General features: G+C 35.6%; 11 protein-coding genes and 2 long non-coding RNA genes across 25 annotated transcripts in view; 5 read left to right on the plus strand and 8 right to left on the minus strand.

Moving 5' to 3' along the window:
- Positions 1-15,603: 15,603 nt before the first annotated feature.
- Positions 15,604-18,270, minus strand: LOC128229672 (uncharacterized). The gene is made up of 3 exons (XR_008260115.1): positions 18,173-18,270; positions 17,076-17,173; positions 15,604-15,942 (listed from the first exon to the last, which is right to left on the minus strand). It is a non-coding gene; the product is annotated as an uncharacterized LOC128229672 (long non-coding RNA).
- A 163-nt stretch (positions 18,271-18,433) lies between these two features.
- On the plus strand, positions 18,434-162,889 carry LOC128231305 (calcium/calmodulin-dependent protein kinase kinase 1-like). 8 transcript variants are annotated; one of them, XM_052943945.1, is made up of 17 exons: positions 18,434-18,490; positions 33,277-33,378; positions 63,768-63,849; positions 113,898-114,771; positions 116,030-116,083; positions 118,175-118,226; positions 137,023-137,187; positions 138,734-138,755; positions 140,560-140,648; positions 142,837-142,910; positions 147,642-147,741; positions 148,159-148,238; positions 148,793-148,866; positions 151,149-151,236; positions 152,102-152,230; positions 152,864-152,994; positions 159,385-162,889. In XM_052943945.1, the coding sequence occupies exons 2-17, from the start codon at positions 33,369-33,371 to the stop codon at positions 159,422-159,424; spliced, it is 2,064 nt and encodes a 687-aa protein (XP_052799905.1). In that variant the 5' UTR covers positions 18,434-18,490; positions 33,277-33,368; the 3' UTR covers positions 159,425-162,889. The 8 variants fall into 8 exon arrangements, with proteins under 8 accessions (XP_052799905.1, XP_052799906.1, XP_052799913.1 ...); XM_052943950.1 differs by lacking the exons at positions 18,434-18,490; positions 33,277-33,378; positions 63,768-63,849 and adding exons at positions 107,982-107,998; positions 111,524-111,708; XM_052943947.1 differs by lacking the exons at positions 18,434-18,490; positions 33,277-33,378; positions 63,768-63,849 and adding exons at positions 109,512-109,669; positions 111,524-111,708.
- On the plus strand, positions 23,220-33,297 carry LOC128229679 (NADH-ubiquinone oxidoreductase chain 5-like). The gene is made up of 22 exons (XM_052941463.1): positions 23,220-23,243; positions 23,454-23,615; positions 23,778-23,819; positions 24,030-24,071; positions 24,408-24,533; positions 24,912-24,953; positions 25,374-25,415; positions 25,710-25,751; positions 25,956-26,069; positions 26,280-26,351; positions 26,556-26,711; positions 26,832-26,909; positions 27,120-27,275; positions 27,402-27,485; positions 27,654-27,737; positions 28,073-28,156; positions 28,325-28,366; positions 28,661-28,702; positions 28,907-28,942; positions 29,105-29,188; positions 29,399-29,440; positions 33,277-33,297. The coding sequence occupies exons 1-22, from the start codon at positions 23,220-23,222 to the stop codon at positions 33,295-33,297; spliced, it is 1,617 nt and encodes a 538-aa protein (XP_052797423.1).
- On the plus strand, positions 83,774-85,130 carry LOC128231306 (uncharacterized). Its single transcript, XR_008260338.1, has 3 exons — positions 83,774-83,951; positions 84,321-84,431; positions 84,700-85,130. It is a non-coding gene; the product is annotated as an uncharacterized LOC128231306 (long non-coding RNA).
- Positions 162,890-164,847: 1,958 nt separating the features above from the next.
- On the minus strand, positions 164,848-166,951 carry LOC128229690 (uncharacterized). Its single transcript, XM_052941482.1, has 3 exons — positions 166,600-166,951; positions 166,366-166,410; positions 164,848-166,315 (listed from the first exon to the last, which is right to left on the minus strand). The coding sequence occupies exons 1-3, from the start codon at positions 166,949-166,951 to the stop codon at positions 164,988-164,990; spliced, it is 1,725 nt and encodes a 574-aa protein (XP_052797442.1). The 3' UTR covers positions 164,848-164,987.
- A 9,889-nt stretch (positions 166,952-176,840) lies between these two features.
- LOC128232488 (uncharacterized) lies at positions 176,841-179,841 on the minus strand. Its single transcript, XM_052946061.1, has 2 exons — positions 179,271-179,841; positions 176,841-178,990 (listed from the first exon to the last, which is right to left on the minus strand). Exons 1-2 carry the CDS (start codon positions 179,606-179,608, stop codon positions 177,652-177,654), a joined length of 1,677 nt encoding a protein of 558 aa, XP_052802021.1. The 5' UTR covers positions 179,609-179,841; the 3' UTR covers positions 176,841-177,651.
- A 419-nt stretch (positions 179,842-180,260) lies between these two features.
- Positions 180,261-219,846, minus strand: LOC128231146 (huntingtin-interacting protein 1-like). 2 transcript variants are annotated; one of them, XM_052943601.1, is made up of 29 exons: positions 219,656-219,846; positions 216,508-216,571; positions 213,619-213,821; positions 212,724-212,804; positions 212,236-212,312; positions 211,158-211,219; positions 210,747-210,887; positions 209,180-209,237; positions 208,482-208,557; positions 207,084-207,227; positions 206,591-206,670; positions 206,093-206,165; positions 205,495-205,666; positions 204,405-204,493; positions 203,593-203,661; positions 202,243-202,287; positions 201,847-201,945; positions 201,289-201,432; positions 200,167-200,329; positions 199,532-199,708; positions 199,043-199,219; positions 198,217-198,395; positions 197,183-197,272; positions 196,555-196,617; positions 193,072-193,172; positions 192,355-192,584; positions 191,780-191,841; positions 191,316-191,423; positions 180,261-185,549 (listed from the first exon to the last, which is right to left on the minus strand). In XM_052943601.1, exons 1-29 carry the CDS (start codon positions 219,740-219,742, stop codon positions 185,544-185,546), a joined length of 3,120 nt encoding a protein of 1,039 aa, XP_052799561.1. In that variant the 5' UTR covers positions 219,743-219,846; the 3' UTR covers positions 180,261-185,543. The 2 variants fall into 2 exon arrangements, with proteins under 2 accessions (XP_052799561.1, XP_052799560.1); XM_052943600.1 differs by lacking the exon at positions 202,243-202,287 and adding an exon at positions 202,826-202,963.
- Positions 219,847-220,972: 1,126 nt separating this feature from the next.
- On the minus strand, positions 220,973-223,261 carry LOC128232560 (sigma intracellular receptor 2-like). Its single transcript, XM_052946196.1, has 3 exons — positions 223,048-223,261; positions 222,268-222,412; positions 220,973-221,704 (listed from the first exon to the last, which is right to left on the minus strand). The coding sequence occupies exons 1-3, from the start codon at positions 223,156-223,158 to the stop codon at positions 221,412-221,414; spliced, it is 549 nt and encodes a 182-aa protein (XP_052802156.1). The 5' UTR covers positions 223,159-223,261; the 3' UTR covers positions 220,973-221,411.
- A 4,165-nt stretch (positions 223,262-227,426) lies between these two features.
- LOC128231601 (chromatin target of PRMT1 protein-like) lies at positions 227,427-235,715 on the minus strand. Of its 5 annotated transcripts, none has more exons than XM_052944625.1 (7): positions 235,601-235,715; positions 235,037-235,098; positions 233,400-233,595; positions 232,592-232,745; positions 232,103-232,166; positions 230,418-230,483; positions 227,427-228,510 (listed from the first exon to the last, which is right to left on the minus strand). In XM_052944625.1, exons 2-7 carry the CDS (start codon positions 235,096-235,098, stop codon positions 228,270-228,272), a joined length of 783 nt encoding a protein of 260 aa, XP_052800585.1. In that variant the 5' UTR covers positions 235,601-235,715; the 3' UTR covers positions 227,427-228,269. The 5 variants fall into 5 exon arrangements, with proteins under 5 accessions (XP_052800585.1, XP_052800586.1, XP_052800584.1 ...); XM_052944626.1 differs by having other exon boundaries at positions 232,607-232,748; positions 235,601-235,714; XM_052944624.1 differs by having other exon boundaries at positions 232,592-232,748; positions 235,601-235,714.
- A 9,950-nt stretch (positions 235,716-245,665) lies between these two features.
- LOC128231977 (fatty acyl-CoA reductase 1-like) lies at positions 245,666-264,407 on the plus strand. Its single transcript, XM_052945287.1, has 13 exons — positions 245,666-245,705; positions 246,162-246,359; positions 249,656-249,831; positions 250,187-250,366; positions 253,757-253,934; positions 255,724-255,768; positions 256,789-256,907; positions 257,644-257,711; positions 258,821-258,902; positions 260,203-260,292; positions 260,943-261,072; positions 261,852-261,979; positions 262,394-264,407. The coding sequence occupies exons 2-13, from the start codon at positions 246,162-246,164 to the stop codon at positions 262,551-262,553; spliced, it is 1,554 nt and encodes a 517-aa protein (XP_052801247.1). The 5' UTR covers positions 245,666-245,705; the 3' UTR covers positions 262,554-264,407.
- A 2,689-nt stretch (positions 264,408-267,096) lies between these two features.
- Positions 267,097-269,771, minus strand: LOC128231849 (40S ribosomal protein S13). Its single transcript, XM_052945075.1, has 6 exons — positions 269,675-269,771; positions 269,289-269,337; positions 268,695-268,773; positions 268,301-268,470; positions 267,466-267,566; positions 267,097-267,175 (listed from the first exon to the last, which is right to left on the minus strand). Exons 1-6 carry the CDS (start codon positions 269,695-269,697, stop codon positions 267,142-267,144), a joined length of 456 nt encoding a protein of 151 aa, XP_052801035.1. The 5' UTR covers positions 269,698-269,771; the 3' UTR covers positions 267,097-267,141.
- Positions 269,772-273,409: 3,638 nt separating this feature from the next.
- LOC128229824 (MAP kinase-activated protein kinase 5-like) lies at positions 273,410-285,192 on the minus strand. The gene is made up of 13 exons (XM_052941649.1): positions 285,087-285,192; positions 284,452-284,525; positions 283,766-283,939; positions 283,371-283,479; positions 282,797-282,886; positions 282,226-282,321; positions 279,228-279,305; positions 278,773-278,960; positions 277,424-277,538; positions 276,936-277,063; positions 276,219-276,328; positions 275,667-275,771; positions 273,410-275,068 (listed from the first exon to the last, which is right to left on the minus strand). The coding sequence occupies exons 1-13, from the start codon at positions 285,120-285,122 to the stop codon at positions 274,932-274,934; spliced, it is 1,440 nt and encodes a 479-aa protein (XP_052797609.1). The 5' UTR covers positions 285,123-285,192; the 3' UTR covers positions 273,410-274,931.
- Positions 285,193-287,322: 2,130 nt separating this feature from the next.
- LOC128232955 (glyoxalase domain-containing protein 4-like) overlaps positions 287,323-288,358 on the plus strand; it is a 7,689-nt gene continuing 6,653 nt past the window's right edge. The window contains exon 1 of the mRNA XM_052946768.1: positions 287,323-287,487. Within this exon, the coding sequence (XP_052802728.1) occupies positions 287,398-287,487 (90 nt within the window). The 5' untranslated portion in view covers positions 287,323-287,397. The remainder of the gene's footprint in view (positions 287,488-288,358) is intronic.

Here is a 288,358-nt window from a genome sequence, read left to right on the forward strand (position 1 = left end):
TGTACTGAATTTTACCTACAGCACTTCTAATACTTGTCTCTACTTACAGCACACCTTGTACTTGTCTCAACCTACAGCACACCTAATACTGGTCTCTACCTACTGCACATGTTGTACTGGATTCTACCTACAACACACCTTGTACTGGATTCTATCTACAGCACACCTTGTACTGGATTCTACCTACAGCACACCTTGTACTGGATTCTACCTACAGCACACCTTGTACTGGATTATGCCTTAAGCACACCTTGTACTGGTATCTACCTAGAGCACACCAAAAACTGGTCTCTACCTAAAGCACACCTTGAACTGGATTCAAACTACAGCACACCTTATACTGTTCTCTACCTACATCACACTTTACACTGGATTCTACCTACATTACACCTCCTTCTACTGTTCTCTACCTACAGCACACTTAATACTTGTCTCTACCTACAGCACACCTTGTACAAGGGCTCTACCTACAGCATAACTAATACTGGTCTATACCTACAGCACACCTTGTACTGGATTCTACCTACAGCACACCTTGTACTTGTCTCTACTTACAGCACATCTTGTACTGGATTCTACCTACAGCACACCTTGTACTGGTCTGTAACTACAGCAAACCTAGTACTGGTCTCTACCTACAGCACACCTTGTACTGAATTCTACCTAGAGCACACCTTGTACTGATCTCTACCTACAGCACAACTTGTACTGGATTCTACCTACAGCACACCATGTACTGGTATTTACCTACAACACACATTGTATTGGTCTCTTCCTAGAGCACACCTTGTACTTGTCTCTACCTACAGCACACCTTGTACTGGATTCTATCTAAAACACCTTGTACTGGATTCTACCTAAAGCACACCTTGAATTGGAGTCTAACAAAACACACCTTGTACTGGATTTTACCTACAACACACCTTGTACTGGATTCTACCTACAGCACACCTTGTACTGGTCTCTACCTACATCACACCTTGTACTGGACTCTACATACAACACACCTTATACTGGATTCAACCTACAGCACACCTAATACTGGTCTCTACCTACAGCACACCTTGTACTGGATTCTACCAACAGCACACCTAATACTTGATTCTACCTACAGAACACCTTATACTGGATTCTACCAACAACACACATTATAATGGATTCTACCTACAACACACCTTGTACTGGATTCTAAAGACAGCACACCTTATACTGGTCTCTACCTACAGCACACCTTGTACAGGTCTCTACCTACAGCACACCTTGTACTGGTCTCTTCCTACAGCACACCTTGTACTGGTCTCTAACTAAACCACACATTGTACTGGATTCTACCTACAGCACACCTTATACTGGATTCTACCTAAAGCACACCTTGTATTGGATTCAACCTACAGCACTTCTATTATTTGTCTCTACCTACAGCACACCTTGTACTTGTCTCAACCTACAGCACACCTAATACTGGTCTCTACCTACAGCACACCTTGTACTGGATTCTACCAACAGCACACCCAATACTGGATTCTACCTACAGCACACCTTGTACTGGATTCTACATACAGCACACCTTGTACTGGATTATACCTAAAGCACACCTTGTACTGGTCTCTACCTAGAGCACACCAAAATCTGGTCTCTAAAATAACAGCATACCTTGAACTGGATTCTACCAACAACAGACCTTAAACTGGTCTCTACCTACAGCACACCTAATACTGGATTCTACCAACAGCACACCTTGTACTGGATTCTACCAACAACACACCTTATACTGGATTCTACTTACAGCACACCTAATACTGGATTCTACCTACTGCACACCTTGTACTGGACTCTACCTACAGCACACCTTGTACTGGACTCTATCTACAGCACACCTTAAACTGGATTCTACCCACAGCACACCTTGTACTGGATTCTACCTACAGCACACCTTGTACTGGTCTCTACCTATACCACACCTTGTACTGGATTCTACGTACAGCACACCTTCTACTGGATTCTACCTACTGCACACCTTGTACTGGATTCAACCTACAGCACACCTAATACTGGATTCTACCAACAACACACCTTGTACTGGATTCTACCTATAACACACCTCGTACTGGATTCTACCTACAGCACACCTTGTACTGTCTCTACCTACAGCACACCTTGTAATGGATCCTTTCTATAGCACATCTTATACTGGATTCTACGAACAGCACACCTAATACTGGTCTCTACCTACAGCACACCTTGTACTGGTCTCTACCTACAGCACACCTTGTACTGGTCTCTACCTACAGCACACCTTGTACTAGTCTTTATCAACAGCACACCTTGTTCTGGTCTCTACCTACAGCACACCTTATACTGGTCTATACCTACAGCACACCTTGTTCTGGTCTCTACCTACAGCACAACTTGTACTGGTCTCTACCTACATCACACCTTGTACTGGTCTCTACCTACAGCACACCTTGTACTGGTCTCTACCTACAACACACCTTGTACTGGTCTATACCTACAGCACACCTTATACTGGATTCTACCTACAGCACACCTTGTACTGGACTCTACCTACAGCACTCCTTACACTGGATTCTACCTACAGCACAACTTCTACTGGTCTCTACCTCAAGCACAACTAATACTTGTCTCTATCTACAGCACACTTGTACATGTGTTCTACCTACAGCACACCTAATACTGGTCTCTACCTACAGCACACCTTATACTGGATTCTACATACAGCACACCTTATACTGGATTCTACCAACAACACACCTTATAGTGGATTCTACCTACAGCACACCTTGTACTGGATTCTACGAACAGCACACCTTATACTGGTCTCTACCTACAGCACACCTTATACTAGATTCTACCTACAGAACACCTTGTACTGGTCTCTACCTACAGCACACCTTATACTGGATTCTACCTACAGCACACCTTATACTGGATTCTACCTACATCACTCCTTGTACTGGTCTCTACCTACAGCACACCTAATATTGGTCTCTACCTACAGCACACCTTGTACTGGTCTCTACCTACAGCACACCTTGTACTGGTCTCTACCTACAGCACACCTTGTACTGGTCTCTACCTACATCACACCTTATACTGGATTCTACCTACAGCACACCTTGTACTGGTCTCTACCTACAGCACACCTAATACTATTCTCTACCTACAGCACACCTTATACTGGATTCTACCTACAGCTCACATTTTACTGGTCTCAACTTACAGCAAACCTTGTACTGGATTCTACCTACAGCACACCTTGTACTGGTCTGTACCTAAAGCACACCTTGTACTGGTCTCTACCTACAGCACACATTCTACTGGTCTCTACCTACAGCACACCTAATACTGGTCTCTACCTACAGCACACCCTGTACATGGGCTCTACCTACAGCACACCTTGTACGGATTCTACCTACAGCACACCTTGTACTGGTTTCTATCTACAGCACACCTTGTACTGGATTCTACCTACAGCACACCTTGTACTGGTCTCTACTTACAGCACACCTTTTACTGGTATCTTCCTACAGCACACCTTGTAATGGTCTCTACATAAACAACACCTTGTACTGGATTCTACCTACAGCACACCTTTTACTGGATTCTACCTACAGCACACCTAGTACTGGTCTCTACCTACAGCACACCTAATACTGGTCTCTACCTTTGGCACACCTAATACTTGTATCTACCAACAGCACACCTTATACTGGATTCTACCAACAACACACCTTATATTAGATTCTACCTACAGCACAGCTTGTACTGGATTCTACCTACAGCACAACTTGTACTGGATTGTACCTATAGTACACCTTATACTGGATTCTACAAACAGCACACCTAATACTGGTCTCTACCTACAGCACACCTTGTACTGGATTATACGAACAGCACACCTAATACTGGTCTCTACCTACTGCACACCTTGTACTGGATTCTATCTACAGCATACTTCATACTGGATTCTACCTACAACACACCTTATACTGGATTATACCAACACACACCTTGTACTGGATCCTACGAACAGCACACCTTTATACTGGTCTCTACCTACAGCAAACCTTGTACTGGATTCTACCTACAGCACACCTTATACTGGATTCTACGAACAGCACACCTAATACTGGTCTCTACCAACAGCACACCTTGTACTGGATTCTACCTACAGCACACCTTATACTGGATTTTACCTACAGCACACCTGATACTGGATTCTACTTAAAGCACATCGTGTACTGAATTCTACTTATAGCACACCTTGTACTGGATTCTACGAAAAGCACACCTAATACTGGTCTCTACTACACAGCACAGCTTATACTAGATTCTATCTACAGCACACCTTATACTGGTTTCTACCTACAACACATCTTATACTGGATTCGACCAACAACACACCTTATACTGGATTCTACCTACAGCACACCTTGTACTAAATTCTACGAACAGCACACCTTATACTGGTCTTTACCTACAGAACACTTTGTACTGGTCTCTACCTACAGCACACCTTGTACTGGTCTCTACCTACAGCACACCTTGTACTGGTCGTACCTAGAGCACACCTTGTAATGGATTCTACCTACAGCACACCTTGTACTGGTCTGTCCCTACAGCACACCTTGCACTGGTCTCTACCTACAGCACACCTTATACTGAATTCTGCCTACAGCACACCTTGTACTGGTCTCTACATACAGCACACCGTGTACTGGTCTATTCCGACAGAACACCTTGTACTTGTCTCTACCTACATAACACCTTGTACTGGATTCTACCTACTGTACACCTTGTACTGGATTCTACCTAAAGCACACCTTGTACTGGATTCTACCCAACAACACACCTTGTACTGGATTCTACCAACAACACACCCTTGTACTGGATTCTACCTACAACACACCTTGTACTGGATTCTACCTACAGCACACCTTGTACTGGTCTCTACCTACAGCACACCTTCATGGATTCTACCTATAGCACACCTTATACTGGATTTTACCTATAGCACACCTAATACTGGATTCTACCTACAGCACACCTTGTACTGGATTCTACCAACAGCACACCTAATACTGGATTCTACCTACAGCACACCTTATACTGGATTCTACCAACAACACACATTATACTGGATTCTACCTACAGCACACCTTGTAAGTATATTCTACGAACAGCACACCTTGTACTGGTCTCTACCTACAGCACACCTTGTACTGGTCTCTACCTACAGCACACCTTGTACTGGTCTCTACCTACAGCACACATTATACTGGATTCTACCTACAGCACACCTGCTACTGGTCTCTACCTACAGCACACCTAATACTGGTCTCTACCTACAGCACACCTTGTACAGGTCTCAACCTACAGCACACCTAATACTGGTCTCTACCTACAGCACATCTTGTACTGGATTCTACCTACAGCACACCTTGTACTGGATTCTACCTACAGCACACCTTGTACTGGATTCTACCTACAACACCCCTTGTACTGGATTCTACCTACAGCACACATAGTACTGGATTCTGCCTAAAGCACACCTTGTACTGGTCTCTACCTAGAGCACACCTTGAACTGGATTCTACCTACAGCACACCATATACTGGATTCTACCTATAGCACACCTTCTACTGGTCTCTACCTACAGCACTCCTAATACTTGTCCCTACCTACAGCACACCATATACTGGATTCTACCTATAGCACGCCTACTACTGGTCTCTACCTACAGCACTCCTAATACTTGTCCCTACCTACAGCACACCATATACTGGATTCTACCTATAGCACACCTTCTACTGGTCTCTACCTACAGCACTCCTAATACTTGTCCCTACCTACAGCACACCATATACTGGATTCTACCTATAGCACACCTTCTACTGGTCTCTACCTACAGCACTCCTAATACTTGTCCCTACCTACAGCACACCATATACTGGATTCTACCTATAGCACGCCTACTACTGGTCTCTACCTACAGCACTCCTAATACTTGTCTCTACCTACAGCACACCATATACTGGATTCTACCTATAGCACACCTTCTACTGGTCTCTACCTACAGCACTCCTAATACTTGTCCCTACCTACAGCACACCTTGTACAAGCGCTCTACCTACAGCACACTTAATACTGGTCTATACCTACAGCACACCTTGTATTGGATTCTACCTACAGCACACCTTGTACTGGTTTCTACTTACAGCACATCTTGTACTGGATTCTACCTACAACACACATTGTACTGGTCTGTACCTACAGCACACCTTGTACTGGTCTCTACCTACAGCACACCTTGTACTGAATTCTACCTACAGCACACCTTGTACTGGTCTCTACCTACAGCACACCTTGTACTGGATTCTACGTACAGCACACCTTGTACTGGTATTTACCTACAGCACACATTGTATTGGTCTCTTCCTACAGCACACATTGTACTTGTCTCTACCTACAGCACACCTTGTACTGGATTCTACCTAAAGCACACCTAATACTGGTCTCTACCTGCAGCCCAGCTTATACTAGATTCTTTCTACAGCACACCTTATACTGGTTTCTACCTACAACACATCTTATACTGGATTCGACCAACAACACACCTTATACTGGATTCTACCTACAGCACACCTTGTACTAAATTCTACGAACAGCACACCTTGTACTGGTCTTTACCTACAGCACACTTTGTACTGGTCTCTACCTACAGCACTCCTTGTACTGGTCTCTAACTACAGCACACCTTGTACTGGTCGTACCTACAGCACACCTTGTAATGGATTCTACCTACAGCACACCTTGTACTGATCTGTCCCTACAGCACACCTTGCACTGGTCTCTACCTACAGCACACCTTATACTGAATTCTGCCTACAGCAAACCTTGTACTGGTCTCTACCTACAGCACACCTTGTTACTGGATTCTACCTACAGCATATCTTGTACTGGTCTCTACATACAGCACACCGTGTGTACTGGTCTATTCCGACAGAACACCTTGTACTTGTCTCTACCTACAGAACGCCTTGTAATGGATTCTACCTACAGCACACCTTGTACTGGATTCTACCTAAAGCACACATTGTACTGGATTCTATCAAAAAAACACCTTGTACTGGATTCTACCATCAACCCACATTGCACTGGATTCTACCTACAACACACCTTGTACTGGATTCTACCTACAGCACACCTTGTACTGGTCTCTACCTACAGCACACCTTCATGGATTCTACCTATAGCACACCTTATACTGGATTTTACCTATAGCACACCTAATACTGGTCTCTACCTACAGCACACCTTGTACTGGATTCTACCAACAGCACACCTAATACTGGATTCTACCTACAGCACACCTTATACGGATTCTACCAACAACACACATTATACTGGATTCTACCTACAGCACACCTTGTAAGTGGATTCTACGAACAGCACACCTTGTAATGGCCTCTACCTACAGCACACCTTGTACTGGTCTCTACCTACAGCACACCTTGTACTAGTCTCTACCTCCAGCCCACCTTATACTGGATTCTACCTACAGCACACCTTGTACTGGTCTCTACCTACAGCACACCTAATACTGGTCTCTACCTACAGCACACCTTGTACTGGTCTCTACCTACAGCACACCTTGTACTGGATTCTACCTACAGCACACCTTGTACTGGATTCTACCTACAGCACACCTTGTACTGGATTCTACCTACAGCACCCCTTGTACTGGATTCTACCTACAGCACACATAGTACTGGATTCTGCCTAAAGCACACCTTGTACTGGTCTCTACCTAGAGCACACCTTGAACTGGATTCTACCTACAGCACACCATATACTGGATTCTACCTATAGCACGCCTACTACTGGTCTCTACCTACAGCACTCCTAATACTTGTCTCTACCTACAGCACACCTTCTACTGGTCTCTACCTACAGCACTCCTAATACTTGTCCCTACCTACAGCACACCTTGTACAAGGGCTCTACCTACAGCACACCTAATACTGGTCTATACCTACAGCACACCTTGTACTGGATTCTACCTACAGCACACCTTGTACTGGTTTCTACTTACAGCACATCTTGTACTGGATTCTACCTACAACACACATTGTACTGGTCTGTACCTACAGCACACCTTGTACTGGTCTCCTACACACACCTTGTACTGAATTCTACCTACAGCACACCTTGTACTGGTCTCTACCTACAGCACACTTTGTACTGGATTCTACGTACAGCACACCTTGTACTGGTATTTACCTACAGCACACATTGTATTGGTCTCTTCCTACAGCACACATTGTACTTGTCTCTACCTACAGCACACCTTGTACTGGATTCTACCTACAGCACACCTTGAATTGGATTCTATCAAAAACACACCTTGTACTGGATTGTACCAACACACACCTGTACTGGATTCTACCTACAACACACCTTGTATTGGATTCTACCTACAGCACACCTTGTACGGTCTCTACCTATATCACACCTTGTACTGGATTCTACCTACAGCACACCTTATACTGGATTTAACCTACAGCACACCTAATACTGGTATCTACCTACAGCACACCTTGTACTGGATTCTACCAACAGCACCCTAATACTGGATTCTACCTACAGCACACCTTATACTGGATTTCTACCAACAACACACATTAAATGGATTCTACCTACAGCACACTTTGTACTGGATTCTACGAACAGCACACTTTATACTGGTCTCTACCTACAGCACACCTTGTACTGGATTCTACCTAAGGCACACATTGTACTGGTCTCTACCAACAGCACTCCTAATAATTGTCTCTACATACAGCACACCTTGTACTGGTCTCTACCTACAGCACACCTTATACTGGATTCTACGTATAGCACACCTTCTACTGGTCTCTACCTACAGCACACCTTATACTTGTCCCTACCTACAGCACACCTTGTACAAGGGCTCTACCTACAACACACCTAATACTGGTCTCTACCTACAGCACACCTTGTACAAGGGCTCTACCTACAGCACACCTAATACTGGTCTATACCTACAGCACACCTTGTACTGGATTCTACCTACAGCTAACTTTGTACTGGTCTCTACTTACAGCACATCTTGTACTGGATTCTACCTACAACACACCTTGTACTGGTCTGTACCTACAGCACACCTTGTACTGGTCTCTACCTACAGCACACCTTGTACTGAATTCTACCTACAGCACACCTTGTACTGGTCTCTACCTATAGCACACCTGGTACTGGATTCTACGTACAGCACACCATGTACTGGTATTTACCTACAGCACACATTGTATTGGTCTCTTCCTACAGCACACCTTGTACTTGTCTGTACCTACAGCACACCTTGTACTGGATTCTACCTTCAACACACCTTGTACTGGATTGTACCTTAAGCACACCTTGAATTGGATTCTACCAAAAACACGCATTGTACTGGATTCTACCAACAACACATCTTGTACTGGATTCTACCTACAACACACCTTGTACTGGATTCTACCTACAGCACACCTTGTACTGGTCTCTATCTACATCACACCTTGTAAAGGATTCTCCCTACAGCACACCTTATACTGGATTCAACCTACAGCACACCTAATACTGGTCTCTACGTACAGCACACCTTGTACTGGATTCTACCAACAGCACACCCAATACTGGATTCTACCTACAGCACACCTTATACTTGATTCTACCAACAACACACATTAAAATGGATTCTACCTACAGCACACTTAGTACTGGATTCTACGAACACACACCTTATACTGGTCTCTACCTACAACACACCTTGTACTGGATTCTACCTACAGCACACCTTGTACTGGTCTCTATCTACATCACACCTTGTACTGGATTCTACCTACAGCACACCTTATACTGGATTCAACCTACAGCACACCTAATACAGGTCTCTACCTAAATCACACCTTGTACTGGATTCTACCAACAACACACCTTGTACTGGATTCTACCAACAACACACCTGTACTGGATTCTACCTACAACACACCTTGTACTGGATTCTACCTACAGCACACCTTCATGGATTCTGCCTATAGCACACCTTATACTGGATTTTACCTATAGCCACCTAATACTGGTCTCTACCTACAGCACACCTTGTACTGGATTCTACCAACAGCACACCTAATACTGGATTCTACCTACAGCACACCTTATACTGGATTCTACAACAACACACATTATACTGGATTCTACCTACAGCACACCTTGTAAGTGGATTCTACGAACAGCACACCTTGTACTGGTCTCTACCTACAGCACACCTTGTACTGGTCTCTACTACAGCACACCTCGTCTGGTCTCTACCTACAGTAAACCTAATACTGGACTCTACCTACAGCACATCTTGTACTGGTCTCTACCTACAGCACACCTAATACTGGGACTCTACCTACAGCACACCTTGTACTGGTCTCTACCTACAGCACACCTTGTACTGGACTCTACCTACAGCACACCTTGTACTAGACTCTACCTATAGCTAATCTTGTACTGGTCTCAACCTACAGCACACCTAATACTGGTCTCTACCTACAGCACATCTTGTACTGGATTCTACCCACAGCACACCTTGTACTGGATTCTACCCACAGCACACCTTTTACTGTATTCTACTTACAGCCACCTTGTACTGGATTCTACCGACAGCATACCTTATACTACAATCTACCCACAGCACACCTTGTACTGGATTCTACCTACAGCACACCTTGTAATGGATTCAACCTACTGCACACCTTTTACTGGGATCTAATTACAGCACACCTTGTACTGGATTCTACCTACAGCACACCTAATACTGGATTCTACCTACAGCACACCTGTACTGGTCTCTACCTACAGCACACCAAATACTGGATTCTACCCACAGCACACCTTGTACTGGATTCTACGTAGAGCACACGTTGTGACCTAATACTGGATACTACCTACAGCACACTTTGTACTGGTCTCTACCTACAGCACACCTTGTACTGGTCTCTACCTACAGCACACCTCGTACTGGATTCTACCTACAGCACACCTTGTACTGTCTCTACCTACAGCACACCTTGTACTGGATTCTACCTACAGCACACCTTGTACTGGTCTCTACCTACAGCACACCTTGTACTGGTCTCTACCTACAGCACACCTTGTACTGAATTATACCTACAGCACACCTTGTACTGGTCTCTACCTACAGCACACCTTGTACTGGATTCTACCTACAGCACACCTTGTACTGGTCTCTACCTACAGCACACCTTGTACTGGTCTCTACCTACAGCACACCTTGTACTGGATTCTACCTACAGCACACCTTCATGGATTCTGCCTATAGCACACCTTATACTGGATTTTACCTATAGCACACCTAATACTGGTCTCTACCTACAGCACACCTTGTACTGGATTCTACCAACAGCACACCTAATACTGGATTCTACCTAAGCACACCTTATACTGGATTCTACCAACAACACACATTATACTGGATTCTACCTACAGCACACCTTGTAAGTGGATTCTACAACGAACAGCACACCTTGTACTGGTCTCTACCTACAGCACAACTTCTATTGGTCTCTACTACAGCACACCTTATACTGGTCTCTACCTACACTACATCTTGTACTGGACTCTACCTACAGCACACCTTGTACTGGTCTCTACCTACAGCACACCTAATACTGGACTCTACCAACAGCACACCTTGTACTGGTCTCTACCTACAGCACACCTTGTACTGGTCTCTACCTACAGCACACCTTGTACTGGTCTCTACCTACAGCACACCTTGTACTGGTCTCTACCTACAGCACACCTAATACTGGTCTCTACCTACAGCACACCTTGTACTGGATTCTACCCACAGCACACCTTGTACTGGATTCTACCCACAGCACACCTTGTACTGGATTCTACTTACAGCACAACCTTGTACTGGATTCTACCGACAGCATACCTTATACTACATTCTACCCACGCACACCTTGTACTGGATTCTACCTACAGCACACCTTGTAAGGATTCAACCTACTGCACACCTTTTACTGGGATCTACCTACAGCAACACCTTGTACTGGATTCTACCTACAGCACACCTAATACTGGATTCTACCTACAGCACACCCTGTACTGGTCTCTACCTACAGCACACCAATACTGGATTCTACCCACAGCACACCTTGTACTGGATTCTACGTAGAGCACACGTTGTGACCTAATACTGGATACTACCTACAGCACACTTTGTACTGGTCTCTACCTACAGCACACCTTGTACTGGTCTCTACCTACAGCACACTTTGTACTGGATTCTACCTACAGCACACCTTGTACTGGTCTCTACCTACAGAACACCTTGTACTGGATTGTACCTACACCACACCTTGTACTGGTCTCTACCTACAGCACACTTGTACTGGTCTCTACTACAGCACACCTTGTACTGGATTCTACCTACAGACACCTTGTACTGGTCTCTACCTACAGCACACCTTATACTGGATGCTACCTACAGCACACCTTGTACTGGTCTCTACCTACAGCACACCTTGTACTGCTCTCTACCTACAGCACACCTTGTACTGGATTGTACCTACAGCACACCTTTCACTGGTCTCTACATACAGCACACCTTGTACTTGATTGTACCTACAGCACAACCTTGTACTGGTCTCTACCTGCAGCCCACCTCGTACGGATTCTACTACAGCACACCTTGTACTGGAATCTACTAACAAACACCTTGTATTGGTCTATACCTACAGCACACCCTGTACTGGTCTATACCTACAGCACACCTTGTACTGGATCCTACCAACAACACACCTAATACTGATTCTACCTACAGACTCCTTGTACTGCATTCTTCGAACAGCACACCTTAAACTGGTCTCAGCAAACCTAATACTAGATTCACCAACAGCACACCTTGTACTGGATTCTACCAGATCACACCCTATACTGGATTCTACGTACTGCACACCATATAATGGATTCTACGTACAGCACACCTTGTACTGGATTCTACCCAACAACTCACCTTATACTGGATTCTACCAACAACACACCTTGTACTGATTTACCTACAGCACAGCTTGTATTTGATTTCTACCAGGACACCTAATACTGGTCTCTACCCACCGCGCAATTATGCCAGAGGTGCCATTATGGTAGCCTTACATCAGGAACCTACAGACCCTGATAGGACCCTGAAATATCTGCGAAATCAATTCCCTCATTTAAAGTATTTTGGTGCCATTTGTTACATATAAGTATAGGGGAAACTTGTTGACGTTTGAAATCAGTGACACAATCACATAGGAGGTGCTCAAACAGTCGTCTTCCGTCCAGAACGGAAATACCTAAAGAACAAAACCTGTCCCGCACCGCACATCGTGGATATTGAGAGATCTGTGACATTAACTTCCAATTATAAAGTTTGATCGGACGTTTGAAAAGTAACATTTGCAGACATGCAAAACTGGTGACCAAATAATGTCAGAGGTGCTTGACGTGACGTTACCGAGGAACTGAGCCACCTATAGAACAAAACCGGTCCTGACTTCCGAGCTTGGGCGAATCATAAGATATAGATCTGCGACATAAACTCCAAATTATAAGGTTTGGTGGGCCGCTTTGAAAAGTAGCCTTTAGGATTCACTATTGGATGTCAAAAACGGTGACCAAGATACATCCCAGGCACCCCGACGTTCGCATTCTGAAGGGAACCGGGAGACCTAAAGAACAAAACCGGTCTGGACCTCCGTGCATGCTGAGATATTTTTTACATTAACTACCCCATTGAAAGATATTTTGGCGCCATTTGTAACGTATATGAGAAAATGGGAAATTGTGATGCAATTATATCAGCCACTTGTAAAACAAAACTGGTACCTACTTCCGTGTATGCTTAGATATCTGCAGCATTGACTCCCCCATTTTAAGGTATTTTGGGGACATTTGTAACATATAGGAGAAACTTGTTGATGTTTGAAACCATTGACGCAATTACCGGTATGTCAGAGGTGCCCCGACAGTCGCAAGTTGTAACTGAAAATTGTATATTTCGAAGTTTGTCTATTGTTCTTTCTCTTTCTATCAAAACAAACATTATATTGTTTATTAAAGTCCAGTCAAGCTATTTTTATACTTGATAGAAAACATTCAGGTTTGTGACTAGTAAGTGACAGTCCACTTTGCTGTATTGTGCAAGAATTAATAATTTACTATTGAAAAAGTTTCAAAGTTTGCATGAATATAAATTACTGAAGTGAAGAAGTGAGAAAATGCATTATATTAATAAGTACACTATGATTAAACTCATTATATATTTTTATTAATGCTTTATTAATGCTTTATGCATTAAATCAATCTATCCATTAATCCATCCATCCATCTATCCACCCATCCATCCATCCATCTATCCATCCATGGATCATCCATCCATCCATCCATCCATCCATATCCATCCATCCATCCATCCATCCATTGGCCAATAGCTACTATTTAATCTTGAAAACAGAGACCGGATGAGACCGGGACGGGAAAATAGTATAGCCCTCGAGTTTGGAATGAACCATACCTTTTAATCGATTTCCAATAAAATTGATTAAATTGAGAAGGGCCAAACACGAAACAGACCCCGAAATGCGACTTTTATCTATACATGATATCCTATATGAGGAACATAAAAATATAAATTTCAACTTGGAATATTTATCAGTAACTTTTCAATAATTAATTTCATGATGAATTGAATAACTTTATTTTGATTCATAAAAAACACAAACAGTTACAGTTAATTAATGAAAAGATCGGGAAAGTTCTTGCAATTAACTTGACATTTAAACTTTTCATAAATATCACTAGTATTCTTTTGAATTTTTTTCGAAACACTATAAACACATTTATTAACCTTCCCAACTTAAAACCTTTTCAACCGTTTTGCCCCAAACAAGCTAACATTTGACACAGACAGACTGTTAAGCATTCCAGGCATCATCACTCGTGGCTGTTCCAAATTCTTCTGAGTTCCTAGCTGTTCCTGAAGAGACGTGATCTGGTTCTTCAAGCTGCTTGTTTGAGCTTCATACTCACTCTTCATGTGTTGCAGCTTTTTCCTGTAAATCTCCTGGTTGGATGAAGTTTGCTGCTGTTGTGTCATTGCAGCAGATGCTTTCTGACTGTGAAGTTTACCAATTTTCTTCTCATATTCAACTGATTGCATTGCGAGTTCTGCTTCATGTTGTTTCTTTAGTTTTTCTATTTCTGAGTGTTTTCTTTGAGTGATAGTGTGCATTTCTTTCTCTGCTCAGACAGTTTACTGTCAAATTCTTCTTTCAGTTTCTTAATTTCAACTGTGTGTTTACTTTTGTTTCACTTAGGTCTTTCTCTAAACCCTCAAGTTTTTCTTTGTTATCTCTTTTCAACGTAATCTCAGACTCTTCCTTCACCTTGAGTTAGATCTTGATTTTCTTTAGTAAGTTTATCCAACAAGTTCAAATCATTGTGTACACTGTCAACTGTATTTTGTAACAATTCTAATGTCGTCTCAAGTTCAAGAACTCTTTTAACATTTTCATCATTCTGTTTTTCCAGTTTTTGAACATTCTGTAATAAATCTTTTTCTTGTTTATCATTTGATGTTTCTATCTGTTTCCAGTGTTCAAACATTTTTTCAAACAAATCAATGTCTCCCTTTGGTTGATCAAATTTACTGTTGTCTGTTTTTCCATTAAAATCAGCTTCAACACTTTCTATATTATCAGTTCTATTTTTCTTTTCTGTTTCTTTATCGCCATCTTTTTCTTTCTTCATTTGACTCGCAGGAATGTCTCTTGTTTGTGTTCCCTCCATGTTTATCTGAAAGTAAAAGCACTTTTATTATAATATATTCTCTTGGATGCCATAATATTCAATTATTTCAACTTACAACACACGGGCTGCCTACTATAAGAGGGTGTCACCCCCTCGTGCCTGGATCCAGAATATCGCTTATATTTGGACCAGAATCCAGAATTCAATTTAATTTTGAACTTGAATCCAAAACAATCTGCATAAATATAAAATTAAACGCCAAGATTCATATTGCTTTATTTTTATATATTTCATTTATATGTTGGCCTCTGTGGTCATTTGTTACAACAATCAGTTTTAAACACACATTGAACAAAATACATAAACACTTGGACATGTTATGGTATGGAAACATGAAAATTTAGACCCAATATAGTAAAATACTTCCTTGTATTGTATGCATACATTGAACTACAATCTGGTGCGAGCAAGAATCAATATTTAAAACAACAAGTTATAATGAAAATATTATCATATATATATATATATAATATAATAATAAATGAAGACTGAGAGAAGCAAAAAAAGCAGTGGTCGAAATTAGCACAAGCCCGCAAGCCCTGCACTGGTAAAATGTCTTCCGGGCTTGCTCAAGTTCTGAATTTTATATAGCAGGGCTTGTTCAAAAATATGATTTCATGCAATGGTATAAGAATTCGGGTTTGTTCATCCGAAAGACTAATTTCAATGACTGAAAAAGGAATGCGACCGAAAGTTTGCACAAGTCGAACACTCTCATTTATACCATACACCATATATATATCAGTGGTCGAAATTAGCACAGGCCTGCTTGGTCAAATGTTTCTGGGCTTGCTCATATTCTGAATTTTATAAAGCAGGGCTTGTTAACAAATTTGGTGCCAAGTAATAGTATAAAGTTTGGGCTTTTCCATCCAAAAGTCTAATTTCAATGACAGATATTTATATATATTGATGTAAGTTGTACTGTCCATGTACAATTCCTATCATTTTTTTGATATATGCGTTTACACTGTCAATCTGTACAATTAAACGTTGTAACGTATAAGTATAGGAAACTTGTTGACGTTTGAAATCGGCGACACAATCAAATTGGAGGTGCTCCAACAGTGTTCGGTTGGAGAACTTTGAACATGCCCCTTGAATCCTGCATATCTTACTTGTCTTAGTTTCTGAACTGGAAAACTGCCCACAATGGCCCAGGTTATGACTCCAGAACTCTAGATGCACCTTAATTATGGGGGAGTGGGGTATACAGCTAAAAAAAATAAGCATGCTGCAGACAGAATGCAAACAATCTTTTTTTAGTCCAAAACAGGACTATTATATTTAATACAGGGGTACTGGGTGAGTACCTAAATTGGAACACTTTTGGCACTTTTTTTGAAATATTTTTAGTTAGACTTGCATCATAACTGCAAAATTTTCCATCAGCATACTAGGACTCCAGACCAATTGGTTGATATAAATGGTATTTTTCAAGATACTTCCAATCTGCATGAAAAGTACTTTATTAACCGCACAGTCAAGGACTGCCATTTTTGTCCCTGGAGTACCTAAATATGGAACAGTTTTAATGTGTTATGTATTTTTATGTTTCCTTATAAAATTATTGCTACATTTTTTTAAGTAAACTAATGATTTATTTTATTTCCAGCTTGTTTTTTTATCATTTTTGTCAGTAGACTTTTACGATTTAAGTAAAAGAATACAGACTGTACCAACATGCTGTAATTGTTGCAAGCATGAAGTCATTCCCCCGTGTGCCATGTATTGACATTTGAACATGAACAACTTTGAATGATAGGAGCATTTTAAATACTTACCACAGTATCGTGTTATTTGGAACGTGTATCTAAGGCAAGCATCTATATTGATTAAAATTGTAAATAAACTGATCACAATCGGAAAAACGCTTTTATAACGGGTGTTCCATATTTAGGTACTGTTCCGATTTAGGTACTCACCCAGTGGACCTGGTTGTACACATGGGTATTGTCCTCTGAAAACATGGTTACAAAATATACCATTTTAGCTTGAATAATTATTTTAAAGAGTTTATGATTAACCTGGGATGGCCAATGCTTTTCGAACTCCGACGAAATAAATAATGTGTCAATATTGATCGTTGAAAGCGTTAAAAATTATAGTTAACATTTTGAAATTTCCCGCTTTGTTAACTAAATTCAATTTTGAAAAAAATAAAAACAGGAATTTTGTAAATGTTAATAGTTTGTATGATAATCAGAGATTTTACCCGTCATCAATAACCCCTAGCCAAAAGTCACGCTGTCGGCTGTTGTCTCTTTTCTTTTTTAAGTTTTTTTTTATGAAATTATAGAGTATCTGCGATTCATTTTGGTCTTCTTCCGGTGTTCAACATTCGTTACAAAATTATCCCATACCATTTTTGTTCTCGGCTTTATCGCTTTTTATATAGTAGGACGTGGAACCAATAATATTGGTTACAGCATCGCTAGTCTGGTTCCCTGCTTACTGATATTTCATACAGTAGGATAGTGTTAGAGGAAGGAACTCCAGACTACATCACTGCAACTTCATCATCCAGGCTATGGTATACGATTTTGTAGTTCTTTTGTCTATTTATTGAAATAAACTGAATGGTTATTCGTAAGTATCTTTAATAAACGCACTTCCTTTGCATTTTACATATAAATTAATTAGCATGAGCTAGTGATTTTTGATTTTGAGGCTAGCAGAATTTCCTAGATGGGAGCCCGATTAGGCTAGTGCTTGTTCAATAACAGCATTGACTAAAATCCTTTTTTGATAACAAAATAAACTTGCAATAGAAGTTATGTCAGAAAAAATGACAAACTGATGGTCAAACCCAGCCAAATGCCCCCTCACCCCAGGGAGCCTAGGTAAGGCCCATTCCCTGCTATATTTTCCGCGAAGACAAAACCACCGCTTTCACCCGCCACTGCTGGGCCACCTGAAAGGTAAAAACATGGCCCATTTCCCCGGCTATCCCCGGTATACCCCCGGACTTGGGGGACCGCGGTTACAATTGACTAGTGCATTACACACAAAACAATAATGTCATGACAGTTTATGAACATCATCTAAACTGCCTAGTGATATTCATCATATGTACATATAGTAGAGGTTCATAAATATAGCAAGCATTTAACTTGTGCATAAAAAGATGATCTATCTGAAGAAAAGAAAAAAGATGTTGAAGAAAGCATTTCAGATGAAAATGAGTAGGGCATGGAAATGGCATATCCCCTGGTGGGGCTTAAAATCTCCCTGAATTTCCATCCATCACCCGGTCCCCCGGAATTAATTTTTTTTTTTTTTCATGTATGCAAGATTTATCACAGGGTAGAATTTTATCAGCATGTTTACAGTCATAATGCCTTAAATTTAATTGGATTATCAACCTATGGGGGGTATAAACTACACTAATTCAATCAGAAAAGCACATGCATTGTTTCATCAAAACTGACAGAAATTTCGTATCAAGTATCAAGAAGACTGGTCAGCTGAATTGGTGTTCTCTCTCATTAAAATTTATGTCCTTTGGAAAATGAAAAGACTCGTTTTCTAATTTAGATTTGACATTGGTGAAAATGAAAACACTTGGAATTTTTAGTGTCAAGAAAAATGGATATGGAAAAATATATACATCAATTGGTTGAAACAGTGGTAATTTTTTTCAGGCTAGTGTGCACAGTATCCAGCCCCAATGATCTGTTGCTCTGACAAAATTAAGGCTTAATCTGCTAGGTAGTCATGAAAATGACAATGAACACTTTAAAGGTTTTGGTCTTGGGAGAATTTTGCATTTTATTTTTTAGGTTAGGCAATTTTATGAATACAGGTACTCTCCACAGTACAAGTGGAACTGGAAAAAAGTCTAAAATTTGTACACAGTTAAAGATGCACTATTTCTCCCTAATAAGATTTAACACATTTAATACAATTGCTTTAATATACCGAAAATAGAATTGTTTTAATATACCGAAAAGGATGAACAAATGTCAACAAAAATGGTTCTTATAAACGATACCTACCTGTAGTTAAGTTTGAAAGAAATATGAGGAAAACACGGTATTGCTACCTTATGAGACGATAGTAGATCGCAGTAAATTCTTTAAGCATTCACCGATCATTTAATATTTTTGCGTTTTCAGCTATTAAATACACGATTATAATACTATTATCAGTAATTAATATTTTCCATAAATGCATTATTTGGTAAGTAGTTGAGGATTTATCACTGGGAATTTATGTTTGTTATACATGTGTATGTATTGATTTTGAATAATAGTGTCACTTTAACTGGTAAATTAAAATGCACTTAACCATTGATGATTCCTGAGACCAATAAACATCATACTCCATGAAGATCCGGAAAAGTTACGGTGTACAGTCCAGTTACCACTAGCAGAACATTACCAATAGCGAATCACTATCTTGTTCAAGACACGCTTTTTTAAGTTTTATTTTTATAAAATTGGCAGTTATGTACCTCATAGTATTACCGGTAGTTTAATTACACAATAAACGTATTGTTTGTCACTCTTCAAAACCATCTGTTTTCAATCTACGGTGAACCAAAATCTGAATATGACTTTCACAAATGTTCAACACAGTATGAATACATGATTTTTAAAAAATGTTTTATATGTGTTGCATACAGCAGTCAAGTCTGTAGGTTCTAGGTCAATGTCACAACCAATATTTATATTTTTACATATGTCCTTAATGTTGTGTCCGCTCTGTTCATGTAACCTTCAATTGGTACAGAAATTCACCACAAATGTCCGCGGTTCAATGTCAAAGTCTAAGGTTTATTTTATATCATGAAATACATAGTGTAACGTTTTGCTGTAGGCTAAAATTTGTTCATAGTACGTTGATGTGCTTAGTTATATGCAAATTAGCATAACCATTTTCTCGTGTGGATGGAGAATATACTGTTTATAAGACAATTTGACCCTTTCAGGGTTGAGCATGCTTTTCTCTGAAGGGATCTTTGCATCTTTGGCCTCACACATTACAATAGTATGCTTATAAGGTATGTCCCATGATCAACTTCAACAAGATTTAACCTACATATCATCCAGATGTTGAGAGGTACATTTCTCCATTAATAATTGGGTAAAATAATGAATTTTTGTAACATCTTCATTTATTAGGCATTTATTACCGAATAATTGTACATGGACAGATTTCTTTTTCAATATTACATGGCAAATCCTTTAGGAGAATCCCGTTTTGAATGCCTATTATTTTAGACTATTATAAGGTAGTCATAATTAATTTTCCCCTATTCAGATATGTTTGCCCTTATTATCCCAGTCAAAAGGCCACATGTAGTCAGTTAAAAAAAGATGATTTTTTACTGCTTTTTCTAGGTATAAATTGATAAATTATAATTGCCCGGGGATGTCAAGCTGAGTGAGGAATTGATTTCCTCTCACAATATCAGTAAAATCAAATGGCAATATGGATTTTGTATCTAAGAACAATCAATGTCCAGTCTGTCACAATACAGGTGATGCAACAGATTAAGGCAAATAAAGTAATAATAATAAGGTTTGTTTTATTATTAATAACTTGTCGGATTTTAATAAGAAGTCAGGGTAAACAAAAGATTCAGTTATTACAGAAAGTCATCAGGTAAGGCAAGATTTAGGATAGTTACATGTATTCTGCTTGTTTCAAAAATTCTAAATTTAAGTTCTATCAACTTATAAGTGAAATCTCATTGCTAAGCTGATTGGTTTCTCTTGAGATGTGCCGAAAAAAGGTGCCATAATTGATAATCAAATTGACCATTATATTAAAAACATAACAAGATGTTATCATGTAAGTTGACAATGATAGTAAGTCCTATGACACTGGCTGAAAGGTTTGTATAAACTTAACTTGAGTTTTTTCCCTTTGATGGCAGATGAGTGTTCACAGGTCATGGCACACATGAATATTGGGTTCTCTATATGGGAAATCCGTTTCCCCACACAACACAAGACCACACTCGCACCTAACATCATGACAGTGAGAGTGGGAAATGTGAGAGTGTATAAATTTGTTTCACAGTTTTTTTGTAAAATAAATAGCGTGTAACTCAACTAAACTTTGTATTCCCAGTGCAGTGCTCTTGTTCAATAAGGCATTAACACGAAATCAACAACAGGTTAATCTGTCAGATGCACATTTAGTATCATACAATGCCTAGTTTTGGAAATCAGTTAACAATTAGGCCAACTCAATTTAATGTTTGGAAGCGAAGAAAAATTGGAGCATTAGCAGGTGGGATGAAAAACACACAATTTGCTAATTTGTTTAAAGATACACTTCTATCAAAAAATAAGATTTACCACCATTAATACAATTGTTTTAATATACCAAAAAGGATGAATAAATGTCGAAAACAAAGGTTTTTATGAGGGGTACCAAGTTTAATTTGAAAGAAATGTGCATAAAACATGGTATTTCTACCTTATGAGATGATAGTAGATCACAGTAAATCTTTTAGCATTCACCAATCATTTAATATTTTTGCGATTTCAGCTATTAATTACACGGTTACAATCTTGTTATCAGTAATTAATATTTTCCACAAATACATTATTTAGTAAGTAGTTAAAGGTTTATCAGTCAAAATTTATGTTTGTTATACATGTGTATGTATTGATTTTGAATAAGAGTATCACTTTAAAAATAAGAGCATGTTGAGTTGAAACTGGTCCTGTGGTCTTAGCTTAGAGTGTTCGTGAAAACCTCTTCACCTGTACATCTCGCCCCAAATGGCATAAAATAGGACTTAATTCTTGATATAAAAAGTAGAATTAATTATAGGACTCATTTTATTGTGGTATGCAATCAAATAGTCTTGTTGTATTAAGTGCTAAACTTGCTGCTTACTGGCATAATCAATTTGTTTCAAGCTGTGGATGGCAGTGTCGCTAATAAAAAAATAAGAATTGATCCTGTTGCAATATGACTATAAAAATACAATACATTGTTCTGTAATGTTTCCATTATTATCTGCTGAACATGTTTTAATGCTGTTATTGGAAGCTTTGAAAATAATACTCTATCTAGAATAATAAACTCGAGTTGATTTGCGACTGAATCATGACAGAGAATTGTTTCCTTTAAAAAATGGTCATATTTGTAGGTAAGATTTATTATGGAATGTTGTATATTTATATTGTGTTAATGTGTATATTGCAATGGGTCTGAGGCAAGTGGCCCTATTAAAAATAAAGGGTTGTCATAAGAAAGGCTGCGAAATAAAAGATTTACAGGTAAGTGTACTGAGACTTATGTTTGTGTTCTACGTGATCCAGGTAAGTGTACTGAGACTTATGTTTGTGTTCTACGTGATCCAGGTACGTGTACTGAGACTAATGATTGTGTTCTACGTAATCCAGGTACGTGTACTGAGACTTATGTTTGTGTTCTACGTGATCCAGGTACATGTACTGTGACTTATGTTTGTGTTCTACGTAATCCAGGTACGTGTACTGTGACTTATGTTTGTGTTCTACATAATCCAGGTACATGTACTGAGACTTATGTTTGTGTTCTACGTGATCCAGGTATGTGTACTGAGACTAATGATTGTGTTCTACATGATCCAGGTACGTGTACTGAGACTAATGATTGTGTTCTACGTGATCCAGGTACTGAGACTTATGTTTGTGTTCTACATAATCCAGGTACATGTACTGTGACTTATGTTTGTGTTCTACATGATCCAGGTACTGTGACTTATGTTTGTGTTCTACATGATCCAGGTACGTGTACTGAGACTAATGATTGTGTTCTACCTGATCCAGGTACATGTACTGTGACTTATGTTTGTGTTCTACATAATCCAGGTACATGTACTGAGACTTATGTTTGGATTCTACGTAATCCAGGTACGTATACTGTGACTTATGTTTGTGTTCTACGTAATCCAGGTACATGTACTGAGAATTATGTTTGTGTTCTACGTAATCCAGGTACGTGTACTGTGACTTATGTTTGTGTTCTACATAATCCAGGTACATGTACTGAGACTAATGTTTGTGTTCTACCTGATCCAGGTACATGTACTGTGACTTATGTTTGTGTTCTACATGATCCAGGTACATGTACTGAGACTTATGTTTGTGTTCTACATAATCCAGGTAAGTGTACTGAGACTAATGATTGTGTTCTACGTAATCCAGGTACGTGTACTGTGACTTATGTTTGTGTTCTACATAATCCAGGTACATGTACTAAGACTTATGATTGTGTTCTACCTGATCCAGGTACATGTACTGAGACTTATGTTTGTGTTCTACCTGATCTAGGTACATGTACTGAGACTAATGTTTGTGTTCTATGTAATCCAGGTACGTGTACTGTGACTTATGTTTGTGTTCTACGTAATCCAGGTATGTGTACTGTGACTTATGTTTGTGTTCTATGTAATACCGGTACATGTACTGAGACTTATGTTTGTGTTCTACATAATCCAGGTACGTGTACTGAGACTTATGTTTGTGTTCTACATAATCCAGGTACATGTACTGAGACTAATGATTGTGTTCTACATGATCCAGGTACGTGTACTGAGACTAATGATTGTGTTCTACGTGATCCAGGTACATGTACTGTGACTTATGTTTGTGTTCTACGTGATCCAGGTATGTGTACTGAGACTAATGATTGTGTTCTACCTGATCCAGGTACATGTACTGTGACTTATGTTTGTGTTCTACATAATCCAGGTACATGTACTGAGACTTATGTTTGGATTCTACGTAATCCAGGTACGTGTACTGTGACTTATGTTTGTGTTCTACGTAATCCAGGTACATGTACTGAGAATTATGTTTGTGTTCTACGTAATCCAGGTACGTGTACTGTGACTTATGTTTGTGTTCTACATAATCCAGGTACATGTACTGAGACTAATGTTTGTGTTCTACCTGATCCAGGTACATGTACTGTGACTTATGTTTGTGTTCTACATGATCCAGGTACGTGTACTGAGACTAATGTTTGTGTTCTACGTAATCCAGGTACGTGTACTGTGACTTATGTTTGTGTTCTACGTAATCCAGGTACGTGTACTGTGACTTATGTTTGTGTTCTACGTAATCCAGGTACATGTACTGAGAATTATGTTTGTGTTCTACGTAATCCAGGTACATGTACTGAGAATTATGTTTGTGTTCTACGTAATCCAGGTACGTGTACTGTGACTTATGTTTGTGTTCTACATAATCCAGGTACATGTACTGAGACTAATGTTTGTGTTCTACGTAATCCAGGTACGTGTACTGTGACTTATGTTTGGATTCTACGTAATCCAGGTACGTGTACTGTGACTTATGTTTGTGTTCTACGTAATCCAGGTACATGTACTGAGAATTATGTTTGTGTTCTACGTAATCCAGGTACGTGTACTGTGACTTATGTTTGTGTTCTACATAATCCAGGTACATGTACTGAGACTAATGTTTGTGTTCTACCTGATCCAGGTACATGTACTGTGACTTATGTTTGTGTTCTACATGATCCAGGTACGTGTACTGAGACTAATGTTTGTGTTCTACGTAATCCAGGTACATGTACTGAGAATTATGTTTGTGTTCTACGTAATCCAGGTACGTGTACTGTGACTTATGTTTGTGTTCTACGTAATCCAGGTACATGTACTGAGAATTATGTTTGTGTTCTACGTAATCCAGGTACGTGTACTTAGACTTATGTTTGTGTTCTACGTAATCCAGGTACGTGTACTGTGACTTATGTTTGTGTTCTACGTAATCCAGGTACATGTACTAAGACTTATGATTGTGTTCTACCTGATCCAGGTACGTGTACTGTGACTTATGTTTGTGTTCTAAGTGATCTAGGTACGTGTACTGAGACTTATGTTTGTGTTCTACATGATCCAGGTACGTGTACTGAGACTTATTTTTGTGTTCTACATAATCCAGGTACTGAGACTTATGTTTGTGTTCTACGTAATCCAGGTACGTGTACTGTGACTTATGTTTGTGTTCTGCATAATCCAGGTACTGAGACTTATGTTTGTGTTGTACATGATCCAGGTACGTGTACTGAGACTTATTTTTGTGTTCTACATAATCCAGGTACTGAGACTTATGTTTGTGTTCTACTTGATCCAGGTACGTGTACTGTGACTTATGTTTGTGTTCTTCGTGATCTAGGTACGTGTACTTAGACTTATGTTTGTGTTCTACATGATCCAGGTACGTGTACTGAGACTTATGTTTGTGTTCTACGTGATCCAGGTACGTGTACTGAGACTTATGTTTGTGTTCTACATGATCCAGGTACGTGTACTGTGACTTACGTTTGTGTTCTGCATGATCCAGGTACTGAGACTTATGTTTGTGTTCTACTTGATCCAGGTACTGAGACTAATGATTGTGTTCTACATGATCCAGGTACGTGTACTGTGACTTATGTTTGTGTTCTACTTGATCCAGGTACTGAGACTAATGATTGTGTTCTACGTGATCCAGGTACGTGTACTTAGACTTATGTTTGTGTTCTACATGATCCAGGTACGTGTACTGAGACTTATGTTTGTGTTCTACGTGATCCAGGTACATGTACTGAGACTTATGTTTGTGTTCTACATGATCCAGGTACGTGTACTGAGACTTATGTTTGTGTTCTACGTGATCCAGGTACATGTACTGAGACTTACGTTTGTGTTCTGCATGATCCAGGTACTGAGACTTATGTTTGTGTTCTACTTGATCCAGGTACTGAGACTAATGATTGTGTTCTACATGATCCAGGTACGTGTACTGTGACTTATGTTTGTGTTCTACATAATCCAGGTACTGAGACTTATGTTTGTGTTCTACATGATCCAGGTACATGTACTGTGACTTATTTTTGTGTTCTACATAATCCAGGTACTGAGACTTATGTTTGTGTTCTACGTAATCCAGGTACGTGTACTGAGACTTATGTTTGTGTTCTACATGATCCAGGTACGTGTACTGAGACTTATTTTTGTGTTCTACATGATCCAGGTACATGTACTGAGACTTATGTTTGTATTCTACATGATCCAGGTACGTGTACTGAGACTTATTTTTGTGTTCTACATGATCCAGGTACGTGTACTGAGACTTATGTTTGTGTTCTACATGATCCAGGTACATGTACTGAGACTTATGTTTGTATTCTACATGATCCAGGTACGTGTACTGAGACTTATTTTTGTGTTCTACATGATCCAGGTACGTGTACTGAGACTTATGTTTGTGTTCTACTTGATCCAGGTACTGAGACTTATTTTTGTGTTCTACATGATCCAGGTACTGAGACTTATGTTTGTGTTCTACGTAATCCAGGTACGTGTACTGAGACTTATGTTTGTGTTCTACGTGATCTAGGTACATGTACTGAGACTTATGTTTGTGTTCTACCTGATCTAGGTACATGTACTGAGACTTATGTTTGTGTTCTACGTAATACAGGTACGTGTACTGAGACTAATGTTTGTGTACTACGTGATCCAGGTACGTGTACTGAGACTTATGTTTGCGTTCTACCTGATCCAGGTACGTGTACTGTGACTTACGTTTGTGATCTATGTGATCCAGGTACGTGTATTGAGACTAATGTTTGTGTTCTACATGATCCAGGTACGTGTACTGAGCCTTATTTTTGTGTTCTACCTGATCCAGGTACATGTACTGAGCCTTATGTTTGTGTTCTACGTAATCCAGGTACTTATACTGAGACTTATGTTTGTGTTCTACGTGATCCAGGTACGTGTACTGAGCCTTATGTTTGTGTTCTTCGTGATCCAGGTACGTTTACTGAAACTTATGTTTGTGTTCTACGTTATACCGGTACATGTACTGAAACTTATTTTTATGATCTACGTGATCCAGTTTACGAAATGAAACTAATGTTTGTGTTCTACGTTATCCAGGTACGTGTATTGTGACTTATGTTTGTGTTCTACGTGATCCAGGTATGTCTGCTGTGACTTATGTTTGTATTCTACATGAACCAGGTACGTGTACTGGGACTTATGTTTGTGTTCTACGTAATCCAGGTACGTGTACTGAGACTTATGTTTGTATTCTACGTAATCCAGGTACGTGTACTGAGACTTATGTTTGTATTCTACGTAATCCAGGTACGTGTACTGAGACTTATGTTTGTGTTCTACATGATCCAGGTACGTGTAATGAGACTTATGTTTGTGTTCTACATGATCCAGGTACGTGTACTGAGACTTATGTTTGTGTTCTACGTGATCCAGGAACGTGTACTGTGACTTATGTTTGTGTTCTACGTGATCCAGGTATGTGTACTGAGACTAATGATTGTGTTCTACCTGATCCAGGTACATGTACTGTGACTTATGTTTGTGTTCTACATAATCCAGGTACATGTACTGAGACTTATGTTTGGATTCTACGTAATCCAGGTACGTGTACTGTGACTTATGTTTGTGTTCTACGTAATCCAGGTACATGTACTGAGAATTATGTTTGTGTTCTACGTAATCCAGGTACGTGTACTGTGACTTATGTTTGTGTTCTACATAATCCAGGTACATGTACTGAGACTAATGTTTGTGTTCTACCTGATCCAGGTACATGTACTGTGACTTATGTTTGTGTTCTACATGATCCAGGTACGTGTACTGAGACTAATGATTGTGTTCTACGTAATCCAGGTACGTGTACTGTGACTTATGTTTGTGTTCTACGTAATCCAGGTACATGTACTAAGACTTATGATTGTGTTCTACCTGATCCAGGTACGTGTACTGTGACTTATGTTTGTGTTCTACGTGATCTAGGTACGTGTACTGAGACTTATGTTTGTGTTCTACATGATCCAGGTACGTGTACTGAGACTTATTTTTGTGTTCTACATAATCCAGGTACTGAGACTTATGTTTGTGTTCTACGTAATCCAGGTACGTGTACTGTGACTTATGTTTGTGTTCTGCATAATCCAGGTACTGAGACTTATGTTTGTGTTGTACATGATCCAGGTACGTGTACTGAGACTTATTTTTGTGTTCTACATAATCCAGGTACTGAGACTTATGTTTGTGTTCTACTTGATCCAGGTACGTGTACTGTGACTTATGTTTGTGTTCTTCGTGATCTAGGTACGTGTACTTAGACTTATGTTTGTGTTCTACATGATCCAGGTACGTGTACTGAGACTAATGTTTGTGTTCTACGTGATCCAGGTATGTGTACTGAGACTTATGTTTGTGTTCTACCTGATCCAGGTATGTCTGCTGTGACTTATATTTGTATTCTATGTAATCCAGGTATGTGTACTGTGACTTATGTTTGTATTCTATGTGATCCCGGTACGTGTACTGAGACTTATGTTTGTGTTCTACGTGATCCAAGTACGTGTACTGAGACTTATGTTTGTGTTCTACCTGATCCAGGTATGTGTACTGTGACTTATGTTTGTGTTCTACGTGATCCAGGTCCGTGTACTGAGACTTATGTTTGTGTTCTATGTAATCCAGGTATGTGTACATTCTACATGTTTACATGGATGATAAAGTTCAACATTAATCCTGAAATCAGGATTAAAAGTTTCTGACTAATTACAGTTGTAAAGTTAGTTTTTGCATGGCATCTGTATTAAAAATAAGAAGAAGTCCACTGATGCCGATATAAATTTATTGCTTGTCATTTGAACACGAAAAGGAGTAGTTTTTGTCAAAGTATTTGGCTTCCAAAAATATAAATCTTGGTAATATCTCCAAAAAAAGTTAAGTTCAGATGAAGTTAGATGTTACCAATGACAATAAACGTGTGTAGAAAGGCCTGACTTAGTTGTTGAGTTATGCCTCTTGACTGTCCAAGGAAAATGGACGTGAGTTAGCGCCTGCTTATGGTGCTCTTGTTTGCTGGACTTATTAACTTGAAGAATAATTCTACTCACCCTGATGTCGGCATTGGCATCACACCTTGGTTTAAGTTTTGCGTGCAAGCTACTATCAACTACCTGGCTTTATTTCAGTAACCCCTTGATGTATTGGACTTGAACCTTATACAAGGCTTTACACCTACTAAATTAATCAAGTTGGACAACTCTAGGTTGAATACAATGCAAATTATTTCCCTTGTTTGCCTTGAAATTATGATTTAAGTTTTGCGTTCAAGTACTTTTAAGTGTATTATTATAATCTCAGTAATGATGTGATGTATTTGATTGAAATTTTTAAAAATAATGTTACAAAACGCATCGAGGGTATGTGCATAATGGTAATCAAGGCCCATACCTCTGGCTTAAATAAAAGTCCAGGAAACCCCCCTCTAATTTAAGAATCAAAATTACAAACATAACATAGTTATCTGATTGTTTTACCTAATGGAGGATTGAAATTTAAATTTTAATATATAATATATATCTACAACAACAACATCATACATGAGAACAAAGTGCATGATACTAGGCAAATTACACTTTGTATAACAGGAGAGAGGGGTAACAATGAGTAAGCAGTGACAGCCCTTATTACAGGCAAAAATATATTTTTGGTAATGTAAAAGCAACCCAGCTAGAAATGATATCTACATACCGTAAATCACTGTATGGGACGCTAGCATAAACAGGTCGCAGGCAAAAAAAAAAAACGAGAAAATTTGGGAGCGTTTTTTTTATTTTTCACTTATAGTATAGATAGGACATAGTGAAAAAGTGTTAAAATCAGCAGCCACCATAATATATATTTCGATGAATTTCCAATTTTATTCCATCTTTTATCATCTCGTATGTTCAGTATTTTTCCCAAAGAAATCATGAAATTAGCATGGTGCATTGGAAATTTCCATTTGTACCAAGTGTCTCAATATAGGATAGATCACGAGTAGCCGTTTGATATGGAATCTATAAGCGAGCGTAGCGAGTTGATAATTCCATATCAAACGACTACTCGTGATCTATCCGACTTAGACAACAGAAAGTGTATTGCTTGTTTCTCTGTCCGATACCATACATTTGTATGAGAAAAATGTCAGGAAAGCACAGGAAACAAACATTTCTGTAGTATTAAGAACGTCCTTGTAACAAAAGTAGGTGCACAATTTGCACGAGATTTACCAGTTGAAATATCCGACAGAAAAACAGTTGTGTGTGAGATTTATCAAACACTTTTGCAGGCCTATGATTGGAGGTAGCTGTTGTCTAAAAATATGATCCCACATTTATTATCAGTTATTTAAAGAAATTGTCTTTTAATAATTTTCATATAAGCTTAAACATTAGTGAATTATGTTGGAGTGTGTTTTTCTTTCTTTTTGTTTTTCAACTATACATTTAAGCAGCACTCTCACATAAACTTAACTATAATATTGGAACGGTAACTAAAAGACTTATACACACACTTTAGTTAATGAATGATCGCGCTTAAGTTTTGTTGAAGTATTTTATTTCAATAACTCTGATTTTGGTTGCAGTAACTATAGCTTTAAAGGGACGAGACGCCAGATGGTTCATAATCGGCAAAAACAGTTTTTCCTCAAAACAAGCCTAGAATTGTCAATGCGAGCTAGTAGGAGGCCAATGATACGTCTCTTCACATTGTTAAAATAACAAAGGCAGCAATTGTATTGCTGTCTCCTTTATATGTGCCCATTTAAAATATCTGTAACGGTTTCCCAGTTTAAATCATATCTGTTTATAATTCAGTTCTTTGAAATATGCATGTATCGTAAGCGATGTGATACATAGTAATTTTGGTATGTTTTAATGTGTTGTACACAATGATGTCAATTTTATATAAGTGTAACAGTCCGCTGTAGGCGGAGGATGTGCCTTCATAGTATAACATTCCGTTATAGACGGAAGTACGTTCATAGTATGTATGTTAACTTGGTTGGTAATATGCAAATTAGCAAAGCCTGGGTTCTGTGTGGATTGAGAATTGACTGTATATAAAGACCGGTGGACCCCTTCAGGGTCATGCATGCTTTTCTCTGAAGGGATCTGTTGTTGTTTGTTTGACGTCGCACGTTACCAATGCTGGCAGCGGTGGGATGATGTCTACTGCCGGAAAGGAGTTGCCTTACCCATGAGATTCCCAGACCAAGACTCGGAATGAGTCTTCTCGGAGGGGAAAATTTAGTAATGTAACGGTCCGCTGTAGGCGGCGGATGTGCGTTCATAGTATAACATTCCGTTATAGAAGGAACTTCTATATAGGGATCTGTTGGTGTTTGTTTGACGTTGCACGTTACATAAGTAATTATGTCAATTTTCTTTTTCTCTTGCAATTGTATCATCTGGTGTCTAGCCCCTTTAAAGAACAACAATTGTGCCATTTCTGTTTATATTGTTGTCAAAAAGTTTATATACCCAGGACATTTTGTTTTTTTGCATTATTATTAAGCCTTATTTAGGACTACCTGTGTTTGAACTGGAACAGCCTACATATTCAGCTCAGGTCAGTTTCAATCAAGAATTGATTCTTATTTTGTGATTTGCAATTTTACAATTTTTCCAAGAAGCACTTAAGCACCATTCATGGATTTGCAAAATCAGTCAAGTATTCATAATGTATGAATGCAGGAAAAAATTAGAATAAATCCTGATATTTATATTATATATATTTTCCCCTTTCATTACTTTATTTGCTGTGATAATTATTATTTTGGTTGTAACAATTTTTGTGTTTATCAAGAAAATTAAAGAGATTTTTAATTTGTGTTTTACATATGCATGGCCAAGGTCTTTCTTGTGAACAAGGCCCACAGAGTCTGAGATGTCACGAAAGGTAGACTGGTTCATGCAAAATAAACTCAACTTTTATCGTACAGAAAATCAAGTGAAAATGGCAATATTTATGAAGCAGAAAAAGAGATTTTAAAGTGACACTCTAATTCAAAATAAATACATACACATGTTTTACAAACATCAATTTTAACTGATAAACCTTTAACTACTTACTAAATAATACATTTATGGAAACTATTAATTACTGATAACAAGATTGTAGCCGTGTATTTAATAGCAGAAAGTGCAAAAATATTAAATGATTGGTAAATGCTAAAAGATTTACTGTGGTCTACTATAGTCTCATAAGGTAGTTGTACCAATGTTTTATGCTCATTTCTTTCAAATCAAACTCGGTATCCTTCATAAGGTTTTTGACATTTATTTATCCCTTTTGGAATATTAAACCAATATGATTAATTGTGGTAAATCTTATTTTGGAGTAAGAGTGCAACTTTAAAAAAAATTAGGCCATCCATTTATGACTGCCAGCAATCAAACTTCTAAGGTAAATCTTATCTGTCATTGGTTTTTCCCTTACGCAACAGTAACTTTTTTCAATATATTTTTTGTATGTTTCAGCTCAATAAATCCTCAGACTAGTTGCCATGGCTTCGAGAGAGATCAAGTTTCTGCCTCAGATGTGGCAACGACGATGTAGCTTGTGATACAATATGGGATCAGGTACAACTTCTTATTCTATCGCCCACGTTTCTTTCGTAATATTTTCCTTTTCTCTACTAGTGTCTCTTTGAATATTGTGATAAAATATTACAATATAACTGTCAGCCTGCAGACCATAGCATTTTACAAAACTGTCTAGTTTACAATATGTAAATTTGTTTGTAGGTATTTTAGCTAAGACTTAAATATATAATATTGAACAAAAGATCAAAACATGTCAATATAGCAACATATGTTATTTCTCATATTGGAATGGCAGAAATATACTCTCCTTGGTTTTGCAATAAAAAGGTATTACTTCTACTTAAAACTTAGCAAAGCGGATCTTCATATTAATCAGTTACACAAAGAACGATTGCACAGCCATTTTGCACCAAAGAGACAATGACTCAATTTGTTCATCTCTTCAAAGAATTTTGATTTTCATCTGGCTGTTCATCAGTCAGGTATTTTTTACAATCCAAAGAGTTTTGTTTGTTCTTTCATTTGTAATTTACAGTCATAATTGAATTTGCAAGTTAACGCCAATACAAACTGTACATGGATGAATGCTTTAGGAGGGCATGAAGCCCGCCTTTTCAGTAGTAAGTTCCATGTGTTACATAATGGAATAAGTTAAAAAGCCAAAGTCTTTAATGTGTGATGTCAATAAACAGGCATTAAATAATGCAGTTGATTTCAATTATAAAATTCAAGTAATGGATGAGGGTGGAGCAAAAATCACGATAACTCATTTCTTCAAAAACTTGATATGCTGAGTTCATTTCCAAACAGTAGTATCAACGCCTTTGTGCTGTTGTTGTCATGCAAATACTTACATGTTGGCCATAACTTGAAAACTGTTAAAGATTATAATCTTTGACAAGTCCGATAACTCTGGCTACAGTGTTGGTGCCCCTTTATCAAAACTGGCTTGGTATGTTCTTGTTATTTTGTCTATATACCGAGAGAACACGTTGTCATTGCTACCTACTGCTTGCCCCTTCATCAGAACCGGCTTGCTATGTTCTTGTTATTTTCTCTATATACCGAGAGAACACGTTGTCATTGCTACAGTATTGGTTTCCCCTACATCAGAACCCGCTTGCTATGTTCTTGTTATTATGTCTATATACCGAGAGAACACAATATCATTGCTACAGTGTTGGTGCCCCTTCATCAGAACCGGCTTGCTATGTTCTTGTTATTTTCTCTATATACCGAGAGAACACGTTGTCATTGCTACAGTATTGGTTTCCCCTACATCAGAACTGGCTTGCTATGTTCTTGTTATTTTGTCTATATACCGAGAGAACACAAAATCATTGCTACAGTGTTGGTGCCCCTTCATCAGAACTGGCTTGCTATGTTCTTGTTATTTTGTCTATATACCGAGAGAACACGTTGTCATTGCTACAGTATTGGTTTCCCCTACATCAGAACTGGCTTGCTATGTTCTTGTTATTTTGTCTATATACAAAGAGAACACATTTTCATTGCTACTGTGTTAGTGCCCCTTCATCAGAACTGGCTTGCTATGTTCTTGTTATTTTGTCTATATACTGAGAGAACACATTTTCATTGCTACAGTGTTAGTGCCCCTTCATCAGAACTGGATTGCTATGTTCTTGTTATTTTGTCTATATACCAAGAGAACACATTTTCATTGCTACAGTGTTAGTGCCCCTTCATCAGAACTGGATTGCTATGTTCTTGTTATATTGTCTATGTACCAAGAGAACACTTTGTCATTGCTACAGTGTTGGTGCCCCTTCATCAGAACCGGCTTGCTATGTTCTTGTTATTTTGTCTATATAGCGAGAGAACACATTTTCATTGCTACAGTGTTAGTGCCCCTTCATCAGAACTGGCTTGCTATGTTCTTGTTATTTTGTCTATATACTGAGAGAACACATTTTCATTGCTACAGTGTTAGTGCCCCTTCATCAGAACTGGATTGCTATGTTCTTGTTATTTTGTCTATGTACCAAGAGAACACATTGTCATTGCTACAGTGTAAGTGCCCCTTCATCAGAACTGGCTTGCTATGTTCTTGTTATTTTGTCTATATACCAAGAGAACATGTTGTCATTGCTACAGTGTTAGTGCCCCTTCATCAGAACTGGCTTGCTATGTTCTTGTTATTTTGTCTATATACCAAGAGAACACATTGTCATTGCTACAGTGTTAGTGCCCCTTCATCAGAACGAGCTTGCTATGTTCTTGTTATTTTGTCTATATACCAAGAGAACACATTGTCATGCTACAGTGTTGGTGCCCCTTCATCAGAACTGGCTTGCTATGTTCTTGTTATTAACCAGGTTTTCAACGAAAACCGGGTTATTAGAATGAGGTTGTCGTTGGGCCTGGGCGGGCGTCAAACATTGTTTTTTGTTCATTAACTTTAGTTAGCATTGATGGATATTGATGAAACTTGGTGTGTAAGTTGCTTATGTGAAGAGCTAGCTTAGGATTGCTTTTGAGTGGGGAGGGGCTAAGGTCAAGGTCACTATTACTTTAAATAGAAAAATGGTCAAGGTCACTGTTACTTAAAATGGAAAAATGGTTTCTGCCCAATAACTTTAGTTAGCATTGATAGATATTGATGAAACTTGGTGTGTAGGTAGCTTATGTGAAGAGCTAGCTTGGGATTGCTTTTGAGGGGGGGTGGGGCTAAGGTCAAGGTCGCCTGTTACTAAAAATAGAAAAATGGTTTCTGCCCAATAACTTTAGTTAGGATTGATAGATATTGACGAAAGTTGGTGTGTAAGTAGCTTATGTGAATAGCTAGTTTGGGATTGCTATTGAGGGGGGAGGGGTTAAGGTCAAGGTCACTGTTACTTAAAATAGAAAAATAGTTTCTGCCCAATAACTTTAGTTAGGATTGATAGATATTGATGAAACTTGGTGTGTAAGTTGCTTATGTGAAGAGTAAGCTTGGGATTTATTTTGAGTGGGGAGGGGCTAAGGTCAAGGTCACTATTACTTAAAATAGAAAAATGGTCAAGGTCACTGTTACTTAAAATAGAAAAATGGTTTCTGCCCAATAACTTTAGTTAGCATTGACCAATATTGATGAAACTTGGTGTGTAGGAAACTTATGTACAGAGCTAGCTTGGGATTGCTTTTGAGGGGGGTGGGGCTAAAGTCAAGGTCGACTGTTACTAAATATAGAAAAATGGTTTCTGCCCAATAACATCAGTTAGCATTGATAGATTTGATGAAACTTAGTGTGTAGGTAGCTTATGTGAAGAGCTAGCGTGGAATTGCTTTTGAGTGGGGAGGGGCTACGGTCAAGGTCAGTTTTACTAAAAATAGAAAAATGGTTTCCGCCCAATAACTTTAGTTAGGATTGACAGATATTGATGAAACTTGGTGTGTATGTAGCATGTGAAAAGCTAGCTTGGGATTGTTTTTGAGGTGGTTGGAGCTAAGGTCAAGGTCACTGTTACTAAAAATAGAAAAATGGTTTCTGCCCAATAACTTTAGTTAGGATTGATAGATATTGACGAAATTTTGTGTGTAGGTACTAGTAGCTTATGTGAAGAGCAAGCTTGGAATTTCTTTTGAGGGGGGGTCAAGGTCACTGTTGCTAAAAATAGAAAAATGGTTTCAGCCCAATAACTTTAGTTAGCATTGATAGATATTGATGAAACTTAGAGCGAAGGTAGCTTATGCGAAGAGCTAGCTTGGGAGGTGGGGTCAAGGTCACTGTTCCTAAAAATAGAAAAATGTTTTTCTGCCCAACAACTTAGTTAGAATTGATGGATAGTGATGAATCTTAGTGTGAATATAGCTTATATGAAGCTGCAGATTGAACTTGCTCATACAACAAATTAATTGGCTATAATTTCTGATTGCCCATAACAAAAACCTGGTTTTGTCGCATTGCTGCGCTTCTAGTTTTGTCTATATACCGAGAGAACACAATGTCATTGCTACAGTGTTGGTTGCTCCTTCATCAGAACCGGCTTGCTATGTTCTTGTTATTTTGTCTATATACAGAGAGAACACATTGTCATTGCTACAGTATTGGTTTCTCCTTCATCAGAACCAGCTTGCTATGTTCTTGTTATTTTGTCTATATACTGAGAGAACACGTTGTCATTGCTACAGTATTGGTTGCCCCTTCATCAGAACTGGCTTGCTATATTCTTGTTATTTTGTCTATATACTGAGAGAACACGTTGTCATTGCTACAGTATTGGTTGCCCCTTCATCAGAACCAGCTTGCTATGTTCTTGTTATTTTGTCTATATACTGAGAGAACACGTTGTCATTTCTACAGTATTGGTTGCCCCTTCATCAGAACTGACTTGCTATGTTCTTTTTATTTTGTCTATATACTGAGAGAACACGTTGTCATTGCTACAGTATTGGTTGCCCCTTCATCAGAACCAGCTTGCTATGTTCTTGTTATTTTGTCTATATACTGAGAGAACACGTTGTCATTGCTACAGTATTGGTTGCCCCTTCATCAGAACCAGCTTGCTATGTTCTTGTTATTTTGTCTATATACTGAGAGAACACGTTGTCATTGCTACAGTATTGGTTACCCCTTCATCAGAACCAGCTTGCTATGTTCTTGTTATTTTGTCTATATACTGAGAGAACACGTTGTCATTGCTACAGTATTGGTTGCCCCTTCATCAGAACTGACTTGCTATGTTCTTTTTATTTTGTCTATATACTGAGAGAACACGTTGTCATTGCTACAGTATTGGTTGCCCCTTCATCAGAACCAGCTTGCTATGTTCTTGTTATTTTGTCTATATACTGTGAGAACACGTTGTCATTGCTACAGTATTGGTTGCCCCTTCATCAGAACTGACTTGCTATGTTCTTTTTATTTTGTCTATATACTGAGAGAACAGGTTGTCATTGCTACAGTATTGGTTGCCCCTTCATCAGAACCAGCTTGCTATGTTCTTGTTATTTTGTCTATATACTGAGAGAACACGTTGTCATTGCTACAGTATTGGTTGCCCCTTCATCAGAACTGACTTGCTATGTTCTTTTTATTTTGTCTATATACTGAGAGAACACGTTGTCATTGCTAAAGTATTGGTTGTCCCTTCATCAGAACTGGCTTGCTATGTTCTTTTTATTTTGTCTATATACTGAGAGAACACGTTGTCATTGCTACAGTATTGGTTGTCCCTTCATCAGAACCAGCTTGCTATGTTCTTTTTATTTTGTCTATATACTGAGAGAACACTTTGTCATTGCTACAGTATTGGTTGCCCCTTCATCAGAACTGACTTGCTATGTTCTTTTTATTTTGTCTATATACTGAGAGAACACGTTGTCATTGCTACAGTATTGGTTGCCCCTTCATCAGAACTGACTTGCTATGTTCTTTTTATTTTGTCTATATACTGTGAGAACACGTTGTCATTGCTACAGTATTGGTTACCCCTTCATCAGAACTGACTTGCTATGTTCTTGTTATTTTGTCTATATACTGAGAGAACACGTTGTCATTGCTACAGTATTGGTTGCCCCTTCATCAGAACCAGCTTGCTATGTTCTTGTTATTTTGTCTATATACTGAGAGAACACGTTGTCATTGCTACAGTATTGGTTGTCCCTTCATCAGAACCTGCTTGCTATGTTCTTTTTATTTTGTCTATATACTGAGAGAACATGTTGTCATTGCTACAGTATTGGTTTTCCCTTCATCAGAACCAGCTTGCTATGTTCTTGTTATTTTGTCTATATACTGAGAGAACACGTTGTCATTGCTACAGTATTGGTTGCCCCTTCATCAGAACTGACTTGCTATGTTCTTGTTATTTTGTCTATATACTGAGAGAACACGTTGTCATTGCTACAGTATTGGTTGCCCCTTCATCAGAACTGACTTGCTATGTTCTTGTTATTTTGTCTATATACTGAGAGAACCCGTTGTCATTGCTACAGTATTGGTTGCCCCTTCATCAGAACTGACTTGCTATGTTCTTTTTATTTTGTCTATATACTGAGAGAACACGTTGTCATTGCTACAGTATTGGTTGCCCCTTCATCAGAACCAGCTTGCTATGTTCTTTTTATTTTGTCTATATACTGAGAGAACACGTTGTCATTGCTACAGTATTGGTTGTCCCTTCATCAGAACCAGCTTGCTATGTTCTTGTTATTTTGTCTATATACTGAGAGAACACGTTGTCATTGCTACAGTATTGGTTGCCCCTTCATCAGAACTGACTTGCTATGTTCTTTTTATTTTGTCTATATACTGAGAGAACACTTTGTCATTGCTACAGTATTGGTTGCCCCTTCATCAGAACTGACTTGCTATGTTCTTTTTATTTTGTCTATATACTGAGAGAACACGTTGTCATTGCTACAGTATTGGTTGCCCCTTCATCAGAACTGACTTGCTATGTTCTTTTTATTTTGTCTATATACTGTGAGAACACGTTGTCATTGCTACAGTATTGGTTACCCCTTCATCAGAACTGACTTGCTATGTTCTTGTTATTTTGTCTATATACTGAGAGAACACGTTGTCATTGCTACAGTATTGGTTGCCCCTTCATCAGAACCAGCTTGCTATGTTCTTGTTATTTTGTCTATATACTGAGAGAACACGTTGTCATTGCTACAGTATTGGTTGTCCCTTCATCAGAACCTGCTTGCTATGTTCTTTTTATTTTGTCTATATACTGAGAGAACACGTTGTCATTGCTACAGTATTGGTTTTCCCTTCATCAGAACCAGCTTGCTATGTTCTTGTTATTTTGTCTATATACTGAGAGAACACGTTGTCATTGCTACAGTATTGGTTGCCCCTTCATCAGAACTGACTTGCTATGTTCTTGTTATTTTGTCTATATACTGAGAGAACACGTTGTCATTGCTACAGTATTGGTTGCCCCTTCATCAGAACTGACTTGCTATGTTCTTGTTATTTTGTCTATATACTGAGAGAACCCGTTGTCATTGCTACAGTATTGGTTGCCCCTTCATCAGAACTGACTTGCTATGTTCTTTTTATTTTGTCTATATACTGAGAGAACACGTTGTTATTGCTACAGTATTGGTTGCCCCTTCATCAGAACCAGCTTGCTATGTTCTTTTTATTTTGTCTATATACTGAGAGAACACGTTGTCATTGCTACAGTATTGGTTGTCCCTTCATCAGAACCAGCTTGCTATGTTCTTGTTATTTTGTCTATATACTGAGAGAACACGTTGTCATTGCTACAGTATTGGTTGCCCCTTCATCAGAACTGACTTGCTATGTTCTTGTTATTTTGTCTATATACCGAGAGAACACGTTGTCATTGCTACAGTATTGGTTGCCCCTTCATCAGAACTGACTTGCTATGTTCTTGTTATGCTGTCCATATACTGAGAGAACACGTTGTCATTGCTACAGTATTGGTTGCCCTTTCATCAGAACCAGCTTGCTATGTTCTTTTTATTTTGTCTATATACTGAGAGAACAAGGTGCAAATGAACAAATGCTTTTTTTTGCTGAAAAGCATTTGAAATGCAAGGCTTGGATTTATAATATTCTACTCAAATAAATGTCTGCCAGTTGCTGTTTGGTGTATTTTCATAAAATTAGGTAAAATAAATCAATTTGAACAAAGGTTGAAAAAATTGTTGCCAACATTAAATCTGTGAACGGGTCCCTTTAACTGGAAAAGACATTTTGTCTTGAAACATTGCACAGTAGATGAGTTTGAAAATGTTAGAATATATCAGGAACATAAGATCCATGGCGTGTCACAACAATTACGCGTTGATCAATCTCTGTGTACCGTAAGTCTCGAAGTACTTATTCGAATATTCAAGTTGTAATAGATTCTGGTTACAATACAAGTTCTGAAGAACGAACACAGGAAGGAAAACATTTCAATATCACAGTGAGGAAACATTTTTGCTAATATGTTTTAGTTTCATGTGTATCTAGTGGGAAAGTGTTATGTAGTACCTCTTCGTTGTTTGGTAAAATGAGGAAGGTGTGAAACCATGACATAAAAGTTACAGTACATAAATGAATACCCCGGACATGATGTCAACAAATAAACACCAAACTTGGTAACAATTTGCTTGTGGGCATAATATCTGATCCAAGTTTGAAATTGCTTTATTCACTCTTGAGTTACGGCCTTGAATTGCCATCATTTGACCATTCTCATCAAATCTCTACCAAATTTAGTCACAGTGTTTATATGCATACATTTCTGGTGATTACAAGTTTGATCAACCTTTGAGCACTTTTTCCATTATTTAAAGATAATATAATTATAATCTACCTACATGGCGCATGAGCATGTGAGGTAAGTGACCACTGAAGAACATGCAAATTTAGCGGGGCTCTCTCACATTACAATATTAAAGGTCAGACATCAAACAATTTAATGTCGTGTTTACTTTTACAGGGTTACACCCAAACCAAAATGAATGCTTTCAGCAAGCTTGCGGCCAGCTTGCAGCAAGCTTCTACATGCAGTTTAAGATATCTGCAGGTTTGTCGCAAGCTTGCGAGTATTTTTTAAGTCAAATTCTGCAAGCTTGTGGTGGATTTGCAAGCTTGCACAAGCTTTGTTAGTCTTTAGTCAGATACTTTTTACCTTAAGTGTATTGTACGCCCATTTGTAACTTTGTTAAGTGCATTGCACACCTTCATTTCTTTTTAAAAAGTGTAATGGCGATTGCTGAAGTCTAGTACTACTGCTACTGGCACTTTGAAGTTCAATTTTTTATTGTGTATTTTGAGTATTATTTTGTGAATCGTGCATGTAAACAGTGTTTCTTTTTGATTGACAATGAAAATAAAAATTCAGCCCCATTTTCAGAAAAAAGAAATTTTGTTTACATTCATGATAAGCTTAGTACTAAATGCAGAACCTAATTGACTAAGAACACCAGATAGGGCTTCGTTCCATTTGCATTATAAAACACAATGCTCAACAACAGAAATCCTCGTGTAGGAGTTGAAATGATTCTATATTTGTTAAGAGGGCATCTTTGATTTGGTCAAAATGGTTGTTCCTAAAATGGTCATAATTTGATCATTGTAATGGTACGCCCTTGTTATAACCCCCTTCCAAAAAGAGGGGGTGTATTGCTTTACACATGTCGGTTGGTTGATTGGTAAGTTGGTCAATTGGTAGACCAAAGCTTGTCCAAGTGATAACTCAACAATGAATCTATGGACCTTAAACTTGGATTCGGCAGTTGGGCGAGACCAGTACATGACCCTTATGTTGAGGTCATTGGCTCAAAGGTCAAGGTCACAGTGACCTTGAACACAAAAAGCTTGTCTGAGTGATAACTAGACAATGCATAGATCTATGGTCCTCAAACTTGACTTGGAGATTTTGGGTGACCAATAGATTACCCTATTATACCCCCATAAATGAAGTTTGAGGGGGTATATAGGAGTGAGCTTGTCGGTCGGTCTGTCGGTCGGTCGGTCGGTCTGTCAGTTTTCATGGTTTCCGGACGATAACTCATGAAAGGCTAGACAGATTTAAAAAAATTTTGGTACACAGGTTTAACATCAAAAGATACAGGTCAAGTTCAATATTGGGGCTGGTGGGGCCAAGGTCAAGGTCACTGTTACTAAAAATAGAAAAATGGTTTCCAGATGATAACTCATGAAAGGCTAGACAGATTTGAACAATTTTTGGTACACAGGTGTAACATCAGAAGAAACAGGTCAAGTTCGATATTGGGGCTGGTGGGGCCAAGGTCAAGGTCACTGCTACTAAAAATAGAAAAACGGTTTCCGGACGATAACTCATAAAAGGCTAGACAGATTTGAACAATTTTTGGTACACAGGTGTAACATCAGAAGATACAAGTCAAGTTCAATATTGGGGCTGGTGGGGCTAAGGTCAAGGTCATTGTTACTAAAAATAGAAAAACAGTTTCCGGACGATAACTCATGAAAGGCTTGACAGATTTAACAATTTTTGGTACACAGGTGTAACATCAGAAGATACAGGTCAAGTTCAATATTGGGGCTGGTGGGGCCAAGGTCAAGGTCACTGTTACTAAAAATAGAAAAATGGTTTCCAGACGATAACTCATGAAAGGCTAAACAGATTTGAACAATTTTTGGTACACAGGTGTAACATCAGAAGATACAGATCAAGTTCGATATTGGGGCTGGTGGGGCCAAGGTCAAGGTCACTGTTACTAAAAATAGAAAAACGGTTTCCGGACGATAACTCATGAAAGGCTACACAGATTTGAACAATTTTTGGTACACAGGTGTAACATCAGAAGATACAGGTCAAGTTCGATATTGGGGCTGGTGGGGCCAAGGTCAAGGTCATTGTTACTAAAAATAGAAAAACGGTTTCCGGACGTTAACTCATGAAAGGCTTGACAGATTTGAACAATTTTTGGTACACAGGTGTTACATCAGAAGATACAGGTCAAGTTCGATATTGGGGCTGATGGGGCCAAGGTCAAGGTCATTGTTACTAAAAATAGAAAAACGGTTTCCGGACGTTAACTCATGAAAGGCTAGACAAATTTAACAATTTTTGGTACACAGGTGTAACATCAGAAGATACAGGTCAAGTTCGATATTGGGGCTGGTGGGGCCAAGGTCAAGGTCACTGTTACTTAAAATAGAAAAACGGTTTCCGGACGATAACTCATGAAAGGCTAGACATATTTGAACAATTTTTGGTACACAGGTGTAACATCAGAAGATATAGATGGTACACAGGTGTAACATCAGAAGATATAGGTCAAGTTCGATATTGGGGCTGGTGGGGCCAAGGTCAAGGTCACTGTTACTAAGAAAAGAAAAATGGTTTCCGGACGATAACTCACGAAAGGCTTGACAGATTAGAACAATTTTTGGTACACAGGTGTAACATCAGAAGATACAGGTCAAGTTCGATATTGGAGCTGGTGGGGCCAAAGTCAAGGTCACTGTTACTAAAAATAGAAAACCGGTTTCCAGACGATAACTCATGAAAGGCTTGACAGATTTGAACAATTTTTGGTACACAAGTGTAACATCAGAAGATACAGGTCAAGTTCAATATTGGGGCTGGTGGGGCCAAGGTCAAGGTCACTGTTACTAAAAATAGAAAAATGGTTTCCAGATGATAACTCATGAAAGGCTAAACAGATTTGAACAATTTTTGGTACACAGGTGTAACATCAGAAGATACAGGTCAAGTTCGATATTGGGGCTGGTGGGGCCAAGGTCAAGTTCACTGTTACTCAAAATAGAAAAACGGTTTCCGGACGATAACTCATGAAAGGCTAGTTTTTCTTGTCAGCAGTGTAACTTCTAAATTACTCAACAGATTTAAATAAAACAATACATGTGTGATAAAAGAAGATGCAGTGTGCAGTAACCTTGGAGTTATGGCCTCTTTTCAAAGGAATGGTTTGCCATTCCTGTGTCCAGGCGGCATTTGGGAGTATTCGTCACTCCTGTGACAGCTCTAGTTGATTTTTAACTCGACAACGCCTGCTCCAATTGCCCTCAAACTGACATAAATATTGGGCATGACCAAAAGATGACCCCCATTGTTTTGAGGTCATCAGATCAAAGGTCACAGTAGCCTTGAACATGAAAAGCTTGTCTTATGATTACTTGACAATGCCTGCACCCATGGCCCTCAACTTGACATGAAGATTTGTGGATGTGACCAGTAGATGACCCCTTTTGATTTTGAGGTCATCAGGTCGAGGTCACATGCAGTATTTACACTAATTATGGCTCTATATGTGTTGTAGCAACTGCTTCCAACAGTGAAACTTACGGTATACAGAAGATAAATTCAGAGTTCATTTGTTTAGAAATATGCCAGAAAATACTTAATTTTGCCAAAAAGCCTATGAAAAACTATTGCAAAATAGAATATTTCAATACGTTCAAATAAGTGTCTGTCATTCACTGTTAAATTTATGTTTAACATAATAAATAAAATAACTAAATTCAAAAACATTTGAAATAGAAAAGCTTACCATAAAATATGAGAGAGAATTTCTCAGAAACCCTTTAACGAAAAGAACAATTCACATATACATGTTGTTCATGTTGTTCTAACGTTTCTTGCAAACATTGTTGTCTCATTAATTATAAAAAAGAAAAAAGAATCACAATCTTATTGTTCACGAATTAGTTCCTTCTTTAATTCCATTGAGGAAGAATTTGAGAGTTTAATAATTGATAAAAATGCTCTTTTAACTAATTTAGCTGATAGATCTTTAAGTATACGGACTAATTACTTTCTCAAGATGAAATCGCAGATGATCTTGGAATTGCATTCGGTATTGTTTTATTCTTGAGGGACTTGCAGACAACAATTTTTTTATTGAATACATAAAAGACAGAAGATCTGTGGTATCAGTTGGCTTCAACAAGTCTTCTGATGTTTTTACCTCTCAGCAAAATTAAATATAACTTTCATTAAAGAAAAGGAGAATAAATCGCAGACTTTACTTTCACTAGCAAATTGTTTATTATTTTTATGTGTTGACAAACTTGTTATTATAATAATTGTTTTGATAAAACAGCAATTGTTGACCCGCCATGTCCATATTGTATGCTATCCAAAGTATTAATAGTAAGTTATTTAGTGAGCTAGTAAGATATGATTTTATAAAAAAACACCTGAAAAATCTCTCAGGGTTAGAAGATACAACATCTTTTTAATTATATCAATGTGATCTAAAGAAATATACCAGCAGGATTTGAACCAGGGTTCTCTAGGCCTACAACCAAGAACCTCATCCACTGTTCTGCAGTCAGGGATGTTATCCACAGAGCTGCAGGCAGGGACATTATCCACAGTGCTGCAGTCAGGGACATTATCCACAGTGCTGCAGTCAGGGACATTATCATCAGTGCTGCAGTCAGGAACATTATCCACAATGCTGCAATCAGGGACATTATCCACAGTGCTGCAGTCAGGGACATTATCCACAGTGCTGCAGTCAGGGACATTATCCACAGTGCTGCAGTCAGGGACATTATCCACAGTGCTGCAGTCAGGGACATTATCCTCAGTGCTGCAGTCAGGGACATTATCCACAATGCTGCAGTCAGGGACATTATCCACAGAGCTGCAGTCAGGGACATTATCCACAGAGCTGCAGTCAGGGACATAATCCACAGAGTTGCAGTCAGGGACATTATCCACAGAGCTGCAGTCAGGGACATTATCCACAGAGCTGCAGTCAGGGACATTATCCACAGAGCTGCAGTTAGGGACATTATCCACAGGGCTGCAGTCAGGGACATTATCCACAGAGCTGCAGTCAGGGACATTATCCACAGTGCTGCAGTCAGGGACATTATCCACAGAGCTGCAGTCAGGGACATTATCCACAGAGCTGCAGTGAGGGACAGTATCCACAGAGCTGCAGTCAGGGACATTATCCACAGAGTTGCAGTCAGGGACATTATCCACATAGCTGCAGACAGGGACATTATCCACAGAGCTGTAGTCAGGGACATTATCCACAGTGCTGCAGTCAGGGACATCCACAGAGTTGCATTCAGGGACATTATCCACAGTGCTGTAGTCAGGGACATTGTGACATTATCCACAGAGCTGCAGTCAGGGACATTATCCACATTGCTGTGTAACGATTGACATTATCCACAGAGCTGCAGTCAGGGACATTATCCACAGAGCTGCAGTAAGAGACATTATGCTGTGTAATAAGTGACATTATCCACAGAGTTGCAGTCAGGGACATTATCAACAGTGCTGCAGTCAGGGACATTATCCACAGTGCTGCAGTCAGGGACATTATCCACAGAGCTACAGTCATGGAGATTATCCACAGAGCTGCAGTCAGGGACATTGTCCACAATGCTGTGTAATCAGTAACATTATCCACAGAGCTGCAGTCAGGGACATTATCCACAGAGCTGCAGTCAGGGAGATTATGCTGTGTAATGAGTGACATTATCCACAGTGCTGCAGTCAGGGACATTATCCACAGTGCTGCAGTCAGGGACATTATGCCGTGTAATCAGTGACATTAGCCACAGAGCTGCAGTCAGGGCCATTATCCACAGAGCTGCAGTCAGGGACATTTACCTCAGAGCTGCAGTCAGGGACATTATCCACAGAGCTGCAGTCAGGGACATTTACCTCAGAGCTGCAGTCAGGGACATTATCCATAGAGCCGCAGTCAGGGACATTATCCACATAGCTGCAGTCAGGCACTGTGACGTAATACTTTCAATTTCTTTTATTAAACACTAAATGTAACCATAGTTATGAGATTTCAATTGATGAGTTCCATTAACATTGACTTTACAAAAATATTCCTTAAAAACAAAGCAAAATAACCCTTAAAAGACGTGATATCGAAGGAACTTATTGACGTATACAGTGAATACAAATTACTGCGCGTCATGACGTCAGTAAACATCATCGCACACGCTTTTTGGTGAAATGTACAAAAACGCTCTTTCTTATGTATTTTCTTCACAAAAAATGTAACTAAAGTTATGCTAGAAAAAATATCTATCATGTGTGTCCGTTCCGGATAGAAAAATCCGACCCTCGGGCTCGCTGCGTAGCCGGTAACTCGGCAAGCCTCATTACCTGGCAACCCAGGTGCCCTCATGTCGGATTTTTTTATCCGGAACGGGAACACATGACAGATATTATTAATACAGAGCTGCAGTCAAGAACATTTCCACAGAGTTGCAGTAAGGGACAGTATCCACAGTGCTGCAGTTAGGGACATTATCTACAGAGCTACAGTTAGGGACATTTTCAGAGAGCTGCAGTCAGGGACATTATCCACAGAGATACAGTCATGGACATTATCCACAGAGCTGCAGTCAGGAACATTATCCACAGAGCTGCAGTCAGGGACATTATCCACAGAGTTGCAGTCAGGGACAGTATCCACAGAGTTGCATGCAGGAGCAATATTTCTAGCACACCGGATAGGCATTTCCAATTAATTCAGCCATGCTGGAAAACTCCATCTGGCATCTCCCCATGCCAGATGAGTCATGCACTGTGACGTAATACTTTCAATTTCTTTTATTAAACACTAAATGTAACCATAGTTATGAGATTTCAATTGATGAGTTCCATTAACATTGACTTTACAAAAATATTCCTTAAAAACAAAGCAAAATAACCCTTAAAAGACGTGATATCGAAGGAACTTATTGACGTATACAGTGAATACAAATTACTGCGCGTCATGACGTCAGTAAACATCATCGCACACGCTTTTTGGTGAAATGTACAAAAACGCTCTTTCTTATGTATTTTCTTCACAAAAAATGTAACTAAAGTTATGCTAGAAAAAATATCTATCATGTGTGTCCGTTCCGGATAGAAAAATCCGACCCTCGGGCTCGCTGCGTAGCCGGTAACTCGGCAAGCCTCGTTACCTGGCAACCCAGGTGCCCTCATGTCGGATTTTTTTTATCCGGAACGGGAACACATGACAGATATTATTAATACAGAGCTGCAGTCAAGGACATTTCCACAGAGTTGCAGTAAGGGACAGTATCCACAGTGCTGCAGTTAGGGACATTATCTACAGAGCTACAGTCAGGGACATTTTCAGAGAGCTGCAGTCAGGGACATTATCCACAGAGTTGCAGTCAGGGTCATTATCCACAGTGTTGCAAGCAGGAGCAATATATACCGAGCTGCAGTCAGAGACATTTCCACAGTGCTGCTATCAGGGACATTATCCATATGTGCTGCAGTCAGGGACATTATCCACAGAGCTGCAGTCAGGGACATTATCCACAGTGCTGCAGTCAGGGATATTATCCACAGTGCTGCAGTCAGGGACATTATCCACAGAGCTGCAGTGATGGACATTATCCACAGGGCTGCAGTCAGTGACATTATCCACAGGGCTGCAGTCAGGGACATTAGCCACAATGCTGCAGTCAGGGATATTATCCACATAGTTGCAGTCAGGGACATTATCCACAGTGCTGCAGTCAGATCACATTATCCACAGTGCTGCAGTCAGGGACATTATCCACAGTGCTGCATGCAGGAGCGATATATACAGAGCTGCAGTCAGGGACATTATCCACAGGGCTGCAGTCAGGGACATCATCCACAGAGCTGCAGTCAGGGACATTATCCACAGGGCTGCGGTCAGGGACATTATCCACAGAGCTGCAGGTAGGGACATTATCCACAGAACTGCAGTCAGGGCATTAACCACAGTGCTGCAGTTAGGGAAATTATCCACAATGCTGCAGTCAGGGACATTATCCACAGAGCTGCAGTCAGGGACATTATCCACAGAGCTGCAGTCAGGGACATTATCCACAGAGTTGCAGTCAGGGACAGTATTTACAGAGCTGCAGTCAGGGACAGTATCCATAGTGCTGCAGTCAGGGACAGTATCCACAGAGCTGCAGTGAGGGAAATTATCCACAGAGTTGCAGTCAGGGACATTATCCACAGAGCTGCAGTCAGGGACATTATCCACAATGCTGCAGTCAGGGACATTATCCACAGTGCTGCAGTCAGGGACATTGGGACATTATCCACAGAGCTGCAGTCAGGGACATTATCAACAGAGCTGCAGTCAGGGACATTATCCACAGTTCTGCAGTCAGGGACATTATCCACAGAGTTGCAGTCAGGGACATTATCCACAGTGCTGTAGTCAGGGACATTGGGACATTATCCACAGAGCTGGAGTCAGGGACATTATCCACATTGCTGTGTAATGAGTGACATTATCCACAGAGCTGCAGTCAGGGACATTATCCACAGAGCTGCAGTCAGAGACATTATGCTGTGTAATAAGTGACATTATCCACAGAGTTGCAGTCAGGGACATTATCAACAGTGCTGCAGTCAGGGACATTATCCACAGTGCTGCAGTCAGGGACATTATCCACAGAGCCGCAGTCAGGGACATTATCCACAGTGCAGCAGTCAGGGACATTATCCACAGAGATACAGTCATGGACATTATCCACAGAGATGCAGTCAGGAACATTATCCACAGAGCTGCAGTCAGGGACATTATCCACAGAGTTGCAGTCAGGGACAGTATTTACAGAGCTGCAGTCAGGGACAGTATCCATAGTGCTGCAGTCAGGGACATTATCCACAGAGCTGCAGTGAGGGACATTATCCACAGAGTTGCAGTCAGGGACATTATCCACAGAGCTGCAGTCAGGGACATTATCCACAATGCTGCAGTCAGGGACATTATCCACAGTGCTGCAGTCAGGGACATTGGGACATTATCCACAGAGCTGCAGTCAGGGACATTATCAACAGAGCTGCAGTCAGGGACATTATCCACAGTTCTGCAGTCAGGGACATTATCCACAGAGTTGCAGTCAGGGACATTATCAACAGTGCTGCAGTCAGGGACATTGGGACATTATCCACAGAGCTGCAGTCAGGGACATTATCCACATTGCTGTGTAATGAGTGACATTATCCACAGAGCTGCAGTCAGGGACATTATCCACAGAGCTGCAGTCAGAGACATTATGCTGTGTAATAAGTGACATTATCCACAGAGTTGCAGTCAGGGACATTATCAACAGTGCTGCAGTCAGGGACATTATCCACAGTGCTGCAGTCAGGGACATTATCCACAGAGCCGCAGTCAGGGACATTATCCACAGTGCTGCAGTCAGGGACATTATCCACAGAGATACAGTCATGGACATTATCCACAGAGCTGCAGTCAGGAACATTATCCACAGAGCTGCAGTCAGGGACATTATCCACAGAGTTGCAGTCAGGGACAGTATCCACAGAGTTGCATGCAGGAGCAATATTTCTAGCACACCGGATAGGCATTTCCAATGAATTCAGCCGTGCTGGAAAAGTCCATCTGGCATCTCCCCATGCCAGATGAGTCATGCACTGTGACGTAATACTTTCAATTTCTTTTATTAAACACTAAATGTAACCATAGTTATGAGATTTCAATTGATGAGTTCCATTAACATTGACTTTACAAAAATATTCCTTAAAAACAAAGCAAAATAACCCTTAAAAGACGTGATATCGAAGGAACTTATTGACGTATACAGTGAATACAAATTACTGCGCGTCATGACGTCAGTAAACATCATCGCACACGCTTTTTGGTGAAATGTACAAAAACGCTCTTTCTTATGTATTTTCTTCACAAAAAATGTAACTAAAGTTATGCTAGAAAAAATATCTATCATGTGTGTCTGTTCCGGATAGAAAAATCCGACCCTCGGGCTCGCTGCGTAGCCGGTAACGAGGCTTGCCGAGCAACCCAGGTGCCCTCATGTCGGATTTTTTTATCCGGAACGGGAACACATGACAGATATTATTAATACAGAGCTGCAGTCCAGGACATTTCCACAGAGTTGCAGTAAGGGACAGTATCCACAGTGCTGCAGTTAGGGACGTTATCTACAGAGCTACAGTCAGGGACATTTTCAGAGAGCTGCAGTCAGGGACATTATCCACAGAGTTGCAGTCAGGGTCATTATCCACAGTGTTGCAAGCAGGAGCAATATATACCGAGCTGCAGTCAGAGACATTTCCACAGTGCTGCTATCAGGGACATTATCCATATGTGCTGCAGTCAGGGACATTATCCACAGAGCTGCAGTCAGGGACATTATCCACAGTGCTGCAGTCAGGGATATTATCCACAGTGCTGCAGTCAGGGACATTATCCACAGAGCTGCAGTGATGGACATTATCCACAGGGCTGCAGTCAGTGACATTATCCACAGGGCTGCAGTCAGGGACATTATCCACAGAGCTGCAGTCAGGGACATTATCCACAGAGCTGCAGTCAGGGACATTATCCACAGAGTTGCAGTCAGGGACATTATCCACAGAGTTGCAGTCAATGACATTATTCACAGAGCTGCAGTCAGGGATATTATCCACAGAGCTGCAGTCAGGGACATTATCCATAGAGCTGCCGTCAGGGACATTATCCACAGAGCTGCAGTCAGGGACATTACCCACTGAGCTGCAGTCAGGGACATTATCCACAAAGCTGCAGACAGGGATATTATCCACAGAGCTGCAGTCAGGGACATTATCCACAGAGCTGCAGTTAGGGACATTATCCACAGGGCTGCAGTCAGTGACATTATCCACAGGGCTGCAGTCAGGGACATTAGCCACAATGCTGCAGTCAGGGATATTATCCACATAGTTGCAGTCAGGGACATTATCCACAGTGCTGCAGTCAGATCACATTATCCACAGTGCTGCAGTCAGGGACATTATCCACAGTGCTGCATGCAGGAGCAATATATACAGAGCTGCAGTCAGGGACATTATCCACATTGCTGCAGTCAGGGACATTATCCACAGGGCTGCGGCAGGGACATTATCCACAGAGCTGCAGGTAGGGACATTATCCACAGAACTGCAGTCAGGGCATTAACCACAGTGCTGCAGTTTGGGAAATTATCCACAATGCTGCAGTCAGGGACATTATCCACAGAGCTGCAGTCAGGGACATTATCCACAGTGCTGCAGTCAGGGACATTATCCACAAAGCTGCAGACAGGGAAATTATCCACAGAGCTGCAGTCAGGGACATTATCCACAGAGCTGCAGTCAGGGACATTATCCACATACGTAGCTGCAGACAGGGACATTATCCACAGGGCTGCAGTCAGGGACATTATCTTCAGAACTGCAGTCAGGGCTATTATCAACAGAGCTGCAGTCAGAAGCCATGATAGACAGATTATTTAACAGGGTTTTATTTAATATATTAATCTAATTGATTATTGCAGAATTTGTGACTATTTGAATGTGTACAGTTCATTGTTGATGTTGAGTTCCTTATCCATTTATTTTCAATTGATATGGGTCGTCAGATTATAATTAGAAACATAAATACTTGATTGCAGAAAATATCTTGTTTAATCTGCAAAGTATATTTGATAAAAAATTCATGTCCATATTGTGTAATGGTTATGTTGGCAATATAAATGTTGCCATTTCCATTATGAGAGCTTTCCGGTTTGAACGCTTCAAAGGGATCTTTTCTGTACCATAAGTGCCTGTCAATTTACTTCAGTAGTTTGTTGCAACCTTGTTTTGCTTTATTTAACAAAGATGCTTAATTGCAGAAGCGGTATTGTTTAATGCATCAGTGACAGCACACATACAGTACATGGCATGTGGTTTATTCTACTTACAGACTTTCTGGCAATGGTTTTTTTTCTTAGTTTTTATTGATTACATTTTTTGCCGGAAATAAAAATAAAAAAGTTTTCAAAAGTGGGAAAGTGTTTCATAGAAAAGCTTATCTTGCTTCATTTGAATGAAATTCCTATGAGATAATTTCATCTACCAGGTGGCATATTAAATTTAATTAATATCAATTGCTTTGTAATCAAAGATATAAAGATATTTCCTAATAAAAAGATTATGCAGTACTTGACTATGGAAGTTACGTCAGAGTTTTTAGGCATACTAGTTAAATGTAATTTCCGATTATAAAATAGGGGCCATAGTTGTAAACTATTACTCTTTTTATGGAAATATCCACTGCCCATGGTCAAATAATATTTCAAATATATTATCATCATTAACTTTTATGATTTAACAGGTTTGGGCTCAATATGCTGAAGTTGAGGTCTTATGGTCAATGTAAATGAAGACAACAAAATGTTTCAATCTGCCATAATACCATAAAAGGCTTGTTATGTTGTGTTTTGCACATTCACGGTCCTTGATACTTAAGCTGGTACTGCTCTTACTTCTGCTTTCAAGAATGGTCGAATTGCGTACACTAGTTTATTTTATGTTATCCTTTTTATGTAAAATTAGCATTATATCTACAATCTAACAGATGGGCTGTTTTGACAACATTTGTCTGAGAACCAGTAATATAAGACTGCTGACATTGGATCAGATCACAGTTTTTCATATTTACATTAGAAAATAGATGTTTTATGCCAAAAAACTCTTATTTCTCTTAAGAAGTTTGTATTGCTTTTATGTAGCCACAAAACTTTTTTGAATTTTTGAAAGTAAATATTAAAAACTGCATGTGGTCTGATATTTGTCACCAGTCTTATATATCACTGGTTTCCAGATATAAACACAAAGATTGGTTCATTCCAAGACAAACAATAAATAAAGTTGTAAAAACGGTAAATCTTTGAGAGTGCAGCTTTAAACAAGTTGCTGCTTCTATGAGGTCTGTCCCATTAAATCGTAGACATTCCTTATTTAAAAAAAAACTAATGAATGAATTGTTGACAAAGTTCTCTGACGTTTTATTCATCATCTTGTGCAAATACACACGAAATGACACTTAAAAGTAGCAATAAATAAAAATTCTACAAAACATTTAATGATACCATGTACACATAATCGGCTCTAGCCGATGTCATAATTGTGCTGGTAGACGTCATAATAATGTCACATATTATGCCTTTTCAAAGTATTCAACCTTATGTGCGATACACTTATGGTGGCGTCTTACCCAGTTCTCATAAACGTTCATGAACCAATCACGGTCTTATGTGTGACTGAATGTTTGTATCGCATGGCTGATCTCAGTTCCATCATTGAATCTTGTTCCTCGCAAAAATGCCTTTAACTTTGGAAAATATGCGAAATACAATGGCGCAAGATCGGGGGAATATGGTGGATGGATGCTTGCTGGAACCCTAACACATCGATGTCTAATTGTGTGTTCCTAGGGGTATGGCTTAGAGCGTTGTCCTGGTGCAATACTACGTTTTCAATCTGAGCGGCCATGCCTGGGCGCTTCTTCCGTAACGCATGCATGGGATCGCGGCGTACCGTCTGGAATGAGACAAAATACAATTTCCTGAGTTTGATGAATAAGTGTTACAAGAGTTTTAAACATTTAATCAATTAAACTGTTAAAACATTTAATCAACATCAATCATAAACGTTTTTATTATTATAATAATTTTATCTTATGTTATATTTTTATCTAAAGTATTTAAGTAATTTATTATTAACCAAACTGCAAATAGTAGCTTGAGTTGACCGTATGTCTGGGCCTGACCATATGCACCAATTTGACACCTTGCATATCTATAAAGACGATGCACATCACCTTTCCCATCAACATTACTGCCTCCACCTTTTTAGGAGGTGGACTGTCGGCGTGCTTCCATACCATTGATGCCCGTTTACTCTCTGATTCAAAGTAGTGGACCCAAATCTCGTCTGTTGTTATAATTCGCAAGAGGTAGGATGGATCTCTTCCAACTTTTCGAACGAACGTCCTTGATGCTCTGACTCGATATTCCTTTTATTCCACTGTGAGTAGTCTAGGGACCCATCGAGCGCTCACGTGTGACAAACTCGAGTCCGATGAAAGAATGTGTTGTGCTGTAGACTTACTTATACAAGCCATCTCAGCAACTGCTCGAACGGTACGTCGTCTGTCACAGTTGATGACGTCCTGCACAGATTTCACTGTTTTGCAAACCTTGTACCCCTTTGGCCCCCCACGAGGTGCAGACTCCGTATTATCGGCGCTAAATCTACCATGCCATTTATACACGAGTGCTCTTGAAACATTCTTGTAATGTTCTGTGGATTTCATCTGGTGTAACGTGTTGATAGTCGTTGTTCCTGATTGTACACAGAATTAAATAGTTGTTCTGTGCGCTGCTTCTTCGTCTGATGTCACAATTTTCTGCTTAACACAGTTTATGATGATGTAATACTATCGTGGGTATCGTTGTGAGCAATAAAGCCAATATTGTTTGAAACTTAACATGATGACGTCAAGATAACTGCTTCGTCATACGATATGACGTTTTCCCGGGGAAATTGACGCAAATGTCTTCTCAGAAAACTTTAATCAGAACTAATGAATTTTCTAACGTTTGTTTATCAGACTGCGTCGGTAAGGTATACCTGTATATTAAAAACAATGTATAAACACTTAACTAAATAATAACATTTCAGTTTTTCTTGATTTTTTTATTTATTTTATATTGAAAAAATTAGATGCAAAGTATTTTTCATATGTGACGTCGTATAATTTTATATCAACAAAGTCTACGATTTAGTGGGACAGCCCTCGTATTGGGTGAATCTGTGAACAACATGTTTTCACATTGTATACATTTTTATCCACTGGAGAAGATCACAGACAATTTGTTGATGCTCATGATAAATCAAATGTGATGTATGTCCATTGCTTAAAAATCGTCTGGTTTAAAAGATTTTCATGCATTAACATAAGTCATCTTATAGCTTCTCTTAAAGCTGCACTCTCACAGATTGAACGTTTTGACATGTTTTTTTATTTTTTGTCTTGGAACGAGCCAATTTTTGCGAAAATCCATCGAAGCCAGTTATATCAGACTGCTGGCAAAAAATATGATCACAGATTTTTAGCTTGACTATTCAAAGAATAAGGAGAGCTATACTACTCATCCTGGCGTCGGCGGTGGCGTCGGTGTTGGCGTCACACCTTGGTTAAGGTTTTGCATGTAAGCACCTTTAAGTCATTATCTCAGTAAATACATCAGTTATTACATTGAAACTTTGGATATGTATTCCCAACTATCTTGCATACTAAATAAATGAAGTTAGATAACAATTATTTGAATATAATGCAATTGATAGGCCTTTTTTATTCGACTTAGAAAGTCTGGTTAAGGTTTTGCGTGTAAGCACACATAGGTTAATATTTCAGCAACTACTTGAGGTATTGCATTGTGAGTTTATACAATGGTTGTAAACCATCCAACCTACTTAATTAACCAAGTTAGATAACTCTAGTTTGCATTTAATGTAAAATAACTGCCCTTTATTATTCGACTTAGAAATTCTGGTTAAGATTTTGCATGTAACCACATTTAAGTCAATATCACAGCAAATATATCATGTATTGCATTGAAACATTAGATATGTATTCCCAGATAACACTTTTTTGAATAGAATGCAAATTATGGGCCTTTATTATTTGACTTAGACATTCTGGTTAAGGTTTTGCATGTAAGCACACATAGGTTAATATTTCAGCAATTACTTGATGGATTGCATTGAGACTTTATACAATAGTACTCAACCATCCAATCTACTTAAATAACTAAGTAAGATAACTCCAGTTTGCATCAAATTCAAATAATGGCCCCTTCTTTTTTCGACATAGAAATTCTGGTTACGGTTTTGCATGTTACCACTTTTAAGTCAATACCTCAGCGAATACATCATGTATTGCATTGAAACTTTACACACAGGCTCCCATCTATTTAACCTTCTTATTTAATCAAGTAAGATAACTCTATCTTTTAAAATATATGATTTTTGCCCCTTTATTATGCGACTTAGAAATTCTGGTTAAGGTCTTGCATGTTAGCACACATAGGATAATATCTCAGCAACTATTTGATGTATTGCATTGAGACTTTATACATAGTATTCAACCACCCAACTTGATTGAAAAACCAAGTTAGATAACTGTATTTTGCAAATAATGGCCCTTTATTATTAGACTTAGAAATTCTCGTTAAAATTTTGCATGTAACCACATTTATGTTAATATCTCAGCACACCATATATTGCATTGAAATCTAATCTAATAGTGATCCATGCATGTTTTGCCAAAACGTTTCAATCCTTAAATTGAAAAGCGGCGGAATAGTTGAGCGCGTTGTCTCTGTGACAGCTCTTGTTATATTTAAGTTGAAAAAAATGATGATTTATGTATTTTTTCTTAAACCATCAGTAACAGTTTAAGCCATAAAACACTAATTTTCAAATGGAAATATAAAAATCTATGATCTGATTTTTTGTCAGCAATCTTATATCATGGGTTTGCAGATATTTATGCAAAAATTTGTTCTTTCCAGGACAAAAATAAAAAAAGTTGTAAAAATGGTATATCCGTGAGAATGCAGCTTAGAAAATCATATCTTGAAATTACCGTGAAAAACTTTTGTTCAGTATAATACATAACAAAATGTTTTAAAGATCTGAATCAGGCAAGAAAGCAAATGATATTTCAAAAACGTGGTGTCGTCAAGGTGCATGGTGATTGGTTGTAAACAATTTACTTTGATTAAGAAAAGGAAGATTGTTTCACATGATTGAGCTCTTGTTCATCTTAGCTTTTCCAATAATTGAATGGAAAACGTTGTTGAAGATGCCTATTGGTGTAGCGTAACCTTTAGTATTGACTTACATCTTTTCAATTGCGGTATGATAACGATGATGAAGAATGCTTTTATGTTATTTGTTGCTTGTGGCAGCGGGAAGGATGATTCAATTCACACCTAGGGTGACTCTGAGGAGTGTTTTTGACTTGATACGGAATTCTGCAGAAGAATAAGCACTACTTTAATACTTCGCTAAAAATATTACAGGAATCAGAATCTTGAAAAGGATAGAGTAATTTTGTATAAAGGAATACACTTTGTGCAAATGAGGAATGGATCATAGTTAATTGAAGGACTTGGCGAAGAAATGTATAGGAATGGATCCTTGGAGGATTAAATTGTATTTTTTTATTATTTTGGTCCGGAAAATGGAGTTTTGTACATGATTATGTAATTTTGCATTTAAGGGAAGTAGTTGAAGTAATACAAATTTTGTTGCTAAAATACGCATTTGTTTTCATGGGAAAAAAAGAGAAGTAAAATATGGTAATTCAGGACACAATTGTATGAAGGGAAAAAAAAGTGATAGATAGTTTGGAGTATAAAAATTGAACAAAATAGCAGATTCATCATTGTTAAAGAAAACCTCATTCAGTATAACTTTATGACAGATAGTTGGGAGACTATTTAAAAATGTCAATTAACAAAATGTGTTAAAAAATATTAGAGATTAAAATACAACCATGCTGCCAAATAAAAGTGTTTCAAAAATTGTGGAAAAGCCAGTCGGAAGAGGTGAGAATTAAATTTTTAAGTCTTAAAGATTGAACGGGAAAAAAGTCATGTTTAAATAAACAGTTTTCCTTTTTGGTGTGTACGGACACAAATTCAACCATGCCATTTCTAAAATGACGATATGGTTGGATACAATTTGTGGTGCGCTAATTTTCAAAAAAACTGCAATAAAGTTTTCATTTAAAATCCTTTTAAACCATATGCTGTAATAAAAATATAAATAGTTTGTTTCAGTATAAGATTGCAATATATTTCACTTTGTGATCACCAAATGTAAATTATAATTTCACTCTTGGCTATGCCACTCGTGAAATATAGCTTTTGTTGCCCTCTTGGTGAAATATATTATAATCTTATACTGAAACAAACAATTATAATCTTATTTCTTATCACGAAAATATAAGTTTAAACTTTATTTATTTTACAACAATTGTGAAGCAAGTAATATAAACTAATACTAAGTCAGTCTCTCATTTTGCATGATGTTGCACGAGAGTTTGGTCTTGAGTTGTTGGGGAAACCCAGAGAATCCCACAGAATTGTCTGGCTTCAGGTGACCACAAACCAAACTCACATGCAGCCAGGCCAGGAATCGAACCCGGTAAGAAGCGAGTGGGCTAACCACTACTACCCTAACAGGACAACCAATATATAATCATGAAAATATAAACTTGACATATGTTATTTAATTGCTTTGTTTTGCTTAAGCTTTTTTAAGAAATATATCAGGAAGGCTGTAACATTTGCCACTGGGATGACGGCACTTGTCTAGCTTGGTTTTGTGTGCATTGCACTAGTGTGACCTAATCTAAGAAAGCACTCATGTTATTTAAACACTAAATAATGCCCTTATAGAAAATATTACTATTACTGATAACAAAATTGTAATAATATTGTGTATTTAAAGCTGCACTCTCACTGATTGAACGTTTTTGACAACATTTTTTTATTTTTTTGTCTTGGAACGAGCCAGTTTTTGCGAAAATCCATGGAAACCAGTTATATAAGACTGCTGACAAAAATTTGATTGCAGATTTTTATATTAAGTTTGAAAATTGATGTTTTATGCATTTTTTCTTAAACCGTAAGTAACGGTTTAAGCCATGGCATAAAACATCAATTTTCGAACGGAAATGTGAACATCTGTGATCTGATCTTTTGTCAGCAGTCTTATCATCATTGGTTTGCAGATATTTACGCAAACAAAATGCTCTTGCCAAGACAAAAGTTAAAAAAAGTTGTAAAAATGGTAAATCTGTGAGAGTGCAGCTTTAACATCTGAAAACGCACTAAAATTAAATGACCGGTGAGGCCTTAAAGATTAACAGTGACCAACTATCGTCTCATATTAGCTATAAATCCCAAGTTTTCTGCACCTGGGTCTTTCAAATGAAATATGGTATTCTTCATAAGAATCACCGTTTTCGATACTAATTCATCCTTTCTGGTAAACTGAAGCAATTGTATTAATTGGGGTATATCATATTTGGAAGTAAAAGTGCATCTTTAATTGGATTACATTCAGCTTACATTTCTTGGAAGAAATACATGTATGTAAAACACATATTAGAAGTAAACTCTGGTAGTGAATTGTATGGAACTCTGATAAGTTGTTCCCAGGCAGCATGATTGTGTAAATGTGGTTATTTTTTTGGTTTGGTCAAAGTTAGATGAAAAGATTATCGATTGGTCAATATTTATCTGATAATGAATATTAACCAATCAAATCATTTAAATGTGCACTCCCCAAACTTACCAAAAGATATATTGTAGGCTTCTTAGCTAAGTTTTATACAACAGCTTGTGTATACCATGTGATAAATAATGTTGGAAGGCATTATTTTGCTTCAAATGAAGAATTAAAACAGAGATAACTTTTTTTTTTCTTCACCATTTTAAATGAAACAAAGTGCAGGCTATGCTGGTTAAAAACTCTCAATCGACTCTGGTTAAAAATCAGTATGCGGGGCTCACTGTGTTTCATTTAAAATAATGAAGTAAAAGTGAAGTAAACTTTGTTTTAAGTCCTCATTTGAAGCAAAACATTGCCTTCCAAGGGAGCATTTATGAAGCAATTTATCTCTTGAAATACACACACTGAACAATTACATTGGCCTTATGATGTACCATATAATGCTATGATTTAATAAGTGGCTTGAAGTAAAACCAATGCAAAAGGTACATTTATGGATGCCTTGTGGGTATGAGCCCGCCTCTTCAGTAGGAGGCTCCATGTGGTTGCAGAAGTCAGTTTCTTAGGACTGTGAAATCATTCAACATCCTTTGATTGGGTTGGAGATTTAAAGCTACAATAATTAACTGCTTCAAAATCTTAAATGCTAAGTTAATTTACAAACGGCAGTGTCTCCAGTAGACACTCTTGAGATTCACATGAAAAATGATCTCAGAGATATTCATTATCAAGTTACATAACTCTGTAATAGATGTTATTTTCTGTTATTCAATATTAGAAAGGTGAAGCTTTGCTTTATTTTAGCTACATTAAAGGCATATTTATGTTACTACTCATTCAATCAAATTTGTCAAAGAATAATATTGTTCTTTTAATATTGAATTAAATACAAACTGTTGTTTTATTTATCTTAGACAATCTGCTTTAATTTTCAAAATGAATTCCTAAGCAGTTAAAACTTCAATTGCAATTCATGTTCTAATAGTGAAATGCTGAACCCAAGTTCCAGGTCAAGTTCACACGGTACTTGGTCAAGTGTATGAAACTCTTTCATAATTTCTATTCCTGTTGAAGGATTTTGATGAAGCTTGTGTTGGATGTTCAATTAATTAATGTGAAAGGCAAAAAACCAATGCTTGAACAATATTGTCTCAAGGTCAGGGTCGAATATAAGCTTCTAGGTTTAAACTGAATTATGTGACTGCTACATCTTCCACCCTTTGAAGGATATTTTTGTAACTTGGTTCAGATTTTCTCCCATGAAGGTGATGCATGAGCAAGCTGGAGCTGCAAAAGCCTAAGATCAAGGTCATTGTCAATGTATGGGCGCGGTGTTCATTGTCCCTGCGTCCGTTAACAATTGCTTGTGAACGGTAAAGTGTTCAGTTATGATTGTAATGTAGTTAGATATCTATGAGAGCTTGATTCATTCGTCAATCGGCCAGATCCGCCCATGCATGACTGGATTATTGCCTGTCAAATTGTCAAAAATGCTATAATACAGCTTGTGAATAAATAGACCGTCCCATTTCTTATCCAATCTTCATCCAACTTAGAAAGTAGTTAAATGTTGATGAGACCTTGGTTCCTTTTGAAAACCAGCCTGATCTGCCCATGTATGACTGTATAATATGGCATTGAAATTGTCAAAATTCCTATATTTGAGCTTGTGTACACAACAGAGCCTTCATTTGATCTTCACCAAACTTTGACAGTGGTTTGATATCCAAAAGGCATTGGTTCCTGTCCTGTCCATTCCGCTCATGCATGACTGGATTATGGCCCTTGGAATTGGCAACATTTCTGTAAGAAATATAACCTCCATATTCACGTTGCATGTTATATGTAACAAGACTGTAGCGCAGTGCCCATGAAGCTATACCAAATGCTCCAAGTGAACCTGATCAGTATGTTGCCTAGTTACCATAATTATGTACATGGTCTGCAAAGAAAATGACTAAACAAGCCATACCAGTAGATCATCGGCCCTTGTGGGCATCTTGTTATAAGTGCTGGGAGTGTTGTTTGGCTGCCATTCCAAATGCCTTTTTATGACAAAGGTAAAGGTTAATGACAGGATGAAATGAAATATGAATGAGAAAAGTGTCAAAACATTACCCGTGATTTGCAGACTTTCTAACAGTAGCAGATGTAACAGTTATCTCCAAGTAAAATAACAGTAGAATAGATAGTATTGTGTTTGTCTTTAACAGACTGACAAAGCCAGATGTGATTTTAGTGCTATCCTTATCACACAAATGTGCTTGACAGACAGTTATTCATGTTCTTATTCATAAATTCATGAATTGTCTATGCTTCTTTTGTAATAACCAGAGGTAGTGTCATCAGCTGTGAGGCAGAAACCCCCACCATCCACTGAATTCAGAATTTTTTAATGACTATTCAACACTTTCATTAAATGTGGTATAAACAGAAGCACAGGAGCTGGAAATTTGGCATTATTCATTTAGATTGACTCTCAAAATAGTTTTGATTTTTTTTGTTATTCAGGATTCAGGTAGAAAATGATGGAGTTTGTGGTAAGCAAGCCAGTAGGAGAGGTGCACCATCAGTAGACAATGTAAAATAAATATGAAAGATAAAATAACAGATAAAATATTTATAGCTACCAGTATCAGAGGAGTTTTTTTCTGTTACATAATTAATGATCATTTTGTTGATGGAATTCTGAACAATGACATTGAGCATCACCACAACACATTTATTGTCAACAGTGACTTAATTTCCAAAAATGAAGACACAGAAATGGACGAAAAAATTATCAAAGGGAGGTAACAATGTTTTGAACTAAGAAACACCAATCCAGTAGTGTTTTCCCTTTAACATGAATTTAAACAATATCTGTTTTTTTCCAAATTTCAGGAGTAAGTGCCTTATGTAACCATCCAGACCTTGGACCATGCTTTGCTAAAAAGAAAAGACCTCCGAAAATCGGCTCTCTTAGGTAAGACATGTGCATTTTAAGTGTTTGTCTTTGATCGCATAAATGATTATTTATTTTATCTAATAGTGGTGCTAATATGTTTTTAATTTAAATTATAAACTATGATTTTAGTCTGTCAACTTTGTCTGTCCAAAGTAAATTACAAAATAACAGTTTTTTTGATATGGTAGATTTATAGCTTTCAGAGTTCAGCTACATTTGTGCAAATGTGTTATTTCTGGAGTCTCTTCTTATTGATATTTGAATTGTTAAGCTATGCCCCTTGTTGAAGAATTTAATGCAAAAATTGAAACAAAATAGGAATTTGCAGTGGTGGTTTTGTCATAGCGCCAAATTTAGTGGAGACTGGGCCTTCTCTGGGATGCGGGGGCATTTGGCCGGGGTTTAACCATCAGTTTGTCTCCGCAGGGTGGGGATTTTACCCGGGGGTTGGCTGGACGGAAAGTCAATGTCCCGGCTATTCCCCGGACCTTGGGGGGCCGTGGTTACAATTGACTGGTGCATATAAGGGGTGGATATTTTTACCATTTAACAATACATTGATAACAAATAAGGCAATTTAAAAACCCGACTTGTTGCCATTTGTGAACAATGAAACTTTGATCATGAGCTTGACAGATGTGATGTCAAAACTGTAGATCTCTTTGTATTTTGATGATTGTGAAATAAGTTATTACAACATAACATAAATCTTTTCACTTTTATGTTATGGGAGAGAGCTGTAAGAGAAGCCAGGGTTGCCACTAACCAAATTCACATGCTGCCAGCCTTGGTATTAATGAACTCAGGGGTGGTGGTGGTGTAGACATAAAGCTTATTTATACTCACATTAGGGTTTTGCCCATTCGGCACCAGTAAGATTTTTAGTTATTTTAGTTTTGTTTTTTTGCATAGAGCTCAAACAGAATATAACCCTGGTTAGAGCTACCCAGGTACTAAATCTTTAACATGCCCTAGTGTATAGCACTGTCACAAGGGGACCCCATTTAAAGTCCTTCTCGCTAGACGATTACTATTTGTTTAGTGGTTCGGCAGGGAGTCGAACCTGCCACCCCTGGATTGACAGTCAAGTATGTTACCACTAGACCACGGATCCGCCCCGGAAAAAATGAAATCAGGGGTCGTATTCAATATATTTTTTATCCTTATCCTAGGACATATCTCAGTAATTCCATTCAGTCTATTGGCGAATAAATTTGACTGTCCAATCAAGATACTAAAATTCTACTCTTAGAATAAAGTGAATTCTTAGGTGGTTATTGAATACTTTCCCTTGACACCTTAGTTAAAAGCAAGGTCGCCAATAGGTCACTAACAAACTCCATGGCAAATGCCTTGTTCCTTTTTGCATAATCTTCCTTCAAGAAAAGTAGCCTTTCTGAGAAAATGAATAGAATAATATTTGAGTAAAATTCCTGAACCTGATATTTAGTATTTACATGGAACATTTATGTGACCAACACAGTTCAATATCTCTTGTTTCGTTTCACAGCAATTTGTCCAGGAGAAAAGACATTTCATCTTCCTGCATCCATCATGGATTAGTTTTCAGAATTTTACACTTTTGTCACCTTTCATCATGAAATGTAGGGTGTGTTTTTGTCTGCCAGTAGCTTCTATGTCAAGTCATCACAAGAAATTCACTGTCGTAATCTTCAGTGGTAAAAGGAATATCTGGAGAAAAGGTTGTTGTTGATATGGTGATCAATTATATGACCTTTAAGGTTATGAAGTAGCGTTTTTATTTAGTAGTGACTTGTAATAGCTAGCCAGCCGATATATCAGCAACATGTGCTGACTTAATTAAGAATTCATTTTGAAGCTTGTGTGGACTTTTTTGGGTGGAAGTTCATTAGTTTGCGAAGTCAGACAATCTTGAGTGCTCTTTTTCCTCACTTGTAGCCGAAGATCTCAGAATATGGGATTATCTAATGAACACTTTATTGGTACATAAGTGTATAATAGCTCCTGTGATGTGATTTCTATTGGTTTATAATCATGGGAGAAAATTGCCTAGGAAATTTGTCATAGTCGTAGGAAATGGAGAAAAAAACGAAGCATATGCCCTGGGATTTGTGTGGGTAATAGCGTGTTAAAACCTCTGTGGCCTCGAGGAATAGCGACAATGTTGGTATTTGTCCGTGACAGTCTCCACGGAAGTTTGCATATGTTTTCATGAACAAAGAACGCCTTATAATAACTTTGTTTTCACCCCATAGGTATTATAGGAAAAAGCACTGTTGGACTAAGCTGATCAATATAGAATTATATTTCATGGAAACAGCTTAAAAAGAATAACATTTCTTTAGAAGTAACGAAATATTTTATAAGCAAAATATTTCATTACATTTCTAGGCAAAAATGACATTTGCTTAATAATATGAAAAGGACAACTGTTAATTATATTTTTAAAACTTTCTGAGAGGCACAAATCAAGATATGATGTGAATTTCATAAAGTAATAACTGTTTTAACTGGATTAAAATCAAATAAATGAAATAGTCAGGGTTGAAAACCTGTCATGTTTTTCTGGCGTGCGATTCACAAGCGAGTCTTGCATCTTCTGGACAGGGAGCCAGGAAAGGCCCAGCAGGGACACAGGTAGGGGCCAAAGTTTGTTGAAGTAATATTATTACTGTTTAGCTTTAGTTTTGGGTATTAATTGATTAATTTTTGTATTTCAGCTCAATAAACATGATGCCAATTCCAGCATCACTCCTCCTTGTCATTTGCCACTTGAATGCTGCTCCTTGTGGTGTTGTGGTGTCAACAATGTGCGCCCCAACCCCTAATAAAATTGTCTCAATTTAACGAGAATAGGGTTGACATATTTTACATAGAATACACAAAAATACCCAATTTTAGACTTATTTCAGTCAGTTTTTTCTCTGGGTAGGCATATCAAATGAATTTAAGACGCATATTTATTATTTTGGTTTCTTAGGTAAGGGGAGGACTAAGTGTCATGCCTCCAAGGGCCAACCCTTCCCACTCCACGTCAAATCATGGATCCTGCCTGTGAAAATTTGAAATGATTCAAGCTCTAACTATGCACATATTTATAGTTCTTTGAATTATAATGGCTGATGTGCACTTACATTGCCACTCTTGTCCTGTTTATTTCAAAACAATCTCTGGCTTAAAATTGCACTCTCACAGATGGACTGTTTTGACAACTTGTCTTTATTTTTTTCTTTGAATGAGCCAAGTTTTGCGTAAATGTCTGAGAAATACACTTTTTTCTTAAAGCATTAGTAACACTTTTGGCCACAACACTTCATTTTTTGAATGGTTGTCAAAACAGTCAATCTACGCGAGTGAAGCTTTAAAGCGCTGTGTAACATAGGCTTGTTCACAATTAAGTCGAATTGTTTATATATTCAATGATTTGCTCATCCCATATCTGTCAGCCAATAAGACGTGTTCAGCCTTTTAGCATTCGTTGTTCGTTAATTGGTTTATCATTCTGCCTAATTCGTCTCAATCATGTCGTCTAGCCTGATATGAATAAATTATTACTGCCATTGAGAAGGTGCAATTTCATAAGAATTTCTTCTGCCATTTGAAATCAAGGTCAAGGCCACAAGTCAGTCCGTGATCCTTGCAAAAAGGAGTGACATGACCCTTGAGGACATACGCTAATGGTAATGCACCAGTCAATTGTAACCATGTCCCCCAGGTCCAGGGGACTTTGACCTTTGGTTCCGACAAACCCAGGTAAAATCCCTGCCCTGCGGGGAGGTATACCCCTGGACCTGGCGGGGGGGGGGGCAGGGTTACAATTGACTGGTGCATAATTGCTTCAAATTTGAAACTTTGAAACCATAATTATGCAAAGTCCTGCATGCAATACAGATTGCATAAGCAGATCAAATAATATCAAATGAACCATGAAAAACATTCATTTCTATAAGAGATTGTCATGACCATATGAGAAGGATGTTTTTGGACCCGCATGCCAATATATACATACAGATGTTTTTTTGTTGGTACTTCCTTGTTCAGTGGTCTTAAAATGACACCAATAAGCTCTACGATGAGGACAAATATGGTAAGTGGCTTAATGATGCATTTATGGAATGAATATGACAACCTGACATTATTTAAAACATTAGACATAATACCCCATCTCGCATTTATAGGCTTGTCCTCATCCTAAGTGGCTGGAGTCTCATTTTGAAGAGAGAAACCATTTACTGGCGCTTCATCTCAAGGCTAATTAAGCTCATAGAAAAGCGTTATTTCTCATTTGTGTCTGACCAGCTACAGATTGGATGATGAGTTTCAGCAAGTTCCATGAAACTAACTATCATTTAATTTAGTAGGGTTCGCAACGAGAACCCGAGTAGTCCCATTCTCGAATACTTATTTTTTTACTTGAGTACTCGGAGGAAAACAAGAAAAAAATATAAGGAAAAACATTATAAATCTTCTTCTAAGAAACCGCTGGCCTGATTCCAATATAATTTCACAGGGATGCTCCTAAGATGACCCAGGCTGTATCAAATTTCTTCAATCCATGTTTATCCATAAAAATATGGCTGAAGGGGGGTGGCGCTACTTTTCACGACATATGTCCATATGAAAAACCTCTGTTCAGAATCCACTGGCCCATATTTCACAATAATTTCTCCGAAATGTTTTTTATGTCAACACTTATGGCCAGTATTGTGATTACTCAAATATTGGGTTAATGAAAAAGTCATGTCTCTGAAAAATATACTATTAAAGTTTCTGGGAACTCTATTGAAAAGTTATCTTAGTACTTGAGAACCAATTTTATTACTTGTTGCCATCCCTAATAAGTAAGATTTATTTTTTATTACTCCACACCCAAACTTTGAGACTGAGTGTGTAATAATGCAAGATTCAATGTATAGCAATTGTACCCTGTAAGAGTCAGAGTGATTTCGTCTATGAGCCTGTGGATAAAATACAGAGCTTTTTAATTATAAATAATATACATTGTTCTTGACAACATCGTAACAAAACAGTTACTTCAACAGCCCTCATGATTAAAATTATATAACTCACACTATATCAAAACTTCTAGTAGTGGATGCAGTAGTTGGTGCAGTAACTTCAATAACTCTATAGTAGTTGGTGCAGTAGTTGGTGCAGTAGTTGGTGCAGTAACTTCAATAACTCTATAGTAGTTGGTGCAGTAGTTGGTGCAGTAACTTCAATAACTCTATAGTAGTTGGTGCAGTAGTTGGTGCAGTAGTTTGTGCGTGCAGTAGTTGGTGCAGTAGTTGATGTAGTAACTTCAATAACTCTAGTTGTTGGTGCAGTAGTTGGTGCAGTAACTTCAATGACTCTAGTAGGTGATGCAGTAGTTGGTGCAGTAGTTAGTGCAGTTACTTGAATAACTCTAGTTGTTGGTGCAGTTACTTCAATAACTCTAGTTGTAGGTGCAGTATCTTCAATAACTCTACTAGTGGGGGCAGTAACTTCAATAACTCTAGTAGTTGGTGCAGTTACTTCATTTACTCTAGTAGTGGGTACAGTAACTTCAATGACTCTAGTAGTGGGTACAGTAACTCCAATAACTCTAGTAGTGGGTACAGTAACTCCAATAACTCTAGTAGTGGGTACAGTAACTTCAATAACTCCAGTAGTGGGTACAGTAACTTCAATAACTCTGGTAGTTGGAGCAGTAACTTCAATAACTCCAGTAGTTGGTGCAGTAACTTCAATAACTCTAGTAGTGAGTACAGTAACTTCAATGACTCTAGTAGTGGGTGCAGTAACTTCACTAACTCTAGTAGTGGGTACTGTAACTTCAGTAACTCCAGTAGTGGGTACAGTAACTTCAATGACTTTAGAAGTGGGTGCAGTAACTTCAATAACTCTAGTAGTGGGTGCAGTAACTTCAATAACTCTAGTAATGGGTACAGTCACTTCAATAACTCTAGTAGTGGGTACAGTAACTTTAATAACTCCAGTAGTGGGTACAGTAACTTCAATAACTCCAGTATTTGGTACAGTAACTTCAATGACTCTAGTAGTTGGTGCAGTTACTTCAATTACTCTAGTAGTGGGTGTAGTAATTTCAATAACTAGTAGTGAGTCCAGTTACTTCAATAACTCTAGTAGTGGGTGCAGTAACTTCAATGACTCTAGTAGCATGTGCAGTAACTCCAATAACTCTAGTAGCGGGTACAGTACTTCCAATAACTCTAGTAGTGGGTACAGTAACTTCAATAACTCCAGTAGTGGGTACAGTAACTTCAATGACTCCAGTAGTGGGTGCAGTAACTTCAATAACTCTAGTAGTAGGTACAGTAACTTCAATGACTCTAGTAGTGGGTGCAGTAACTCAAATAACTCTAGTAGTGGGTACAGTAACTTCAATGACTCTAGTAGTGGGTGCAGTAACTTCATTTACTCTAGTAGTGGGTGCAGTAATTTCAATAACTCTAGTAGTGGGTCCAGTAACTTCAATTACTCTAGTAGTGGGTCCAGTTGCTTCAATAACTCTAGTAGTGGGTACAGTAACTTCAATAACTCTAGTAGTGGGTGCAGTAACTTCAATAACTCTAGTTGTGTGTACAGTAACTTCAATAACTCTAGTAGTGGGTACAGTAACTTCAATGACTCTAGTAGCGGGTGCAGTAAGTCCAATAACTATAGTTGTGGGTACAGTAACTTCAATAACTCTAGTAGTGGGTACAGTAACTCCAATAACTATAGTAGTGGGTACAGTAACTTCAATGACTCTAGTAGTGGGTGCAGAAGTCATGGGTTAATTACAAGGACACTGTACTAGGACAACAATTATAGTCAGGCATGTTTTGTCTTCTCAAGTTTTAATACGCTCATTAAATACATTTTGGATTGTTTACAATTCTATCCATTGTAATATGCAGTAACACTTACAAAAACAGTCTCCATCATTTATATTCCACACAGATATTTATCAAACTTACATGTATATATGTTTGTCTGTTGATGCTTGCCACATTATAAATGATTATCCAACTTTCCTTATCCTAAGTAAAATCTGATTATTAAACCTAAGGGACATTAAGGTTAATGTTCGAAAGAAACTTACAGTTAGAACTAGCGTGTGCAATTCCCATTGATATCCATTTTTAATGAAACTCTCTAGGACTTGCTAACCTTACCAACTTCATATGTTTATGTCCAAAAGACAATTCCATCACATATCCGAGGAAATTTTTCAAAATATAAATACACGGGAGATCTTTTGAGAACGTCTATTCTTAAAATTCAAGGAATTTTCAAAAAAATATTTTCAGTGCTTTGTATATGACTAGTATGTATTTATCATGTTCAGAACTTCTTCAAATATGCTTCTTAAAATTTTTATGCCCCCACAAAGTGGCGGCATATAGGGTTGCCCTTGTCCGTACGTACGTCTGTCTGTCTGTACGTACGTACGTCCCGAAGATTGTTTCCGATCTAATTCTTGAAAACCGTTTGTCCAATCCTCACCAAACTTTAAACACATGTTTGTGACCATAATATCTTGATCAAGTTCGATAGTCATGGAAATCGCTTTAGTCATTTAGGAGTTACGGCCCTTTTTTGCCAAAAATACTTCAAAAATATATGTTTCCAATCTAATTCTTGAAAAGTATGTGTCCAATCCTCACCAAACTTTACATACATGATTGTGACCATAATATCTTGATCAAGTTCGATAGCCATGGAAATCGCTTTTGTCATTTAGGAGTTACGGCCCTTTATTTGCAAAAAAAGACTTGAAAAATACGTCCCGAAGATTGTTTCCGATCTAATTCTTGAAAACTGTTTGTCCAATCCTCACCAAACTTTTAACACATGTTTGTGACCATAATACCTTGATCAAGTTCGATAGCCATGGAAATCGCTTTAATCATTTAGGAGTTAGGGCCCTTTATTTCCCAACAATACTTAAAAAATATCTTATCCGATCTAATTTTCTTTTCTCAAACCGCATGGTCCTGACCTTTGATATTTTTTATGTAGCATCTATGATATGATGGCCTTCTACCAAGTTTGTTAAAATTATGCCCCTGTGGTTAAAGCTGGCCCCACCCCTTTTGACCTACTTTCTAATGTTTCGCAATGCAATATGGACCATTTGTATTGTTTTGAAAAGAAATATTAATTTTGTTCTTGGTTGACCTTGACTGTGAATTTTCTACTAACTGTCTTCTTTGTGTTATTCCAGCAATGAAATTTGGACAATGTGTACAGTTCTAAAAACAAATATCAATGTTGTGCTTTGAAGATGCTGACTGTGACCTTTTTATCTTCTTTCTTAGTTTTGAAGCTACAGCAATGAAACTTGATCCATGTGTATGGTTTTGAAAACAAATATCAATGGTGTTCTCGGATGACCTGTACTTTGACATTATGACCTTCTTTCTTATTTTTGAAGCTACAGCATTTAAATTTAGACCATGTGTGCAAACAAAATATCAATGTTTTCCTCAGATGAGCCACTGTGACCTTTTGACCTACTTTATTATTTTTTGAAACTACTACAGTGAACTTTGGACCATATGTACAATTTGGAAAACAAATATCAATTTTGTGCTTGGATGACCTAAACCACTACAACATTTGATAATACTCAGTCATAGTTTAATCCCTATAGTTGCATTGCCATATACCAATAAATTCATTCATTCTCATAAAAAAACAAAGGTTTAAAACTTTCAATGGCGATTTAGGCCATCATGGCCCTCTTGTTATATTTGTACCTTTTACTAGAGAAACATAAAACATTGATGCGATTTTTCGGAATTAATTGCTGTTCTGCAAATACCTTCCCTTACACCCCTTGTCATTATTTCACCATTTAATCCTTCAAGAAAATAGATAAATATTGGTATTGTGTAGAAAAATGTTATCATTTTAAAGTTTTCTTTAATCTTAATTTGTGAATGGCATCAAATTGATACGATGCTAAATACAAATCAAAATTTTAAATTATCTGATCTGTTTTTCATAAAAGAATGTTGAGGTATTAAGCCTTGGTATGACTGTGGTCAATGGCTTATAAAACCTTTAACCATTAGGCCAATAACACTGGCTCATATGATTGTTGAATAGTCCCCTTTTTGACTGAAAAACACACAACATTAGAGATTAGCATTGATATTAGCATAGATATCCTCCTGTGGTACTCTTGCTTCGAATTATTAATGTGCATTTTGTTTTGTTTCTGAATTATCCACGTTAATCATTATTTACAGTTCTGTCCGCAGCAATCGATCGACTTTCAACAACTTCATGTATTTCATGAATGTTTGTTGTTCAAAATCCTCAGCAAACACTCTTAAATGAAAATCTATGCTTCGACAAGCATTTGGATTTAGCATCTTCATGTCTTGTTAGTTAACGCTTTTAAGTTCTGACATTCAACCATGCAGGTTTATGATAAAATCAATATTTAGGTATTGTCATCCATTGTAATAAATGATTATGAAAGCCGGTGATTGTATCAGATAATGGCAACAGGTGATTTTATCAGATAATCTTGCATGTTCTGACCATATTGATCCTGTAATGAAGCTTTCAATTGGGACGCACAGGATGCCAGAATTGTTTTTACAGTTTATGCTGTGAATGTCTGCCTTGTTTTTACCTTATCTGTTTTGAAAGCCTGAGTTGTTTTTTATCTGTTGCGATTACCGGCGTTATTTTGTTATTTTCACTTTATCTGAAGCAAATGCCAGCTTAATTTTTATTTTATCTGAAGCAAATGCTGGCATTGTTTTCATTTGATCTGAAGCAAATACCAGCATTATATCCACTTTATTCGAAGCAAATGCCAGCATTATTTTTACTTTATTAAAAGCAAATTTCAGCGTTATTTTTACTTTATTAAAAGCAAATTTCAGCGTTATTTTCACTTTAAAGCTGCACTCTCACAGATTGACCATTTTGACAACTTTTTTTAATTTTTGTCTTGGAAGGAGCATATTTTTGTGTAAATATCTGCAAACCAATGATATACGATTGCTGACAAAAAATCCGATCGTAGCTTTTCATATTTCTGTTCGAAAATTAATGTGTAATGGCTTAACCACTTACGGTTTAAGAAAATTGCATAAAACATCGATTTTTGAACATAAATATAAAAATCTGCGATCTGTTTTTTTTGTCAGCAGTCTAACCGGTTTCTATGGATTTTCGCAAAAAATTGGCTTGTATCAAGACAAAAAATAAAAAAGTTGTCAAAATATTTAATCTGTGAGAGTGCAGTTTTAAAGAAAGCAAATTTCACCCACTTGTACAAAAAAATATGTGTAGCGAGAGTGCTGAATATGTTTATTATACTTATAAAGCTAAATGGGCTTGTTATAATATTTAGATATTCATATAAGAGCAGTATTGTTAATAACATTGAATTGCATTAGGGGTCCCTAAGGTCAATGTCAAGGTCACTGTTACTACAAATAGAAAAATGGTTGGCACTGAATAACTAAATGTATGGTTGACATATTGTGACCAAACATATAAAAAAAAAAACACATTTAAAAGTGAATCTTCCAATGAAGGCTGATATCCAAGTTTTGCAGTCAATCATCGAAACCCTGTGCCTTAACTGAATTAATGTTCTAATCCAGGTCAGAAGATATATTGTGTAAAACCTTAATGACTAAGAAGTGCTTGCTTGCTCCTCCTTTCTAAATTATCAAACGCTTGTAAACAACATGAGGGTGGGATGAACGTGAGTGTACACTGTAACATTGTCAATAACCTGTATACATCATAACATGGTATATATAAGAATATGAAAAACACTGCTTTACGTGAACACTGATATTAGCAGTATTGTTAGTTTCTGATCAATAATACCTCCGCTTCAACTCATTGTTTTCCAACATCATAGAAAGAAATTAACAGGATTTGGTAAGGGATGGATCTATGACTTTGGGAGATCTACAATCACACCTTCATCCTGGAGAGTTCACATTTTCCCCCTAATGAAATCATAGCCTTAAAGCTGCATTCACACACTGAGTTACCATTTTGACAACTTTTCTTTTTTTTGTAATGGAATGAGCCAATTTTGCGTAAATATCAGCAAACCATTGATATATTTAGACTGCTGACAAAAAATCAGATTGCAGATTTCTATATTTAAGCTAAAAAAAAAAGATGCATTTTTTCTTCAACCGTTAGTAACGCTTTTAGCCATATAACATTAATTTTCGAATGGAAATATGAAAATCTGTGATCTGAATTTTTGTCAGCAGTCTTATATGACTGGTTTCCATGCATTTTCGCATAAATTGGCTCGTTCTGAGACAAGAAATAAAAAAGATATCAAAACGTTTAATCTGTGAGTGCGGTGCTTTAACTAGGATGACTTCAGTATTGGTCTTGGAATCATTCTCCTATGTCCTTATGCTTAACATAGGTGGTAATTTTCCATAGTATTATCCATGTCATAAATTGCACATAATTTTACAACCATGGTTTTGCTGTTGGATAATTAGATAATAACTCTGGTATTGATACTTTATCAGTGTGTGTATACCATGTGATCAATTACATCATAAATGCTTTGTGGGAATGCAACATTTTGCTTCAAATAAAGACTTTATACAAATATAACTTTATTATTTAATCACCATTTTAAATGAAACAAAGCGCAGTCTACCCAGCTTACAGAGCCCCGTCTGCAGTTTTGTCAAGTTTCTTATAACCCTTTGACAAACCTTTTCACAAAACCGCTGCCTGATGTAGCACTGTCAATACATTAATTTGGAAAAAGGTTTGTTGAAGTGTTTGAGGAAATCTGTCACCTAATCAAACTCCAGTAATAAAACTAAGGCGGGGCTCTATGAGAGGCATAGACTGCCCTTTGTTTCATTTAAAATGGTGAAGAAAGAAGAGTTATCTTTGTTTTAAGTCATTATTCGAAGCAAAATGTTGCCTTCATAGGAAGCAGTTTTGACTTACTATTATCTGGTGGTATACACACACTGCTTATACTGTTTGTGCGTTCCTAAGGCCAAAAAAAATAAATTGTTTGTTTAGGGTAACCTTCCCAAAATTTCTAGGTAGGGTAGGTAGGGATTTTTTTCATTTTTTTAATTATTTTTTTTCAAAATGAGCTCAAGAGTGTTTTCTTGCACATGGCAGTCTTTCCTACGTTACTATCATTGTCACGTAACGCCAACGCTCACTTAACTTTCTTGATAGTTCGTTCAGTAACCAACCAACAACTGTTCAAGTGTTCTAAGTCTTTATTGTTCCACGTTCTTTCTAAGTATAATAATCAGTATATAATACAGCATGACATTTAAGGTAATCTCACATCCTAACTGCCGTCCATTAAGGACCCAAGGCCGCGTTGCTTGCCTGGCCTAAGCCAACTCTGTTTTCACATCCCAAATCATCTCTTTTATACTAATTTGTACTAATTTGTTGTCTACCTATGACAGCTTTACAACCACAGGAATACACGTTTTTGTAATTAACATGGCCATTTTGTACATTTGTACCAGGTCGGCTGTCAACCATCTTCATATTCAAATGACAATCAAATATGCCCTACATTACTAAACATGCAGTATGTAGACACATATCCATTTAATTAAATCTTAATTATATCTTAATTATAACGTATTACGTCACATTTTATAGTATTAAACTCTGTTACGTGACATTCGTCCCTTTTTTTATCAAGATTTTTAAGAAAATCTTTGCGTCAACCCCAAACAATGGTTATAATTGAATAGATAAATAAAATCGTAAGAAACTATGTTTCTCAACCCCAAACAGGTAAATTAAAAAAAGTAATTCTGACAAAAAAAAAAAAAAATACGCAAAAGAAAATCTGTGCCTAAATCTCAAACAATGATGATCAAGTTGTATTTTCGACGAAAAATACGCAAAAGAAAATCTGTGCCTAAATCCCAAACAATGATATCAAATTGTATAGATACGTATAGATACCGTCCCTTTTTAATGCAAGATTTTCTTTTCGTAAGCAATAGAAAGTAAACTGACACGTTATTTGTCAAAATGTCTGACATAATATAGACTAATTGGTAATTAGCCCTCAGGTAATTAATAAACATAGTTAACAATTAGAAAATAACACTGCAGATTGAGTACAAGTAATTAACACTGACAGAACTGTTGTCAAATTTGGTATTTAGTCAATGTTTTATGTAGCACTGCTTTTCATGTTATCATTCTGAAGACAGGGAATCATCGTTGTTGTTGTTACTGCTGCCTTGTTGTTGTAGATGTAGAGTTTATAGCCAAGGGGTTGTTTGATTGTAGAATGTCCCCACCGACTCGAAATGTTCTGCCATTATACGACTGCTAATTCTTGAAGTGTACTTAGATATATGTGTGCAAGTGTCCATGTTATTGAAGATGCTAACGATCTCAAGTTGGTGTTGTCCATCACACAGGAATCATCACGGTCCTAAAGACTTGATCATGTGACGTCAAGCCGAGCACAGGTCATACGAGAATGTGTGCTTAGCTCCTCTGGATATTCCGAAGTGTAACCAATTGGTTAGCACATCACATACGCAATACCAGAATATAGTTCGATCCTTTATGAAACACCGATGACCACTTAACACGATATCGCCACTAGGTATATTATCTCGATATCCGCTGAAGAAGTATGTTGACATTGACTGTTCGTATCACGTGACATATTACCTGTACTTTTACCTTTCATTGACATAGGTGTTGCTATTACCATGAAATTTGTGTTGATATTTTCAAGCAGGCTTATATTTTGAAAGTGGCCCCATTTATAATTAATTACTGTATCTGTGCGTAAGTATTCGTATGTTTGATTTAATGAATGTTTGACCTAATTTTTTTTTTTTTTTGTGAAACGTTTTGTTTTTATGAACAGCATTTTATTTTATTAAGAACCTTTTTATGCAATATTTTACGAAGCTTATATGTTAGCTCATAAGTAGTCCATTATTTTAAGAAAACTAATACATAAGTGATTCAATTAATTTATTAAATAACTCACATCCTAATGTGACTTCACAGGAGTCCAACAATTTTGTTGAAATTCAATATCTTGAACGTATCATCTCCAATCACTTTTAAGAAACCTGGTCTTTCTTGACCACTATCTTTGTTTATCTTTGTACAACTTTGTACATCTTCACAGTTATAAGAAAGCTAAACTCTAGCTTAACATGTTACCATCATGCTTATCATCTGATAACTTACAACTTTATAATTGATTCATTAGTTTTACCAAACTAATCTGTGAGTTACTTAAATAATTTAATTAGATTACTTACTACCTAACAAACAATTTAATTAGTGATTTCGAAATTGAAAATTACTTGCCGTATTCAGGCGATACACTTATATAATGACATCTAAGAAATTACTTTTCGTTTTGCACGCTTTCTCTCTCAGACCTTACTATGATCCAAACAATGATTTATTTATATGATTTTTACAACTTTAAAACCATCACCAATTTACTCAAAATTATATAAAATGATATATTGACAAAATACTACAATTATTTACAAGACTATAAACTTACTTAATTTTAATGATTTCTTATCATTAATGTCAAGTTAATTACAGGTAACATTGCATTCATTTACCTATCTGATGTGTTTGACAATTATTTACAGTTACATGACAACTGAAGTAATGAAACCTGCCATTTGTCTCCTTCTTCGACATAAAAAATATTTCATTTTGTATTATCTTCAGTGTTTGCACTAGACCCTGAGTATAAGTCATTATTTTTTTTTGTATTTATGCAACTTTCATTAATGTTAGACCTGCTAAATAAGTTTACTCAAATTCTTTTAATTACATTTCTTTCCATGTTAATTATTCAATTAATGTCCTTAAATGACTTAGTTTTCTTTTTCATCTAGTTATTCAATAATGTACTTAAATGATTCTTCGTTTGCATTTAACAACGTTTTTTTCACACCTGTTTTACTTTTTTTATCGAATTTCTCAATATTTTTATCTTTGTTACCTTAAATACTCATTCTTTAGTTTATTCTTATTTAAATCAAATGGTTTTATTGTACTTAATAATGTGGAACGTTGTTAAGTCAGAAATTAGATTACTTAGGGGTTCTTTCAAAAAAACAGCTTTGCTCTGATTGCATTTATTATCCAAAACTTTAAAATTTTGCCCTGTTAAATATCCCAAAATTATAGCAACACATGTCATATCTAGGCAAGAAATACAAAGTAATAAAACGTCACTAACTTTTGTCCCGTGGCCTGTTCGCGCTGCAATGTCCATAGTCACTCGAACCGCAGTTGTCATCATGTACCTTTTTCTTCTTCATTTGAAATGTGATCCAATAGTTGTAAGTACTCCCCCGTTGTGTTCCACGTCAACCCTGTTCTTGAATATCCTCGGTCAGCAGGCGCCAAACTTTTACGTGTCACGTAACGCCAACGCTCACTTAACTTTCTTGATAGTTCGTTCAGTAACCAACCAACAACTGTTCAAGTGTTCTAAGTCTTTATTGTTCCACGTTCTTTCTAAGTATAATAATCAGTATATAATACAGCATGACATTTAAGGTAATCTCACATCCTAACTGCCGTCCATTAAGGACCCAAGGCCGCGTTGCTTGCCTGGCCTAAGCCAACTCTGTTTTCACATCCCAAATCATCTCTTTTATACTAATTTGTACTAATTTGTTGTCTACCTATGACAGCTTTACAACCACAGGAATACACGTTTTTGTAATTAACATGGCCATTTTGTACATTTGTACCAGGTCGGCTGTCAACCATCTTCATATTCAAATGACAATCAAATATGCCCTACATTACTAAACATGCAGTATGTAGACACATATCCATTTAATTAAATCTTAATTATATCTTAATTATAACGTATTACGTCACATTTTATAGTATTAAACTCTGTTACGTGACATCATTGCCTGACTTTGTTTTATCATATAAACAATAATTCTGATTAAAATCTGCATTTATCCGCCCTTCATAACTCTCTATTCACTAACAAATACTTTTTTGCTCAGAAACGGAAAAAAATAGTTAGGGTCGGCAAATTTTTATAGGTAGGGTCGGGTTACCCGAAACAGACATTTTTTTTTTTTTAGGCCTAAGAAGGCTGCAAATTCAATGCCTGAAAAGACAGAAAACTATCTATGATGCTGTCCAGTAAGTAATATTTAGAGAATTTGTCTGATAAAATATGGAAAAAATAAAACCACAGAACATAATAATAAAAAATAAAACCACAGTACACAAGATAAATTTATGCATTTTTTGTTTCTTGAGATTAAGCATGTTTTCCTCAGGCCCAAAATAAAAGTTCTTTGTTTCTTACTTACATCTCCGAAATATACATTTTTTGAGAACTGGGATTCTGACTGACCTTTTCAGGGTATTTACTGCTGTAGAAAATTTTAGATTGAAATTGTCATATTCTTTAACATGGTCACTCAGAAAACGTATATTTTTTAGAAACTTATGGGAAACAATCCATTTAATGGCAAAAAAAGTGTAGTGTTTGGAGGGGGAAACAGGGTTGGTGAGGTCATTTGAAACAAAAAAAATATTTACACCCCTCACCTAGGACTGGGAGCATTTAAATAGCCCGGAGTCAAATGTTACCAAGCATCGTTAGGGAAAATGTTACTGGCTGTAAACCCATAGACTGGTCATTGACAATATAGCATCATGGCACTGCCAGGAATGTTTTTGGCAGGAAACATATGAGATCATATGTGTCATAGGCATATATTGTTATATTTAGGTTGTCTGTATTTCAAATATGTGGTGTTGATTGGCAGACAAAAACTTCATGTCTGTCATAACTTCAAATCTGATATTAAAGCTGCACTCTCACAGATATACCATTTTTACAACTTTTTTATTTTTGTCTTGGAAAGAGCATATTTTTGCGTAGATATCTGCAAACCAATGATATAAGATTGCTGACAAAAGATCAGGGCCCGTATTCAATGAGCATCTTAGTGAATATTTTAAACTTAGTGAGAATTTAGTAATTTTTCACAACAATTTTTTAAAATACCCGCTATACTTTTCATCAGATTCATTCATATGCATATATTGTTTAGACCATTTTCTTGGGTATTTTCATATTTTTGGTGTACAAACCTTGTTTGTTTTGCATAAAATTTAATTTAGAAATGAGACAATTTTTTACTTAGGTGAAAATTGTTACTAAGATACTTATTGCATACGGCCCCTGATCGTAGATTTTCATATTTTCATTTGAAAATTATTGTTTTATGGCTTATTAACTAACGGTTCAAGAAAAATGCATAAAACATCAATTTTTGAACTTAAATATAAAGATCTGCGATCTAATCTTTTGTCAGCAGTCATATATAACTGGTTTCCATGGATTTTTGCAAAAAATGGCTGGTTCCAAGACAAAAATAAAAAAGTTGCCAAAACGTTCAATCTGTTGAGAGTGCAGCTTTAAAGGGACTGTACACGATATTGGCACCAGAAAAAGTTGTTTTCTGTAACAAATCTCAGGACAATTATTTAATAGAATGTGTTATGCTTTGATATCATAATTTTCAAAAAAGTACCAAAATGTAAAAAAAAAATTGTGTGGGAGACCGGGTTCGAACCTGTGTCGTCAAAATCGCAGTCCAGCGTTGTATCCACTGAGCTACGATGGCTAACTCTTAGTGGGTGACATAATTAAGCTCTACACCTAACTCGGTAATATCACGTGTTAACACCGACTAGCCAATCACGCATAAGGAATGAAGTCTACTAGGTAGACATACCCAGTAATATTTTTTAATGGAAAAATACGAAATAACTGCTAAACTTAAATATATTGTAAATTATGTGGTACTTTAGTTAGTAAGTTTCAATGCATTGTACACATTAATACCAAGTTTATGACAGTTTTCAAAAAAATTCTTATTTTCTTGCAAATTGATCATCTGGTGCACAGTTGCTTTAACATAGTGACCTTGGTACACTGGTTCGCAACAGCAAATCATATATGAATACAGTGAAGCCCTGTTGGCTCCAACTTGCTTGGCTCGAATTCCTGGTTGGCTCTCACTGGATGTTAAGGACCGATTTCTTTATACTGAAGGTAAGCATTCTCGCTTGGCTTGAAATTTCCAAGGCCAAAGGTATTTTTGCCAGTCCCTGGGAGTTGGAGCCAACGAGGTTCGACTGTATTCACGTAATTACCATGTCTCATCACTGCTTAAAATATTTGCCAGAGTTATGTGCCTTGATAAAAGGAAAAAATCAGCTGAGTCATGGCATTCATTTGTGCTCTTTTTCAAAGGATTGATAATCAGGGATTTTTGTGGGTGATAGAGAATGCTAGGTTAGTGCCGTGGATGAAGGAAGTTAATTTGGCATTTAGACAGAGAAATTTATTGTGTAAGCCAAATTAAGACAGCTGCGGCCGGCCGAGCCAGAAACTTTGTTTATTAAAACATGATAAAACACATTAAATTTATCAAGAACCATTTGCTCTGTTGACATTGGCATGCTTGGTACCCATATTTAAATGTGCCAAAAAATGTTTCTCAATAGTTCTCAAAACTGTTTAATTTTATTCAATACGTTTATACTCAAAGTAATGGTATTTGAATTGGTTGATATCAATTCAAAACATGAAAGCTTTTAAAAGTGCATAAATGTGGATCAGTCACCAAACATTATCTAATCAGGTTACAGTAATTCCAAGTCACAGACTACATAGTTCATGGTTCAAGATCACAAGTGTTTACAAACATTCAACATTCGCCACATGTTCAATGGATTTAATTCATGTTGATATTAAAAGAATAAATTGTTGGATTTTCAGAACTTCACCGTCAAAGAGAGAATTCATTTCTGTTGTAATTGAGATTGTGTTATTCACCACAGAAATGGAATTAACTATCATTGAATGCTGGACATTTTCAGCATTTGCAGGTGGGGTTAGTGCACATGTTCTGACCGATTTTCGTTGCCCGTGTCATTATTACACATTGTGATGGAACTTTCTGGGAGAGTGATTGTTGAGGTCTGTTGTTGGTGAACTATTCATAAGAATTGGAAGCATTCTTTGTACGTTTCCTCCGACATTTCATAATTTGAAAGACATCCGTTTTCGCGGTCACACCCGTATGAAAATTCCAACTGTAATACAGCTGTAAAAGACCCGTAAATGAGGAGTAAAGTCACATTTACAGGTGTAAACCGCCTGGAAAATGAATTTGAGCAGGAAAAGCATTGATATTTACAGGCGGAATTTCTCATTGTGCAGGCGGAATTTCTTATTTTACAGGTGTAAAAAAAATCCAACTGTAAATTTTAACTTCAAATACTTTCATGACTGTAATTTACATCAGAGTGGTGCTATTTGGACCTGTAAAAACAAATTACAGCTGTAAAATTGAACATAGAAATTTTATGAGCCTAATTCAGTGTAGAAAAAAAAGTTAACTTTTTTCATACACTGCTGTTAATTTAAACTTAGGTGTTTTGTAGAGAATAAAAGATGAAAGTGGAAAATTAGTTTAAAAATACTTTTATCTTTATAGCAGCAGTGCATTAGAATATTTTTTAAAAACTAATTATTTCACTGTAAAGTTAACATTTAAATTTAAAATATTCTGCAATTCAAACTCTTTTTAATATGACTTAAATTGAGAAAGAAAAATTATGTTTAATTTCAGAATTAATTTTTCTCAAATAACACTGTTGGTGATTGAATAAATCATATTGCATTCAACAAATCAATTTTGTTATATTTCTACTATATGTAATTTCTTGGTTATATTCCTAAATATAATCATGATTTAATTTGTTATATTAATAGTAGAAAATCCTAATTTTATAGCAATGTACATCTACATCTTAATGAACAATAGGTAAAGTGCTGAAAAGTTTACCATTGTAACATTTTAAACAAAATTTTCTCTCCATTGAGTCCAGGTATATCACACCCTGGGCTTATCAGTTCATTCAAAGGTCAGGCAATATAGCTTCCTGGAGAGTCTAAGCCAATCAGCATCAGGTTAACATTCATCTGTGTAGGAAATTCAAATGTATGGAGAAGATTCATGTAAACATGGTGGTTTCTTAAGCTTTCATATTTTGGATGGATAAACCTTTTCCCTAAGGTAAGAACACTTTCAACATGTATTTTTAATAAAATGACACAGTAAAAAGAACAAATACAATATGGTTGTGATTAAGTATATAATGTTTCTGCAATTCTGGTAGCATTTAAACAAACATTGTCTGTGTTATGCTCTCTGAACCTCCATTAACACAATGTCTCACTGATTGCTTTGAAGCCTGGTGATTGTAATACAGGTGTGTAATTATATGAATACCTGCACCAGTTCTATAACTTATCAGTAAAAGCTGCATTTAACTTTATATATACTCTTATTAATATAATTTTCCAACTAAGCCATCTTTATTTATCATTGGTGATCATGTGGGTGTGTATGTATATGCCTTATGATTTTATTTTATTACTATAGATGACCAATGTTGTGCCCAGTGTGACAAAGATTAGGATCCCATGTGACCAGACAAGATATGATGGGAAGATTGGAAAGCTTAAGAACATGAAAGGCAGTCCCTGCTTCATGGTGGGTTGCTAAATCATCTGTTATTTCATTGAGTTTCAACTTTGAAACTTTATATTTTTTATAAACCCATGTAGGCATGAAGTAGAAATATAAATGCTTTTATAACAATAACATTTCTAATTTAATAACATTTTTAATTTATAAATGCTTTTATAACAATAACATTTCTAATTTAATAACATTTTTAATTTATGTACTTAGCTATATATCATGGCAGTAAATGAGTAGTGATGAGGAATGATAGCATTGTTGTTGTTTGTGATTGCAGGTCAAACGCCTGGACCATAGTCATATTCTGATAGACGGAGATCTTAAAAGAAAAGCCATCTTAAAAGAGAGGTGTGCTCTGCAGCAAGGACAGTGCATTCAACTGAAAAGTGGACCAACACTTTTTTAACATTTATGCATTCTGTTTGATAATGATCTCGTCTGGCATTTTCATTATCCAATGAGTTATGCCTCAATCCGCTGTGCTTAGGGGAATAAATAGAGTTCAGAAAAACTTTTAAACCGTGTAGTGCCAATTATAAAAAGTGACTATAAGAAATGCCATTGATTTTGTTTGCTTATACAAATTTAGGATATTTAATTTCATTGTGTGAGCTCCTTTACCATGAGTTTTGTAATTCAATAAAGATTAATACTCTTGTTAAATGCATGCAAAAAATTGTAATGTTGTTGTTTTATTTGTGTGTTTTTTTTAATTATAGACAAGAATAAATGTTTTAACTGCATTATTGTAGCCCTGTTAATTCTATACCTGTAAATCTGAAATTACGCCTGTAAATTCTACACCTGTAAATCTAAAAATTACGCCTGTAAATTCTGCACCTGTAATTCTCAAATTACGCCTGTAAATTCTGCACCTGTAAATCTCAAATTACACCTGTAAAATATTGCTGAGAATTACGCCTAATTTAAATATTTCGCGCAATTTTACAGGTCATTTACGCCTGTATTACAGGTCTTTTACACCTGTAAATGAACTTTGATTAAAGTGAATTCCAGCTGTAATTCTAGAATTACAGCTGTAAAATCATGAAAAATCACAGGTCCTTTACAGGTCTTTTACAGGTCTTTTACAGTTGGAAATTTCGTACAGTGATGACCAACTGACTGTGGATAAACATCACATGGTTAACTATCCTTACAAACTAAAATTTACACCGCACCTTGTTGTTGGACTGATTTGTATGCAAGTGACAGGAAAATGTCTTTAGTAGCATCAATAGTGGTACAGCCACATATCAACTCCCAGGGCCCTATCATAGGATTTTCAAGTCCTACGACTTTGAGTGAACAGAGGTTTTGCAGTTGTTTTCAGCATAAGTGTGTTAATTAAGCTGTCACATTTTTGGCAGGCTGCCTTTTAAAATTTTATCACTTGAATTTGTGAGGCATCCATGTATGAAGTGCGAGATTACCAGTGGATAACCCTGCAGACTGCATGTCTGTCTGGCTTACATGTTTGGCACTGCTTGTTTGCATAGGGGTTGCAGGGAATTTTCACAGAAATCATAAGGCACTTATACAATGATGATTGAAATGATAGTCAGGTTTAATAATATGATTTGAGGCCCCATATTTCTTCTAAAACATGACATGGCATCCTAAAGAATATCGTGGGACTCAGTGTGATGCTGTTGTAATGCTATCTAAGAAGTGTCTATGGGCTTATGGCCCCTAACAAACTCTCTCACAATAGAACTGAAACTTTTAACTGCTGAAAAGCACCATATGCACTCTTACAGTGTGAATAGAACACCAAGGTGGCTGCAAGACAGTTACTCCCATTTGTGGCCCGCTGTGCGATTTTGTCCAATAAAAGGGATTGTAAAGGCGCCAAGCTTATCCCATAACAGTTGAAATGGGACCAGCAATTTTACGCTTCAGCAAGAATAATTGGTGGTATATGGATTTGAGCAGTGTGTAAATATTTTATGAGCAAGAAATTTAGGAAAAAATGTTTGCACTTAATCTTTATGGGCTGGTATGGATCAGCTCTTCTAAAAGTGTCTCCAGTTTCCTTATACAGAATCTCAAATTCGTAAATAATGTCTCTACCTGGTCAACAAATATACTATTGCTTATCAGATCATATTCCTCATGTAATTCAATCGTCATTTTGCTTGACATGTTATGATAAAGATATTTTGTGGTCATTCAGCATTCAATATTTTTCAGTCTTTTAACTGTTTGAGAGTTGCTGGCTTGTTGAATTGTCTGCTTTTCCTCAGTAGCCATTCATTTCACAACTATTTCAGCTTTGTATTCTTGAAAGTTACATGTAGTTCAGGGAAGGTTGTGCTGAATACAATATTGTATAAATTCCAGAATATATACAAATGACTTAATTTCTAGCGCGTTTATACCATGTATAACTAACATCAAACCCATTAGACAGTACATTGTCAGAATTATCGGGAAATATTGGACAATTGCAGACGAGTTCCTACTTGTTTTATAGAACCACTATCACCTAGCAAGATTGATTCAATTGAGCATTGATGAGAGCTAAGAGAACTGAGAATATCTGCTGGGAAGATCAGAGGGTTTATCCTTGGCCAAAATAGACTTTCATCACCTGCCAGGTGCTCCTAACTACCAAGTGCTCCTAACTGACATGTGTTCATAACTGCCATATGTGCTCCTAACTGCCATGGGCTCTGAACTGCCATGTGTTCATAACTGCGATGTGATCTTTAAAATAATAAATTGCCATGTGTTCATAACTGCTATGAGATCTATAAATTGTCATGTGTTCATAACTGCCATGTGATCTAAACTGCCATATGCTCCTAACTGCCATGTGTTCATAGCTGTCATGTGCTCCTAACTGCCATGTGTTCTTAACTGCCATGTGATCTAAACTTTCATGTGTTCATAACTGCGATGTGATCTTTAAAATAATAAATTGCCATGTGTTCATAACTGCTATGTGATCTATAAATTGTCATGTGTTCATAACTGCCATGTGATCTAAACTGCCATATGCTCCTAACTGCCATGTGTTCATAACGGCCATGTGCTCCTAACTGCCATGTGTTCATAACTGCCATGTGATCTAAACTGTCATGTGTTCATAACTGCCATGTGATCTAAACTGCCATATGCTCCTAACTGCCATGTGTTCATAACTGCCATATGCTCCTAACTGCCATGTGTTCATAACTGCCATGTGATCTAAACTGTCATGTGCTCCTTACTCCCATGTGTTCATAACTGTCATGTGATCTAAACTGTCATGTGCTCCTTACTCCCATGTGTTCATAACTGTCATGTGATCTAAACTGCCATGTACTCCTTACTCCCATGTGTTCATTACTGTTATGTGATCTAAACTGCCATGTGTTCATAACTGTCATGTGATCTAAACTGCCATGTGTTCATAACTTTCATGTGATCTAAACTGCCATGTGCTCCTTACTGCCATCCGTTCATAACTGTCATGTGATCTAAACTGTCATGTGCTCCTTACTCCCATGTGTTCATAACTGTCATGTGATCTAAACTGTCATGTGCTCCTTACTCCCATGTGTTCATAACTGTCATGTGCTCCTTACTCCCATGTGTTCATAACTGTCATGTGCTCCTTACTCCCATGTGTTAATAACTGTCATGTGCTCCTTACTCCCATGTGTTCATAACTGTCATGTGATCAAAACTGCCATGTGCTCCTTACTGCCATGCGTTCATAACTGCCATGTGTTTCTCACTGCTATGTTTTCCTCACTTTCTTGTCATCCGTACGTAACCAGCTTCTCCTAACTGCTGTGTGCTCTAATTTGATATGTGTTCCTTTCTGTCATGTTTTCCTTACTGTCATGTTTTCCTTACTTTCTTTTTTTCTGTACCACCATGTTCTCCTAACTGTCATGACTTTGTGCTTACCTTATTGATATGTGCTCCTTTCTTCCTTGTTCTCCCAACTGGCATGTGCTTCTAATTGATATGTGCTCCTAACTGCCATGTGCTCCTAGCCCTGTACTATTAATACTATCACCAGCACCACCAGCACCACCACCACTTGTTTCTAAATATTAAAAGGACCACTTCCCGCATCCATAAAAATATCCGGAAAAGTATTTTAACCTAAAGAGATGAGGATGTTGCTTTAATAGGATCTAAATCTCCCCTATCAATGATTACAGGAGGAGAGGAAGCTGAATGGATGATCATGAAAATCAATGAGTTTTCTTTGGCTGATACATGGAGATTGTATACATTTTTTGTTTACGTTTTTTCATGATTAGCACTGAATTGGGTTGATTATTGGATGAAGTGTGTCAAAGATTGGATTGACTCATTCTGTAGGATGGTAAGAGTTGTGTACATGTAAATATAATGTTAATTGTCTTTAAATTGTGTGAATGTTTCTGTAAAGTTATTGACCATAGCTGTCGGCCAAACATGGATAACAGTACTGGCAAATAGTCAATTCAATTGTCATCGTTTAATTATCACTGAAGGTAAAATTGTGGTGAAAAACAAGAAAATAACTTCTCAATATCTAAGAGTTGTTTCTCTTCCAACTGTTCATTTTTTTAATTCATGACGGTGTAAAAGAACTCACAATTTTTTTAATTCATGACGGTGTAAAAGAACTCACTTTACAGCTTCAAACAAGCCAATCAGATACGATTTTGTTTGTGCACTTTATTTTGATTATTGGTATTTGTGACTGAGTCAATTCGTATTTTGAGCTGTGACATCACTCTTAATGATCTGTGAAATTGCTGTCGCAAATACTCATCGTATAATTGTCATTGTTCATCGTCCTGGTAAATTATCATTTCTATTCAAGGACACCAGTTTTCATTTACTTGTTTCTGCCAAAGGTTTTGTTAGCTGTTGTCCATAAATGGTTTCTGCATTTTCATGAGTTGCAAATGAAACAATGGTGATCACAGACAGCTTAATTCAGTCAGTGCGACAGCGCTTCCTGCGTTGAATGGTTGAATGTACAAACAAGGGAAAATGGAGCATAAAAATAATGTAAGAGAGGTTTCATTGCATGATCACGTTGAATTAGGTGAGTTTCATAACAGTTTCTTGAAACAATCTGATTAAGAATGCATAGTAACTCGGCATTACATCAGTAAAATAAATAATGAAAAGTGCAATGAGGTCATTTTTAGCTCCAATGGCCAAAGATTGTATCATGATCAAACTTGTACAGTATTTAGATTTCCATTGGAGCTCGGTTCCTTTTGAAAACCAGCCAGATCTGTCCATGCATGCCTTAGGCTAGATTACGGGCCTTGAAAGTATAAAAAAATCTGTGCGTGTGTAAACAATTGCTTTTGAACATGATACTACCTTCAGTTTTGATTGTATCTCAGTGAATCTTGTACAGTATTTAGATATCCATTAAAGCTCGTTTACTTTTGAAAACCAGCCCATGCATGCCTAGATTATGGGTCTTGAAAGTATAAAAAAATGCCATTTTTAGCCAAGTCTTCATGAGCAAAGTCTATTTTTAGCCAAGTTTACATGTAAAGTCACAATTGCTTGTGAATGTTTGTTCAAATTATGCCCCTTGGGTCATTACTGGCCACACCCCTGGGTTCAGAGGTTTGGTATACTTAGATCGGGAAATGTTAAAAACCTTTTTGTCTGAAACAGCTATGCAGATCTTTGCTATTTTGAACAATGCTTAATTTAGAAGTCCACTACCATGGTTGTTCAAATTATGCTCCTTGGGTCAAAACTGGCACTGCACCAGGGGTCACAAGTTTCCTAGAGACTTATTAAGAAATATTTTCAAAATCTTCTTGTTTCAAACCACAAGACTCATACCTTTGATATTTGTTGTCCAGCATCATATGATGACCGTAAATTTTCAAACATTTCAAATTATGCCCCTTGGGCAAAAGCTGGCCCAATCCCGTTTGACTTACTTTTTAATTTTTAAAGTTACAGCAATCACATTTTGACCACGTGTACAGTTTCGCAAGTGAGCATCAATGTTGTCCTCGGATGTCCTTGACCTTTTGACCATTTTTTTTTATTTTTAAAGCTACAGAAATGAAATTTTGACCATGAGTACAGTTTTAAAAGCAAATATTTTTTACCGTCAGATTACCTTTACTTGGCACATATTAAAATAGTTTATGTAACTAATCTGCTGACACCACTTTCTGTTCTCAGATGTTGAATGTGCAGCGTTTTCAGCTAAAAGTGAACTATATATGTGTTGCCTATTACTCATACGTATATGCTCTGGATTGAAAATGACCACAAGAGCCATGCCAGTAGATCATAGGCCCTCTTTGGCCTCTTGTTAATGAATGTTGAACTTATTTCCAAATATGGTCACCAATTTAACAAGGTTTTCTTTGCAATTTTTTTTGTCTCATTTAAGCAACTGTAAATTAACTGCAAGATTTTCATGCCTGCCAATCCCCCTTGCCAATCCCCCTTGCCAATCCCCTCTTGCCCATCCCCTCTTATTCTTGCCACCCCTTAAATTTTATTGACTCAAATAAAAATGTTGGACTAGGTTGGCGTTTGCAAATCATTCTGACACTGCATGGTTGGGATGTTTATTCATACCTGCTGTGTCAATTTTAACATTCAAATGTTCCTTAGATCACATATTCAATGGTGAAACAGTCAACAGTCTAAAAAATTAGAAATAATAGAATGTCACCCCACCCAACCCAAAATCTAGCAATTAATCTATATTGGCCTTAATTAATGTTTAATATTAATTTATAAGTGTTTATTTTTAGCTCACCTGTCACATAGTGACAAGGTGAGCTTTTGTGATCACAATTTGTCCGGCATCCGTCATCCGTCCGTCCGTCCGTAAACTTTTACTTTAAACGACATCTCCTCATAAACCGCTTAGCCAATTTCATCCAAACTTCACAGGAATGTTCCTTGGGTGGTCCCCTTTGAAAATTGTTCAAAGAATTGAATTCCATGCAGAACTCTGGTTGCCATGGCAATGGAAAGGAAAAACTTTAAAAATCTTCTTCTTCCAAACCACTAGGCTTAGACCGTTGATATATGGTAAGTAGGATCACCAAATGGTCCTCTACCAAGATTGTTCAAATTATGGCCCTTGGGTCAAAATTGGCCCCGCCCCGGGGGGTCATGGGTTTTCTCTATATGTTTATAGTGAAAACTTAAAAAATCTTCTCCTCTGAAATTACTTGGCCTAGAGCTTAGATATTTGTCATGATTCATCGTCTAGTGGACCTCTACAAAGTTTGTTCAAATTATGGCCCTGGGGTCAAAATTGGCCCCGCCCCGGGGGGTCATGGGTATGCTCTATATGTTTATAGTTAAAACTTCAAAAATCTTCTCCTCTGAACTTACTTGGACTAGAGCTTAGATATTTGGCTTGATTCATCGTCTAGTGAACCTTTACAAAGATTGTTCAAATTATGGCCTTGGGGTCAAAATTGGCTCCGCCCCGGGGGGTCATGGGTTTTCTCTATATGTTTGTAGTGAAAACTTCAAAAATCTTCTCCTTTGAACTTACTTGGACTAGAGCTTAGATATTTGGCATGATTCATCGTCTAGTGGACCTCTACAAAGATTGTTCAAATTATGGCCTTGGGGTCAAAATTGGCCCCGCCCCGGGGGGTCATGGGTATACTTCATATGTTTATAGTTAAAACTTCAAAAATCTTCTCCTCTTAACTTACTTGGACTAGAGCTTAGATATTTGGCATGATTCATCGTCAAGTGGACCTCTACAAAGATTGTTCAAATTATGGCCCTGTGGTCAAAATTGGCCCCGCCCCTGGGTGGTCATGGGTTTTCTCTATATGTTTATATTAAAAAAAATCAAAAATCTCCTCTGAACTTACGTTGCTTAGAGCTTAGATATTTGGCTTGATTCATCGTCTAGTGGACCTCTACAAAGATTGTTCAAATTATGGCCTTGGGGTCAAAATTGGCCCCGCCCAGGGGGGTTAGGGTATTCTCTATATGTTTATAGTTAAAACTTCAAAAAATCTTCTCCTCTGAACTTACTTGGACTAGAGATTAGATATTTGGCATGATTCATCGTCTAGTGGACCTCTACAAAGATTGTTCAAATTATGGCCTTGGGGTCAAAATTGGCCCCACCCCCTTTGGGGGTCATGGGTTTTCTCTATATGTTTATAGTGAAAACTTCAAAAATCATCTCCTCTGAACTTACGTGGCTTAGAGCTTAGATATTTGGCATGATTCATCGTCTAGTGGACCTCTACAAAGTTTGTTCAAATTATGGCCCTGGGGTCAAAATTGGCCACACCCCGGGGCTGATGGGTTTTCTCTATATGTGTTATAGTGAAAACTTAAAAAATCTTTTCCGAACTCACAAAGACAAGTAACGTCTTAATTTAATCTGGATAACATATTTAGTACACATACCAATTTTCAATATGGGCCACATACAACAATTAATAACAAATATACATATATAGATACACACGTAAAATCAAGTAGTGACAAGAGCTTAGATATTTGGCATGATATATCATCTAGTTGACTTGTACCAATATTGTTCAATCTTTGGCCCTGGGGTCAAAAAATGGCCCCACCCGGGCGGTCATGGGTTTCCTTATATATGTATATGATGAAAACTTATAAAATCTTCTTCTCCGAAACCAAAAGGCGAAGGCCTTAGATATTTGGTATGAAGCATTGTTTATCGGACCACTATTAAGATTGTTCAAACTTTAGCCCTGGGGTCAAAATTGGCCACGCCCCGTGTTCATAGGCTTAGGTTTTCAATATTTTTATATAGTCTTATATAATAAAACTTTAAAAATCCTCTTCTCCAAAATATAAGACCTAGAGCTTTCATATTTGGTATATAGTGTTACCTAGTGGACCTACACCAAAGGTATTCAAATTATTGTCCCGGGGTCAAATTGGCCTTGCTCAGGGGTCATTTGTTTTTACATTGTCTTGTCACTTAAACATCTTTTCCTCTGAAAGTAAAGGTCAGAATGACTCCATACTTGATATGTAGCATCCTTACATGGTCCTCTCTCAACTTTGTTCAAATGGTTTTGTTTGGCCCCTTTTAGGGGTCACCAGAGCAAAAAATAGAAAAACCTTTAAACAACTTGATCTTATTAACTGCTTGATGGATCTTCAAGTCTGAAGCATCCTAGCATGGGCCTCTGTCAGGTCTTTTTAAATAATTTTGTTTGGCCCCTTTTAAGGGCCACCAGAGCTAAAATTAGTAAAAAAAACTTAACATTTTCTTCGCATGAACCCTTTGATAACTCTTCAGCTAATTTGGTTTGAAGTGTCCTTGCATGGACCTCTCTTAAATTTGTTCACATAATTTTGTTTGGCCCGGTTGCCATGGCAACCTAAAGGAAAATATCAACAATTGGTTATAATCATCTTCTTCTCCTAAACTGCTTTGACAATTTTGAAGAAACTTTATAGGAATGATCCTTGGTTGGTGCTTATTCAAAATTGTTCAAAGAAATTAATTCCATGTAGAACTCTGGTTGACATGGCAACCTAAAGGAAAAGTGTCAACAATTGGTTACAATCATCTTCTTCTCCTAAACCGCTTGGACAATTTTGATGAAACTTCATAGGAATGATCCTTGGTTGGTGCTTTTTCAAAATTGTTCAAAAAAATTAATTCCATGCAGAACTCTGGTTGCCATGGCAACCGGGAGGAAAATATAGGCTGTCGTGTCCGCGCTGTGACTTACTCTTATATGGACAGATTTTAAAATCACTTGCCATATGTTTTCGACATACCAAGACAACGTGTCGTGTGCAAGACCCATGTCCCTACCTCTAAGGTGAAAGATACACTAAGTGTTTATTCACAATGGAATGCTGAATATGAGGACATAAAGAGTGTTGGCTGTCATTTAGTATGATTGGGGTTTTTTCTATGCTCAGAGGCAATTTAATATAACTTGCAATATGTATTTGACACATAAAGGCAAGATCAACTTTTTATGTACTTGTTCATAGATCAATGTCACATTGGGGGGCATTTGTCACATACTTTGACAGCTCTTGTTCAATATTCTTTGAGAAACAAGCTATATTAATAACAAAGGTTTAACTCTTTTACTCAGGTGAGCGATTTAGGGCCATCATGGCCCTCTTGTTGTGTAAATGTGCAGTTCTATTTTGAATGAAATTTGAATAATTTAACAAAAACTATTTATATATCTATTTAACCTAACATGTATTTTATGTATGCGATTATGTGATGCATGTTATCATTCTAAACTGTGCAAATTAAAAACAACAAAACACGAAAGTTTTGAAAATTTAAGACTGTAAATCGGCAGAAACCAGATAAAGGGATCAAAACCTCTTTGAAAACCCTTTCCATGAAAAACGTTATCACCAGCAGTGACATTTATTATGTGGGTTTGCTTATAATACACCATCTGCTGCATAATCACTCCCATGACATGTGTCATATCTTCTCATGAACAAAAAATAATAACAATTTTGTCACGTAAAACATCCCTTTTTATGGAGCGAAACAAAGTTAATAGAGAATGGCCCACTGCTTATCGAGAATCGACCACCGTGGAAGTTTTAACTGACAGGACAATTTGGTAGACTATTCGCCCTGTCTGTTAACAGATTGGTTTATCAATTTCAGTAATTTATTTTCCATTCTTTTTGGGAAGGAAATAATTGATGGCTATGAATAATGAAAGGGATTTGCGTTTGACATTGACGTCATTTCACCTTACTAATTATATATTGGTTATGTGATATTTAACAATCTTACATTTACCCGTTGGTACAAATTTTATGGAACTTGATACGGAAAAGTTACATTAAGGTCGCTCTAAGCTTTCTTCAACTTGTTTCATTTTTTGTGTCACCTGACTAGGCAACATATAGGGTTACTTTTGTCAGCGGCATTGGGGGCCGCGGCAGTGGCGGAGGCGGTGGGGGTCATGTCCCGTTTACACTTGTCAGGGCCATATCTCGTAAACTATTAGTGGTATCAACTTGATATTTCATATGTAGAAAGATCTTATTAAGGGCAAGTGCAGTGCATAAGAACTGTTACTCTTTCTTCCATATTTTCAGAGTTTTTGCCCTTTGTTAATTATCATGCTTTAAGTTTTGTCTGGGGCATTCATGATGATATTAAAGAATAAATTGTTAGATATTCAGAACATGACCAACTGACTCAGTGGATAAACATCACATGGTCAACTATCCTTATAAACTAAAATTTACACTGCACCTTGTTGTTGGATGGATTGGTATGCAAGTGACAGGATAACTGCCTTAAGTAGCATTAATAATGATACAGCCGCATATCAACTGCATAGGCCCTATAGGAACTTCAAGTCCTATGACATCGAATGAACAGGTTTCACAGTTGTTTTCAGCATCAGTGTGTTAATTTAGCTGTCATATATTCGGCAGGGCTTATGTCCTCCCATTTAAAATTTTATCAACTCAATTTGTCAGGCATGTTTGAAGTGCCATATTACCAGTGGATAACCCTGCAGACTGCATGTCTGTTTGGCTTACACGTTTGGCACTGTTTGTTTTTTGCCAAAAATTACACATCGCATAGGGCTTGTAGGGAATTTTCACAGAAATCATAAGACATTCATACAATGATGATTGAAATCAGAGTCAGGTGTGCTATGATTTGAGGAGCCCCTAATATTTCTTCTCAAGGTGACATGGCATCCGTATATTGTGTGGCTCAGTGCGATGCCAGTGATGCCGTTGTAATGCTATTTAAGAATCTAAGAAGTGTCTTTGGGCTTATGGCCACTAACAAACTCTCTCACAATAGAACTGAAACTTTTTACTTGCATGAAAAGCGCCAGATGCACTCTTACAGTACGAATTGAACAACAAGGTGACTGCAAGACAGTTACTCCCATTTGTGGCCCGCTGTGGGATTTTGCCCAATAAAAGGGATTGTAAAGGCGCCAAGCTTATCCCATAACAGTTGAAATGTGACCAGGATTTACGCTTCAGCAAAAATAATTGGTGGCATATTGATTTGAGCAGTGCTTAAATATTTTATGAGCAAGATATTTAGGAAAAAAATGTTTGCACTTAATCTTTTTGGGCTGGTATGGATCAGCTCTTCTAAAAAGGGTCTCCAGTTTCCTTATAAGGTATCTCAAATTCATAAATAATGTTTCAACATGGTCAACAAATATACTATTGCTTATCAGATCATATTCCTCATGTTATTCAATTGTCATTATGCTCAACATGTTATGATAAAGAAATATTGTTGTCATTCAGCTGTTTGGGTGTTGCTGTCTTGATGAATTGTCTTAATCAGATGCTTTTCCTCAGTAACGATTCATTTCACACCTATTTAAGCTTTTTATTCTTGAAAGTTACATGTAGTTCAGGGAAAGGCTGTGCTGAATACAATATTGTATAAATTCCAGAATACATACAAATGACTTAATTTCTAGCGCGTTTATACCATGTATAACTAACATCAAACCCATTAGACAGTACATTGTCAGAATTATCGGGAAATATTGGACAATTGCAGAATAGTTCCTACTTGCTTTAAAGAAACACTGTCACCTAGCAAGATTGATTCAATTGAGCATTGATGAGAGCTAAGAGAAATAAGAATATCTGCTGGGAAGATCAGAGGGTTTATCCTAGGCCAAAATAGACTTTCATCGCCTGCCAGGTGCTCCTAACTGCCATGTGCTCCTAACTGCCATGTGCTCCTAACTGCCATGTGCTCTGCCATGTGTTCATAACTGCTATGTGTTCATTATAATAATGTGTTCTTACCTGCCATGCTATGTTTTCATTACTGTCTTGTGTTCCGTACTCTACCATGTTCCCAAAACTGCCATGTGCTCCTTATTGATATGTGCTCCTTTCTGCCATGTTTTCCTTACAGTCTTGTTATCCTTATGACCAGTTTCCCCTAACTGCCATGTGCTCCTTATTAATATGTGCTCCTTTCTGCCTTTCTTTCCTAACTGCCATCTGCTCCTAGCCCTGTACCACCACCACACCACTTTTTCTAAATATTAAAGTATCATTTCCTGCTGCCATAAAAATATCTGGAAAAGTATCAAGTTTTTAACCGAAAGAGATGAGGATGTTGCTTTAATAGGATCTAAATCTCCCCTATCAATGATTACAGGAGGAGAGGAAGCTGAATGGATGATCATGAAAATCAATGAGTTTTCTTTGGCTGATACATGGAGATTGTATACATTTTTTGTTTACGTTTTCTTTTCATGATTAGAGACTGAATTGGGTTGATTATTGGATGAAGTGTGTCAAAGATTGGATTGACTGTTCTGTAGGATGGTAAGAGTTTTGTACATGTAAATATAATGCTAATTGTCTATAAATTGTGTGAATGATTCTGTAAAGTTATTGACCATAGCCGTCAGCCAAATATGGATAACAGTACTGGCAAATAGTCAATTCATTTGTCATCGTTCAATTTTCACTGAAGGTAGAATTGTGGGGAAAAACAAGAAAAAAACTTCTCAAAATCTAAGAATTGTTTTTCTTCCAACTGTTAATTAAAACTTTTAACTCATGACAGTGTAAAAAATTCACAACAGCTTCAAACAAGCCAATCAGAGACAGGACGTATTTTGTGCACGTTATTTTGATTATTGGTGTTTGTGACTTAGTCAATTTGTATTTTGAGCTGTGACATCACACTAAATGATCTGTGAAATTGCTGTCGCAAATACTCATCGTATAATCGTCATTGTTCATCGTCCTGGTGAATTATTGCTTTTATTCAAGGACACCAGTTTTCATTTTCTTGTTTCTGCCAAAGGTTTTGTTAGCTGTTGTCTGTAAATGGTTTCTGGCTTCATCCATTTTTCATGAGTGGCAAATGAAACAATGGTGATCCCAGACAGCTTAATTCAGTTAGTGCGACAGCACATCCTGCGTTGAATGTTTGCATGAAAGGGGAAATGGAGCATAAAAATAATGTTAGAGAGGTTTCATTGATCACGTTGAATTAGGTGAGTTCCGTTACCGTTACTTGAAACAATCTGATTAAGAATAAAAAGTAACTCAGCATAACATCAGTAAAATAAATAATGAAAAGTGCAATGCCGTCATTTTTAACATTTGTACTTCCAGGTTTATGCTTATGAAAAGGTCAATATTTCCAAACAGCTATGTACAACAGTTGCTATTTATATCTTTATATTGTAGCTCACATAAATTTTTCCCTTCTTTATATATATAATCTTGATCGGTCCGTATATAACTGTATAATGATGAAAATCCAGTTTTATGATGTCAGCGGTCCATATTATATTTTTGGCCGGTCAGGAGCTCGCCAAAAATGTAATATGGACCGCTGATGTCATACGATTGGTTAGTGCGGCTTGCGATTTTCACAACAGCGAAAATTTGTCGCAAGTAAACATTATCAGGTTTGTTTAATAAAACACATCAAAATCGCTTTAAAAAGAATTGTTTTGTAATGAAAAGTGTTCGGTATGATATAAGAAATATTACACACCACTGAGGGTCATATGACATTATAAGGACCGGCCAGTCAGCCACCAAAGATGTATATGGACCGAGGTGTTTCAGTCAAAGAAAATTAAAATTTTGTTCAATAAAACAAAATTTTACACCATTACACATTTGTCTTTATGGCTAAGACTCTTTGGGAATACATCTCATACTAAGCATATTCCTGGTTATCCACATAACCATAACTCTAATATCAATGTTTTGAGTTTAAAATTACCTGCAAGTTATTTTTTTCTAATTTCAACTTTAAAAAATTGACTTTTCTTATTTAAGATTATAACCAACATATTTCATTAAATATGATGACTCTGTTTACTGGTATTGCTATAGTTATCTTTCAACTGTTCTCTGTAAACATGTTGGATCTTTTATGAATGACCCCTCAATGCTAAACATGTTGAATCTTTTATGAACGACCCTCAATACTAAACATGTTGAATCTTTTATGAACGACCCTCAATACTAAACATGTTGAATCTTTTATAAACGACCCTCAATACTAAACATGTTGAATCTTTTATGAACGACCCCTCAATACTAAACATGTTGAATCTTTTATGAACGACCCCTCAATACTAAACATGTTGAATCTTTTATGAACGACCCCTCAATACTAAACATGTTGAATCTTTTCTGAACGACCCCTCAATACTAAACATGTTGAATCTTTTATGAACGACCCCTCAATACTAAACATGTTGAATCTTTTATGAACGACCCCTCAATACTAAACATGTTGAAACTTTTATGAACGACCCCTCAATACTAAACATGTTGAATCTTTTCTGAATGACCCCTCAATACCACGGCCTGTAAATGCCAGCTCCACCACTTTACGGTGGTGCAAAGAAAAAGAGCTGTCGACACTTCCGTGGTGGAGCTGTGCCCTATGTTTACATGAACAAACGTGAGTATGATTTATATTTTATTTGATAATTTCATTTTACTGACATATTTCGAAAATCGGAGAATGTGGTACCGTGTAAGAACACTTCTACTGTAGGCTGGTTACTATTTCGTTTCAATATTGTGCAAACTGTGTTGTCAGGAGCTTTCCTCCCGAATCGGACTTGTGCATATTTTGTGATCTGATTGCATAGCAATTGTACATTTCGGTACTTACACACCCCGTAAGAACGTTCTCACGCATGCAAACATAACTGTTATGTATAGTACTTATGCCGGAACACAACAAAACTGAATAGCACTTTTTAAAAAGGAAAAATGCACATATTTATAAAAGTGGTGGCGCTGCTGCCCTAGTGGTGGCGCTATCGAGTATGTTTTGCACTCGAAGTAATATAAAAAGTTAACGCTTTTGGAATGAATACTGGTGAATACTAAACATGTTGAATCTTTTATGAATGACCCCTCAATACTAAACATGTTGAATCTTTTATGAATGACCCTCAATACTAAACATGTTGAATCTTTTATGAACGACCCCTCAATACTAAACATGTTGAATCTTTTATGAATGACCCCTCAATACTAAACATGTTGAATCTTTTATGAATGACCCCTCAATACTAAACATGTTGAATCTTTTATGAATGACCCCTCAATACTTAACATGTTGAATCTTTATGAATGACCCCTCAATACTAAACATGTTGAATCTTTTATGAATGACCCCTCAATGCTAAACATGTTGAATCTTTTATGAATGACCCCTCAATACTAAACATGTTGAATCTTTTATGAATGACCCCTCAATGCTAAACATGTTGAATCTTTTATGAATGACCCCTCAATGCTAAACATGTTGAATCTTTTATGAATGACCCTCAATGCTAAACATGTTGTATCTTTTATGAATGACCCCTCAATGCTTAACATGTTGAATCTTTTATGAATGACCCCTCAATACTAAACATGTTGAATCTTTTATGAATGACCCCTCAATACTAAACATGTTGAATCTTTTATGAATGACCCTCAATACTAAACATGTTGAATCTTTTATGAATGACCCCTTAAATGAATGACCCTCTATACTAAACATGTTGAATCTTTTATGAATGATCCCTCAATACTAAACATGTTGAATCTTTTATGAATGACCCTCAATACTAAACATGTTGTATCTTTTATGAATGACCCTCAATACTGAACATGTTGTATCTTTTATGAATGACCCTCAATACTAAACATGTTGAATCTTTTATGAATGACCCCTTACGAAAGATTTAAGCTATTTTCGAAGCAATGTTTCCAATTTATATTTTAACAACCCAAATTGGGTCGAGTTTTTTAATATCAAATGAGTATATAAACATTGGTAAATAGCTTTTAATGGATGTTGAATTTATTTCCAAATATGGTCACCAATTTAACAAGGTTTTCTTTCCAATTTTTTTTATCTCATTTAAGCAACTGTAAATTAACTGCTAGATTTTCATGCCTACCCATCCCCTCTTTCCCATCCCCTCTTTCCCATCCCCTCTTTCCCATCCCCTCTTTCCCATTCCCTCTTTCCCATCCCCTCTTTCCCATCCCCTCTTTCCCATCCCCTCTTTTTCTCAAAACCCCTTAAATTTTATAAATGACTCAAATAAAAATGTTGTACTAGGTTCTGCATTTGAAAATCATTCTGGCACTGGTTTGGATGTTTATTCGTACCTGCTGTGTTGATGTTTAACATTCACATGTTCCTAGTTTGTCTAGAAACACATGTTTATAGTCCCTTATGCAATAAGGAAGAGCATGAACGCATATTTAAATGTGAAACAGTCAACAGTGTAAAAATATTTTGGAATAATTAGAATGTCACCCCACCCAACCCAAAATCTAGCAATTAATCTATATTGGCCTTAATTACTGTTTAATATTAATTTGTAAGAGTTTATTTTTGTGTAAAGTTGCAGTTCTATTAATTACGAATGAAATTTGAATAATTTCACAAAAACTATTTATATATATTTAACCTTACATGTTTTTTATGTATGCAATTATTAAATGCATGTTATCATTCTAAAGTATGCAAATTAAAAACAACAGAACTCCAAAGTTTTGAAAATTTAAGAATGTAAATCGGCAGAAATCAGATAAAGGGATCGAGAACCTCTTTGAAAACCCTTTCCATAAAAAATGTAATCACCAGCAGTGACATTTATAATGTGGGTTTGCTTATAATACACCGTCTGCTGCATAATCACTCCTATGACAAATTGTGCCATATTTTCTCATGAACAAAAAACAAGAACAATTTTGTTACGTAAAACATCTCTTTAAGGAGCGAAACAAAGTTAATAGAGAATGGCCCACTGCTAATCGAGAATCGCCCACCGTGGAAGTTTTAACTAATTTGGACTATTCGCCCTGTCTTTTAACAGATTGGTTTATCAATTTCAGGAATTTATTTTCCATTCTTTTTGGGAAGGAAATAATTGATGGCTATGAATAATGAAATTGTTTTGTGCTTTTCATTGACGTTGTTTCACAATACTAATAAAGCTTTAACTTTTAACCGAAAAAAGAATAAAATCTCATTCTAGGCGACAAATGTGTAATGTGATATCAAACAATCTTACATTTAGTACAAATTTTATGGAACTTGTTATGGAAAAGTTACATTAAGATCGCTTTAAGCTTTCCTAAAAATGCTTCATTTTTAGTTAGTATTGCCGTAAATAGAGGCTGATGTAAGCTGCAACTTTAAGATCAAAATCATTAGAGCTATATATTATATTCCCTCCAGGGGGTTGGAGGCAAGATGAGGTATTATAGTACTTGCTATTTGGAACAGGCTAGTAATGTTAATGCTGATTTTAAAAAAAACTGTCCCTTTTAAGGGCCTTTTCTGTGGGGTTGCATCCCACAAACCATGATCAGGGGTGCAGAAATTAAATTAAGTAGCTGGGAATATCCACGCCTAGAACTTGAAAACATCCCAGAGGGGGGTGCGACTTAAATGACGTCACGTATCGAGCTAATGCTGTATTGTAGGCAGAACGCGGGGAATCGAAAATAAACAATACCAACAATCGAAGTTTAAAACAGTCTGTAAACATAAAAAAAAATGACAAAAAATTAACAGATTTTATTATTGTTGATGCGGGGAAATTAGCCGGGTGAAGATGCTAAAGTAACCGGGTTATTTTACCTGTTCATGGCCCATAGCTACACCCCTGCCATGTTTCTCCAAAAGTATAATGGATTTGATTCTTTTAGTATATAATATGGTTTATAATTCAGCTTCAAGGTTTATATAAACAGCTTACAACAAAATTTCACATGAAACTGATGTCACATGCATGAAAATATTTTGACTAAATTCACGGAAATGGCAGGAAAAGTAAATCATTAAGTCTTTTATCTTATATTAGTGCAATATATAATCTCTCTAAACTCTAAACTTAATTTCATGGCTTTTACTAGGAATATGACACAACTGTGGAAATATTAATGTCCTGGAAATTTGATTTAACGAAGAATGCATTATAAATTATTCATCACGAATGCATGTGAAGGAAATGGGATGAAAAATTAAATAAGTTGTTGTTATAATCCCAGAGGATATTGGGATTGTGTGCAGCTGCTCCACGTAATATTTATTGCACAATATGGATGTGGTCAAGACCGTGAGGGCAATAGACAATGAATGAACATAGTATGAGTATATATTCTATCGAAATAATTGTTGTTTTCCTATCAGTGTCTGCGTAATTACGGTATTTATTCTGACCATTCTGATTATGATACAGCCTAAACTGGGCTATAAATAAACATGGATTTGGATTTATAAAAACTGTTTATCAAAGGGTTTTTTTCATACCCTTGTATTAGGCATGATATCGAGAGAGATATAGGTCAAAAACTGCTTTTTGTAAATAACGCTACCATTAAGTAGCTTGTGACTGTTGATATTATTATTAACAATGAGTGTATTTAATACCTTGTCTCAGATAAAAGCAAAATGAACGTCAAAGCTTTCGTGGGTCTCGTGGATTCTAACATTCCTCCGCTCCAGTATATGATGCCCTTGACAAGGTAAAAGATTGACTTGGTATCATTATGAACGTTTTTTGTTTGTTTTTATACGATGTCAAAGGACATTTAGTACACCAGTTTAATCACTCTGACCAGAATACTGTAACACCATGCTGCAGACATTGTGAAATACTTCGAGCTTAAACCAGACGGAAGAACCATTTTTTGTAAATGTAAATTTCGCATCTATTTTATCAGTTTTATTCAAATTTTATGAAATTTGGCAGATGGGTTAGACGGGTGTCGCAAACTCTGCCTTGATGAGAAGTGGCAGTGCCCTTACAACTGTGCTAACCAGACAACCACTAAGGATTTTGATGTCATGTATACTCCTTTTTCATTCAAGGCTTAGATTGCAATGTTTGTACAGGGAAGGAGGACATTCGTATAGATTAGCTGTATTTCACCCGTCAATGGTTCAAATATTTGAGGCACTCGTTTTAAGCTGGTTTATCCAAATATCGTTATATTAATCAATGGTTACAGCTTAATGCAAATGACTTTCTTACATGTTAATTACAAATAGATTTTTTATACCCCCCAAAACAAAGTTTTGGGGGGGTATACTGGAATCGGGTTGTCCGTCTGTCTGTCTGTCTGTCCGTCTGTCCGTCTGTCCGTCCGTTTTTTTTTTTGTCCGGGATTCATCTTTGTCATTATTGAACAAATCTTTTTCAAACTTTCAAATATTAATGACCATGATGTAAACCTGTGCCTCCGTGGATTTGGTCAGAGTCGCATGATCCTGAGTGGAGTTGTGGCCCCTTAACGAGTTAAAATGGGCAAAATTAGCTTTGTCCAGGATTCTTCTTTGAAGCTATTGAGCAAATCTTTTTCAAACTTTCAAATATTAATGGCCATGATGTAAACCTTTGCCTCCATGAATTTGGTGGGAGTCACATGATCCTGAGTGGAGTTGTGGCCCCTTAATGAGTTAAATTGGGTAAAATTAGTTTTGTTCGTCCTACTCCTTCGTCATTTTTGAATGAATCTTTTTCAAACTTTTAGCCATGGTGAGAACATTTGCCCCTGTGATTGTGGTTGGAATCACATGATCATGTCTCCAATTATGGCCCCTGAATAAGTTAAAATAGGCAAAGATTATACAGCTTTGTCTAGCCTAATCCTTGGTCATTTTTTCTCATTTTTTCTATAAATCTTTTTCAAACTTTCAGATGTCAATGACCATGATATGAACTGTTGAATATGTGATTTGGTGCACCTGTATTAATCAGAATGTTTGCATGGCCTTAAAAAGACCTTTAATTGATTTTGTCCTTAAAAAGACCATCAAAAGTCCTGAAGTTAGGTGCATACAGGCCTTAAATTTGTTACAATATTCGCTTTGGTGGCCTACTCCTTTGTCATTTTTCAATATATTTTTCTCAAACTTTCAGCTATCCATGACCATGATGTGAACCTTTGTATATGTGATTTTGTGCACCTGTATTATTTCCTTGGTACTCATGTGTGGGGGGGAGGTGGTGGGGGTGGGTAAACAGAAATTGGGTTGGCAGACTGTCAAATTCACCCGTCCACCTTCATTTTGGAATATCCTGTCAGGAGTCATGACCCCTTTATGGTGAAAATGAGAGAAACAGGTTTGTTATCTCCCCTGAGGTGGGTGTGAGTGGGGTAATATTCGCTTTGGTGGCCTACTCCTTTGTCATTTTTCATCATGACCCCTTTATGGTGAAAATGAGAGAAACAGTACCAACATACTATAGTGACCATTTTGTGATCTCTGCTGCAGTGCCATGGCAGTCCCTGATTCAGTAATAGGTATTCTAAATAAACTAAATAAATGTATTGCCTTGTGCTTTCTAATGATACCATAACTAAGGCCAGGGCAAACAACCTAGACAGGGAAGGGTTGGGGGGTATTCGTTAGCCTTTGGCTTACAGTTCTAGTTTATCAGGACTTCATTTAGTGTGCAGCAATTTTGATCATGGCACTTATCTAAAACCCTTAACACAGATCTAGGGCCACATTCCCACAGCATCCATGAAAAAATGATTAGTGATTAGTGAGAAGCGGAAATGCAAGCATGAATGCTTGGGCAGCACAGTGGCATCGCCAGTGAACACGCCAGTGAATACGGTGGGAATTTTTAAAGCATTGAATGCCGAGCGATGGCCAAGCATGCTCAAAACAAATGCTGTCACTTGGTGATCTGATCAGAGTGTAGTTGTATCACCTCCTACAATACCACAGGATTGCTGCGGGCGCGCACAGACGTCGCAGTGTAAACGCAATGGTTATAGGTGGTGCTTGCCCTGCGATCATACAGCGTTCTTTGAGAGGACACTGCATCTCTACGGCGCATCTACGGCGCTTATAAGGAATTTGATTTTTCTTACTGCACTTTAACAAAGATTGTACAGAGCCGCCACAGCATTCATTGCATTCACAATGCGCTTCTACCACATCAATCAGCGTTTGCATGACAATAAACCAACCCAACAAAATAGTATAAAGGAGTGATATATGCAAATAAACATTCATTTAACCATGACTGATGTGCAATACTTGGACTTGGACTTGCATCTCTTTGCGATGGGCATTTATCTTATTCAAAAGGTTACGCCCCTATGTTACGCCCCCTCTAACATCAAATCCTGGCGTCCACCCCTGATGGAAGCCAGCTTTGTGAGGCCCTTTAAATGTATAAGTTGTTATCAATAAATAGTTAATTAAGAGATAGCTGGATAAATCAACTGCGTCAGTGCCTCACATATTTGTATCAGTTATGGGTGAAATTACAGTAACAGCTCATCCATGAAAATTGGTCCTAATTGTGTAACAACAGAGATAATGATTGTATACAGTAACTGCAGAGTGATAAGGCCCTAAAAAAAATACATTTGGTTCAGGTTACCCGACCCAACCTACGAAGTAGGCGCAAACCCTACCATTTTTATAGTCAATTGTTATATAAAAAAAATATATTATTTTTTAAGTGTGTTTTTAATACGTAGACTAGTTTAAAACCTTAAAAGCTTTATACAGAAGATAATTTTGAACACCATTCTCCAATGATGACAATTACGTTTGTATATAAAGCTGTAATGGTCCCCTGTAGGCGGCGGATGTGCGTTCATAGTGTAACAGTCCGGTGTAGGCGGTGGATGTGCGTTCATAATAACATTCCGTTTTAATCTGAAAAACTTCATAGAACGGATATTAACTTGGTTGGTAATATGCAAATTAGCAAAGCCCGGGCTCTGTGTGAATCTAGAAGTAAGTGTATATAAAGACCAGAGGACCCCTTCAGGGTTGAGCATGCTTTTCTCTGAAGGGATCTGCTGGTGTTTGTTGAAGTCGCATGTTACAAATGGTGGCAGCGGTGGGATATTGACAACTGCCGGAACGGAGTCGCCTTACTCATAAGATTCCCAGACCAAGACTTGGGACGAGTCTTCTTGGAGGGGAAAGTAATGTAACAGTCCGCTGTAGGCGGCGGATGTGCGTTCAAAGTGTAACGGTCCGCTGTAGGCGGCGGATGTGCGTTCATAGTGTAACGGTCAGCTGTAGGCGGCGGATGTGCGTTCATAATAACATTCCCTTATAATTGGAAGTACGTTCATAGAAAGGATGTTATCTTGATTGGTAATATGCAAATTACCAAAGCCTGGGCTCTGTGTGAATAGAGAAGTTAGTGTATATAAAGACCAGTGGACCCCTTCAGGGTCGAGCATGCTTTTCTTTGAAGGGATCTGCTGGTGTTTGTTGATGTCGCACGTTACAAAGCCTAATAAAATAAATAAATAAACAAACATACAAAGCCTACCTACCCTACTTTTTATTGAAAAGGATGTAACCCTCAACCAAAGCAATTATTCTTTTTGGCCTAATTGCATTTCATAGTCAAGTTATATTTTGTTCATGCATTTTTTAAACAGCAGAATATCCGAGTCCTGTTAATGAGGACATGATTATTGACATAATTGACAAACCGGGCTTTAAAAATGGTACAAATTGCCCCTGTTTGTTTATAGATTGTCTCCATATACAAACCCAATAGTTGATAGTTATTGATATAGGAATAATTGAGAATTCATTCTTAAAATATTAGTATGAAAGAAATGTAGGTCGATCAATTTGTAGTTATATTGAACTTCAGTATTTATCTTTAAACTATTTATGTTAAGTTTAACACAGTGTGATTTTATTAAAATTGAAATTGGAATTATCAGTGCTTTTTGTGGTAAACAAAAGTGATTTTGGGAAGTTAAACCAGGGATAATAAATTTTGTGAATGTGATTTGGATTAAGGTGTTATCATGAAGATATCATAGCTTTAATGTTGATGTTTTGTAGTTGTGTTTAAAACTGTTTGAAAAGTAGACCATGATTATGTGCATGCAGCTTTAAATTGAATCAGGAATCATTAAATTGTAAACAATGCATTGAAACATTCAATTATTTATCTTTTAAAACAAAGTGGTTGAAAACATTTTTGAGCCCATGGGGGAACACTGTATTTCCCAAACTATTCCACATTAAATTCTCATATTGATCCATGTTTAATTTGACATACTTATAGGTTGAATCATCTTCATATTGGTATTTCATATCCAAGGTTAACTTTATAGTTTGTCCATTAATTTTATGTGACTTTAATGCTCCAGCGGATCCTGAGGAAGAGGGGGTGGAGTGGCGCACCCACCCAGCGCATGCTCTCCCTCTGATCGTCAAAGTTTATTTTTTATTTCAATTAAGGGGAAAAAGTAATATAATACGCCCAAAATGCACCGTTTTGGACTGGAAATTTTCTAAGGGGAATACCCCCCTGCCAACACTGCACACCAAATAAATATTGGTTCTAAGGGAGGGGCTCCAGTCAAAAGGTTATGCCACTAAGTTTCGCCCCCTCTTACAGCAAAAACTGGAGCCGACCCTATATAAATCTAACATTGCTGTAGAAAGTACATGGGTAGTTTTCTTAAGAGCACAAATAATCATTTAAAAGACTGAAAGATATTGCTAAATTGACAAAATACTTAATATACAAATACCTACTTTTACTTCGCTTCATTTACCGTTTCTTGTGCAAAACACTGTGAAGTTCAGTTATTAGAATTACTAGAGGTCTTTAAGCGCGACTTTGTGAGTATCATAATAATTTCAACCATTATAATTATACGTTGTCAATATTTTGATGGCCTTAAAATATGATAATTTATTGTTCGTATTGCTGTGCCAGACTTGAATAATTAATTTTTATATAGACATTCAAATATTTGATAACATATACTCACTCAGATTATAATTTAGTTGTAAAACAAAAACATTTTTATCCTAAAAGCTGAATACAAACATTCTCTTATATCATAGAAATTCCTAAAATAAATAGGCAATGATGTGATATAAAAAAAGTAAATAATGGTTTAATTACTTGCATATTTATGTTAGCCATATATTATATAAAACTTAATGTAATTGACACTTGAGTAGCAATTAACATAAACACTGTCATAACAATTTGTGTTCAATCAAAAAATATTTATTTTTCCATTGAAAGTTCACAGTTCTATGCATGGATGAATTTAGTATGTTAAACGTTGAGTCAATTTCTGTGTTTGAAGTAGTATAAGTTTTAAAACGGATGTTGATCTGTTTATTAGACTGGATGTTTGATTTAAGGATTACAATTGTATTACTATCAGTGGGACAATCTGTAAATAGTGAAAACAATTACTAGCTGTAATTGTGCTTTTAGATATATTTCAGACTATTTATAGGACATTATGGCAAGGTAAACTATGGTCATTTTAAGTAATATTTGTGTTGTGTACAGAATTCTATGCAAATGCTGTCTTTAAAACAACATTTTATTTCTATAATGGTTCTATAAAACTTGATGGCCTCAATTTGGGTAAGTTTGTAAACATGGTTGATGTAATGTAAACATAGGTCAATGGAATGTAAACAAAAGACCATTTTAGAACAGTGTAAACCTATATTGCACATAAATGGATTTAAATTAATTCACTTTCTTTAAAGGGGCATTGTCAGCTTTGGAAAGTTTATCCATGTATAAATAACCAACAGGTTAAAAAAGAACTCTCATCATTTACTGAAGCTTTGTATAATTCTTTTCTGTGATAGAATTAATAATCAACAAGGTTGATTTTAACTAAAACAATGCTAATAATCATTCAAGTTGACAACTTTAAATTCGATGATGACAAATTCTTCCTCAAAGGGACCAGATGGTCCTGAAATCAGGAAATACATTATTTCTTCTAAACAAGTCTAGAATTGTCAATTATATTTAGTAAAAGGCCGATAATACTTCATTTTACATGACTAAAGAATATTTTGTCACTGTCTCAACTGCATTTACCCGTTTAAACATAATGCATCATGGTTTCCCAGTTTACAGTGTGTATTTTTTTACCATGTGAAAATCACATGATTAGTTCAAAAACATATACCAACGCTATTTTTAAATTAACTGGCATTTGCATGATAGACAAACCAAATAAATTTTGATTTGGAAAAATATGCAAAAAAAAAGCAAAAGATACATGTGTTGTATGTCATACATCATTTAGTAAGATTCAATGCTTAGAGTCTATCTTTTTTTCTAATTTTCTTGTTTATTACTATTTTTAAAAGACCAGTTTTACATCTTTCTTATCACCATGATGTTTTACAAAAAATCATGGATTTTTTTTTTTTTATTACATCAAAACACCCGAACTTATTAGCCTTTAAATATTTCTTCATGTTTACAAATAATAACAATATTATAAAAAGCGTACTATTAAATTATAATTCTCTAAAATCTGTTCTTAAGCGATATTAAGAATTCATGAATAAACAAACACGTGGTTGAACTTCCTGATGCATTTAACTTTAACACTGAAATGAACGGCTGAAATGCATTGATTTTTTGCCTTAAAAGCTTACTTACTTCATTGAAACTACCAAAGTTAAATTTTGCAGTTTAAGTTTCATAAAACTTGAAACCAAAAAAGAGAGACTATACAACTGTGTAACATAATCTGGAAGGCCACAGTTGATAAATTGTTTGTTTTGCCTTAACTAACAGAATCACGAAAGTATCCCTGACCCGGAATTTATTTTTAGCCACTGAGTTGATCATGTTTTCAATTTTTTTGCATCATGGAACATAGGTGTAAGGAATAACAAAAATCAAAACTGTCTACCTGCTCATCAAAATGTGGATCAAATAAGGCCAAACAAGTTTTTTTATGAGTGTCCTTATTTAACATTTACGATTACTAAAAGTGGTTGTGGGCTCAGAGTTTAAAGTTGCATAAACGTACTGCAAATTACATACATACATATTACATAGATTTTAAATTTCTCTAAATTTATGAAATCTCTGAAATAACCGCGGCTCACAAAAGTACTCAGGACCCCAAAAGTTTGTTTAGCCTCTCCGATGGTTTTATTTTTTCATTTCTCATCATGGAATTAAGGGTTAAAAATTGAAAAAGTATGTAACCACCCCTCAAAATGTGAATGAAGTCTTTTTGTAATTTGTGTCCTTAATTAAAATCTATAGTTAATAAAGGTGGAAGTCTCGGAGTTTAAAGCTGCATTGTCATAAATCACTACACAGTAACAAATATTTCAGATTTCTCGAAGTTGGTGAATAAAAATGATTAAAACAAACAATTGTTTGACATACAAGTGTGAATGGTGAAAATGCATTTAGAAACAAGGGAGGTAATTCAGTATTGCTATTAAAGAAGGGAAGCAACTGCCGATGTATAGGCGGTACAAAGCCCAACTTAGGGCACAGTCAGCCCCTGTCAGAAGGTAGGAATGTTCTCTTTTTGCTAAATCATATTATTTCAAAAATCATATTATTTCACATAAAAAAGTTGTTTAGTTTTTGATTAATAAAAGTCAAGGTTTTTTCATAGCTTTATTCTCAGCAATGGCAGGGTTTGTTTTTTGCAGAATAAAAGTTGAGGTATGATTAAAAACGCTTTGACCTCAACTGTAGCTTTGTTTGTTTTGGGCAGAATAAAAGTTGAGGTATGGTCATAGACTTTGACTCAGCTTTGGCAGAGTTTGTTTATTGCAAAATAGAAGCTGACGTATGGTCACAGCCTTTGTTTTTCAGCTAAGCCAGATGTGTTGTCACAGCTATTGGCACTGTGTGAAAACTTTATTGTTTGCTGCTTCTTGGCAATTGTCATATGCAAAGATATTCACTTATTTTTTTTTTTTAAATGTGACAAGAACGATCAACAATATGTTCAGCCAATCCAATAACTCTGGCTATATTATCTATATCTGGAGTTATGCCCCTTTTTCAACAAACATATGCACCCACTTGCGTGAAGTCTTAACCACATCCAGTACCTGTCTAAGGCAGTACATATGTGTGGCTAATTAAATTTGTCAGTCAGGGAAGGGTGAGGTGTACTAAAAAAAATTCTTTGGTACCACTTAACTGATCAACTCATTTTGTTCCACCAAACCCTCGCGTTTGGATTGATCGATGGTGACAGTGGGTCTTTAATACCATTACATCAAATTGGCTTTTTAAAAAGTACATGAGACATATAAACGCATATTTCATTGCAGCATCTGCTTAAAGCATTTATATTTATCTTTGTTATAAAATACTTACTGCAGTCACAATAAGCAATAACCTTGGAGCTGTAATGTATCCTTCATTATCATATCGTGTTATCATCTCCCTTGATGATAGAAAAATAAAATAACACTGGCCATGGAAAATTGTTTTTGTTTAATTTATGCATCTGATTTTTTCATGTTTGTGCAATTTTGCTGAAAGGCCATTCCAAATAGATTCTTTGTTTAGTGTCATTAGGGTGTATGATTTCAGCCTTCTGAATAAAGACAAATATATGTGTAAACACCAAGTAACAGTGAAACATTGTTAGTATGTGCTTACTAGTTATTTTGTGTAGTAAAGTACATTATACTAACAATCTTGAACATTTTTAGTGGTCTGTATTTTCTTGTGTAAACTACCTACTAAATGTGCCAGCCACTGTTTATATCAATCGCTTCACATGATTTAAATAAATAACTGTTGATTTACTGAAATAATGTATTCGAAAATTTGAGAAATACTGCCTTCTCATTGGACAAAAGAAAATCATGACCACTAAAATATATTTTAGTTGAAATACTAGCTATAACATTCTTATAAACCCAACCGGACATCTATTACCTGATCACTATAAAGTATCATGAACCCATAGTGACTGCAAATATATCAACAGAAAATCCATTACCAAATAGTTAATCAGTTTGGTGTGGCCTTCATTTAAAAGGGGCACAATTAGTATCGTAACATCTTGCTCTCTTGTTCAGAATGTTAAGTTATCAATGAGAAATATACAGAATGGATAACTTACATAAGTCACCTATCCTCGATTGATCTGATACTTGGAACCGTGGTCTGTCCACTCAAAACAATGTTTTTATTTAGAATGGCCTCGGTGTTTTTTTCGTTAGATAATGAGATGACAATGTTACCTTGTAAATTACCTTGGATACGGCAAATGCCTTGTTCTTGATTGGATGATATAAAGTTACATCATTAGGGATTGGGTGTGTCTTGTTTGTTTCTTTGAGGCTTGTTAGGGTTGTAGAAGCAATTGTTTCTGCCAAGTTGCGCTAGCACATTTGTCAAACAAAGCTCTTCTTGCTAACTGGACATGTTTCATTTTCCAAGGTATTGAAGTGTTGATTCATTTTGCTGCCATGGGAATACTGATATCATTGTTAAGAAGGCTGTTGTTAAGGTCATGATTTTATTTGACAAAAATTGACATCAGTAGAAGTTTTAATGGAAACTAATTTGACTGCTTCATAGAATTATTTTTGCTATGATTATTATCATATAGATATTTTTTAATTGACAAACCTTTAGTTTTCTTTGAAAACTAAAAGAAAAGAACAAGATTAGAAATAAAACAAAAAGTGTTTTATTTTTATCTAAAATTACTTTTTTATACTTTCAGAAATAGTCACTTCCAGCAGAGCCAGGATATAGAAGACATGAAAACGAAGAACAAAGCCTTGTCTACTGGCGATACTCACCCACATGACAATTACATTGGCGAAAACAGAATCAGCGTTCAAGACAAATCTCTTGAGAAGCAGCTTGAAACAAACAAAGAAAACAAGTTCGAGCCAAAACTACACACTCGCGACAGTGGAAATGTGATTTTGATCGAGGACGAGGCGGTAAATAAATCGGACAGCGAAAATTCTAAACTCTTTCAAGTGGGAAAACCGGTTAAACATCCCTTACACAGAAAAAGTTCTAATATAACTAATGACTCTGGGAGAAGTACTGTTAGTGATATTGGTGAACATGAGAATGACCTTCAGAATGAGTTAAGTGAAGGTGAAGGCCAACATTGTTGCCATAACAACCAGTTAAATGGCCTTGAACCTATCAGGCGTGAGAGTTTGACTGTTGTAGATTCAACAGGACATTTGACATTACCATCACCTATTGAGTGTCTTTCGGCAAAGCATTTTACTGGAGATTCAGTGTTAAGTGAGGAGGGTTCTGAAAACGAGGACAATAAAACCACCGCTCATAGTTCCCATAGCTCTGGTGAAAATCAGTCCCCTCAAAACAGTCGACCCGGAAGTGGGTCTTTGCTTTCAAAACGGCATGGCCCTAAAATACTCTATAGCGCATCAGAAGACAGTTCCTTAACACAACGACGTACATCACATCAACGGTCCCCGTATTCTTCCCCGACTGCATCACCACGGTTACGGAGACAGCCAACGATGGAAACAAGGCGGATATCCGTATCGGACAGCTCCGATGGGTACATGCAGCTCAATCAATACAAGCTCAAAGATGAAATTGGAAAGGTCGGTATTACACATGATATTATGTTATATGTTTTGATTTCTTTTAAAAGGCCACAGAGAATATGCTTGATTTTGTTGAGCAATTATCACTAGTTGGTATGGTTGCATCAATATACTGGTGAATAAATATATATTACAATGTTTTTAAATAGGTGATTTCATATTGGCCTAGTTATTTGTCCAAGGTTGGCTGTACTTGCCTGAGCCCGAAATGGCGGATTAACTCATCTTGGCTGACTTTGGTTGATATTGGGCGAGTTTTGTCATATACAAATACATAATAGTTGATTTATAATTATATAATTTAAACCAGTTTACTGGCTGAAGATATTGAACTGCAGTATGATTTTATTATACTTATATATATAAATCACATTGAATATACTTTTTGGAGAGAAATTTTCTTGTCATTGCAAACATACTTTTTATGTATAAAGATATTTTACAAATATATATTGGTTTTGAATACTTTGTCTAATTGTATATATCATAACAACATTGTATTTGGTCAAATGGCATTTTTAAGTTATATATATTCAGCTAGTCAGTCTTATACATTATTTCAATAGTTTCTTTAAATGATTGTCATTAAAAATTATTGTAATATCATTTTTTCAACAAACATGATGATTTAGATTTTAAAATATGTATTTTATGTGATGAAGCTTAAATAATTTGTCCTTTATGATGTTTACAATACTCAAAGTACTGCTATAATAATGCAACAGGCTCTGAATATTGCAATGTATAACAATAATGGTTTTTGGCGTTTTCCTGAAGCCCTTCTAATTTAAATGCTGTTTCTAGACTTGCAAATATATTTTTTCGATATACCCCGGTGAGGTAGCTTATTTGATGATTATGTAATACATTCTAGCGAGATTTACCATTACAAAATCAGCAACCCCTGTGAAAATAGATGGAAATGAGACAGAATTAATGTTTGGCGTGCGATTCATATCAATAATAGAATAAATCCTTAAAGTCATATTTGTCTCTGTTGTGAAATTTAAGTGTATTCCGAAATTTTCAAGACAAATTCTTTACATAAAATTCCATGTTTGTACGAGATCTGTTTAGAGTATTAAATATAAATTTGAAGATGTCAGTGAAAATAAGTCCTTTGTAAAAGAAAAATTGTGAGGTTTCATGCCTTATGATGTCAGGTGATATTTTTGAATTGGCACATTCATTTAAATGAAACATGTACAAAAAATAATAGTGGCCTCGTCGTATAACACTGTTTTTCTTTTTTCAGGGGTCTTATGGCATTGTGAAGTTGGCATACAATGAATCAGATGATGTTCATTATGTAAGTCCTTAATTAAAAAAATTAAATTAACTTTATTAGTTCTTTTGGAGTTAAGTGTTTGCCCAACATTTTCAGCCAATCAGGGGCCCTAGATTATCAAAATGTTTAGTTTCTTCTTTGTCAAGTATCATTACTTATTGCTGAAGAATGTATACTCTCTGCTCCCATAGGTTACTTATTCCTGCAGAAATCACTTAATAAACTCTTACCTAAACTGAAGACAGCTGAAAGCTCGTATAATTCATTCTTGGTGAGGATCAAACTCAAGTCTATTGGGTAAAACATGGACCATTAGTGACCTATACCACCAAACCATTCTCATCCTGGTGGGGATCAAACTCACAGTCTATTGGGTGAGGTGGTAAGTCTATACCACCTAACCACACTCAACCTTGTGGGGATCAGACTCACAGTTTATAGGGTGAGGTGGTAAGTCTATACCACCTAACCACACTCAACCTTGTGGGGATCAGACTCACAGTTTATTGGGTGAGGTGGTAAGTCTATACCACCTAACCACACTCAACCTTGTGGGGATCAGACTCACAGTTTATTGGGTGAGGTGGTAAGTCTATACCACCTAACCACACTCAACCTTGTGGGGATCAGACTCACAGTTTATTGGGTGAGGTGGTAAGTCTATACCACCTAACCACACTCAACCTTGTGGGGATCAGACTCACAGTCTATTGGGTGAGGTGGTAAGTCTATACCACCTAACCACACTCAACCTTGTGGGGATCAGACTCACAGTCTATTGGGTGAGGTGGTAAGTCTATACCACCTAACCACACTCAACCTTGTGGGGATCAGACTCACAGTTTATAGGGTGAGGTGGTAAGTCTATACCACCTAACCACACTCAACCTTGTGGGGATCAGACTCACAGTTTATTGGGTGAGGTGGTAAGTCTATACCACCTAACCACACTCAACCTTGTGGGGATCAGACTCACAGTTTATAGGGTGAGGTGGTAAGTCTATACCACCTAACCACACTCAACCTTGTGGGGATCAGTCTCACAGTTTATTGGGTGAGGTGGTAAGTCTATACCACCTAACCACACTCAACCTTGTGGGGATCAGACTCACAGTTTATTGGGTGAGGTGGTAAGTCTATACACCTAACCACACTCAACCTTGTGGGGATCAGACTCACAGTCTATTGGGTGAGGTGGTAAGTCTATACCACCTAACCACACTCAACCTTGTGGGGATCAGACTCACAGTCTATTGGGTGAGAGGTGGACACCTACATGTATTAAACTAGACCACTCTCAGCCTTGTGGGGATCAGACTCACAGTTTATTGGGTGAGAGGTGGACGCCAATAAGACTAGACCACTCTCAACCTTGTGGGGATCAGACTCACAGTCTATTGGGTGAGAGGTGGACACCTACATGTATTAAACTAAACCACTCTCAGCCTTGTGGGGATCAGACTCACAGTTTATTGGGTGAGGTGGTAAATCTATACCACTAGACCACTCTCAACCTTGTGGGGATCAGACTCACAGTTTATTGGGTGAGAGGTGGACACCTACATGTATTAAACTAGACCACTCTCAGCCTTGTGGGGATCAGACTCACAGTTTATTGGGTGAGAGGTGGACACCTACATGTATTAAACTAGACCACTCTCAACCTTGTGGGGATCAGACTCACAGTTTATTGGGTGAGAGGTGGACACCTACATGTATTAATCTAGACCACTCTCAGCCTTGTGGGGATCAGACTCACAGTTAATTGGGTGAGAGGTGGACACCTATAAGACTAGACCACTCTCAGCCTTGTGGGGATAAAACTTACAACCTATGGGGTGAAAGGTGGACACCTTTACCACTAGACCACTCTCACCCTAGTGGGGATTGAACTCACACCCTATGGGGTGAGAGGTGGACATAAATATATGGGATTATGGAGGAAAAACTGTTTTTGAGGTAAGTTTTTAAAAACTTTTATGTTGCTATAGAAATAAGTTATAATATAAGAGAACTGCTTTTGTTGCTGTCTTGGTGATGTAAAATGGCTATTTATGTTCTTCTGAGAATTCAAACCCTGTCCTGTATGGAAAATTGTTGTCTTTTTTTCAGGCAATGAAAATTCTATCAAAGAAGAGGCTGCGGAAGAAAGCTGGTTTCTTTGGTAAGATACTTTATTATACCATATTCGCCCTAGTTAATCACAACATAATACACATGTTACTATGAATAGTTCCTTTACCTCAATTATGATTATTGACTCCGCCCACGGGCAAAAAGCCCTCTGGCTATTATTCCTTCCACTGGGGCAATTATTAACCAAATTTCATGGTCAGCCATGTATTATTCAATTAATAATACACATGTTACTATTTATAATAACATTTTACTATAGGAATTTGTTCCGGCCAAAATGATTTTTGTTTCTACCTGTGAAATTATTATGGCACATGGCGTGATAATGGAATTATTAACAGGCAGACGACATAGACAAGTCAATAGGAAGGAAAAAACTGACACTAGCAAAGCTTTTCAGTGGATTTAAACAAAAACATTTAAGAAAGAAAAGTGAGAGAAGTTTTACTGTATGAGCTGTGTTCACATATTGAAATGACAGGCGCGTAGGAGCTGGGGCCGCAGGGGCCGCGGGTGCGGCCCCAATCTTCTGGCTAGTAACGGCAATGGGGCCACCAATATTTCATACCAATTTTCTTAATAATCGTTTTTTAAATAAAGCTACGTGCATATAGATCAATACCAGTCTGACACGATATTGAATATACAGGTCACTATGTCATAATTAAACTTGTGACCATCTAGCTAATTGGCGTGTTCACTCTGGCGTGAAAACAGAGGGCAGGTTATTAAAGACGGGTTAGTGGAAGAAGAGGCAATAAGACAAAAAACATCTCTATTGTTTTTTGTGTCAAAAACTGTAGTTGATTATGATAATTGCAATTACTCGTTAAAACATAATTGTCATTAAATAGCCATTAATGTGTATTTGTTTAAACTCGTCACATTACAGTTTGAGTTTAAATTGGACGTTCCAAATCTGCCTAAAAGTTTTGAATTTCCAAAGAGATATTTTGGCACTAAAAAAACTAAACACGGGGCAATAAACTCGCAATTGTTCCAAATTCACTCGTGGCTTCACTTTGAAGAGGTAAACTGCGCTAAATTGTTATTTACATACATTGTGAGACTGCACAAATATGAATATTTAAAAGTAAATAATTACTGGCGTTTATAATAGTTTATGATAGCACAACAATTCAAATGTTGCTGTTGCTCATAAGGTTATTTTAACCAAAAAAGGTTTAGATAAAAACATGAAAATAAAACCCGAACTCACTGGAAATCGAGTCTTTCAATGCTTAAATATGGAAATATTGACGTCTTATTGCGAAAACACAGAGTTGCTCTTTTAATTTCAAATTACCCCGTAGTAGTTATTTTTATAATAGCTAGTGTCAGTCAAAACAATTTATTTTTTTCTCATTGTTAAACTTTTCAAACTTCCTGCTAATCAAATCCTATATTTCTCCAAAAAGAATTTTGCATCATTTAAGAGTCAAATCATTGACAAATGACAAAACATGAATGTGTACTACACACATGCAGGATAAGACATGGGTAACCATGACGTTTGGTTGATAATTGTCGCAGTGAAAAATAATTGCCCTCGAGCAATTATTCTTCCCATTGGGCCAATTATCGATCAAAAGCATGGTCAATAGTGTCTTATTCTTTAAGTACTAGCTCATCTGCTGTTAAAAGAAAAATCGGCTAGATATTGTGTTTGCCTTCAAAATAGTGTGAAAATCTTGGCATTGTGCAAAAACTTGGCCATAACTCAAAACTGTTGAAGATATTCAACTGAAACTTGGTATGCATGTTGCCAGAGACATTATTCACACATGTATACATGTAGCAAGGCACATAACACTGGTTTTAACAACTATTGATAAAGCCTGTAAAACAAGATCAGTCGACGTTGGAATTTGATCTGCAGCACTCTTGTTCAATTGTGCGCACATTTTCATTTTCTGGCCAAGTTCATATCATAATCCGTCCATAGGACAAGGTCACATAATTTAAATTTGATATCATATACAAGTATGTCTTTATAGACTTGCAGGGGTCTTCTGCTGGGAATTATGTCTCCCCAATTCATGGGGAGACATATTGTTTTTGCCTTGTCCGTCAGTTCGCCAGTCTGTACTTCACACTTCGTTTCCGCTCAATAACTATAGAAAGCTTAGACCAAGAAACTTCATACTTGGTATGCTAGTTGGTCATGACTAGTAAATGACCCCTATTGATTTTGAGATCACTAGGTCAAAGGTCAAGGTCGCAGTAGATGTTCACTATTTAATACAGGTGAATAAATCAAACTTCACTGTTGGTTCGTCTCCAGTCCAAAAGCACAAATTTCATGTCCATCATTTATTTTTTCTCAGCTACAACCACACAATCGGGGAGACAAGCGCTTTTTCAAAAAAGCAAAGATAATACAGAAATACCTGTCAAAGGCTTGTAAAAAATAATGAAAAAATCATTTAATAGACAACCATAAATCATCGTCCAGTGTTAATAACCCTTTTATATTGATCAGTCATTTCTTACTTATTGCATTCTTTATAATTTTTATTAGATTAAATCTTTGCACTAGATTGTTGTCCCACGCGTAAAGTTTTTACAGAGAGAACTCAGAAATGCAGAAGATCTACTCATTTGGGTGCAATATTGGTGAATTAAGAAGCTCGGAACACAATCTTGTCCACTAGATAATAAATCAGTCTGGAAGATTACGTCTCCCAATTGCCCCAGGTGTATAATTAACTTTGGAACATGGTAGAAGGGGAAATGGGTGCTGTACAAATGTGATTAATGTAACGTCCGCTCCGCCCAGGGATGTAATAACACCGTAATATCTAATTCTAACGTCATTGTGCTGTCTTCTGCTACACATTTTTCAAGAACTTATTATCCGTATCATATTGTACTGTATCGCTAGAGGCCCATCATGAATATCGACTTGAGTTGTCACAATATCTCACACTGTTGATTCCATTAGGAGTTCTTGGACGCTGCTCTTGTTTGGATGCGGATTCTTTCTTTCCATTTGCAGATGTTATAAAAGGAGGCCTTCATTTCATTTTGTGACTATTATGTCTGTGAAGGAACAGAAATCAAAATAGATATTTCATTAGAAATTATAGATGGAAAAAAAGAACTATTTATTTTGTAGGAAAATGTTGTATTCAAGGAATAATCTTTGCTGACATTTGAAATGTATGTGGTCCATGTGGATCACATGATTATTTACTTGATTGACTTAATTTTTTTAATGGAGAAAAAGAAACAATCATATCAGTAGGAAAATGCTGTATTCGCAAATTTACCTCTACTAACATTTAAAGGTCGGATTGTTCAGACTTTTGTTGAAGTTAACAAAATTGTTACGGACATTTTCGTTAACTTTCAAAGTGTTAAGCTCTGGGAGTTTAATTGAAACACTTGGGATCTGCTGTATTTCTAACAATATCTGAGACAGCTGTTTCAGCTTTACTTGTTTGAATTTGAATATGTGAGCACAGTCATAATAAAATATTTCATGTTTTAAAATTAAAAATGATGCTGTTAACAACTTTGTACTGGTAGTGCCCCTTGAATTAAATATGCCATTTGTAACGAATCATTGTACAAGCCAGCAGCTAAATTAAACAGGGCTTCAAACATGTAATCATAGACGTTGTTCATAAATAAGAACTTGTTCTATTTGTAGTATTTAATCACCACAATGAACAACGTCTGAAATACAAAATACAGAAAATCAGTCAACACATTGAGAGCCTTAAATTGTTTACATTGCAGAATTGACTAGGTCGGATATTGCATAGAATACACATAATATCAATATCTAAAGATGTAGCAAGAAATACAATTTTAGGCCCTTACATATACCTATGATTAAATGTTTGAAGCCCTGTTAAATTTAACTGCTGGCTTGTAAAATGATTCGTTACAAATGGCATATTTAATTCAAGGGGCACTAACTCTCACTTGAGGTTGGATATCTTCTGTACCAACTGTTCCGTACGATGTAGTCTCATTATCGTATAGAATAGATAATACAACAGTGGACTGATTATTAAGAACTTGCTTAAAGTTAACATCACTGCTAATGTCATCATTTTTAACTTTCAAATATTTTCTGCTCTTGAAGTTTACTGGATACACTAATAATGTGATCTGCAGTTTAATATTTTTAACAAATTTAAAAAAAAAAAAACTGTTTTAGCTGTACATATTTTACATATATATATGAGCAGGGCTTCTAAAATTTTGGAACCTCAATCGGTCCGGACCCGGCGACCCCCCCCCCCCCCCCCCCCCCAAAAAAAAAAAAAGAAAGGCCTGTTCAAAAGTCTGATTATTTAGAAATGTCACACAAATTCACGATGTCTTTTCTGTCAATATTTTTCGCGATATCACAATTCCTAAGAGGGTTCTAGGGTTCTAGAGCCACATAGCCGATTCAGATAGCCATTGATACAAGCTTAATTAAATGAGATTCTCATTGAGTTCTGCATCGTTTCTAATAAGAACGACTGCGATCGTAAATAACTGTGGCTGTCGGGAAGCAGTCAGACGACAAAAAGTGAAACAGTATTATGATTCATTTCCTTAATGCATTTACAGTGGGTCAACATTCAACTGATTCTCTTAATAATATATATCTAGATTTATGATCGGGGCTTCAAGCTATAAGTGTGATAACGACAACCATTTCTTCATTACTGCGAATTAAAATGACATAAGCGGCGCACTCAGCTTCCAGACTATGTAGTTAATCAAGCGTGTCGCTGTTGATATCCTATACATGACTAGGTTCGGATTAACAATGACATATGCAATTTAAAAGAACAATTTAAATTTAACAGTTTAGTAATCAACAAACGGATATATCATGTATTGATCGACGACAACATAGTACATTCATATTGAAATGTGAAAATATGGACCGATTTTAACACTTAATCAGGATAGCTGCAGGCACACAATTAACACATAGTTTGTATAATTGTGTCTTCTGCGACCTACCAATACATGTGATTGGACCGATTGCAAGCGTCTGCAAAATAACAGATATGCTATAGAGTGATCAGTGTTGCGGAAAAAGCAGCTTGTCGCATTAGTCACATGGTAACTAAGACACTTTTATGACCTATTGGGGGTAGTTTTGAATGTGTGAATGACCCATGAATATTTGTGTATTACAATTTCTGCAACTTTTACTGGCCTAGTCATTTTGGACCGAAATTATAAAAAAATGAGAATATTTCGGACCGATTTTTTTTACACTTTTTGAAACTGAAATCGGTCTGGCTTGGTCAAAATCGGTCGAGACCGGCAAATTGCCGGTTTTTAGAAGCCCTGTATATGAGCACAACATAAAATATTTCAACTTTTAAAGTTGAACAACGATGACATTAACAACGTTGTTACCTTTAATGAAGTTCTGAACACAAGGCCCAATTAAATGTTATAAAATTGAAAATTTTCCAACTAGATTGTAAAACAAATTGTTTCCTTTAGTGTGTGGGCAAATTGTCTTTTTTAAATCATTTTATGATTTAACAGGGAAAATATTGTGATGATGGCCATAATAGTTTTGGCATATAAATCTGCCATTTTCATGATAATGGATTATGGCGATAATTGTTTGTTTTCCTTTCTTCCATCCCTCATTTTGTCCTCCCACTTATAAACGTGTAGAAAATAATGAATTTCAGGTAGCTGCCCTATAAATCATTTGAATAATCATGATGAATGACATATGATTTTCACTGGATTGTTTATTAACAAAAAATGCCATAATATCTAATTATTTACTACTTATAATGCACCAGTCAATTGTTACCATGGCCCCCCAGGTCCAGGGGTATACCGGGGAAATGGGCCATGTATTATGTTCTTACCTTTCCAGGTGGCCCCACAGTGGTTAATGCGGTGGTTTTGTCTTCGCGACCAAAATAGCGGGGAATGGGCCTTACCTAGGGTCCCTGGGGTGCGGGGGCATTTGGCGGCAATTTTACCAGCAGTTCGTCCCTGTAGGATGGGGATTTTACCCGGGCTTAGCTGGACCGAAACTCAAAGCAAAGTCCCTGCTATTCCCAGGATTTTAGGGGGGGAGGGGGATGGGGGGGGGGCGGTGTGGTTACAACTGACTGGTGCATAAATGTACATACTCTTTTGCACTCTGGGCTCTGGGGGGTATTTCAGATTCCAGTCCCTGTTTCAATAAGATATTTTAGTCATATAACTTTTGCTGGTAAAAGTAAAGTTACAGCAGAATCTATGCCATTAATGTCCTTACAATATTTTTATTGAAAAGTAGTTACGCAAAAAGAAAACATAATAAATAAATGGTAGCTTAACTTAATAACTTTAGTTAGGGTTGACAAATCTTGACCAAACTTTGTATATAGGAAGAGATTAAGGAAACCTTTCATGGGATTGTATTTTGGGGCCCTAGGTCAAGGTCAAGGTCACTATTACTACTAGTTGAAAAATGGTTGAAACTGAATATATTTAGTTAGAGTTGACATATCTTGACCAAACTTAGTATTTAAGAAGAGATTATAGTATTTAGGAAGAGATTATGGAGACCTTTCCAAAAGGGATTGGGTTTAGGGCCACTGGAGCAAATTCAAGGTCACTGTTACTGAAAATAGAAAAACATATTGAAACTGAATAACTTAAGGTAGGGTTAGCATATCTTAGTTAAATTTGGTATTTAGGAAGAGTTTATGAAGACATTTCATGGGATTGCATATTGGGCCCCTTGGGTCAAGGTCAAGGTCAATGTTACTAAAAATAGAAAAACATTTTGAGTCTGAATAACTTTATGATAGGGTTGACATACCCTGACCAAACTTGGAATTTAGGAAGAATTGATTGTGACTTTCATGGAATTGCATTTAAGGGCCCTAGGGCCAAGGCCACTGAAAGTAAAAATAGAAAAAAAATGTTAGTACTGAATAACTTTAGTAAGAGTTAACATATATTGACCAAACTTCATATATTGGGCCCCCAGGGTCAAGGTCACTGAAACTAAAAATAGATAAATGGTTAGAACTGAATAGCCTTAATTAATAAAGGTTGACATAACTTAACTTGGCATTTAGGAAGAGTTTATGGAAACCTCACATTGGATTGCATTTGGGGCCCCTGGGGTCAAGGTCACTTTTACTAAAAGTAGAAAAACAGTTGAAATAGAATAACTTTAGTTAGAGTTGACATAACTTGACCAAACTTGGTATTAAGGAAGAGTTTTTTTATACCTTTCATTGGAATGCATTTTGGGCCCCTGATCTAAAAAAATCAACAGTTCTCCTGTTAATCATTGCAAACCTTGCCTCTTAGCATTGCAGCATTTCTTGATTTATAAATCAACATTGGGTTAAGGAATTTGACAGAGGGTGACCTAAGGAACATATCTGTGAAATTATTTTGAAATCGGGCCAATAGTTTCGGAAGAGAATGAGATGAAGGAATTTGATAAATGGTCACCTAAGGAACATTTCTGTAAAGTTATTTTGAAATCAGGTCAGTGGAGAGAATATTTTCAAATTTTTCGATATAGATATATAGTGTTTCACCAGTTTTTTGATAAATCGAAATTGGGTGAAGGAATTCTTAGAGAGGAACATATCTGTGTAATTATTTTGAAATCGGTCCAATAGTTTATGAAGAAAATATTTTTCAAATTTTGCTGTTTCAACATAATATTATAGTGAAAAGTAGCCCCACCCACTGGCATATCCTGACTTGATGTTCCATGATGTCTGATATACCTTGATTGTTGTATATAAATGTACACAACAATGATATTAAATATGACGAAAGTGTAAAATATTTGCGAAAAAATTATACATCGCAAAAGCCTTAGTTACTGTTTATTTCTTTGAAAATAAAGCAAAAATTGTTTGACTGCCTAAGATCTACTTCTGTCCAAGATCTACTTCCAAGCAACTGGTAAATCTTGCTTCAGATATCTGCAAAGCATTTTTGTGTCTCTGTCCCCTTTTCGATCTTAATGTGAATTAACAATTTTAGCGTCACGGATCAGACACAGAATGGACACACAAGTGGACATGGACAATGGCTCAAACAGTATTTAACTGGTTTTATTTTAATATACACAGAAATCTGAAAATGGTGGGCATATAAAATACCAGTCCTAGCATTATATGCCGTTACTTTAATAAGTCGTTTGCTACATAAGTTTCCAGACCAAACTGTCGATATACAACTTCCAGACAGCTTCATTTATTAGGTGCCCATAAATATTTCTTTACCTGAGAATACAGATATTTTTCTTGACTTACATGTAGTTTGTATGCCATAAAATGTCATTATCTTGTAACAATAGATTGTTATAACAAAGTTTATCACCATTCCAGAATAATTATTCCTATACAATAAACTGAAATGTGACATAGTACCCCTGTACTCCGTAAACATGAACCATAATAATAGTTTATTTAAACATTATTCTCATCTTCAGCATGTTTGTTATTCAAAGGCCACTCCTTTTTTATTTTTTGGTTATCAAGAATTTTTGGAAAAAATGTCCACCGGGTGGTCGAAAAAAAAAAAAAGAAAAAAAAGAGGAAAAAAGTCACAAAACATACTCTTAAAGGGTGAAAATCAGAGAACAACATAAAAACATTGAAAATTTATATCATTTACTTGACATTTTACATTTTTAAACTGCTATTAATGCATGTTTTAATACACTCAAAGTTTCAAAGTTCTAATTAAACACACAGTTTAAATCTTACATACTGTGCATATAAAACATCAATGAAATTGACTATAAAACATGTTTACATGTATAAACTACACTTTTTATCAAAGATACCTTGAATATTACTCGGCAGGACATTTGTTTAGCTTTAAGGGTATGCTAAAGCAAAAGTGAATGCAGAACACTTAAAAATTGACCAATATTAAATTGGAAAAAAAGGGAAGGCAAATTTTATGCTTTAAAATACACAAGAATTGCACTGTATTAAGACAACACATTACATTTTCTAAGCATTGTTTCAGTTATTTTAATATTGGAAAATGTCAATAAAGTGAATTTCCAATTTTGTAAATAAGGAAGTAATATTGTATGAAGACATTGTGCTTTAATATTGTGCAAACAATTCCTGAAAAACTAAAAACCAAACTAGACCTAGATTTGAGTTTTAATAACCTTTACCATGCGGGGTCCTAGTTGTGTGTAGCCCAATCCATGCTAAGTCCGGATATTTTCGGACCGGGATATTTACCATGGGATGTTCAGCAAATCCATTTCAAATTCAAATCTTGCTGCAAATTACCACATCAGTACATAAAAATCACATAGCAAAATAATAAATCTAGCATGTGACTTAACTTTATGTACCAATGATACATATGTAGTAACAGTGAAATCCATAATTATGTATCGGATTTTTTCATCTTCTCCCAACTCCGCCAATTTGTGTATCATGCATTCACAGGGCATCTATACTTCATGAGTGGTTTTTTTTTCATTTTAAAGAGTATTCCTTGGTTACAACAACAAATCTCATTTATAGTGAAATATCAAGTTCATTACAAATTAAAATGGACTTATTCAAAATAGTTTTCCGTGTTGTTTTATCTTAATGATTTGCACATAACTCCTGGCATTAGTAAATGTCATTGACACATGTGTTCAACTCTTTCATTGTTTTTACTCTACTATTAACCCAAACATGAATAAACATGTAATCTAGAATAAACACAAGGTTTACATTGACTCAATGACAAGTATTTCCAAACCAGTTTGTGATTTAAAATCCATAAACACAACCGACCGAACTTGTGAAACTAGGTCACCGGTGTCAACTTAGAAATTTTACTTTCGATTTCACCACTCACACTAAGTACACTGTTATTTGATATTTAAACATAAAATGTCATAAAATATTTTTTCTTACACATAATTTACAGATATTTGTGTCTACTTATTCGATGGCAGTTGCTGCCTCTTATTTTTCATCTATCACAACAATATTTTCATGACCTAAATTTGCGGGGAAAAACAACAATCACGTGACAGTTATTGTTTGTGTCGGCTGTTAAATTTGCCAATGTATTTTGCTATTGTTATTTTAACAACTCCTGCATATTTAACTTAATTATTTCATAAAAGGAATGACTGCTATCGTCAATTCCGCCATTGCCAACGGCGCTGCCATAACAGTTGACTGGCGCACATGCTATCACTATAAATCGGCGAATACGGCTACGGAACAACAAACCAGTCGATATCTACTGCATTCGTACTCTTATTTGTTCGTTTTTCTTTCGTTTCGCACCAAAATCAATAGGGTCGAGAAAATAATTTTGAAAAAAAAGTGAAATTCATTTTTTATTTTTTTTGTACTTTTCGGAAAATTTAAGACCCGCCGGTTTTGTAAACAAATTTATATAAAAGTAATGGCCAAAGGAAGAATGACTATGAACTATATGACATCTGCAAAACACTGCTCTCATATTCTTTGTGGCATTGTCCTGAAAATCCTGGATCTTCTGTGTTACAGGCGTTTGACAATGTTAATAGTTACCTAGCTTAAAGAAGGGAATGCAGACATTTATTAGCGAGCTCCTGAAAGCTATTGCGTTTATAGTGCTGCAGTTGTGTCACAGATGATTTGTGACAAATTTTACACGGAAAATATGTGAAGTGCAAAAATGTTAAACTTTTGCAAGGCAAGATATTGGTAAATTTGAAAAACCAAACGAAGGCAGCCCATTGTAAAAAGCTTGTGCACTGTTAAATGGTTTATGGTATTTATATCTCTACAGAAGTACCACCTTAATGAATGCACTTAATTTTATCCTTACTCAAAACATTATGATAAATGCAATGAATTTCTCTGTTAAACAACATATCTGTGGTTACAGTTTGGTAACACTTGTTCTCTTCGTCCACCTGTTATATGTCACTCTTTGTCTAACCTTTATGTGTCACTCTTTGTCTACCTGTTACATGTCACTCTTTGTCTACCTATTACATGTCACTCTTTGTCTACCTGTTACATGTCACTCTTTGTCTAACCTTTACATGTCACTCTTTGTCTACCTGTTACATGTCACTCTTTGTCTACCTGTTACATGTCACTCTTTGTCTAACCTTTACGTGTCACTCTTTGTCTACCTGTTACATGTCACTCTTTGTCTACCTATTACATGTCACTCTTTGTCTACCTGTTACATGTCACTCTTTGTCTACCTGTTACATGTCACTCTTTGTCTACCTGTTACATGTCACTCTTTGTCTAACCTTTATGTGTCACTCTTTGTCTACCTGTTACATGTCACTCTTTGTCTACCTGTTACATGTCACTCTTTGTCTACCTGTTACATGTCACTCTTTGTCTAACCTGTACATGTCACTCTTTGTCTACCTATTACATGTCACTCTTTGTCTACCTGTTACATGTCACTCTTTGTCTAACCTTTACATGTCAGTCTTTGTCTAACCTTTACATGTCACTCTTTGTCTACCTGTTACATGTCACTCTTTGTCTAACCTTTACGTGTCACTCTTTGTCTACCTGTTACATGTCACTCTTTGTCTAACCTTTACATGTCAGTCTTTGTCTACCTGTTACATGTCAGTCTTTGTCTAACCTTTACATGTCACTCTTTGTCTACCTGTTACATGTCAATCTTTGTCTACCTATTACATGCCACTCTTTGTCTAACCTTTACATGTCACTCTTTTTCTAACCTTTACATGTCACTCTTTGTCTACCTGTTACATGTCACTCTTTGTCTACCTATTACATGTCAATCTTTGTCTACCTATTACATGTCAATCTTTGTCTAACCTTTACATGTCACTCTTTGTCTAACCTTTACATGTCACTCTTTGTCTACCAATTACATGTCACTCTTTGTCTACCTGTTACATGTCACTCTTTGTCTACCTGTTACATGTCACTCTTTGTCTACCTATTACATGTCAATCTTTGTCTACCTATTACATGTCACTCTTTGTCTACCTGTTACATGTCACTCTTTGTCTAACCTTTACATGTCAGTCTTTGTCTAACCTTTACATGTCACTCTTTGTCTACCTGTTACATGTCACTCTTTGTCTACCAATTACATGTCACTCTTTCTCTACCTATTACATGTCAATCTTTGTCTACCTATTACATGTCACTCTTTGTCTAACCTTTACATGTCACTCTTTGTCTACCTGTTACATGTCAGTCTTTGTCTAACCTTTACATGTCAGTCTTTGTCTACCAATTACATGTCACTCTTTCTCTACCTGTTACATGTCAGTCTTTGTCTAACCTTTACATGTCACTCTTTGTCTACCAATTACATGTCAATCTTTGTCTACCTATTACATGTCACTCTTTGTCTAACCTTTACATGTCACTCTTTGTCTACCTGTTACATGTCAGTCTTTGTCTAACCTTTACATGTCACTCTTTGTCTACCAATTACATGTCACTCTTTGTCTACCAATTACATGCCACTCTTTGTCTAACCTTTACATGTCACTCTTTTTCTAACCTTTACATGTCACTCTTTGTCTACCTGTTACATGTCACTCTTTGTCTACCTATTACATGTCAATCTTTGTCTACCTATTACATGTCAATCTTTGTCTAACCTTTACATGTCACTCTTTGTCTAACCTTTACATGTCACTCTTTGTCTACCAATTACATGTCACTCTTTGTCTACCTGTTACATGTCACTCTTTGTCTACCTGTTACATGTCACTCTTTGTCTACCTATTACATGTCAATCTTTGTCTACCTATTACATGTCAATCTTTGTCTAACCTTTACATGTCAATCTTTGTCTAACCTTTACATGTCAATCTTTGTCTAACCTTTACATGTCACTCTTTGTCTACCTGTTACATGTCACTCTTTGTCTACCAATTACATGTCACTCTTTCTCTACCTATTACATGTCAATCTTTGTCTACCTATTACATGTCACTCTTTGTCTAACCTTTGCATGTCACTCTTTGTCTACCTGTTACATGTCAGTCTTTGTCTAACCTTTACATGTCAGTCTTTGTCTACCAATTACATGTCACTCTTTCTCTACCTGTTACATGTCAGTCTTTGTCTAACCTTTACATGTCACTCTTTGTCTACCAATTACATGTCAATCTTTGTCTACCTATTACATGTCACTCTTTGTCTAACCTTTACATGTCACTCTTTGTCTACCTGTTACATGTCAGTCTTTGTCTAACCTTTACATGTCACTCTTTGTCTACCAATTACATGTCACTCTTTGTCTACCAATTACATGCCACTCTTTGTCTAACCTTTACATGTCACTCTTTTTCTAACCTTTACATGTCACTCTTTGTCTACCTGTTACATGTCACTCTTTGTCTACCTATTACATGTCACTCTTTGTCTACCTATTACATGTCACTCTTTGTCTACCTATTACATGTCAATCTTTGTCTACCTATTACATGTCACTCTTTGTCTACCAATTACATGTCACTCTTTCTCTACCTATTACATGTCAATCTTTGTCTACCTATTACATGTCACTCTTTGTCTAACCTTTACATGTCACTCTTTGTCTACCTGTTACATGTCAGTCTTTGTCTAACCTTTACATGTCACTCTTTGTCTACCAATTACATGTCACTCTTTCTCTACCTATTACATGTCAATCTTTGTCTACCTATTACATGTCACTCTTTGTCTAACCTTTACATGTCACTCTTTGTCTACCGGTTACATGTCAGTCTTTGTCTAACCTTTACATGTCAGTCTTTGTCTAACCTTTACATGTCACTCTTTGTCTACCTGTTACATGTCACTCTTTGTCTAACCTTTACATGTCACTCTTTGTCTAACCTTTACATGTCAGTCTTTGTCTACCTGTTACATGTCAGTCTTTGTCTAACCTTTACATGTCACTCTTTGTCTACCTGTTACATGTCAATCTTTGTCTACCTATTACATGCCACTCTTTGTCTAACCTTTACATGTCACTCTTTTTCTAACCTTTACATGTCACTCTTTGTCTACCTGTTACATGTCACTCTTTGTCTACCTGTTACATGTCACTCTTTGTCTAACCTGTACATGTCACTCTTTGTCTAACCTGTACATGTCACTCTTTGTCTACCTGTACATGTCACTCTTTGTCTACCTGTACATGTCACTCTTTGTCTACCTGTACATGTCACTCTTTGTCTAACCTGTACATGTCACTCTTTGTCTAACCTGTACATGTCACTCTTTGTCTAACCTGTACATGTCACTCTTTGTCTACCTGTTACATGTCAATCTTTGTCTACCTATTACATGTCACTCTTTGTCTAACCTTTACATGTCACTCTTTGTCTACCAATTACATGTCACTCTTTCTCTACCTATTACATGTCAATCTTTGTCTACCTATTACATGTCACTCTTTGTCTAACCTTTACATGTCACTCTTTGTCTACCTGTTACATGTCAGTCTTTGTCTAACCTTTACATGTCAGTCTTTGTCTAACCTTTACATGTCACTCTTTGTCTACCTGTTACATGTCACTCTTTGTCTAACCTTTACATGTCACTCTTTGTCTAACCTTTACATGTCAGTCTTTGTCTAACCTTTACATGTCAGTCTTTGTCTAACCTTTACATGTCAGTCTTTGTCTAACCTTTACGTGTCACTCTTTGTCTACCTGTTACATGTCAGTCTTTGTCTAACCTTTACATGTCACTCTTTGTCTACCTGTTACATGTCACTCTTTGTCTAACCTTTACATGTCACTCTTTGTCTAACCTTTACATGTCAGTCTTTGTCTAACCTTTACATGTCAGTCTTTGTCTAACCTTTACATGTCAGTCTTTGTCTAACCTTTACGTGTCACTCTTTGTCTACCTGTTACATGTCAGTCTTTGTCTAACCTTTACATGTCACTCTTTGTCTACCTGTTACATGTCACTCTTTGTCTACCTGTTACATGTCACTCTTTGTCTACCTGTTACATGTCAGTCTTTGTCTAACCTTTACATGTCACTCTTTGTCTAACCTTTACATGTCAGTCTTTGTCTAACCTTTACATGTCAGTCTTTGTCTAACCTTTACATGTCAGTCTTTGTCTAACCTTTACATGTCAGTCTTTGTCTAACCTTTACGTGTCACTCTTTGTCTAACTGTTACATGTCACTCTTTGTCTCTTGTGCTTAATTTAGGAAAAAGTAGTGCAGAATTGTTTAACATGAACTTACATGTATGTACACTAAGATCAGCCCTCATGGTTAAATTTGTATGAATTACGATTCAATCCATGTTCCATCAGACAAAGAAAGCCCTACAAACATCCTATGAGTTGCCGTAAAGGACATGCGTTTGCATCTACTTGTATAACTAGTTTAACTTTAGATTCCCTCTATGTAAAGATATTTCTAGCACACCGGATAGGCATTTCCGATGACATCAGCCGTGTTGGAAAATTCCATCTGGCACCCCCCATGCCAGATAAGTCACACGCTGTGATGTAATACTTTTTATTCATTTTTATATACTTTATGTAACCGTAATTATGAGATTCAATAAATGAGTTCCATAAACATTAACTTTGCAAAAATATATCTTCATAACAAAACCAAAACTGACCCTTAAAAGACGTGATATCGAAGGAACTTATTTACCTATGCAGTGAATACAAATTACTGCTCGTCATGACGTCAGTAAACATCATCGCACGCGTTTTTTGGTGAAATGTACAAAAATGCGCTCTTTTATGTATTTTCTTCACAAATTATGTAATTTAAGGTATGCTAGAAAAAATATCTATCGTGTGTCCGTTCCGGATAGAAAAATCTGACCCTACGGGCACGCTGCGTAGCCTGTAACTCAGCAAGCCTGATCGTTATCTGGCAACGCAGGTGCCCTCTGGTCCAATTGTTCTATCCGGAACGGGAACACATGACAGATATAATTATTCTTGAGAAAAATCACACAAAAAAGACAGATAAAAAAACTCCGGAAAACACAGAATCATTTCTCAGAAATTTTCGGTGATGTGTCGCATGGGAATAATGAATGTCGAAGGTTTTGTTAGTTAGATTGTTTTATGGTCACCATGGCAGTAATTATGAAATATACGGCAGCACTGTTCAACATGTTCTTCACAATGCACTTTTTCATTTTGTTGTAAACAGAGATTTTTTTCACTATCATTCTGCAGCAATTCATAAATACATGCATGTCGTTCATGAACATAAAAAAATTATCTATGTGTGACATTTCATAAACAACAGCTCCTGTACAGAAATGAAAAACTGAAGGACCAGCTAGTTCATTCAACAATTGAACTTGAAGTGTTCTGCTGATTATTTTCTTTTCATTAACTCTATATTGTGCCTGATCATCAATTTTGAATAAGGACCAAAATTTGAATTAATATACAAATTCATTTTTGCTCCATTTTAAAGACAGCTAAAAGCCGATATAATGTAAATTATACATTTAGTCCCATTTTCGAGGCAGGAACTTGAAGTACCTTGTTTCATTTTTGAGAAGTCATGAGAAAATACGGCTTGTGGAGATTGTATCCAAACCCTCTAGGATGGGACGTGGACATCTACATTTTTAAATTACCAACATACTCCCAGCCAAATTTAGTAGTGTATAACCTCAACAACAGTTGATTATGTTAAATCAGCTGGGTTTATTTACTATCCACATACTCTGCATGTACATACTCCATTTACACTTCACTAACACCACATGTAAATAAATCGATGGTGTTCAAAGTAAATATTAAAATATAGTGCAAGTGGGTCTCAAAATTAGTCCACCAAATGTTTTCAGACTCGAAGATTCACCTCATCCAAATTTGGAAGGCATAAATTTATCATTAAAAATCACCGTATTATATCATGTATAGGACGCTAGCATAGATAGGACGCAGGCAAAAAAATAGTTGAGAAAACGGGTAAAACCCCTTAATATATAAGATAGGACGCAGCGGAAAAATGTCAAAATCGGAGCCGAAAAATTGAGGTTGGTCAAGTATTTATAACATATATATTGAAGTAAAAAACAAACAAAAAATTGTATATAAGGCATATTTTGATAACTGTCTTGTGTATTTCGATAATTATCGTCGTATTTTGGTAATTTAGCGTACACAACAATGATATATGTCTTGACATTTTGAGAACATTTACGCATATTATAAGACTTATACAAATGCCGTAATAGTCCCGACTGACAGTCAACCGTTGCAACCGTTGCAATAGTCTCGACATGCTTTCTGCATGACAGTCAACCGTTGCAACCGTTGCAATCGCAACAAAACTGTGTATTGTCAAAACTGATGATTGTTTTGATAAGGCTTGTCGCTGTGCGGATTAAAGCATGTCGGCATAATTAAGTGTCGGTAATTAGCCTTGCCAGCGGAAGGCAACATCGGGTAAAGTGCGAACAAACAACCATAAGGTATTACCATCACAATAGTTTGTTCTATTGATGTTTTTCTAATGACAGACAGGGGGTGTTTTTCACACATTTGAAAAGATTTGATAGTGACAATAATGCTACTTTGCGTTATGCACAGTCCTTTATCAATTTTTTAAAACAGTTACATACAAAATATTTTGTAAAATATCGAAACATTAAAATCATAAACAACGATTAATTGATATTTACCTCCTTTCCCGATTTCCGTTACCGTTATAACTCAATCCAGTTAAAGTGCTGACTCACATCGAGTTTTTGTGAGTAGCGTCCCTTTTATAAAAAAGTAAACACTCGTGTTTTTTTCAATTTATTTCTCAATAAATCATTTTAAAGTAAACATTCAATATATTTCTGCGTGTGTTAACTTGCGTGATTTTACCTATATCAGTTGTTCTTTTCGGTGACGCAGTACAGATACTTACTATTACCGCGTTCTTCCCCGGTCCGATATTTTCGACCTGAAATGGACTTGGAAAAAAACAGATGAAATTCTAATAGCATAGAAAGGACGCAGTCAATTTTTAAGACGAGAATTGGGGGTAAAAAAGTGCGTCCTATGCATGATATAATACGGCAGTTTGAATTTTCAATAGCTAAAATTAATCTCAACAGAGACATTCTTTCCACATTAAACAAATTAATGCAAACAAAATATCGTCTATTGAATGGCCCTCAAAGATTCATTAATCATGATGAAACACAGCATAATTGAGTCCCAGGAATACTTGACAATGAATACCAATTTGTGTACATGTTTTTTTTTCTCGTCTTGAGCATTGCAGGAACTTTAATTTTGTTTCGCTTCCAATCAGTAAGAGTGAAATATTTGACAAATTGTCACCCTCAAGAAATAACAGCTTTACATCTTCTTGGTTGTTACATAATATAAGGGATTTTTATTTCAAATAAAAGTCAGTTAAATAAGAATTGATTGTGTTAAACACACCAGTTTATTAAATATGCATGGACATTGATGCACTCCTCTAACAGATTTCCCAGCTCATAGACTTTTTAATGAGAAAACAAGTAATTTGTTTTCACTTTGAAGGTATGAGAATGGAAAAAAAACAACAGAAAAATATGAAAGCTTCCTGGAAATTTCCCAAGACACTGGTTTGAATATTCAGCAGTATACAAAAAATATATGAAGATTATGTGCAGCATTATCTTTCATTTGGAGTAAGTTGATGACATTTTGTAAATTAAGCTCTGACACAATGATATGATATTATGTTGATCAACACATGAACTGCATTAAGTGTTGGAACAAGGCATATACAGAAGCTAAATTAGAATACCTTTTTAAGGCATTTGAATATCTAATTCTGATTCTTTTGAATGCTATATAGCTAGTATTTCAAAATCTCATTATTTGTTATAATTTTCTGCATTAATTACAGGAAGACCGCCACCTACTCGAGAAGGGAAGTCCCCTGCTCGACCTCCGACACATCCTTTGGAGCGGGTTCATCGTGAGATTGCAATCTTGAAAAAACTCGACCATCCTAACGTGGTGCGACTTGTTGAAGTTCTTGACGATCCAGAAGAAGACAATCTATATATGGGTATGTATAATGAAGAAATTGTTTATATGGTACTGCTGTATGCAAATGAACTTAGCATTTTAAGGTTTTAAAGCATTCAGTGATCCTGGTTATTGCTCAGCCCAAAATTACTGAGTGAATTTTTAATCAAGCGCAACATCTATGGACTGTCAATCAACTTTACTCATCCAGGAACAACCATCTTTTGCTCTCAGTGATTTAGCGTAATCTTTTATGTATCACATATAACTAAATGCTGAAGAGGCGGATTCATTACCATTACAAAGCATCGTTGGCATTGGTTTCACTTCAACTGGCCAATTAAAATCATAGCTTTAAAATTGCACTCTCAAGGACAATGTTCAAATTCTTTGAAGAGCTGAATCAGTCTGTCCGAAGCTGAATGTCTTCGGTGAAAAATGTCATCATAAACAGAATTGTGCCGCAGACATGACAGACCTTTAAGTGCATGTGTTAATGTAAGTGAATAATTGCGCACATCTGATGTTCAAAGGAAGAACAAGATAAACGTCTTCCTGACCATGTTATGTTTCAAATGTGGAAAGGCATTATCACAGGAATAGAAAAACAATCATTTGCTCAGCGTCAAGTGTCTTTTTTCCCAGAAAGTTTCTAAAAAATGTTGCATATTTATTCTCTGTTAATTTGTCCGGCTCTTCCTAACTGACATGAATCACTGTTACACAACTGAGATATTTATAAATGATTGCCAGCAATTTGATTATATAAATATTAATAATAGATAGCTTCCTTGGTCCATTTGTCTGTCTGCAGTCAATGTAGTGCAAGGAACGTGGATCATTACAAACAGTTTCTGGTCCATAACATGACGTAATGAAACTTGAACTTGTCAAAACATGATCAATTTGCAGAGATAACGGTATTTAGATGGCAATTTGGTTCATGCGGCAGACGTTGTAGATTTATTTTTCGCAGTTTGCTGAGAAACAAGACCATAATAAGGGCTTAGTTTTTCGGAAGGAAATAGCAATTGTCTTCTGAAATTAAAGCTAACCTTGTTAGAATTTCCGATCAACTAACAGGATGAAAGATGCTGGTTAATTTGCACCAACTCCTGAAGGACGCTACTGAAGTTAACGGTCTTTTAATTATGTCTTGGCTTTTCTTGAAAATTGCTTTAGATATGAAATGTCAAACACTTCATTACTGAATGAACAAGAAAGTAATTGCCTAAAGGAAACTGTAAAAATGACCTGCACTTGTAGAAAACGAATTGTTTTCTTTGAAGGGATGGTAATAAGGGAAGTTCATTATCTAAAAAGTATTTACCTTTTAAAGTATATCGTTTATGTTCTAATAAAAGTAAATAAATGTTTCCAGTATACGTATAAAAGCTGAAAGAAGTATTTGTTTAATTAAAGATTAAATATATAGAACGGTCATGTAAATGAGACTGGCAGTATAATGAAGCAGTCAACAGTTTTGTTTCTTAAATCACTAAGCTGAATAAAACAAGTCTTTTTCTGAATGCAAAGCATTTTTTTTTATTGCATATTTACTTATTTTATGCTTTCTTATTTTTCAGCATTTGAATTGGTGGAAAAAGGGTAAGATATAGAACACAATATACATACAAAATAACAGAATTATTACAGTTCATGAACATGTCAAGTAGAAGTAAATGTAAATGGAATATTATATAAAAAAAAAAGTTCCGGGGGATTTTTCCCCCCGCCAGAAGATATGGCATGTTTGAATATTTCTTACATTTTTTTTCATTTTTAAGAGAAAAGTAGTAAAACAAGACTATAGTTTCAAAATTCGCTGCAATTCTTGGAATTTTAATCTCATGAAGATAATGACTGTACACAATGAATTTCTTCCCTGAAAGACAGATAAGACTGATTTTAGGTATTATTACAAAGAACATGACATTTATATGATATCTTTAATCTAGTAAAAATAAAGGAGTTTTAAATGTCATCGTTGTGCTAGGGGAATTAAAGTTCCAGATAGCTTCCAAGAACTCCAAAGAGAGTGCAGAAAATACGTTGAGGTATTGACGTAGCCTTGATGTCGCGTCAGCGTCTTGCATAAATCAATAACCTTGACCTTAATTCAAAAACCATATTTAAAGATGCTCAGAGATTCAAGTGAAACTTTGTGTATATATTAGTTTAAACATTATTTATTTTACAACGATTTTGAAGAAAGTTATGATAACTTATACTAAGTCATTCTCGTTGGCACGCTGTTGCGCAAGAGTGTAGTCTTGTGTTGTGGGGGAAACTTGAGTACCCGGAAAAAAAACACTTGTTTGGCTTGGTGACCACTAACCTAACTCACATGCACCCAGGCTGGAAATTGAACCCGGGTCACCTTGGTGAGAAGTGAGTGCACTAACCACTGCGTTAATCGGACAAGCAATATATTGTAATATATTATAGTATATTTATAAATGTATATATTACCAAAGGACAATATTCACTTGTGTATCTAAAGGCACATAACTATGGCTTTCATAATAGTTATGTTGAGTTCCTTTATTGAATGGAAAAAACAACAACAGACATGCATTTAGGCATTAACTCATGGTGCTCATGTATTACAGCTTGTTCACCATAATTACTGGTGGCAGCTTAAAGGAGTACTTAAAATAATAGCTCATAACAAGTTTAAAAAAAATATCATAATTTAGATACGGTAAATGTCCTACAAGACGCACCAAGCAAGTGGGTTTTTTAGAACTGTGCAAATGTGTAGATAAGACATATTTTTCCCCATCATTTTCCACAAAATATCAAATACTGTTTGTAACAATTTCAAATTAAAGCTAAAATATTAAGGTAAACATTATTCAAGTCACAGAATGGGAAAATGGACCCACGAAAAGACCATGTTTGATATATTAGGGCATGCATATTTGATAGGACGTTTACGGTAAATGCTTAAGACTGTACTTCAGTCTTGTGCACAATTTCAAATGTCGTTTACCTTGCATGTACAAGGATTTTTAACAACGGTTTTTTTTGCTCTTTTAATACCCCTGCTCCTTAAATTATAGAGTCGGAAATGCAGAACGGAAATTTATGGAAAGGCAGAGTACTCATTTAAAACAGCATCTGTTATCTTTATTTTTTCAAATAGATCTTTTTCAAAACAAATTGTTTAGAGTTTCTGATTGTGAATTTGTTTTCAATATAGTTAAAAAAACAACATGATTTTTGCCTTTGGAAACTTAACTGAATTATCACCTATAAAAAAAATTGCCATGAACAAAATGGTGAAGAAAACACAGAAGCATTATCGTTGACTTGCAAATTTTTATACTCTAATGTTCGCCTAATATTTTATCAAGATAATGAAGATTACTCATAATACATACATTAAACATTTAACACTCTTCTTCAGGGAGGTGATGGAGGTGCCAACAAGCAAGACCCTCTCCGAGGAGAGAGCGTGGAACTACTTCCGCGACATCGTCCTCGGCATCGAGTATTGTAAGTATTTGTAAAGGTAACGTAATGTTGTGGTGACGAAACCTTTCACTTTGGTTTTTGGATTTTTAAGTCAAATAATTGGACGTTATTGACTTAAGGGTGATAGTTTTCTTAAAGCAAGTGTATGGATAGAGATCCAGAAATTATATTTTATATAATTACGGTCCATTTTTGCACCATTAGAGCTTAATTAAACTCCACAAAAACACTCAAAGTTTCTACAACTTTGTTACTTGATAGCTTTTCATATTTTTGTAGCTTTTAATTCAGATTAGCTTTTCATATTTAAAAAACCCTAACAACTTCTTAACGTTTTATGACAAATAATTGGAGGTCTTATATGTGTTGTTAACATTGGTTATGAAACTCAATTATAACAATGACAGCTGCGAGTAAGACTGGCTAGTATTTGATAAATGTATATTTACCTACTGCGTACTATATATTGATTTTGATTTCTTTTTCTTATGTTTTTTATCAGTTTCTCCTTAATATGACTGTATTGTGCAAGGTAATGTTCAGAGCAATGACCCAATAAAAATTTATAATTTTCTCCTTCAGACAGTTTATTATTATGATCAATTATTCTTGGTTTCCTATTTCAATATGTGCTAAAAGATGAATTTAGATTTAATGAAGTTCATAATTCTATTGATTTGTCTTGTGCTCTTCTAGAAGGGAAAGTTATAATTTTTCTTTGTAATACATAATTGTAGTAATTATGTATAGGTTATTATAGGTCTATATGGAAATTAAATCTTCAAGTCTGGTGCAGCCTGATTAACGATTGAATTTCATATAGACATAAACAAAAAAAATAATGAAAACGTTTATATAATGGTTGAAAATATTTTGTTTTTATCAAGATCCCGTATGACTTTTTTTTTTAACTTTAATGCTTCTGAAAATGTCTTTGCAAAAGAAACGGTATATAATGTACTTATATAATTGTATGTAATGGTTTTTAAGCGTTTTGTCAAGTATACATCAAATGTTTTGAAAATTGTCTAAAAATAATATTAACCATTAAAGTTGCACTCTCACAGAGTTACCGTTCTTACAACTTTTTTATTTTTTGTCTTGGAATGAGCAAATCTTTGCATAAATATCTTCAAAACAGTGGTTCAAAAGACTGCTGACAAAAGATAAGATCGCAGATTTTCATAGTTCTGTTCCAAAATTAATGTTTTATGGCTTAAACCGTTACTAAAGGTTTAACAAAAATGCATAAAACATCAATTTTGGAACTTTAAAATAAAAATCTACAACTTATTCTTTGTCAGCAGTCTTATATGACTGGTTTATATGCATTTTTGCATAAATTGGCTCGTTCAAAGATAAAAAATTAAAAAAAATTGTCAAAATGTTCAATCTGTGAGAGTGCAGCTTTAATATGTCAAGATACAAGCTTTCAAAGAAATGTTTGTTCTGTCATTGCCTTGGTGTTGTTATCGTCCTTGTATTCAAATTTTTCATTCTATTGCAGACAAGAAAAAATAGAACTGGTATCTCAATTGTTGTTATTTCATTCCATAATGGGCAAATATCAAAAATTGCATGGCTTTCCTAGTCACTCAGTCTATTCTCATAGCCTTGGTGTTGTCATTGGCATCCGCTTCCATTGCCGATGTACGATGTATACTAACATAACATACAGTTAAACCTTAAAGGGACTAGACACCAGATGATACATTTGCAAGAAAAATGAAAATTGTCAAAAACTTACATAAAATTGACGTTGTTGTGTACAAGGCATTAAATCTAACTGACTGATGTATTACATAGCGTAATACACATGCATCTTTTCGCAGTTTTTGCACATTTTTCCAATTCAACTTTTACTTGAACTGTCTAAAATGTAAATCCCAGTAAGTTTTTTTTTTAAAGTGTTGGTTTATGTGTCTGTACTCATGAACAGATGTGATTTAAACTGGGAAACCATTATGTGCTATTTTTGAACAGGGAAGCTCAGAATTGAGACATCAACATGATTGTTGGTTTTATTCTCTTAATAATTTGGATTATTAAGAGTATTAGTGGCCTCCTACTAGCCCGCATTGACACTTTTAGGCTTGTTTTTAGAAAGTAATTTTTTGGTGATATTTGGATGGTGTCTAATCCCTTTAATGCACTAAAAATGGTACTTTGATTATGTCATAAATTGCTAAAACATAAGTTCTGATTTCAGTGCACTACCAGAAAATCATCCATCGAGATATCAAACCTTCTAATCTGTTGCTAGGTGACAATGACCACATTAAGGTATTCAAACTTACATATCAGGCCCCAATTTCTCGAAACTTCTTACGGTTAAAAGGCTTAAGTAGCTTATTTCTTTTAGCCAAAATGCATACTTAAAGTTGGATTTTGATAAATTAAAAATGGTTTATTGTAATTATCATAAAGATAATTTCTATTTAAAGGCTAAAAAATCTTAAAGACGTAAATCGATATAACATAAATTACAGAAAAAGAAAAATAGCGAGCTTATCTTAATGTTAGCTGATATAAGACGTTTCGAGAAGTTGGGGCCAGATCATATAGAGTTTATATCTAGACAATAATACACTAAGATTTCATAAAGTTTATATCTAGTCAAATTTAACCAGTAATTACTCTAAACCAAAGAAATCATTTGAATGTGCAAACAATCGAACAGAAAACCAATGGACAAATCATCAAAGGTTTATTCAATTGATTCAGCCAAACACTAAATAAGAATTTATGCAAATTTAACACTGGCTTTAATAATTTCCATGTTATGCTCCTAGTAAGACTGAATGAAAAGCAGATAACCATTGGCTTTTCATTGGGGCACTCTTGTTGTATAAATACTAGGGATGGCAACCAGTACCCGAGTATCAAATCACTACTCGGGTACTCGAAAATATATCATTTTTTTATAAAATTCACAATAAACTGACATAAGGATCAGATCTTTCGCGTTAACAAGCCGACAATTAACAGCCCCGTTAATCCCCGATGTGTACACAATTGACCCTGATTAATTATTCGACAGTTGTTGTGTGAGTTGCAAACTGTCAACAAAGGGCCCTAATTTGCAACTAACACTGATGTCAATTTGCGAAGTTTTGATAGTGCATCACCTACAGAATTGTATTGTTTACCAATTAGTGTGTTTTCACCAAACAATGGACATTGACGGGCGATTTAGTAACGACCGTTACGTGCAATGATTCCTGAATGGGCATATTGTTTGCAATGATTATCACAATTGATTGGTGGATATCTTAATTATGGAAAATTAGGAAAAAAACAATATTTTAGTTTAAAAAAAGTCATTTTAAATAGTAATTCGTAGAGTACACACAAAAAATATTATAAATATTTTTTCGTTATTGTAATTCTGAATGTTGTTCATTATTGCATGTAGTCTCGATCGTCTAGATGCTCGAATATTATCCGAGTTTTCCTTTCCATTTATATTGAAGTACATGTATACCTATCAAATTAAATGAAAACGACAAATTAAAACCATGAAATAATATTTTCCTTGTTTTGATTTATATGTTAAGGCAAATAATGACAGTCTTATTTAAAGACAAAATGGCCAATATTACGACAAACGCACTATGTACATGACCGATACATGTATATATGAACTTGTCTTTAAAAAAAAACAGTTCAAATTATCCGAGTTATCGAGTACCCGAGTACTCGATCGGAAGATTGTCCTAGTACTGGAATACCAATTTTACTACTCGTTGCCATCCCTAATAAATACCATTCAGATTGTTTCACATAATTAATGATGATAATGTGATATATTGGAAGGGCGGATCCAGGATTTAGTTTAAACTAATTTAATTTTACACAATTTTAAAACAAGCTATTGCAACTTATGTTAATCACTCTCGTTGGCACAATGTTGCACCTGAGTGTGGTCATGTGTTGGGGGGGAACCAGAGTACCCGGAGAAAACCCACTTGTCTGGCTTGGTGACCACTAAGTTAAACTATCTCACATGCGCCCAGGCAGGGAATAGAACCCGGGTCGCCTTGGTGAGAAGCAAGTGTGCTATCCGAACAATCCAGGATTTGATACAAGAGGCCCCGTAAATAAGGCGTGTAACCTTTTGACTTGCGCCCCTTGCTAAACACTGAAATTTATTTGGTTTTAATTGCTGGTAGGGGGGTAAGAGAGTTACCCGCAATAATGTTTTTACACTGGAATGGTGTTTTGGGGCATATTTTAATGCTTTTTATTTCATAAATGGAAATAAAACGTTAATATTTTAAGGGGGGCGGCATGTGCCAGGTGCACCCCCCTTGGATTCACTAGTGGTATGCACAGAAATTTGCATTGATAATTCCACTACTTTCAAACATGTTGTTATGTTCGATCGGAATTGTAGATGTTTATAATTATGCATAATATGCCGACTGTGAGTTATACCATAATAATGCATTATATGCCAACACTTAATTATACTATAATTATGCATAATTATAATGTTGACAATTATATCTGTGTATGAATTGAATGTTGTTTTATAAGGAAAACATTTAATAACCACATACTTGTAGCAAGGCCTTATGCTCTGGCTTAAATATTTTGAGTTATTGCCTCTTGATCTTCTGTTAAAAATTTAGAAGCATTTGTATCTGCAAAAGCTGACACCTTTAACTTTGTAATAGTCCAATTATTTGCTAAAATGCTGGAAATAACCCATATGTGATGCGTGTACAATAATTTAACAGAATTGAAATTGAATAATGTTTAGATTTTTTTTTTGAAAGAACTAGATCATGAAGCATTGTGTTTGAACAAAAGTTTGTCATAATGTAATATTTTCCATGAAATGTTGGTAGCAAGCCATTGTTTAATGGGGCTGTTTTATGTTTGTAAACCTAGAGGGAATAGTTTATGTTTATACTACTAATGACTACCAATTTCCGCCAGAAATTTGCAGACAATTGAATCCCTTGTGTATGTGATTGGCTATGTTTTCTGTGATTCTGCAGAATTCATTGCTGAAGCTTATTTGATTTGATGTAAGGATTGAATAATATGTGTGGAATTAAAGTGGGCATATGGCAGTAATTATTTTTAGCAAATATGTTTTTTTGGAAGATATATTCAAGGTTTTGTTAACACTTTAGTGTCAGTGCAGCCTCAGCCTGGGGATAGTGGGGTTAAGTCAAAACAGTAGGCCTCAACTTAAAATCCCAGTCATGATGCTATTCAAATAAAACTTGGCTCACATGTTACACATACATAAGTATCTCCTTTTTACGGACATTTTTTCTAAAACATGTTTTTTGAGTTATGCCCCTACTACAAATTGTGAAAATTTGCAGGCAGCTATAGCTAGTGCTGTTTTATTTTGATTACGTCCATTTTAACTAAATTGTCTGCTTCTTGAAGATAAAAGGCCAGATATTGACATAGTTTTGTTGTCATGAAGGACTGATGTCATCTGTAATAACTGAAATTGTGCTCTGGAAGTGTCGTCTGCAATAACTGAAAGTGTAGTCTGAAAGAGGTCTGCAATATTCCATTCAAGATAATCAGTTAAAGCTTGGTAAACATGTATATAATGACAAATATGCATGCGTAAAAAAAGCTAATTTTTGTAGTAAGTCCAATTAATGGAGTTGAATATTTAATGAGTTGTGCCCCTTGTCAGAATAAGAGAAGCAGTGGACCATTGGCATACCCTTTTATTATAAGCAAGAGTGGTCTAGTGGTATTTGTCCACAGGTTCCATTCTGACCAGAGATTTTCTCACGGCCTCTCAAAATGGACACCATAACTGCTTTCTTCCCAGAAAATTGACGTGAATGTTATTTTATTAGCTATCAGCTTTTGTCGTATTAAAAAAAATGAGCAACTAATGCTAATCTAGATTCCTTTAAAGTCCTTCTGTCTAGCTTTTATTTGACCCTGGTAATAGGTTTCTTTCTCTTAATATTAATCAGCGTTAAGCCCTTTAATAGTACTGTCGCATTACTTGGAAGCAGTTCGACTAATGAACGACATTTCAGACTTTGTACAAGGATAAAGTCCATCTCTGAGTGGAGTTCAATAAGCAACTTAAAGCTGTACTCTCACAGATTCAATGTTTTGTCAACTTTTATAAAAAATATTTAAGCAACGAGCTAATTTATGTGACCATGCATGTAAGCCAGTCATATAAGACTGCATGCTGACAAAAAATTAGATCGCAGATTTGTACATCTAAGTAGTTAAAAAAATGATGCTTTATGCTTTTTTCTTAAACCATTAGTAACGCTTTTAGCCATAAAACAAATTTTCGAACGGAAACATGGAAATCTGCAATCTGTTCTTTTGTCAGCAGCAGCTTCTTATATCACCTGTTCGTAGATAATTATTCAAAAATTTGCTAATTCCGAGACAAAAAAAAAAAGTTGTCAAATCATTGAATCTGTGAGAGTGCAGCTTTAAGTTAATCTTATTGTCATACATTATTGTCTTCATTCACTCTATTGGTCAGTTATTAATAACAAGTAATCAGATTATCTACATTGTTCTTATATCTAATTAAGACCTATAACGAATACCAGCCTTGCAGTACTCAGATGAACTCATTATGTAAAATATGCCAATGATTTTCATGGTTTTAAAAATATTGATCACTAGTGCTTTGTTTTGTTTACTTTGTCATGTGTGATTGTGAAAACAGTAGATAAAAAGATTGGTATTTATGTTGGTAGAATTATTTCCCATCAAGCTGGCAAATGGCTTTGCCTTAAAATGACAACAATAATATTACATGATTGGTCATTTCAAAAAACTTTTCTTGGCAAATTTTAAAATCAATTTTTTATAAAAAAAATTAGACTTTGGTGAGATTTATGAGTTTTAGTGCAAAAGTTTATACTTTTCAGGTTATTTCAAGAAGAATGTGGAATTATAATTAGATTTATATCATTCATATACCATAAAAAATTTTTTATTTATTTTACTTTATATTATGCCAAAGTATCATCTTACCTTGCTTTATTTCAGATAGCGGATTTTGGTGTAAGTAACGAGTTTACCGGTACAGACGTGTTCCTCACGAGCACGGCCGGCACTCCCGCCTTCATGGCTCCCGAGGCCCTCAAAGGTATAATGCGTTGTAAAAAGACTTGCACTATATTTTGAGATTTTTCTTAAAATGTGCTAAGTTTAAAACTTGAACTCATACTTATTTTTTCAAAATTCTTGATCTCACTGTATTTTATTGAATTCACATTGATAAAAAGAGTTCTTTGATCTACCTCTATTTATAACTATTTAAAATAATAAACTCAGCATTGTTGTTTTTTTTTTTCAAGAAAAAAGGGAGGTATTTTGATAGCTATGAAGTTGCCATTGTAAAAATTATTGTCATTGTCGTCTGCATGTAAAAACTAGCCTTGGCAATTATTACAAAGAAATGTTAGATGAAGATGAAATGAATATATTCCTTTAAAAAAAATCAGATGGGTGTTTAACATCTGCTACTGGTCCTCTTGTATTTTATTGGTCTTTCTTTTTGCAGAAGAGAAGGAAAACTTCAGTGGCCGAGCGTTGGACATATGGGCAATGGGCATCACTCTGTACTGCTTCCTTTACGGCCGGGTATGACATTGGTGTATTGACTACTTTCAGTGATAACTCCCAGTTTGAACAGCCTTATTATTGTGATGTTAATATGAAAACGGCAAGTAAATATGATTAGCACAGTTGAAGCATTTTTGCAAGTTAACAATGACAAATGAAGGTCAAGGTTAATTAGTTGTTTTTGAGATTTGAAACCTTAAAGGAACCTTTTGGACTGAAGGTAACCCTTGTACAATATTAAGTTCCTCATTGTATGCAGCCATTTGTTTAAACTTGTATATTTCACAACGACTGTGAAACAAGTTATAACAACATCATAAAATCACACTTGTTGGCACGATTTCGTGCGAGAGTGTGGACTTGTTATGTGGGGAAACCGGAGCACCCTGAGTATTTGTCTGGCTTGGTGACTAAAAGCCAAACTCACAGGCTCCCAGGCCGGGAACTGAATCCAGGTCACCTTAAATTGTAGATTCAATTTCATTTACAAATATATATATTGATATCGTAAATTACCATTGCAAAACTTGTGGTTGTGTTTTTCGTGTTGTTGCAATTCCTGTTTCTTACAGTGTCCATTTGAAGATGACATGCCGCTCAGCCTCCATAAGAAAATATTATCGAACCCAGTCGTCTTTCCTGAACTGTAAGTCTGAGATTAGTTTTGAGTAGATTTGTTTTTTTTTAAAGTCTTGTTGCTAACATCTGCTAAAATGCTGAATAAAAATCCAATTAAACAAAAAAATAAGAGTATATTTACAATTTTAAACTGCCTGCCTAGTAATTGTCTGTAATTTCAGTCAGCAGTTTCATCTTATTTCTTGAGATCTGCAAACATTAATTTAGACATTCTTTCAATTTCACAAAGCAATTTTCACCGGAAACTGCTGAAGATTTAGCATCTGTGATCTGAAGAAAAAACTTTTATTGCATAATACATACATGTGATAATTTCTTGGGTTGATTCTGGGCCACTCTTCGTAATGTCAACACACACTAGGGGGGTCCAGCATGCCCCCCCGGAATTTTTTAAATGGGGAACGTCTGTGGTGCAATCTAGAGCATATCTGGGGCTATTTTAGTCCGTTTTAACGTCGGGAAAATGTACCTATTTTGACTGCCAAGACGTATTTTTTATTTGACATGGTTTGTTTTTTTCTGCATTTTCTTGAAAAAATAAGACCACCAGATATTTTCCCAGGCTTTAAATGAAGTGCTAACCAGGAGGATATGCAGTCTACTTTCGGTTTCATCAAAACAGGAAATAAACAACTATATGGGCACCTGTTTTCCTGCGCTTTTGAGAACATGCGTTACAAAATATTTATTTTTTCATCACATTTAAAATGTTTGCAATTTATGACACACAATATTTTCCAGACGATCAAGAAGATTTTCCAGTCGATGAGCTTTTTTCCTTTTGGAGATGCATATAATTTTGATAGAGACGTTTCAACAATCGGCTGTATAAAGCGATCACGTGACTTACCATGGTCACGTGATTAAATCACTCTATATAACCACCTGTAAACCCCATATCGTCAGTTTTATTTCGGCTAAAAAATACACAACGATAGTTCGAAAAAAAGTTCAAAACACTAAAATTCCTTATGGACGTGTAAGTTGTTTAAAGTTGTTCAAAGTATAACGACGTATCGACTTTGAAATTTGAATGGAATATGGGATGTTTTCCGTGTTTTAATTTTGTTTTTTTACTCATTTTGTCACTTTCTTTGAACTTACCTTCATGCTCGTTTGTCGGTAAAATGTGTGAAAAATATCAATTCATCAATTAAAAGCTATCATTCATAAGACCAAACAAATCCATATGAAAACAATGAATTTGTATACAAGAACCCTCCCCTACTCGTTAAGCAAAACAATAGATCAATTATCGGGTGATTGAAGATGACCACGACGACACACGTACCAATTAACGGATTAGTGTCAACAAGTCCTGTGTTTTACGACCAGTGTCCCGGACAGGCAAAATAGCTGACTTACATTGGTAAAATTAAAAAAATCGATTCCGAGATTTTTTTTCGTTTTTTTTTTTTATGACTTTCCGGGACAAACATGCACCCTCCGTGACTCCGTGACAGAAATACGATTTCCGGGACAATCCCGGACATCCGGGACGTTATCACATGTATGCATAATATGAGCAATTGGTTGTTTTTTTTCTCATATAGACAGCTGCGATGATAATTATGAACCTTTTTACATCAGATGTTTGTCATGATTAGGGCATGGGTGGGTACCTGTGGGCTAGGTTTGTTTTGATGGGTACCCGTGGGCAAGGTATGTTTTGATGGGTACCTGTGGGCTAGGTATGTCTTGATGGGTACCTGGGTACAGTTTCAGTACCTGGTACCCAACTAATACAGCCATGAATACAATCTTATGTGCTATCTAGTTTTTTTTAACGTCAACCTTGTCGCCTGTTGCGTCTAAAAGTGAATTAAACCCGTGTTTCTTGTCAATGTCCTTTTTTCATAGATGTATGATTGAGTTCACTTTTCATTGACAAACTGCACATGTTATTGTTACTTAGGAATGCTTCAAAATATGGATAAAACTTGTGTTCACTATGCTATCTCATGGTTATACTGCGGCTTGTAATATATATCTTGGTACAAATGGGTAATTGATGATTGGTAACCGGGGTTGTAAGTTTATACCCATCCATGTGTTAGTCATGAGATTTGTGATATTGACTTGAAGCTGGGATAGGAAAAAAACAGCAGTTTTGTAAAAAAAAATCTTCGCAGTGCTTAATATTTCACTTCTTAATTAGCGTATTGGATCATTGTTAATTTCATGTATTTTGTTGATGTTTCCTAATGCAATCTTCTTATTCCATTACAGGGAAGATGTAATTAGCTAAAAGCCTCAGTAATTGGATTCCTGCTATTTCATTTTTTTCAGACCTGCTTCGTCTGACAGTCTTAAAGACCTCATCTTAAAAATGCTGGACAAGAACCCAGACTCACGTATCAATCTTCCGAATATTAAGGTAGGACATCTGTGTAAATGAAACATTAGCTTTCATTAGCAGAAAATTGATTTGCAGCTATATTTGTTTGCTAATTGATACATTTGTTACCAAGATGTTCAAACAGGTTTTATTTTGCCGATTTGTTAGAAGAGTATCAAATTATCATTGACCATGATGCCGATTAATGGGTCCTTGGAACTTCACTGATTTCTCCTTTATTTTAAAGCTTGTCAAATCTTTCAAAGAAAAGGATTGTCATATCCTTGGTATTCTTGTTGTCAAAGTGTCCGCCTCTCACCCAAGAGGATGTGGGGTCAATCCCCACAAGGGTTACCTTCTAACGGCCTCTCAAAATGGACACCAGCTATGATTTCATCCCTAGAAACGGACTCCAGAGTGATTCCATTAGCTATCAACTTTCGTCACAATCGAGCTAAAACATATTATTAGTATAAACTTAATAGTACACAGTGACAATTTGCTTATGAGAGAAGCAAGTCCCATAACTCTAGCTTTAATAGTTGTCGAGATATGCCCCTTGACTGACTTATCAATAAACAACGAGCATTGTGTGATGTGCTTGAGTGATTAATGCTACGGTTAATGGTTCTAACCAAAATAACATAGCATCCTTGATAAATATGGAGTCAACCGCCTTCCGACCAAAACAGTTGAATCACCAACTCGTGATTAAGTTTTTTACAATCTGCTGATGTTAGTAACTAGGGTTGTGGTGCTGTAACTATTACAATTCTTATATTTATTTAATTTGAATGCCATGAGCTTTTTATTAATAAAATGAAGGACTAGATTTTTAGGATTAAAATCTTGTATGAAATGTCCTGTTTATGTTTAGATTTATCATCTGTCCTAATGTTTGCAGGACCATCCATGGGTGACGAAGGATGGGGAATTCCCGTTGCCGACAGAGAACGAGAACTGTATCCTGGTTACTGTTACAGATGAGGAAATAAACAGTGTCATTAAACATGTGCCAAAACTGGAAACTCTCGTAAGTTGCCAAGAAATAACCATAAAACAGTTAGTCATGTATTACTGATAATTGTACAAAAAACATATAAAAAAAATAATTGACATAAGCCTAGGCAATTATTCATAAAGCATCTAAGAAAAATCATTTCTTAATAAAAAAATAAGTGGAATTTTAAAAAGAGTACTGGTGTTATCAACATTAATGTTGAAAGCATGTTATATTTGCAAGACCTTTTTTCTTAGCAGATCTTAACATTATGCAATATTGATTATAATCTTGGATAATTGAAATGGACAGTCATAATTTTTCATGAAATCTGAAAAAAATCAAAAGTGGTTTTCTGTTCTAAATTTTGGATTAAATAACAGTAATGTTTATTTTAACAAGTTTGAAGTCATGTATTTTAAAATTGGCTGAATATTAAGAATGTAATAATGTAAGAAGTAATGCTTAAAAGAATGAATTACATTTTGGTACATTCATAGCACCAATTTCAATATATGATGCTTTCACTCACTGAAGGATATCAAACATGTGTATAATCATAAAGTTTGATGAAAATTGGTTATGGATAATGATAACTGATTATTGCCGATGTTGCCATCGATGATTATTCGGTTGTATTTTATTGTCATGATTATATTTTTCCAGATCTTGGTAAAGAGTGTGTTACGGAACAAGTCCTTTAAGCATCCGTACAAGGAGCATGGGAAAGATGAGTTCAAGAAATCAGGGCGATCCAATTCCGCTCCAAACTCCACATTCCATCAAGTTGTCAAACAGTATGTATCTCTGGATTGTATATCATTAAGTCTCCCTATTGACTGGATTTTTTGAAAACTGTAGGTTAGAAATAGCTAGCTCTGAGTTGTGAGCCAGCATCGTTTCAAACTCCATATTCCATCAAATCGTGGTATGATTCTCTCGATGGTACGTTATACAGGGGCAGTATTCAATATAAATCTTGTCCTTATTCTTAGATATGCCTCAGTGATTCCATTTAGTCTAGTCTAGTTTAGGGACCATGATTACAAACAGTCTCAAGTCCAAGTCGTCTAGACTCAGACTGTTGAAAATTACAAAATCATCCTTATCCCATTCGTTTTACAAAAATGAATGTAAATAATTTTGCAACTTCGAAATTCAGCAAAGTTTATCATCAAAACTCAACTAGAAAGAAAGTTACAATCAAGTGAAGCTTTGCAGTTTTGCCACTTGAGTCTGAACTCCGACTTGTTACTGTTGATAGTCATGGCCTGAGTCTACTAGTGTATAGAAAAGTCAAAAAATGGTACACCATAAAAAAGAAAGCCCACTCCAAACTCCATATTCCATCCAGTCGTCACACAATATGTTTCATTCAATTGTACATTATACAGCGGCAGTGTTTAATATTGTTCTTATCCTTATCCTTAGATATGAAAATGAAAGCCCTCTACAAACCTTGAATATGATACCATCAGGTCATTAAACAGTATGTACCTCACAATGGAATGTAATTCATGTCACCAAACTATTTGAATTTCATTAAAACTTTAAAAATCAAGGTCATATGCACTCTCAACATGAACATTTTGTTAAATTTAATACTGAATGCCATGTTAGACAGGGAGGAATGCCTTAGGGAAATAAGCCATTATCAGGAGTGTCTTCCATAGAAGAAATGTCATCTGTGCCTGTCCATCCCCATTCAGAAACTTCAGCCTGTCATTGCTTTTCACTAGAATTCTTCATTAAATTAATGCCTGAATGTTTCTCATTAAGAACAGATCTAGATCACCATGTTACAAATGTACTTTTAGAGTTCCCTAGTGAATAGCTGGTCTAGGCTATAATTGCTTCAGTTAATAACTAGTCTTGATTGACAACGATTTCCTCTGAAAAAAGACTAATCTTGGTTGCACTTTTAGTAAGTAAAAAACGGATCGAGTCTAAACTTCTGAAAGTAAATCACTGATTAAGGCAACATTTCCCCTAGTCAATAACTGGCCGAGATTAACTTTCCTCTAATTAAACCCCTCATCAGCTACACTTCCTCCTAATTAATCATGGCCAAAAGGTAGACTTCATTTAGTCCATAGCTGGCAAATGTTATGCTTTCTATTGTCAAAACTTGTCTAAGTTACACTTCCTTTTGTTGATAACTGACATAAGCTTAACTTCTTCCAGTCAACAATAATCATGTTACACTTGGTCTAGTCAGGAATTCTTTACCTACTTTAGTTGATAACTTACATATGCTACACTTCCTCTATTTGATAACTGACACAGACTTATCTTCCTCTAGTTGATAACTGACTCAGGCTAATCTTCCTCTAGTTGATAACTGACACAGGCTTATCTTCCTCTAGTTGATAACTGGCATTGATAATTGACACAGGCTAATCTTCATCTAGTTGATAACTGACTCAGGCTAATCTTCCTCCAGTTAATATTTCTGACACAGGCTTATATTCCTCTAGTTGATAACATATATATGCTACACTCCCTCTATTTGATTATAACTGACATAATTATGCTACACTACCAGTACTTGATAACTGGCATGTGTAACATTTTTTCTAGCCAATAACTTACATAGGTTACACTTTTTCTAGTTAATAACTGACACATCCTTATCTTTCTCTAGTCAATAAATGACAAAGGCTAATTTACCTCATGTCGATAAATGACACTGGATAATATTCCTCTAGTCAATAAATGACACTGGCTTATCTACGTTATGTCTTTAAATGACATTGGATAATATACCTCATGAAGATAAATGAAACTGGCTAATCTACCTTATGTCAGTAAATGACACTGGATAATCTACCTCATGTCTATAAATGACACTGGGTAATCTACCTCATGTGGATAAATAACACTGGATAATCTTCCTTTAGATAATACATGACACTGGATAATCCTCCTCTAGTCAATAAATTACACTGGCTAATCTATTTCATGTCGATAAATGACACAGGCTAATCATTCTCTAGTAAATAAATGACAAAGGCTTATCGTCCTCTAGTCAATAAATGACACAGTCTAATCTTCCTCTTGTCAATAAATGGTACGGGCTATTTTCCTGTCAGCCACTGAAAAAAGTTTCACTTCATATAGTCTCAGAAAGAACTGATCTGGACTACACTTAAATAAGGGAGTAATGGTACAGTTCCTCTAGTAAAGAACTCGTATTATAAGTAACACTTCATCAAATAAATAACTGTTTTATGCTAAGCTCCATCTAGTAAATAACTAGTCTAGGCCCATCTTCAACTAGTAAATAATAAATCTAGGCAACACTTTAACTAGAAGTTAAATAACCTTGGCCACACTTTATGTAGTTAATAACTGATCTTGGTAACACTTCACCTGGTAAATAACTGATCTAGGTAACACTTCACCTAGTAAGTAGTTGATCTTGGTAACACTTTACATAGTAAATAATTAATCTAAGCCACTCTTCACCTAGTAAATAACTGATCTAGGCATAAATTCATCTGATTAGTTACAGATGTAGGGCAATTTTCCTCTGCTTAGTAACTGATCTAGACTGTACACCATCTGATAAGTTACAGATGTTGGTCACATTATCTCTGCTTAGTAACTGGTCAAGGCCATACACCATCTGATAAGTTACAGATGTAGGTCGCATTTTCTCTGCTTAGTAACTGGTCAAGGCCATACACCATCTGATAACTTACAGATGTAGGTCACATTTCCTCTGCTTAGTAACTGGTCAAGGCCATACACCATCTGATAAGTAACAGACGTAGGTCACATTTCCTCTGCTTAGTAACTGGTCAAGGCCATACACCATCTGATAAGTAACAGATGTATGTCACATTTCCTCTGCTTAGTAACTGATCTAGGCCAAACTTGATTAGTTACAAATGTAGGTCAAAGGTTCTCTCCTTAGTCACTGATCTTGGGCATACTCTCTCTGGATAGATACTGGTGTAGGGCAAATTTCCTCTGCTTAGTTACTGATTTAGGCCATACTCCCTCTGGATAGTTACTCATGTAGGGCAAATTTCCTCTGCCTAGTAACTGATCTAGGCAATACTCCCTCTGCTTAGTTACTGATCTTGGCCATACTCCCTCTGATTAGTTACTGATTTAGGGCAAAAATTCTCTGCTCAGTAACTGATCTAGGTTACACTCTCTCTGATTAGCTACTTATGTAAGGCAAAAAACTTCTGCTCAGTTACTGATCCAGGCCATACTCCCTCTGATAAGTTACTTATGTAGTCCAAAAAGTATCTGCTCAGTTACTGATCTAGGCCATACTCCCTCTGATTAGTTAATTATGTAGGGCAAAAGACCTCTGCTTTGTAACTGATCTAGGCCATACTTCAACTGGATAGTTAGTGATGTAGGGCAAATTACCTCTGCTTACAACTGATCTAGGCCATACTCCCTCTGATTAGTTACTGATCTTGGCCATACTCCCTCTGATTAGTTACTGATCTTGGCCATACTCCCTCTGATTAGTTACTGATGTAGGGCAAAAGTCCTCTGCTTAGTAACTGATCCAGGCTACACTCTCTCTGATTAGCTACTTATGTAGAGCAAAAAACTTCTGCTGAGTTACTGATCCAGGCCATACTCCCTCTGATAAGTTACTTATGTAGTGCAAAAAAACATCTGCTCAGTTACTGATCTAGGCCATACTCTCTCTGATTAGTTACTTATGTAGGGCAAAATACCTCTGCCAAGTAACTGATATAGGCCTTACTCCTTCTGGATAGTTACTTATGTAGGGCAAAATACCTCTGCTTAGTAACTGATCTTGGCCAAACTTGATAAGCTATAAATGTAGGTCAAAAGTCAGCTCCTTAGTTATTGATTTTGGCCATACTCCCTCAGCTTTGTTACTGATCTTGGCTATACTCCCTCTGATCAGTTACTGATGTAGGTCAAAAGTCCTCTGCTCAGTTACTGATCTAGGCCATACTCCCTCTGATTCGCTACTTATGAAGGGCAAAAGACCTCTGTCTAGTTTCTGACCTAGGCCATGCTCACTCTGATTAGTTACTGATGTAGGTCAAAAGCCCTCTTCTCGGTAAATGATCTACGCTACACTCTCTCTGATTTGCCACTTTTTTAGTACAAAAAACTTCTGCTCAGTTACTGATCTAGGCCATACTCTTTCTGATTAGTTACTTATGATGGGCAAAAGACCCATAGAAACTGACAAAGGCCATACCCCCTCCGATTAGTTACTTATATAGGGCAAAAGTCTCAGCTTTGTTACTGATCTTGGCTATACTCCCTCTGATCAGTTACTGATGTAGGTCAAAAGTCCTCTGCTTAGTTACTGATCTAGGCCATACTTCCTCTGATTAGTTACTTATGTAGGGCAAAAGTCCTGTCCTTAGTTACTGATCTAGGCCATACTCTGGATAGTGACTGATGTAGGGCAAATTTCTTCTGCTTAGTAACTGATCTAGGCCACACTCCCTCTGATTAGTTACATGTAGGGCGAAAGACCCTTTGAACCTGACCTAGGCCATACTCCCTCCGATTAGTTACTTATGTAGGGCAAATTTCCTCTGCTCAGTTACTGGAATAGGCCATACTTCCTCTGATTAGTTACTTATGTAGGGCAAAAGTCCTCTCCTTAGTTACTGATCTATGCCATACTCCCTCTGATAAGTCTCTTATGTAGGGCAAAAGTCCTCTCCTTAGTAATGATATAGGCCATACTCCCTCTGTTAAGTCTCTTATGTAGGTCAAAAGTCCTCTGCTTAGTTACTGATCTAGACCATACTCCCTAGTCTCTTATGTAGGTCAAAAGTCCTCTGCTTAGTTACTGATCTAGGCCATACTCTGGATAGTGACTGATGTAGGGCAAATTTCCTCTGCTTAGTAACTGATCTAGACCATTCTCCCTCTGATTAGTTACTGATCTTTGCCATACTTCCACTGGAACGTTATTGTTCTAAGCTGAACATGGCCTCATTATATCTAAATTAGAATTTTACCAACACTTCTCTTTCTAAGAATCACCCAGTTCTCTAGTCATGATGTTGTTAACCCGACATAGTACCATAATAACCTCAGCTTCTATCTCATCTATTATGTATAGTGGTTTCCCTTTTATGTGTGGTATCAAAATATTAAACTTGACCTCAATGGTGGCTGTGAAGTTTGTGAAATCAGAAATCTGGAATTATGTGTAAATGATATTTCTCAATTATTTAAAAAAAAAACACTTAATCTTTTCATTGATAATGTCTGCTAGTTCTAATGTTAACATGCAAATAGGATTTTGTCCTATTTTACTAAAGTTATCTTGAATGTTAAAGAATGATATTTTATATTCAAAATACGACTACATGACAAAAGCACCTTTATTTGCAATATATATTAAAATACAAATGTCAAAGTAGCAAAAAATGCCATTAAGTATAAAGCACAGATTTCAGATCCAGGTATTTTAAAGTTAAAACATTTTTAAAATGTCAAAGTTACCACTTGCTTCCTTTATTGCAACATTTATAAGGTAAGAAGAGGTGTCAAGTGTCCTAAAGTTAGAACATGTTTCATAAAATCTAAAAAAAAAAATAAGGATGGAACTAGCAAACAGCCCTGTTTACCCATTTACAGAATATTTTTTGAACTGACTTATATTGTTACATATTTTTATAAGGTGTGGACCCAATTAAAAAAATATAACAGCATGTCTGTTAAGTTGTTCAACTTCAATTCTTAATGATAATAAAAGCGTGGTACTTATTGTAGGCTGATAGGCGATTCTATTGGCTGGAAATATTGGTTATATTCTTAAATAAGAAAAGTCAATTTTTAATATTGGATTTGAAATTAGAAAAAAACAACTTGCAAATAAAAACTCAAAACATTGATATTATAGTTATGGTAATGTGGATAACCCGGAATATGCTTAGTATGAGATGTATTCCCAAAGAGTCTTAGCCATTAAGACAAATGTGTCATGGTGTAAAATTTTGTTTTATTTTTGTTTTATTGAGCAAAATTTTAATTTTCTTTGATAATGAAAAAAATACAATACAAGGAACAAAAATAATACATCTAGAGACAAAAAGGCCAACGTAACATTTTAAGACCCCATTGAACAGTTAAGACAAAATAAAATGCTGTTTGAATCCATTTTGGTAATATTTTATGTGTTATGATTGTGTTGTTGTTTTTTCCTTCACCAGGCGAATGTCAATTGAAGAAAATATAGAAGAGCAATCCTAGCGACCACACTTCCCTTGTTATGCCCACCTGCCTCAACAATTGAGAAGACTGTATTGTCAGCTTCATCTGTTGCTGAACCAATGAAAAGGCTCCATCCTGAATTTTGAATCTCAACCAATGAGAAAGTGAGGAATCCTTCAAAGCTGGATCCAATAAAAAAGCTTCAAAATATCTGCCTCTACCAATAAGAATAAAAAATATGTTGCAAATCAGAAAAGATCCATTTTGCAATGGAACATACATTGTAAACTTTTAATGGTGAAATAATTTATCTTTAAATGGTCCTGTTTTGCCAACATTATCTAAAAAACTGCAGAAGCAAAAATATTGGCAAAAATGAACTTTCATCATATGTGAGCAAGATCTTTACATTTTCTTAAACAATTTTATTGAGAACTAGTCAATGCAGTTTACCAGTAAAAAGGAGGATATTTTGGCAGCGAGAATAATTGTGGTAACAGCTAGGGTCATAATATAGTACAGGGACCAAATGCATGACCTCCATACGGCAGCTTTGCTCGTTAACAATGATATCTCAGCAATATATGACCCACTAATTGCTTGTAAATTGGATCTGCAGACCAAATACATTGTTTTCTCCCCCCACATGTTGTATATATGACTTTGTATCTTATTTTAAAAGAGCATTTATTTTTTTCCAATTTTTGTGTATTTAACTATGCACTTTCAATACAGTTTATTTTGTATTTTGGATATTTTCACAATTGTTAGTAAAGATATATACATGTATGTAAATGTATGAGGTTTTTCAAAGTTGTTTGTATTTTGTGTACATATTTATAATTCCTTTTATCTTTCATTGATCGATTACAAATTACAATTATCAATCAAATAACTACTACCTGTATACTTACTAAAACGTAACAATCAGTTGATAATATACGGCATATTTGCTTGCGACAATAGTTTATTTCTACCACTCTTGATTATATAAATTCTAATTCGGTAGAGTACTGTCCATTTTCATTGGCTTTTTGATTGATATTTTGTTGATGAGATTTTTAGAGAATGTAATGTATGCAATGTATAAGCATTGTTTTGAATATAAAGCCACTTTGAGGGAATTTTAATTTGTTTTTTTGTTATAAATAAGACTTATATTTGTTTATATTTGCTATTCCATACCAAGTAAAAGGTATTAGGATAAACTTAATAATGAAGAAGGGCCAAGCAAGAAATGGGAATCTGCCCTCTTAGCCATTAAGACTTTACCGAATATTGGAACCAGATTATGATGTCTTATTGATTAAGCGTCAGGTACTTATTGACGACTGATAGGCGTTTTCATTGGCTGGATATATAACTTTTTATCTGATTTTATTACTCATTTGAATTACAAATGCATTTAACTGAGGTTTTGGACATAAATCATAAAATATTGAAGATTATTAAATCTTCTTTCATTAATGTGTGTCAAAACTGGATATTACTAATACTTCATATAATATAAACATTATTAAACCATTATTCGGGTATGAAATTTAATACTTTAAAATAACTGTTAAGCTAAATAGTTGGGGATCAAAACTTGCCACGCCCTTGTGGTTACGAGTCTACTATGGAGTAACGGTATATAGGGAAATGTGAAAATCATCTTTGGCACCTCTACGTAGGCTCAGACCCTTGGTATTTGTTGTATAGCATCAAGGCCCTCTTGTTTTTTGTTGTTGTTTTTTTTTGGTAGATTTTTCTGCAGAGTAGATAAAATCAATGTTTTGATCAGTTGAATTTTCGTACCAACACATTTTCTATTTCTTTTATATAAATTTAATTAGCATTTTTTGAAAATCATGTGCTAAAAACAATCAGAGGAAGTAATGTTTATGCATTTTACTTTACTCAGGGGTTGGTGGGTAGAACAGGAAAGATTTGCTCAGCACTTTATTGATTCAACGGCACTTAAAAGGTCAAAGGTCAACGTGTAGTCCTTAATTTACTGTTTTTGGATTATTTTTACTGTATACTTCTCAATATGGGCCCAATGTGACAATAAATGTCCAACTTGATTTCATACCTGTTAAAATTCTGTCTAAAATATTTAAAGATTTGAACATAACGGATGGAAATCGTAAATATTATCTGTATTACACTCTGTGTTTTTTGATTCTATAACACACAGTAGCATAGTGTGTATGCACAAATCACTTGACTTTGTACAAGAAATATGTTGTTTTATGTTCAATTCAAACACTTTTGTAAAGAAAACTTCTTTTTTTTTTAAACTTTAAAAAGTTATGAAATTGAAGGAATAGTACCTTAGCTGGATGAAACCCTACAGACCAACCGACTAACATAACATTCCCTATGTACGATAGTTTATATGATAATATACTTCTTAATCCATATCATATAACAATTGTTATATTGACCACTTGGTCATATTTGTTTGTAACATGTTCAAAAAATATAACGAAAGAGAGTTTACAAAATACTGTACGAGTATGTGTACATGATTGTGGACTACTTATTGTGCGCCACGTCATGCAGGTCTATGTGTGCATTGTACACGTTTTGAATGATATGCACCATAACACAAGGGTTTATGCGACTATCAGCCAGCCTACATATTCCAGTTGACATTTTGTAAATCTTTTTATTTAACATTAATGTCTTAGAAGCCCTTTGTGACCCATATAATTAATGCCTTTATTGCACATACTTTCTGAGATTTATAAATATTCATGGTGCCATCTTTGCAACAAGCATTTCAATATATTATTATTATTATACTATTCTTGGCCTATACATGAGTTTGAAACAATACTTTGGCTGGATTATTGAATCAATTCAAGTTTTATTAGAATCTGCAGGTTAGAGTTGAATTTCATGTTTTTACTTTAGAGGAGTGTTTAATAAGATTCCCTGACCTTCTATCAATTTCTGATAGGTTTGTTGACAAGATGGCCCCCATGTAAATAGTTTGCACGACAATTGCATTTACCCATACAATCTTGTTTATTTGTATTGTCATGGTGTTCATTATTACACATGGATTTGCTCATCTTCTAAGATGCCACACGTTATATTGTAGTCCTTTTAATGTCAGTGTTATTCTGTGAGAGGATATTTGATAATCTGATTTTTTTACTCGGCTTAATCAGAACAATTTATTTATATCGCAAGAAAATTAAATGATTTACATAAGATTTTCTAAGTGATTAACACTGCCGCCTTATATTGACATAGACAATCTTAACTCATGTTCAAGGTATGGATTTGTCGTGTATCTTAGTTTGGCGTTTCAATTGTCCATAGGTCCGAAGAAAATGAGCAAATACCCATAACTCATGTTTTTGTGATATTCATAATTATTCATATACATTTTGAAGTTGTACAGAGATTTATTATTATATTATATACTTCTTAACTTTTTATTGCACTTAACACGCCCGTGAAATATGTTATCTTTTTACTATCGATTAGATTTTGATGAAATAAAATTTAAGAAACATAATGATGTGTCTTATTTTCTTGGTAAATGAATCTCTGTTTATCTAAGATGACAATCTAAGATTTTGTCATAGCATTGCTATTTAGTATATGTAGTTACTCCTAAGAAAAGATAATCTAAGCTTTTATAATAGCCATGGTAGTTAGCAGGTACCCCGAACAAAGCGAAATAGACTAATGTCTTTGAGAAGTTGACTGAAATACAGTGTCATATACCTGATGAGAGTCCTGATAGACCCGGGGGTGCAGAGGCTCTAAAGAGGGAACTTTGCAAAGTTGTTTCCACCTGATGGACATCTCTGTTATTTATTACTACTACTTAGTAATTTGGGTTCCCACCAGCCATTGGGGGATACAGTTCTCCCGCAGTAAAATTAAACTTAAATTATAGTTATGCACAGGCAAACCTTTAAAGCTTCAAGATGAAATGTCTAAATACACATGCGTTACATACCTTTTAGTTCTTGCCTTGAATATATAGCTCTGCTTAGTTAAGCTCTCTAGTTTTATAAAGAAAAAGGTTTGATATCCATGCAATTAATGTTGGCATCAATGTGCAAATAACCTTGACCCAAACACCAAAAACGTTCATGGTATTCACATGACACTTAATAACGCTTAACTTTATCAATAAACTTTTCTTCCTTAAAGTTTGTGGGGAATATATCTCTTGTATTCCCACCGAGAAATCTTGTTGCAGATACTGGTCCTATACCATTAGAGTAAAACTCCTACCTTTCATCCAGGACTGTTGTTTATCGTGTGAAGTTAAGGCTTTACGTTTGATTCCATTCAGTAGAGACAAGAGTTATGGCCATTGACACATTGAAAAATGAGCATGTAGGATGTACAAGTTTATGTCACCTCAAGTGTTCGTCCAGTACTCCTGAACCATAAGAGAAATGTTGATCATTGGGAAGTTGTGTACTTTAGGGTTTAGGTGAGTTGACATTCAGAACGGATTTATGGCCCTTGTCACAGTGAAAAAAGTGCATAGAGTATGTAAAAGTTAGTGTCACCGTATGTATTTAACCTATACGCCTGAAACATTACAAGAATGTTGTTCAGCATGGGAAGTTGAGCTCCTAGTTTTTCATGTATTCCATTCCATAAGACCCGGGATACGTCGTTCAAATTGTTGAAAACTGGTCTGCAAAATACTGTGTCGTGTCTATGAAGCTTAATTGTAAAATAGAAGTTGTTCATCCGGGATTGGGTCAAGGGTTAAAGTCAGACTGTCAACATTCTTTAGAAGTTTGTCTGGACAATAATTCAAGAAATATGAGAACTAAAATAATGGTCGGTGGATCCTACAATGTTCATGATCGTTTGATAAAGTTTATGTTGTTAATGAAATGTAAACAATGTATAGTGTGAATATAATAGCTGAAGTAATAAAATCGGAATTTATAAACAGAAAATGATTTATTTACTTGTACTTGATCTATTTACTTTTTGTGAACATGTGTGAGATGACAAGTTCAAGTTTGCCTACAGAGGAAATGGTCGAGGGTTCGAACTCCACACGGATGTAATCTTATATAAACAGTTACTGACAGCAAGTTAAATAAGGCGACCGGCATTTATGAGTCAGGAGTAAGATGTTCATCAATTGAAATGTCCAGCGGGCTGGCCCTACCTATAATTAGAGGGATGACACTATAATAAAGAAATGCTTTTACAATACTGGTATGCTCTTACACATCTTGGTTCCCTTATTGTTAAATAAGAATGTTGGGCGTTCACTTTGCTGGTTATCTGATTGGGGCATTGAGTTACACACACTTTTTTTCCAATTAACACCAATTATATTTATTTATTGTTCTGTACTTTAAACATAAAAGAAACAGACTTTGTTCAACAACGTTCAACTGATATCCTCTGTTAACAACACGAAACAAGAAACAAAGATAATATCAATTTTCACACAAAGTTACTTTCAAGTTTCTCTTCAACAAGTAATCAAATTGAGAATCACACAAAATGTAATACTTTCTACCACTTTTTTCATAAGTTTTCATTCACCACATTATTAACCTTTTTCCCCCATGTAAGTGTGCTTCATTCATATGTTTCCATTGACTGTCAGTCACTACTGGAGTTCCACCACCAGAATGTCATCTTGGTTCCCACCAACGATAAGCCTACCAGTTCGGGGATTGTACCAGATTGTCCGTGGATGGTTGATACCATCTCCCTCCCTGATTAATGTTGTCATCTTCTTCTTGCCTTCCTCGTCAAACTGCACCACTGTGTGGGAGTCTGATGAACATACAAACACGTGTCCACTCTCACTAACATGTACACAACAAGGCCAGTTAAAGCTCGTGTCCCGTAGTGTGGACAGAATGTTGCCCTGAGTGTCCATGGTGACTATCTTGTTCTGACCGGAGGCTGGAATAAAGATCTTCCTGCCATCTGTGCTAAACGCAAATTGATTCACTGTGGAGTTATCAGAGTTATCTTCATGTATTTTCCTCACAAGCCTGCCAGCTGTGGTGTAGAGGTACAGGGCAGTGGCCGAGCCCACATAAAGCACACCCCCATGGTGACTGATAGAGTAACAGCCATGGTCAACTGAGAACTTCCTAGTCATCTTAATGGTGCCAGCTGACACAGTGAGAAAGTGGACCTCATGTCTCACAGTGTCACCTCCACAGTTTACAGTGACAGCCACTTTTTGGTCTGAGATACTGCAGAGAGCATGTGTATACTTAGGGAGATCACAGTGGGCAGTGACCTTGTAATTACTGTCCAACATTTTTGCTTTTCTACTTACATAATCTACAAGAATAATCTCACCTCTTGAAAGAACAGTGATTCCAGTTATATGACAGTATTCTTTGTCTGACTTTAATTTCACATTGATTTTTTTCTTCGCTTTCATCTTGAAGACTTTGGATATATCCAATAATGGATTAACTTGTCCAGATGATTGCATGCCAAACAAATTATGTTGGCCATTAATTTCAGCATTCCCTTTCATGTGTCCGAGTGTCTTCAAGTCAGACAGCAGTTGTAGAGCGTTGGTAGAAGGTTGGAAAATGACCGTCATCTTTTGTTTGGTGGACATATCCTGAAGTAGTCTGTTGGCCTCTGTCATCTTGTCCTGGCATTTTCTGTAACCAATGTAGAAGGTGGACTCACTGTCATCGTCCTTGGCTTGGACAGTGTCCAAGAGAGCCTTAAGCTGGTCGTGTATGTTTGTGCAGGCATCAATGTCCTTCTGTAGTGACCCATCTAGGTCAGCCAGGACACTGTCTATCTCTTCCACTGTCCTCTTCTCAAGCTCATCTAGCAGCTGGTTCAGTGATGTCCTCAGGGCCTTGACCTTTGTCAGCATGGACTTGCCTGAAGCCTTCAGGGAGTTCTGTTTTTTTTCTTTCTGACGTCTCTCACCTGGGTCAGGCTGGTTGTTACCTTAGTAACACTCGCTGGAAGCTCCTTGAAGTCAACCAGTGTTTGTATGCCCCTGGCCAGGTCCGATATCAATGTAATGCTTCGGCACATCCTGTGTGATATGAATAATGAACAAATCTTCTATACTTTTGGAAATTGAAATGCAATACAAATTCTTTACATAATGATGGCAATTCAAGGCCTAAATGCCCCATTAAGTTTATTATAGTGATAAAATGTAAAGGGCATATTTTCATTTTTGTAAAATACCTGTTTGAACAAGATTAAACACAGTAATTATCTATGGTTCAGTGATACACAGAGGTGACAACAAAGCTCATCGTGATCGTCACAGTGCAGCTCCATGACTTTCGAAGGGTGAAGATCGCACATATAGATGGCGTCTCCTTTTCCCGACCATTTGTTTACATCCTTACGGCCCAGCACAATATGCTCTTTGTGGACTTTTGCATGAAATGTCAGGCACTTGTCACAGTAATATTTAGAGCAGTCCCCGCAGAAATACTTGGCCTCGGTGTTGTGATAGTCATCTTTACACAAAGAGCAGGAACAGTCATGTATCAAATCAGAGGCATTCAAATCTAAGTCTTTTAAATTATTGATAACTTTCAAATGTCTCTTGGGTTTGAAAGCCATTTTATTTCATCCAGTATTCCTTTTGTGAATGATCCGTTTAGACCTTTATGTCCTTGTTTCCGATTTGTTCAAGGATCGAGTTTCAATTCTTTTCAGCGACCATTGTTCTGATCATCCTTTGTGATAAGATTCAATTCCAACCCCAGCTCGATATTGAGGACATGATTGTCAGGTAAAATGTTGAATTATACCTGTCCATTCATTCAATGTCATTCAATTCATGTTGTAATAACTTGTTTCACAATCGTTGTAAATTAGATAAGTTTAAACTAACAATGTATGGCCTCGTCTGGTTATTGGTGATACTGGGAACATAATTATATAATATTGAATGACATTGTACATTCAGCCTTTAAAGAAAATGAGAAGAGTCTAAAATATCATAATTTTAGAATGATTTGGACAATGAAATAATCCTAAAAAGTACATAACCTTTTTTGTTTCGCCTTAATTGTTAGAAACTTTTTTAGCATAACAGGTTTTTCTCCTTTATTTTATTTAGATGAATAACTTGCTTATTCTTGTTTCTACATAAAAAAAATAATATTTTATCATGATAACCATTAGAATAACATCCTATCATATTCTCGAAACTCTTTAAAGTATAAAAGTTAAAGAAATTATACCAAACCAAAAAAAGTGAGCTTTAATCCCGTTATAAGGGACTTGTTTCAATGAATTGAAGCTTGGCCTGGTATTAAGGCGCACAATATAGGTGGAAGCATTTTTATTTTTTTTAATGCATTATCATGTTTAACTCATTTGACTTTTATGATTAGGTAGAGATCAAAGAAATGTTAGCTTTCATAAATCAGTTTTCTGAATTAAAACTTATATCACTGGTCACAAATTCCCCCAATTTTAAATTTCGCTAATATGATAATGCACTAAAATAAATGTAATAACATTTTGCATCAAACTGATCACAGACATTATATTTATTAAGTGCTTGCATACAGTATCTAGAAAAAGGTTACTAGGGGTTTAAGTCTTCATAACAGATCTTTAATTTTGACCTCAAATATATACATTAAAACTCACTAGTTTTACAAATAAAACAAATAAAACATAATTGACAGGTATTCGGTCAACGTCTGTATAGAACAAAAACTTTAACCTTGACACAAATAAGATCTTACAAGAATGGAAAAAAACAAAACTTTTAATTGGAGAGCTCTAACTATATATGATAATGCCCGGTTAATTTGGTAAAGAAAATATTACAATTCAAATCCTTCAGTTACCTTTACTAGCAAGTGGATGGTGAACAGAATCAAATGTTGGAAAAGGTAAAACCTTATAACTTTATATACTTTATTGGCATGTCATGTATTTTCAAAATAAACAACAGAAAATAAAATCATACAACTATCAAATAAACATTTCTTTTACATTGTTTCTTTTCCTAGCAAGTAACAATAATAATTAGGGGGATATCCAGAATTTGACATTAGAGAGGCGCAATTGAGGGTCACACATTGGTGCGTATCTAGGATTGGACATTAGAGGGGCGAAATTGAGGGTTACAACTTGGGGTGTATCAAGGATAGGAGATGAGAGGATCGCACTTAAGGGTCAAACCTTGGGGCGTATCCAGGTTTGGACTTTAGAGGCGCGCACTTAATGGTCAGACCTTAGGACGTATCCAGGATTGGACATAAGAGGGGCGGTCTTAAGCGTTACACCTTCGGGCATATCCAAGATTTCACGAAAGAGTGGCACACCTGTGAGTCACACCTTGGGCTGTATCCAGGATTTGACATGAAAGTGGCGGTCTTGAGAGCCACACCTTGGGGGCGTATCCCGAATTTCACGTTAGAGGGGCACCCTTGATGGTCCCATCTTCACGTTTCCAGGATTTGAAGTAATAGGGTTGCACCTGAGGTTCATACCTTTGGATGTGTCCAAGATTTGACGGGCGCACTTGAGGGTCACATCTTGGATTGTATCCAGGAATGGACGAATATGGGGCGTACTCGAGAGTCACACCTTTTGGCGTATCCAGGATTTGACATAAGAAAGGCTCACCTGAGGGTCACACCTTGGACGTATCCAGGATGGCTTGATAATTTTAAACATCTCATTACAAAATAGATCAGAATAATCTTTTCTTAACTTAACGAAAATATACTGATGAAATACATTTAGCGTCGGACCATGTTTAAAATCTAGGTTTACCAATCATATTTTCGACGATGATTAATTATACACAAGATTTGTATTATTTATATTCGCAAAAGGAAATGGACATCTTAACTTCTTCAAAAACATGAACATAAACATGTCTTCAAATATACAATACAATAGGATCACTCAATTCATTGTTATAACTAACAATAAAAAAGGAATGTGTTTTGATAGCATAGATGTTGACATTGGTAATATTATTGTCAGTGTCGTCTGCAGTCAAAAACCAGCCTTTGCAAAAAGTTACTGATCTAGACCATACTCTCTCTGATAAGTTACTGATCTAGGCCACACTCTCTCTGATCAGTTACTTATGTAGGGCCAATTTCTTCTGCTCAGTTACTGATCTAGGCCACACTCACTTTGATTGGTTACTGTTTTAGGGTAGGGAATATTTCATCGGCCATATTTCTCATCCAGGCCATACTCCCTCTGCTTAGATACTGACCTAGGCCATACTCCCTCTGATTAGATACTTATGCAGTGCGAAATTCCTTTACTTAGTAACTGATCTAGGTCACACTCCCTCTGCTTAGTTACTTATCTTGTCCAAACTCCCTCGGGTTAGTTAATGATCTTGGCCATACTCCCTCTGATAAGTTACTGATGTAGGCCATGCTTCATCTGATTAGTTACTGATGTAGCGAAGATTTCCTCAGCTTAATTCCTGAGTCAGGTCATATTTCCTCTGTTAAGTTACTAATCGACCCCACACTCCGTCTGTTTATTTACTGATTGAGGCCATACTCCCTCTGATTAGTTACTAATGTAGGGCAAAAGACCTCTGCTCAGTTACTGATCTATGCCATACTTCTTCTGATTAGTTACTGATGTTGGGCAAAAGACCTCTTCTTTGTGACTTATCTAGGCCATACTCCCTCTGATAAATTACTGATGTAGGGCCAAATTTCCTCTGCTTAGTAACTGATCTAGGCCATACTCCGTCTGATAAGTTACTGATGTAGGGCCAAATTTCCTCTGCTTAGTTACTGATCTAGGCTATACTTCTTCTGATTAGATAATGATGTAGGGTAAAAGACCTCTGCTTAGTAACTGATCAAGGTCATACTCCCTCTGACAAGTAACTGATGTAGAGCCATATTTCCTCTGCTTAGTTACTGATCTAGGCCATACTTCTTCTGATTAGTTACTGATGTTGGGCAAAAGACCTCTTCTTTGTGACTTATCTAGGCCATACTCCCTCTGATAAATTACTGATGTAGGGCCAAATTTCCTCTACTTAGTTACTGTTCTAGGCCATACTCCCTCTGATTAGTTACTGATGAAGGTCCAAATTTACTCTGCTAAGTTACTGATCTAGGACATACTACCTCTGATAAGCTTATTATTTAGGGCAAAAGACCTCTGCTTAGTAACTGATCTAGGCCATACTCCCTCTGATAAGTAACTGATGTGGGCCAAATTTCCTCTGCTTAGTTACTGATCTAGGCCATACTTCTTCTGATTAGTTAATGATGTAGGGTAAAAGACCTCTGCTTAGTAACTGATCAAGTTCATACTCCCTCTGACAAGTTACTGATGTAGAGCCATATTTCTTCTGCTTAGTAATTGATCTAGGCCATACTTCTTCTGATTAGTTACTGATGTAGAGCAAATTTCCTTTGCTTAATTACTGATCTAGGTCAAACTCCCTCTGATAAGTTACTGATGTAGTGCCAAATTTCCACTGCTAAGTTACTGATCTAGGCCATACTTCTTCTGATTAGTTACTGATGTAGGGCAAAACATCTCCTCTTAGTAACTGATCTAGGTCGTACTCCCTCTGATTAGTTACTTATGTAGGGCAAAATACCTTCTGTTAGTAACTGATCTAGGCCATAATTCTTCTGATTAGTTACTGATCTTGGCCATACTCCCTCTGATAAATTACTGATTTAGAGCAGATTTCCTCTGCTAAGTTACTGATCTAGGCCATACCCCCTCTGGTAAATTTCTTATGTAGGGCAAAATACCTCTTCATAGTAACTGATGTATGGCAAAAAAGACCTCTGCTTAGTAACTGATCTAGGCCATACTTCTTCTAATTAGCTACTGGTGTAGGGCAAATTTCCTCTGCTAAGTTACTGGTCTAGGCCATACTCCCTCTGATAAGTTACTGATGTAGGGCAAAAGTCCTATGCTCTGTTACTGATCCAGGCCATATTCCCTCTGATTAGTTACTTATGTAGTGCCAAATTACCACTGCTTAGTAACAGATCTAGGCCATTCTACCTCTGATTAGTTTCTGATCTTTGCCATACTCCCACTGGAACGTTATTGTTCTAAGCTGAACATGGCCTCATTATATCTGACTTAGAATTTTTCCAATTCTCTTTCTAAGAATCACCCAGTTCTCTAGTCATGAAGTTGTTAACCCAATATAATACCATAATAACCTCAGTTTCTATCTCATCTATTATATATAGTGGTTTCTCTTTTATGTGTGGTATCAAAATATTAAACTTGACCTCAATGGTGGCTGTGAAGTTTGTGAAATCAGAAATCTGGAATTCTGTGTAAAAGATATTCTTCAATTATTAAAAAAACACTTAATATTTTCATTGATAATGTCTTCTAATACTAATGTTAACATGCATAAGGATTTTGTCCTATTTTACTAAACTTATCTTGAATGTCAAAGAATGATATTATATTATCAACATATGACTACATGACAAAAGCACCTTTATTTGTAATATAAATTAAAATGCAAATGTCAAAGTAGCAAAGGAAATGCCATAAAAGTATAATGAACAGATTTCAAATCCTGGTATTTTAAACGTAAAACATTTCGAAAATGTCAAAGTTACCGCTTGCTACTTTTATTGCAACATTTATAAGGTTAGAAGAGTTTTATTTGATGAAGTGTCAAGTGTCCAAAGGTAAGAACATGTTTCATAAAATCTAAAAAAAAGTAAGGATGGAACGAGCAAACAGCCCTGTTAAGCCATTTACAGAATATGTTTTAACTGACTAATATTGTTACATATTTTATTAGGTGTGTACCCAAATAAAGATATAACAGCATGTCTGTTAAGTTGTTCAACTTCAATTCTTAATGATAATGAAAGAGTGGTACCTTTTGCAGGCTGATAGGCGATTCTATTGGCTGGAAATGTTGGTTATAACCTTAAATAAGAAAAGTCAATTCTTAATCTTGCAGTTGAAATTAGAAAAAAATAACTTGCAAATAAAAACTCAAAGCATTGATATTATAGTTATGGTAATGTCGATAACCAGGAATATGCTAAGCATGAAATGAATTTCCAAAGAAATGTGTCATGGTGTAAAATTTTGTTTTATTGAACAAAATTGAATTTTCTTTGACAATGTAATAAATAAAATACAAGAAACAATAATAATACATCTAGAGACAAAAAGTCCAAAGTAACATTTTAAGACCCCATTGAACAGTTAAAACCAAATAAAAGTGCTGTTTGAATCCATTGTGGTAATACTTTATACCTCGCGACCACACTTCCCTTGTCATGCCCACCTACCTCAACGAATGAGAAGACTGGATTGTCAGCTTCATCTGTTGATGAACCAATGAAAAGGCTTCATCCTGAATGTTGAATCTCAACCAATGAAAAAGTGAGGAACGCTTAAAAGCTGGATCCAATGAAAAAGCTTCAAAATATCTGCCTCTGCCAATAAGATAAAAAAAAAATATGTTGCAAATCAGAAAAGATCCATTTTGCAATGGAATATACATTGTAAACTTTTAATGGTGAAATAATTTATCTTTAAATGGTCCTGTTTTGCCAACATTATCTAAAAAACTGCAGAAGCAAAAATATTGGCAAAAATGAATTTTCATCATATGTGAGCAAGATCATTACATTTTCTTAAACAATTTTACCGAAAACTAGGCAATGCAGTTAACCAGTAAAAAGGAGGATATTTTGGCAGCGAGGATAATTGTGGTAACAGCTAGGGTCATAATATAGTACAGGGACCAAGTGCATGACCTCCGTTCTGACAGCTTTGCTCATTAACAATGATATCTCAGCAATATATGACCCACTAAGTGCTTGTAAATTGGATCTGAAGACCAGATACATTGTTTTACACCCTAACCCATATTGTATATATGACTTTGTATCTTATTTCAAAAGAGAATTTATTTTTCCCCAATTTGTGTGTACTAAACTATGCACTTTCAGTACACTTTATTTTGTATTTTGGATAGTTTCACAATTGTTAGTGAAGATGTATATATATATAAATGTATGAGGTGTTGCAAAGTTGTTTGTATTTTCAACTATTTTATGTATAAATTTATATTCTTTTTATCTTTCATTGATCGATTACAAATTACAATTATCAATCAAATAACTACTACCTGTATACTTACTAAAACGTAACAATCAGTTGATAATATACGGCATATTTGCTTGCGACAATAGTTTATTTCTACCACTCTTGATTATATAAATTCTAATTCGGTAGAGTACTGTCCATTTTCATTGGCTTTTTGATTAATATTTTGTTGATGCGATTTTTAGAGAATGTAATGTATGCAATGTATAAGCATTGTTTTGAATATAAAGCCACTTTGAGGGAGTTTTAATTTGTTTGTTTTTTGTTATAAATAAGACTTATATTTGTTTATATTTGCAATTCCATACCAAGTAAAAGGTATTAGGATAAACTTAATAATGAAGAAGGGCCAAGCAAGAAATGGGAATCTGCCCTCTTAGCCATTAAGACTTGACCGAATATTGGAACCAGATTATGATGTCTTATTGATTAAGCGTCAGGTACTTATTGAAGACTGATAGGCGTTTTCATTGGCTGGATATATAAGTTTTTGTCTGATTTTATTACTCATTTGAATTACAAATGCATTTAACTGAGGTTTTTGACATAAATCATAAAATATTGAAGATTATTAAATCTTCTTTCATTAATGTGTGTCAAAACTGGATATTACTAATACTTCATATAATATAAACATTATTAAACCATTATTCGGGTATGAAATTTAATACTTTAAAATAACTGTTAAGCTAAATAGTTGGGGATCAAAACTTGCCACGCCCTTGTGGTTACGAGTCTACTATGGAGTAACGGTATATAGGGAAATGTGAAAATCATCTTTGGCACCTCTACGTAGGCTCAGACCCTTGGTATTTGTTATATAGCATCAAGGCCCTCTTGTTTTTTGTTGTTGTTTTTTTTTTTGGTAGATTTTTCTGCAGAGTAGATAAAATCAATGTTTTGATCAGTTGAATTTTCGTACCAACACATTTTCTATTTCTTTTATATAAATTTAATTAGCATTTTTTGAAAATCATGTGCTAAAAACAATCAGAGGAAGTAATGTTTATGCATTTTACTTTACTCAGGGGTTGGTGGGTAGAACAGGAAAGATTTGTTCAGCACTTGATTGATTCAACGGCACTTAAAAGGTCAAAGGTCAACGTGTAGTCCTTTTAATTTACTGTTTTTGGATTATTCTTACAGCATACTTCTCAATATGGGCCCAATGTGACAATTAATGTCCACTTTTATTTCATACCTGTTAAATTTTTGTCTTAAATATTTTAAGATTTCAAAATGATATATAGAAATCGTAATTATTATCTGTATAACACACTGTGTTTTCTGATTCTATAACACACAGTAGCATAGTGTGTATGCACAAATTACTGGACTTAGTAAAAGAAATATGTTGTTTTACGTTCAATTTAAATGCTTTTGTAAAAGAACTTTTTTAAAAAAAAAATTAAAAAATGTTTGAAATTGAAGAAATAGTACCTTAGTTGGTTGAAATGTAGGATTGTATCCCTTCTCATTGCTTGCATAGGGATACATAGGTTGAACTTTAGTCTCGCGTGATATGGACTTGACACAAGCAACTCAAAGCTGTACAACACTACAGACCAATCAACTAACATAACATTCCCTATATATGATAGTTTATATAATAATATACTTAATCCATAGCATATAACAAGTGTTATATTGACCACTTGGTTCTATTTGTTTGTCACATGATCAAAGAAAATGAAACGACGGAGAGGTTACACAATACTGTACGAGTATGTGTACACGTGGACTACTTATTGTGTGCCACGTCATGAAGGTCTATGTGTGCATTGTACACGTTTAAAATATGTACCATAACACAAGGGTTTATGCGACTATCAGCCAACTTACATATATTCGAAGTGAAATTTTGTAAATCCTTTTATTTAACGTTAATGTCTTAGTAGCCGCTTTGTGACCACTATAATTAATGCCTTTTATTGCACATACTTTCTGAGATTTATAAATATTCATGGTGCCATCTTTACAACAAGCATTTCAATACATTATTATTAAATTATTCTTGATTAAAATGAGGTATACATGATTTTGAAACATTTCTTGAATCAATTCAATTTTTATTAGAATCTGCAGGTTATAATTGAATTTCATTTTTTTACTTAAGAGGAGTATTTAATAAGATACCCTGACCTTCTTACACTTTCTGAAAGGTTTGTTGAAAATATGGCACCCATGTAAATAGTTTGCACGACAATTGCATTTACTCATACAATTTTGTTTATTTGTATTTTCATGGTGTTCATTATCACAAATGGATTTGCTCATCTTCTAAGAGGCCACACGTTATATTGTAGTCCTTTTATTCTGTGAGAGGATATTTTATTATTTAATTTTTTACTCGTCTAAATCAGAACAAATTATTTATATCGCAAGAAAATTAAATGATTTACATAAGATTTTCTAAGTGATTAACACTGCCGCCTTATATTGACATAGACAATCTTAACTCATGTTCAAGGTATGGATTTGTCGTGTTTCTTAGTTTGGCGTTTCAATTTTCCATAGGTCCGAAGAAAATGAGCAAATACCCATAACTCATGTTTTTGTGATATTCATAATTATTCATATACATTTTGAAGTTGTACAGACATTTATTATTATATTATATACTTCTTAACTTTTTATTGCACGTAACACGCCTGTGAAATATGTTATATTTTTACTATCGATTAGATTTTGATGAAATAAAATTTAAGAAACATAATGATGTGTCTTACTTTCTTGGTAAAAGAATCTCTATCTATATAGATCTAAGAAAATCTTAGATTTTATCATAGCATTGATTGTTAGTATATGTAGTTACTCCTAAGAAAAGAAAATCTAAGATTTTGTCATAGCCATGGTAGTTAGCAGTTACCCCGAACAAAGCGAAATAGAACAAACTCTTTGAGAAGTTGACTGAAATACAGTCTCATATAGCTGACGAGAGTCCTGATAGACTCTGGGGTGCGGATGCTCTAAAGAGGGAAATTTGCAAAGTTGTTTCCACCTGATGGACATCTCTGTTACTTATTACTACTACTTGGTGATTTGGCTTCCCACCAGCCATTGGGGGATACAATTCTCCCGCAGCAAAATTAAACTTAGGTTTCTCGAGGCAGGCCGTTATGCGGAGGCAAACCTTTAACGCTACAAAATGAAATGTCTAAATACATTTTTACATACCTTTGAATTCGACCTTGAATATATTGCTCTAAATTAGACTTTTGGTAGCATCTTATCTTACTAGACCTTATGTAGGGTCTAGATGTAAAAATAAGTTTACCGGTAATAACAAGTTCATTTTACGTTTGCCTGCAGACCCTATATTGAGTGGGGTGACACTATAATAAACAAACACTTTTACAATATGATGTCTATTCTGTTGTTTTACACTAGTTACAGTTAATATATTTACAAAGTTTCTGTTATGTTTTTGGCAAAGTATTATGTACATGTTACTTTAATGGTGTTTTTTTCACAGTAGTAAAATTATAAATAGGCATATTGTTATATCATTATATTAAACACTCTCTTTTCCAGTTAAAATTGCCATTTTGTTTTATTTAGGCTTAAAACAAACAGAACATATGTTGAATACCGGTGTAAGATCTGAATTTATTTCATTTAAAATCATAGCAAAATACTTTTTAATTAAAATTAGAATTCTTAATATTGCGTTATGTGACCACTCGGTGAAATAAATGTTGATCTTACACCAAAATGCAACAGATGTCCCCTTTTTATAACATATAACAAGAAAATTTCAAAACTTAAATTGATTTATCAACTTAAATTTTAAACATCATTACTTTCAATTTTCACATCTACTTAAGTAATCAATATAGAATATCATGCAATATAGCATCTAAAATTGTATGTTAAATGTATACTTCAATGGCTTTGTTCCTGTTACATGGATGACTCTCAGTGAAATAAACACATAACATGTACATGTACATGTACATTAGAATAATATGTAATGGTTAATTTCAATCATTAATGAAAATAATTAATAATTTGACACATACTAAAAATGATAATACATTATGTATAATGTATGTTCATTACAACATTGTAATCATTGAGTTTTTAAATGAAATATATCACCATCTAGCACTGAGGTTTCGTTCACAACATTGTTTTCCATTTTTATCTTCACGAAGTAAGTCTGCTATATGTTTTTCCACTGACTGTCACTACCGAAGTTCAACTACCAGAACGTCATCTTGAATTCCACCCACAATAAGTCTGCCAGTGCGGGTGCTGTACCAGACTGCCTGTGGATGGTTGATGCCATCTCCCTCCCTGATTAATGTGGTCAGCTTATTCTTGCCTTCCTGGTCAACCTGCACCACTGTGTGGGAGCGAGATGAACATACAAACACAAGTCCACCCTCACTCACATGTACACGACAAGGCCAGTTAAAGTCAGGATCCTGTAGTGTGGACAGAATGTTTCCCTCATTGTCCACTGTCACAACCTTGTTATATGCAGAGGCTGGAAAGAAAATCTTTCTGCCATCTGTACTAAAGGCGAATTGGTTCACTGTGGTGTTCTTAGAGTCATTTTCGTCTATTTTCTTCACCAGCATGCCAGCTGTGGTGTAGAGGTACAAGGCAGTGGCGGAGCCCACATAAAGGACACCCCCATGGTGACTGATAGAATAGCAGTTCTGGTCAACTGAGAACTTCCTGGTCATCTTAATGGTGCCAGCGGACACGGTGAGAAAGTGGACCTCATGTGTGACACGTTTACAATTAACAGTGACAGCCACTTCTTGGTCTGAGATGTGGCAGATGTCTCGTGGAAACAATGAGAGATCACAATGGGCAATGACCTTGAACTTGCTGCCAAACAACTTCGCTTTGGAATTTGCTATATCTACAAGAACAATCTCACCGCCTGGAAGTTCTGTGATTCCAGTAATTTGACAGCGTTTTTTGTCTGCCTTTAATTTAGCTGGGAATGATTTCTTTCCTCTTAGCTTAAACACCTTAGAGGATTGGTTGACTGCTCCCAATGTCTTCAAGTCGGACAGAAATTGTTCAGCATGGGTGTCAAGCTGAAAATTGACAATAAGTTCTGGTTTTGTGGATATCTCCTGGAGCAGCCTGTTGGCCTCTGTCATCTTGTCCTGGCATTTTCTGTAACCAATGAAGGAGCTGGATTCACTGTCCTCGTCCTGGGCGACGATGTTGTCCAAGAGGGCCCTAAGCTGGTCATGTATGTGTGTGCAGGCATTAATGTCCTTCTGTAGTGACCCATCTAGGTCAGCCAGGACACTGTCCATCTCTTCCACTGTCCTCTTCTCAAGCTCATCTAGCAGCTGATTCAGTGATGTCCTCAGTGCCTTGACCTTTGTCAGCATGGACTGGCCTGAAGCTTTTAAGGAGTTCTGGTTCTTTTTCCTGGCCTCTCTCACCTGATCCAGGCTGGTTGTTACCTTGGTTACATTTGCTGGAAACTCCTTGAAGTAAGGCATCTTGTGTATCCCCCTGGCCAGGTCAGATATCAATACAATGCTTCTGCACATCCTGTGTGAGTGATAAGTGAACGAATGATAATTTTGGAAATTGAAATTCAGTTTAAATCTATACTTAACGATGACTATACAATGCCTCTTTGCCCCAAATTTTCAATTGCATATTGAAATTTGTTAAAAATTTAAGCTTAGATTTTAATTTTGTTATAAATGTCATGAAACATCAATAAAAAAAAAATAAGCATGAGTTGTGTAAACCTGAAATCGGTCTGAAGGAATCATATAATATACATGAATGTTAAATACGAATAAGGTTAAAAACCGAAACTTACCTATGTTTCAATGATACGCAGAGGTGACAACAGAGCTCATCATGATCCTCACACAGCAGCTCCACACATTTTGGAGGGTGAAGGTCGCATGTAACCAGGGTGTCAACTTGCCCCACCGACTTGTCCACATCCTTATGGCCCAACACAACATGTTCTTTGTGGACTTTTGCATGGAATGTCAAGCACTTGTCACAGAAATATTTGGAACAGTCCCCACAGAAATACTTGGCCTCAGTATTGAGATTGTCTTCTTTACACAAAGAGCAGGAAAAGTCATGAATCAAATCAAGGGCATTTAACACTGTGTCTTGTAAGTAGTTCTTGTTTTTTGAAGCCATTTGGTTTCATCAAGTATTCCTCTTAAGGAATGATTCTTTAAGAAGTTTATATCCTTCAAATTGTTCAATTTCAATACGGTACCTATCACTGAACATTGAACTCATTCGCCATGATGATAAAATATTTATATCCCATAAACCTTCACGCATTCAATTTCAAATTAGGAAGTATAAAGCCTTTCGTTTACAAATACATGGTTTGTCAAGTAATTTTATAAATTAGTGTTCTGAATTAAGAGGTACGTGAGCACAAATTCCCCCCCGTAGAAATATCGCCAATATGATAATGCATTAAATTGAAAATAATATAATAATGTAATTATAATAATTTTTAATAGTTTTCAAACTGTATTGTGCACCTTCAAATATCAAGATCTTGCACATATGTTTTGAATGCTTGCATACAAGTCCTTATAACAGACCATGAATATTTATATTCCTCTGCTCATTTAAGCTCCAATTAAAAATAATTGGTGGCCTTTCGGTCATGGTCGGTATAAACATGCAAGAACTTTTACCTTGACCTAAATATTACCTTGCAAGTATGGAAAAACACTAATGAAGAGCCTTAACTACATATAATAATGCCCTGCTAATTTGGTAAAGTCGATAAGGAACAGAATCAAAGTTTGGAAAAAGTAAAGCGTTATATCTTTAGATACTTTATTGGCATATCATGTATTTTCAAAATAAACAACTTACATGTAGGATAATGCAACAGAAAATAAAATCATACAACTATCAAATAAACATTTCTACTTTGTTTCTTTTCCTAGCAAGTAACAATGATAATTAGCGGGGATCCAGAATTTTAGAGATCTAGCTAAGCTTTTGTTTCATTCTCCACATCAGGCACCTCCGATTACGCCTGGTATATTGCTAAAAATCAGAGACGTTATTGATATAGAAATTCCTTTTTACGCCACAGTTTGGTGTGTTCTTTTATTTGCTTTTTATATGATGTGTAGAAAATCGAGTATTGTGCCCCCTACAAAATTGTCTTTTGATGGCACTAAATATTTATGTCGCAATGATGTGACCTTGTCCGATTTTGGTATTTTTGTTAACCTTAAATACGCCAAGACACGTGAGAGAAGAGCACTTGAGGATCACACCTTGGGGTGTATCCAGGATTGGAAATTAGAGCGGCGCACTTGAGGGTCACACCTTTGGGCGTATCCAGGATTGGAAATTAAAGGGGCGCATATGAGGGTCACACCTTGGGGCGTATCCAGGATTTGACATTAGAGGGGCACACTTGAGGGTCACACTTTGGGGCGTATCCAGAATTTGACATTAGAGGGGCGCATATGAGGTCACACTTTGGGGCATAACCAGGATTTGAAATTAGAGAGGGCACTTGAGGGTCACACCTTAGGGCGCATCCAGGATTTGACATTAGACGGTCACAGCTTTGGGCGTATCCAGGATTTGACATTAGAGGAGCGCACTTAAGAGTCACACCTTGGGCGTATCCAGGATTTGACATGAGAGGGGTGCATATGAGGGTCACACCTTTGGACGTATCCAGGATTTGAAATAAGAGAGGGCACTTGACGGTCACACATAAGGGCGTATCCAGAATTTGACATTTGAGGGTCACAGCTTGGGGTGTATCCAGGATTTGACATTAGAGGGGCACACTTGAGTCACACCTTCGGGCGTATCCAGGATTTGAAATTAGAGAGGGCACACATGAGAGTCACACCTTAGGGTGTATCAAGGATTTGACATAAGATGGGCGCATGGGAGGGTCACACCTTGGGGCGTGTCCAGGATTTGATATTTGCAGGTTACACCTTGAGGTGTGCATTCCCTCCTACAGAAACCTCCAATATAAGCTCCCATTATAGCATTGGGTACGGGCCCCTGGATCTGCTTGAGAAGATGGCTTGATAATTTTAAACATCTAATTTCAAAAAAACAAAACAGAATTAACATACTATAAAATACTGCCCCATTTCTAAACTTAATAAAATTTATACTTAAGCAAGGCATCCGACCATGTTTGAATGCTAGGTTTACCATATTTCCCACTTAATAAAATGATGACTTATATGCATGATTTGTATTATTTATATTTGCAAAAGTAATGGACATCTAAAAGTTGCACTTTCACAGATAAATAGTTTTGACAAGTTTTTGTTTCAGAAACAGCTGATTTTGGTATCAATGCCTTCCATGCAGTCATTTAAGATTACAAACTCACAATAGATCTCAATTGTTTGGTAAACTGTCGAAAATTCCATTTTTTTAAGTGTTAGTAACGCTTTTAGCCATAAAACATCAGTCTTCCAATATGAATATGAAAAAGTGTGATCTGATCATTTGTCAGCAATCTTGTTTCATATAAAAAAGTTGTCAAAACGACCAATCTGTGAGAGGGAAGCTTTAATTCAATGTACTTATATATGTATTCATATATACAATACAATAGGATTCCTTAATTCATTTTTATAACAAACACACACCTTTCAACATACATGCTCATAAATAAAAAAAAATCTCCAAACAATGCCATTTTTTCCAGTGTCCCCTAGAGTGAATATATATATCTATATATTTATCTTATTACTGTAGTCATCATTTTTTTTTATTTCGAATGAAATGTGAACAAAATGCTTGTATTAATGACAAAAAATCGTCAACAGTTTAAATTGGAGCTTTTTTTTCTAGTTTTTATTAACAAATATGACAGTAAATACTCTAATAGGCTGAAAGGCATTAATAATGCTATTGGATATTGAATTATTTAAGGCTTGGGTTTATAGAAATCTGTTCAAATGAATATCTTGTTGTTTGGTGTTTGTTCAAAAAAGTAATTAAAATAACTCAATTTCAACAGTTTAAACAAATTTGTTCCCATTTGATAAACTGTTTCGGGTTACGGTAGGGTCATTCTTTTTACAAAATGGGCGAGAAAGAATTACTACAAGTTTTTTTTAAAAGAAATGAAGTGAATTTTTTATAATTCTTGAATAAATTATTGAACTATTGGTGTAAATATAAGTAATGAATTGTGTGATTGATGTCAGTATCGGGAATATGAACGCAATAGGGCATGGAGTTCTTCGAACTCTGCACACTTTAACCACCTCAACTGTGTTCATACCCTGATAATGATATCAACCCAGCTATACATTCCTTAATAAATGACATAAATATTGTTAAAGAAGTGTCTTATATATGACAGTCATTTCTAGCCATCTATAATGATAATCTAGCTCTAAGGAACATGTGTAAAAATAAATTCAAAACAGTTACTGTTTCTTTCGTCAAATCCGCAATTAGCACTGCATAGCACTTTGGTCAAATTTTCTCAAATGGAGCACTACTACACCGACTAAAAGAAAACATGCACACAGATTGTACAATGCATATCATAGCTAGAAAAAAATGGCACAATACCAATACAGTCAAAACCCTTTGGTTTGATATCGCAGGGACTGGCCAAAATACTAGGAGCCTCGCTAACATCGAGCCAAATGTGAATGCTTACAAAGAGTAAAACAAAATTGGTCTTTAACATCCAGTTCGAGCCAATAAAAAAAAACTAATCAAGCTATATCGACCCAACAGGTTGACTGTAATTCCAAATTCATAATCAGTTAAAGAGACTTCGGATTGTTTTCAGACAAAATAAGATATTTCTATTATATTTTTTTTCATTTTTTTAAATTTATAAAATTGCATTCCTATAATTGCCTTACAATCGGAAAGATTTAATTTTTATTTTATCTAAACATTTCTTAGAATACTCTTCACAGTGTCTGATTTGTTTCAATAAATCACTGTCATGATTTCTCATTTTTCTGAGACATTAAAACAATCAAACTACAAATAGTATTTCTGAAAAATAGAACAATAATAAAAAATAATATATGTATAAGATATTTATGTTTATATAAATGAATACTTCAGATTAAATGTACATAATCATGAAAACATGAATAGAGATTCTGTAATAAATTAACAAAAATAATTTCAATATGATTCAATAGAGGGTGTTTTTTTCAACGAGGCCATGGGCAAGTTAAAATAATGTAGGTACGGTTACCAGACCGCCCATATTTTTAAGTCCAGACCCTAATTTAACAATGTTTTGATAAGGAATTGTTTTTATCAATAGTGGAAATATATTATTGTAGTGGCCGCTACAGTTTCGCCAAAGAGAAAGAGCTATTGTATCATATGATCTAAATTTCTCTGGTTTACAGACTGAGAATAAATATTGTGGATAGCAATTAAAGGCAGGTGAATCTGAATGTCTAAGAAACAGCGTCTTGTCGCTAAGAAATATTTCTTAGAAAATAATTTGAATGCTCTTAATACATAATAATTGCTATTATTATAAGTGCAAGGCGATACAGTTCACTTGACAACATAGATGTCAAAATGTGTGTGTAACAATATACAAACATTGTACACAGTAAAATGTTTTTTCCAAAATAAATTCTTTTCCTTACCCTCATACCTTGTTTTTTGTCAACATGTCAAAAGCCACAAAAATAATTCTTTTAAGCCTTAGCAAGGAGAATAGACAATCTTTAACAAATAGTTTACATAACAGATGAAGATTTAAACAAACAATATAAAACATATGATGATTTCAAAATAGCCCGTATTAACAATACATAAAACATTTAAAATCAATATATATATATTTCCATAACACATAAAATCACTAAAAACTACAACATAATTAATACAATGAACATTAATAATGACACTTTATGGCAAGAAAATCAGACATGGTACCTTTCTTTTAAAAGCATGCCTCGCTTGTATTTTAGATTTTAGGCACTTATTTATTAGAAAATTTGAGAAGGACTTGTTCCGGAAGAAATTGCTTTTACATTTTCTTTTTGATACATTTGTTGAAGAAATTGAGCTTACTTTTTAACACCGTAAGTAAATGTTCTAATATTAGAATTAAATCATTAAATTGAACAAAAACAATACATTGAGCCACAGTAGGCAAGATCTACTTTAATTATCATTGATTAATCGTACACATATTCAGAATAGGTTATGTTACACTAATTTATTATAGCTTGATTGAGAAGGCAGTTGAAAGCCGATATGAATCACTCTTAAGTCCTTTTCTTAAGTAGAAATCACTATTGTGTCCTTTTTGAGAGGTCATGGGAAAGTACTACTGGTGGGAATCAAACCCACAACCTCTTGGTTGAGACATGGACACCCTAAACCACTTGACCACTCTAGAACAATTCTGATACATTTGTATGCGGAGAAAAAGGTAAAAATTATCGCAATTATTTTTACTGAGGTTTGTGGTATTCATGAACAACTTATATAGAAACTGAGAAAGAATTTAGTGGATGCCTTTAGTTAAATATTCCAGCTAGAGTAGATACAAATTCAAAACCTTTGACATTCAATTTATTTGTTAACATCATTCAAATTTCCATTACTTTCAAAATGTGTTAAAAAAAGTAACATGAAATATGCAAAATATTTATTATTAAATGATTACATTATTATTTATATATACGCATATATATGTTTATATATATATATAATGAGCCTATTCCACATTCCGTAGCATCACAAATATACACACAAACATATCATTCCATACCAATATATACAAATAATGTCATACTTTGTTCATAAACATTCAAAATTATGTGCCACAAGGTTTTATTTTCAGCAATTGTCCATTTTGCAGATTTTATTCCAACTGAAATAACATTTCTTTTCATTATTTAGACTTTTAAATTATAACACAAGAATGCTTTAACAATAATATTCAATATGTTGAGTTGGTCTTGTGGGTAGTAAAAACCATGAAAATGATCTATCTTGCTATGTCTTGTGATGACCCAGTGGCATCTTCTCATGTCTTGTGGCGCCTACATGTCCTGTGACGTCTTTACTGTCCATTGATATTTTGTCTCCTGTTAATCGTTAATTAACTCTGAAAAAGAAAAGGTAAAACAAATTTAACTCATATGGGTCATATAAGATATTCGTTTCAAAATCAATTCAAAGACCTATACAAGTGGTGAAACTAAATTTATATCATAACAAGTGGTGAAACTAAATTTATATCATAAATGAAGTCTCCATTATGAACGTAACTATATATTTTTGATAGATAACTTGTGAGATCACTCTTTATGTGACGTCATAAATATATTTGTAGTGATGCTCTCTATAAGGTAGAATTTATCTACAAATCATCATATTACTATAAATGATATAAATAGAATATAACATGAGTTATCACTCAATATGATTTTTAATGAATTTGTTTATTAAAATTTATAAAAACTTGACAATGCTTGTTTTTATCAGTTTTTTATATCCCACATTTAATAAATCTGGTATTAAATCATTACTCATATAATATCCTCTTTACAGTATATAATATAGAAGAAAACAATAATCCTATTAAATATATTGATTTATTTCATTTATTTTATGTAAAAATTAATATCATATGAAACATTGATGTGATTTAGTATCACGGGTTTCTATAAAATCATAAATATCACTCAGCTTTGATATGAATGGAGATATATTAATGAGATATTTTGGCATTCTGATTAATGTCAAAAGAATGAGAAGGTGACAAAATGTGAAACTATTGGCAATATAGCCTTTTCTATTGGGAGTATTCTTTGTGTGTTAGTAAAAGTGTCACTATGGTTAATTTTACCTAAAAAAATGAATGTACTGGGAAACAACTACATATGATATTGAAACTTTACACTCATGAAAACCATGCCTTCATTCTTAATAAACAACTCTTACTATATATGACACTCTTATGATCAAACAAAGATGGCAACACTATATTTCAATCCAATCCCTGAGGACTAAAAATAAAACTTGTGTGAGTAAACACCAAAATGTTCAAATGAAACTGAAAGACAATGCAACGTGTAAGAGTTTCCAGAACTTCAACATCTGAAAGGAATGAAATGTGTTATTAAATAACATCACTATTTTTTTTACAATGGCCATTCAAAATGGCTATGCAGGTAACAGCCTAAGATGATAGAGGTCCCAGGTGTCTGTGGTTCGTCCCCTACATTGAACACCTTAGCATCATGTACCAGCATACTGTAACAGTGTGCACAATTCAGCTATTCTAAGTTAGTAGAACCAAAATGCCCCCATAATAAGGGCCAGCAGTCCTTCACATCACATAAAGGCATGCCTCACCATGCCCCTACCTGACATCACATCATGGGGGCGTAATCCCATGGGCGGGACTCTCGACATTCGTCTTCCTCCTCCTCCAAACATAAATCAGTTTAATAACATCATCGTTTTTCATATACTTTTAGTTTAAATCAATTAAAATTTGTCTGAAACACCTAACATATGTACGAATTGGAGACACTAATATCTACTTATCAACAAATTGTATGACTTATGTACCGGTAACCTGAATAAAAAATGAATATCATTCAGCATTACAGATAAAATATTTTAGCTCTAATTATAAATGAAGTGCAAACTAATATGGCTTATCAGTTGATTGAAAAGTTTCATAATTTGTCTGTTAATATTTTTTTTAAGAAGGTGTTATTTGTGGGGGGTTTTGCAGAAAAAATTCAAATGCAAAAATATATACTATTTGGTACACAAAAGCAATTGTTTTGACTAGCAAGCAAAGAAAGTCAAAGTCAACAGAACCTAAGAATTATGTGAGACAATCATATGTAAGGTCCAAAACTTTTTAGACTTTTAAGCAACGACATATATTATAAGTATCTTCAATGGCCGAGAGTGTAAGATTGTGACCCGAGTGTAGGGTGTTTTGCGGAAACGAGGTTTACCGAGTTTCCGCAAAACACCCTGCGCGAGGGTCGGAATGAACCTATCTTACACGACCGGCTATGGTAGATGCTTTTTCTCCCACCTCAGTTAATCAAAATTAAGTAAAAATATATTTTTTGCTGGAACTCTTTTGTGCTTAGTGAAAATAATTGCGTATGGATATGCGATAGCACGTGGTTGTCATGGATATGTGCGCAGTGATCCAGTTAATGTTAATAGTCAAATCGGTCTTTTTAAATAGTTCTAAGGAGAATGAAGCATTATTTCTTGAATGGTGCGTGAAAAACTGTTTTATGGTGACAATTGAATCGAGAAATAATTAATTAGCGTTCTAAATATTACCATAAGACAAGATTTTCTTGATGCTACTGACGACAGTCTTCAACAAGGGAGGTAATTACAATGTGGTGACCATTAAAAAGGAGTTCCATACGGGCATTTTATCTTCGCCCGTGGGCAAGATAAGAATATCTAGCATGGTTAATTTATTGGATCTACTTATCTGAGGTGGGGGGAAAATATTTGTTAATCAAAATAAGTTTGCTGAAATCTTTAAATCACAGCTTTTTGGGGGTTTGCAAAAATAAAGCGTTCTAAAAGGCAATATGATTTAAAACGTATTGAAATCTCTACAAGTTAATAAACAGAAAGAAAGTTGTTAATGAAAGCCAAAGACCTTGGGCTAGTTTCACGATAAAACTAAGACGAGAACAAATCCTATAATCTGATTGGACAGTAATAATAACAATCCAATCAGGTGGCTGTCAAGTATTTGCTTAGTTTGTTAGGCAACTGAAGTTATTTTGTGAAACCTGGGCCAGAAATGCTTAACATTTTGAAATCAGAACTGGTTAATAAACAGACAGAAAGTTAAAAGCTAACAATTGGAGATTCTACCTACATTTAATTTTATAAGCTTAAGCAGCCAATTGTTTAGAACTTTGATAATTTTCACATCGGCAGCCAATTGTATAAAACTGGTTATCTTTTTTGTTTGGTCAAGGATATCCAAAATTGTTATTGATGGGTCAATATTTATCCAAGAATAACAGTAAACCAATCAAATCATTTAAATATAAATACTTACCAAAAGATCACATTAAACCAATTTCTATACAATTCACTGTAGTTATCTTTTGACCAGGGTTCGGGTCATGATTTGATTGGTTAGTAGTTATTATTGGATAAATATTGGCCAATAAATTAACATTTTGGCTAACTTTAACCAAACCAAAGAATTAACGAGTTTATAAGCTCGACTGCAGAGTTATATTAGCAGTTAACATGTTGAGGCTATAAAAGCTTGATGAAGTAACAATGTTAGTAATTATATACAATCAGTTCCACTCACTTCTTCTTGGTCCTAGAACATATCAAGTTACACAAAAGGTTATTTTATATAAATATGATCAATTTTGGGGTCCACTCATTAAAGTTCTTAGTCGTAAATTGAAACCATCTTAGTGTCATGATTTCGCTATTCTACTATAATATATTACATGTGAATTGATTTGGGCCAATGTTTAAGTTTGAAACAAAGTTGCGGAAATGAAAACAATTCAGTTGTTACCATCTCGTGAGACTTTTGCAAATTGAAGATATCCAATGGTAACCATTTCATTGAGCTATTCTATTAACGTTGAATAATAATGTGTATTGACCCTATATAATGTAAGTATCATTTGAAAGTATTCTGGGTAATGCTTATTTATTACTAATGTGTTAAACCAATGTCCGAAAAAACATTACAAAAAAAGTTTTTACAAATTGTACAATTGTTCTTCATTAGACGTAAAAAATAAATATTTTGCAATATTTCTGGATGTTAATCCTTCAAAATTTGGTGTCCATGATGTGACATGATCACCCTCACTTTTCTTGCACCTGAGTTTTTCCTCTAACAAAGTCAGCAATAATAATGAGGGGACCTTTTATGCATACAGAAACAGGACCAAAAAGCTTGTTTGCTTATTTATTTTAGGTCTCTTTTTTATAATTTACTTTTCAGCAAATAAAACCATATCAATTGATATCAACATAGTATTGGGGTCCCAAGGCATCCAAAATGTACACAATTCTGTATGACAAAGATCCTTCTATGAAACAGGCCCTATGCCTAAAAAAAAAAAATACATTTGGTTCGGGTTACCCGACCCTACCTACGGAATAGGCGCCGACCCTACCGTTTTTATAGTCAGTTTGAAAAAAAAAATGAAAAATGAAAAACAAAAAAAAAATTCTTTTTTTTTAATTGCTTTTTAATATTAAGTTTAAACCTTAAATGCTTGTACAGAAGATAGCTTTAGCAACATTCCCCAATGATGAAAATTATATTCTTATATAAAACCTAAAAAAAAAAAAAAAAAAAAAAAAAAAAAGCCTACCTACCCTACCTATTTTTTTTAAGAATGTAACCCTAACCAAACAAAAATTTTTTTAGGCCCTAGAGCATTATCAAGCATAATCATTGTTATCTTATTATTTCTGATTAATTATTGATATCATGGATAAACAATGTTATATTGAGGAACATTTCCTTTCGATGATTGTTTTTAATCTACTGATGAAGGCAAACGTTTAGATGTTAAAGTTTTAAAAAACATAGCGTGTTTTGTGTGAGTTTTTATATAATTGTTAAATATAATCAATAGAGTGTTCGACCTATGTTACAAGGTATTCAACAAAATTGCACCCATACAGGGGCCATCTATTCCACAGGTGTATCGTAAAATCATTTTTTTCCAATTTAATATATTATTCAAAACTAAAAGCTTAATTGGACAGCTTAGGTCAAGTTAATTTGACTTTGCAAGTAGAACTTTCAATTCAATAGTCACTCACTTAACATTCAATTGAAATCTGATCTTATGATGTTTTGTTGTACAACCAGTTAAAAGATGGTACAATATTTAATACCTCTGATTTATAACACCCATGGAACCCATGCACAGTTATTTATAGCATATAAGCAAATCCTCGGAAAAGCTTAAATGTTTTTCAGCACTGGGCCATCCTTAAATCACTATCGTACTATTACACAGGCTTGACAACCTTCCCTGCACTACTATAAAACATGCCTTTCCTGCCCTTACATGATAATTGAAGTAACGTGTTCTGCCCATAGTTGTTCTCACTCAAGCAAACTGTAGACCTGGGTGTTGTTTCATTAAGAATTCTATGAGTGTTTTGTACCTTGGAGAGTTTCCAGCACTGCAGTTCTACTGTTAAAAAACACTCCAAGGTATGAACGCACTTCATTGATCCTTGACTGAATATCTGGCTAGTTTTCACTGTTTTGTTTTTGTTTAAAGGTTGTTTTTTTTCACCAAACTGAACTAATTTTTTCTTAATGTTCTTAATATTAAAACATATTTCCATGTGTTAGTTGAGCTCTCCTTTAGTTGCCAAAACCATTTCATTCATTTCCAAGTTTGCAACAAGATATTAAGTAACCTTCTGACTGAACCTCTTCTACAATTACAGCCCCTTCTTACCTTTTACCCCCTTTTTCATTTATGTGTTTGCACTATTTAGATTCCACCCCTTCTTAAACCTGTTCCATCCCCTCTGATTCCCCTGCCAACTGGTAGTGTTGTAAAATGTACATGCTTTCCTCTCAGTATTTCCATGTTTTCCCCTACATATTTACAAAGTTTCCCCTCAATATTTCCAGCTCAATAACAAGATTATCCCCTGATATACCTGTTTTAATCGATTAGTTTCAGAAAACTGTTGCTAACTGATAGTACAGCTTACTGCAACAAGTTAGACTGACAAGAGACTGACCCTCTAGTTAAATTACACGCCCCCCCCCCCCCTTTTTTTTTTTTATCTATTTTCCCTTTATTTCCACGATTTCTAATAAATATATCAAATTCCCCCCATTTTATACCTGTTCCACTCCCTCTGATTCTGCAGCCAGCTGGTAGTGTTGCTTCCTAAGCGTCGACATTTTCTGACGCTCATTTTCTAGCTCCCTTTCAAGCTCCAATACTCGAACCTAGAAAATTTAAAGACTTCCAGTACAAAAATCAAATATTTAACATATTTTATAATCTGTCAATCTAAAAGCCATCTTGGCCTAAACACTTCAAAAATGAATATTAAGATGTTGGACATCTGTTACGGCTATTTAAACATATTTGGAATGACTCAAAATAAAAAAATAAAATGTCATCATCTGTGCTTTTTGCCATTGGTTGTTCTACCAAAATTCACGGAAATCAAGCACATTACAGATGGCGCCATTTTTTACCTTTCGTGAACCAAGCCCTTTGACATAAATATGGCTGAAATAAAGTCGTAAACGCAAACAAGTCTGTAGGAAAACCAAAACTTCTTGAAATGCCAACTGACCTGCGAGTCCATTTCTTGTTTCTTTGTCTGTATCAGAGATAGGTGGGAGAAATCCATTAAACCTGAAACAATAAAACAATATAAATGTTTATGGGAGATTTACAGTTAAAAGTAATTTGCTTTACTGATAAGCCATTGCTGAAATTCAACAGGCCTTTTGTGTAAATGTATTGACGGTATAATCAACTACAAGCATTCTTCCATCAAATTCTGTTGATCTATGTTAAAGCTGAAAAATAATACAACATTTTCTGCACTATGCTTACAATCCAGAATTATTGTATTTTTTTTAAGGGTAGACAACTTGTATTCATGTTGAAATGAATTTTATCAGATGGTTATATTTCTTGGAGCACTGAAATGTAAAAATCATATTGAAGGTCACATAACCCTTTGTGTAGGTCACAAAAATACCCTACTACCAGGCACTACTACCTAGGTCTATGATGGTGCGAGGTGTTCGAAGTATTAGAGTTATATCTCTAAACTGTGCAAATGTTCGCTCCACAAAATTTGCAATAATCTATGGTTATCTAAGCCATCTTACAATCAAACCGTAATCTAAGCCTACTTACTCTGATCCTCAATAATCTGCACACCAGACTTCACCGAGGCGACCACATGGCCTGTAGCCCTGGAAACGTTCTTCGATGCATCCTGGACGTTGGTTAATGCCTGGCTTGACCTCTTAGCCTTTACTCGTGACGAGACGACCAACTGGGCAGTGGACGCTGCAATCTCTTGTGAGCAGACAATCAGTTCTTCAAGCTTCCCCTCGCCGTTGATTACCTTGTCAGCTGCCTGCCTGTGAATGAATTGCATCGCTCATTTGTCAAGACATTACCAGATTGTTGATGGATGCTGCAATTAAATCAAATTTCACGCTTGCCTTCCTTGTCGACACACCCTTATCAGCAGACAGAGCAGCGTACAGAATTTCAATAAAAAAGATTTGTCATTAAGGGTTCCAGGTAGGGCCTTCGTTGGGGGATCCCATGGGACAAAGCTCCCATTTAAGCTCCTTGGACATAAATCAATATTATTCTTACCCTGAGATATGCCTCAGTGATTCCATTCAGTCTAGAGGCCAATTATTTTAATCTTAAGCTTAAGTTAGATCTAAGTTGGTTATTATATATGGACCATTGGTTTAAAGAATTTTAAGACCCTAAGATTGCATTTAAACATATATGCAATAGTTGTTTAGAGTTACAAAGGCCAAGGAAACAAGAAATTTATGGATCCACAGAAGATTTTCACATCTTCTGTTCAAGCGGTTCACATCAACTTACATGAGCGTTGTGGCGCCCCATCCCACCGCTTTGGCAGCTGATAAGAAGCCTTCTGTCCATCGATGGTTCTTCTTGTAAAACTCCTTGGCTGTATGGGTACCCTATAAAGAGAGAATTTGAAGTTTTAAAGTCATTCTTATTTAGGTATATGATGAAAGAATAAGGTTGTCAATCCATCAAGCCTATTGGTGATAATATTAAATTTTGATTCCCCCATAGAGATTTGGTATCATTTGAAAGGGAGTTATCTACTGATTTATGTTATATACCATAAATCACCAAAAAGCTATTTAATGCAGTTATTGCAGTTATAAAATGATAAAACGATGATAAATATTGGGGCAAGTGTGGGGTTGAATGCTCATAAACCCATTTAGGACCCCTGTAAATTTATTTTTTTCAATCACTGTTCCAAGGCATTACCCCGATATTATTAAATAGACGGGTTATTGCACTAGTACTTCATTGCTGTTGCATTTTTTTTGTTTTTTTGTCTTGTTTCATGCCATTTATAATGCTCCAAAAAATGTTAAAAAATGTAAGGACAATTGCAAGATTGATCACACACAAGATAGCTTTAACATCATTGATTTTGTTTTCATTGAGTTTTGACTGACCATGGTAAGATGATTACCCCGACATTTACTGAGAACAATATTTTCATAGTTGTTGATGTATTTATTGTTGTATGGCGTTGTATGTCTCTCAGTATGTGTTTATTGCGTTGTATGTCTCTCATTATGTATTTATTGTTGTGTGGCGTTGTATGTCTCTCAGTATGTGTGTATTGTTGTGTGGCGTTGTATGTCTCTCAGTATGTGTTTATTGTTGTGTGGCGTTGTATGTCTCTCAGTATGTGTGTATTGTTGTGTGGCGTTGTATGTCTCTCAGTATGTGTGTATTGTTGTGTGGCGTTGTATGTCTCTCAGTATGTGTTTATTGTTGTGTGGCGTTGTATGTCTCTCAGTATGTGTTTATTGTTGTGTGGCGTTGTATGTCTCTCAGTATGTGTTTATTGTTGTGTGGCGTTGTATGTCTCTCAGTATGTGTTTATTGTTGTGTGGCGTTGTATGTCTCTCAGTATGTGTTTATTGTTGTGTGGCGTTGTATGTCTCTCAGTATGTGTTTATTGTTGTGTGGCGTTGTATGTCTCTCAGTATGTGTTTATTGTTGTGTGGCGTTGTTTGTCTCTCAGTATGTGTTTATTGTTGTGTGGCGTTGTATGTCTCTCAGTATGTGTTTATTGTTGTGTGGCGTTGTATGTCTCTCAGTATGTGTTTATTGATGCGTGGCGTTGTATGTCTCTCAGTATGTGTTTATTGTTGCGTGGCGTTGTATGTCTCTCAGTATGTGTTTATTGTTGCGTGGCGTTGTATGTCTCTCAGTATGTGTTTATTGATGCGTGGCGTTGTATGTCTCTCAGTATGTGTTTATTGTTGCGTGGCGTTGTATGTCTCTCAGTATGTGTTTATTGTTGCGTGGCGTTGTATGTCTCTCAGTATGTGTTTATTGTTGCGTGGCGTTGTATGTCTCTCAGTATGTGTTTATTGTTGCGTGGCGTTGTATGTCTCTCAGTATGTGTTTATTGTTGCGTGGCGTTGTATGTCTCTCAGTATGTGTTTATTGTTGCGTGGCGTTGTATGTCTCTCAGTATGTGTTTATTGTTGTGTGGCGTTGTATGTCTCTCAGTATGTGTTTATTGTTGCGTGGCGTTGTATGTCTCTCAGTATGTGTTTATTGTTGCGTGGCGTTGTATGTCTCTCAGTATGTGTTTATTGTTGCGTGGCGTTGTATGTCTCTCAGTATGTGTTTATTGTTGCGTGGCGTTGTATGTCTCTCAGTATGTGTTTATTGTTGCGTGGCGTTGTATGTCTCTCAGTATGTGTTTATTGTTGCGTGGCGTTGTATGTCTCTCAGTATGTGTTTATTGTTGCGTGGCGTTGTATGTCTCTCAGTATGTGTTTATTGTTGCGTGGCGTTGTATGTCTCTCAGTATGTGTTTATTGTTGCGTGGCGTTGTATGTCTCTCAGTATGTGTTTATTGTTGCGTGGCGTTGTATGTCTCTCAGTATGTGTTTATTGTTGCGTGGCGTTGTATGTCTCTCAGTATGTGTTTATTGTTGCGTGGCGTTGTATGTCTCTCAGTATGTGTTTATTGATGCGTGGCGTTGTATGTCTCTCAGTATGTGTTTATTGATGCGTGGCGTTGTATGTCTCTCAGTATGTGTTTATTGATGCGTGGCGTTGTATGTCTCTCAGTATGTGTTTATTGATGCGTGGCGTTGTATGTCTCTCAGTATGTGTTTATTGATGCGTGGCGTTGTATGTCTCTCAGTATGTGTTTATTGATGCGTGGCGTTGTATGTCTCTCAGTATGTGTTTATTGATGCGTGGCGTTGTATGTCTCTCAGTATGTGTTTATTGATGCGTGGCGTTGTATGTCTCTCAGTATGTGTTTATTGATGCGTGGCGTTGTATGTCTCTCAGTATGTGTTTATTGATGCGTGGCGTTGTATGTCTCTCAGTATGTGTTTATTGTTGTGTGGCGTTGTATGTCTCTCAGTATGTGTTTATTGTTGTGTGGCGTTGTATGTCTCTCAGTATGTGTTTATTGTTGTGTGGCGTTGTATGTCTCTCAGTATGTGTTTATTGTTGTGTGGCGTTGTATGTCTCTCAGTATGTGTTTATTGTTGTGTGGCGTTGTATGTCTCTCAGTATGTGTTTATTGTTGTGTGGCGTTGTATGTCTCTCAGTATGTGTTTATTGATGTGTGGCGTTGTATGTCTCTCAGTATGTGTTTATTGTTGTGTGGCGTTGTATGTCTCTCATTATGTGTTTATTGATGTGTGGCTTTGTATGTCTCTCAGTATGTGTTTATTGTTGTGTGGCGTTGTATGTCTCTCAGTATGTGTTTATTGTTGTGTGGCGTTGTATGTCTCTCATTATGTGTTTATTGTTGTGTGGCGTTGTATGTCTCTCATTATGTGTTTATTGTTGTGTGGCGTTGTATGTCTCTCATTATGTGTTTATTGTTGTGTGGCGTTGTATGTCTCTCATTATGTGTTTATTGTTGTGTGGCGTTGTATGTCTCTCAGTATGTATTAATTGTTGTGTGGCGTTGTATGTCTCTCATTATGTGTTTATTGGAACTTGACCCTTGTGCCTTTTTAAAGGACCAATGATTTTTAGGCAACTGCAGCTAATAGCATCAAACTGGCGTAAATATTGTCAGGTTATCTTTTGGCTAGTTTTCATTTTAAAGCAATTTGATTGGGCTACAGTAATTATTGGATAACAATTGACCAATCATTAAATAATTCAGATAACTTTAACCAAACCAAAGAAATAATCAGTTTTATAAGATCAACTGCTGGGCTTGTCCCTGTAGTTTTCATTGTATTTTGGAGATGAATTTGGCTATACCTCCATCGAAGTATCCATGCCATTTTACCTATAACGCTTAAAAATGGAAACAATACGTACCCTGCCCTGTGAGACAATTTCATGCTGCAGATCTCGGGATTTCTCCACCAGTATCTTGATACACTGAAATAGGCAAAGGTTAGAGTTACTCAAACACTGGAACATTAACAGAATAGAAGGATTACTCCTACTCAAATCTGTTATGTGGATTTGAACATATCTCTATTTCTATTTCATGTGGGTTAAAATGACAATGTATCTCTTCTCCAAATCTTGAATTGGACAAAGATGAAGGTCATTCTAACCATCAATTCCTTACTACCATCTACATTTGTATTTGAATTATATGCTTGTAAGTCAATACAGAGGTCAGATATAACATGAACTGAACTGATTTCTGAAGATTAATAATATGTTTTGTCATTAAAGGAGAGAAGACAAAGCATTTCTGGATACATCTCAATTCTATGAAATCCATATCACTGATATGCATTGCATTTTATCTGATTCGAATACATAATTGTTTAAGACAACATGCAGACAAGTATTCAACAGAGTTTCATGATAATTTGATACAAACTATTGAATTTATCTTATTCCGCTTATTAAATCCCCCTGTTTGTAATTATTAAATACTTGTTTTAACCAACGGAGAGAAGTCAACAAAGAAAATATCGCCACCACCTACCTTCATGAGGTCCGTACAGGCGTCCAGTATTCGTTCATTCACCTCCAGTTTCACACCTGTTGTATCTGCTCGCGTCTTTTGTAACATTTCCTGTTAACCAACAAAACAACAATGATACTGAATGTGACATCTGAATAATTGTGGTTTGAAATACAAAAAAAATGTAAACAACTTGTACAAAGTTTGTTTAAGAAAGTCCTGCAATTCTAACATAAGAAGAACTAATGTGGTTGAAATGATTGTAAATAGGTACAAAAGAAGTTGAATCAATCCACACTGATGATAGAAAAATGGTGAATTTTAACAAATGCTACATGATTTCTGGTATCCATGACAACACACATGTGTTGTTGACTATTAAAATATGTGTCAATATTTGCAAAAGAGGTATAATTTCTATAGTCCGGTAACACCATAATTTGACTGTATAATTTGGCACTTAAATATGCGAATATTTCATGAACACCTCTTTAGCAGTAACTTTTAAACATTTGTTTTCCCAAATATTTATATGGTTAAATTCTGCAAACTTGCGGAACAATCCTCCTATACTTAGTTTTCGTTTTTCAACCTCGCTTTGATTCCAAGTCTAAGCGTTAAACAGCTACACACCATAACATTTTTTTAACCAGAATGATTATTAAACAATTCAGTATTTTACCAATGTTTGTAAATAATTTTCAAATCAAGCTTCATAGGTAGTACTGAAAATTGAGATTAAAAAAATAGATGTAAGAACATTTCAACAAGAATTCAGCTTATGGGATGTCACGCCTGTCAGAAGCACCCATAATATTTCCACAAAAAGGTTACTATGACCTTGACCTCAAAATAATCAGAAATCATCTTATGACTATGATGAATGATGACAACAAGATTGAAGACTTTACAATCACTCAAATATAATTAATCAGCAAAGAAAGGGTGACAACTGATGATGACGAATCAACCAAGCCAAATTATTCCACATGTGTTTCAGCCATCCTCCATGGATGACACAAAAGCTAAGAACAACATTCTATTTCAGCCCCCACCTGTATTTTGCTAGCAGCCTCCTCTATGGCCCTGCTGGTCTGTGCCATTTCGGAGTCCAGCATGTCCCCAATCTGCTCTGTCTTCATGTCATCTGTCTTTGGAACCAGATCTTCAGTCAGGGTCATCAGACGCTTGATTTCATTGATACAAGTTGACACCTCACTGGCTACACTGCCACCTAAAATTGTTGTTATCATTGTATGAATACAAAACTAAAGCTAAAACAGCAGAGTACAGCCAGATCATCCAGCAAACTTATTCCATCACTAAGTGGACACCAGTCTTGAGCGGGCATCAAGGTTGCTACATAGAGGTGACTCTTAATTTAGGATATATAGTTTAAATGAAAGATATGTTTGATAACAGGAATACAACAAATCTTCAGTCAGGGTCATAAAGACACTCGATCTCACCAACACATCACTTCTAACACTATTGCCTGAAATGTAATTTTCAAAAGCATTGCATTCTGAATCAGTGATTTTTTTTGGAATTATTTTTACCGCCTGTGCCTTGCAAATTGGGAAGGAAAGTCTACTTTGGGAAAAATAAACAATCAGGCTAAAATAGCTAATATGATGGCAATTATACATGTTTTTACTTTCCTATGCATACATTATGCTGTGAAGGGTTAGTCTTGTCAAGGTTTTGTTTATTTTTTCAAAAAATTAATTGCTTTATTCATTAACGTAATCTGTATTTATCAAATTGGGAAAAAACTATATATTTTGGGGAATAATGAACATTTTCACAAGGGGAAACAGCCTTTAGAAGGCAGTAAATTGCACCCAAGAAAATCACTGATTCAAAACATGTCTTACATACCTTTTTCCACTGCCGCTAACACTGCCAGCCCACTCTCCCCAGTTGTTCGGCATGTATTGGCCAGATCATGTCCTGCCTCTATTTCCGCTGTAGCCTGTGAGGTGGCTATCCCGTGAATCACACAGTCACCAAGGTGATGGGAAAATTTGGTGATATTCTCTACCAACTCGGCCAAATCTGCAAGTTAGTTATCACAAGATTTTATTAATAAACTTAAATTATCTTTTAACATGTGTACTGAACCGATTTTACAACTGTTTTCACCGTCTTAAACAAAAAGTTAAAATAGTTCAAAATTTATGTTATCATTAGTAAAATAACAGATAATAACTTTGCCCATAGTTTTGTCAATTACTCATAAAATGTTTTGAAAACATCAATTTTAAAACATATTAAGATTTGCACTAATGATCAAAACTCAAGTTAAAAAGAAATCTTACAATTATACACAAGCAATTGTAAGATGGTAAACACCCTTAATCTTACTACCTTTCTTGTCTGCAAAGTATCCATTAGTAGATGACTGCAGTTTTTGTAAGGTGGAAATCACTGGTTCTCCACGGAGCAGCAAGAACTCCGCAGTACATCTCACCGAGGTAAATGTGGGGTTGTGGAACTGATCCAACGCATCCTGGATAAACGCTCTTCCCTCCGCAATACTCTTGCCTGTGATGGGTGGTAACAAGTTTCATTTGATTGTGTTATTAAGTTAAGGCCAAGGGGTTTTCTTATAGTTTTTGATTGCCAACAGGGTTGAAGATGACAACAACGACACCAAGGCTATGTAAATACCTTGACTTGATTTTCAAAGAAAAAAATAGCCAAAAATATCAATCATATGGCTGACAATGTAAAGTCAATGCCTGTTGGTTTATCCAAATCCACAGAGAAAATTAATCTATTTGAAGTTTTATGATAAAAACTAAAACAATTAAGCCAAAAATAAATCCATATAAGGGTAAAGTTGTCTTAACATATTTAAAAAGAAGTACTTGAAAATGTTAGGAATTATCTGCCCAACATCCTTTAAAGATCAAACCAGTAATACAACACAACTATAGAGATTTTTTCTAAGGCTTCGACATTAATAATCATGAATGTGCACTTAGTGAAACACCACTCACTAAGCAAGTTCTTATGCAGGCTGTCTAGGTCTGAGTTAAGTCGAGTCTCAGACGACTGTTTGTCCGCCATTAACTGCTCCATCTTTTGTCTAAGGGCAGACAACTGCTGGTTGAGGTCATTCTCTGTCTGAGATTTGTTCATCTCCGTGTCTGCTAGGCTTGCCTGCAATATCACAAGCCGTTGTATCTATCCTTTATAATGACATTTCCCAAATTTTCTACCACATAAATACCATTATAAAACTATATACATTATATTTAAGTTATTAAATGTGTTTCTTTAAAAAAAAATAACAGTAATTATATTGTGATATCTAAGATTCCTTTTAAAAAGAAATGATTTTTTTTCCACAAAATTTCAGGGATCATAACAGACTGAAAATTATAATCATGAAAATTCAATTAAGGTATTCAGAGTAAAGGAGCTTAGAAGGTAAGACCCCTGTTGAAATTGTTTCCAGACCTGTTTAAATTGAATTCTTGGAACATTGAACTATTTTAATGCAGATGTCCACCTGAATAATCAAAACTGAACTTAAGTCTGATATTGAAAACTCTCAATCCTGATTTCAGGATTAATTATGAACTTTATTAAACCTGCTACAAACTGAACCATTGAACACCATCTCTAAAATTACAGTTTGGCTTAAATGACATATTTCAAAATGATTCCAAGTTACAGGGTAAATAGATATAACAAATAAATTATAGCCACTGTTTTACTGCTTGAGAATAATATTTTTCTATGCCATAAAGTCTAAACAGAATATACAAGTATGTTGTTGGTGCCAAAAGTACTGGTTTCCTTTCTCAGCCAAAAAGGGGCATAACTTGAAAAATATTCTAACAGAAGTAGTAGAGTAGAAGGCCTTGCTTCAAATAAGTACAATGCTTTGGGTTACATGTGTACTAAATTTTGTGTGAATAACTTAACTGATTATATTTTTAATAATATGACAAAAGATTAAGTTTAGGCACATCTCTGTCATCGCCACAATATTGCTATAACAATATATTGATAGATTTTTTTCGAAAAAACAGATGCAGTCAAAGACACATCTATCAAATAATACATTTTTTAAAATAGTTATTTAAAATAGCCATGAATAAATATCAGCTTACCGTGAGGGTCTGAATCTGAGCCTGCAGGTCCTGCTCCCGTGCCTGTTTCTCTGACCTCAGTGTGTCAAGGTCACCTCTTAATCCTGCGATCTGATTGGACAGTTCGGTGTCAAGCACCTCCTTCTCCTTCACTGTCTCTTGTAGCTTGGGAAATTATATTCAATGAGTTTACACAAAGAGTCAATTAAATTTTGAAGTACGTAATTTTATCATGAGCAAAGTATCTTTTCTTTTAACAGAAATTATCATTTACACATGTAAATCAAAATGAATTATATAGATCAAGCCCTTATTTATCAAATAAAGTATTTATTTTTTGGACAATTGGCGCAATAATCTTATTTTTAAGAGATCTTAGAATTTTAAAGGAAATTTCTTTATTATCACAATTTTGTTTTATTCCATAAAATTAAGTTAATAAAATGGGGGCTAAACATTGAAATTTTTAATTTAAGATATTTCAGTGCAATCATCATTATGTTCATGGAGATAGGAATCACGCATGATTTTTCGGGAGAATTTTGTTTCATGAGAACACATAAAACTTTGACTATGCACCTGTGACTCTGTTGTTTCTAAGGAAGTCCGTGTCGTTTGGAGGTCTGCCTCCAACTTTGATTCCGAGTCTTGCAGAAGCTTGACCTGACCCTCCAACTCCTGAAGCATGGGAATAATTTGATAATGGCAATGACATGTTGAAGTTGAGGCAATAGGGTAATACATGTACAAGCAAGAAGTATACCGGGTTACTAAAGAAGAGCGCCTTTAGCAAACACCAACACTTGTCTGCTTTTTTTGGTCAAAGAAGGGAAATAACTCAATGTTTACTTAGGCCAGAGTTACAGGCCTTGGTTTAAATATGCGCATAGTCTCTGGCAAAACATTTACCAAGTAACATTTGAACATCTTAATGCCAAAAAGCAAAGATTAAAAACTTTACACAAAAATGCATACCTGTGACTTCTTCCAGCCTTCATAGAAAGAATCGAGCTCTGAGGCCTAGTAATTTAAAGACACATTTTAATATAACGGCTCAATTGTTCGTGCTGATCTGATACCATGCTTTGTCTGGTGGGTTTCCATGCCTTTCAGGGATTGAGGCGTTCATGCCATTTGAGGAATTAAGGCATTCATGCCATTTCATGAACTTTTAACTAGCCTCATGCAAATGGTGCATTCCTCAAGCTATTGCAATCTACACATACCAGGCAATAATCCAGACCTGAACTCCAGTAATTCTTGGAATCATTTTGAATATCAAACTGCTAGATTTGTACCTGTTTAAGTTGATCCAGATCTGTATTCTTAGCAGTCGTGGTCACTAGTTCCTGTGTTATCTCATTGGTGATATCTGGAAGTCTCTCTTGTGCTTTTTGGAACAAAATATGACACTATTCTGATAAGGTAAATAACCTGTTTAGCTCATCCCAAGATAGTATCCTCAGCTTTTATTACAGCAAGTTCCTGTCTGTTCCTGAAGTCCGAAGTCTATTCTTTTTGGAATAAAATATGTCAATATTCTGCTATAGTGAAATACCTGTTTAGCCTGTTCCAAGTCAGTATTCTTGGCTGTTGTGGCCGCTAACTCCTGTGTTATCTCATTGGAAGTTTTCTGCAGACTGTCCTGTATAACTTGTCTCTCCTCTTCCAGTCTCACCATCTGAGCCTCATTATCCTACAGGAAGTAAGGGGCATGCAGGGATTGCTTCAGACAGGAAGTTAGCATTAATTGGAATTATGGGTAAAACTTGCAAGATGGAGTTATAGGTAAAACTTGCAAGATGGAGATATGGGTAAAACTAAGTCAAGATTAGTTTGATCGATGATACTCAAACAAGGGGTTTAATTTACTGGGAATTATTTGCACAATGTAAATGATAACTTCAAACTAGGATTAAGAATTCCTTGGAATTATGGGAAAAAAACTTAGATTATGCAAACAAGGAGTAAACGCTTACTTTTATCATGCTCAATTTTAAAGCTGCATGAGTCAAATTAAAGCATCAAAAACTATTAGAAACAAAATGCAGAAGCATGCAAACATTTGAAAATATCAGGCATTAAATAAAATATGAAACAAAAGATAACACAACTAAAACAACTTTAACAAAATTTTAACTTGTGTTTCAACATGATTTACATTAGGTTTACATTTCTGAAAAACAGAGCCAGATCATAATTTTATTGTATTTTAAAAGAGATGAAGAAAAACAACATGTTTAATAAATCATATTTAATTTAAATATAGATAGACAATAAACCTTTTCTGTCACTATCTAAGGAAAGATGTAAAGGAGGAAATACCTTAATAATTTGTTCTTTTTCAGCAAGCACTTTCTGGTCTGCTTGAACCTTTTTGTTCACATCAGCATGCTGAAAATGCAATCAACGGTGTAAAAATTTTCAAAAACACTTTTTTTTGTTCAAGGTGAACAAACCACATGCAAATCATAAGGATATTGACTTAAAATGATGATATTATTTCAGTCGGTATTTTTATTCATTATCTGAACTGTAATTGGACTTACGTTACCGATTTTGCATTTTTCCATGTAACTGTTATCAGACTAGAAATAACCTATTTAGCAAACTTTCATGGCCAAAATAACTTGCTTGGAATGTATCGTTGGTACAAAATTAACATATGCTTTCATGACACATCAAATACACCAAACTAGGATACAACCTACATTTATAGCCAATAAAATAGCAGATAGGCAATCATTAGGTACAAGGCTTAATCATTAAGAACTTTAACTTTTGGGGATGTTTGCAGATCTGCCTCCTGCCATCCAATACACAATCCCTGCATCAGATATTGCGATGAGAATGTGTCAGCCAATGAGGTTGTATTCTAAGACAGTTAGATACACTGAATTAAATCTTAGTGATTAAGATGGGCTCGTTCGCTACGCTCACTCCACCCATTTTATGATTCTTAATCATTAAGATTTTAATTCATGTCATCTAACTATTACAATACATAATATATGGTCACCAGGTATCCAACATTGGATATCTTAAGCACTTTTGATGCATTTAATTTACCTTTTTCTATTGCATACCTTTATACAACAGACAAACAGAATATGTACATGTACAGATAGATGGTTTACCTGTCTGAGCAAGTTTACATGTTCATCCCTCAGTTTGTGGTAGACATCCTTCATCTTCTTGAACTTCTCCTCATTCCCCTTACTCAACTCTGGAATATAAATACAAAATAATGTTGTAACACAAGTATCACAATCGATGTCATGGCTTTTTTTGCTCGCTGAAAACATGTAAGTTTGATTAGCGGCATTACTGCCTCTACTTAATTCTAGAATATCAAAACACCATAATGTTTTAACAGGAGTATCACAAGAAATGTCAACTCTCGTCTATTTTTTGCTGCCCTCAAATGTTACATTTAAGTTTGTTAAGCTGTATAACTCCCTAACTTTACTCCAAATGTAATTGCGCCCCAATGGTATAACAGGACATCCACAAGCAATGTCAAGGCTGGTCTAATTGCGCCCCAATGGTATAACAGGACATCCACAAGCAATGTCAAGGCTGGTCTAATTGCGCCCCAATGGTATAACAGGACATCCACAAGCAATGTCAAGGCTGGTCTAATTGCGCCCCAATGGTATAACAGGACATCCACAAGCAATGTCAAGGCTGGTCTAATTGTTTTTTTGCACAAAACATTATTTCTAAGTCTGTTAAACCGCATAACACCCTTTACTTAGCTCCATAATATAAATACACCATAATGTTGTAACATGAGTATTACAACAAGGAATGTCAATAATGTGTTCTGCTTGCCATCAATATCGTATCAAAATCTATAAAGGGCATTAATCCAACTTTATCTAGGCAGTGTTATAAGACAGCTAATATATGTTTTGAGTAGTGTTACTATTAACATGGTTATTTCATTTAAAATGAATCCATCACCAGGTTAGTGGTCCAAAGTTGGGAGCTGTGATATGGAAAATCTTTCACCATTGTGTTCAAAATGTAAATTGAAAATTATGTTAATAACTCTACGAAATTAAAATTTGATGTCATATATTTAATATGTTCAAAATGTAAATTGAAAATTATGTTAAAAACTCAGCAAAATTAAAATCCTTTGATGTCATATATTTAATTAAAAAAAGTTCATGCATGACACAGAGTTATAACAAATTACTGGAAACCTTCTGTAAGCCTTACTTTCTGACTCCAAAAGCCTCCCTGCCGCCCCAACATGTATTTGAGCTTCTCCAAGCTCAGACTTGAGCTTTTCATTGTCCTGTAGAGCTTTATCTGCAGACAGTCTGAGCTCTGATAGGATCTTTTCTAGCTTTGATATATCGTCTCGCAAAGATGTGATCACTCTTTGGTCCTAGAAAGTGTTTTAGATGAGGTAAAAGGTACAATAAACATGGACAGGGTATAGTCTACATAATGAATGACAAGAGATTGTTGATTGTTTCACATGGTCTCCCAAATTGGTCATCAGTAATGGTTTCTACAAAGGAAACTTACTCAAGCATCATCATATTAACTAACTTCATGACAAACTATTTGACGAGTAACGATTACTCTCTTTTATTTTATAGTCTTTGACTACTTAAGTTCTAGGTTTTTCCAAACATAATATTACCGTACAAGCCATTTTAGGGAGGCTTATCACACAAAGAGTAAACTTTATCTTTAAGGTTATTGCCATGAACAGGAAACGAATTATCTGCTCAAACTTGGTAAGTTCAGTCATTCTTTCAGACGCATAATGAAGCACTACTGAAGATGCTATATCCACAAGATCTACCTCAGTTTTTACTCGCTCCAACTCTGCACGCAGCTCATGTATTTCTTTGGTCAATCTCTCAATCATCAAATCCCTGCAAAATCAAAGACGAAAAAATTATGGCTAAAATGTATCTTAATATTCACTTGTGTTTTGAAATCCTTACAATAAAATTTCTGATTTAAATACTGATTTAAGAGCAAATCAATTTTGAAATATAAAGATTTTCATATCCTTCTTGCCTACACATCATATAGAAGAAATTTTTAAATGACTGCTTATGGGATATCTGTTGAATTCAAAGTAAGATCGTATTTTGTATCATGAGTGTCATAGAAAAACATATTTCAAGAGTGGTGAAGCCAGGAGCTAGTTCTTAAAGTTCATATTTTCACTCCTTAGTTTGTAGTGAAAATATCAACTTTATATTTTCACCGTTGTGATTTCAATGTGAAAAAACTTCATATTTCACTGAAAAGCATGAGAGAAATGACAGTATAGCATTTAGGACATCATTACCTTTCATCAAATTCAGGCGGTCCTCCATTAAAATTAAAGTTCTCTTGTTGACTTCCAAACGCTGCGTCGAATCGGTCCTCCTGTATATCAAAATGTGCACCAAATATTTATACTCACATATGTGTTAACTTTACAAACATATGTAACACCATCAGTGAAAATAAGTCCTGCTGAGGAGTGATGTTTTCATTTATGCGATATTTCATGCATCATAAGCAGGCTTTCATAGCTATTTTTTTAAATATTTTCGAAAGGGTTCTTAAATTCAATTTTACAAAGTGATATAATTTGTTTTGTAGTCCTATATTTTGGTTTTAATGTATAAATATTACAGATGACATCACATATACTATGCATGTTTTCAGAAGTAAATATTTTGCTGCAACTTTAACTCTGAAGAAATAGCAAACTTGACATTAAATTTCTTCATGCTAACTTTACTTAAAAAGTCTAAGAAATTGCCTATCAAAATGTGTGATAAAGCAAGACATACTGATGTATCAATAAGGTCTGCTACAACTTCAGGTTCGGGAGTAATGGAGTCTCGCTCTGGTTCTGGCTCAGGTTCCGTGGGTACCACGGCAACAGGCTTCACATGCTTGTTGAAATCTGATTGGATCAGGAAGTTGGGGGGCTCCTGCAAGGAATATAGGGAATTTTAAACAACAAGAAGGAAATTTATTCATTTTTAAGGATTATTTATCTTACATTTGATGAAAAAAGTTTTTAAAACGTAAGAGAGATCATGCTTATTTACAGTCATCAGAATTTAAATTTTAATTTGACTTACTTGGTGTAACAGTGTAAAATTAAAATTTTGCACAAGCCCAAAAAGCAGTTTACTACACTGCTGTAAGAATTCACTATTTTGTGTGTTGGGAATGGGGGGAGGGGGGTGGGTGCTTGACTAGATTATAGTTTGCTTGATAAAATCCCATCATTTTTTTTAAATTGTAGAAATTTGTTGGTAATTGTGAACACATATGTTTTGAAACAAGCTGTAATAGTTTTACGAAAAGACTTGTTGTTAAAAGTCGTTTAAGTCATTTTCAGAATTTATAATTTGATATGTCTTTGCACTACAAAGACGATGTCAAAACAAATCTTTATAGGCTCAATAATTTGATAGTTAAACAGGAAGTCATTTAAATGTAATACATGTATATAAGGAAGTATGCTGAGGATTTTTGTAATATATGTGTAATATTGTATTGCTTTTTGAACAGTGTTATTGCTTTGTTGAACAGGAGAACAGGACTTTGGTCTGTGGAATATGGTTTATATTTATATTGTTAATGCATTATTGTGTTGCATGCAATAGGGTTCATCATCTTTTACCATTTCAGAAACCTTCAGAAAGTCTGGACATTTCTGCAGACATATATTTTTGATAAAATGACATGATTTTACTTATGAATATTGAAATGAATTAAGATTAAAATCAGAGAAAAAAATATAAACCAAATTAAGAAAAGTATGATATGAAAAACAGTATCTAACATTTGTGTTAAAGATGTTCTAGAACATCAGTACATTATAAAATGTATAATAAAGTATATAGCTCTTGGATGTGATTTGCCTGGCATTTAAAGGACTGAAATCAATTCAATGAGTGGCTTAGGAGCAGCTGTGCTTTAGAAGCCAAACAGGCTCTTTAGAAGCCCTTTCAGGGCTCTGCTGACTTTAAATTTGAAGCGAACTGTAGTGTGAATACCAACACCAAAATATTTAACAACAAACTTCTTTTTTTTATTTTTTTTATATATTTTAAGATCCCTAGATTTCCTGATCCGCGGACGTTCAGGAATCCGCAGACAAATCACATCACTGTATCTTCGTTTAGAAGTGCTGAACTTAGATATAAGACTTAAATTTATATAGAATTACTTACATCAGGTAAAAGAGGCACTTGGACTAGATTTTTGAAATACTGAAGATTGCTACTCTGGAAATAAAACTCCTTTAACCTGAAAAAAATAAACAAAGATATTGTAAACAATTAAAAGAGACAGCCGTCCTCAAAATTATACTTTTGGAAGAACTGGCAATTCTTGTGCATCAACTAGCCAGTCCTTATTATTTTTATTATTCATTTTCTAAAAATAAACTATGACATTTCAATGGACTCTGATTGAATTTATATTTCTACAATAACTTTAATTACAAAATGATAATAAATAACCTTTTAAAACATGTTTTCTAAGAAGAAATTCTTCAGTCAACATTGGAGTAAAACTCCTACAAATCATGATGTCAGTAAACAAGGTCTCACACACTTTTTGGTGAAATGTACAAACACGTTTTCTTCATCGTTTTACACAAAAAAATCAATCAGATGTGTCCGGTCCGGAAGGAAAAATCTTACCGTCGGCCACGCTGCATGCCAGGTAATACATATTCATACATTAACCAACTTAGATTGTCTTGCCAACTCACTCAACATGCTGAACTGTTGTAAAATTTTAATATTATATTTATTCATAATTATATTGAACGGCAGACAAACAATATTTTGTTTAAAGATGGTAGCTCTGCATGTTCAGTGAGACCTTCAACACTCAGCTATTAAATGTATGAATATGGACTTACTTTTTATACTGGTCCAGGAATCTGTCCCTGTGGCCAGCCAAAGTGTCTCCAGGCAGACCTACAAAAAAGACTTAGTATCATTCACTGGTATATGAACATCAACCCCTTCCTAGCTGGACTCTTAGTTAACACAAGAAAACAATACATCTTAACTTACAATCAGTGTTTGCTATAACAACAAGCAAGCCAGCCATGCACTGTTTGGTTAGCCTGCTCAAAAAATTACTTTTACAGAGCCCAGGCAATATATCCATTATGGGTTTAACGGTGCGCAATAGGTTGTATAAGCAGTATACTAGCAGTAGTATAAGAATTCCACTTGTTCATCCAAATGACAAATTTTGATAACTTGGTTAAAGTTGTTGTTTTTTTGTAAATAAAATTCAAAATTTCAAAAATATGCACAACATGAATAGTTATATAAGTATGGTATAACTGGTTTAAACTTCAACAAAGGCCCATAACAGGAATATTATTAACAAGAAAAAGTGACCAGCAGAATAAGATGGCAACTTAATGAAAGTAGAACTCAAAATTCGATAATATGTTAAGTTCCTGTGAAATGAAATAGAACTTGGTAGTTTTGGGTTTTAAGTTTAAACTGAACACTAACTACATGGCAAAACTTCTAGTAGGTAGTAAACAATAGTGCCCCAATGTGAACAACTACGCTCATCTGCTTGTTTGTTTTTCAGTGTAACAAGGGGCATAAATCGATCACTATTACAGACAGAGTTATGTTCCTTGCTACATACAAATGTGTACTGTATCTGTCAACATGTGTACCAAGTTTCATTTGGAAAGCTTCAATCATTTTTTAGCTATGATCAATGATTTAAGTTTTTGAATAACAATGGCGCTGACAACAATGACACCAAAGCCAGGTCAATACCACAACCTTTTTCTTTCGAGAAACAGACAAGCTAAAAATAAATTTGTGAAACACATTAATATCCCTTCACCGATTGGTTAGATGAAATGTTACCTGGAAACGCTACAAATATATGAGATTTCATTGTTAGTAATTTCCATGCCAAATAGTAAGTATTCCTTAAAGTTAATGCTAAAGTTTAAAGTATTAAAACACTTGAAAAGATAGTAGCACCTTAATAATAAAATATTGTGAAATCAATCATTTGTTCATGTAAACAGCATAAGCAGGACAACAAAATATTCAGTTTAATGAGAAACATCATCTCAAACTAATCAATGCTGAATGATAAAATACAACATCCATAAGGTTTGAGTTTAAGCTAATATCCAACCTAAAGCATTTTCTTTGAGGACCCATGTCTCAACAAAATTGACAGCGGCAAAATAAGTAGATCAAATAGATGAAAAATGTTTTAATACTTGAGAAATACTTGAGATTTTTTTTTCTTGAATGGCTCCAATAGTGAATTTAAAAACCAATCAAAATATCAAAGTTCCCATGTTTACTGATGACTGAAAAATAGTGTCAAAAGTTAAATTTACCCCCCCCCAAGTTTGTCTGAACAAAAAAATGATCACAGAAATTTAACTATTTTACTGTACTAAGCTAAACAATAGCAGGAGATTCACTTACTAGAATGTAGTTTAAAGAGTGATTTGACAATGTAGTCGTACAGTTGGCAGCTGTCTTGAATACAGAGGATAAGTGGGGCAAGTCGACACTGGCCCGAGTTTGTCATTGAGTTTGCTCGCGATCGGTCCATAGATCCATACACTAAAATAGAGGAGAAAAAATACACATGTGTTTGAATATTAACCTTTTGTCGATGCAAGAATTATTCCACCAAACAAATAGCTTTGTATGTAGTAAGAGGCCTTTAAATCATTACAATTGGTTTTATTCTTTTTTTACTTCTTTTAACTTATTGCTTCCATTAAATTAAGGTAATGTTTTATAAAAGTTAAGAAAATCTTCAAATGCTTTAAATTTGTATTTTGAGAAGTTTCCGTTGTGCTGTTTTTCTTTTGTTTTGTTATCCCATACCTTGTTCCTGCAGTGCGAGGACTTCATCCATATAATCCAGCATATCAACGCTGATCTCAAAACTAAAACAAGAAATATACACCAACTTTAGATAAAACTTCATCCATATTCTAGTAATCAAGCAATTGACACTTATCTCAAAAATTGAAACACAGGGAAACTTTACACGCATAAATGTCTATAGAACAGTGATTTATACCCAAGGCAGTGAAATGGTGTAATTTGTTTAAGCTTGACTGTGAAGACAGCTATAGAAACTTACTCAAGAAACTGATTCCTTGGTAGAAGCCAGCACCGGTGTCCATTTTCAATGGTCACAAGAAAGTAAAAATGTCCTGGTTATAACTAAGAACCACTTTAAATGTAGTGTCTGCCCCATACTTCTAAAACAGGATGGCATATTTGTTTAAGGAGTTAATTTTTGCTGGACTGATGTCATTATCAGAGTATGAACCCAGTTGGGCTGGTTAAAGTGTGTTGAGTCCAAAGGATTAAACCTACAGTACTTACATGGCCCTGGTTTATTTATAGAGAACTAGAGATGTGTCCATAGTTTTGAGTGACACAAGTTCAGAAATGCTAATTTTAGTTAATTTATGGACCATAACTCTGGTTTCATTAAGTTTAGCTGGAAACGAAAATGCAGTTGCATTATTGCATCAACCCAGTAACATTCCCCTAAGGTTTCTTGACTCTAGGTTATAGAGATTTGGAGTATTGAGCGAAACAGGTTCAGAAATGCTAATATTTGCTAATTCAAGGACCATAACTCTGATTTCACTAAGTGCAGCAAGAAACAAAAATGCAGTTGCACAATTTCATCACTCAATTGACATTTCCCTGGGGCTTCATGACACAAAGTCATATAATTTTGGAGTTCTGGGCAACACAAGTTCGCATAATACTTGCGGTCAGAATCACGTTTGCTACAAGGACAGACAAGGCATTAAAATGACAGTGTTATGATGTCATAGCACTCTGATTGGACAATGGCAACATCATTTGTCCAATGGTATACTATATGTTTCAAATATTGGTCATTCCTAATAATATGATCCTATTTACAGTGTCCACTTACTAGGTGTTTACATCTGATCCACAGATTCTGGAAAACAGTTCGTCCGTCATCAACAGGTTTCCCGGAATGTTAGGATACTGCAACATGAATTGGCATACGTGAAATCAGGTGGATATATGCTTTTTGTGTGTTTATTTTAGAAATAACGGTGGATTATAAAAAGATCAGCATGTTTCAATGTCAGAAACAATCACTGCTGGGAGGCAAAATTGCGGATGTCATTTCCGGTATGAAATATTAGTTTTAATTCATTTCAAGCTTGAATTGAAAGAAGGAAAGTTTGTTGGTGTGCAATATTATAATATACTTCATGAACACCAAATGTTGACATTTCATTTATCGCCAAGTCTACCCTAAATTATAATGTTCCTATTAACTTTTACAAGAAATATAATTGATAGATGAAGATTATCTCTTTCTTCGTCTTCTTGCAATCTATATGAACAATCGTACAAAATTATTAGTCTGTTACAGAAGCCACCTGCTACCTTTTTATGGAAGGTGAGTTTCTGGTTTAGTAGTTTAGTGTAGGCTGCTATCAGTCTTCCATAGCCGTCTTTTAAATGCCGCTGAAACATAAACAGACGTTAAAAATCTCCTCTGTACAAGTTTGTAAAATATTTGTGTAAGAGTGTTACTTAAGCATTATTCAGGGCCGCTTCTCCTAATATATATAGAATTTTGACCTATAAATGTCTCTAAATTCAGGTATTTTCGATGTAAACAAGGTCAGTATCTGGCAAGCTGTCAAACAACTATAGTTGCATCCAGCGTCAGGAGAAAGATATTGAACAACGACTATATTTTGGATGATCAGGTCAAGGATTTAACATACTAACATTTTGTCAGTGATATTTAAAACTATTAAAGAGAGTAGAGATCTATCATTTCTTTTCTTTTATATAATTTTATTCTTTTAATGTCAGAAATACAAACCTTTATTCACAAGCAAAGAGAAATTTAAAGCAGAGGATTTCAGAATGAGGACATACATGAAAAGGGATTGTTTAAAAAATTTCATACGATAACATGTCTAATTTTAATGTATTTTACAACACCAACTACTTGATAACAATCTAACAAGTCCGTTTCAGGCTGTCCAGTTAGAGGAGTGGTTAGCGCACTGGCTTCTCCCCAAGGCGTTCCTGGTTCAATTCCTGGCCTGGGTATATGTGAGTTTGGTTTGTGGTCACCAAAATGAACAAGTGGGTTTCAATCGGGTACTCCAGTTTCTCCCACAACACAAGACTACACTCTTGCATAACATCATGCCAACAAGAATAATTAAATAAAATGTTGTAATAACTTGTTTCCCCATTGGTGTTAAATAAATAAGTTTACATTAAATCATGAGGCTAATTTCAATTATACAACTTGACATACCCATAGCTTTCCCAGCTCATCCAAGAATGTACGAAATTTCTGTGAATCCACAAACACGTTTCGATGACCTTCCCGCAACAGTTTATGTAACACATGGCAGAACTTCCAACACAAGATTGGGTTTCCCTGTAGCTGCATCTGCCTCGTCGTAACGTGCCAAAATAGCCCCCCGCCATGGTCAGTGAATGTGCCTAAAATTGTATCTGAGGCATCTGGTTAAGGACTTTAAATAATGAATAATAATAAATGACATAAATACATCAGGATTCCCTCTGACATACACCCTTCTCGCCATTTGCGTCAATATCACAAAAATGGTGACAATTTTTCAAATTTGGCAGATATATGGCGACAACGATTTTTTTTTCATAATGATGTCAGCAGCTCCCATGTGACCTGCATGATAATTATTTCAGTCACTGCAATAAATCAAGCACCTCCGCTGGTTTGTCAACCAATCCGATAATTGGGGCATGCAGTCACAGCTAAGTTTTGAAACATGTGTATAAACATTGACACGCTGTAACAAAACACTGAAGCATTGTCGTCAAAGGACATCTAAGTTTTGAGTTTCACATGTCAAATGTGAAAAATATCGAAAAATAAACAAAAAAAATATGTTTTTATCACATGACTTAAAAGACAGACTTGAACTGTCTACCGTATGACTCTTAGTAGACACCTGCTGCTTACCTAATTTTTAACACTCTCTAACACTTAACATCTTGTCCAAATTTGCGGGTTATGATAAGTTTTATACTACCTAAGAGTTGAAAGTTGGATTATATTTTTATAGTCAGCAAAATGGTTAACTGATAGATCTCCTAAGTACAAAATAAGCTCAGTTTTTATTTTTTGAATCAGAATAAGCATTACTATGAGGGATTTTAATCTTTGAAATTTACCAGTAAAAGACCCATGTGCATCTATAAGGGCCAATCAGAACTTCTCCGCCATTTTCCATCTAAACAACCTCAGATGGATATAATAGGTTTACATTATGTCGGAATTCTTTACATTTAACTACACAAAAAGAAGATCGCATTGTAATTTCAATTTAGCTGTTAAACCTTAGGATTGAACTCTTAGGACGTTTAATTATTCGTGCAATAATACACGCCACTGGCAATCAATTTAAACTTAGTAATACAAATAACACATTAAAACACTACAATTATTTTATATTATTATTATTATTATTATTATTATTAATTTTACAAACTACTACTACTAATGTACCGAATGCATACATCCAAAGTTGTTTAAGATGGAAAATGGTCCAGGAGTTCTGATTGCTTTTAGGGCATATGTTTCTATCGGGACACAATTATACAGAATATGGAAACTCCAGATTTCATTTAGATATTTACATTCATGCAAGTAAAAGGATATCGCCAAACTATGTCCTATAGTAAGAATTTCAAACAAAGGCTTCAAAGATCAAACTAATTACTGTAAGTGTATATATGCAATATGCCTCTGTAATTTGCTCACACGCACTTAAAGCACAGGAAATGTTTTGTTTGTATTTCAATTACTTGAAGAGAGGCTGATTATAATTAAACTACATTGGCTGGTTAAAAAGAAAGCTTCTTACAGCAAAACCTGTACAGTGACAAATAGTAAAAACTTCCTAGGATTAAACATAATGCATTTCACATTGTAATAATAGTAATCTGCTTTAAATCTACACCTTATACAGCTTCAGTATTCAAAATTTACTTAAAATCATTATGTACAGTCGAATACACATTCTAATGGGTATATCGTATATGAAAACCTTGATTATTTGACAAGGATATATCTTTCTAAACAATAAAACAACCATGCCCTAAGGTCTGAGGAAGTGGTATTTTGAGTCAGATCACAAAATTTAATGTTATTTGTCATACAAACTCCATCAACTCATTTCACCTGAGAGATAGCAGCAGTGTATTATTCACCATACATTAAAAATACTGCATCATGTAGTCTAAAAATTAAGCTTAATACTACAAATATTTATAAATATTTAAAAACACATTTCAGTTATAAGAAAAAGTGATAAAAACACCTGCAGACAAATATATATAACTGTTTTGTTTTATTTGGTCACAAGTTAAGCTGAATATTTACTAACTGGCCAATATTTAACTTTCTTCCTATGTATAACTTTTATCCAATAAAATCATTCATATATGCAAACCAGCATATACATTTTACAATGGTCGAAATTAACACAAGCCTAAATTTTATATAGTAGGACAGTTTTGATGTAAAGCAGTAGTATTCAAATTTCGATGACTGAATTTTTATCAAGGCTGATAATATGTAGTGATTATCATCCTTGTTGACATGCTTATAATTTCTAACACTATAGTACACATCATATAAATAGTTTGTTTTGAACATGCTGAAATACCAAAAAAAAAAACATCATAAAGGCTGGTCAGTGTAAATACAGTAAACATGTCAGCCATCGAGACAATGATAAATGTGTGTTTGTTCAAACATATTTCTAATACTATGATATCAAAACTTTTTTTTACTAAAATCTTTAACTCTACCACCCAAAACATAGTCTAATTAAAATCCCTACCCTGATTTCAAAATATGTTTATACAATACCAATGAGTCATAATCGAAAATCTTTAAAAGAGCACTCCTTAAGTTTCTTCGCAGTTGAAAATCAAAATAATTGACTAATTTCAAAATGTTGCTGAATTCCATGTTTTTTAATTGATTATTTTGTATAAATTTCAATGCATGTTTCCTGTATTTTTAACAGTTTCAAGTTTCAAGGCCAATCTAATGTTACATCAGGAAACAAAATGGAGTTAATGACTTTTACTTAAAGCATGATGGCCTATCTATATATTGCCTTTATGGCCTTCAAAGTGTGAAGGATACTTCGTAGGTGTTTTTCCTTAACTGGTGTCTCCTGTGCATTGATAGCTTTGTTAATCGCCACAGTCTGAAATAACACAAATCATAGCACTGTTAATTGATTTATTGCAGTGGAAAAATATGTGCAAGTGTTTGAAGAATTTATATATGGTCAGTCACAAAAAACAAATAACAATGTTTTATTTTTGTTATTGGTGGGAAAATATCTATGAAATTGTTGTTTTGTTTATAGACACAGTCTGAGGGAAACACACAAATCAAAGTGCTCATTGTAAACTAGGTCTTAAGTTGAACAGCTATCTGCAAGCATTGATAATTTGTTATTGTGGAAGGAAAATATCTGAAAAAATGACCATTTGTTCAATAATCTAGAAAGGAGAAGTTCAAAATACACTAACAAGCCAATTTTGATGATTGGAGCAAAAAGATTTTCAAAGCAACATTTATATGGAGATATTAAAATGTTTATGAAGACTTCTTTTATCAAGCCACAGTGTAGCCATGATTTCAGAGTTTTTCCGTTCATAACATGCAGGTCCTCAAAGTAAAACTTAAGTTATAAATTTTATAAATGGTGAAGATTCTTTTTTTTTTTCAAAGGACAAATTGCTGGGGAAGAAGATCAGTACAATTGCACTGACATTTAAATTGTTTAAGCTAATTCTTCACTTTTCAATGATGTGAGCAATTTAGTTTGATCACATATAATTTTCCACTGCTGTACTTGTTGTATAATGTTCATGTTGCAATGCAATGCTCAGGTTGCACATGATCATGCAACAGTCATCATTTTCAATCGATACAAACTCATGGACCAAATAGAGTATTCCATAAAAACCAGTATCACTCACTGTTACTTTAAAGCTAAAGAGTGGAGCTTTAAGTTCCTCTATAATTTTAAAGCCATGTCAATATATCAGCTTCATAAAGTCACCCAGACATAACCCCCTAAACCCCCCTGCCATTATTTTAAACCAAATAAATTCTGATTCTAAGGAAAGGGGGTGTTTTACCTCTTGGGTTACGTCCATGTTTTCATTATTATATTTAGTAAAACTGACCACGGAAACATCATATATACAGTTCAACTAACCATTGGCAACCAGAGGCAGATTTTCATTTATAAAAGCCATAAAGAACAATTAACCAGATGCTGGAGATTAACCTTGATTAGATCACTGTATACCTGATATTCTGCTTGTGACTCATTGATTCAAGTTGCATGGCTGTCCAACAATCAATACCTAGATTGCCAACCATTTGGAAGAATTTCTTTATCATTCATGAGGAGAAGTTTTATGTAAACAGTAAATTTCACAATCTAGGCTACTGGCCTGGTTTATTCAGTATTTATTTTTATCAAATAATTCTTCCAATTCAGAATCTGAACCAGTACTTGTCAATGCAAATAACATTAAAAGCCAGTCCAACAATAAAATGATTTGTTTTTCTTATTTTGTGTATGTTAATAATAAAGCAAAACATATATTTTTGTGTAATAAAATAACAAACTTGGTTTCTGCATAACAGTTTTGAATTAATTATGCATGGAAAGTCTCTTGCACACAAAGAATGTTCTCCCATTTCATATTTGATAAGCATTAAAATAGTTTACCACTAAAATATGCAATCTCCACATTAGTGTATTGAAAATTTATTCATTTAAGTTTAAGACTTTATATATTGAAAATGATGCCATAAAAGTAACATTGACACAAGGGTGCGCCATTTTGAACATACATACGGACACCTTTAGAGCTTAATTTCAAAAAAATTTAAGTTTCTAAACCATAAATGACCTAATTTTAGAAGTTTTAGCCCATATTTAGGAAGTAGTATATATTATAATTTAAAATTTCCCCCTTGCTCAATGTTTAACAAGACTTGTAATTTGGGAAAATGTAGCCAATTTGTCCCCAAAAATAGAGTATAATTCAGGATCCATGGGTTTAAGATATGCATGTCCATGGAGTGTATTTATCAAATTTGAAATGAATCACTGGTGAGGACTGGACATAAAGATACAATATTGTCATAAAATATATGGTAGTCAATCGTTCAGATAAGACTGAATTTCATTTTTCAGCCTTAAAATCTTCATACTGATGGAATTGGTTCCACTTCCCAGCGGACAAGTAACTTGTGTATTTTGATTTTGCCTTTTTGTTTATTACTGTTTTAAGACAAGTATTTTTAAAAGAGAGTCGAAATGGTACCTATAGCTTGATTTTTTTAGCAAAATTACATGACTTAATGCAAAAATATTATCATTTCAATATACAGACTAATTCTGACCCTGAACATAGCTGAAGATGCTGACATTCGATCACTTTATGTTGCAACAGGAAGAAGTTAAAGTATATATAATGTCAACAAAAGAAATGCAGACATATAATCATTTTAAAATTCCCACTAATGCTGAGCCTAAGCATAGCTTAAGATGTACACATAAAATGTTGCAACAGGAAAACAATTGCTAGTCATGCGCCCAGTAATTGTTGATTAGTTTGCCACTAGCACTCTAGCAGAATTAGGGATGGGCAAACCTAGCTCTACCTCTCCCTTCAATGGCAAACCTAGCTCTACCTCCCCATTTAATGAACTTTTATATGTTGGTTACACATCCAAAGCTGTACCCAAAGGCTACCCTTAATTGTGAAATAGTTCTGTGATTAACAGATAAGGTTAATAATAAGTATATTATTATATAGCATAAAGGATTAAAGCAGCTGAAGCTGAATCGTGTAATTAATTGGTTGGAATTGAATTTTGGCTCAACCAATTATTATAAATATTTTTAAGCTTAGAGGGTTAGAGCTAATTTATATTTAGTTTTGTAGCGTGCAAATCGTAACATTTTTCAATAATTATTTTAGCCAGTCTGGGCTTATAAAAAGTTATATATCTTTAAAAAGCTATATGAACGGAGTAATGTAGCCTCTATTTAACTTTGCCTCAGCCTGCCACTTCTTTTAAGACTTAGAGCTAACCAGACAGCAACACTGAATAAATGTTTTCTGTACTGTATATCATGACTTACAATTATAAAAATATTTATACAATCATTACTCTGATAACAGTAATATTGATATACTGATAAACGCGATTAAAAGGTAAACACTGGTAAACAAAATATTCTGCAGTTTTGTACCTGTGTTTTCTCAAAGTTTTCCCTTTCGATTTCTGCTTGGGTTTTGCCACGCTGCCCAATAACTCGAGGGAGGTGTCTTGACGACATTTTAAACCGAAAACCTTTAACTTTTCGTTAAAAATATGCTTTCACATTACAAACTAACGTCTGTCGTGGAAACTTTAACTTCAACTGTCAAACTTTGTTTTGGGTTGTTTCCCTTGAAGTGGTAATAATATTATAGTTATGGAAATCGCGAAAGGGCTATGAACAACTGACTTTTGCCGGTGATAGAATTTGTAGCAGACAACACTTTTATTTAAAATAGTCAATACCTCTAAATATATTTGATACAAGTTAATCATGGTCAGTGAAATGAAACATTATATGGTATTCTTTTTGATAGTATCACATTTTGATTGGGTTGTCTCAATTTGACTTGAACGTTTACTCTTTTTAATAATTCCTTTTGACATGACGTGAAGGGACACACGCCAGGGTCAAGCCATAATGCAGCCAATGTGCGGGCACTCGGATCCTTATATAAAACAACAATCACTGTTAATAAAAAAAACGCATTAATTTGGTTGAAACAGTATATATTTCAATAAAATATTAATTGAAGATATTCAAGTTTAAGCATAATCAAACGTTTTACTGTTTCAAAAATTCGTGAAGAAATGACAAGTAATGAATGTATAAAACAAAATATTTGAAGTCTATACTTTGTATCGTTTCTGTATAACGTTTTCATTTGATATGGACTTGTCAGAAAATCTCTCTGCTGTCATAAGCACTACTCATATACCAGGGTATGTCTTTAAATAATGGAAATACACAGACAGTTCCTTATTAAAAACGGTTTCAGCACAGTTTGAAAACAGTTTTCTGACATTCGTTCCTATTACTACCTGAAATGAGCAAATTCAATTTTATATGTAGAAGCGTAAATTCTAAATAGCAAAAGCATTCATTTCAAATTGTTGTGGACATTAACGGAAGAACACGCCTTTGTAAGCTGTAGATAAGATGTTGACATCATTTTCGTGACTTCACATGGCAACAAGAATCGTTTCTGGAGAACGTAGCTCATATCAGGGCCATATAAGTTTTTTCTTGGTTTTCATTGATCCCCTTGAACGTACTATTTGGTACTACATGTATTTGAAACGGAACGCAAAGGTTTTGCACACATGTTGCTATGTCCATAGTTTAACGTAGCGATGGAAACTGCATTGACAACCACATTTGCCAAAAATAACGAAGACCCTCTTTAAAGGGACAGAGTTCAAACAGATACTGAAAGAGTGACATAAAATGTACTAAACAACACATATATGCCATACATTAATCGACCAATCTTTATTAATAAATGTCGTGATTACCGCCTTTGAAATATCAATGAAACAGGTGTACACTGGGGTTTTAAACTAGTTTACGTGTACTCAACCAGACACTTGTACAAACATTCATTTATCTTGTTTTTTTCATAATGCGTGTTAAAACAAAAAAAATAAATCTGGAACCCTTTATTAATATATATTTGTTCAAATATCGTCTTTGAAGACCACAATTGCCATTAGCGATTATAACTCGATTAAAAATTAATTAATGCCTCTATTCGTTACATTTATCATCGGTCCGTCTGTTATTCGATTGATACAAGATCTGTATTTTGAATATTCACATTCTTTTTCATCAGCATTACTAACTTAAACAAAAAACAACATAATACTTTATGTGAAATATTTAAATAATTTAAAATATCGCCTCCAGTTTAATGATGTTTTCTTCCCTTTGGTTTATGTTTCACTGTTCTTGTACTTTCGCTGCCTCCGTTCACGTACACTGGGTGGAACAAGGCATCAAGTAGCAAAACCAATGGCACAATAAAATATGGGAAATAAAATCCGCTCAGCTGCAGCCTCTCAGTGAACGTTCTAGGACCCTTGTAGCTCTCTAATGTAAAATCATGTAGAAAAATATGGAAGAGTATCGGGATCAGTGACGTCACAACATGAGTTGAGTAGACAATTATTGGCAGTCGGATCCACCTGCACTTTGAAATACCTGAAATGGAAATTCAAAATATGAGGTATATATGTACCCAATATGTTTATCTCTAAGTATCCAATGTATTTGTCTTTCACATTAATAATTAACCATTAATTTATAGGAAAGATGGGTGAAATAACTATTTACAAAAAGTGATGGAAATAATTAGGGCTAATAATAATAATAATAAAACTGTTCGTTGTTTGAGAGTGTCCTTTGAATTTGTCGATACATGAAGTCCCTTACCGGAACGATAACAAGTAGGCATATATACACTCAACCGTGTTCAATATAAGTAGATAAATGACAACACTAGTCTCTTTTACAGCACACCAGTTATTGAACGATGTCTTCGAAAACAAGATACAGAGCAATAACACTACTTACTACCCTCATTAGCGAAGCGCCGTTGTATAAAGGTTGTGGGTAATGTATTGGTTCATCAACATTTTTTATTTCATATCATGCGGCGAGTAAACCCTTTTAGGAATCAACTTACGGACCCTTAATGTTGTTCCTTTAACATTTTGTCCCGATTATTTAATACATGTAATTATTATTAAAAAGAGCATGTATACCTTTCCAATACGCGTACAGTGCAACGAAGAAGAATGGGAATTGTAGAAATAGTTCACACGTGCAGAACGACTTGAACCAGGCTGGTTTGGCCTTCATCATGGCATCTCCGAACTCCTCCGCGTACCAATCAACGGTGTCAACAAACTAAAATCAAATAATAGCATAATGTTTATTAAATAAATGAATGAGTGAGCGAACAGTCGAATAAATGAATGAACGAATATATCTATAATCATCAGTCAGACGTAAAATGAGTAACTGTTATAAGTAAAATTATAAAATATTTTTTATATTAAAAGTTTTCATATTATTATGTGATGAATGATAGTTAAAGAATGCGATGACATAGACGATCGCCTTATTCGTTACGTAACAAATCGATCAGTACATATGTAGCCATATATCCAATTAATCTTCGAGAAAAGGGCATTATTGTGTGCAGGTGTATCCCAGGCGTGTTAATCGTTATACATTGTGACAGGGCTCGTACGATACAAATGCGATAGAAACTGAATACTTTGGAAGTTGATTATTTGAATAACCCAGTTTAATATTCGAACAGTTAATGTAAAAATATACAACAATACCTTTAAACGTCCAGTATGTATATATATGGAAATTTACACAATGCAATGTACATGTCTACGTGTTTTACATGAAATTGTAACCGATTGATTTGTTAGAGCATGTATCGGAGAAGGATGAAAATATAGATCTTGTTACATTGCACTTTAACGCTGAAAACTATTCGAAACTGAAAAATGCAAAAAAAAACTCACCAATTTTGGAAACATCCAGCCTGGTAAAACTGCTTGGAAATCGAAGAATAGTGCTATTGGAATGTGACTCCCAAAATACAACAAAAACAGAATATCAATTATTCTTTCCATTTTGACAATATGATACAGTGTCCAAATAGCTGACTACACACATATAAACACCCTTTTCCCAAATACGTTTAACTAGGTCAACATACTGTATTCACTAGGTCAATGTTCAACGCGATGTCACGCCCGCTAATCACTAACAAGACTGCCTTAGTCTGTCTATAACATACCATGTTGTCTTCTGTTAAAAAGTTTTATAAATACTATTTTGTGGTTGATTTTAAACATGATTCCCAGTAGTAAGTTATAATCAGACTTAAACATCAAATCTGGATATTTAAGTAGTAGTTTAGTTTATGGTATTTCATTATATTGTCACTAATCACATTGACAATTGCAAACACAATTTAGTAAGACATAATAAGGCCTGAAATGGGAAACATGTTTATTATTTTCCAAATGAGCATATGTAATTCGCGTTTAAAAATCAAAGTGAAGCCTAATTTAGACTTACTAAATATGTTACCTTAATGTTTTAACTTTATTTTCTGCATTATGTAGACTGCGATTAACATTGTTTTGTTTTCCTTGTTGTTGTATGTGCGTGTGTTCAATGTTTACTAATGTGATTTAATAAATAAGAAACACAAGTGTGCTCTAACTATTTATTAATAAATAAGAAACACAAGTGTGCTCTAACTATTTATTAATAAATAAGAAACACAAGTGTGCTCTAACTATTTATTAATAAATAAGAAACACAAGTGTGCTCTAACTATTTATTATGAACTACACTATTCAATGTCCACCAACAGACCAGGAATACTCAGCATACAAAGAGATAAAGATATAAAGTATAGTCTGTTTCTAGAATCTGCAACAAGTTTACATGACCCATGATTGGAAATAGAATTTATCTTAATCGTATTTTAATCGCTATCAAGACTCCTTATTTATATATGAAAGGCTAATAATAAACAAACTGATTATTTTTGTCAACTATAAGTGGGTCTTATATTGAAACATTTAACCAAAACATTATGTTCGGTCGGTACATTTAGCTGGTATTATTAATAAGTGGCTTAACTTTTTTGACGATAGTTTGTGAGATGAATAATTTAGTACACAAGATATCTAATTTGCCTTGTTATCAAATTGTGAATTGAAATGTATTTTGGAGGTTGTTCTTTTCTCTGGACAGATAGTCATTATTATTTGGGCCTGTATGGACAGATAGCCATTATTATTTGGGCCTGTATGGACAGATAGTCATTATTATTTGGGCCTGTATGGACAGATAACCATTATCATTTGGGCCTGTATGGACAGATAGTCATTATTATTTGGGCCTGTATGGAAAGATAACTATTATTATTTGGGCCTGTGTGGACAGATAGCCATTACATTTTGGGCCTGTATGGACAGATTGCCATTATTATGTTGGCCTGTATGGACAGATAGCCATTATTATTTTGGCCTGTATGGACAGATAGCCATTATTATTTGGACCTGTATGGACAGAGCCTTGAGTTTGTAACATATTTTCATGATTACCTACCCTACCTTCCCATGAAGTTTGAAAGTTTTAATCTGAAACATTTTAAAAAGCAAAGTATGAAGGAAATGATAAGTCACTGCAAGATGGAGTAGATGTCGACTTGTCTCTAGATTTAAGTGTTCTTCAGTTATTCATTGGAAACGGATTTTCAGCTAAAGGTCAACACCACATTGACTTTTGACCATCTTACCTCAATATTAATATGGTTCATCTGCTGGTCATTACTAATCTACCAACCAAGTTTGAGGTATCTTGGCTTATGCGTTCAATTATTCACCAAAAACGAATTTCAGCTCAAGGTCGCGACATCCGATTTTTGACCAAATGACCCCAGAATCAATAACCAACCTGCATACATGGTCTGTAGTCTCCGTGCCAAAGCGTTCTTTAGTTTTTCATCGGAAACTGAGTTTCAGCTCGAGGTCATGAACTTGACCTTTGATCCACTAGCCTAAACATCAAGAGGGTTTCACTGCTGGTCATTCCCAACCTGCCCACCAAGGTTGAATTTCCTTGGACATAATGTTCAAAAGTTATTGACTGGAAACCTTGGGGACAGTCAGATTGCTATATGCCGACCTTCTGGGAATAAGAATGTGTATACTTATGCATCCACAAGATGTTATGATTAATAATATATATTTAATGGCGGTATGGAAAAGCTCACAACGTACATTACGATTTTGAGATAACATTCCTAAAACGAAAGAATAACAGTGAGAACTCACACATCACCTTGCGCTCAGTTTGTTGCATCAGGTCAAACTACTTCGTCCAAATTTTCGCCAAACGTAACTCACCATGACAAAACTTTAAATTACTGCACCCTTATATTACTGGACATCTTTTTTCCCTAGAACACATGAAGGTTTTTACCATAAATTATTTATATTAATAGGTGATTTTTATACAATAGAAGTGCACTTGACCGCCAATTTTCTGTCAAAGTCAACTATTGACTTCATGAACCCACCAAGTTCTATGATCCGAAGTTACGACCTACTATTCTGTGCATTCTTATTTTTACCCGTTTTTAAACCATCTATCATTGACCTTGTACTTAAATCCAAGGATCTTATATTTCTCAAAGACTCTTTAAATATCACAGAAAGGCTATTGACGTAGGACTGGAACAGCCCAGACAGTTAAGTGAAGAGTTCAGCGTCATATTGACCTATAAATCAATACAAGCCTTCGTGGAAATGTTGACACCAGACTTTTGTACCCATTCTTCTTTGAAGGGACCTTCCAAGGGTGGACAGAGTGCTGCGCAGTGAACGCTGGACTCTTCTTGTTTGCCAGTCAAACAAGGGACATAACTCACCAATTATTAAAGCCAGAGTTATGTCCCATGCTTTTCATGTGCATATTTTATGTTAAACAAGAGATGTTTGTCAAACATTATGCCCCCTGAGCGCCAAGTTGCCAGAAATATTTGGACAATTGAATGAAATATGCATGGACTGAAATGACAGCTGATTTGTCATTGGATGCATATGAGGCAGGTCATCTACTGGTCATACCTAATCTTCATGTCAAGTTTGATGACCATAGGTCCGGGAATTGTTGAGTTATCACTCGGACAAGCTTTGGTCTTCCAACAGACCGACCGACATGTGCAAAGCAATTATATAACCCCTCTGCTTCGAAGGGGGGCATAATTAAACTAGATGTTCACTGAAAACTGATACTTCAACTCATGCATTTAGTGACATATAAATTTCTACTGTCTACTATATAAGAAAATAAAATATGGACAATCAGAAAACCTTTTTTCAGCTTACAGTCACACTGACCTTGACCTTTGACCCACTGACCTCAAAATCAATAGGGTTCATCTGCTGGTCATGACCAATAAGCCTACCTAGTATGAGGTCCCTGGGTCAAAGCGTTCTCAAGTTATTGATCGGAAACCGTTTTTCATGTTAAGGTCACACTGACCTTGACCTTTGACCTCAAAATCAATAGGGTTCATCTGCTGGTCATGACCAATACACCTACCAAGTATGAGGTTCCTGGGTCAAAGCGTTCTCAAGTTATTGATCGGAAACCGTTTTTCATGTAAAGGTCACACTGACCTTGACCTTTGACCCACTGACCTCAAAATCAATAGGGTTCATCTGCTGGTCATGACCAATAAGCCTACCTAGTATGAGGTCCCTGGGTCAAAGCGTTCTCAAGTTATTGATCGGAAACCGTTTTTCATGTTAAGGTCACACTGACCTTGACCTTTGACCCACTGACCTCAAAATCAATAGGGTTCATCTGCTGGTCATGACCAATACACCTACCAAGTATGAGGTTCCTGGGTCAAAGCGTTCTCAAGTTATTGATCGGAAACCGTTTTTCATGTAAAGGTCACACTGACCTTGACCTTTGACCCACTGACCTCAAAATCAATAGGGTTCATCTGCTGGTGATGACCAATACACATACCAAGTATGAGGTCCCTCGGTCAAAGCGTTCTCAAGTTATTGATCGGAAACCATTTGGTATTCCGACCGACCGACCGACCGACCGACCGACAGACAGACAGACCGACCGACCGACCGACCGACATGTGCAAAACAATATACCCCACTTTTTTCAAAAGGGGGCATAAAAATGTGAACAAGTTTCATTTTAAATAATCTTGAAAGATTTTAGAGTTATCATCATGGTTCAAGTTTTTTTTCACAATGATGACGCGAACGACAACAAGGCTGTGATAAAACCTGTACCTACATTTTATTTTCTTCCAAAATCATAGATGCTTATAAAACTGAAGCATTAACTGTTTCATAATTTTATTTCATAAATGGTATACACTAATCTTTAAGATGAAAACACCATGATAAATTACCACTCATTACAAAAACATAAATGAACATACACACAGTATAAAAGCAAATGATATAATGTACATGGATAAAAATGATTTATGGATAATGAGATTTCGTTTGTAACAAAAAAGATACAAATAAACAACCATGTTAACCGATAATTTAATTATGCATAATATCTTACACCCACATCTTTTGTCCATCTTTTCATTTACAAGAATGTTCTTTGATCAATGTGTATTCATGTACGATAAATAAAAATTATTTACAAAGGGTGGGTTATATATTTATATATATACAAAAATGAAAATTCTTTGCACACATTTCAATATTCTGTGAATATTAACAAGGATACATCCTTTCCAACATAAGTTCATATCAAGCAGTTGGATTTCATTATTTCATTAACATTTTGGTTTAGAATACTTAAAGCAACAATACAATAACCTGGTGAAACCAGTTGTAAATACAATGTTAGGTTGACACTGAAGCACTTTGTTCCAAATAACCAAATAAGACCACAACATAGATGTAGCTGCCATGTTGTAAGAAGCACTTTCATCATTATTTCAGAACAAATGCTCTTTAACAATTAACAATTTTGAATTGTTAAGGTGGCAGGAAAGACCAATAAAACATGTTAAGTTAACTTCACAAATTACAAGTGCATCTTGTGGTCATTGTGGTTAAACTGTATGTTCAAGTCTTATAAGAGTATATCTAAGTTCAACTTTTAACAAAAGTCTGTACTGATAAAAATTATTCAATATCCTTCAACCATCGAACATGATAATTCAAGAATTGGCTTCGGCCATATATTGATCCAAGTCCATATCAAGGTGATTCTTCGTTTTGGACATGTACTCTTCTAATTGGTTATCCAGTTGTTCCCGAGAGGCTTGTCCCCCTCCCCTGGCACCACGCCCCCTTCCTCCTCTGCCCCGTCCCATTCCACGCCCACCTCCACGCTGGCCACGCCCAAATCCTCCACGATCACCGCCTCCTCTGGTTCCCCCACGACCTCTGCCTCCACGGCTGCAAAGTAAGTGACAACATTAAAATGGAGTCATATAGCTCACTATGAAGTTGACCCATATTGTTTCTCACTTAACAGACTGTTAATTGTATAATGTGATCTTTAGATAAAAAGTAGCCCAGTTTTGCAGGATACTCCTTTATCACTGATACAAATGAAATATGGATTTAGAAATTACAACATGTTCCAAAACTGCTCAAAGCCCCAGATTCAGGTGTAATAAATCCACTATTACTAAGCACAACTGAACAAGTGAAAATTATCATTACAATACAAGAACATGAATGAACATAATATAATAATTACAATGTATATGCAACTAATCTAATTTTCAACAAAAAAACAAAAAATAAAACAAAAACATGACACCCACACAACTGTTTTAGTCCTATGGGGAGAAAAAATAAATGGTATTATGAGCATATAATTGAATAATTTAAAACCACTAAAAGCATATTTTTTAAAGCAAATCAAATTTAAGGGCTACAAGCAAATAAGTTACAAATATAACTCAGAAAACACAAAATCTACAACAGTTTCATAAAAGAATCAAACACATCTAATGAGCCAAATAAATATGTAAAAAATAATACAATTCAGTGATTTACACAAGTGCAGTGCTGAAGCCACATATAGGTAAAAATGGTTAATGATAATCTGTCCATTACAGAGACGATTACACATCCAAGATCCCAATTCTTAGAATTTAGTTTCAAGAACGAGGGTTTCATGACCAGTGCAAGGTTGTGGGGATGAGATCTCGTCTGTTGAAATTGCTTTCAAGCCGTTTTATATCCACTAGAATGTGCATGTACTGTTACTATTTTTAATCCAAATGTCCGGCCAAAAACAAAAATTACAAAAACAACCAGGACAGTCTGATATTGGAAGCTCTCTATCCTGATTTCATGATTAAACCTGAATTAAATCATCCCTTCTTTAAACTGAATCTTATCTTGCCTTTTACTAAGTCCAACACCTGATTTACTGGTCAATAAACAAAAAAGACAGAAAGCAAGAAGCATTAATTAGACGTTTTCATGGAGAAGTTTGAAGATGTACTAAGAACAAAAAAAAAAAAAGATTCTGGGTAACCAGTGGTCGAAATTAACACAAGCCCTGCACTGGTTGAACGTCTAACGAGCCTGCTTGTTTAAAATAAACACCTTATAAGTGTTTCACCCTCATCTTGAACTTGAAGAAGGGTTTAAGCTAAAGAGTTATGGAAGTCTCTAACGATGTTTCTGGCAGCAATATTGTGTACTCGGATTAGCAGCCTCAAAACACAAAATTGGCAAGCTTGATATACAGAAAGATTTGTGAGTTGTTTTTTTTCACAATTACAAATACATTTCAGCCTCTCTTCAGTTTCAACCGGTCCACCAAAGGTATTATCCCCAGAGTTATAGACATGTTGTTTGATAATAAGCAAGCCATTTGTCAAAATAAGCCCCTCACTGGTAAAATGTTTGCAAAATTGATTTTCAACATAACCGGGGCTCAAATTTAGCAAGTTAATATTTAAGATACTTGCAAAATTTTGTGAGTGCAAAATACTGGGGGGAAAAGGGAATTTCAATTTCTCTTGTTAGGTTTTGTTTTCCTTCTTTATTTCCCTTAAACACACATATAATGAGGTCTTCATATCCTCAGTTTTTCATTACTTTATTTTTTGTTGGTTTCTTTAAAAAAAATCTAAAACAACTGCAGGTTGAACCATGAATAAAAATTGTGAATCTCGAGACTTTTTTTGGACCTGAAATTCCTAGCACTCACAAATTGGAGCCCCGATATCAGGTCTAAATTCAATTTTCAAAGCCAAAAAGAAAAGCAAGGATTCAGGGCAGTTGCTTAAAAATGAAACTCTGATTGTTGCAAGCACACAGCAATTGCTACATGCTCTTACAATGTTCGGTTGTCTCCCTGACGAGAAAAGCCACCACGACCTCTAGGCCGGTAGTCATCAATCCATCTACAGAGATATAAACCAAGCAGTGTAATAATCTGTTTTGATGTTTATTCATTCCAAGCTGTGTAGTATTCTGTGCAGAAAAATAAACCAATATGTGTAGCATTTGTACTCAGATTAATTCCCAGCGGTGTAATATTCTGTTCTGAGATATAAACCAAGCTGTGTTGCATTTGTACTGAGATAAATTCTCAGCTGTGTAGCATTCTGTACAGAAATATAGATCCAGCTGTGTAGTGTTCTTTACAGAGATAAAAATCAAGCTTTGTTTTATTCTTTACAGAAATATAAACTTAGCTGTGTAGCATTCTGCCCAGAGATATACACCCAGCTGGGAGTATAATTCTGTAGCATTTTATCAACAGAGCTTGCTGTACAGAAACCGTTATTTCCTTACACAGTTAAACACTGCTTTATATAAAGCCGTATATGAATTCATCTGATTGTATATTTTTAAGTATATTCACAAAAATGTTGTTGCCTCATAAATCCCTTTTTGTTATTTTACAAAGCAGACATCTTAACTTATAATCAGAATCCAAGTTTCTCGAAAATTACCAAGTATATATTTATACTCAATGGAGTTCTCTATTTAATTGCTGTTAACATTGATAGGAACAAATTTTTAATGTTATAATTTGATTTATTACCTATTTCTAAATATTTTCTAAACAACATTTTTGTGAATGATTTCAATCAAGTCCTTCAATATTCAAGATCTTACACAATGCAACACACACACCATTGCTAGCATGTAATATGGTAAAATGAGATAAGTAAATTATTGAGTTATTACTTTTAATAGTACTTTTGCTAAGGCCTAAAAAAAAATACATTTGGTTCGGGTTACCCGACCCTACCTACGGAATAGGCGCCGACCCTAACGTTTTTATAGTCAGTTTGAAAAAAAAATGAAAAACTAAAAAAAAAAAAAAAAAAAGTTTTTCTTTTTTTTTTTTTGCTTTTCAATATGTAGTTTTAAACCTTAATTGCTTATATAGAAGATAACTTTAACACCATTCTCCAATGATGAAAATGACATTCTTATATAAAGCCTAATAAAAAAAAAAAATAAAAAAAAAAGCCTACCTACCCTACCTATTTTTGAAAAGGATGTAACCCTAACCAAACAATTTTTTTTTTAGGCCTAACCTGGGTCCAGGATCCAATTTCTCGAAAAAAGTCCATAATAACAGTATAAAGCTGAGAATGTTTTCTGTTATTCTATAGTGTCATATTCTGCTTTGAACGAGTTTTGAGACTTTAATAAAATTATGAAAAACGGCTATGAATATAAAATGATACACCTATGTGTGTTCTCTTTGGAGAAATTGGACCAGATTTTTAAGCAATATTCAGGTAAAAACAAAAACTCAAGGTAAAAAAAACTTGCATATTCATGCTATTGTGGATGGTATTTTTAGGTCCATATCACATCGGAGTCCAGTCTTTACTGCTTTGACCATGAACAAAGATTAATCCATTCATTTTCTTTCAAAACCAAAAAAAAAATCCTGATTAAAAACATCAGGAATCCTTGAACATAGATTTATGTAGTCAAATATTAAATACCAGCCACAAATCTAAAATTGGGCAATCAGCCCTTGCAGGTGAAGGCTTACCTTGGAGAAAATCCCCCACGACCGCGGCCTCCGAACCCCTGCCCTCTCATACCACCTCGACTATCTGCAAGAATAAACACAATTCATACAATTTCAAAATTATAATGTATTTTTTGAAGCATTATGACACCATATTATAACTTGATAAGAATTTAAATTTATTCTGTAAAAAGAATTCCATTTCTTGTTTCTAAGGTCAATCAAACTCAAGTGCACTTTAAGAAAATGCATATTATTGCATCACTACAAGTGTGAACTGAACCAGTCCCAAAAATAACACTCTTGTAATTGTCTAACTACTAAGCATACAAACATACACATTTCTACTATAAGGGCTTTCATTTGACCATCTGAGTGTCGAGTCTTTTGCCTCAAAGAACATATCTGTTCACACACTATTGCTTAGTAAATTCCTTAAAATTGACATTTTAAAATCATAGACTGACTTTAGGCTAGTGAAAGCCCTGTTTAAACCTTCACCAGACTTACTAAAGAAGACATTACCACTCGTAACATATCCATTCGACTGGCCCCGCCCCCTGTACCCTCCTCTTCGTCCGCCTCGACCACGCCCCCTGTACGCCTGCTGGCCGAGCGTCAATCGAGCTTTAACATTGGAAGGGCCTAAACGCTGCTTCAATGTCTTCTGAAAGCAGTTATTGGTACAGGTATTTGTGTATTTAACATACATGAAGCATAGACATTGGTCAACTTGATTCAGTAAATGGAATATATGAATATTGAGAACAATATTGATCCGGATAAAAATTTAGTATCAAATGTTTGAAAATATATGGAAATGAGAAAATGAAACACAAGCACCAGATTCTTAATAAATTATATTGATTTATCTTTCAAGTATAAGTTTGCCTAATTTCTGAGCCCTGCAATTCATCATGATCCTTTATTCATATATATATTTTAAAGAACTTGATGTATGAGAATCAACTCTAGATGTCTCTTGATAGTAAAGCCAATAAAAGAATAACTAGAATACCACAAATTGAATATGTCACCTACTTGAAGCCCATGTTTGGAATTATATGAAGAGTTCAATTTTTGAGCCATAATTCAGGAGTTATTACTGTGATCATAATAATGGATATTACTGACTGCTGTTTGAACTAGGTCAAGATATCATGCAATGAACATTTTCAGAAATCTGAGTCAAGATTGGACAAAAAACGCTTAAGTTAGAAAGCACATATAGAATTGTTGACAGTGCTGACATTTCTATGCATCTACCCTCCCATGCAGGCGACATATAAATCAGATTAAGAATTTAAAGTACATGTACCTGTTGGAACTCCACTTGTTGCTGTGGATGTTTGGGACCACCCCTCTGTCCGAGAGCGGCCTGCACGGCTGGTCTGTTTGCCATCTGTTGGGCAAGTCTTCGATTCTGTTGTGTTGAATGCTGGGATGCCGCCATCTGGGCGCGTACTTCCTGTGGTGATGGTGGTGGCGGCCGCATCTTCTGAATCTGGGTGAATCTTCACAGAAAAATGGAAAATTGGCTGTTGGCAGCATGGCTCACAACTTTTTTTTTCAACATTGCCATTTAATCATGTGACATTCATATTGCCTCCCTACTTCTACAACCCTTCCTCTTTCCATCCAAAGCTCCTAGGAGCATAAAAGGTTCGAAAGAACCAATCAATTGCAGGGGTTGGGATTATTGCATGCACAACTTCTTGTGTGCAATACTAAATCTTATTCAGACTTCATTCCATTGGAGTACAAAACATGTCATGCCACTTTTTATCAGCAACAAATGTTACGATAATATTTGGAAAAGGGAGCACTTTAAAAATACATGCATTGAAAAAGATCTCTTTAATGAATTTAGAAGCAGCACACGGAAAATTAACTTTATGGTTAGATAAAATTTAATGTTTTCATATATCACCATGCAACAAAGTTAATGCGACCAACAGTTAACTCATTATTTTATAGACACTGATGAAACAATTTTATCATTCATTTCAGGGGAAAGCATCCGAGACTTGTGCTTTTAAGTATGTTAAACATGTCAATATGTTATTTAGTTAACCCAATACTTTGCCGACCAAAAAAGTAAAGCTTTTCTTAAATAATCTATAATATTTACAATTGGTAGACTTGAGTCTGCTCAATGGTCGTTGATAAAGCTGCTACAAGATTATCGCTGAGCTTGCTGACTATATGGACACAAGACAAAGATGACAGATGTCGTGCCTGTGACTCTTACCACTGACCTTCACCCCTAAAGGTCAAAAGACAGCAGGTCACAAGGTCACGACTAAATGGAAAAAAGTGATAATTAAGTGATGGAAAACAAATGACTCTTACCACTGTGTTAGATGAACCAGAGTTCAATCAAGTTACAGCTGGTCATTTATTACCATACATGTAAGAAATGTGTACGAGAAAAAAATTAGTTGGGTGTCTGTTTTAAAGCAAAGTGTGTATAGAGTTATACATTTTTACTTGAGTTTGTCATAGTGAGAAAAGAAGTGTAAAAAAAGAGAGAGTGGAAAATGCTCCTTTCTGGCTACTTTGCAGGGCAGCTTAAGTACTGCACCTTGCTGGCATGACAAGTTGGAATAAGGCATTGTTGTGAGCGCCTTTACATATGCTTTTTTTCATCTCGACTCTGTACACCACAGAAAAAGCTATGCATATTTATCATCATGTGATTCCCCCATACACATGTATTAAGGCATCATGCTTTAAAATGGTCCAACTATGGTAGAAATATGAAAAGCTGGTTTTCTGTGTTGGACACAAATTAATGACTGAAGCTTTCAGCATTTTTTGTAACATTTTGTAGTGCAACATTGGATGATATTCTGAACTACGTCAGACGGATGGTATATCAGTTTTTTGCATCTCAATGCATGAATACACAAACGTCCAATCAGCCGAGGAAACGCTGTTGATCTAGATCCTCACCTATCACTTAGGGTGACTTTAGTTGTGCTCTTCAGCACTATCTTTGCTGGGACTGATGTCATCTAAAAATGTAAAATACACAAGTTTAATGTTTAAAATTGACATTAAAAGCTACTCTATACACTCAATGACATGCATTATATCGTGATATATATACGGAGAGAGAAATGCAGACTTAATATTTAAAAACATTAAATAATACATATGTAACTTGAAAAGTAAGCACTAAAACACTAACATGTAAATACTCGTTATACATTGGAAGTTCCAAAAGTTTTCGTACTCGACCAAATCTACTAAGAAATACAACATATTACAACTTTATCGTTCATCATAACTATTCCAAAAATTATGAGCTAACAAAATACCTCTATAAAAACGTTTTCAGTGAAAGTCAAAATGGAAATGTTTTTTTTTCAGATCTTTGACCAAGTCTTGACAAGTAATCTTGTTACATCAAATACGTATGTACCTATTTCGTAGATAATTTAATAGGCCTTTAAAATAAAACAAAAATTCTTAAACTTTACTAAAATTTCACGTTAATAAATGCAAAATACATACTTTTGCGGATGTTTGTCGATTTCTTTATTGACTATATTTGTTTTCTATTTTGGGTCTTTGACAGCTGTTTCCGGAAATGACGTATGTAGCTTGGTAGGAACATTATTTCACGAACACTCGCGACTGGGCGAAAAAAAAACACTACCGCAATTATTTGGACCAGATTCGTACATTTCTTTTTTTCGGAGAACTTTATCATCCTTTATACAATCTTAAGTGATTTTAGAGTGACACTTTTTCAAAAATTAGATTAAACCCATAGTTTTCCCCCTCATTTTATAACTTTAATTGATACAGTAATACTATGAGAAAAAATAACTTAAAATTCCTATTTCTGACATACTAGTATCCATAAAACTGTGACATTCTATTAAATAGTGTATGTGATAGGACTGTTTGTTATCTTCTCCATCCAGAACATAAATTAAAAGGTCAAGTTCAAGAAAATAAGTACAAATTATAGAAACATCTGAAACCTGCAACACTTATTACACAAAATTTCCCTGGCGATACCTAAAATCAAGACGTCAAGACAGCACTGCAATCTAACCAGTGAAGCAAATGGGTCGATTGTATTATGTCAATACAGGCAAAGCTCGTCAGCAAGTTTAAATTCGTCTTCACGTTATCTAACGTCACTATGACTCACTTCCAAGTTAAGCAGCAAATATCGCCCCTACATATAAGTACAAAGTGCATCGAGAAACTCCTTTCAACTTTAAACACTACCTAAGGGACTGAACCATACAAAATCTCAAATATCGTCCTCAAGATCTGCTTTCAACTCGCCCCGGATTACCGAGACATATCTTCAATGGATACTGGAAAATTACCATCTGACCGGCGGAGTGTCTCACCAGTGTTTAAGAAAGTCGACTCCGACCCAGCCAAAAACTACCGACCCGTTTCTCAAGCCCATATCTCATGTTATCTACTTTAATATATTACCGGCAAACATATACTAGATCATAGTGAACGTAACACAATTCCAACTCTACTTTATAACGGCCGTCGATCCGACTGTTACAATCACAATTATACTACTCTAAATGTAGATATAAATGTTCAGAAAATATTCTTGAAGAAGAAAGGAAAAGTATTTTTCAAACATAGTGGTCAATTGGAGAATATGTGAATCAGAGAAGTTTATTTGCAGTCATGTTAAAAACAAAGAGCCAGAAAAAATATGCAAAGACATGAAAATAAAGAGACCGTTTTCTAACTCCTATGATTTTACAATTGGAGAGAGAAGATTGAGGGTTTGCTAAACTTACTTTTTGAAAACTCTGGACATCGGCAAAAGAAAAACAGTTGAAATGCAATAAAACAAAAAGACAATAGGGATGTGTAATGAATTTGAGAGACGAGGAAAGGCACCACCAGCAAATAAGACATCCGAAAGTGACAGAGCATTTGTCAGAGAACATATTGAAAGTTTTCCGACAGTGGACACCCACTATACCAGAAAGGACACAAACAGAAAATGCTTGACACAAGATCTTAGTTTAAGAAGAAAGTATTCACTCTATGCTGAAAAATTTCAGAAACTTGGCAAACACGGTGTTACAGAATGGATGTGAAGCTAGCAGTCTAGCAGTCTGGCAGTACAGCAGTGGGGAAATATTACGCTGTTGAAATGTGTACTCTGATATAAAACTCAAAATGAAAACTAATTCTTTCGTCCCAAATATATATTAACGTAAGCAGTTCATGTATCTATCTAGTACATGAAATTATTTTTCTGTCCCATAAACAGATTACAAAAGACGTTAAACATTGTTTTATTACTTCCCTTGATAATAGTGTTTAACTGTCTTAATAAGAACACTCTACATAATTATACAAAACATACATCAGTCCTTGCCACGCAATATGCCGGATGAATTTCAACCAATAAAATTATTTTGTTTACAAAAGTGTCATTTTTACACTGTCTTAATTGCAGTGTACATATTGCAATTGATTATATGCCAAAATATTCATTTTTATTTTTAAAAACATCTTTCGCCGTGTGTTCGTAAACATAATGACAATACACTTTATTAACCTTACAAGTTGATTAAGGACCAATCCTCGGATACTAGATAAAGACTTTCAGTAAACTGGATAATAATGTCATTAGGCCACAACAAATTGATCATTTGTTCTACGGATTTTGCCCAAAAAAAGTAGGAGCGAGCGAGCGAAAAAAAAATTAAAATACTTTTTTTTTAAAATTCAGGCAATTCAGAGGCGAGCGCAAGGCGAAAAATTAAAAAAATATATAAAAAGTTTATTTCTTACCAAATATATCATGCAATATGTCAAGAAATGATTTTTAATTGCAAACATAGGTTCTTAGTTTAAATATAAATTAAAAGGTTTTGATTGTATCACATGAAAATCTGTCTCAATATATAAAAAATGGCAATATTATAAGATCCAGTGCTTTACTATTAACTTCAATTTAAGCATGGATATATTGTAAAGACAACATTCCTCATAGTAACATGCAATTATTCGAAGACCAAAAAGAAAACTATTGTATTCATCCCGTAACTTAATACTATCACAAAAGATTTTTTTTTAGACTAGTAAGAGTGATTCATCATTTGAGCATTTCCAAAAATTGGGTCAGGTCTATATTTGAACCTCTTGAAGCAAATGATAAGGTTGTAGTGAATTTGACATTGAGAATTAAAAACTGAGAAATGCATTTTAGAATTTAAAAAATAACTCACGGAAACATGTTCATTTGTTGTAAGTCGAGTGTCCGTGTATTTTAATATAAGTTTTGCACTCAAAATCTGATTTAGTTATTTACACAAAATTTTGAGTACAAAACAATGAATTACTTAAAACACACATAAATAATTATTGCCTTCGACGCTGTGAAACTGTTGTTGTTTACTGAAGACTATAATCCATTGACTATGACATGATTTTCAATTAAAAATGTGTATTTTACATTTACGAAAACTGAAAGTATCCTGCAAATTAATACCGGAAATAAATAACAACGGTGCGTCCTGCAAAATATTCCCGACAAAAAAGACTGTCAACAAATATCGGCTGTTTTGCGGTTACCCGGACCTGATTTTGTCCTGACACGAGGAAAGTTTGCTCGCGGGGAATGAAAGCATGGAAATACCTTCAAAAAAGGGCGAAGTCGACGTTGCAGGTTTAAATTTTAAGTAAAAAAACTTCAGAAAATAGAGGAAATTCAGAAGTAAAAAAATAAATAATATGCGCGGCCAAATAGTATGTGCGGGCGCAAAAAAAAGTTTTTTTTTATTTTTTTTTCGTTTTTCGAATTTTAGGTGCGGCAAATCCGACGAACAAATGATCAATTTGTTGTGGCCTTAAGACGTTGTTTTTTCTCTACAGCGTCGATATATAACAGTTATTACAAGTTTATGCCGGACTGCGTATATTTTTGGTTTTATTGTGAAAGCCTGATCAAGTCTTACAACTATCATTGTTAACAGTTCTTTATTACCCACTTTTAATAAATTATCTGTTTTGTCGTGTATGCACGTGTAGTTTCATTTCAAAATTCCACGCGACCGTAAGCGATGATTCGCGTTAATTTCTGAAAATTCGTATACAAATGAAACTGCACAATTATGTCCATAGAGTATCAGCAGAGATCTGCAGAGATAAGGATCTAGGATCTAAGCTTAGAAAAACATATTGAATAAAGCTTGTGACATACATTTCACTAACAAAATCGTAGGCGGGGGCGTAGCTAGCCCTCTATTCATGTGGATTTATATTTGCTGGGGGGGGGGGGGGGGTATGCCCTCTCTGAAAACTTTGAAAACCCTGGTGCAATCTGGTGTATTCTGAGGTGCTTTTTTATTTAGTTATGGAAAATGGTTTTTGTGGCTGGTTCGGGTGATGTTGTTTTCATAGTAAATGCATTTGCATTCAATACATTTGAGAACGCTTTGTATTTTAGCGTATTCTGCGATATTTCACACGGATATGAACTGGTTTGCCAATGACAACAGAACACGTCCGTGTTGGATCGTGTAACTCCGTGTTGGAAAGTGTTGCCTGGGAATACAATTCCCGGAAATTCTCCGAGCCATAAAAAAGGCGTCATGGCATGTGCACCAGATCCAAACCTTAAATCCGTTAAATCTTCTTAAAAGTTCATCTGAAATAAACGAATTGTTTTACTACAAGAAATGCCGGTAATGGCACTTATACATACCATAAAAAGAATCCCAACACGAATTAATTATACCGTTTAATAATGTTTCTATTGAATATTACAAAAACTGGTCTACATAAGCTGCTGATAAGCCTCGATATGAAGTTCTGGCTTCGGTAGCTGCGACCGTATCTCTGTGGGACACATAAAGGGGTTTGCAGGAAATCGTTGAAATCGACCGTTTTAGTTTCAAGTAGTCAAATTCGCATACAGCAACTTTGGCTGATTGTTTTGATAGTTTTTTTTGTCAGAATCATGTGGTTTCAGCCGTGTACTCGCGTATAGCAGAACATATAACTTACAATCCAAAAAAGGATAATCGGCAGAAATATGTACCGCATTGTCATAAGTACTTATTCTTCAGGCGATGGATGCACCCCCTCCCAAAATCGTCCAAGTTAATGTATATATCGGAGTAAAATGTAGAGCATTTTTAAATACATTTTTTTCAGTTTCGGGTTAAAGTGAGGGGCGAATGTCAAAAGGTTATGCCATTAAGTAACACGCCCTTTAACGTCAATTCTTGGAGTCGCATCTGATACGTACCTTGCATGCTACTATAGGGTCAGTTTTGGGATCTAAGTTTGATGTAGGTAATCGTTGAATGAAAAACATATTCAATTAATTATTTCAAGCAAGTATGACCATGCGATTGATTAAGTTTGATATGGAATATAACCCCTTAATCAACTTTCAACGAGGGTCATTTGTCACACAATGAAGGGTAATTAATTAACGTTTGAGCGGGTGGAAGTGGGTCAGTTTTTAACGTTAGAAATTGAACCATCATCCGTTTAACAGATAATATTCAACGGGGTCAAAGAATGTTACACCGGCGATAACATAAAACACACTAAAATATTAAGCATTGCGTATTGTGTATAATAATTCTGCTTTTTATGTTGACGGTGCTCATGCGTGTACGTTTGCGTGTGTGAACTATAACAGCCCTTAACCAAATGATATCACAGAAACTATTTAATGTGTTAATTTATAATCAGTGCAAATCTGATTGAATAATGTATACTATTCGGACTTTACCAAAAAAAAAAGAATGTTGAATTATTAATTTAACATATTTAATAAACAAGATTATTTTTGTTATTTTATACGAAACTAAACTCCCTTATGTTTCTAGTCCGGCCATCTTTTAACATAAACAATTGTTCGATTAACGTCATATAAAACGTTTTAATACAATAAGTATTGAATAAGAAAGAAAACACATAGGATTTAGATTAATTGATATTGCGCCAGAAACGAATTCGGTATGATCCAATATTCTTGATATCAGGCGATTTGTAATGGAAATTCGAACAAATATATTAGACAAAAATCCAAAATTAAATGAATAGTTGTTATCAAAAATTAGAGATGGGCGCACTTCTTTAGCGAATACGACGCCGTTTTTCCCCGCGAAATTTGACGTTATAGGCGCTTTAAAAATAAAATACGTGGAACAAGAGAAAGAAAAATGTATGGCATTGAACGTTGTAAAAAGACGCCCTTGGTGGCGAAATTTCATAACGGTAAACGAATAATTGGTGATAATATCAGCTATTAGGCTGCTGGAACGCAAAAAAACTCGTAGTTTGAAAATTATTTCAAATATAGAAAATGTAAAAACAGTCCCTAAATGGGCATAAACTGTTTTATTTGTATCGATTTTCAGACATTAAGTTAAAAATTCGCACAGGATCGTGTTCCACCTTAACTTAACACCGATCTTTTTGTTCAGCACGACGACAGTGCGATACCTGTGGTTCAACTTTAAAGCTGCTTTGTTAAGTTTTTATGTTTTACGACCACTTTCGTCCTTTAAATTTGGTGATTTTCAATCGCATTACCAAAGCTTACTATAGCTTGACCTTTCACTAAACTACATATAACGTTTTATTGATATTTAACTTGAGGTTTCCGACCCATATTTGTTTGGTATCATTTGAAAGGGATTTATGTAAATACTGCATTCCATATTCAATATAAATTACCGACTATATCAACCTTGTCAGTAGTAGATAAACTCCTTTTTTTCAGAAGCAGACTTTTACAGAAATATATTCTGTAATGAATATAATTTGTCATGTTTCCGCCCCTAAAAAGACCAGTGCCAGGTCTGTAACCATTATGACAATTTAAAAGCTGAAGGAAAATTAGATGATGCATCCGAACAGAAGTACCATGCTCATCAAGAGAGAAAGAAAATTGCCCGAAAAGAAAGAAAGAGCAAGATGAGAAATAAACAAGAACCAACCCAACGTGTTATGCATCAACATTTGACCTTCAAGCTGTCTTCACAACGCCATGCAGCTCGATTGGAGAAATTTATTACAAACGAAAACTGTGTTGTTACAATCATGTCTTTCTTTCTATGATTTAGGAAATGGAAATGGTTCCTGTTATTTATGGGATGAAACTCAGGGTAAACGAGGATCTTGTGAGGTAGGAAGATAAAAACTCGAGTGTAAGTAAAATGTCAAGTGTTGAAGAGGTGACACTTTGGAGCGATACTTGCGATGGACAAAATAGAAATCAATATGTGGCAAATTGCTTGATTTACTGCATTCAAAACATTCAAAATCTCAAAACCATCAATCAAAAAATCTTAGAAAGTGGTCATTCAGAAATGGAATGTGATTCCATTTATTTGTCAATAGTTTAAGCCCGGAATTATAGCTATTCTGGTTTTCCCAACCAAGTCCTACGGTACAAACAAAATTATACCGTTTTAATATACACACGTTACTTCGGAAACAATAGAGTCATTGGACTGTTACATGAATTTCAATAGCTTGAAATTCACTTTTTATTTGTACCGGCATGGAAAAACCCAGTTATGTTAATTCCGGGCTATATATATTGAACATGCGAAAAAAATAACAAATGAGTATGATGCATCACAATGGGAAACGGTCATCACATTAGCAAGACGTAAGAAGCCGTATATCGTTATTCCATTGAAATATGTAGATTTCATGGACTTAAACAAGAACTTTGGCCCAATGAAAAATGATGTTAATGGGGGAAAAGTAAACTGGATAAAAAAGAGTGGATACAAACGCGCGAAAACTCTCTTCAGAGCATTTTTGTAAGTCAGGAGGACATTGAGTTCAGAAATTTGAGAGAAACTCAAGTGGTGTCAAACAGAAGTAAAAACAAAAAGAACAATACTATGAAGCCACCTCGACAGGCATACAAAGAGAAATTACCGATCTCTTTCTTAAAAAGGCTGATCTGTTGTCCCTTATAGCTTTAGAAACAATTCCTAAGGAGTTTGAAGCCTACTTCCAATCATTGCCTAGCAGGCAAACTGTCAAGGACAATTAAGCACCCTGTCCCGTCCGTTAGTGACAGTAATTGAAAAGATGGTGAAAATATGCAACACTGCCAAAAGTGACCACAAAGAAAAGAAAAGATAAAAATAATCATAAACTAAAAGTGACAAATATCATTAATATTTCATTGGTGTATATATTTATTACTTGCTATACACTTTTTCATTGTAGAAAAACGTAAAATACCTCAACTTGCAGGGGCGTAGCTTCCTATAGGCCGTGTAGGCCGCGGCCTACACATTTTTCAGAAAAACCGAAAAAATAAAAATGCCAAATCTGCAATAAAAACTGAAGGCATAGGAGGGTGAGGGGCTAAATATGACATTCCGACAAATGCGCTTTAATATATAGGAAACCTGGTATTTCAAATATATCGTTTTCCTTCGATCTAAAGTACATTTTCACGCGACGTTAATGTTTCGTATATAATTAATCGGAAGTTGCATACCAGTAGTCTGCGCGTTTACGCAGTACATTAAACATTTCCAATCGGCTTGGTTAAAGTTTACGGGCGCTATATTATTTGAAATTGTAAACGGTCTGGCGCCAATATTGCCGAACATACTCCTACGTATCCTCTTTTCGATAGTTTCACTTTGACTTCAATAAATGAAGATACCAAACAACAATGCTAGAAGGAACTTGGTAATCATTCCTCCAGTACCAGTTTCCATCCGAGTGTCCGAACTACGATGGACCAAGTTCAGGACATTGGATTCTTGTTCAAGTTTTCAGCTAATCGTCTAGCAGCGTTCCAGGACGAGCTTTCTAAAGAAGTCGCAACGAAAGAGGAAATGAATCGGCGCACTAAGCTACGCTCGTTATGTGAGACACGATGGTTCAGAAATGCGGGCGCACTCGAAACGTTCCAAAATGCGTTCCCCGTAGTGGTCCACGCACTTGAAACCTGATGTGTAGAATGGAATGTACATGAAAGCAACGGATATAAGCTCAGGCTTCGACATTCAACCATCAATGCCAAGAAGAGTTCATCGACAGCAAACCAGAGCAAATCCTGAGGTGCAAACACCATCTGACTACTTCAGAATAACCTTGTTCAATGTCTTCAAAGACAGATACAGTGCACAACATGTATTGCCTTCAATAACAGGAAAGGATTACATGCTGCCATCAATGTATGCTGCTAAGGTCCCTGATCGCCACGAAACATTTGACACATTTAAAACAGAATGGAATGTGAGATGGAGCATCGCAGCCGCAAGTTTATCTTGACTACAAGATACCACGAAACAGACCAATAAGGACCTGTACCCTAGCATATTTACAATATTCGTGGTTCTTCTTACTATGCCACCTACATCAGCCTCTTCGTGAAAGGTCGTTAAGTGGAATGAAACGAATAAAAACTTCCTGCGAACGACAATGAATTTTTAAGCGACCGGTTGTCACCCTTGGCCCAAATTCACAGCCACAAGAGCATGATCATAGATGTTGACCGCGTCATCAATGTGTTTGAGTCGCGAAAATGCCGGAAGCTTGAGGTTTTTTTTAATGATCCCGGTAAGTCAACTGTGCTGTAGAAAGCGACATTATATTTACACACGCACGCACGCACGCACACACAAACACACACACACACACACACACACTTAGATTTTGGTAACAAACTGCATTAATATTGAAATTTAATAAATAAAATGTTCAATGTTTTACTTCTTTGGCCGGTCTTCTTTAGCTAATATACGTACAAAATTGATTTAAGGTAAAACATAATGATATTGTTGCTCTCTTTAATGTTTTTACAACAACGAAATATACGCCAAAACGCATCTACAATCACCTAGCTAAGCAAAATTTCCTTGGGGTGGGGAGCATGCCCCGCGGGCCCCCTAAAATGTGGCCTACACATATATTTTCGTCAAGCTACGCCCCTGACCTGGAATGACAAAGTATACCTCATTTCTTATTTTGTTACAATATACTCATCTTAATAAATAGATTACATGAACATATTTGTTGTAATTTTATCTAAAGACATATATTTTTGAACGAGTTTTAATTATAGTAATCAGATTTTCTTCGAAGAGGTATAAAAGGAGATAACTGCATTTAGCCCCTTTTACTGCTAGAAATTCTCCGATAACATGAAATATAATAGCGGTAAAAGGTGCTATCTGTACTTGGCACCTCTTTCTTCTTGCAACTATCATTTTGAACAGTGCCATTGATTCCCCACCCTCACCACACACGCACGCACACACACACTTGATGACAAAACACCAAAGACCAAACGTTTCGATTGTTCCAAAACCTTTAAAAATAAAAAATAAAATGTAATCGTAGTTAAGTTTCTGAGTTTCTCGCTAGGGGGTGAATGTTGGGAATAATAATAATAATAATCATCATCATCATCATCATCATCATCATCATCATCATCATCATCATCATTATCAAACACCACTATTATTATCATCATCATCATCATCATCATCATCATCATCATCATCATCATCATCCTAATTAATGACTTGCCGACCGATCGTGTTCAATAATATAATTCGTTAAGAATTTGGCCTTTTTCATCTGACTTCCGAGCTTGTCACTTGACAAGGTAAATATTTGATATTTTTTATATGTTTGACAATTATTTGCTGTTGATTTTATGTTTTATTTTAAAAGTGAACTGTATAGTATTTGTTTAATAGGGTTTTTCTTTTCAATTGGCAAAACATTTGATATAATGTTTACATCTTAGATAGATTTCGGATTAACATTATTCGGACAATGTTGTTCAAACTTGCATTATTTACTTATTTCAGTCTCACCTATTCGTTTTTTTTCACATGTCCTTGGGTGTTTTTTTTTGTATTATAATTTTTTTTTCAAGATATTACTATTTTTTTCAATTTAAAACATGACTCACTTACTTGTAAATGTTGGCAGTGATTTGTTAATGCTTTTTTTTGTTTATTTTGTGACTGAATTTGGTTATTAATTACTAAATAGTTATAACTTCAAATGCATTAATGTGTCACTTTTAACCGACTATAATCTTGAATCTTGACAGATGTCGTCCGTCCCATCAATACCAGAGTTCTACGCAGGGCGCAGTATCTTCATCACAGGAGCCACTGGGTTTCTGGGTAAAATCCTTGTAGAAAAACTGCTGCGATCTTGTCCGGATGTTAAATGTGTTTACCTTCTCATTAGACCTAAGAAAGGAAAGGAAACACAAGAAAGGCTAGAAGAAATATTAGAATCCAAGGTATTTATTTCTTTACTCAGTATTATTCCAATGCACTCTCAGACATCATCGGTCATACTAGGGTCAAAGCATGACTTTTATTACAAGTTAACATGCATGCACCTGTCATATATCTTCTTGAATGTGTTGGAAAATAAAACAGTCATTTATCATGGTTGTAATACCCAATTAATTGGAAAAAAAATATGTTCCCATTGAATATACATCTCCTTAAAGACAAACCGCAATGTTGTTGCAGGAAACTAGGTTGTGACGGTTGTCCGAATGGATTAGTTGCAATTTTCAGGGCTCTCACTAGGCTGAATATTTTGGGAGAAGTGACTTCTCCCTTCAGTCAATTTAGGGAGAAGTGGGGAGACTTTAAGGAGAAGTTATACTTTTCATAACACCTGATGCAAAAACTATGCCATACCACACCTCAGTTTATATTCACATTCAAATTGATTGCTATAACTAGATAAAATGTTCATAAAATAATGTATCGTTTTTGGCTCAGCAAAAGTGTATTTGTCAATGTCACATAGTTTATCTCCAAATAGCATCTAAAATGAAACAAAAACCAAGACAGCTAAGGATTTGAAACAATCAAAATGACTTATAAGTTAACTGACAATATAGTAGGGGGACGAATCTTATTTTGGTACGTTCGGGATTGGGTACGAATGTCACATTCAGCTATGCTGTTATTTACTTGTCTCTGGCTAAATGATTTTAAATATGCTGACATTTAAGAACCAAATGACATTTAAATCACGGTCCTTGATGAAAACTTTACCAATACATAATGGGAGGTTGAGAAATTAACTCTGAAAATTGTTCTGACAAAATGGCAATCTCGCCGATTTTTTTTGACATCGTAAACAGGAGGAAAATAATGTAAGTACTAAAACTCTACATAAAGCAAGTCAAATAATATTTGTTGTGTTTACAAATCAATTTTTTTTATCATGTGCATTTCACTAAAACCAATATTAAATATTTGGTGATACGTCATGTTATTGATTTTCTGAGCGCCACCTTGCCGATGGCCCGAGATGGCTATGACCGTCTGCTTCAAACGCAACACTGTTTAAAATGTCTTGCATTGTTTGTTCAATACATATATGAATTACTTTATAACTTCATTAATGCTTGACACGATTTTTATGCCCCCGAAGGTGGGCATATTAAAATTGCACCGTCCGTCCGTCCGGCTCTGTAACTTTCCCTTGTATGGACAGATTTTAAAATAACTTGCCACATGTGTTCCACATACCAAGACGACATGTGGCGTGCAAGACTCGTGTCCCTACCTCAAAGGTCAAGGTCACACTTAGTGTTTATTCACAATGGAGTGCTGCATATAAGGACATAGAGTATAGGTTGTCGTGTCCGGGCTGTAACTTTCTCTTGTATGGACAGATTTTAAAATAACTTGCCACATGTGTACCACATACCAAGACGACGTGTCGTGTGCAAGGCCCGTGTCCCTACCTCAAAGGTCAAGGTCACACTTAGTGTTTATTCACAATGGAGTGCTGCATATAAGGACATAGAGTATAGGTTGTCGTGTAAGGGCTGTTACTTTCCCTTGTATGGACAGATTTTAAAATCACTTGCTACATGTGTTCCACATACGAAGACAACGTGTCATGTGTAAGACCCATGTCCCTACCTCTAAGGTGAAAGATACACTAAGTGTTTATTCACAAGGGAATTCTGAATATAAGGACATAACAGTGTAGGTTGTCAAGTATGGGTGGTATTTTTTTATGTTCAGAGGCAATTTAAAATAACTTGCCATATGTATTTGACACGTAAAGGCAAGATCAACTTTTCATGTACTGACCTTGTTCGTAGCTCAATGTCACATTCGGGGGCATTCGTCACATACTGTGACAGCTCTTGTTCATAATTATGTCGCCATTTCTATCTCATTTTAACGAATGTATATCATTTGATCAGGGTCTTCTCAATGTACATTCTGATTGGTTAACTTTCGATAGCTCCGCCTACCGGCGATGTTTTGGTATTGGATGACACGGCCCAATCATCGGATTAGGAGATTATCAAATTTTATGAATGGCTAATTGCGATGTTTTGACTAATTGGACAGTGGCCAAATACTCGCTGATTGACAGATTTACAATGTGCTAAAATTTTCGGCGAAGTTAATGTCGCTTTGATGATACAAATGGGCGAAGTCTGGGAATTTTAGGCGACCACTTCGTCCAAGTCGCCCCCTCGCGAGAGCCCTGATTTTCCATTCTCTACCCATTTTATTTGAGACTCCATTAGTTGTTTTGTCTTGATATGTTTTATTTGTCAATGAATAAGTGTATTTAATCAATAGAATACAACCTACATTCTCAGCCAATAAAATTGCAAATTCATAAAGTAATGCCGTTAATCATTAGAAATTTCAATATTCGGGGTGTTCAAAGGTAAGCCTACTGCCACTCGCCCGATACTGACTCCCTGTGTCAGATTTTGCTTTGACAATGTGTCAGTCATTGAGGTTGTATGCTAAGTCAGTTAGCTGGCCCAAAGTAATATCTTAGTGTAAGAAAGGCTCGTTCCAAAGCTCACTATGCCCATTCTTAATCTTACTTGAACTATTACATAATTTGATTTTAAATGAAGTTTAGTAATTAAGAAATTTGATAGTGGCCTCATTTGACCAGTGGCCAGTTGTCAATCAAACAAACTAATAATAGGATTATATTTTGTAAATAAATATAAGCACATGGTTGCATTATTCAATGGATTAACTAGTAAACCAACAACCTCCAACAATAACTGCTTTGGTGATTGATCCATCTTGATCATGCAACTAAATAAACTATGAATACGCTGTAATCTTTATATTAATCATTTTAAGTCTTAAACATTTTCTTATCAAAACAAAATCTCAGCTTTCTTATGTATTTAATAAATAAATAAAAATACAATAGCCCTATATCATGATTTCAATTGTTTGCCAATGAAACCATCTCGAAATAAGTATAAAATAACACATTGACATCTACACTGGCTGTATATTATCATAGCTTAGGGCATCATTTCCAAAAGAATGTTTTGTCTACTGGCCTAGCATGATTTAAAGCAACCAATCAACCTGATTAAAATCAATAATGGCTGACTGAATGACAAAAATAAATCTAAGGCAATTTTTTAAAATACTGCAATCATATTGGACAAAATATAATTTTGAAATGCTGATCATTATCCAGGTACATATGAATTAGATATGATGCATGTACAAACATATGTTGTCAGTTGAATTGCAAATTTTTGCATACCTCGTATATTTTCAGCTCTTTGGGAAGGTAAAGGCTGATAATCCCGATTTCAGGAGCAAATGCAAGGCCATAGAAGGTGATATTATCAAAGAGGGACTTGGTATTGATCAGTCAGACCTTGACATCCTGTCTAAGGAAGTGTCCGTTGTATTCCACTCTGCTGCTACAATCAAGTTTGATGAAGAAATGAAGTAAGAGAAATTTAATATAAAGACATATACCTGTCTTAAACTATTGTTTAAAAAAATTGTAAGCTATGACTCTTAACGAACAAATCAAAACTGCTTTCAGATTATAAAATTAAAATGTAACATGTTACAATGCAAACGTAATATATTACAATGTAAATGTAACCATTGAATGAAGCCTTCTTTAAAAAAAAGATAATTATAAAAAGTAAATAAACCCAGCTGTATGACCATAGTACATATTACATATGCCATGATCGTATTAGCCTGTAGGCTGTTCATATCTTGAAATAAGCATCTTTTTAAATTTGTATTGTAAAGCTCTAACCTATCATGCTGATATTTTTGTTGCTTGTAGGTTGTCGGCGGAGATGAATGTATCAGGCGTCAAGAGCATGCTAGAGATTTGTAAGAAACTGCCAAACCTCGCCTCCTTCACGCACATATCCACAGCGTATGCCAACTGTGATCAGGAAAAGATAACGGAGGATATTTATGACCCACCACTAAAACCCGATCAACTGCTTAGTGCATGCAGGTATTGTATATAAATTTTCTGACAAAAATGCATTGGTTTAAAATATATATATATTTTTTTTTTTATATTTAGTGTAACTATGTAGGGATAACTAATGCTAGAGGTTTACTGGGTTTACTTGAGGTAAGATTTCTTGAGAGCATTTAAGAAAATCTGCATGATTAGTCAGTTTAGACATTTGTTTTTTAGAAATCGGCTGCAGGAGTTTTATTTAATGAATATGTTACAGGGCTTCCTTAAAAGCTGTACTCTCACAGATATACCATTTTTTACAACTTTTTTTTTTTTTGTCTTGGAAAGAGCAATTTTTTGCGTAAATATCTGCAAACCAATGATATGTGATTGCTGGCAAAAAATCAGATCATAGATTTTCATATTTCTGTTCGAAAATTAATGTTTTATGGCTTAAACTAATGGTTTAAAAAAAATGCATAAAACATCAATTTTTGAACTGAAATATAAAAAACTGCGATCTAATTTTTTGTCAGCAGTGTTATATAACTGGTTTCCATGGATTTTCTTAAAAATTGGCTCGTTCCAAGACAAAAAAGTAAAAAAAAGTTGTCAAAACGTTCAATCTGTGAGAGTGCAGCTTTAAAAAAGTTTGGAAATATATCACTCCCTTGAAATGGGTTAAAACTTCCAAAACCTTTGGAAGTATAAAAAGTTAAAAAAATTTGGACAAAATTTCCAAAAGAGAATGCTTGCAAGTTGGCAATACCAAATGTTGTGTTAATGTTACATTTAAGGTCATTCTAATTAATGTGGTTTATATCCAACTGGCTAGTTTTAGTTGCTCATAATGTACGATAGTGAAGTATTTTTTAATGTTTGAGAGACTTAATCTTCCATCTTTGGTATTAAAACTTCTTAAATTGAAGACAAAGAAGTCAATTGACCTTCCATCATGCATGTATAGGAATCATTGAGATTTGTTTGAAGATTAGGATAAGTACATTGCTGTGTTATATGTTCAATACAAGATTTAGGTTAAAGTGACACTCTTATTCAAAATCAATACATAGACATGTATAACAAACATCAATTAGGACTGATAAACCTTTGACTACTTACTAAATACAGTTTAACACCGCTATTCCGAACACCATTTATCCAAAATTATCGCTATTTCGAAAGTATTTTTTTGTCCATATTTTACTCCTTCTTTGTTTAACTTAATCTTTTATCCGAAATTCTAGTCCAAAATAATCGCTATTCCGAAGTAAAAATTACGGTCCAGATTTGGAATTTCACACCTATTTATCAATTCTTTTTTCGAACTTGATCATGTCATAGCTTTTCCCACTAATGACTATACTTTAATTCACTTGGGCATCGGCTTGAGGTGACATTATGGAGCACAACTAGCACTTGTAAAAGAATGACATTGAGCATGCGTATGTTACAAACATGGATGTCAGAAAATTAGCGATACATTTGGAGATACAGTGTATATAATTGCTGGTTAACACAACCTAAATATGGCAGATTTGTGGTCTAGTTGTAACACACTTGACTATCAATCCAGGGGTCGCAGATTCGCTTCTCTGTCGCATTACCAAAAAAAAAAATACTAATCGTCTTCCGGGAGGGATGTTTAATGGGGGTCCCATGTAACAGTGCTATACACTGGTGCACGTTAAAGAACTAGGTCAGCTATAACCAGAGTTACATTCTGTCTGTGCACTATGCTCCAAAAACCTAAAATGACTAACAATTTAAATAGAGCACTCACCGAATGGGCAAGTTCCGAGTGCGAGTATAAATAAGCTTACACACCACCACCTGAATATTTGCTGGTTAACACAACCTGAATATCATTCGAAATTGTCTGCCTTATCAAATTCGTTTGCTGCATTGCTCACTCCACCCGCTATCAAACAATCTGTGCTATGTTCCGAATGCATACATGTGCTGTCATTTTGTTTAAAATGTTTTATTCTGTTTAAATAAAGTAGTATAATAACAAATTAGTTGTCATCAACAAATATTTTTTTGTATACCAAACATTATTCAAACCGAATGTAACGTATTGGTAACATGTAACCAACTGCAATCTTCACAACTTAGTATTTTATGTAGGGATGGCAACGAGTAGTAAAATTAATACTCGAGTACTCGGACAATTGTTCGATCGAGTACTCGGGCACTCGATTACTCGGAAAAATTGCTTATGTGTTCGCAAAGACAAGATAGTGTATACATGTATCGTTAATGACGTTTATTGTGCGTTGGTCGTATTATTGGTCATTTTCACCTTTAAAGTAAACTTTCATTACGCATTTTAACAAAAAAATGATATAAAAAGAAAACAAATGTTGTTTCAGGCTTTTATTTTGTCTTATTCGTTTCATTTTATACAAGTTTGAACTGCAGAAATGAACAACAATCAGAATTACAATGAACGAAAATTAATAGCATACATAAAACTGATGATTCAATACGAAGTTCAGTTGTTCAGTTGTTTACTCTACAATTATTTTATTTTTTTAAATGATAGTTTTTCGTACTGTGTAATTCTTGTTTACCTCATTAATATTCATAATTCTTGATTTAAAATATCAACCAATGCATTGTGGTAATCATTGCAAAAATAGTTAAAATACGGTTTAAATACGCCCATTAAGAAATCAATTCTCGATACTCTTTCGCTCGTTAGCGTCCATTGTTTGATGAAAGGTCTCTAATTGGTATACAATAGAATTGTGTCGGTGAAAGTACCGCTATCAAAACTTCGCTAATTGACATCAGTGCTAATTTGAAATAGGGGTCCTTTGTTGACAGTTTGCAACTATCAACTAATTGATAGAGGTCAATTGTGTACACAGCGGGGATTAGAGGGACCGTAAATCTTGGCAACTAACCATTGTCTGTAAATCGTGTATTTGGTGATCTTTATAGATTTTTTTTCGAGTACTCGAGTAGTGATTTGGTACTCGAGTACTCGGATGTTCGATCGAGTACTCGGGTACTCGTTGCCATCCCTAATTTTATGTCATCTATAATTGGCGGACACTGTCATTTTCTGAAATAATCTGTTGGGTCCCTATGATTTCAGTTTAACCGTATTCAACTGTAATGCATTTATGGAAAATATCAATTACTGATAACAAGATTGTAACTGTTTATTTAATAGCAGAAAGCGCAAAAATATTAAATGATTGGTGAATGCTAAAAGATTTACTATGGTCTACTATAGTCTAATAAAGGTAGTGTTTTATGTTCATTTCTTTCAAATCAAACTCGGTGTCCTTCATTCATTGTTTTCACCATTTATCCATCTCTTTTGGAATATTCAAACAATATTATTAATTGTGTTTTTTTCTTATTTGGGAATATGAGTCAGAGTGCATCTTTAACACTGTGATATTTTACTTACATCCTTAACAGTTGGATGGATGCTGAGACAATGAACACTCTGACCCCAAAGATGATTGGTTCCCGTCCCAACACTTACACATACACCAAGTCTATAGCCGAATACCTCATCAAACAAGAGGCTGGCTCCCTGCCTGTAGCCATCTTCAGACCGTCCATTGTGGGGGCTACGTACCAGGAGCCTTTCAGGGTAAGAGATTTATATCAGTGACCAGGTTGTTTATGAGTTAACTTGCGTAAAGAAATGTTGATAATTAAAAATGCATTGTTATTGGTATGTGTTTTTAATATTTTTTTAGCTTGACCCTTTTCTTCAAGGAATAACATTCAAGGTGTCAGATGGTGGCATGAATAAACAATTACCTTGACAATGACTAACAAAGCATTCTAGACAAATAATCATGGTGCAAATCTTGCCAGAGACAATGCACACATGTTTATCAAGGCCCATAACTGTGACTTCAATATCTGGCTTGTTGTGCTCCTTATTCAACTGTTTTTTGTTTTTTTTTTAAAGAAGAGCGTTCAAGTTTGCCTCACTCTTATTTTCCAATGTTTTAATAGATATATTTAATGAAAGGAAAAACTGGAATGTGTTTATTGGTACACATGTACATTATGTAATAATACTTTTTAAAGCTGCACTCTCACAGATTGAATGTTTTGACAACTTTTTTATTTTTTGTCTTTGAATGAGCCAATTTTTGCGAAAATCCATTTAAACCAGTTATATAAGACTGCTGGCGAAAAATTAGATCACAGATTTTTATATTTAAGTTAAAAAATGAATGTTTTATGCATTATTCTTAAACCTTTAGTAACGAAAATCAAATATGCAAATCTGCTGTCTGATCTTTTGTCAGCAATCTTTTATCATTGGTTTGCAGATATTTACGCAAAAAAAAATCTTTTTTACAAGATAAAAAATAAAAAAGTTGTAAAAAGGGTAAATCTGTTAAGAGTGCAGCTTAAAGAAAATCATTCCTTGAGATTAAACTTTTTAATCATAAACCCAAATTCTTATCAGTACAAGTTCTTGGCATCAAAGTTTTAGCTCTACTGGCCAAAGGCCAGAAGAGCTTATGCGATAGTAATGTGTACGTAGTATGTCCATCCGTGCGTCCGTGCATCTGTAAACAATTGGTTGTGAACACGATACAGTCTTCATTTTTGATTGTATCTCGATGAAACTTGTACAGTATCTACGGTAGATATCCATTAGAGCTCGGTTCCTTTTGAAAACCAGCCAGATCCGCCCATGCATGCCTAGATTATGGGCCTTGATAGTATAAAAAAAATGCTATTGTGTAAACATTTGGTTGTGCACACGATACAGTCTTCAGTTTTGATTGTATCTTGATGAAACTTGTACAGTATCTAGATATCCATTAGAGCTCGGTTCCTTTTGAAAACCATGCATGCCTAGATTATGGGCCTTGAAAGTATAAAAAAAATCTGTTTGTCTGTAAACAATTGCTTGTGAACATGATACAGTCTTCAGTTTTGATTGTATCTTGATGAAACTTGTACTGTATAAAGATATCCATTAAAACTCGGTTCCTTATGAAAACCAGCCAGATCTGCCCATGCATGCCTGGATTATGGGTCTTGAAAGTATAAAAAAAATGCTATTTTTAGCTAAGTCTATTTTTAGCCAAGTTTACATGTAAATGTTCAAATTATGCCCCTGGGGTCATTACTGCCCCCCCCCCCCCCCCCCCCCCCCCCACGGAGATCATCCCACAAGGGACCAGTGCGACAACGCAAACAACCTCGGCACGAGCCATGCCAGTAGAGCATAGGCCCTTTTGGGCCTCTTGTTACAAAAGCCCTGCTATATTAAATCCAGAATTTGAGCAAGTCCAATAAGCAGGGTGTGTGGGCTTGTGCTAATTTCAACCACAGGAACTTGAGAATTTCAATTACATAATTTAGCAGCAAATATTGTATGGTTATTCTAGAAATGTGCTTGTTTTCAGGGATGGGTGGACAATGTAAATGGACCGACCGGACTTCTCGCTGCAGTATGTTTTTAATGGATTAACTTAACTATTTTAAAAGTACATGAAACATTGGTTCATAAATATCATGAATCACAGAATCATGACTGATGATTTAATGGTAAGGTAAGTGTTATACTTTAGAAATTATATTTCATAGGCTTAAAGTGACTGTCTTATTCAAAATCAATACATAAACATGTACATAACAAACATAAATTCAATAAACTTTTAACTACTAACTAAATAAAAAAAATTATGGAAAATATTAATTACTGATTACTGTAACTGTGTATTTAATAGCAGAAAGCGCAAAAATATTAAATGATTGGTGAATGCTGAAAGATTTACTATGGTCAACTATAGTTGTATAAGGTAGAAACACCATGTTTTATGCTCAATTATTTCAAATTCAACTTGGTATCTTTCATAAGACCATTGTTTCCGACATTTAATCATCCTTTTTTGAATATTAATACAATATTATAAATGGTGGTAAATTTTATTTGGGAGTATTAGTGCATCTTTAACTCTTAGACCATCTTTTCTCAGCAGAAGTAAGATATTAATGGTATTATTGGCACATTCAAACTGTTTATGTGAAAGATATGTCAAGTAGGTTATAGAAATAAACATTTTTTGCCGAGATTAAATCAAATCACTGCTAGAAGCCAATAATGTATTTGCAACTGTGGCAAACACTAAAGTTATATTGCACTATATATTTTGATATTAAAGAAAAAAGGATAGAAAGCAGAAAATGAATGAGACATAAAAAGTGATATACATTGGTGGCGATGGCTGAGTGGTTAGCTTGTCTGACTCTACAAGAGGGTCCGTGGTTTAATGCCCACTCAGAGTTTCTGTGATAATTAGTTCTAGTTATCTACCAGGAATTGTACTGGTTCTTGGTTGCATGTTCAAATTTAAGGAAAAATAACTGTACAAGTGTTCAAGCTCTACAGAGCTTATAATGTTACTTCTTCAAGATTGTGTTGTAAAATAGATCTTACCTTTATGACTTTACCTACATGTACATGTCAGATCGGTAAGGGTGTGTTGAGGATCATGAAGGGTGACCACGATGCAACGGCCGACCTCATTCCCGCGGACCTCGCCACAAACATGCTGATTGCTGTAGGATGGTACACAGCTGTTCACAAGTATGTGTTTTTTAGCAATTCAGACATTTATAAAGGCGAACAATTTCTGTCTGTTTCTTAAATTAATGCCACTTGGAACCTTTTCATTTTCTGGTTTAAACTCTGGTTATAACATATTTTATTTCATGAAAAAGTTCATGTGAAGACCTTGTAAGTTGAAATTAAATTGTAACCTTTGAAATGAAACTTTTAGGGATGAAGTAAGATGCAATCAATGCTGCCAATATTTTTGTCTTTTTTTATTCATGGTCTTTTAAAATGTTCAGACAGGTTTGGGAGTATCGTGGATAGAATGCCATAGATAATATGTAATAAAGTTTATGAAATAAACATTAAAGCTGTTAATGCACACCACATGTTTTTAAAATTGTTTTTAACTTTCCACTGTTTAAAAATCCGTAATTTATTTGTTTTAATTTAAAGGCTTCACTAAATGTATACTTGTGATAAAGAAATGAAGTTTTTACTGATGCTCAGTTACTTATCTATTAGATTGTCAGGTAAGCATATTGGTTAGAAACCCGGGTTCTATTCCCAGCCTGGATGTATGTGAGTTTGGTTAGTGGTCACCAAGCCTGACTATTGAGTTTTCTATGGATTCTCCAGTTTTCCCCACGACACAATCACACACACAACATTCTGCTAACGAGAGTGAATTAGTAAAAGTTATCATAACTTTCTTCACAATCATGGTAAAAAATATAATGTTTAAACCAATTACATATGTATTATTCAGGCCAGATGAAATCAAGGTATTTAACTGCACATCAGGGGGTATCAACAAAATGACATGGGGCGAAATGGGTGAGTGTCATAACTTATATATACATGTACATGTAGATAAGGCCATACCAAATTTATGCTATGTTTTAAGTCGAGTTACAAAAAAACCTTACGGCAGGAAAAACCTGCATTGAAAATAAATACCAACCCATCTTATATTTCATAAGAAACATTTTATTACAGCTTAATAGTGCAAAGCAGTTATAATCGAAAACACTTAAACAGTTAATTTTTCAATATAAAAAGTGTTTATGTGTGAAAATTTCCCAAAATGAAAAGGCCAGGCTTGTTTCCAATCATTGCTTATTTTTAGTTATTACAATCTGACAGGCCAAGCTTATGGATTTTTATGCCTCCGAAGGAGGGCATATTAAAATCGCACCGTCCGTCCGTCCGTCCGTGTGTCCGGCTCAATAACTCGTGTCCGGGCTGTAACTTTCCCTTGTATGGACAGATTTTAAGATAACTTGCCACATGTGTTCCACATGCCAAGACGACGTGTTGCATGACAGACCCGTGTCCCAACTCTAAGGTCAAGGTCACACTTGGGTGTTTATTCACAATGGAATGCTGCATATATAAGGGCATAACAGTGTGGGTTGTCAACTATGGGTGGTATTTTTTATGTTTACAGGCAATTTAAATTACTTGCCATATGTATTTGACATGTAAAGGCAAGATCAACTTTTCATGTACTGACCTTGTTCATAGGTCAATGTCACAATCGGGGGCATTCGTCACATACTGTGACAGCTCTTGTTTTATATATAGTCAGCAGTTATTCAACCCAGAATAGGATTAAAATGATTGTCCCAATCTATAAATCATATTAACAGACTTTGAATGTATTGTTATTGTTTTTCCCTGTGTACTAAGCATTGAGGTTTTTCCTGATTTCTCTGCTATTTTTTTGTATGATCTTCTGTAAAATTCATTAATAATTTATTATGCATTTCCCTACCCACTTTTTTACGTCTTCTTACTTCCTAAGAAGTTAATTTACTGTATAAATGAATAAGAGACAAAAATATGTTCATCAGATTGGCTAAATATTAATCTGGTTGCATGTAAACATCAAACAACTGTTTATTGATTGTGGCCTCAGTGGACATTATTTATTATATTTTTAGAGAAATTGTCGTTCGATTGTCTGATGAAGAATCCGTTAGAGAATGTTGCAAGAATTCCCAACCCAAGGTTCACAAAGAGTGTGTAAGTCATCATGGTACTCTATACATTACAATGATACTATATAGACTAGTGTTAAGTTGTCATAGTACTCTATACATTACAATGGTACTATATAGACTAGTGTTAAGTTGTCATAGTACTCTATACATTACAATAATACTATATAGACTAGTGATAAGTTGTCATAGTACTCTATACAGTACAATAATACTATATAGACTAGTGTTAAGTTGTCATAGTACTCTATACATTACAATAATACTATATAGACTAGTGATAAGTTGTCATAGTACTCTATACAGTACAATAATACTATATAGACTAGTGTTAAGTTGTTATAGTACTCTATACATTACAATGGTACTATATAGACTAGTGTTAAGTTGTCATAGTACTGTATACAATTATATATTTATATAAACAAGTGAGGTACACATTTATATCAATATAGGTTTAAGTTTCCCATTACAGAGCATGGCATAATGCCAATATGCTGTTTGACCATTTCCTGTCTGCATATATGATGTCATGTTTTCATAGATGTTGCATATTACAAAGTGTGGCATGATGCCTATGTGCTGTTTGACCATTTTCTGTCTGGATATATGATGTCATGTTTTTACAAATGTTGCTTATTACAGAGTGTGGCATGATGCCGATGTGCTGTTTGACCATTTTCTGTCTAGATATATGATGTCATGTTTTTACAAATGTTGCTTATTACAGAGTGTGGCATGATGCCAATGTGCTGTTTGACCATTTTCTGTCTGGATATATGATGTCATGTTTTTACAAATGTTGCTTATTACAGAGTGTGGCATGATGCCGATGTGCTGTTTGACCATTTTCTGTCTAGATATATGATGTCATGTTTTTACAAATGTTGCATATTTCAGAGTGTGGCATGATGCCAATGTGTTGTTTGACCATTTCCTGTCTGCATATAAGAGGTCATGTTTTTACAAATGTTGCATATTTCAGAGTGTGACATGATGCCAATGTGCTGTTTGACCATTTGATGCCTGCCTATGGGATGCCATGTTTTCATAGATGTTGCATATTTCAGATTGTGGCATGATGCAGATGTGCTGTTTGACCATTTGCTGCCTGCCTTTATGATGTCATGTTTCCACAGATGTTGCATATTTCAGAGTGTGGCATGATGCAGATGTGCTGTTTGACCATTTTCTGCCTGCCTATGTGATGTCATGATTTCATAGATGTTGCATATTGCAGAATGTGGGATGATGCCAATGTGCTGTTTGACCATTTGCTGCCTGCCTATGTGATGTCATGTTTTCATAGATGTTGCATATTTCAGAGTGTGGCATGATGCCAATGTGCTGTTTGACCATTTGCTGCCTGCCTATGTAATGGACCTGTACATGTGGCTGTCCGGGAGACGCAGAATGTGAGTGTAACTTTTGTGGTGATATTTTAAATAAAGACAATATTTTAAATAAATAATAATGCTTAGAGTGCATCCATCCTGGGCTCATTCTTCAGGTACCAATTTGAGTTAAATTTTTAGTTGACAAAAACACAAAGGTCGAACTTCTTGTTAGGGAAGTATAATAGGAAATAGGTTGCAAAACCATGTATACATGTTCTAGCCATCAAGGTGATGGACAGGACCCGTGTTGGAACGGCAACGTTCCAAGGTCAAGGTCTCTGGATTTAAAAATACCTTTATTTTGGTAAGCCAAACCCACCTAGATTCTGGATTACTATTAAGGGAAATGTTGGCTGCAGTTCCTGCCATCTCGCGTCCACAACAATAGTAGTTTGCTGAATCATCATCTCTACGCTAAAAATATTATTCCCTTATCATTTTGTAGGTGTGTAAGTCAGGCGACGACATACCACTTTCTCTTCATTTGTCCTCTACTGAAGAAAGGCAAAATGCTCAGAATGGTTCAAACTCCCATGCAGTCACAATCACATGAATCTTCAAACATGAATCTTCAATTCATACCTCAAAGAAGTTTTCACTTTGCTCACTTCATTAAGAAAACATCAAATATAAAACAACAATGACATAAACAAATAAATATATTGTAGGTTCGTTCGAATCCAAGACAAATTAAGGAAGGCAGTTGGAACTCTGGAGTTTTTCACAACACGGGAGTGGCAGTTCTCCTACGACAACATGTACATGCTTGAAGGGCTGTTGTCTGAGGAAGACAAGAAGGTTGGTACTTATAACATCATATTTTGGTTTCTAACTTTAAGTGTAAAGAAGTGATTTGGCATAATGAAATATGATACCTAACTGCGATATAACAATGATTTCTAGTGTTCAAGACACCCAATACCATATACATAAGACAGCTCCACATGTGTACTAAAAAAAATAACATTTCTTGTAAGAAAATTAAATTGGTTGAATGTTACCACCCTGTTTGATAAAGCGACAACATCTGGAGTAGGATTACATACATTGCAGTGAAAATGTAAACAAAAAAGTAGATCTAGCATGTTCATCCTGTTTTTTAAATCACTAACTATTCAGCTTTAAAACCTATAAAGATGCAAAGTACTATAGCCAATGGTCTGAGATGGTATAACCAAGATTTGATTCACTTTCATTTGTTTAAAAAACCCAAAGAATGCTGAGAAGTCATTTGAATTGGTGTAATTTGACCTTGAGCCTTTGGCCTAAATCCCTCTTACTTGAAGTAAATGTTCAGGATTAGGTTTGTTACGTGAGGGCTATTCCATTTAAACATGTAACCCCTGCGGGAAGGCACTTTTAAATTTTGCCATCCCCCTACAGCAGCAAAACTACCCTTGTGGGGTCAAAATTAGCGAAAAAAGACACCCACCTTTATAATGTTTAAATAATTGCCTCCCCCCCCCCCCCCCCCCCCCCCCCCCCGGGGTTATATGTTTTACTGGAATAGCCCTGAACATTATCTTTGATCATGTGACAGCATATCATTATCAGATCTTCCTTTCCACTTTTTTCAGAATTTCAAGTTCAACCCGAAGTGCATTCACTGGCCGACATACATGGAAGCCTACTGCCTTGGAACCAAGAGTTACGTGCTCAAGGAACAACTATCCGATCTGCCCAATGCTAGAAAGGCTATGGTCAGGTATGTGTTAGCTATGGTAGGGTAGGGGAGAAACATTCACTGCTTTTTCACCTTTTTTAACAGAGGCTGAAGTTCGACTGCTGGTATTGGCCAACCTTCATACCAAGTTTGAGGACCACTGGCCCAAGAATACTTCTGTTATCAATCACACAAGCTTTTTTGTAATTCAAGGTCACAATGACCTTTTACCTACTGACCCATCAATTCCGTCACCTGCAGGTTATGATCAACATCTCTTACAAGTTTGAGGACAAGCATTGTCTCATTATCAATCAGACAAGGTTTGGTTCACCGAATGACAGATGTGTGCTTAGCAATAGCTGGGATAATATAAATGTGTTAAGAGGAGAGTTTTGTAAATACTGCAATATTTTAGAAAGCCAATCATTTATTAAAACAAAATTTCTATTTTAGACTTCAGCGATTGACGTTAGCCTTCCAGATAGTTGTGTTTGTGATCGTGTGGCGTCTGCTCGTTAAGCGTGTCGCAGTTGCACGCGTTCTCTGGAACATGGTTCTTGGTTGGGTCTCAAAGTTGCTACAGAAAATCCCGGGCTTCGCTCGATCAACATAAATCCGTCGGAAAATTAGATACCTTGCATATCCTCGGAATCATGGAAACAATCGATTAAACAAAAACATTTTTTATATGGAAGTATTTTAAGTCTGTTAAAGAGAAGTTTTGAGAAGCAATAAGCTAGATATATTTTAGCTAAGCTGTTTTTACGGAAAAGTTGAGGTAATGCACTAATGTTGGTGTCATATTTGGTTGTTATTAACATTGACCATATCTAATCATTTGTTAAGATATGTTCATATACCTTCTCTTGCATTGTATTATGTAAAACCAAGGGCATTTTCAAATACTTATTAATATATGAAACTCCCCACAATTTCATATACGATTGTTTCATTTATTGCATGCCATGCAATTGTTTAAAAATAACGGTGATTTATATCTTGATTAACTCACCATTTAAAAGAGTGAGTTCATCGAAACATTATTAAACTATTTGTACTAATTCTATCGCGATACAAGGTAAGAAAAAAATCTAATCCCACAGGGAAGAAAAAATAATTTTAATTTCAGGTATGACGTCATTTTGCTTAAATTTGGCGCAATTTTACCATTAATGATAAATTATTGCTGAATTATAAGGATGAAATAAAAGAAACTTTGTCTCAGTGTAAGATTGCAATTTATTTTGTTTACACCAAAAAGTAACTATTAAAATAAAATAAATATCATGATGTTCACTCCTTGAAATATTTTGCCATCTTACATTGAAACAGAAATAGTAATCCTCTTATATAAACAATGACAAACAAATATGTTCAATGAAGTTTGGAAAATTAAGCATAATATATATTGTAGAAGTATAACCCACATTACCACAGCTTACACGACACACTTACACGCTTGGTTGTCTGAAAATCTTAAATAATGCACAGGCGTTTTTAATAAAATGATACAAAGATCAGTCAATTATATCCAACTTGGATAAGTAACCCACATGTGTTGTTTTTTTGGCCAGTTTGCACATTGAAATGATTTGATTGGTTGATAGTAACTAATTTGATTGGTTGATAATAATTATTCGATAAATTTTGACCAATCAACAAACATTCTGGTTCATTTTGACCAACCCAGTGAAGTATCTGGTTTAAATGATATAAGCTGCAGATGTCTGTTCATAATATATTTGTATCTCTCTTATATTCCATGTATTAGTTATATTGCTGTAAAATCTTTATCTGTGATATATGTTTTTAGTTTTATACATTTTTTTACAGGACTTGTACTTTTTTTCTATTTTTATTAGGTCTTTTTTGTTGAATGTTTTCATGTTGGTAGTCATATTAAAGAGTAGGTATTGCTTATTTTTAATTAAAGTTTAAATTTTTAAAGAACACAAGAACACGGATAAACGTAGTAAAAATAATTTTATTACAGCTTACATAATTTATTATGATGATTACTTATCATACAGTGGTAAAAATTAGCACAAGCCCGAAAGCCCTGCATTTGGTAAAATGCTTTCCGGGCTTGCACAAATTCTGGGTTTTATACAGCAGGGCCTGTTAAAAAATGTCATGCCAAGCAGTAGTATTTGATTCCGGCTTGTTCATCCAAAAGACTAATTTTGATGACTGCTTTTATGGTATGGAAGGAGAGTAAGTGGAAATGATTGAGATTGTAGTTCAGGAAAAGACAATTTGGACAGTTCGAGGCCTTTCTTGTTGACGTCTAAGTTCACACCAACCATGTAGATGTTGTCAAGAATTGATATTGGAACATTTATTGTATCTTTGATTTCATACTTGATGATTTTGATATTGTAAAGTTGAACAAACCTTGGAGTTGCTGTATTACGTTCTTGAATGTGCAATTTTGTAATTTCTACACAAAATAAATTTTCACACAGGCCATGTTAGTTCCATTAATTTGAAACCTGTGTCCATAAGTGCAGATACACATGTCCTAGTGCAGATTATAATTATCTTCCATGACTGGTCTTGTAAGATGTTCATCCCAACCATAGTGTTTTGCCGAAACAAGGCTTACCTGGGCGAGGGTTTGGATCTCACATAAGCGGCCATGGTAGATGCTTTTTCTCCAATCTTGGTGGGACAAAATATAGTAAAAATGCATTCACCATTGTCGATGGAAAGCTGGTTCGTAGTGAAAATAATTTGTGTATAGATATGTGGCTGTCATAGATGTGTGATTTAAAATATGTTAAATGTCAAATTGTTCTTTAAAGAGTTTTGAGAAGAGAGCAGCATATTTCTTAAATGCAGTGTGAAAACCTTTGTTTTTATGACATTTGAATCAGAAGTTTTACTTTGATTGCCACAAGACAAGTTATGTCCATCATTTTATTGTTTTCATCAACATTGATATAATCGCAATTTGAACACAAAAATCATAACGACAGCCATTCTCTGAATTCACATGTAAAACAAAGTAATTGCATGATGACTATAAAAAAGAAGTTCCCTACAGTTACTTTTTTAATCTTTGCTCGTGGGCGTAATAATTTCCAGCATGGCCAAATATTTATTTTGATCTACTAATATGCAGTGGGATGAACACATGTATCCTCATTGGCAACCTTCATACCAAGTTTTATCAAGATAAAATCAACACTCACTTGTTTCTGACTGTGCAAAGATATTTTTGAACCAAGATATTTAAGGATTAAGCTGGTGTATAACGATTTTTTAATCCCCCGCAATGGAGTGGGGAGGGGATTTTAGGAATGCACTTCGTCCATCTGTAACATTTCATATCCGGGCTATAACTAACTTATGCATTGATGGATTACCTTCTTACTTGGTACAAATGTTGTCCTCATTGATACGATGTGCAGTGACCTTGACCCGGGTCCATACCACAAAGGTCAAGTTCACACTAACCATTTAAAGGTCAGAGTACACATGCTTGTGTCCACACTAGTAACTTACTTATGCATTGATGGATTTCCATATTACTTGGTACAAATGTTGTCCTTATTGAGACGATGTGCAGTGACCTTGACCCGCGTACATGCCTTAAAGGTCAAGGTCACACAAGACATTTAAAGGTAAGAGTACACATGCTTGTGTCAGCGCTATAACTTACGCATTGATGGATTACCATTTAACTTGGTACAAATGTTGGCCTCATTGAGTGACCCACTATTTAGAAACTTGTTGTGACAACAAACATTTCTACGGGATCTCATTATGAAGCTATTTATTCTTTTAGTACATCACCTAGCAATATGTTCATATATCGAAGAATATTTAGGTTACCGATCAAACAACTTGTATTTCCTATATTCCCACTCTTGACCAGTGGTAGTGTACAATTTTGGTCAGATTCAACGTACCAGTCAGGTTGCGAGAAAAACAAAATATACTAAAAAACAACCGCGGGATATAGCTGTCCTTTGGACTGCCTTGTTTAGGCTCAAATAAAATGTTTGTCTAAATCAATTTTTACTGAACTTAAAGAACAAGACATTCATGCCTACAAGTGACCCCCCCCCCATACCATGTATTGTAAACAACCTCTGTGTATTGATCTTGATCTAATCATATCTCAGATCTGAGTATCCTGCTGTGCAGGTTTTATTATAGAAATGGACCCGAGCCAATAAACAAACAGAAAATTGGCCCCTACTGTGACATCAGTGCAATTAGCAGGATATGCACAGCAGGGGATTGTCATGCCAAACATTCCTTAAACTAGGCCTTTAAGCCTTTCTCACAGACTGTCTTGGCCATGAAAGCGACTGGTCCAAAATGCTGGTCAAGTAAATGGTTGCTGTTTTGTTCGTCATTTTCTCTTTAAGTCTGCTCAATCCATTGAATGATTTTGACACCATCATTCACTACTGGGATATCGTGCCGAGTGCATAATCAAGGTGTGTATCTTCAAGGGTCAAGGTCACAGGGGTCATGAACTAATTCTTTGTGTCCCCTATTCAACTCCAGAGGAAATGAAAGGACTTCCAAACTATAGATTGCTTTGGTTGTAGGTGAGTAAATAATCAATGGACATTAAATTTTGACTGAAGACAACAAACAGGTCATCTACTGGTTATGACCAACCAGCATACCAAGTATCAAGTTCCTGGGTCCAAACATTCTCACGTCATTGAGTGAAAAGAAGTGTGGCGTTCAGCCTGGTGACCAACAAATTGTTTTTTAACCAGGTCACTGTGACCTTGACCTCAAAATCATTAGGCGTCATCTACTAATCAAGACCAAATAGCAAACTAAGAATGCCGATCCATGGTCATGACTTTATAATTTTCATTTTTCTGTTCATTATCTTGCAGTAAATTTCCAGCTTTACATTCCATTAAATAATATTTTTCAGCTGAAAATGTGTCTCTAATACCATATCCCAATTCCACATTGCATGACATCTGATGTACCTTGTTTGTTGCAGTTACACAAAGTTATGAAGTTACATTTTCTGAACTAATGATACACCTCAAAAACATAACCCTATTTTAAAGAGGCACTAGTTTTTGTTTGAAAACAAAGCAAAACTGTGAGATCAACTCCTGTCTGAGATCTATCACCAGAATGGTATGCAACACAAACCACAATTCCAAACAAACTTTTTGATTTTTTTCTTTCTTTATTAAGTCTGTACAGGTAAACAATTACTGGACCATAGCGGCAGCCGTGGCGGAGGCACTGAAATAGACAACATTTGCAACTGTTAATTTAAATGTCAGTTACAAATTCAAGCATCAACCCGACAGTAAACAGTTTCTAAAGTGACCAAAAAAAACTTATTTTCAAATTGACCAATGAAATTAAACAAGGCCTGTTGTTATCTTGTAGACTAAAAATCTTAAGTTAACAATTGAAATGTGATGATGATCTTACTGTCTTGATTCTATTACTTTTGTCATTAGTTTGTGTAAGATTTAAAATCCCAATGCCCAACACTATTGAATAGGTGAACTTCAATATAAACATACTATTTCCAGGTTGGTGGCAGGACTCTCTTGGTCTTGTAGTATCTTGCCAGACGGTGGATCCTGCTTTCGACCAGAATCAGACGGAACTTGGCATCCTTGTCCTGTAAATCAGGCACAAATTGTTAGAAGATTAAGCTTAGCAAATTGTTCTCTAATAGAATACATGTCTTTGCTTGAACAAGAGAAATGTGCAGTTATAACATTTGGGCTGGTTGCACAGAGAAGTCAAGTTATTTTCAATTTAACATTCAAAATGCAATGCTTCTTGGCCAAGAAAACAAACGCACTGCATCAGTTCTAAGACTAATTTAGTGTTGAAGTTTTTAAAACTGCTGCTTCCAAAAGTACAAAACTAGTTTGGATTTTTATTCAGATTTAAAAAAGGGCATGCTGCAGAAGAGGGACTGGGTGCTATCTGAGAAAAGGACACAATGACTGTATTTGGATAAATCAAATTTTATCATAATGAATTTGACAGAAATTGCTAGGAAAAGCAATATTAAGTTTCACCTGCCAAGTATGTCCGGAAAGTTTTGAGACTGTGTCTATATTTCGAAACGTTTTAAATATAAAAGTTTGTATGTACTTATGATCACATTAAAAGTTAACATAGCCTAAATACGGGCAGATTGACAAAAGAACAGAGTGCAGCACCTTTGGTTTCCATAATTCTTATGCTAAGGCCCTGCAAGTTTTAGCAACTGCTCAATTTTAAAATCATCAGAAGAAAATCTAACGTCTGCATGCCATTATATTCTATTCTTAATATTCAATTTGACTAAACTCATTACTTTACATGTACCTCCTAGTCTTAAGCTTATGTTCAAGTACTTGCCTTTCTGCTGCGTTCCAAATGTTTTCTGATGTTCACAGCCTTCTTGATCAAGAAGTAAAGATCCTCCGGGATCTCTGAAGCAAGACCCTTGCTCTTCAGGACACGCAGGATCTTGTTTCCCGTAACAAAACGCACTTGAGCAACTCCATGGGAGTCCCTAAGGATCACACCTGAAGAAAGGCAAAACATCTGTTGAATATGTGAAATACTTGATATCAGTATTAAAATGTTCATAAATCGCAATAATCTAAAATTTAGACGGGATTTATATTCATGACATTTATTAAACAATCTCGAACAGTTGTTAATTTACAAATGTGGTAATTTTCATTCGTCTAGGCCAACCTTGACGCATGAACATTAAAATAAAACTACAGAAATACACATGACCTACCAATCTGTGATGGGGTGAGACCCTTCTTTGCTAATTTAAAGATCTGTTCCTGTACATCTTCAGATGTCAACTTCAGCCACTGAAAGTAAGGGAGAGTAGACATACTTATGTTCAATAAATATCTTTAAACCACTGTCTTCAAGATAAGGCCAAGATTAATGCATCTGATACAGCCAGTTCAACTATATAGACTAATGCGCCAGTCAATTGTAACTTGTAACCACCCCCCCCCCCCCCCGGTTCGGGGGTATACCAGGGGTAGCCGAGGAATGGGCTGTTTTTTTTCTTTTCTGGTGGCCCCGCAGTGCCGGGTGAATGCGGTGTTTTTCTGCGCAAAATATAGCGAAGAATGGGTCTTACCGAAGGTCCCTGGGTGCGGGGGAATTTGGCGGGGATTTTACCAGGGGTTGGCTGGACCAAAAGTCAAAGTCCCCGCTATTCCTCTGACCTGGGGGGGGGGGGGGGGATTTACAATTGACTGGTGCATAAATATAGCACTAAAATTACACAATGACAAGTACCAGCCACTATTTAAACTGACTGAATTAATATCTGAGAATAAAGTACTAAAACTATCCACAAATCTTTACTTACTGTAGGCACCGACCTCCTGTATGGGAGTGCTGACTGGGAAATACCCTTACTGAAATGGTAAATGGGGACACAAATAACTATTTTGTTAGAAACAGTTTACAAAAATTGCATTATGTTAAATTGTTTGGATTAACGTAAAAGAAAGAACTATTAGGCTATCTGTATCATTTGCTAAGACATCAAAATCACCCATTCCGTGAAATGTAGTAACTTCGGAACTATGTGGTGGTACACGTGGGAAAATGGGGGTATTTTACAAAAATACAGCAAAGGTTATGCTCTTATGATGATTATATTCGCTAATGGATAAGCCCTTTGTCGCGATAGGGTGAAAATTTAAGCTTTATATGTGTTCTATCCTAGTCCAATTTACAAATTATTCCTACCCGGGATTGTGCATACGACCCATGCCGATTACTTGTTGAGAAAGGACCCGGATGAGGAAGCGGTTTTCGAAAAAAAACTTGAGTTGTCATAAAAGCAAACGGTAGCAGACAACAGTTTATTTTAGGAGACGCCTGGATTACTTGTTCTTATATAGAAAATTGCTTTGAACGAAATTGTCTTTATGCAACAGGAAATAATTCAAACAAGGGCTAAGGGTTCTATTTGTCCATACTTACATTTATCATGTTCTTTATAATTCCTCGATGTAAACTAATTTGTTATAACCAATTCGACGGTAAGTTATTTCGTACACTGTACATAGCTTGTTGAGTGTGGTTCTAGTACAGGTACTGGTACACTAAATAAGTAAAAAAAAATCTTATACAAAGTCAAAGTTAAAGATGCACTCTTACTCCAAGAAAAGATTTTCAACAATTAATAACATTGTTTTAATACTCCAAAAAGGATGAATAAATGTCGAAAACAATGGTTCTTATGAAGGATACCGAGTTAGCATAAAACACGATATTTTTACCTTATGAGACTATAGTAGACCACAGTAAATCTTTTAGCATTCACCAATTATTTGATGTTTTTGCGCTTTCTGTTATTAAATACACAGTTATAATCGTGTTATCAGTAATTAATGTTTTCCATAAATGCATTATTTAGAAAGTAGTTAAAGGTTTATCAGTCAAAAATGATGTTTGTTATACATGTGTATGTATTGATTTTAAATAAGAGTGTCACTTTAAAATTCAAACATTTTTTTTTTGTTTTTGATATTTTGAAACAAAACCATGTTAACTGATTGCAATTGAATTAAAGAATGACACAATTACGCATTTTTGTATTCATAAATTATACACAACTTTAAATAAAGATTTTTGTATTTCGTTCTCGTATCTGGTATACATAAATTTGTTCATTAATTAATTTATTAATTTGTATCCGACTGTTATATTGAAATGACTCTCCAAAGAGTCATTGATATAAATGTGTTAAGAATTAAATAAAAAACATTTCACTGACAATTTTCTTTTTATAAAATACATTGTTAAAAATACTTTTCAATGGCAAATCCATATTTGTATTAATTTCACTTGGTTGTCTCTATATATGTGTTATTTATAATATGATATAACTTCTTTATCCATGTATATATTGGGATGAGTGAATAAAAGAGGATAAGGGCTTTTCTTGTAAGACATGGGCATGCTACCCGAGCAGTATAAAATCAAAAACAGACACGCATGACAACAGTAGCCTGGTGGCATCGGCGGCATACTTCAAAGTGTTACTGTGTACTGTAGTTATTAGTTTCCTATGATAGAATGTTTTTTTAATTCTCAGATAAAATTATTAGGCTATTTATTATTGTTTGTCTACTATTTATTTATCTTCAAATTAAAGTGTATTAATTTTCATTTTGTATCAAATGCAAATATATACATATAAATAAGTGAATATATAAGATATAAATGAGGCCACTTCCTGTATTACTTTGATTATAAGTATCTTCCATGGCCGCTCGTGTAAGATAGGTTCATTCCGACCCGAGCGTAGGGTGTTTTGCGGAAACGAGGTTTACTGTTTTATGGTGACATTTGAAGCGAGAAATAATTATTTGGCGTTCTAAATATTGCCACAAGACAAGGTTTCCATGATGCTACAGACGACAGTCTTTAACAAGGGAGGTAATTACAATGTGACGACCATAAAAAAGGAGTTCCATACGGGCATTTTATCTTCGCACGTGGGCAAGATAAGAATTTCTAGCATGGTTAAATAATTGGCTCAAACTTAACAATAAGATAATATGTATAAACAAGAAACGTCGCAATGCGACGAAACCAGCTTTTCAATGGTTGACAGAAGAACTGCAGCCGTCATTTTAACAATTTTTCTATTTTAAGTAACAGTGACCTTGACCCAGGGCACCAAAACGCAATCCAATGAGAGGTCTGCATAAACTCTTCCTAAATACCAAGTTTACTCAAGATATGTCAACCCTAACTGAAGTTATTCAGATTCAACCGTCAAGCATCGGTGACCTTGACCCCAGGGGCCCCGAACGCAACCACATGAATGGTCTCCATTAACTCTTCATTAAAACCAAGTTTTGTCAAGAGATGTTAGCCCTAACTGAAGTTATTCAGTTTCAACCGTGTTTTCTATTTTAATCACCGGTGACATTGACCCTAGGGCCCCCGAACGCAACCCCATGAAGGGTCTCAATTAACTCTTCCTTAATACCAAGTTTATTCAAAATGTGTTAACACAAACTAAAGTTATTCAACACAAACCCTTATCTCATTTTTAGTAACAACTAACAAGGACATTGACCTTGACCCTTGGGGCCCACAACGCAATTCCGTGAAAGATAACCATAAACTCTTTCTATATATATATATATATATAGACAATTGAAGTTGTTCAGTTTCAACCATTTTTCTATATAAGTGACCTTGACCCCAGGGGCCAAAACAAGCAAACCAAGAAAAGGTTTCCAAAAATTCTTCCATTATTCAAGATATCTCAACCCTTACTTAAATTATTCAGTTTCAACCGTTTTTCTATTTAAAGTAACAGTGACCTTGACCCCAAAAGGCATTGCAGTGGTCTCAATAAACTCTTCTAAAATATCAAGTTAAGTTGGGATATTTCAACCCTACCAAAATTATAAACCGTTTTTCTATTTTAAGCAATGGTGACCTTGACCCCAGGGTCCCAAAACACAATCCCATAAAAAGTCTCCAGTAACTCTTCCTAAATACCAAGTTTAGTCAAGATCGGTCAACCCTAACTAAAGTAGTTCAGTTTCAACTGTTTTTCTATTTTTAGTAACAGTGACCTTGACCCTAGAGGCCCAAAACACTATCCAATGAAAGGTCTCCATAAACTCTTCCTAAATGCCAAGTTTAGTCATCCCAAACTAAAGTTATTTAGTTTCAATCAATATTCTATTCTTAGTAACTGCGACCTTGACCTTAAATGCCCAAAACGCAATCCCATGAAAGGTCTCTATAAACTCTTCCTATATACCAAGTTTAGTAAAAATATGTCAACCCTAACTAAAGTGATTCAGTTTCAACCGTTTTTTTTTATTAGTAGTAACAGTGACCTTGACCTTAGATGCCCCAGCTGCAGTCCCATAAAAGGTATCCTTTATCTCTTCCTAAATACAAAGTTTGCTTGCAATAAGTCTGACGCCGCCTGCCTGGTTGCCCACTAGAACAACGGCATACATCATTCTAATAACCAGGCTTCACTATGAAAACTTGGTTAATAAAACAATTGATCTCCAACATTTGGCAAGTTTTAGCCCTATTTCTGATTGCCTCTTAATCTGAACACCAGTAAAATATACAAGGAAGCATTGATCAAGGATCTGAAGCCTTTTCAATGGTTTGTTACACCAAAGACTTTCAGAATTTCATTTTGTAAGAATTTCAATACCCCGTGGAGAGGGCTTTTAGGTAAAACATGGTTGCATAGAAAATCACATCAAATGAACTGTTAAAAGAACGTGGACTTTTAAGAGGCATTGTTTTACCTTCCCATTTCTTTTTCAATTGATAAATTCATTTTGATGGTAAGTAGAGCTATTCTTGTGTCCTACCTAATAGCGTTCAATCATTGCAATTCACCTCAGAGACTAGGACTAGGGAATGTGACTTAAAGCTGTCTAAATGGTGCTTAAATTAACTAAAATATGTAGGAACAACAAGATGTATTGGGCAGTAATTTTATTACAAATTAATAATATATCATATAAATATATATTATAGAGAGATGAAAATATATAAAAGTGCATTAAATGCCTAACTGACGTAACTATAAATATCACAGAATAAAAAAAACAAAAACAGATATGACATATGTTGACTTGATTTTAAAATGATATCAAAAATAAATATTTCTACCCAAGCCACAATTGACCAACTCACAGTAACCTGATTAAAGGGATTAGGAAGGAAAAGAAATAACACATAAGTTGCCACCTACCCACCCCTTAAAATGGGGGTAAGTAAATACCAAACAAAATATTCATTGTGGCCTTATGTGTTTATTGTTTTTGAATGAAAGGATATAAATAAAGCTTTTATTAGCTGTGACAGTCTTCCAATAAATCATATATTAATAAATTAATTTACAATTTAGGTCCATGGCAAATATAATATTTTTTCTTGCTCTTGATACACACATATTCTGATTTTTTTTATATGCATTTCAAAGGGAAACTACAATCATGTACAATAAAGCCAATATAAATTAATTGCTAGATTTTCATCCAATTTTTTTTTAAAGGGGGTGAGGGGTAACATTTTTTTCTTTTTCTGAGATGACCTTCATCTTTAAATATGTGTTTATGCTCTTTCTTATTGCATAAGTGACCATATTTATACATGTGTTTTAGACAAACCATGAACACGATCATAACACATCGACACCGTAGGTATGTATAAACGCTGTTCCAGAATCAGAATGATACCTTCCACAAACTCTTATATGGCCAAGAGTGGAGGGCAAATAATTCAATGATGAATTGCCATTGGCCAGGCACTGTTGTATCTGCTGAGATATTGACTTAAATGTGGTTACATGCAAAACCTAAACCAGAATTTCTAAGTCAAATAATAAAGGCCAATAATTGGCATTAAATTCAAATAAGTGTTATCTTACTTCATTAATTATGTAGGTTTGAAAGTTGGGATTTGGGAATACATATTGTAAGTTTCAATACAATACATGATGTATTTGTTGAGATAATGGCTATAAAGTGCTTACATGCAAAACCTTAACCAAGCAGTGACAATAAAACTAGGGTCAGTTGAAAAGCTCTCCATATTCTTCAAATAGTTGAGCTAAAAACGCTCTCATTTTATGACCATTGTACCTGTTCACTTATAAAATAATGTATGCATAAAAAAATATGAATAAATATGATTCTCCAACAAATTGCACAATAATAGTTCATTGTCATATTCAAAGAAAGTAACATACCTTTTCAAGGTTACGAAAACAGGGCTTATCAAGAAGACATAGAAAATGAAATAAATAGAACAAGTTAAAATACACCTATAAATACTGTATACATGTTTGCATATTACAAGAGTTCAGACAAAGAAATAAAAACAATGCACACAAAGGTCATATCAATGGGAATGTTTCAAATAATTTCAAATGATTTTAAATGACAATGTATGAGCACCTTTTCTTTTGTTGAAAACAAAATAAATCTCATTTCTACTGTTAAGTTCCATTTTCCATTCCATTTTCCTCCTCATTGCTGGGCTGGTGCTGTAAACCAAGTCCGTTCAGCCCTTGGACTAGATCACTCAACTTCTGAGCTAGTTTTGACTTGTCAATCTTGGTTTGAAATCGTTGTCCTGAAAATATAATAGAAATGACGCTTTTCTGTTTAATTTACATCAAACCACATTCCAGAAACAAATTTAATCAAAGACTCATTGAAAGCTGAGCTGAACTTGAATGTTTCTGTCTTCAAAACTATCAAAATCCAGGTATATGGCATATAAGTTATTTATTAATGCATTTCTCTCTCGTCAGAGTGATGGTTACAGTATTCATTGAATCATAAAGGTGTAAACATCTGTACCAAGTTTTATGTGAACATCGTCAATGGTTATCAAGTGACATTGCATTTAAGTTTTGGTCATCATCAATACAATCATGACGGACAAGCCGAATCAAGTCGAATCAAGTCGTTGACCAGAGATCAATATACCTGTACCACCCCAATAAAGGGGGAGAGGTCTTGTGGTTAAGGTGAATAAGCTGTCCACCCCTCACCCAAGAGTTTAAGGGTTTTAATCCTACTAGTGGTACGTTCCCATGGCCTCTCAAAAAAAGGAGTACTGGTTTTTACTACTCTGGTTTCTTCCACCTGATTGAGTCTTATAAGATTACAGCTAGATTCACAATTGCATTAGAATAAATTAGTATAAATGAACCATGAACCCTTACCATCCCACTCCCAAGTGTTGAGAATATCGACCAGATCTTTGTGGACGGAGCCCAGGAACCCTGTTGCCTTGACGATAAGGTCGTTTAACTTACTCTCATCATCATCTGAAAATAAACCACTCTTATATTAAATTTATTGAAACATGAATGCTTAGTATGCAAATTTAACAGCACAGTCACCCAAATATAGTATCACTTTATGACTTTGATATTAGCAAGTAAACTTCATGATTTATAACAGGTATTGAGCAGAATTATAGAAGTTAATTATAATTTCCATTTTTTCTTTACAATACTCTAGTCTGTTTCCTCAGACCATCAAGGGGCTAGCTTGATAATTATCAAAGCCAGTGTTATAGATCTTGGAACGTATATATCTGTTTTGCCAATGGTAATATTTGTCCTAAGTTTCATGTGAGTATCTTGAACAGGTTTTAATTATTACCTTGGTCAACAATTCTGCGGAACAAAATATGCAAAATCAAGGAAATGACAATACATCAACTTTTCTTCTTCAAACTAAATGAACAGCTCACAAAATTTAATCAGTACCTTTAGGAGGTAGAATACAGTAAGCAATGATGTTACGAAGTGATCTCAAGGTCATCTCACAGGTCGTAACCTTGGTGACGGGTCTGCTTGGCTCCTCGGTGCTGCTTTGTCTGTAATAATTAAAAGGTCATTTTTTTATTTCTACATATGTTCATGTTCATATTGAATATATGGACCTAAAGTAAGGAGGTAACAAAGTCATGACTCTCAAGAAGAGATGTTTGTAAAACATGTATGCACAACGACATTGGTTATGACCTCTCCACCAAGATTATGACTTTAAGCCGAAGCCTTCAGACATGGTTTGGTATACTGCCAGACCAACCAACTAGTGGGGGTGCATAATAATATTGTAATTTCCATATTGCTAATATTAACTATGATTACATTTTTACATGGTCAAAATTAGACCTGCACTATAAAAATACTTACAAGGCTTATGTAAGATCTGGATTTTATATAGCAGGGTTTGTTAAAAAATAATAATGTCAAGCACTAGTATATGAGCTTGTTTGTCTAAAAGTAGAACTTTCAAGATTGTCCAATACCCCTGAACTTAATGGAATACCCGTTATTTCAGCCTTTCATTTTCATACCCCAGTACTGTTAGCAACAAAAGAAAGAGCTTATATTTTGGTCACTTTTTTCTTAAACCACAGCCTTGGAATATTACATGTATATCTACTATGGCTTGTCACAGAACATGAAGTAACAAACCTATATTTTCTCTTTCTGAGGATGGGATTGTGGGACTCTATGAGGGGTTTCAGTGTCAGCTGACATTCTGGGGTTCTCAGTATGGTCAACTGCTGGGCGTGAGCCAGGTTTATATCCTCCAGACTTTGCTGAAGAGAACAAAAAGGGAAAAATTCAAGTTTTTGACATATCATATAATTCAATTGACTGGAGTTAATTTTTGGATGACTTCAACATAGTTTTGATGTTTATAATTATGAGAGGATCAAACCTTGTTAGCAATGACAGTGGAAGAATGCAGCTAACTGTTGGCATGTTATAACAAGGGAAGTTTGGTGCCAACCTCAATGCTGATTCAATTTACATGTTCTTGTCTTCGTGGAATACTCATGAAACTTATCATACCTTATAATACCAGCAATGACACAGCGAGGGAATGCAGTTTTCTGTTGAGATGTTCTAACTGTGGATGTTAACTGGTATATGATATACATGAAACTATACAATACCTTATCAGCAATGACAGCGGGTGAATGCAGTTCTGTGTCAGGGGCGTCTTCCAACCAGGAAAGTTTGGTGACATCCTCGATGTTGAGACGGTATGAGGGGTCTACATGTAGCAAGCTGAAGTATGGAAGCCAACAGACTACAATTGTTTTTCAGAACTGGTTTGAGGTAGATCAATTTGTCTATTTTTTATTATGAAAATACTGACACATACTGATAAATAGACGCATACTGATAAGTTCAGTAGTGTTGAGTCAATACAATTAACAGAGGACTCAAATTTGGTAAATTAATTTGTCCTTTTAACCACCTGTTTCGCCCTGTCAGACACAAGGCAACATTACCTTTGAACCACCTTTTTCGCCCTGTCAGACACGTGGCAACATTACCTTTGAACCACCTTTTTCACCCTGTCAGACACGTGGCAACATTACCTTTGAACCACCTGTTTCGCCGTCAGACACATGGCAACATTACCTTTTAACGACCTGTTTCGCCCTGTTAGACACAAGGCAACATTACCTTTTAACCACCTGTTTCGCCCTGTCAGACACAAGGCACCATTACCTTTTAACCACCTGTTTTGCCCTGTCAGACACGTGGCAACATTACCTTTGAACCACCTGTTTCTCCCTGTCAGACACATGGCAACATTACCTTTTAACCACCTTTTTCGCCCTGTCAGACACATGGCAACATTACCTTTTAACGACCTGTTTCACCCTGTCAGACACAAGGCAACATAACCTTTTAACCACCTGTTTCACCCTGTCAGACACGTGGCACCATTACCTTTTAACGACCTGTTTCGCCCTGTCAGACACAAGGCAACATTACCTTTGAATCACTGCTTTCGCCCTGTCAGACACACGGCACCATTACCTTTTAACCACCTCTTTCACCCTGTCAGACATGTTTCGCCTTGTCAGACACATGGCAACATTACCTTTTAACCACCTCTTTCGCCCTGTCAGACACATGGCAACATGACCTTTTAACCACATCTTTCGCCCTGTCAGACACAAGGCAACATTACCTTTGAACCACATCTTTCACCCTGTCAGACACAAGGCAACATTACCTTTTAACCACTTCTTTTGCCCTGTCAGACACATGGCACCATTACCTTTGAACCACTTTTTTCGCCCTGTCAGGCACACGGCACCATTACCTTTTAACGACATGTTTCACCCTGTCAGACACATGGCAACAATACCTTTTAACGACCTGTTTCCCCCTGTCAGTCACATGGCCACATTACCTTTTAATGACCCGTTTCCCCCTGTCAGACACATGGCGACATTTCCTTTTAATGACCTGTTTCCCCCTGTCAGTCACATGGCGACATTACCTTTTAACGACCTGTTTCGCTCTGTCAGACACATGGCACCACTCATCTTCTGGGAAATCATACTCTCCAGAAAGAATTTTCCTTCGCATCTCCACAGTGATCTGTCGACTCGGAGTTTCCGAGTAAAAGGGGGGATAACCACACAGCATGATGTACAGGATCACGCCAAGACTCCACATGTCACATGACTGAAATAGTGAAGCATGCTTGACTATGTAAACCATTGCTTAAAAGAATTGCTCTTAGTTTAATTTAATATGCTTTAGTAAATTTGTGAAATTATGACTATTGTGTATAAATAAATTAAGGGCAGGGAAATCTTAACCAACAATACCATCATCTTAATCAATATAACCAATTAATTTGCAAATTTAAATTTGTAATAAGTCAGCGGAGATCTTTAATTCTTGGAAAATGCATACTTTTTTTAAATTTCAATATAAAATTTGTTTTACCTTGTCATATGTATATGGTATTGAGGTGGGAATGATGCCTTTTTTCAACTTGGCTTGGTGTCTGTGAGCTTCTAGAACCTGAAGACATATAATGAAAAATTCATTATCATGGAACTCTTTATTGTGCTTTTTCCCACCATTCTGGGAAAGGGGTCAGAAAATTTCTGATTGAGTAAAATGTGTTATCATAACCAGGGCTTCCCTAAAGTTTATAACCTCAATCGGTCTGTCCCAGCGACAACTCACCCCCCCCCAAAAAAAAAAGATCCCCCCCCAAAAGACCTGTTCAAAAGTCCAATTATATATAATTTATAACTATTCAATTGGAAACTCCCATTCTGCCTTCTATTACAAAAGATGCTATAAGAAATAAACAGAGAAAGTACCAGTACAGCATCAGTATTTTATGATCGTCTTGAGTCTGAGTCTCGAGACTCAAGACATTAGTGATTATGGCACCAGAACAATAATACTGCTTTTTCTAAATCTTATCAAAATGGGCATTCTAGAAGATAATTGTGAAAATGAATGACCAGAATTTAATCATATTCTTACGTTGTTTGTTTAGAATATGTTTTTTTGTAAAAGTAAACTCTGCTATTTCTCATTTATTGGTTTATCTTTTACATTTTCACATCTGGTGACAACAGCTTTTGAACATATGAGCGATTTCCACAGCGCAATACATACATGTATTCAGGGCTGGAGTATACTGAAGAATTCAAACTTTGAAAATACATTGCAAGACATTTCTTTACAGAGTAAAATTGAAACTTGGGTAGTTGGAAACATCAGATCGCTCGAGGATTTAGCTCGGTCGTCGGCGTCCTTGAGCGATCGCAGTTTTACTGTAGTTATATAAACATACAAATTTTATATATATGGCAGTTAAAATCTTAAAATACTTCAATTAAACACATTTCTCACATTTTTCTTCAAATTGATAAAATTTAAGCTTACAGGCATTTTCGACCTTAGGGCTATTCCATTTAAACATATAACCCCCGAGGGAAAGGCACTTTTAAATTATGCCCCCCCCCCCCCCTACAGAAGCAAATTTACCCTAGTGGGGTCCAAATTAGCGAAAAAGGGCCGCACCTATATACTATTTAAATAATTGCCTCCCCCCGTAGGGTATATGTTTTACTGGAATAGCCCTTAGCTAACTGTCGCTTTTCTCCAATTCCCTGCCCCTTTTAAAACCTGGCTGAAACCCAGGGATGTGATTGACCTGGCAGCCAAAGGGCTGAAAATTTTTCAGCCATGAGTTTATGGGGCGCTCTTGGGGTCAAAAGCGCACTGCTGTAGAAGAAAAAATGGCTTTTTAGAAGCTCTTTTGAGGGCTCTCCTTACTTTAATTTTGAAGCAAACTTGAATATTAACTTAAACAACTGAAAGCAAAAAAAAAAAAAATTCAGGTAAAAAACATTGATTTTTTTTGGGGGGGGGGGGGGGGGTCTCTGGGGCCATTAGATCCGCGGAATTCCGCGGACAAATCACATCCCTGAAACCGTACTTGTATGTTCATACCTGAGGTGCCCCTATACTGTGCTTGTATGTTCATACCTGAGGTGCCCCTATACCGTGCTTGAATGTTCATACCTGAGGTGCCCCTATACCGTACTTGTATGCTCATACCTGAGGTGCCCCTATACCGTACTTGTATACTCATACCTGAGGTGCCCCTATACCGTACTTGTATGCTCATACCTGAGGTGCCCCTATACCGTACTTGTATACTCATACCTGAGGTGCCCCTATACCGTACTTGTATGTTCATACCTGAGGTGCCCCTATACCGTACTTGTATACTCATACCTGAGGTACCCTATACCGTACTTGTATGTTCATACCTGAGGTGCCCCTATACCGTACTTGTATGTTCATACCTGAGGTGCCCCTATACCGTACTTGTATGTTCATACCTGAGGTGCCCCTATACCGTACTTGTATGTTCATACCTGAGGTGCCCCTATACCGTACTTGTATACTCATACCTGAGGTGCCCCTATACCGTACTTGTATGCTCATACCTGAGGTGCCCCTGTACCGTACTTGTATACTCATACCTGAGGTGCCCCTATACCGTACTTGTATGCTCATACCTGAGGTGCCCCTATACCGTACTTGTATACTCATACCTGAGGTGCCCCTATACCGTACTTGTATGCTCATACCTGAGGTGCCCCTATACCGTACTTGTATACTCATACCTGAGGTGCCCCTATACCGTACTTGTATGCTCATACCTGAGGTGCCCCTATACCGTACTTGTATACTCATACCTGAGGTGCCCCTATACCGTACTTGTATGCTCATACCTGAGGTACCCTATACCGTACTTGTATACTCATACCTGAGGTGCCCCTATACCGTACTTGTATGTTCATACCTGAGGTACCCTATACCGTACTTGTATGTTCATACCTGAGGTGCCCCTATACCGTACTTGTATACTCATACCTGAGGTACCCTATACCGTACTTGTATACTCATACCTGAGGTGCCCCTATACCGTACTTGTATGTTCATACCTGAGGTACCCTATACCGTACTTGTATACTCATACCTGAGGTGCCCCTATACCGTACTTGTATGTTCATACCTGAGGTACCCTATACCGTACTTGTATGTTCATACCTGAGGTGCCCCTATACCGTACTTGTATACTCATACCTAAGGTACCCTATACCGTACTTGTATACTCATACCTGAGGTGCCCCTATACCGTACTTGTATACTCATACCTGAGGTGTCCCTATACCGTACTTGTATACTCATACCTGAGGTGCCCCTATACCGTACTTGTATACTCATACCTGAGGTGCCCCTATACCGTACTTGTATACTCATACCTGAGGTACCCTATACCGTACTTGTATGTTCATACCTGAGGTGCCCCTATACCGTACTTGTATGTTCATACCTGAGGTGCCCCTATACCGTACTTGTATGTTCATACCTGAGGTGCCCCTATACCGTACTTGTATGTTCATACCTGAGGTGCAACATAGTAGGGTGTGAAGTATGGAGTTTGTAGATTGCCGTCGTCAATCTTGGCAAAACCAAAGTCAGACAACTTCAGCTCCGCATCCTGGAAATGTTTAAAAAGTGAATAAAACACAATAAATTTAAATTATCCTTAACTGCTTGCTTAACTACACTACAAATGTTTGAAAGACTTGTTTCAGTTGTGATAAGTACAAAAAGGTTCACACAGTAATGTACCTTCTCAAAGACACCAGATGGTCCCAAAATCAGTTGCCCAGTTAAATCATATCTGTTTATGACTGCAGATAAATATACTGAGGCTATTTTTAAACTTTTCCATTTTACGTGGTAGACAACCCCAGTAAATTTCACATTGAAAAAATGTGCAAAAGCTGTGAAAGATGCAAGTGTTGTAAGCAATGTGATACATCAATAAGTAAGATTCAATGCGTTGTACACAACGATGTTAATTTGATGTAAATTTTTGACGATTTCCTTTTTTCCTTTCAATTGTATGATCTGGTGTCTATTCCCTTTAACACCCTCTGTTGCAACATGGCATGTACATGTACACATACCTCTGTGTTGTCAGTGAGGAGTATATTTTCAGGTTTGAGGTCCCTGTGAGCTACATTGAGGCTGTGACAATGGCGGACTGCTATTGCTATCTGGAAGTTTAATAACATTATACACTACAACTTTGATAATTCACAAAATACATATAGTGCAACATCCAACAAAGGCAATGCCATCAGGAATCCTTACTTTTTTTGTCAAACAAAATTTTATTTTTAAAAAACAGTACCAAAACCAACTAATTGCAATATTTGTTTTAAACAATTTCTCAAACAACAATTGAGCGCTTTTTAACGAGCCGTAATCATGAATCAGAGAAGTTTCTGCTTCCAATATTTGAAACATGCAGTAGTTGCCTGCTGTTCAAGTGACAATAATTATGCAGTAGTCATGTATCAACTTAAATGTCTGAAAAATATTTACTGCAAGGAAAAACAAAAAAAGGGAAACAGACATAAATGAAATCAAGCTTAAACCTTTGCATTTGATTCTGACAATACATGATTTTGCTTTCTTTTTTGATGTTTTGCACTTTAATATGTACAAAGTAAAATTAAAAACAAACTCTCTGCATACCTTCCTGAAAAACTTTGCCGCCTTATTCTCCGTGAACCTACGTTCCCGACTGATGCGGTCAAATAGCTCACCTCCCTCCATCATTTCCATCACCATTAACAAGTAAGCCCTGTGGAAACATACAGGAAAAATATTTAAAAAAAATGGCTAACATAATTTATATTCAGTTTAATGTATTTGCATGATATTAATATAATAATATCAATAAATGTACTCCTCCAATACAGAATCAGTAATTGTGCTAAACACATTAATGTAATCATGATTTTCTGGGCTTTCTCATGAATTTTATCTACCATAAAGTTTATGGTATATAAAATTCATGAAAAAGCCCAGAAAACTATTAACTAATCGTATATATATGTTATACTGAAAAAAAAGAAGAAGTGGTATACTTTGGCTGCTTCTCTCCAGGGAACTGTATGTCGTTAGCATACACATCATGGACCTGTACAATGTTTGGGTGGCCGTTACACATCAGATGAAGGTTCACCTCTGTCTGAGACTTGTGCGTATCTGGGAGGCATTTTAATGCATAACGCTTCCCTGTTTTCTTCTTCCGGCATGGCCTAATAAGGCAACACATTGCAGTAAATTTTAAATATTGTGTACAGTTATCACTATACAAGTTCACTTTAAGTAATAAAGCTTTGAAACTGAGCTAATAAATTACTAATACATGTCACTTAATACATAATACTTATACCTTTAAGATGAAATTATATTATTCTCAATAGTAAAACCTGTGACTGTATCCTTTATTTGAACATCATTATTTTTTTTTTTACTAGCTCATGCTTATGCTATGATATTTAAAATTAAGTAAAAGTCAGTAAGTAAATAAATTAAATATAATTATTAAAGAAGATGTTAGAATAAGCGTTGCAGTTTTTATGAGTAGGATATTCATAAAAACTTCAACACTTATTCTTGGGGAGGAAGGTGTGTTTACAGCCTTGTCTGCTGATGTGGTAGACTACAAGGCAGATTGTGCTCCTTACTGACTCCCTGTCTTTAACATCCTCCTTTATAAGATTGAAAGAGTGTCCCTTTTGAAATATGATCAACTTTATTATAGTACCTGACTGGACCACTGATTCCTGTGCCCAACTTTTGGTTCCATTCAACATCGTAATCTAACAAGATAGACTGCGTCTAAAATAAACAATATTGAATAATACAAACATTTAAAAAAAAAATGAAATACATCATTACGTGTATACAATTACTGTACCTATGAATTTAGGAAGTAAATTAATTAAAATCAAACACACTTTGTTGTTTTACTGTGAAGAAAAGAGAATCAGTTTTAGAAGATAAAAATTTGTGTGATGGAAACAGTAAATTCAGTCATCAACTTGAGATCTACGCAACACTTTGTGTGCTTGATATCAAAAGCAAAGTGGTTCTAAAATGCCGTCCAGGCTAACCATCATTAAAAAAAAAGCCTGGACGGCATTTTAGAATGACTATTTGTAAACCTAGCCCTAAAATCATTAAACTAAAATAAATGTATGTATTTGATAAATATACTTCTGTAAGATGCCAATCAAAGTTAAAACTTAAAACTTATGTCTATTGTCAGTGTAATCTATAAAATAAGATGAAACTGCCAAGATGTACTTTCATTTTGAGAATTTTTATTTTTCAAACCTCAATAAAACTTCATCGTTTGAAAACACAAATGTAAACAATGATTGATTAAACCATAATGACCTTTGTTTTTGGGCTATTTTTACCACCTTCTGCCATTTTCGCTTTAATAATTCAGCAAATAAAAAGTTACACCAATATAGGGCGTAATACACGAGGTAAAACTAGCCATCTCACAAATATTGTCGAATAAAACAAGCGTTCTAGGATTGCTACAGACAACAGTTAAGTCACGACCTCCACGTCAAGATGTCATAAAGGGGTAGAGATTGAGCATCTGTCCTGACCGAACTGCATGTAACTGTTATAACTTCTATAACATCGTGTTTTACCCCTCTAATTATCTGTTACAGTGTTTTTTTATTAAATAATTTGGATTTAGAAAATGGCATCACTTTATACTTTAAAAAGAATGAAAAGTGGTATACTTTTTTTAATTTTTGCACACGTTACGGTTTGAACCAGAATTGTGGCGAAAAGGATAGTTAATGTTGGTTTAAACAGTATTTATCTTGTACCATGTTTAAAGTGGCGAATCCAGGAATTATAAATAAATATATAATATATATCAGCGTTTTAAAATGGAAAAGGTATACTTTAAAGGTTAAATTGAGCTTCATTATTTTGCCGGGCAACTTGGGATGGGGGACCTTGTGACCCCCCAGAGCTGCCACTGTACTACATTAACAAGAAAAAAAATGAGAAAAAGCCAAAGACCCAATGGAACCCCTTCCCTTGTTTTTTTTTGTAAAGCACATTCAAGTATTCCCTGCTGCATTGACATTCTCACTTATGTTTCGATTAATATTTGTACAGTCTACTACTAATACATAATGATAAGCACTTGATGCATTATCGCATGTAAATATGTTAAATTATCAAATACTTTATTAACAATCCCATGTTATTAAGTGTGCTTAATCTGATGTATTTTGTGTATTTAAAAGAAATACTTTAATTGTTATTCCAGTGAAAACATATTAGACGTCCAAGATAGATATTTGGAAAGTCCATATATTTTTTATTCAACTTTTAAAATGACACTCTTATTCAAAATCAATTCATACACATGTATAACAAATACACATTTTAAGTAATAAACCTTTAACTACTTACTAAATATGCACTAATGGAAAATATTAATTAATGAAAACAAGATTGTAACCGTGTACGTATTTACAGCTGCACCTTCACAGAGTTACCGTTTTTACATTTTTTTATTTTTTGTCTTGGAATGAGCAAATTTGTGCGTGAATATCTGCAAACTAGTGATAAAAGACGGCTGACAAAAGATCAGACCGCAAAATTTCATAATTCCGTTCCAAATTAATGTTTTGTGGCTTAAACCGTTACTAATGGTTTAAGCAAAATGCATGAATCATCAATTTTTTAACTTAAATATAAAAATCTGCGATCTAATGATTAGTCAGCAGTCTTATATTACTGGTTTGCATGGATTTTCGCATAAACTGGCTCGTTCCAAGACAAAAAAAAAAGTTTTCAAAACGTTCAATCTGTGAGAGTGCAGCTTTAACAGCAGAAAGCGCAAAATATTACATGATTGGTGAATTATAAAAGATTTACTGTGATAATTTACTGTTTTATATTCATTTAAAGGTACTCGTTCATGTCTTTGCAAAATGCATGTTTTATTTAATGGAAAAAAATAAAATGTGGCAATTACTAAAATCTGGAACCCTTCAGCAAATGTAAATATTTTTTCTTTAGACCACAATTTTCAATAGCGTTAAAACGCTCTTAATTATACACTTAGTTACAGCTTTGTTGCTGCGTGATTGGTTGATTGATATTTCCACGTGATGATATCAATGTATTGTGAAGAGGTTAAAATATCTACCACTTTTTAAAATAATAGTGGCGTAATAATAGTTGAGGTTTAGCCATCGGTTTTCTATTTTTTCTTTACCGGCGTGGATTCGCAACCAACTTAAACCAACATACATTAACTTTAACTGTATATTTTTCTATAATTTCCATATCATAGCGTAAAATAATGATAATAAAGATATTTTCAGGTGATTTTTTTGGAAATATGCGAGTCCCTTTAAGTTCATGACATATACTGTATCCATCTTTATAGATCTCCTAAAACATGGTTAGGTTAATGCAATTTAATTACGCTAACATTATGGTACGCCAGTTCAATCTCACCTGAAGAAAAACTGAGATCTGATTATTCGATTTTATTTTGGGTCAATAACATGAATACACAGGTGCTTGACACCTGTGCATGAATAAGCACTCCCTGATTTTAATTAGAACATTTCCTACCATTTTGAGGTAAATGTTGACTGCTACATTTGTCAACTAGCTGTCAGCTGAAATCCAAGTTAATTTAAGCTATAAGTAAGCGATGGCAACTCGAAGGGCATTACACTTTGTGTTCAAAGTAGGAAATAGAACAGAAACTGCTAATTTCTTTCGTCAAATTCTTGGGATGAAGGTAGGTTATTTAACAGTACATTTCATGTGTTATTTCGGACATTATAATTCGGATGCTGTGTTTAGATGATTAAGTAGTACTGTATATAGAGCTGTGGGCCATTTTATATGTCATTAATCGCAGGTCTCGCGGCAGTTCGGTTATCAATTTGCTCTTTTGGCGAATACGTTAGACTTCAAGTTAAAATGTGTTTAAGTCACACTGGGATGTGATATGGGGTCAAGCCCTAATGCAGCCATTATGGGCAGACATAAACACAAAAAGAAGAAAAGGAAGTGAATTTATCATATAGCATGTTAAAAAGAAAGGCCTTATTACTATAGTCAAGTTCCTTAGTTCTTAATTAATAAAGGAATTGATGTAGAGCGTGTTAAATTTGTTTGATTCTAAGATAGTTGCTATTATACTATGTATAGTATACAGTACTATTATTAGATTAAAAAAAATAGTTGAAAAACATAAGAATAGTTTCACATGTAAACTTAACAATTCTTAAAAAAAAAACACATTTATTTTTTAAACAATATTAATTTTAATACCCCACCATTTACTATATCTGGTCATTTCGTAACCTTTCCATTTCTTAACAACTGAATCTTGGTTATTTCGTAACTATTCTGTTAGTCAATTCTATCCGTCAAGAAATAAATTGACCATATGGTAACCATAAGTTAGTGGGGTGAGTAATATTATGTTTTGTAGCTTAATTTCAATATTTGATGGTTGACTTGTTCGCTTTTAAACTATTTAATACTTCATTAAAATATTTGTCTATTATGAAATTAAGTACCTGAATGACTTGTGTTTTAAATGTAAATCGCTGAAAAAGATATTTGTTACAAAAACTCATATTTTATCAAAACAGAGGGCT

The sequence above is a fragment of the Mya arenaria genome, chromosome 4 (genome assembly GCF_026914265.1).
Source record: "Mya arenaria isolate MELC-2E11 chromosome 4, ASM2691426v1".
In the NCBI taxonomy this organism is placed as follows: Eukaryota; Metazoa; Mollusca; class Bivalvia; order Myida; family Myidae; genus Mya; species Mya arenaria.

What these genes read in the sequence shown, in the direction of transcription:
- LOC128229679 (XM_052941463.1), top strand. Translation starts at nt 23,220, where the DNA reads ATGTTTGTGTTCTACGTGATCCAG. An exon ending in TTGGATTCTACGTAATCCAG is followed by an intron (nt 23,820 to 24,029) that starts GTACGTATACTG and finishes TACATGATCCAG; the next exon opens with GTACATGTACTGAGACTTAT. An exon ending in TTGCGTTCTACCTGATCCAG is followed by an intron (nt 27,486 to 27,653) that starts GTACGTGTACTG and finishes TACGTAATCCAG; the next exon opens with GTACTTATACTGAGACTTAT.
- LOC128231305 (XM_052943945.1), top strand. An exon ending in CCGAAAATCGGCTCTCTTAG is followed by an intron (nt 63,850 to 113,897) that starts GTAAGACATGTG and finishes TTATACTTTCAG; the next exon opens with AAATAGTCACTTCCAGCAGA. An exon ending in AGAAGACAATCTATATATGG is followed by an intron (nt 137,188 to 138,733) that starts GTATGTATAATG and finishes CTTATTTTTCAG; the next exon opens with CATTTGAATTGGTGGAAAAA.
- LOC128229690 (XM_052941482.1), bottom strand. Translation starts at nt 166,951, where the DNA reads ATGGCTTTCAAACCCAAGAGACATTTGAAAGTTATCAATAATTTAAAA. An exon ending in CCTCTGTGTATCACTGAACC is followed by an intron (nt 166,411 to 166,599) that starts ATAGATAATTAC and finishes TATTCATATCAC; the next exon opens with ACAGGATGTGCCGAAGCATT. An exon ending in GATATCGGACCTGGCCAGGG is followed by an intron (nt 166,316 to 166,365) that starts GCATACAAACAC and finishes AGTGTTACTAAG; the next exon opens with GTAACAACCAGCCTGACCCA.
- LOC128232488 (XM_052946061.1), bottom strand. Translation starts at nt 179,608, where the DNA reads ATGGCTTCAAAAAACAAGAACTACTTACAAGACACAGTGTTAAATGCC. An exon ending in TGCGTATCATTGAAACATAG is followed by an intron (nt 178,991 to 179,270) that starts GTAAGTTTCGGT and finishes TCACTCACACAG; the next exon opens with GATGTGCAGAAGCATTGTAT.
- LOC128231146 (XM_052943600.1), bottom strand. Translation starts at nt 219,742, where the DNA reads ATGTCGTCAAGACACCTCCCTCGAGTTATTGGGCAGCGTGGCAAAACC. An exon ending in ACTCTTTAAACTACATTCTA is followed by an intron (nt 209,238 to 210,746) that starts GTAAGTGAATCT and finishes TCTTTTTTGTAG; the next exon opens with GTCTGCCTGGAGACACTTTG. An exon ending in CTCAGATTCAGACCCTCACG is followed by an intron (nt 200,330 to 201,288) that starts GTAAGCTGATAT and finishes GTGATATTGCAG; the next exon opens with GCAAGCCTAGCAGACACGGA.
- LOC128232560 (XM_052946196.1), bottom strand. Translation starts at nt 223,158, where the DNA reads ATGGAAAGAATAATTGATATTCTGTTTTTGTTGTATTTTGGGAGTCAC. An exon ending in GCTGGATGTTTCCAAAATTG is followed by an intron (nt 222,413 to 223,047) that starts GTGAGTTTTTTT and finishes ATTTGATTTTAG; the next exon opens with TTTGTTGACACCGTTGATTG. An exon ending in ACTGTACGCGTATTGGAAAG is followed by an intron (nt 221,705 to 222,267) that starts GTATACATGCTC and finishes TTTCCATTTCAG; the next exon opens with GTATTTCAAAGTGCAGGTGG.
- LOC128231601 (XM_052944624.1), bottom strand. Translation starts at nt 235,098, where the DNA reads ATGACATCAGTCCCAGCAAAGATAGTGCTGAAGAGCACAACTAAAGTC. An exon ending in AAAGTCACCCTAAGTGATAG is followed by an intron (nt 233,596 to 235,036) that starts GTGAGGATCTAG and finishes TTTTCTGTGAAG; the next exon opens with ATTCACCCAGATTCAGAAGA. An exon ending in CAGGGAGACAACCGAACATT is followed by an intron (nt 228,511 to 230,417) that starts GTAAGAGCATGT and finishes CTTACTTTGCAG; the next exon opens with CCGTGGAGGCAGAGGTCGTG.
- LOC128231977 (XM_052945287.1), top strand. Translation starts at nt 246,162, where the DNA reads ATGTCGTCCGTCCCATCAATACCAGAGTTCTACGCAGGGCGCAGTATC. An exon ending in TGGTACACAGCTGTTCACAA is followed by an intron (nt 256,908 to 257,643) that starts GTATGTGTTTTT and finishes TGTATTATTCAG; the next exon opens with GCCAGATGAAATCAAGGTAT. An exon ending in CTGTCCGGGAGACGCAGAAT is followed by an intron (nt 260,293 to 260,942) that starts GTGAGTGTAACT and finishes AATATATTGTAG; the next exon opens with GTTCGTTCGAATCCAAGACA.
- LOC128231849 (XM_052945075.1), bottom strand. Translation starts at nt 269,697, where the DNA reads ATGGGTCGTATGCACAATCCCGG. An exon ending in ACAGGAGGTCGGTGCCTACA is followed by an intron (nt 268,774 to 269,288) that starts GTAAGTAAAGAT and finishes CCTTACTTTCAG; the next exon opens with TGGCTGAAGTTGACATCTGA. An exon ending in ATTTGGAACGCAGCAGAAAG is followed by an intron (nt 267,567 to 268,300) that starts GCAAGTACTTGA and finishes CCTGATTTACAG; the next exon opens with GACAAGGATGCCAAGTTCCG.
- LOC128229824 (XM_052941649.1), bottom strand. Translation starts at nt 285,122, where the DNA reads ATGGCAGAAGGTGGTAAAAATAGCCCAAAAACAAAG. An exon ending in AAAATAGCCCAAAAACAAAG is followed by an intron (nt 284,526 to 285,086) that starts GTCATTATGGTT and finishes TGTTTATTTTAG; the next exon opens with ACGCAGTCTATCTTGTTAGA. An exon ending in GCGAAACAGGTCGTTAAAAG is followed by an intron (nt 277,539 to 278,772) that starts GTAATGTCGCCA and finishes TCCATACTTCAG; the next exon opens with CTTGCTACATGTAGACCCCT.